General features: G+C 58.4%; 18 protein-coding genes and 5 long non-coding RNA genes across 41 annotated transcripts; 15 read left to right on the top strand and 8 right to left on the bottom strand.

Annotated features, from left to right (window-relative positions):
• Window positions 1-6,824: 6,824 nt before the first annotated feature.
• On the bottom strand, window positions 6,825-31,758 carry PLEKHO1 (pleckstrin homology domain containing O1). Of its 3 annotated transcripts, XM_009471382.2 has the most exons (7): window positions 31,171-31,704; window positions 30,171-30,317; window positions 17,966-18,106; window positions 16,386-16,490; window positions 14,095-14,196; window positions 12,115-13,566; window positions 6,825-7,007 (listed from the first exon to the last, which is right to left on the bottom strand). In XM_009471382.2, the coding sequence occupies exons 1-6, from the start codon at window positions 31,198-31,200 to the stop codon at window positions 12,802-12,804; spliced, it is 1,290 nt and encodes a 429-aa protein (XP_009469657.1). In that variant the 5' UTR covers window positions 31,201-31,704; the 3' UTR covers window positions 6,825-7,007; window positions 12,115-12,801. The 3 variants fall into 3 exon arrangements, with proteins under 3 accessions (XP_009469657.1, XP_087628267.1, XP_087628269.1); XM_087772141.1 differs by lacking the exon at window positions 6,825-7,007 and having other exon boundaries at window positions 12,597-13,566; window positions 30,171-30,308; window positions 31,171-31,717; XM_087772143.1 differs by lacking the exons at window positions 6,825-7,007; window positions 30,171-30,317 and having other exon boundaries at window positions 12,597-13,566; window positions 31,171-31,758.
• Window positions 10,965-44,659, top strand: LOC148053823 (uncharacterized). The gene is made up of 4 exons (XR_015707837.1): window positions 10,965-11,020; window positions 15,095-15,155; window positions 36,499-36,633; window positions 44,493-44,659. It is a non-coding gene; the product is annotated as an uncharacterized LOC148053823 (long non-coding RNA).
• Window positions 41,461-70,498, bottom strand: VPS45 (vacuolar protein sorting 45 homolog). 4 transcript variants are annotated; one of them, XR_015707834.1, is made up of 18 exons: window positions 70,309-70,498; window positions 70,078-70,212; window positions 69,911-69,971; window positions 68,633-68,712; window positions 68,078-68,146; window positions 67,630-67,767; window positions 67,102-67,212; window positions 65,639-65,773; window positions 65,204-65,317; window positions 64,331-64,498; window positions 60,613-60,771; window positions 59,716-59,823; window positions 59,279-59,400; window positions 51,322-51,453; window positions 47,846-50,294; window positions 46,029-46,524; window positions 44,668-45,699; window positions 41,461-42,068 (listed from the first exon to the last, which is right to left on the bottom strand). XR_015707834.1 is itself a non-coding variant. In XM_009471383.2 (15 exons), the coding sequence occupies exons 1-15, from the start codon at window positions 70,399-70,401 to the stop codon at window positions 41,981-41,983; spliced, it is 1,713 nt and encodes a 570-aa protein (XP_009469658.1). In that variant the 5' UTR covers window positions 70,402-70,496; the 3' UTR covers window positions 41,461-41,980. The 4 variants fall into 4 exon arrangements, 1 of the variants encoding a protein (XP_009469658.1); XR_015707833.1 differs by having other exon boundaries at window positions 44,668-46,524; XR_015707835.1 differs by lacking the exon at window positions 47,846-50,294 and having other exon boundaries at window positions 44,668-46,524; window positions 70,309-70,497.
• LOC148053822 (uncharacterized) lies at window positions 55,047-63,566 on the top strand. Its single transcript, XR_015707838.1, has 3 exons — window positions 55,047-55,171; window positions 57,407-57,659; window positions 61,236-63,566. It is a non-coding gene; the product is annotated as an uncharacterized LOC148053822 (long non-coding RNA).
• Window positions 70,499-73,979: 3,481 nt separating the features above from the next.
• Window positions 73,980-79,366, top strand: LOC148053821 (uncharacterized). The gene is made up of 4 exons (XR_015707892.1): window positions 73,980-74,014; window positions 75,698-75,876; window positions 76,646-76,681; window positions 78,135-79,366. It is a non-coding gene; the product is annotated as an uncharacterized LOC148053821 (long non-coding RNA).
• Window positions 79,367-86,449: 7,083 nt separating this feature from the next.
• OTUD7B (OTU deubiquitinase 7B) lies at window positions 86,450-124,392 on the top strand. 5 transcript variants are annotated; one of them, XR_015707830.1, is made up of 13 exons: window positions 86,454-86,591; window positions 101,285-101,433; window positions 105,674-105,844; window positions 106,059-106,274; window positions 111,260-111,361; window positions 112,231-112,358; window positions 114,854-114,966; window positions 115,611-115,738; window positions 116,329-116,478; window positions 117,350-117,464; window positions 118,568-118,652; window positions 119,677-122,076; window positions 122,469-124,392. XR_015707830.1 is itself a non-coding variant. In XM_087772134.1 (12 exons), exons 2-12 carry the CDS (start codon window positions 101,361-101,363, stop codon window positions 120,982-120,984), a joined length of 2,589 nt encoding a protein of 862 aa, XP_087628260.1. In that variant the 5' UTR covers window positions 86,454-86,591; window positions 101,285-101,360; the 3' UTR covers window positions 120,985-122,322. The 5 variants fall into 5 exon arrangements, 2 of the variants coding, with proteins under 2 accessions (XP_087628261.1, XP_087628260.1); XR_015707829.1 differs by having other exon boundaries at window positions 122,331-124,392; XR_015707831.1 differs by lacking the exon at window positions 122,469-124,392 and having other exon boundaries at window positions 119,677-121,503; window positions 121,794-122,322.
• A 1,962-nt stretch (window positions 124,393-126,354) lies between these two features.
• On the top strand, window positions 126,355-131,903 carry MTMR11 (myotubularin related protein 11). Its single transcript, XM_087772187.1, has 15 exons — window positions 126,355-126,511; window positions 126,585-126,700; window positions 127,623-127,695; window positions 127,779-127,921; window positions 128,032-128,282; window positions 128,503-128,590; window positions 128,683-128,771; window positions 128,855-128,976; window positions 129,077-129,140; window positions 129,628-129,698; window positions 129,772-129,947; window positions 130,023-130,193; window positions 130,375-130,599; window positions 130,803-131,075; window positions 131,655-131,903. The coding sequence occupies exons 1-15, from the start codon at window positions 126,463-126,465 to the stop codon at window positions 131,784-131,786; spliced, it is 2,043 nt and encodes a 680-aa protein (XP_087628313.1). The 5' UTR covers window positions 126,355-126,462; the 3' UTR covers window positions 131,787-131,903.
• A 1,708-nt stretch (window positions 131,904-133,611) lies between these two features.
• SF3B4 (splicing factor 3b subunit 4) lies at window positions 133,612-138,501 on the top strand. 2 transcript variants are annotated; one of them, XM_087772620.1, is made up of 6 exons: window positions 133,612-133,762; window positions 134,332-134,460; window positions 134,703-135,245; window positions 135,675-135,869; window positions 137,299-137,469; window positions 137,989-138,501. In XM_087772620.1, exons 1-6 carry the CDS (start codon window positions 133,729-133,731, stop codon window positions 138,171-138,173), a joined length of 1,257 nt encoding a protein of 418 aa, XP_087628746.1. In that variant the 5' UTR covers window positions 133,612-133,728; the 3' UTR covers window positions 138,174-138,501. The 2 variants fall into 2 exon arrangements, with proteins under 2 accessions (XP_087628746.1, XP_087628745.1); XM_087772619.1 differs by having other exon boundaries at window positions 137,299-137,493.
• A 4,801-nt stretch (window positions 138,502-143,302) lies between these two features.
• Window positions 143,303-155,453, top strand: SV2A (synaptic vesicle glycoprotein 2A). 2 transcript variants are annotated; one of them, XM_087771971.1, is made up of 13 exons: window positions 143,306-143,903; window positions 147,238-147,986; window positions 149,490-149,670; window positions 149,818-149,969; window positions 150,051-150,184; window positions 150,393-150,482; window positions 150,724-150,834; window positions 150,927-151,015; window positions 151,646-151,810; window positions 151,902-152,035; window positions 152,115-152,318; window positions 152,610-152,769; window positions 153,609-155,453. In XM_087771971.1, exons 2-13 carry the CDS (start codon window positions 147,407-147,409, stop codon window positions 153,790-153,792), a joined length of 2,184 nt encoding a protein of 727 aa, XP_087628097.1. In that variant the 5' UTR covers window positions 143,306-143,903; window positions 147,238-147,406; the 3' UTR covers window positions 153,793-155,453. The 2 variants fall into 2 exon arrangements, with proteins under 2 accessions (XP_087628096.1, XP_087628097.1); XM_087771970.1 differs by having other exon boundaries at window positions 143,303-143,903; window positions 149,818-150,184.
• A 101-nt stretch (window positions 155,454-155,554) lies between these two features.
• BOLA1 (bolA family member 1) lies at window positions 155,555-157,464 on the bottom strand. Of its 2 annotated transcripts, none has more exons than XM_087772023.1 (2): window positions 157,311-157,464; window positions 155,555-156,230 (listed from the first exon to the last, which is right to left on the bottom strand). In XM_087772023.1, exon 2 carries the CDS (start codon window positions 156,215-156,217, stop codon window positions 155,804-155,806), a length of 414 nt encoding a protein of 137 aa, XP_087628149.1. In that variant the 5' UTR covers window positions 156,218-156,230; window positions 157,311-157,464; the 3' UTR covers window positions 155,555-155,803. The 2 variants fall into 2 exon arrangements, with proteins under 2 accessions (XP_087628149.1, XP_087628148.1); XM_087772022.1 differs by having other exon boundaries at window positions 157,315-157,375.
• A 2,151-nt stretch (window positions 157,465-159,615) lies between these two features.
• LOC104018294 (nuclear receptor subfamily 2 group F member 5-like) lies at window positions 159,616-166,337 on the top strand. The gene is made up of 3 exons (XM_087771981.1): window positions 159,616-159,940; window positions 164,770-165,297; window positions 165,896-166,337. Exons 1-3 carry the CDS (start codon window positions 159,622-159,624, stop codon window positions 166,168-166,170), a joined length of 1,122 nt encoding a protein of 373 aa, XP_087628107.1. The 5' UTR covers window positions 159,616-159,621; the 3' UTR covers window positions 166,171-166,337.
• A 6,769-nt stretch (window positions 166,338-173,106) lies between these two features.
• Window positions 173,107-192,693, bottom strand: LOC148053819 (uncharacterized). The gene is made up of 10 exons (XR_015707819.1): window positions 191,357-192,693; window positions 191,082-191,217; window positions 190,438-190,543; window positions 188,329-188,450; window positions 183,508-183,621; window positions 178,314-178,505; window positions 177,915-178,129; window positions 177,058-177,145; window positions 174,328-174,515; window positions 173,107-173,867 (listed from the first exon to the last, which is right to left on the bottom strand). It is a non-coding gene; the product is annotated as an uncharacterized LOC148053819 (long non-coding RNA).
• On the top strand, window positions 189,238-198,214 carry HJV (hemojuvelin BMP co-receptor). The gene is made up of 4 exons (XM_009471387.2): window positions 189,238-189,451; window positions 191,414-191,574; window positions 192,723-193,225; window positions 193,745-198,214. The coding sequence occupies exons 2-4, from the start codon at window positions 191,481-191,483 to the stop codon at window positions 194,366-194,368; spliced, it is 1,221 nt and encodes a 406-aa protein (XP_009469662.2). The 5' UTR covers window positions 189,238-189,451; window positions 191,414-191,480; the 3' UTR covers window positions 194,369-198,214.
• A 1,837-nt stretch (window positions 198,215-200,051) lies between these two features.
• On the bottom strand, window positions 200,052-201,202 carry LOC148053818 (uncharacterized). Its single transcript, XR_015707820.1, has 2 exons — window positions 200,569-201,202; window positions 200,052-200,406 (listed from the first exon to the last, which is right to left on the bottom strand). It is a non-coding gene; the product is annotated as an uncharacterized LOC148053818 (long non-coding RNA).
• A 2,005-nt stretch (window positions 201,203-203,207) lies between these two features.
• TXNIP (thioredoxin interacting protein) lies at window positions 203,208-207,297 on the top strand. Of its 2 annotated transcripts, XM_087771990.1 has the most exons (8): window positions 203,208-203,674; window positions 204,701-204,773; window positions 204,879-205,026; window positions 205,365-205,467; window positions 205,609-205,865; window positions 205,972-206,128; window positions 206,245-206,393; window positions 206,525-207,297. In XM_087771990.1, exons 1-8 carry the CDS (start codon window positions 203,425-203,427, stop codon window positions 206,558-206,560), a joined length of 1,173 nt encoding a protein of 390 aa, XP_087628116.1. In that variant the 5' UTR covers window positions 203,208-203,424; the 3' UTR covers window positions 206,561-207,297. The 2 variants fall into 2 exon arrangements, with proteins under 2 accessions (XP_087628116.1, XP_087628115.1); XM_087771989.1 differs by having other exon boundaries at window positions 205,365-205,865.
• Window positions 207,298-211,689: 4,392 nt separating this feature from the next.
• POLR3GL (RNA polymerase III subunit GL) lies at window positions 211,690-214,861 on the bottom strand. Its single transcript, XM_087772017.1, has 8 exons — window positions 214,723-214,861; window positions 214,074-214,204; window positions 213,842-213,971; window positions 213,078-213,146; window positions 212,898-212,954; window positions 212,740-212,813; window positions 212,516-212,629; window positions 211,690-212,405 (listed from the first exon to the last, which is right to left on the bottom strand). The coding sequence occupies exons 2-8, from the start codon at window positions 214,191-214,193 to the stop codon at window positions 212,319-212,321; spliced, it is 651 nt and encodes a 216-aa protein (XP_087628143.1). The 5' UTR covers window positions 214,194-214,204; window positions 214,723-214,861; the 3' UTR covers window positions 211,690-212,318.
• Window positions 214,862-215,327: 466 nt separating this feature from the next.
• On the top strand, window positions 215,328-218,158 carry ANKRD34A (ankyrin repeat domain 34A). The gene is made up of 2 exons (XM_087771982.1): window positions 215,328-215,585; window positions 216,263-218,158. Exon 2 carries the CDS (start codon window positions 216,326-216,328, stop codon window positions 217,685-217,687), a length of 1,362 nt encoding a protein of 453 aa, XP_087628108.1. The 5' UTR covers window positions 215,328-215,585; window positions 216,263-216,325; the 3' UTR covers window positions 217,688-218,158.
• Window positions 218,159-220,191: 2,033 nt separating this feature from the next.
• On the top strand, window positions 220,192-222,208 carry LOC104021683 (gonadotropin-releasing hormone II receptor-like). Its single transcript, XM_087771911.1, has 3 exons — window positions 220,192-220,680; window positions 220,791-220,995; window positions 221,196-222,208. The coding sequence occupies exons 1-3, from the start codon at window positions 220,192-220,194 to the stop codon at window positions 221,687-221,689; spliced, it is 1,188 nt and encodes a 395-aa protein (XP_087628037.1). The 3' UTR covers window positions 221,690-222,208.
• A 77-nt stretch (window positions 222,209-222,285) lies between these two features.
• Window positions 222,286-225,400, bottom strand: RBM8A (RNA binding motif protein 8A). Of its 2 annotated transcripts, XM_087772021.1 has the most exons (7): window positions 225,253-225,400; window positions 224,869-224,928; window positions 224,575-224,652; window positions 224,115-224,251; window positions 223,708-223,844; window positions 222,768-222,832; window positions 222,286-222,610 (listed from the first exon to the last, which is right to left on the bottom strand). In XM_087772021.1, exons 1-6 carry the CDS (start codon window positions 225,317-225,319, stop codon window positions 222,787-222,789), a joined length of 525 nt encoding a protein of 174 aa, XP_087628147.1. In that variant the 5' UTR covers window positions 225,320-225,400; the 3' UTR covers window positions 222,286-222,610; window positions 222,768-222,786. The 2 variants fall into 2 exon arrangements, with proteins under 2 accessions (XP_087628147.1, XP_087628146.1); XM_087772020.1 differs by having other exon boundaries at window positions 222,286-222,832; window positions 225,253-225,399.
• Window positions 225,401-225,729: 329 nt separating this feature from the next.
• LIX1L (limb and CNS expressed 1 like) lies at window positions 225,730-239,613 on the bottom strand. 3 transcript variants are annotated; one of them, XR_015707812.1, is made up of 7 exons: window positions 239,216-239,613; window positions 233,507-233,670; window positions 232,279-232,419; window positions 231,455-231,550; window positions 229,688-229,765; window positions 226,655-229,528; window positions 225,730-226,356 (listed from the first exon to the last, which is right to left on the bottom strand). XR_015707812.1 is itself a non-coding variant. In XM_087771998.1 (6 exons), the coding sequence occupies exons 1-6, from the start codon at window positions 239,556-239,558 to the stop codon at window positions 229,286-229,288; spliced, it is 1,065 nt and encodes a 354-aa protein (XP_087628124.1). In that variant the 5' UTR covers window positions 239,559-239,613; the 3' UTR covers window positions 226,387-229,285. The 3 variants fall into 3 exon arrangements, 2 of the variants coding, with proteins under 2 accessions (XP_087628124.1, XP_087628125.1); XM_087771998.1 differs by lacking the exon at window positions 225,730-226,356 and having other exon boundaries at window positions 226,387-229,528; XM_087771999.1 differs by lacking the exons at window positions 225,730-226,356; window positions 239,216-239,613 and adding an exon at window positions 236,804-236,953 and having other exon boundaries at window positions 226,387-229,528.
• Window positions 239,614-240,243: 630 nt separating this feature from the next.
• On the top strand, window positions 240,244-244,380 carry PEX11B (peroxisomal biogenesis factor 11 beta). Its single transcript, XM_009467087.2, has 4 exons — window positions 240,244-240,426; window positions 240,540-240,655; window positions 240,739-240,940; window positions 242,127-244,380. The coding sequence occupies exons 1-4, from the start codon at window positions 240,371-240,373 to the stop codon at window positions 242,491-242,493; spliced, it is 741 nt and encodes a 246-aa protein (XP_009465362.1). The 5' UTR covers window positions 240,244-240,370; the 3' UTR covers window positions 242,494-244,380.
• A 3,079-nt stretch (window positions 244,381-247,459) lies between these two features.
• On the top strand, window positions 247,460-251,914 carry LOC104014466 (toll-like receptor 2). 2 transcript variants are annotated; one of them, XM_087771953.1, is made up of 3 exons: window positions 247,460-247,598; window positions 248,804-250,777; window positions 250,881-251,285. In XM_087771953.1, the coding sequence occupies exons 1-3, from the start codon at window positions 247,580-247,582 to the stop codon at window positions 251,144-251,146; spliced, it is 2,259 nt and encodes a 752-aa protein (XP_087628079.1). In that variant the 5' UTR covers window positions 247,460-247,579; the 3' UTR covers window positions 251,147-251,285. The 2 variants fall into 2 exon arrangements, with proteins under 2 accessions (XP_087628079.1, XP_087628077.1); XM_087771951.1 differs by having other exon boundaries at window positions 248,804-251,914.
• Window positions 251,915-251,989: 75 nt separating this feature from the next.
• ITGA10 (integrin subunit alpha 10) lies at window positions 251,990-262,742 on the top strand. Of its 2 annotated transcripts, none has more exons than XM_087771950.1 (30): window positions 251,990-252,138; window positions 253,680-253,791; window positions 254,390-254,487; window positions 254,638-254,726; window positions 254,820-254,934; window positions 255,019-255,146; window positions 255,793-255,941; window positions 256,397-256,547; window positions 256,703-256,868; window positions 256,969-257,042; window positions 257,316-257,460; window positions 257,971-258,119; window positions 258,205-258,348; window positions 258,608-258,811; window positions 258,924-259,054; window positions 259,274-259,440; window positions 259,820-259,962; window positions 260,060-260,167; window positions 260,250-260,335; window positions 260,417-260,558; window positions 260,877-260,969; window positions 261,042-261,118; window positions 261,219-261,302; window positions 261,402-261,486; window positions 261,567-261,680; window positions 261,765-261,866; window positions 261,954-262,067; window positions 262,143-262,238; window positions 262,334-262,447; window positions 262,535-262,742. In XM_087771950.1, the coding sequence occupies exons 1-30, from the start codon at window positions 252,087-252,089 to the stop codon at window positions 262,592-262,594; spliced, it is 3,492 nt and encodes a 1,163-aa protein (XP_087628076.1). In that variant the 5' UTR covers window positions 251,990-252,086; the 3' UTR covers window positions 262,595-262,742. The 2 variants fall into 2 exon arrangements, with proteins under 2 accessions (XP_087628076.1, XP_087628075.1); XM_087771949.1 differs by having other exon boundaries at window positions 260,856-260,969.
• Window positions 262,743-262,948: the final 206 nt, after the last annotated feature.

The raw sequence follows: 262,948 nt of genomic DNA, 5'->3' as shown, positions 1-262,948 counted from the left end.
AGGAAGGGGAGCTGGGGCTGATACTGGCATGGTGGGATTATCTTGGAAGTAAAGACCAGAATAAATGTCCACAAACAGATGCTTTGGGAAGCGAAGTGATTTATAGGATAAGAAGAGGGAAAGCAGAGGTCTGAGGAATGGGATTCAGAAAAAAAATGGAGTAGTCAGAAGTGAAGATTAGAAACCGGAGAAAAGTGGTCGCAACAATATTCCACTTTGCCAACAACCTTCATTTTTGGTGTTTTTCTTAAATTGTCAGGCTCCTGGAGTCATGCAACTGCGATTCCCGAAAAGCTGGAGACATTAGCAGGCAAAAAGAATTCTGTACTGACTCTCTAAAGCTCTTCCTTTAAGCCGATCTCCTCATCTCAGAGGGTTTGTAATTTCTATTGCTTCACTGGTCTAGCAGACAGTTGTCAGTTATTTTTCGGGTAACGGCTTCTGCTTTTCTAAGTTCTGCATGAGACTCAACACAGAGCCTCGGAAAACGAGAGCGCTGTTTCTTCAGGTCTTTCCAGACTATCTCGATGCAGGAAGCACAGGAAAATCTGCCCAGCCTGTTTTTCAGACTTCTGAAATATGTTGGAACAACGTTTGAATTTCTGAGGCCTTATCCAACCGAGTCCTGAACACAGCGCTTTTTGAGGTTTTCCTATCACAAAGCACCAGGCAGCTTTTTCGCGCAGCTGGCGACTGATCGGCAGTGGACCCGTTGCAGACACGTTTGTTCTGTGGTTAGTTTTGGCCCACAGGTTGTGTGTTTTGAAAAAGGGCCTGGCAGTTTGCGTGGTGGAGCGTGGTTCCTGCTGCCGCCCCAGCTGCCAAACTCGCTGCCGGTGCCTCGCAGCTCAGGCTGACCCGCGGTATCAGGTACATGAAGTCCTGGAGAGGGGAGAGGCCGTGGTGTGACACCGAGAGTAGCGAACAGATCTACGTACGCATGTATGTATGTATCTGTCTGTCCATCTAGCAGATGTTTTTGCAATATCTGGACTTCTCTCGGGAGAAAAATTCCCTGTGGAGACCTCCTTCTTCATCAGGCTCTGCACCATCACAACAGACAGCTCAGACCGAGCGTGCCTGAGAGAAGAAAAAAATACGGGAACAAGTTCATACAGCTGGTTATTTATCGTGACGTGGCCTTGTTGCCTAAGCAGAACACGTGGGTTTATAAATCAGGACTTTTCCTTTAGGGTAGATTGGTGTGATTTGTAAATCTCTAATAGGATCTGTAAATCTGCAGCAGGGTTAATAAAACTAGGCTCAGATTTATAAATTGAGAGTAGGGTTTGCAAACCCATCAGTGGGGGTGGAAATCCTATAGGCCAACTCCTACAGCTGTTGAATGTTTTTATTCTCCATCTGATTTTTAAGAGAGTGATTTTCTGAAACCAGTCTGTAAGACTTGGCATATGCAGGTGAGGTTGTTGAAATATGAACCAAGAAATAGGACATTTCTTCGGCTTTAAGAGCAAGCCTAGAAATCGTGGAAACCATGGAAGAGTTTAATGCATTTTTGTGTGTTTTAAATCTATTTTTCCAACCTGTTCTTCCTATCTCCGCTTGGATCACTGTTACTGTAAAAGCAGCCTGTGCGCTTTCTCTCTGCAAACTACCAGTTACTGTTGAAGAGGTCACAGAGAACAAACCTTGTCCTTTGTTACCGACAGACAGAGTGGTTTTATTGACACCAGTAGAGAGAAGTGTCCTCCTACAGAATTATGCTAAGACAGAAAGTTCGGATTCAAGCCCAGGTTATTAAAGCTGATACAGGGATTGAAGGTACCTGGCAAATACAGGGAGAGCGCTCGGCTCAGAGCCCTGCGGCGCATGACACCTGGGCGGGAGCTCTGCTCTCCATGACTCCGCACTGCCTCCCGTCCCGTCCCCTCCTGCGTTGCGGCCAGCCTGGCCGGGACACGTCTGAGTGCCGTTTAAACCCTCCGTGAGCCTGAAGAGGGGTCTTTTTGGCAGCATTAGATACCTCTGTGACACTGATCGTGTGAGAGCAGATACTGCGGTAGGTCATAGTAGTGAAAGAAACAAAAAATTGCCTTGATTCTTACCGCTGGGTGCAGTATGTTATTGCATATTTTAAGGAAACATGTAGGAGGGAACTGTAATTCTAGGAGCTGCAAAATGTCCAGGGCTTGAGCTTGCGATGTAAAAGATGAAGCCAGTGGTACTGTAGGATCTGACGACTTCTGGCAGTGTCTGTGAAATCAATAGGCTGCAGGGAGTTTCTGCGTGAGCGGCCAGGCACGCCTGGTGCCCCGTCCCGATGGGGCTGTGCTGCTGCGGCGGGTGCTGGATAAAACAGTAGCCAGATCTTTGCTAAGGAGACGGTGAGGGAAGGCAGCTGGTGTGCTGCGGGCTGGGCCTCTGGGGCTGGCCTTCCCTCAGCTACAGCAAGTCCTGAATTTTCCTGAGTTAAAACCTCTCCCTCCTTGCTCCTCATTAGAGGAGGCTTTGACAGTAACCTGGAAGTGACAGGAGCTGACGCTCTTCTTCCAGCCTAAACCAGCTTTCAGTTAATGACAAAGGTTTAGGGAGGAAATATTCAGAGTCCCAGCTGAGCTGTCAGCTGCTGTCTGCCCTCTGGTCACGTCCCTTGTCATCCGCCTCTGCTCCCAGTCCCCAAAACACGGTCTTTCTTAGGTGCTTCAGAGACTTACTGAGCCCTGTCTGAAAGGCTGGGCAGGGTAGCTCGGGCGTACCAGGTATGCAGCGTTACCAGCTCCTCTTCACGACCTTTCAGCTGTTCTGCTGCTGGTTTTCAGCATGAAACAGAGCTTCTGCTGGCTTTTTTAAAGGCTTCAGCTCACAGCAGCACTGCAGCAGGCTTTCTGAGATACGAGCAGAGTCACTGGGGAGACCAGCATCTTGTCGGCGCTGCCTGGGTTGCAAGGGGTCACACAGGATTCTCAGGTGGTTCAGTACCTTTAAAGCTGAAACTAAATGCCTTTCCCACCTTAACCACTGCTTTAATACAACCGTAAGGGGCTGACTTGCTTGAGTTTGCTGGCAATGCTGTTGCAGCATTAGCAGGGCGTGTTGATCGCTGCCCTTACCTGTCACTGTAAACAGGGACACACGCTGGTTTGTACTGCTGCCACCCATCTCGCTGGGTCAGGAGCGTAGCCCTTCCATTGCAAAAGACTTTTTGTGGAGCAGTCCAGTTCATCAGCATGAAAAAATGCTTGACATTGGTCCTGGAAACATCACTTGATTCTAGTTATGCAGAAACCATCAAGAAAGACTTCTTTTTTTTAAATTTTCCTTTAATTTAAAAAATTATTTTTGTCACAGCCTTAAAATCAATCAAAATAAACAGAGCTGCAGCAGACTGGAACAATGTCCTGGAGTCTGTACATATGGAAGGTTTAATTTACATAAAAATTAGTGCAGGTTTTGTTCCAAAAGCAACAACCCATTCCATTCCTCCTCCCAAATCCCCTTCTTAAGAAGAGGAAAGGAGAACCTGAAATACAAGTCAAAGCGGAAAAGAGTTGATACATCGAGCAACAACAAAATCAATATCGTGTTTGTAAATATTCTTTTGAGCAGTTGCAGCAAAAAATAGCACCTTCAAAGCCCCTTTGTACAACGTATGTGGAAACCAAGGCTTTCCATGGAGTTTGAATGTTAGAGACATGACATGATGTTTTGCTTAGGGACAAGAATCATCTCCTCCAACTTTTAACTGTTTGGGCTTGCGTACAGTTAATGGAAAGAAATCAGTACCTGTGGGAGGTGATTTATTCATCCCAAGATAAGCACCTAAAATACTTTAGATCTTAAAATATTTAGATCCTAAAATAATCCACCTAACATACTTTAGGAGATACCATTTCTGTGGAAGGAAGCTAAATGACTCAAGGGAGGCAAAATGAATCCTTTCCTGACTTTCAGTGGCACTTGTATCCCAAACCGTCTAGGCATTCTCGGGGAGGGACTCAAACCGTTGCATTCCCTTCTAGCTTCTTTGAACACTGTTGCTTTGCTCTGAGCCATGACTCGGTGGGGGATGAACCCATGTGGCTCGATAGACATGAGTATTCATAAAGTTCCAGGTCAGATTTCCATTCACTGTCTTGGTTTGCAAACGATTTGATTCCTTTGATTATTGGGTACAGAAAAGTGAAAGAGGAGAATGGTTCTTTCTCACACAGCAAAGCAGACGTAAAAGTGAATCTTGAGGAATTCTGATTAAATGGATGTTGAACCATTCTCTAATATCTACGCTTCCGTGTGCTTTGAAGTTCTGATCAGCCGCTCCTGGGGCTGGTCTTTGCTGGGTGATGAATCAAAGCTAAGTGTAGAGGATCTTTGGATTTCCAAGTAAAACGGGCGACAGAACATTGGGGTCAGCGAGCTCAACCGCCTTGCACAGCAGGGATTTCCGAGCAGGAGGGCAGGGCTGCTGCGGCCTCGCGAGCTGCAGCACAGATTGCAAGTGCCGCAGCATCCTTCAGGTGTCTCCTGTCTACAGCTGCCTGATCCCAGCATCAGTCCGTGCCAGTTGTGTGGAGCAGGTCCTCAGGCACGTATTCCCACAAGTTTCATGGCTGACAGGAGCTAATGCAGCTCTGCAGAAGCTGGTGCAACTGAGGGCCGTTCGTGGCTGTTAATTACCTGGCCCAGCTGCTTCTTACAGGCTGGAGCTTTTGGTGTTTTGATGAGGACTGGGTTGGCAGATCAACATGTCCCAAAGAAACCTTCCAGCAAATAACTAAAACTCTTGAGTCCCTGAGATCCTTTGCTTTTGCCAGAAGGCCAGGAATTGGCCTGGGTTATGGGCTGGGCTGTGACGCGAAGCCCTGATACTTCAGCATCACACCCGCCCTCTTGCAGCATGAACACATCTGCAGGCTCTGCTAGAGGAGCCGGATTCAGTCAAATGCTTAAGCACATGCTCAGATCTATCGTATCAGTGAAGGCGGTAAGAGCCTGGGAGCCTCATGGAGCAGGAGCAGCCTGAACCTAACTGATCCCTGCACAGGCCCCGGGATGCTTGGAGCGGCCTTTCAGCCCGCAGCTGGCTTTTCTGCTCCTCCTGCACTCCGTTCGGTTTCCTTAACAGAAAAGAGATGTAATGATGGCAGGAACAGCACTCCTCCCTTCCCTCGCCCATCCTTCCTTCAACCAGTACACGCGCTCCTTGAACAAGCTCAGCACAGTCTCCTAGAGCACACTTCTCCAGCGTGTTGCCTGCTTGTTTTTTAAAGACTCATATAATCATCTCTAAACCCTCTCTTTTCCCACCCCGTCGCCCCAAGCTTTGCTCCATTTACATCATAGTCACTGTTGAGTTCTTCCCAGGGCCTTTTGTTCGCTAGGGGTTCTTGCAGCTCAGCTACAAATAGCTCCCAGTCTCTGGAAACCATTCATTATTTATTCTGAGGGGAGGACAGGGGGCCCTAGGCTTCTTCCCAGCTTTGCCGATTGAAATTCCCTGCCAGTTTGGTGGGTAGGGAGGGGCAGGTGGGTTGGATGGTCGATGTCTTCTGCTCCAGATGCGGAGGTGAGGTGAAATTCCCAGAAATATGTGTCCTTCAAGTTTTCTAGGAGTACGTGGCTGAAACAATCCGACAGGGCCCTGAGGAGGAGAAAGGCTGATGCCTTGTTTACTGCCTGCCGGTATTGGCACGCTTCTCCCTGCAGGGCTGGATGGTGTGTAAGCAGGCGGGGGGAGCTTGTGATGCAAATCCCTGCGAGCAGAGCTCTGCTGGGAGGCTGTAATTAGGGGCTGTGGTCCCCGTCCGTCCCTCAGGGAATCTCTGCCACTTATCAGCTGGGAGGAAGTTTTCTTTAAGGAGGCTTTCTGTCATTTTTTTGGAGGGTCAGGGGAGCTGTGAACTGTTGCCTACAATGGAATCAAGGAAAATTGTTTCCTATTGAAAAAGCAGGCAAGCAGGTACAAGCTTTTAAATTTTAGATTTAAAAATATTCCACAGCCGGACCAAGGGCAGGTTCCTTAGTACATTACAGCCACGCAGAAAGGATTTGGGGAGGGGGATTTAGCAAAAGTCTTAAATGCTTAAATGAAGTTTTAACACCTGAGAAACAAGTATGTGGCAGGGGTGCTTCAGGAAACAGCTTCCACTCTGTACTGTGCTCTGTGCTAAGCGAAACCCTCAGGCACAAAGCCAAAACGAAGTTGTTACTCAACTAAAGAATCCCCACTCTTTCTCTAGGCCCTCAACACTGGACACAGTAACAGCACTGACGCAAGGGATGGCCAGCTCTTGTCATCTAGGTGCACTCTCAACTGGCAGGCAGTGAAGGTCCTGTGGCTCTGTCCCAGCTAGCGCGTCTGGTGTTCCGGCTGCTTCCCTAAACTCGCCCTGTGCGTCTCCAGCCTGCCCTGGGCCTGGCAGCCGCCTAACCCAGCAGTGCATGGGGCTGCGGAGCGGTGGGTGCCATCACCTTGCCTTCGGGACCTGGCGACATCTCTGCACAGCATAACCTTGCTCTTTCTGCTGGTCCGATGCCAGACAGATCTCAGTGATGAGACCATGGTCGTGTGTGTGTGTGTATGTGTGTGTGTAGGGGTCCTAAGGGCTGTTCAGCAAAACCTGACCTTGACAAGCATCTTGCAGTTAGGCGAAGTGAGAGCCCCGGGTTAATCGCACAGCTCCTGCTCTCCCATCACCCTTCTGAGCAGAGAATGGGACTGGAGGAGCTTTGGAAACCAGGAGCTGCTGAACTGCAAACGCAAACCGAGATAGAAACGATGAGAGCGGGAAGGAGAGGAGCAAACAGGCGGTCGTCTTCCTTTTCACTGAAGCCCCTGGGAGGCGGTTCAGGGGACCAGTTCCAGGAGAGCCCAGGGTTGCTCCGAGCCCCAGATGTGCTGCTCGGCTGGTGGATTCCACAGGGGAAGGCTGAGGAGGAGGAAGGGAGCAGTTCGGAGAGCGCTGAAGTGCTCAGTGCTCCGAGTGGATTTGCCGTTTCAGTGTTAATGTTTTTCATTGTAAACGTTTGCATAACACTGTAGATGACAGCTGAAAGGGAAGAAAGTCAGAAATCAAAATGAAAGGCTTTTGGAAATGTCCCCGAAGGAGAAGTTGGGAATGATATTCTGGAATAAAAGCAGTCTGGAAATTTCCTTTGTGAAAGGCAGCTTCAATTCTCTACCCAGCTCAACACCTTCATCCCTGACTTCTGTTTTAGGCAGACAGCGCAGCCCCCGCCTCCCCCAGGCACACACAGAAGTCAAACCACAGTCAGCACTTCTATGATACCAATTCCTATTTTACATTTATAGCTCTTCTTGCGCCAACTACTTCAGGCGTTCATCTCGCTCTGATTTATGTCGACTCTTCAATATACAGGGAATTGAGGCTCTTCATTCTCATCCTTTCAATGATACCAAACACGGGTGCTGCAAATAGCCTCGGTCGGTAAGCCCTGGCGCCCCTCCTAGCACAGATGCTCCTTCCCTTGAGAGCCAGCGTGACAGCTCCCGTGGCTGCTGCAGTGCTGCGCTCAGCACGGCCAGGGCCAGCTGCCTGCCCTTCCTGGGGTCACGGCAAGCGCGGTCCGGGCAGGACAGGCTTTCTTCAGCTTCGAGATTCCCTCCAGGCTCAGGCATGCGGTGCATGAAGCAGAAAGGGATCTTGCTCTTCAAATTCTTGAACTGCTTTTATAAAAACGATTTGCTCGCGTTTGACACTGCTTGTTCCCCTTGCAAATTTTTCCTTGCTATGCTGTGAAGCATCCCAGGCGCACGCTCGCGTGGGGTGTGCCTGCTGAGCCGCCACGCCGACTGATTTATTCTCAGCATAGCCACCTGCCGAGTGCCGTGGCACAGCCAGGTGAAGGGTGCCCGCGGGCGCAGGCGGACACGGCCACCCGTGGGGACAGTTCCGCTGCGGTGAGGCTGGGGCCCGCGCAGCCAGAGGGAAGGAGACGGGAGGGAAAGGTTGAAGTACCAGAAAGGCATGAAAGCAAAATACAAAACCTTTCAGCTTCCAGGTGGACTCTGCCCTTCATCCTGTTGTGTAGAGACCAGGTATAAAGAAACTCTTCATTTTCAGCTTTGTTTTATTCATGTTAACATCTGATCTTCCTGAAAAAGTGCTGCCCAGTCCCCAGCGCAATTCCGAGGGGCTTTTGGACAAGAACAGCAATGCTCCCAGGGAGCTCGGAAGCTGAGATTACTGCTGCAGCTCTCCAATTTAATGTCTTGGAGACGACTGGGAGGTTGTCTCAGGTTGCAAAGCACAGTCTTCCCGTAGGCCTGCTGCACTGAAGCTCGAATTTTCTGTGCTGGATTTTCTGGGCTGTGGTGGAAGCGAGGGTGAATTGGGACCGTCTGAATTCTGCCCGAGGCACTGGGGAGGAGGCAGCCGCAAGCCAGGCCTTAGAGAACAGCAGACCCTCATTCTTAGCTGTTGTGAAGCACTTCAGTGGTCAGGCGTGTTTTCGGTTTGAGTGACTTGCATGATAAAACTCAAACAGGCTCCTGAACCCTCCCAAATCTCCAAAAAATCTGCTGGAATCCTTTTCTGAGGTTCCAGTGGCAATTCAGGGACAATTCCCTTCCTTTGATGACTTAGGGGTGTTACAGCACACGGACTCCGAATCCATTAACGAGGAAGATCCCCTTCATGGCAGCACCATAAATTCCTCCCCGTCCCCTGGCGCAAGGACCCCCCGGGCAGCGGCGAGCGGGGCTGGAGGGAGGTTCCCGCTGCAGCCCACCCTCCCTGCTGCGAGCGGCTTCCTCGGCGTGGGCGTGCTGAGCAGAGACTAGAGAGAATCACTGCAATTGCGGCTGAATCATTTTTATTATTGCAGTTTGTAGTTTGTTTTTTATTTTAAAAGAAAGCAAAATTTCTACTCGGTCCTTTCGAATGTGGTTCAGTAAGAGAAACTAAGGGTGAGAATTGCTGTGTGTTCATCCCCTTCCTTATGCATTTATATGGCTAGAGAATAAACTGTCGCTAACTGTGATCTGTCAATGAACCGCAGCCGCCGGGTGGGAGGAATCTCAGCCCACTTCTCCCGGCCCTCAGGAAGGGTCCCCTCCGGCCGGCCCAGCCACGCTTCCCGGCGGTTCTCCGCTCAGGAACCCGTGCTCCAGAAGGGAAGAAGCAGCAGCGCTGCCGTGACTGGCATGTTTTCCATACACATGCCATTCTTGCTCAGAATTGGCTTTTTGTCTCTAGTCCCAGAAGCGGGATCGACAGAGGGGAGAACTTCACAACATTTAAAATAAATAAAAAAGGAATAAAAAGAGGGCAGAATTATAGCCCATGTGGGAGAAGGGGAGAGAGATATTTCGATCCTTTCAATTTGTGCGATGTCTACAGTCAGAGGCTCCTAATGTAGGCAGGAGTTTATATTCTTGTGAAGCATCGGATCACGCCCAGAACCCTCTGCTCTGGCTCTGGTGCATGACTGCGTCGTAGCCGTGGCCCAGCGATACCCAGTGCTCAGCAGCACGGAGGCTGAGCCCAGGGTTGAAGTTTTCACAGCTTGGTAATCCGACCCGGCTGGAGCCCGGCATTTCTGCCTTGTGAAGGATTCCACAATTGGAGTTTGATTTTGTTTTGAATGAAAACAATGTAAAAATTGCCTGTGGAAAAAAGTGTCAGGCTTCTTGAAGGGGGGCAGTTGGTAAAACCGTTTTATTTTACTGTAAAAATGTTTTATTTTGACTCTGAGAGATTTTTAAGGAAAAATTCACATTTTGTATAATACAAAAATATTCCCAAGCGAAAAATATAGCTTTTCTACTCTGAAAACTCATGGGTTTTTTCTCCCTTAGTTGTTCCCTTTCCCTGGGCCCCGTCAGAAATGATGCTTTCTAACAGGGAACATATTCTGAAAGAGAGTTTCCAATCAGTTTTGGAAATAGTAAATCTTCACAAGATCCTACTCAGCGGTGATGCGCTGAGGCGGAGAGAAGGGAGGGAGAAGCCGATGTACGGATCAGATCTGGCATCTTGTGCGGTACAGTTCGAAAAATTGTCCTAAATCACGTGTCGTACTTGTGCTAGCCTGATGCTCTGCTCCCCGCAGAGCGGAGGAGAAGGGCCGGGGGTAAGACACCACCAGCGGGGAGCTGGACGTCTTCTAGGGCAAGAAGACAGCACTGGGAGCGGAAAAGCTGCCGCTCCTGCTGTTGCGCCGCGGCTCAGCACCCCGGCAGCGCTTCGCTGTCCAGACGGAAATGCTGCACCAGCAGCTGCATCAAACTTGGCCCCTTGGGTTTTCAGACTAAAAACTGGCGGGATGAGAACTGCAATTCTTCCCAGGTTGGAAGTAGTTTCTTCCTAACTTCCTAAGTCAGCTCCATCGTTTCCTCCAAACCTTGTTCTAGTGATAAAATTGGCTTGCAATGGCTTGCACAGGTTGGTCTGAAGAGCAGAAACGGTCCCGTATTTCTGCCCGGCTCTGACGTGTGTGTAACGCATCCCTTTTCTCGGGACAGCAGAGACCTACGGGTGGCAACGCTGTGCCCAGACGTCTGGGTCTTATCAGATGTGATTCAGTTCCACAGTCTTGTGGAGGCAGCAGTGAAAGGAAGATGCCCTTGGTTACCTGTCTAACAAAAAAAGCCACCTCTTCTGGGTGACTGCTCAATGTTTCATCCCTGCCTCTGGCACTGTTTTGACCCTGTTAATCAGCCAATTTTTATGTTACCTTCTTGCTTAAGAGAGACTTGAGAGCGTTTAATGACCCCTGCACAGTCAGGATCAGGTGTATTTTCATGCTCACATTTTGACATCGGTCCGGTAGGCCAGCCACAACACACATCCAGCCCAATCGAGTGCAATTCAAACCTCCAGGTTTTTAGATTAGCTTTCTTATTTTGAAAACAAGGCTAATTTTAATGCTGAATGTCACATCTGGAAAATATTTGCATATTTTTCTTGCTCTCTCGATCAAAGAGCTGAGCGGGAAAGGTTTTATCAGAGTGGCTCACATGCATTCTTTTTTAATCTCTTTTAGGGATTATGTTTTTTCCTCTGATGCATCCAAAGAGATCCTTCAAGTGATAGAAAAGGTAAGAAAAAAAATTGAAAAGAACAAAAATGCTGGAAGGGTGACACGTATACTCCTGGACAGTTGTAGCATGCAGCTCTGTGGCAAGAGCTTAGGTGAATCAGTGCTGCCTTTTCAAAATTGTCGTTTAAGTGGGCAAAGAGCTGTTCTAGAGTCAGGAACGAGTGAAAGATTGTTGCAAGAGCCGGATCTGAAGTTTGTAAATAATAACATCTTCAGGAACGTAGTGGCAACAGTAATAATTCTACCAGTAATTCTAACAGGAAAGTGGGAGAAGGACTAATTAAAACAAAACAGAAACGCTTTCTTTGCAGCGCTGGCAACTCTACATCAGCAACATGAGCCTGAATAGTAAAGCTGACCAGGCACAAGTGGATAACCAATCTCCTTTCCAAGGGAGGTCAACCGTTGCAAGAAAATAGACAACACCAACTGCGACCAGGAAATAACTCTGTTGGTTTTAATATTTTCATGGGTTATTTGCAATGTAGGTAAGGGAATTAGGCTTCCTTTTTAAAAAAAAGTGACAGTTGGATGTTACCACATCGGTGTACTTTAAGCCCTGTGAGACATCTTAACATCCTCCTTTCTTGTCTTTCTGCTTAAAGGCGTGAAAACTGAGCCACCTATTTAGCAAAGTGCTTGGCATCACCAAGATGAGGGTATTTGAGCTCTCTTACAGGCTCAGCTTTCATTTCAGTAGGCCTGATTCTGATCTTAGGGGAGCAACAAGGACTATCTGTTGCAGTCCGACTGGCAGAAACCGCGTGCGTGCATGCATGAGAGAACAGAATCAAACCTACCAAAACTACTTTTGGCTCTTGGTTTCTGGCTGCCGCCTGTACACAACCCTGATTTTTCCATTTCCCCTCAGCTCAAAGACAAGGAAAAAAAAAAAAACGAAATGAAAATGGAAAAGCCAGAAAACAATCCCCCCAAACAACCCATACGGGCTGTCTGTTAGAGTCAAGGCTTTGATCCTCTATTTGCACAGAAAGGAAGACATAGAGCTGCTAACTCCCATTGCGCAGGGCCAAGGGGGTTCTGTAAAGCATCAACGGACAGACAGGATTAGTTTGAACACAGATTGCATACCTGTTGCCCTCCTTCTGGAGGGCTGTATATGTACCACAAAATAACAGCTGCCGACCCCAGGAGTTCACAAAAGGGACCTGTGCCAGGACAGAACCCCGCTAGCTGCAGTCCAGCGAGACGACTCGCGTAAAAACTTGAGGTCAGCCTGAACTTCCAAGCATCTTCAAGACAGTTCCTGGATAATGGGGACTTCCAAGCATTGGCTGGGACAGACACCTTTTTTTGTCATTTATTTCCAAGAGGACAGTGAGGGAACGAGACGAGACTCTTGGTCAAGGAGCTGTAATGCAGGTTACAGCTCAGACGTTAGAGCAGCAAAGCCAGGGCTTATACAGCGCAAGAGCATCTGTCCCCATTGTTATGCACGTGCTGCTCCAGGCATGCAGGGGCATTTTCTAGGAACTGGTGCTTTCTTCCGTCCTCCGAGCATGACAGAAGTTGGGGGCCCGTGGTGCAAAGGGTGCTCTTTAAAAAAGGAGGTATAAACTGTAACTGAATTTATTGGGACACAGGGTTGTTTCGTCAGGGGTTGTGATGGAGGAAAGGAAGGGTTCAAGCTTTGAGAAGCAAATTTGGGTGAGAACAGGCACCTTTTCACTCTTTTGAACACTGTAAATAATAATAATTAAAAAAAAGACCAAGTGGCCGCCCTCCCCTGTCCCTCCCTCCCAATCCCAAGGCTTGCCTTCACATCATGCTCTTCCTGTACTGAGACTGTGAGCTCTGTTTGGGTTTTGAGTCCGACTGCTGCAGTTCAAACTGTTTGTACAGGTCCCTCAGCTCTTTGATCTCCTGCAGCACCCTCTTGGCTTGGCTCCAGGTGGAGGAAGCCTCCCCCAGCAACCTCTCCGATTCCTGCAGGATCCTTTCAGAGTCCGACTTGGAAGATGATGAGGAAGAAGAGGTGGTGGTGGTGGTGCTGGTGTTGGAATCCTTGGTCTTTCTCTTGCCTTCCCCGTAGCCCTTCACCTCTGTCAGCAGTTCCTGAGTTTTTTCCAGTTTCAGTGCAACCAGTTCTTGTATCCGGGACAGCTGCTCTGGTTCTGCTGAGGCAAACTGAGCCTCCAGCCCCCTCCTCAGCACCGCCCGGTGCGTGGAAGAGTCCCGTCGAGACAGAATTTCTTCCATGGAGGCACATTTATTCTTTTCTGAGTGCGAGAGCTTTTTGGGGACCTGTGGCGTGTACATGGTCCCTTTGTCAAAGGAGTCATTGCGCTGCCCAGATCTGTCCCATGAGGTCACCTCCCGTCTCGGGAGGCTCCCTGTCCGGCCTTTCTCTGACGACTTGACGTTCTCAGAATCCGACCGGCGCCGGCCAGCAGTAAGATGTGCCACTGACTTATCCAGATCCACCCGGAAACTCTCTTCGCAGGTGCTGTGATCCTCTGGAGAGGCGTCTTCCTCCTGGATCAGGTCGAGTGTCAGCATGCCATCAGAGGTTGAGGTAGATGCCTGAAGAAGCAGACAAAGAAGAGCTGTGTTATCACAGGAACAGGCATGGCTGCACACTACTTCTGAGTGTGTCTTACACCGAAGTTACACATCACCTGCACTGGGATGCAAAGAGGGACCAGGAATAATAGCAAGTGTGACGTAGTGGCAGAGCCCCAGGTGTCCTGGGTTCGTAGCTGCGATGCGGATCAGCTCCACGGCCTCGGACAAGCCATCTGGGCTAAGCCGTGACTGAGCTCCCCAGCTGCATGGCTATTCTCCGTCAGGAACTTGAAGGAGCGTTTCATTTTCCGCGTCAGGAAAACGGGTGTCAGTGATGGCAAGCTACCACTTTGCAAAAGGGTTTGCACAGTGCAGTGGTCTACAAGAACGGCGGACTAGACCGGGTGACCCAGGACAGCCCTGGGTCTTATGACAATTTTCAGCTCAGGCCAGAGCTCAAACACCAGGTCTTGCATTTACTTATAAATGAAATATAGTTACAAGGGAATTTTACCTAAACAGGTGTCTGGAGTTTGTTATACGTACCACAGCCATCAAATGTCCCCGTGTTGGAGGGCGTCGGGAGTGCTGTATTTTTGCTCTGTCGCGTGTTGGGTGGGCGAGGTAGCTGTCCTCTTCGACAGTAACCTAAAGGGGTGACAAAGGCAAGTGAATGCCTGGGAGCATGGGAAATACGAGCCATTCCTAGTTGCTGGAGCTGTAATCAGCCAGATGCACTGTGGCAGATCATTTATTCCTCCAGGATTCCCTTTCTGTTGTGACCTGGCCATATGCTGAGGGTGAACTCAGCCCACATACCTCTGGGCCAGGATCCTTCGCTAAAGGCTGTCAGGCAGGGGTGCTCAGCAGGCAGAAGCTTGGGTTGCAAACAGCTAATCCTGAACTCGAATACAGAGTTTGCAGTTCTGTAGTGCAAATGTTTGCTGAACAGGAGGAGAACTGTGATCACCACCTGAACCAAACCTCGTGCTGAGCTGGAATGAGGAAAGCAACGCATTCCCGACGTGCTAACTTGCTGGGCTCCTCTGGCTGCCGAGCTGTGCCAGGATTGTGTCCGGGAGCACAGCCTGACTGCCTGGTGTTACCGGATGGCTACAGTCCGTGCCACCCTCCCTACCGAGTGTGCCCAGGCACACACAGACTGATAGGTTTGTAAAACCTGCCTGCACAGTGTCAACAATGTGCTGGTCCCAAGGGCCAGCACTGGTCCACGGCTTGCAGGTGGGACTCGCTGATCTTTGTGCGTACAGGGGTGCACAGAAGGAGATTTGCAGGTAGAGCCAGCGGGGAAGGGGGTGTGGGAATCCAGCCTTAGAAGAGTCTTAGAGTGTTTCCCTGGTCTCTCCCCTCTGTGCCTTGATGGGATCGGATCTACTTAAGTCATTCCTGACAATTATCTCTTGAATCTGTTTGTAAAGATTTCAGCGACAGACTCTCCTTGAAGCAATCTATACCATTGTTTGCTCTGCTGCTTTCTGCTCTACAGCTTTGCCTATGGTCTGACCTTCGTTTTCCTTCACTACAGGGTTTTGTGTTGCCATCCAAGAGAACAAACAGCATCACAGCAGTGGGCCGCCTGTATTGCGGTAAGTTGAATGTGGATGAGGTAGATCTGAGACAGATCTAAACTGAAGAATAGTTTTCATGAAGCATTAATGTGAGGCAGCGTTGAAATGCTCTTTCAAACTGCAGCCGTGGTAGCGAGGGGCACAGCCTTCTCAAGTTAGTTCTCATTCACACTGGAATAAATTATGTGGGAATGCTCATCCTGATCTAAACCCGGCCTCTGTCAGCTCAGCTGTGGTTGTAAGTGTACGCTTTTTTTTTTTTTTTTTTTTCTTTTTTCTAGTAGAAACTGCTTTGCATAATTGTGGTAGCTACTCTGGGAGTTTCGTGCAGCAATAATGCTGCCAGTTTGGAAGCGGTAGGAGCTATGCTAGTTACTCTTTGTGTGGCCGTGTTCTCAATAGGCAGGGCTATACTGTTCCAGGGTCCTCCTGTTGCTGTCCCACAGTGCCCTGATGCCTCATCTCTCTGGGTGTCCCTTCTTATTTGACTAAATGGAGAGCCTGACTTGTCTTGGCAGAAATATATACGCCACACAGTGCAGAGAAGGCAGGATTAAACGCTCCTGGTTTGACCCTTGAACAGTAGGAAAGGACCTGCAAAGTTGCAATGCCCGGTAGGTCCCCTTCCTTGGGCCGAGCGGTGGAAATGGGCCTGTCTCTTGGAGATGAGATGGAGAGGGGCGGGGCAGGCGGGATGGAGATGGCCTGAGGTGGGCTGACAGATGGTGCCGTGCAATTAGGGTGCTCTGAAGATAGCATGGGACTATATTGGTTTTCAGTTAATTCCTTAATTCAGTTCCACTGCTTAAAGCCCCTTTGCACATGAGCACACTGCGTGATCAGGAGCAGCGAGGAAACACTCTCCAAAGCCCTGGGCAAGCATTCCAACATAGTCCCACCATCCCTGTGCGAGGCAAGGCTGGGCTGGAAAGTGAAGGCACCTCACTGGGGCCGGGCGTGACAGAGCCTTGGCAGCTGCCCCTTGCCGTTGCTTTGCAATCAGTGCTGCATATTAATCCCGAGGCCGGGAGGATCAAACTGTCCCGGACCTTCAGAAGAGCTCACTCTATAGGTGTTGGTGGCTGTGTTTTGAGTGCGGTCCATAAACCCCAATGGCTTTGCACTCCTTTTAAGTAGGAAACGGAGAGGGTAGGAGGGGCTGCTGCTGTCTCCAGCAGTCTGAAATCTTCACCCAAGATTAAAGTTGAGACAACGGAGCCTGGGTCCAGCCCTCAGAGTCCTGCTCACCTCATCTAAGATGCGGTTTTTAGCACGTGTGATTGCAGAGTTGAGGGCATTAATCCAGGACTCTTTCTCTTCTGGACTCACAGCCAGGAAGATCAGATTTGGTGCCTACAAAAGAGAGAATTCAGGTCAGTGCCAGCGACTAAACTCATACAGAGATGCTTTCACACTGTCCCTGCCCACAGAAAAGCTACACGGCCTTTACAGCTGGCTTGCCTTCGTGGAAAAAAGCAAAGCAGACCTGATCCTCCAGTCCTGCAAAACGGCACTGGTCTGCCACACACTGCACCTGGCCTCTCTGCTTCTTGGCAGCCCTTTGCAGAGCAGACCATGATTCCTCACAGCACCCAGCTTTTCAAACCAAAAGCTGTGTACCATATTTACTTCCCTCGTGGCTGCAGTTCCTCCTTCCCCCTCTTTGCCTTCCCACACACCATCCTAGATTTTACCCTCATCAAACGATGATGCAGCCTTTCTGTGCATCTGCTGCTCACATGCGATTTATCTGTTGCCACCTCAGACTTTGAGAGAGTCTGTTAGACAAGCAGCTACAGCAGGTACCCACAGAAGCAGCCATATTTTCCATACTTTGATATGTCAGATGCACACTGAGGGCAGAGCAGTTCTGAAAGTATGGCCTGTGTAGGGGATCCAGGATGCTAGCGGGTTTTTTTAAGTTAGATACTCAGGAGAAATCAATTTTAGCCTCCACAGCATTTTGTTCAATTCTCTCCATTGCTCAGGGCGCTTGGGGACAGCGCGGGTGCTTTCCTTTTTCCCCTTCTCTTCCCTTTTCGCATCTCATGGTGTTACACAATCCTTATCAACGTGTGGGGCGGGCCAGCTTGGTCTGCTGCAACAAGTCAGAATGAGCAGTGTAAATCCAGCTCACGTGTGTGGCTGTGGGTGGGTGCATCTGTGCCAGAGACAGCTTGCAGTTAGAGACTGGCTCTCTTTTTGCAGAGGCCACTGAGACCTCACGGAAAGTCCTGCTCCTAGGTAGCAGTGCCCCTGTTACAGCACTTTTTAGCTTTCCTCTGGGCAGAAAGTACTCCTGGGACAAATTACCATGCAGCTTTTTTGATGCTGCCCAAATCTGGGCAGCAAACCCAAGGACCATCAGCTCCCACCCTTCCCTGCCTTCCCCCTGTGCATAAACAAGTGCAGTCAGCTAAAGCCCAGCTGCAGGAGCGGCGGCAGTAAAACGGCTTTGTCCTTGCTCCTGGCAAATGTTCTGATACCTTCTTTCCCAAAGCCAGAATACCGCAGGTAAGCAGATCCAGAGCTCAGTGCTTGGTCGTGTTTACTCAGTGCACCAGAGGCCCGCGTCCTCTCCCAGCAGAAACCCTGCTTCTCTCTCCGTCTCTCACTGTTGCTAGCAGTCCTGACGTGGTAAATGGACGTTCATATATTTTAAACCACGAGACGTGATCTGGACTCCTACACCACTCAGCCTATGCAGTTCTACCCCCCAATTACTGTGCCAAGCCCTCAGGCCTGGAGCAGGTAACTGAGAGGCAGAGCTCTGCACCAAGAGCTAATGGCTTTCGCGGGCTGACCACATGCTTGAGAGCAAAGCGTACCGTGTTTCCAGGCTGTCTGGAGTGGGCGAGGGTAAATTTGCTGTGGTTCTTCTTGCTTCTGCTTTTGGACTTCCTGAGCTCTTCACATTTCTCATAATCACTCAGGTCAAACATTTCCTGTATGTTCTTTTCATCTTTTACCTGCAAAACAAAAATAAAATGACAGCCTTGCAGATGTCAGACAGAGAGGCGGTAACAGCGGGGTGCCTGGCTGGAGCTGCTGTCTGCACAGGGGGGTTGAATATACAGAGCATGTGCTGGAGCCTCTGCCGTGTTACGTGGTCACCGAAACATCGTGCACAACTACAGTAATGGTGCTGTTAGCTGGGGAGTGCTACACTTGGGTTTGGGGGGGAGAAGCAGAGATTTCAACATGATAGTTTTGACTCCAGTCTCTTCTGGAATGAGGGGAACGTATTTAGAAGGATAACTTGAAAATCACAGTCTCCTCGGTTCATTCCTGCTTTGCTACAGATTCCTTCGGGCCTTAACTGCCTCTCCCACCCGCAACATTACGGGGGCTAGGCTGAACGGACATGCAGGTGTGATCAGACTTCTCCCTGTGTTCATGCTTGTGGACCCTCAAAATGAATAGGATTTACTTCAGCAGCAAGGAGAGGACCCTGTCTGCTGGGAGGAGGTTGGTGCGGAGGCAGGAGATGCTGGGAGGAGGTGGACTTTCATCTGCTGATTAAAAGGGGCAATCATATTAGCGCTTGTTGCTTTTCTGGAGACAGCGTAACAAAAGTTTGAGGGATAAAGATTAGCACTTCCTATTTTTAACCTGGTGGTATTACTGAAGCCTGTGCTGACAGCTGATTTGGGGGGTGGATGAAGCACATCCAGTCCCAGATTACTGACACGACGCGTGTGCTGCTCTCCCCCGCTGCTGAGCCGCATCCCTTGTGAAGGGGCTATGGGCAGCATTCACCCGGGCACCGGTGGGGTTTGGCTGGCAGCTGCTTGCCAGGCTCTGACTGCTGGGTGGCTGGCCAGGCCCCCAGGGACCTTCGGCAGCCAGGGGGCTCACGGAAGGTTTCGAGAAGGAAGAGAGTGCTAGGGCTTGGCCTTCACTGACAGAAGCACTTCTTGGTTGTCCTTTAGGGAGTCATCGAGTGGCCCATGCACTGTCCCATGACAGACAGACCCCTGCCCTGAAGGTGCCATCACCTTTGGAACAAAGAAGAGAACGCCCAGCCTGTCTTCTGCCTGGGCCCCCTTGGTTTTGTGTGGCTTTCCTTTTCATTGCTGTCTTTAATGCACTATCTTCACGTCCCGCTCCTCCAGCAGGCCAGCTCTACTCTTTCCCATGGCAAACATGAGGAATGTAGGTAACTGGGATGGGAGAGAACTTGGTTTTGCATGTCCGTAAGGCCAGAACTCTTATCAGGCTCAAATCCACGTCAATCTGCTTAATCCACCTCCAGCCGGGGTCGTTACAGGCTGGGATCCGCAGTGGAGTGTGGGTAACTCAGGTGCCAGAACGGCAGACGGTGATGAGCTCTTCCCTCTTGGATTTCCTGAAAGGACTCCACCCCATTTAATATGTTTCCTCCCTCGTTTTGGGAAGCACTGAAGGAATTCCCCATGATTTTTTCAATACAATTTAAACAAAGAGGCTGACTAAAATGCTGTAACCAGCTTTCTAACCAGAGGCACAGATAAACTGACCATCTGGCCTTGCATAATGACTGCAGTTCCCCCTCTATCCTTCTTCCTTCTATCCCCCGCGTTTGCCTTCAAGGACTAGGAGGCAGACACTGTACACAGCTATTCTTGAAGCCCCAGAAGCTATTGCTTATTTCTGCTCATAACAACAGCCACTGTGTATGGACTATTACAAACAGGTACAGAAATGTCTCTCGCAGATAACATCTATCTGTACATCCTCCCCGTGCATTTCTAATCGGCTTTTCTCTCTTCCCAGTACCATCCTACAATCCACCTCTTTCCAAGAATCTTGGCTGGTTCATTTGCAGCAGGAAAAGCCGATCCCCTCTGAGCCCCCAGCTGTGCCACAGCGGCTGAGGCACAAGTCCGTGCTCCAGATGTTTGCTCTTGTAGGTCACTGGGACTTCCCTTCCCTCCTTTCTCAGACACGCAGAGCCTGCGCTGCGAACTCATGGGAGCTGGGACTCAAATAGCTCGTCTCAAGGAATATCTACAGGAGGCTGCAGAAAGGACGGGTGTAATCGGTGCAGATAAACACCCTTCGTGTGTAGCTAGGCCTCCAAAAGACTTGGAGTGACAAGACAACACCGTGCTTGTCTGCCCATGACACACAGAGGAGACCCAGCCGTCTTTCACCAAAGTGCCGTGTGCATGTGTAGCCCAGTTCTAAAATGCTGAAGAACTAAGAATAAGCAACATCTTGGGGTCCCATTTCTAAGTTTCAGACAAGGTGGGCAGGTTCAGCCCCCCCAGGTATTCTGTGGGGTGGGTGCACGCATGGATACGGGTGCCTAAGGGTACGTCTGCCCTTCAGCCGGAGCTGCAGCGCAGGGAGGAGAGGCAGGTTCGTGCTCCCTTTGGATTGATTCCCTCTCGTACACAGCCTTGGTAGTATAATGAGGCCATAAAGTGAATAGGGCTGTAATTTAGTCATTTGAACGTGGCTTTGTTCTGCCTTGGTGGTGGGAAGAGGTCTCAGCATCAGCCTGAAATGGGCTCCATCGCGGTGATGCAGTGGCGGCGATTTCGCGGGGCATGGGCAGGACAGCAGCCTGGTCTCACAAGGGGCATTGCCAGCTGATCTCCCCCCGCTCTCCCGCACTGGGACACGCAGGCAGAGCAGTAAGCAGCAGAGCAAAATAACAGAGCATTCAGTGTGTAAACAGTGAAACTAGAGAGAAGGAAGGTGAAAGGCAAACTTCAAAAGTACCAGCCAGCTCTTTTGTCCTTTGTGGGAGGCTACTGAGGCCAAAAAGAGGGAGGCGGTGGGCACAAATTACAGAACAGAGCAACCTCAGAGGCAGGAGAGGATGAGTGCTCAGAGGCTGAGGACAGTCATGCAGCCCACCCTCTGTAAGATAAAGAAAAAAGCAACCCTTAAAGACCCACAAAACTGCTGGAACCACATGGTAGCACAGCCTAAATCCCAGTCACCTACATCAATAGGAGGTGGGTGACAAACCTTCAGTGTGTCTGCCCCCCTCCACATTTTCAGTGAGATTGGAGCCATGCAAATAAAACCTTTCAGGTTTTACCAGCAGAGAATATGGCTTGATGTGTTCCCAGCACCCAGGCAACACACGGGTCTTGGGATAACATTTTGGAGACCTTTGGGAGGAAGTAGCCTCAGGTGTCGGTTCTTAGTAGGAGGGAATGAAGCGCGATTCCTCTGTCGCCCGGCGTGGTTTGTAAGGGAGGTGGCAGGGGCAGCACAGCAGCACCGATCTTCGTTTGTGTCAGGGTGACCTACTGCAGCTCGTCATGCACCCAGGGTGCTCTGAGTGGAGTTAATCCTAGTGGGGGAGGTTTATCATTACGTTTGCTCGTTTGTTTTCTTCTTCTTTGCTGAATATAGATTGATTTTTGAAAGTGAGGGGTGACTTTGAGTCTCAGATGCTGAATTGAAACTCTTTAAGAAAAGGTCTGAGTTCTGGGAAGGGCTGAGCATCTCTGAATAGCCTTCAGTCTGGCTCCCCATCCCCAGACAGTTTGTCTCTTGATCTCAGACTTGCAGGGAAGGTGGCTTAAACAGGCTCTCCAGGGCCTGACGGTTCCTCTTTTCTACGGCCCCTTTTGGGAGTCAAGAAGCAGCTTCCTTGCCTGGGGCGGCGTATCCTCTCCTGTCTGCCGCACGGCTCTGCACACCTGCCTGTGAAGCAGCCGGGGCTCTGCAGTTGCGGGTATTTTTTTGATCCTGCTGCTTTCATTAGCCTTTCTTAAGGTCTCCCACACTGCAGCTTGAGGCTGAGAGGAATCAGGGACCGCTTGGCTTAATGGGCTAGGAAGGGAGAGGCCTGGATGGTCGATTTTGGCAGAATCATTCCTAGCTGGGAGGTGGCCAGCAGGTCCTTCCTTCTCACAGCTGCTGAGTGCCTGGCATGCAGCGAGCTGTCAGATCTCAGAGCCTCATGGACAGGCAGGTCCTGTGCTCCTTGCCCTGCAGGGAAGCTCTGGATTGAAAGGATTAAGGTATATAAATCCCAGCAATTGCTGCCATGGCTGTCTGCTGGCTTTGCTATCCGTATCGCACCTGCCCTAGGCGGACAAAACAACTTCTTATCCTGGGGTTCAGCTGGGCTCCTCCCCATGCTCCCAGAAATGCCTCCACACTCCAAGTAAGCCAGGCGAGGGAAGGGAAACTGAGGCACAGAGAAGGAACCCAAAGTGCCCCCCATCTCCAAAGACAAAGCCAGGTCCCTAAAGCAGGGTAGGTTAGACCCTGGAGCCATTAGACCACGCACTGCCAACGGCAGCTGCCGCTGCTTGGGGTATAGCTACGCTGCAGCCAGCCACGCAGCCAGCGGCTAATCTGGGCCCGCCGGCAGCGGCGAGATGTGCTGAGGCTGACATTGCTGGCGCGTTGCTAAAGTTCAAGGAGGGGAGCTGCATTCCTCACACGCCTCGCCCCCGCAGCTGCTGCCCCAGCAGGGTCAGCCCGCCACGACGGCACTCCCTGCGCCTGTGGGACGTGGCGGTCCCGTAGCCACGTAGTGGGTCAGAACATCAGCCGTGGTACCCAAAGTACCTTCGCTCAAAGGCTTGTAGGGCTTATTTCTAGCCTTGCAGCTAGTCATGCTTCCAAAGGTCTGTTTTCTCCTGCGCGAATGCTCCTTCGCAGCACTCTGGCAACGGGAGGATCCCTAATCTGGGTTAAATTACCTGCCCCTCGGATGTCTTGCTGGCGGACAGTTAAAATTTCTTCCCTCATCAAGTTGTCACCTGCAACAACTCTGAACCTCCTTGATTCAGACCAGGGCTGTGCTCTGGGGCCAAACCAGGAGCGCAGCGGAAGGGCAGTCACTCAGTCACCAGGCAAAGTTCTGCCGTTTTCCTCGGGTTTTTTTGGTGGAGATCTGCCTGAGCAGTTCCCTGTTGAGATGTGACATGCTCAAAGCAAATGCGGAAGGTACAGAAAATCACAAGACACCAAGTGTAACGTATTCACGAGACACTCAAGAGGTCATAACGTGGCTCGGGGCATGACAAGAAACCTACAGATTCTCAGTAAAGCTGAATATCCAAACATGGGCAGTCTCGGGGACAGCATCAGCCAGCGTGTTCCCCTCTCAAGCTGAGACGAAGGTTTCACTTCCTCAAGCTGAGAAGTTCTGCCATCTTGCAAGGGAGAGAAATTTCTGCAGAGCTTCGCTAAAATCAGGCTGTCACTACGGGAGGAATCCCCACGCATGTGTGCAACACCGGCTCTGGCAGCGCCGGGAAGCAGCGCTGGTGAGGGGACTGCAGGTGACGGGGGAGACCTGAGTGCCATGGCCTGTCCTGTCACTGGCTGCGCAAGGGGGGTGACTGCACGGTTCTGATCTGCGAGGGAACTAGAAGAAGAAATACAGGGAGCGTTGGGAGAGTTTCAGGTATTCCAGTAAGAGGGACCTGCAAAATGCTGTGAACACGGGGTAAAATGGCCCGTGTACAGTGGGACACTGCAGAGGGTCCACTTTTTCCTTCTCTGGTACCAGTTAAGGTGCACGTGCGGAGAGAAGACAGGGATACAGCCCGAGTGTTCGTGCAGGCACCGGCGCTGCAGGACCCTGGTTTCGGCCAGAGCCTCCGGACCTTGGTGGAATAGGAATGGCAGGGCTCCAAGAGACTGCTTCCCCATCTGCACACCTGCATCCCGAGTGGGAGGCTGCACCATGAACTCGGTAGCTCAAGGGCATGAGCGTGACCTTCCAGGCCTTTCCACTGCCAGATTGCTGCCCCGAGCTAACAAGGGGATGGCAGCAGAAAGTTGCTTGTCCCTTGCAAACATCCAGTCCCTTGACCCAAAGAGGCATCAGCCAAGGCTACCAGAAACGCAGCGCTCTCAGAATCGACGGGCCCCTGAAGAACACCCTGTGCTGGAACCAGCTCTTTTGCATCCCAGTGCTGCACTCGAATCCCAAAGCGGTGCCGCCTCCTCTCACAAGCTGCCTCCGTCGCAGGGAAAGGGCGTCAGGCTGCGTGTCGTTGCTGCCTAAGTGTTCTTTGGCCCTCTCTCTGGTTGTGCAGGATGGTGCCACTGAGACAGGGAAGACACTTCACTGAGACTTGTCACCCTGCTCTGCAGAGGGTAGAACAGAGCTTGGCCGAGCAGGAGAAGGAAGGTGGAAAGGAAAAGGACGGCTTAAAAGAGCAAGAGCAGGAGAGGCATGGAAGGGGCAGCAGGTCTGAAAGCCAAGGGTTTACAGACCAGCCTGACACGTAGCACTACCGCTGTCCCTAAACACGTACGTAACTGCACAGCTCCAGTTAACACCTTGCACATGTTGAACGCAACAGACGCCGACAGACTTTCCGCACAGACGTGCCACAGAGGCAGAAAACACGGCCCCCCCCCGTACCCAGAGGCATTCAGCGAGTGCAAATGCACACCACGAAGCATCGTCACAGTACCAAGTGCCCGAACAGCACGTGCACAGAAACACCACGAGTACTTTGCAGGCGCCATCACACGCGTGAACCATGTGTGAACTCTAGACGCTACTTGGAGTGTGTACACACACACACGCACACGCCCCTTCCAGGCAGAGCTGTGCAGCGTTTGATGGTGCTGTAACAAATGAGGAGCGAGAACAGACTACTTTTCAAGTGCTCTTGTGCTAATTGAGCCGATGCTTTTGGTAGCAAACAAGAAAAGGCTTAAGGAAGCCCCGAGAAGCATTTCCTCATTAACATCTCGTCGTCACAGAGCCCCTTCATGCTGTCTGGACGGCCCTGGGCTTCCTGACAGGAAGTGGTAGGAGCCCAGCTGTGTCTGTGGTAGTCTGACTGCTATTCCCAAGTGCAAAGCAATAACAAAGCTGGGCTAGAAACAAGAGAACAATTACCAGAAATTTGCAGGGGGGGAGGGAACCGGTGTGGAGGAGAGCGAGGGGAAAGAATGCAAAAATGATACTTAGAAGGTGTTCTTTTGCTTAGTGGAGCTCAGCTCACTTCAGCACATCTTGTCTTGCATATTTCTGCCCTGAATGCTTTTTTTGGCTGATGACCAAATGCTAAATAATGAAGGGTTTTTTTGCATAAGTTCACAGAGTTCGGCTTGCCGCAGGGGCACAGATCGCCCTGCAGGCTCAGGGCCCCTGGCTGAAGGAGGTCTGTAAGCCTCGGCTACCATCTTGGTGCACAGCTGGAAGAGCTAAAGGTGCTAGGTCTTAAAGCAGGTTTCACAGCTTCCAGAGGTTGATGCCCTAATAGAAGAACATGACTCAAAAGCCCTGTTTGCATTTTCCAGATATATCAGCTGGTCTGATAAAATATATTTCCTCTCCTTACAGACTGGGTTTCTGCCAGGGAGAAAGCCCAGGCTTCCATCAGGCGTTCACATCTTCTCCTAACCAAAATAACTAAACCAGGGCTTGTCTCTAACCTGCAAGCCCAGGTCCGAGGTAGGCAACTGAAAAAGCACGCAGATTCCCAGCAGGAATCAATGTGGATATCGATGGGATTTTGGTAGTCTGACTCTGCCTGTGGGAGTTAGCCTTTTGGAAACCGATCCACTCAGCCCTTCCAGATATCAGAGCAGCGCTCAGTTCTGAGCACTTGTCTTCGTGCAACATCATTGCCTGCCCTGAGCTGACATCTTTCCCAAGGGATCCCACAGTCTGTGACACGCAATTCCCCCTTCCTAGGCACCTTGTGCCTTAGGGAGATGGGTATTATTAGCTCTGCTTTCCAGATGGAGAAATTCAGGGGAAAGTAAATAAATGTCTGGTTTGAATTCATTTAGTGAGTGCGTGGCAGAACCGAGGATAGCATCCAGGAGTCCTGGTGTTTAACCCCTTCTTCTGCGGTGCTCTGAGCTGACAGGGAGAGGCCGGGAGTCCGGCTTCACCCGCTAAACAACCCGCCTTCTGTTCCAGAGCAGCCGCTGAGCTTAAGAGGAGCTGACAAGAAACACCAAGGTTAATATGAGAGTTAACTCGTAAGCTCCATCCACCAAATCCACATTGCTCCGATGGCTTTGATGGAGCAAAAATAATTCATAGCAGAGGAGGACTTTGATCTTTTCCTGAAACAGACAACTGAGTCTCCTCTCCCATCACTGCAGAAATTGGGCTGAGATTCAACCTGTCTAGTGGCCATTTCCACCCGAGTTTTCTATTCACGTCTCCTCAGGGTCTCCACTGTTTAATTCTCTCTCTGGCTGCATCCAGTGGCTGCCCCATCAGCCACACCGGCAGCGGCAGGGATTCACAAGCGGGGAGGCCTTTCTCCGGAGCAGGGAAGAGCCTCTCACACAGCTCATCAGCACAACCCAGCAGTGGCTCCATTTTCTCCACTGGGCATAATCTGGTGTGTGAAAAAACAAAAGAGGCTCCGTCCTGTTCTGCTTGACAAATCCCAATTTATCAAGCTTTGCGGGAGCTGCGGGCGCCTGCTGCCAGGAAAGCGAGTGCGCAGAGGGAGCCTCATGCTCCGGGAGCAGAGCTCTGAAACGCGCGTTAAGACCTGTGGACAGGAGGGAGTGCGGCTACGCGCCTCCCCAGGGCAGATCTCAGTTCTTGTTGATACGCGAAGGCCTGGCTTTGCTAAGGAATAAAGGTCCAGTCAGTACCAAAAACCCGCACTGGGTGTTAAAAGCCCCGTCTGTCTTTGAACAGAAAGTCTTGGAGACGCACAAGCGACAGGCGGCCACACCAGACGCGTGCCCTCCGTCACACGTGCTCACCCGAGCAGGCAGTGCAGCGTACCGCGGGCCAGGTGGCCAGAGCCACCTCGGCTATCGAGATTCCCGGAGATGGCGGACCCAGCGACGCAGGCGTATTCTTCAGTCCCGCAGGCACACAGAGTCACTTCAGCGCACATGCAGGCAGCCAGATGTTACCTCTGTAACCACATTTCTACACAACCACAGATTCTTCCATATAAAGACATAGGCAGGCACTGCCGCGTGTTATTTATGGTCTTTCACACACATATTCGTGCACGTAGAGCCACAGTGCTGCTTCGGTTGCACATGCATTAGTTTCTTTCCCCGTAAAGAAATAGACGCACGCTCCCTGAAACAAACACAAGTGCTCCTTGTTCAGAACTAGCACCCGCCTGGCCTCTCAGCCAGCCTCGGCCCTTTTCTAGGCTCAGAGCACAGAGATATTTGAGCGGTAGCTACCTGGATGTATTTGGGAGGGAGGGAGGGATGGACAGACAGACATCTTTTTCCTGCACCTCTTCACTGGTGTTGATTCCTGTATGAATACATTCTCTCTTGCGCAGGCTTTCCTGCTCCTTAGCCAAGTAGAGCCTTTGCTGTCGGTTTATTCTCCAGGGTTCCGGCAGTTGGGGTACCAGGGAGAGACACAACCACCCCCCCGGCAGCGCTGGGTGTCCGGGACGTCCCGGTGGTGCTGCAGCCGGTGGCGGTCCAGCTGGTGACTTCAGGGCGGCCAGGATTTTGGAAAACACTCTTGTTTTCCCAGGCAAGATCCAGAGTATTTCCCATCAAAGGGAGGGTTTGCACACTGCTTAAAGGAGTGTACTGTGCCCCACAGCACAGCTTTGCTGTCCCGGAGAGCCGCTGTGCGGGTCTGGGCTGCAGAGGGAGGGCCTGGGAGGATCCTCCAAACGGGGCAGCCCTGGAGGAGTTTGCCAGCACGGAGCCCAGCCGCTCGGCTGGCCTCCCCTGCGCGCACTGCCCCGTTAGGAGCACAGGCACCAGTGTCTGTCGGGAATGGGTGCTTCCAGAGGCTGCTCAGGGCTTATGTGCGCCGAATCGCTCCCTGGAAGTGTCCCTTCCCTCTCCCTAGCGAGGGTACTCTGAGGAGGTCCTAAGCTCAGGCAGAACGCACCCGTGGGCTCAGGCGGCCGGTGCAGCCCGGGTGGCAGTCAGGCCTCCCGTCCCGCCTGCAGGGACAGTGCCGTGACGTCCCAGCCGCCTTGTTCTGCCTTCGCTTCAGCGGGGCCAAGTTTCTCCCTCTGGCCCCCCCATGTGGCTCCTTCCCCCACTGAACGGTGGCGAGAGGGAGCCTGAGAAGTTCCCGTGTCTGCCTCTGAGTCCCCCCAAACCACGTACACAACCTCTGTGCTAACTCAGCTGTGAACTCCAGTATTATTCAGTCCATCGCTGCACCTTCACACCTGCTTGAAGGACCACAAAGCATCCTGCTAACGCTGTTAAGCATCTGCCCAGCCTGCAATGGATTTACCATCAGAGAGCCGCCTAGTCCAGCCTCTTCCCCATCCCTTCCCAGCAGTTCCAACTGTGTCGGCACAGCCGATGCAGTCTGATCCAAGCAAGCAGCTCCTCTATCATTTGGACTTAGTCATGATTACTTCTCTTCCAGGTCCTGGCTCAAAAAGTACAAGCTCCAGTTCTATCCCCGTTAACTGGGCTTAAGTGTATGTTTCTGCTCAGGCGCGTGCTTCAGTACTGCCTTGAATCGGGGCCCCAGTACAGAAGAGCCATTGACCCAGACTGGTAGGACACAAGGCAGCAGGTAAAATCCTTCCAGCCATGTAATCTCTCTGTCTAGCAGTTTCTAAACTCTGCTCTGTGGCCCCAGAGGTATGTGAGCTGCTTGTAAGAGTCAGGCAAGACAAGCGGGCCTGCCATTGAGAAATACACACCGTACAGTCTGCGTTACTGCTGGAAAATTTGGAAGGACCACAAATCAAAGGAGATTTGTACCGCTCGCTGCGTACCTCTCGCATCCATCTTTCCATCTAACTTTCCCCATCCATGAATCTGTCTATACATTCATCATAGTTTAGTGTTTCGTTACCACTAGTGTTGTCTGTAGTCTCCAATCTTTCTCTTATTATGTCTCTTTACCTGAGCATTTCTAAGGCACCGAACCCCCAGCCTGCAGACAACATTTATTCCCCATGCCTGTGTCTCTCTCTGGTTATGGAGCAGCCAAGAGATAATGGGAGCGAGCCGTGAAATGCCGACACACAGCTAACCGCGACCTGGGCTTTCAGTCCGCTTTTAGGCTATTTCTGTGTTCTAATAACCCCTGAGCCATCTGCACTCCGCCATGCCCCCTGATTCAATTAGCCTCTAAATCAAATTATGCTTGGCGCTCTGGACCCTATTATCTCTCCAGATCCCAAAGTGATAAAGCTGGGCCAGGTAGGCACGCATCTGAGCAACAGTGCGCCCTGCGACGCCCGTCAGGGAGTAACCTCCACTTGTGGGAGGAAACCCACCGAGACCCGGGCCCAGATCTGGAGATCGACCCTGTCCTAACACCAGCCGGACTCCGCACAGCCCCCGTGCCGCTTCTCGTGGGCACAACGCTCCCCAGTGCTTAGCCCTGAGTTTTTAAAGGGTAATCAGGGGGAGGAGTGCTGTTGCCTGGGGATTTCTTCCTGGTGAATTTATCAAGACAAAAACTAAGGGGGGAGGCTGTGCAAGGACAGCCGGATCCCAGCCTGCCAGAGCCTGCAACGCTCAGCCCGATAGTCACATCCAATTAAGCCTCATGTAAACACGACATTAAACCCCAAGCCCCAGCCGATGTTGAGCGGAGACAAGGGGGAGGAGAGGGGGCACATTTTTCAACAAGGTGTTGAATCTGTGGTTAAATTTCCCTGTCGTCCCCTTGTGGTGTGGTTCAGGGGGAAAAAAATACAAGAGATAAGGGACCCGTAAGTGGCTCGATTCCAGTTGGGAGACCACAGTTATTTCCAAATAGAGCAGTGCAGCAGCTGGGAACAAGACCACTGTCGAACTTAATGACAGAGGACAGGCACAGAAGGAAGCTGGCATTGCCGTTTCACCGCGGCGGAAAGAAGGATGAGGGTTTTAACTCTCGCTAAGTGAATCCTTTCACGTGTCCAGTGCTGGGAAAATGTCTCCCAGCCAGAGCTGTCTGGGAGAGTCGCTGTTGGCGCTGACACGCCAACCCAGGCCAGGTTTCTCCGGTGCCGGCTTGGGGAGAAGAGAAGCCCCCGAGAAACCTCCTGGACCCAGGGTGGCGATGGAGGGGCGATGGCTGGGCAGGGGCGCTGGGGAAAGGCCAGGGCTGCTCCGCGCCTGCTTTTCATATGCAAAGGGGAGGAAAGGGGGGATGGGAAAGGAAAATGAAACCGATCCTACCTCCTTCTCCGAGATGTAAAGCTGATCTCCCTTCAAAACCACATAACGGTTTTTCCAGATTTCCCTAAAAATGCCTTTCCCGCAAAATTTCCGCACCCAGCCGACCTTCTCTGGCTGCACAGATTGCTGGTTTCCATCCTGTTGCCCCTAACACAAAGAGAGAGGGAAGAAAATGGGGGAAAATGGTATTATTCTTGGTTTTACACTCCTCTTCTCCCCCTCTCCCTCTTTGCCCAACTTTCGCCTCCCCCTCCTCCTGGCCCCTCTCTCCACCGAAGCTGGGACCGAGGTACTTTGCTTGATTCGCTCTACATAGATTTTTCTGCTGCAGACACGAAGCAACAACAATAATACCGAGGGGACGATGCAAAAATCGCAGGCAGGGTTTCACTCTGTGCATTATATAAGAAAGGCTGTTATGTTGTGTTATATTCGCCTCATCCAACGGGCATTTGCCCGTGGAAAGAGGAACAGGAGGGTGTTGGGGAGAATTTGAACTAGCTGATTTTTTACTGCAGTGACAATTGCATTTTTGAGCCTTTTATGAACAATTAATCCTAGAGGCGAAATCTCTGTATGGGTTTATATTTAAGATTTCTTCATAGACAGCGATAAGATCTCTGGGCAGAGCAGACACACACATACGGCACAGAGCAGACAGAGAGCGACAGATAGATGGTGTCTCCGTATTTTATCGTTTCCTTGTGATCAAAAATGAAAACTGCCTGCCTACATCGCTCCGCGCTGAACGGCGAATAGTATCTCCTGGCGAATGCAAGAGGAAGGAGAGGTGCTGGGCAGCAGGAGAGACGGAGAGACGGGTGCTGGGTTGGGGTTTGTTTTGATCTGGTTGGGGTTTGGGGTTTTTTTTGCAAGGCAAGGGCGGGGGGAGCAGAGGCAAAGCGAACAACTGGAAATCAAGAGCCAAGCCCCCCTCCCTAAAACATCCGGGAGCCTCCCCCACCCCACCGTGCCCCAAAGAAGAACCGATTCGACTCACCCTTTTTGCAGAATTATTTTTTTTCATCATTCCTTGGTGTGCTGCGCTGGAGGGAGACGGGGGGGGGATCGGAGAGGGGCTCCCGGCGGCCTCCTCTTGGGGAGAGCGTGGCTGGGAAATACACAGGCTGCCTCCTCGTACTCCCTCTCTGTCTTCACCCTTTGTAGATCACAGAAGCTCTCTAGTTACATTAAGAGCAGCCCGCCTCTGTAATACATCCTTAGCCACACAGACACAGCATCCCCCCCCACCAACCGGCACCACCACCACCATCACTGAGCTCTCGTGGGCTTGCACTGGGCTGGCCTGGGCTCCCGAGCTCCATCTATAGCCGTGCGCGTATGACGTCTGGAGTTCACAATAAAGGGCGAATCGCAGCCCACGAGGGTTTTTCTTCTTTGTTTCTGACTCACTGCTGATGTGAGTGTCTGTGTGTGTGGCTGGACGTGAGCGTGTCGAGGCTGGGGTCAGCGGGGGGGACGGGAGCAGACAGCGCATCGTCCCGTGTCCCCGCCGTGTCCGAGCCACGTTCCTGGCTGTGTCACAGGTCACTGCGAAACTTCCTGGGAGACGGAAGAGCGGCCAGGTGGCACCAGGAGGGTTTTCTGCCAAGAAAGTGGCTGAGTGTTGAGAAGTTATAAACAAAAGCGCTCTGCAGAGAGGAGATTCCCTGGGGAGGGGGCCAGGGGAGAAGGGGTCGCTTCCTAGCACCGCGCATCTGGCAGCAGGGACTTACGCTGCAAAAAGACAGTGAGATTCAGAGCACAGCTTCCCAAAAGCGAGGAGATGCTTGGCTTCTTAAAAAATACCCTTTTTCTGCTTATTTGGTCTCCCTCCTGTATGTCCTGCAAGCGCAGAACTATCCGAGTGTGGGACTGAGGTCGTAGACCAGGTTTATGTGAGAGATGTGTAAAAAAGAGAGAAAAACAGAGAAAGGAGGGAATAGTTCTGTTCAGAACTAGACAGATAAAGAAGGAGATCCATCAGTCATTGATCAATTGATCGGTTGTATGCCTTACAGTGAAAGCCCTCCACCCCATCCGCAGGCTGGCACACACCCACGCCACCGATTGTAGCCCGTATTTTAACCCAAGTACTTCGGAATTAGCGCGTCGAGAATACCGATGATGTACTTGTGCTGCTAACATCTTTTAAAATGTTATACGCTGGAAGCAGAAGCAGCGGTTGAGCGCTTGGATTGGAGAGTATTTTCAGAGCTTTTGTGAGTGAGGGGCTGGCGGGTTTGTATCTTTTCTTTTTCAAGTGCTGGCATTTCTGTAGCGCTCTCCCGTTTGTGTCGTGAGCTGAATACCTGGAACAGTGCAACAAGTTACTGTCTAAACCAAACCCACCCTCTAGGATGCTCAGAGCAGGGATTGCCTTTTCCCTCTGTGCCTGTGCAGCCCCGTACTCCGTGCGGCCCAGAACTGGGAGTTGCCATCTTTGTGCCTCAGTTTCCCCTTTTATACCATGAGGATAATTGGTTTTTGGACAATTACAGTGTGGAGTTAGGAAGTGGCTAAATGCTTTAGTATTGCTTCCCTTATTCTCTTCAGTAAATTCAGCGGTGTCGGGTGCTGCTCCGTGCTGCTTGAGAGGCCCTGGGTTAGGCGGGTACGGCGGGAGCGGGAAGAGCCACAGCGACGGCGCGTGGCCGGCGAGGGCTGCAGAGGCCCGACGGTGGCACCTGCCCCGGGCAGCTGGGTTGCGGCACCTGGGCGAAGCTGGCGAAGCGGCAGAGGGACGGAGATGAGTCACGCTCGCTGCAGCAGAAGTTGACTGTCTAAAGCCCCCGGTGCAGTCTGCAGGGTCTCTTACTGCACGATGGAGTGTGCCAATTTATTTAATAACATTTTGCCTCCCAGCCGGACTTGCTATTCCTCACGTCCTGTTTTCAGTGGCCAGGTCCTACGGAGCGCCCCAGAGGTGGCTGCAGGCCAATGCCAGATGGCACGACGCTGGTAGCAGCGGGACAGCTTTGTCATGCCCTTTGAATCAAGGCTCGTGCTGCTCAGGGCCCGCTCCCTTCCCAAATGGCCTCCTTGCAGGGCTGCCGGGACAGCCCGGCACTCGCAGTGATGGGCTGTTTTCACCAGTCTAACTCAGATCTCTGATACTCTGAGTACCATTTGTCTCGGGATCGTGTTTGGGGTTTTATCAAGGGATTTACGTGCCAAAAGACTTATCGTTAGGTGCCTCGTGGGAATTTTAAAAGTGGATGGAGAAGATGCCTCACGCCCACTGAAATCCCATTTAAGAGCCTATATCATGCCTTAGCTACACACTTCCCGCAGCCGTATGCCAAGTCACTGGTGTAAGATTCCCCGTTGTCACCTACGAATTTTTAAACCATACAATTTTTAAACCCGAAAGTTCGCCACCGGCAGGCTTTCGGCTGTCACCTAAGTTGCCTTTACTAAAGCAGCCGCCTGCCATCTTCACAACACAATGCGTACCCACGGTGCGGTCTGATGACATAAGACTTGTTTTCACCCAGTCGCACGTTGCCAGCGGCGAGCCCTGGCTGGCGGAGCGTGGCCTGGGTGCCGGCAGCGCGCAGAGGAGACGCCGCCGTCGGAGGAGCGGCTGCCTGGGCGGCAGTCGGGCTGATGCTGCCGGCACGCTCTGCGTTATTGTTCCGGCTCCGGCGTGCCTTCCCCGGGCACGTCTTGCAGAGATCAAAGGAAAGGGCAGTGGGTCAATCCTACTGGTTTCTTCTGATCCCAACAAACTCTTGTTCGGTGCTTCCCAATAAACAGCCCTTCCCACTCCCCCATCCGCAGGTAATTGATTTATCCAGGCAGTGTAAAAGGGGCTTTGAAAAAAATGTAAAAAGCGTTTGACATCATAAATCTCCGTGGCACTTCTAAGTCTGTGCTCGTCCTGGGGGGAGCGTGCAGGGCTCCTTGCTGGAAGGGGCCATCTCTTTCGCACAGGAACCGCAAAGATGAGGAAATGTGATGGCCGAGCAGCCCTGATGGTGGCCGAGGAGGGTCTTCAGCCACCTGGGAGCCCTCCAGGCGATGGCCTGGCTTTCCACGGGCGCTGATGGCCCTTGGCACCGCTCACCCGGCAGAGCTGGGCTCTCATGCCATGCAGACGAACATCCCTGGCCGTTGTGGTTGTGCCTCGTGCCAGGGAAGTCGCCTCGTAGCTGCACCAGGTAAAGCACCTGCACACCCGTCCCAGGGAGGAGGAATTTAGCTCAAGCTGAAATCCTCGGGCTGTTTTGGAAAACACAAGGGGCGTAGCTGGTTGAACAAGCCTGCAGGCAGGAGTACGACAGTGACTCACGTTTGTAAAGGATGTGACCAGTCATTCAGATCTGGAAACATCAACAATTTATAAGGAAGGAAGGGAGATAGGAGGGAGTCCAGCTCCAATTTCCGTGCTTGAAACAGGCAGTCACACTCCCAGCGGTGGAACTGACCCCCGGACATTGCTCACGCTGGATTTACTGCGCTGGGGAAGGCGGCGGGGAGGGATGGAGGCGGTTGTGGCCTCCCTGAGCCGCGCTTGCACCGGTGTGGCACGTGAAGTTGCCTGTATGGCTGTGCAGCTCCCCATCCCTGTCCCTATCCCTGTCCCCGTCCCCGTCCCCGTCCCCACCCCAGCTGCGGCGAGCCCTGATTGTCCTGTGATTTGCATTCATGGTTACCACAGTAAATATGGCCTTGTGCCCACAGACGTGAACGGCCCCGGTGAAATCAGTGGATCTCGCATACCGGAATAGCTAATGGAAGAATTTAGTCTTTTATTAGCTGCTAATTAACTCAGTCCATAGTTTAACAACCTTTGTGTAGACTGTATTCTGGGATGATTTGTCTTCCCAGTTTGTATTTTCAGTAGCGATGTATTTTTTATTGTGGTTGCAGGTTGTACCAAAAGTACCTAATAAATAACACGGCAGGAAAAAGCAACCTGTGGCTCAGAGTTGGGAGCAACCACCTGGCCCTGAGCAGGAAAGATGGAACCAGAAATATTTAGATTATACTGTTACAAAACTACGGCGATCGCTTCCGTAGTACCTTCTTGCGGTAGCTCTGAAGAGTCCGTGTCAGGATGTGATTTTCCTGCTGTGAGCATCGCCAAGCGACTTCGGTCCTGGCGCTCGGTGCTGTACGTTTGGAGGTGCGGCACGGTATTTCCAACAGCCCCTGCCATGCTCCAGGATGCCTCCGTGCTACACAAACCGGCCCAAAGTCTCCACCTTTTGCTTTGTAGAGCTGTAATCTGAAAACCTGGTTCCGCAGAGGCTCTCTGTGCTACTCTGCCGGCGCAAAGGGCTTTGAATCTGGGCACAAGGAGGCTCTTGCCGTGGCAGGGGAATGCGGGAGGGTCTCCACCGAAGCGTGCACCGTGGTCGCGGGTGCAGGAAGGCTGGGTTGCTGCGCTCTCCTTCGCAGGGGGTCTGCGAGCCTGGGGCTGCGTTCCCGGGCCGCGTTTCGCTCCCGGCTGACCGTCTTTTCGCTAAGGGAGCAGGGAACAACGGACTTGCAGGGAATTGTTCATATCACGGCTTTGAATTTTGTTACACGGAGCACAAAAATATCATTGTTTGTACAAGAGGGAGGAGGGTGGAAGAGGGAGGGAAAGGACCTTGGAAATGTGGGCAAAATGAAGAGAAGCTCTCTCTAAAGTTATGTTTATGTCCTCCTGCTTGCTGTCCTCAAACATCCTATTTGCTCCGTTCAGCCCTGATGTTGCAGTTTTGCTCCCCTATGATGTGTTGATTCATAATAAACAGTTACCAAAATATCTTCTTGCTGCAAAAGCAGAACAACAAACACTCTCAGTTTATTTACGTACTTAACACCCCCCCGCATAATTTTGCCTCTGGATATCAAGTGTGAAACTGCTGCTTAGGAGATGAATTGAGTTTAATTAGGACATGTGTTTTTCCTTGTCTCTGAAGATAATTACAGCACTATTGTCTGGGAAAGGGGTCTGCTTGATGGGAGAATTTACCCCTCTGGAAAGGACCAGGCCAGGGGACTGCCCAAGTTTCCTTTCAGGGCCATGGAATCATAGAATCATTTAGGTTGGAAAAGACCTTTAAGATCATCGAGCCCAAGACAGCTCTCCCCTCTGCAAGGCTCTTTCAGGGTCTGGTGGCTCAGGCTGGCAGTAAGATCTGAGAGCTGCCTGCTGTGGAGTGACTCCCTCAAGGCTCTGCCCCATTCCCAACAACTTAAAATTTACCGTATGGGGCAGGGAGAGGGTGGGAAAGAGAGAGAGGCTCCTGTCCAGAGAAGCGCTCAACAGGGGTGTAATTCTGAGCAGGTCAGGCTGTATCTGTGTCCTAATGAAGTGCCTTAAATCCCACAGGGGCTTCCAGCAGGGCAGAAGCAGAATCGGAGCCAGAGCTGGAGCTGGATCCGGAGCTGGAACCTATCTCTGGCCCACGGCCTGCAGGAGATCTTCGACCTTCACAGAGTTTGAGCCAGTTCGTCTGGAGATCAGGTTGGCTTAGGCTAGACATGAGCTAGGGTGTAGGCAAACAAATTTGGGCTGCTGGGAACTTGGGGTCAAGGGCAAGCTTGAAGCTGAGCTAAGGCAACAGTAATAAGAGTTAGTGGGAGGGCCAGGAGTAGACCCAGGATCTCCAGAGACGCAGGCCAGGGCTCTGTCCACTCCTGGCGTAGTATTTCCCATGTGAAGGTAAACTCTGCTGAGACGAGGCACCTTTATACCAGCTTACCTTCACAGTATGTTCAGGACTGTCCCAGTATAGGTCTAACCAGTATAAACCTCCAGCTAAACCATTGCTCCTACTGCATTCCTACCTGATGGCCATTCTCAGTGACTCCTTTCACTGGTGCTTTAAAGCAGTTGCAAATTTAGCATCCCCTCTCCCTTGACCCTGCAGCACTGCTGATCTGATGTAAAGTAGCCTCCAAGTAACAGAGAAACAGGCCTTTATTTCCCCCGCAGGTGATATTCGTTATAGACAGGTTTGGAAGTTTGGGTTTGGGGTTTTTTTTCCTTAAATGAAATCTGTGTGTTCCTACTGCAATGTGTTTTCCCTTTCTGCCTTGGTTTTCCTCCCAGAGGTCCAGTTTTATTTAACATCTCTAATTTAATGATGTGGAAGGGGGAGGAAACCAGCCTGCTAATGAAATTTGCGGAGAGCTAACAAACTGGCCAGCTCTGCAAACATAGCTCAAGACTGAAAAGACGACACAGGAGGGAGAGGTCAGGAACCAGAGTGGGATATAAGGTGGGCCTTGGCCTGGGAAATTGCAGCCTAATGATCCCAGGGCAGAAAAGGTCTGTGGGGAGTGCTAAGATGGTAAACACGGGCCTGGTAAGGTTGGCGTTCACCCAGAGCTTCACACCTTGCGCGGGGCTAGCTCTTCCTGCAGTGCGGGGGCAAACGAGGTAGCAGCATTCACTGGAGCTAAAACATTAGCAGAGAGAGGAGGAGAGAAACCAACACGTCTGCCTGGCTCTGTCAGCCAGCACACAGCCTGAAAAACATTAATCTCGACAGGGTTTTTATGCCCTGACTTACCCCTCTGGGACTGCTCCTGCAGCCCTGTCTCTGTGGAGCATTCTGGCAGAGCGGAGGAGCCCCCAGGCCACACCGATGCCAACGTGGGACACCAGCCAGGTTCTCTCTTTGGTGCTGTGTCCTCACCCCCACTCCCAGCGGGACACAGGTCCACAGCACAGGGATCCGCATCCCTGCGGATCCTCACCGTGTCCCTCAGGTACGGCTTACACGATCTGGCTGGAGGGATCTGCTCCTTGCCTGACGATGGCCGCGTGCTTTTTCCAACATGAAGAAGAGCTGTCAAGGACACACCCCGAGGGACACTGCTAGCCCGGCTTGGCTGGCCCCCTCGCCACTACAGCTCTCTCTCGCTTTGCTCCACATCAAGAGGACCTATTTGTGATGCTAAGATAATTCCCAGGGATTTAGGAGCTCATTTCATTTGATCTGGCTTGTTAATTCCCAAGTCAATCGCTGATTAAAGGCCACGTGTCAGAGATCTGGAAACTCACTTGCAGGTTTCTCAGCAGGACCCTTCACGTAACCGTGGGGATTGCAGGGTCCCGGCATCCGTGGCTGCCGCCACTCAACATGGTTATGCCGAGGAGAGAGCAGGCAGGGAGGCAGGGAGCAGGGGCAATCGGGGGTCCTCAGGTCCTGCAGTGCTCACGAGCGCTCTGCTGGCCCTCACAAGGCCCCCCCAGGGACAAATGCACTGGGCAGAGCTAAGGGGACTCGCCCCGCGTTAGGACCAGTATTGCTTGTGCTAGCCAGGGCCGCTAACCAGCAGAGCCCCGCTTGGGTCGGCACGCAGCAGATGATAAAACACAAACAAAATCCTTTATTTCTGAGCTGTCTTAAACTCCTTCAGTTACAAAGAAAGGAAAAGCTGGAAACAAAAAGGATTTTTTATTTCGCACCTCTCAAAATGTTTTGATATTTTCTAAATGAAAAGTTTCTCCAGAGTTTTGATATTGAAAAAACAACAGCCTCCCCAACAATTCAGCAAAACACGTTTGCAAAGTGTCGCGCTGCTACCACACTTGCATTTTTCTCTGAAAAAGCAGCTTGGGTGCAAAAACTTCACTTAGCTCCAGTCTCATCCAGTTTCAGCATCATGCAGAGGTATCACCTCCCTTTCTCTGTAAACTATTATCATCTCATCCTCCACATAACAGCAACTCGCACTTTGTATTCCAGCACATGGGTACGGAAAACAGCAAGGGACATTATTCCATCTGTAGTCTCTTTTATTCCTGCTCCTTGAACAGATTGAAGCTGTGGCCAAAAGAAGAAATTACAAGGCTCTTCCCATTTTGCAAGGAGCCTAGCAATTGCCCAATAAATCTCCATCTGCAGAAGTATTAGTCACCCGTGCCAAGGAAAGAAGCGAGGGTTTGAATGACTGAGACTCTCCCATTTTGCCTCTGTGAGCGCAGGAACAATACAAGCCCAGCCACAAAAAGCCGTGGCTCAGCAGAGTGATAAAGGAACCAGCCTCGCAGAGAGTCTTCCCACCTCCTACCAAGGGCCCTGCTGTTTCCTTTTCAGCTCAGTGATTTTTCCATGAGAAAATGCCCTGGGAAACTGATTCTTCAGTGTGGGGGGACTTTTGTTCATGATGCCCTAAACCAGAGGCATCATACGCCTTTCCTTCCAGAGGGGAAAAGAGAATCTTCCTAAGACGTCAGAGGAAGGCCCCTGGGAGCTGCTTCTCTTCCCCCCACCCAGCCAGTACGTTACATGGCCTCCCGAAGGCAAAGGAATAGCCCCACGTGTACCTATGGGCTAAAATTGTCTTGAGTGTGATCTGTGCATCCACTGGCACGGCAGAAAGCTCTGAAAGAAAAGACAGAGCAGAATCCAGTGGCTGAAAATTGAAGCAAGTCCAATTTTAGCTACAGTGTGTACTTAAAAAGAAAAGAAAAAAAGAAATCCAGGGAGGATAGGCAGTCGGGGGATATGTGTTTTTAAACAAAGATTGGGTACATTGTTAACGTGCGCTTCAGCTTAAGCAGAGTTATAAATGAGATGTAGAAACTACTGAGTAAAGTTCTCTGGCTTGTCTCATGTGGCCCAGGGTGGGTTCAGAGCTTTGCGTGAACCAAAAGCCCCAATTCCATGCTCATCGCTAAAGCGCACTCATTTTATACCAGCGCAACGGTTCACGAGCCAAATCCTTACAGGTGCCTGGAAACAGGACGCGGATCGCTGCGGGCTCAGCAGGGGCGAGCCCGTGTTACACCCAGGGCCTGAAGCTCTTTGCAGCACAGAAAATACAGGGGTGTCAGAGCCTGGGGTGTGCAGTCCCAGCAGGACTCGGCCTCTCAGACACCGGCCCGGGAGCTGTTCTTGACAATCTCTAGTTGACAGCAGGGACGCCCATCGGGAGGCAGCCCCCCCGGAGCGCCCGCTCTGCCGAGGAGGGATGCTCCAGGTCCAGGGTCTTTCTTTCAGCCCTTTTCGCTTTCTTTCAGTGCTTGTATTTGCCAGTAAGCAAAAACGCGTACCAAGGAGGCTGCAAAAGGCAATACACAGGAGACGGGTTTCACTTCAGAAAGGTTGATGCAACACCACACATCGTAGGAGTCTCTTAATCCACCACTTAATCCAGTACCAGGAGCACAACCTTTTACAACACCCTGTCAGGAAATTGAGCTGCCTGATAAGGTTAGAGCCTGCTGGCTAAATAAACCAAACACCTTGTTTCGTTAGGTACCTCGCCTGCCTCCAGCAACAGCATCAACCCCACCTTGGAACTCCCCTGCCTGCCGAGAACTGCAGCGCTGCAGGGCGTTAACCCCACAGGGAGCAGAGGAGCAAAATGTGTCAGCTTCCTAGATGCGAGGATGAAGGCGATGGACTGGAAACCACGCCAGCACCCATCCCTTCCAAAGCAGCGCCCGACGCTCCCGAGTTAGAAAGGAAATGCTCCCTAATGATGTGGCGTGGGAACTCTGCCCCCCAGCCTGACCCCATTGTTTCCATGCGAGAGCCCTGGCGCGGCTCCGCAGCGCACGTACCATCAATCCTCAGCACTGCAGGGAGATTTTCGGATGGACAGGCGCCCAGGCTCGGAGTGACCTTGCTTCAGGGAATTAAGCCAGAGAAATGAGTGTGAATTCAAGTACTTTCCATCCACAGCAGCTCTGCAGAGCTCTCGGGGAGCTAGAGGTTCAGCCTTATTTAATTATGGGAAAGCAAGAGATAAGGGAAAGACTTGCTCATTGGTAGCGGACATTCACAGAAACCAGGCATCCAGTCTGCTGATGTCTGTTTTGATTCTTAACCTGTGCTGCTTTTCACAGTTCCTGTACCTAAAATAAAAGGCAACTCGAAAAAAAAAAATCCTCTTGAAGGTGCGGAGAGAGCCTGCGGTGCTCTCCTGGATGCCTGCGCCCTCGCGGGAGGCAGGGCTGGGATTACAGCTCTCGCCCTGCTTGTCTCCCCCTTCCACAGAGCCAGGGTATGGGAAGCAGAGCGAGCACTTTCTGGTCCGGCTCGCGTGCCCAGGAGGACGCCAACCACCCTCCTCTGCTCCCAGGTCTGCTCCACAATTACAATTCTCTTGTTTCTTTTCAAATCCAACATGTTTTATAACTGCTAGAATGATTTTTATTCTTAAAAAAAAAATGACAACACTTTTCCCGTTCACAACATGGGAGCAACAACACGGGCATGGAGTTGTGTGTGTTTGTTGCGGTAAACAGAAGTTATTAAAGAAGATTAAGAATGTAATTACACCTCAGTGGCATTACGAAAGGGATATTAGGAATCATTTAACAGACAAGAGGTTCAGTCAAAATGGGTTATTTAATAGGACTCAAAATATACAGACAACTGAGCAGAACAAAGGGCGCCCATCAGCTTCACCTTCCAGAGATGCACACAGAGTCTGGGCCAGGATCATTAGATGTTCAGTAGGGGCCTCATACCACGTGTTTTGACAGATCAGCTAAGAGCACAGCTTTCCCACAGGCCGGCAGAGCTGCAGAGACTCGGTGCTTCTGTAGGGACATTTTTCCCAGGCTCTCCTGCAGGTGACAACTCCAATTACGCAGCCGCGTCCCGTCCAGAGCTGTGTTTGTGAGCAGACAGCGAGGGTGCTGCAGTCTGGGACATGTCCTGGTTCATCAGGGCAGACGCCAACTCCAGCATTCACTGCCCAGATGCCTCTCGTGCCCATTAAGGTTCCTGGCATGGATGGGGGAAGCTACGGCAGCAGCGCAGTGCGGGAACGTCCAGTTCTGCTCCAAAGCCGTACGGTCAGTTCATGGAAGCTTCGGATGGGCGGGACGGCGATTTCTCCAAGATTCACCGCCTGCTGCTTGACCTTGGCGTAACTTGAGAGCTCTCAGTGCTTCGGCCGCGGAACCCCGAAGCTGTAACTTCCTCGAGGAAGCTGCCAAACAAAGTTAACGTTAGCAGAGACAAGGGCCAACTTTTCACACATGTAGATAGAAAAATAACCACACGGCCTGGTGTCAAGCCTTTGAACAAAACCGACAAGTGCTCTACGACCTCAGAGCTACGTAAGCATCTGTTTTCTCCCCTGGTGTCACCAGGATGGGGGGACAGAGTCACTGCTTCATATGTGGTGACAGTGGCAAAGGGGAGAAGACCTGCCCACAACAGCATGGGATCCAACAAAAAACCCCACCCAGAACAGAGATCCCGGTCCCAGCGGTGATGCTCCTTCCCCTCATCAGGCTCCTGTTAAACCCAGCAGCTCCCTCCCCAAGGGGACAGCAGCAAGGAAGTGACAGGGACTGAGGGTCCCTGAAGGAGCCCGTGACAGAGAGACACTCATCTCCTCCCACGTAAAAGCAGCCTCCCGAGAGCTGGCATCGGGGCTAACCGTTTCCCTCTGCAGCCGAGGGACAGCGGCAGGGTGGACGGATCACCCTTGGACTGGCCTCCTCCAGCTGCCTGCAAGGGGAAATGTCCTCAGCATGGGACAGCTGAAGTTAGGACCCACTAATCCAAGAGGAAATAAGTGAATGGCAGCCTTGGAGAACGCTCCCATTTTCCAGTACAGATCCTCCCACCAGCCAGGATGAATTCAATGAGGGAGAACAAAGTGCAAAGCTATGGGACTGCAACAACCCGCCCTGGGGACCAAAATCCGGAGCACCAAGATCTGGGGCTCCCAGCATGGATCACCAGGTCAACATCTTCACTTAATGTGGCCATTCATCCTTAAACGCTCCATCCTGTCCGGGAGGTCTCCTGTCTTGCCCCATGCCGTGAACGGTAAGGCATCCAAAACAAGGGCAGCCGCTCCTCGCGGGCTCAGCTCAGCATCTGGCCCGCGCTGGCAGCCCCGCTCGCCTTTCCGTAACAAAGCCAGGAAGGCCAGCGTTCAGGCTTGTTTTTCTGCTCACTCTCAGTCTTCCTGTGTGGATGATAAGGCAGGAAGAGGCAGGGTGGAAACCTCCTGCTGAGGCATCCTTGACATTTCACAGCCAGGCCTTTCTGGAAAGCGGCCCCTTGAGCAGCCTGGGTCACTGCTTGTGCCTCACTCCCCAGCTCCTCAGCCTCGTCCTAGGGCTCACATCCACAGCAAGACCCTCCCTCCGCTTTCCAGCCTCTTCAGACCACACTCAAATCTCACTAATGAGCCACATGGAAACCTCTGGGCACTAACTATTCATTCAGACGCATCCCAAGAAAGTTTTAACTCAGTAAAATGCTTATGTACACGCTCAGCTTCATCCCAGCCTCTCCTCTGTATGATTTTCCAAGGAAACTCAAGGGAGTTCGGGGGCTAGACCCCAAGGAACGTGTCAGTTTGAGGCTTATGTACAAGTCTGCCCTATAAAGTCAAGTGAACGGCTCGACCGCATGCCAGAGCAGTGGTTCCATGCAAAAACCAAAAGACAGCACATTCAGAGACACGTTTGAATAGGTGAACTGCTTCTTAAGGTAAAAATCGTCAGGTGGAGATCAGCTGCCGGGGGCTGGCGTTGGCCAAGCGCAGAGGGAGAAAAGGTCAAAGCAGGCAGCGAGCGTGCAGCAGCTAAGGAAAATGTCTGGGAGTCGGGAGGGCTGGGCTCTGTGTCTCGCTCTGGTTCAGATCCTGAGATCCTGAAATCGGCATTTGCAAGACCGTTCACTCCTAACCCAAATCTGTTTCCATTTAAGCCCCATTACGTCTTTAGGAGCGGAGTTAGGCTGAGCATTTGATCGTTTGGAAAGTCCCCTTCTGGAATGCTTGCGGTGCGTCTTAAAAGCCTTGTATGGACGTGGCTGGAGTCACGATCGTTGTGGAGGCAACTCTGCTTGTCAGCAAAGCATTTCTGCTGCCTGCGGGACTGGGGTCGCATGGTGCTGTGTTAGGTGCCAAGGGAGACGATTTCTACCTTGATGAGTCTGCAAAATGAATTTTGCCCGTTCCGTCACCAGGCAGCATTCAAAGGCCAGTTTTATCCCTGACACATGCCACGGCCTTTCGGTCGCCAGCCTTACTCCTGTCGCGAGCGCCGATTCATTTCGTGTCTGGGCGGATGGGTACGCGCAGCAAGCTGAGAGTAGGTACGCACGGCGTGGTATTTGCTGGAGCTGCACCAAGGTCAGCCGCATCGCGCCTGCGCTCCGGCAGCCTCAGCCCTGCCTCACAAAGCACAGCTTAATCCAGCAAAGCACGCCAGAGCAAGGAAGGCTAAACCTTGGAAACACAGTTGTTTAAATAGGTCTAAAAGTGGGTTAAGGTTTGAGACTAATTCAAGCCTTTCAAGAGGAAGAAAAAAACCTTTGAAAGAATAATGCTTTAAAGCTCCTTGCGTTGTTTTTGTTTGACTATAGGCTTTTGTATGCCTTCCTACAGCAGTCCTGCCTGCGAAAGCCGAACGGGAGCTCGGCCTACAGAGGTGAGCGCTACGCTAGGACCGAAGCTTGGAGCTAGCCCCAGTTTCGCCAGCGAGCGACAGCTCACTCCTGCCTTTCCCTGCTGCTCCCCGCCTCCCGTCTTTCGTGTGACTGGCCTTGTCTGGAGCACGCACCAGCCAGACCCTCTCCTGTGCGCTGATCCAGCTCCTGAGCAGCCACTGTCATAGAACACCAGAGCAGGACGCCTGCGAGCGAACCTTCGCATGCCATCCATACGAGAAGTCTCTGAAGCCAAAGGAGCTGTGACGACGGCCCACAAAATGCAGCGCTGGCCCGCCGGCATTGCTTCATCGCAGGCACTCACACCTGCCGGTCTGTGCAGTTCGGGAGGCAGCTGAATACTTCGCAAAACCACAGCAACGCTCCCACGTAAGATCTAATGAGGATACGTTACCAGGAAGATGGTTACTCTGGCAATGCGAGAAAGCGCTACCAGTTTCTAGGTTGACTCATTCCTTCAATATGCTGATCAAGTTATCTGAACATTAATGCTTTAAAAAAAAAAAAAAAAGATAAAGAAATAAAAATCAGGATATACCACGAATCCTACAAAAATGTGATTCCCCTAGAACAGGTCTAAAATAGGTCTACCTGCCAAGGTTGTGAATCATGAGGGTTTAAAAAAAAAAAAGAAAGAAAGAAAATCTCATGCAAATGCCTGCACCAATTTCCAGATCTCGACACCGCACCATTTAGAAATATGCATTCTGGGAGGGCAGCAGCCTGATTTATAAGCGGTGTACAGGAACATCGCTTGCACTATGGTCATTCAGCTCTGTGATTACAGCTAGAGAGCTGTCCCTCCTCCAGTTTTATTTTTAGGCATTAGAGTCAGGCAGACTGAGTCCTTAACAGAGAATGACTTGCTTTTCTTTTTAAAGGGGACTCCTGTTTACTTGTCATCTGGAGAGAAAGTTTGTGTGTGTGGAGAGGGAGATGCAGTGAGACGCTGTCACTTTGTACTTCAGGGAGGACTTAAAAGCGGGCAGCACGACCACCTCGGAGCATCTCCTGCAGAGAGGTCTCCCCGTCTGGACTGCAGCGAAGCAGGAGCCAAACTCCCACCCGCGGCAGCGAGGTGAGCTGGAGCCCAGGGAAACTGCGCCGTGCTGCGGCTGTTGTTATTTCCCAGGATGCCGAGGATCCTGCGAGAAACAGAGCGAGCATCTAGCGCGGTGGTCATGGCTACCCCAGCTCTGGCTGGGAAAGCCTCTGATCGGAGTGCGAATATCAAACCACACGGAGAATCTGAGCTGACCTCTCCGCTCTACTCCAAACCCTCCCTCCCTCCGCCGCAAGGAGGAACCGCGGCTGGTCCAACCGCTCCTCCCAGAGGCACAGGTACCCAGCGACCAGGCTCCGCTGGCTAAGCAGGCCGCAGCCGCGCTGGGCACAACCAGGCTATTACTGTAACTGGGTAAGTGGGTCAGGCTAGATATCCCCCTGGATTAGTCACAGCAGGTTTGTGCTTAACCTGTGCTCTGGATGAGTCAGCCCCATGCGCCAGATGTTCCTCCTCATCTTGGTCTTCCATTTTCAGCCGATTATTGATCATTTTTTAACCCTTTCTCCTCCCAATCCAGCAGAATTTTCTTGAAATCCATTTGCCCGTACCAGAAAAGAAGGGAGCTGGTTGCCCGTGGGACTGGTGGTAAAACTGTTTGCCAACAGCAAGGAATCAGCTCCCTCATGTTGAATTTTCTTTAGGAAGCAGGGGAAGCCAGAGCCATCTCTTTCCAGCTTTCAGCCCAAAGAAGGGGAGCAGCCAGGAGGTGCTGCCAGCCACATCAGGCTCTCACATGTCTTCAATTCAAAGTCCAGGAATTGTGTTCTTGGCTTTTCTCGCCCTGCCCTAATGCCACAGCAAAGCCACTGACTTTAAGAGCTCTTTGCATTCTGCATTTTGGTGTGAGCAACTGAAAACTCACAGATTTAACTCCAGCACAGTTTTGCCCGCGTCCATCTGGTTCCTGCAGGTAATTACAGATGTTGCTATGGTCAGTGTTAAGGAATGGCACCAAATCAAGAAAGAACTCTCACTTTCACCATAATTTAAATACATATTACATATGTATTTTTTAAAGAACCTGTGATTAATAATCTCCAGCCTTCCATTACAGCTCGTTATGTTGCAGGAAAAAACCAGATACGAGCTCTACACTCAGGTCTTTGTCAACTGGGTCGACCCGTGGCCAGATGCAATGCCGTAGCTGCAGACCTAGTCCCCAGCGCGAGTCCGCTGTAGGAGAACGGCGTTAAGTGGGCAGATGTGGCATTTCAGTTCTCATACGCCAGGCACGGCTCCGCAGCGAGCTGTTGCCTGGGCTCCTCATGCAGGAAAACACATCCAGGAAGGCTTTTTTACCTTTTTGACAATCAAGTCATAATAGAAGTATTTTTAGTAGGGCTGCCAAAATTTCAAAAGTAACAGAGGCAGCCAATCTAGTTTGATTAGAAAAACACTGAAAATTCCTTGACAGCAACAGATTTTTTTCCACCCTGCTGGCGTTTCTCAAAGGATCTCAAAGCCTTACCAAACGCATATCTGTATACCCTCCGAGACTTAACAGCGCGAGGGTTGCCTGTTAACGGGAACGGAGGAAAAAAAGGAATTAAGTAAACTGAGATGGGACAGATTTAAGGCCTCATCTGCAGCAAAACTGAGCGTGCATAATCAAAGAGATTTTCTGATCTTTGGATTTCTGCATTTCTCTGGCTTTCATCACTTGACTTTTCAGCGCCCCCGCTGCTTTAATGCGTTTTTCTCTCACAGCTCTTGGTTGCAGCCAGGACCAGAGGACCCAAGCCGCATTCCCAGCCCTATCACTGACCGACCTGCCCGTGGGTAATGTCAGCAAAGAGGCCAAGGAATAGGTGCACGACACGGATTTATCTGTTAGAGGTAGAGGAGGGAAGACAAGAAACAAAATTTTTCTCATACCTTGTAAAACCACTGGGATTTTTTCAAATGGGGGAATAAACTCCAGCAGTACAGCCTGTTAGCTTCTGTAGCATGATTTATTGATAAGGAATCCCTTAGCCTACCTGCCTCATTTCAGGATATGAGCATTTTTATTAGATGCCCGCCCGTATTTTCCGTCTGTATGGATATAAATCCAGAAGGATCAAGAGGGACAGATTCTCCTTGACATGACTGTGTAGCATAAGGAAACTTTAAACAAGTACCTCCTAGGCCCACTTTGAGACCCTCTTTGCCAACACAGAACGTTGTATTTCTCATCCCTACACCGAGTATTTTTCACCCCCCCACACTTTACAGCATCTACTTACAGTATATTCACGGACAATGCAGATGGTCTCTTAAACAGATAAGCTTCCCGCAAATATCCAGCTCGAACAACATAACCAGCTCCAAAGCCTTCTTTGTCTCCCGCTTTGTAAAAAAGCAGAATGGATATCCCTTAAGCCACCCCCCACCCTGTAAGCACAGATGTTGATCACCATTTAAGTTGGACTGGTAAGAACAATGAAAGCACAGGATTAGTGTGCTTACATGGGCTGCTCAGCGCATTAATATAAAAATCTCCTTGTTTATTGTGATATATCAACCTTAATCCAGCAGAAATAAGCAACAGTTCATTAAAGGAAGGCCAGTGGCTTACGGGAGGAGTTAGGACGCAATAAAATCTAGGTTTTCTCACATTAGACACCTCGGTGTAGTTGCTGAAATATCTGTGAGCCTCATGCACTTTTCTAGAATTGGGGTTAACACTCAGTGCGCAGGAGATGTCGTCGTTCCTCGGGTGTCCTGAGCGAGCGAGCTCCACTGCGCAGGCCGCTCCCCCTCTCAGTGCAGCGCTAAGCAGGCCAGTCTTCCCTTGCTAAGGGCTCTAGCTTACTGACTCAAATTTCTGATTTTTTGTTATTATTAATGTGGCCTCTCATCATTTAGGAAATCTTATTCAAGCCACCAGGGAAAAGCAAATAACTTGGGGCAGGGCTATTTTTAGAATGGGACCCTCGGCAGTCCTCACCCCGCGGTTCCCAGGCAGGACCTTGTAGTAGTCAGCCCTTAAAAAGCAACAGCCTTTTTTTTTTCTTTTTCTTTTTTTTTTTTTCACTTCATTCTTTGAAATGCAAATTTTGATACAGTATCCTCGTTTTTCTGTAAATAATTCAGAGACTGCGCCAAAACGTAGTCACGGTAGAAACGCTAACTAGCTAATGTTACTCATTACAGCACAAATCTAAGACGCGGAGCCCAGCGATGTAGCTGCAAATGTTGAACTTCATAAAGCAGAAGTGAGAGACAGTCCCCGCTCAGAGACCTCCTGGTGCATATAGGCAAAGGAGAAAGTTGCCCAGCATCACCAACAGGTCAACAGCAGAGCTGGGACATCAGCCTAAAGCTCAAACCATCTTCTCGCACCCGTCCTGCTCGCCACACTACTGCTTTCCTTCTCCTACTCAAGAGGCTGCTGGTGAGTTTTCTCTGTTCCCCCCCCAGCGACAGTTTTTGCTGAATCTGCTACACCGATACGCTTTTGGGGCAGGTCTCAACCTCCAATATGGTGTGAAAAACTGTGCCATCCCAGAGATCTCCTTATCGCTCACTCTGTTTTTTGTGTTCAGCGTGGCGCGATGACAGTACCATCCAGGTTCTCAGCACAGATGCTGGTAAAAGTTTGATGCAGGCGTGTTGGTAGATGTCAAAATCAGCCTCAAAACGCGCTGGTAGACTAAGAGGTTACAGGGGATGCCAGGCTGAATATGAACCAGCCTTTTCTGCATCCTTGCACGATGACAGTGTACTTTATTTCTTCCTTTTTATCAGTCAAAGAGTGGCTAGTAAGTCCGCTGATCTCTTTTTTCTTACTATTTCTAGGCTTGGCTAAAACAGGATTTAGTTCAAAGGCTACTTTGTAAAGCAGAAGCTTGAGGAAGCTGGGTAATTTGGGCAGGAATTGATTGATATGTGGGCTAATACAGACTTGCCTTCGTAACCCAGTTCATAAAAGCAATTTGCTTCTGGGCTAACATCAGCTCAGGAGCTTTCCAATCATCCGACATGAAGCTAAAGCAAGGGCCAAATTTCAGAGCGAGCACTGTGAATTTGGAGGGTTTGGGCATTTTTTCTGAGCAAGCGATGATAGGAGCCCCTGGATTTCCTTGCGAGAGAATTGTTACTGCTTCTGTGCAGGCAGCTTTGGAGCCTGAAGATCCCTTACAGGCATGAAAGGGAAGGGCAAAAGTGCAAGGATTTTATAAATATCACACTGGACTCTGATGCAGCACCAGTGCACGTATATGGCCTGAAAACCAAGCCGTTTTTTAGCCTGCTCGCTACACTTGAGTCCACCTGTCAGTAACTGAGCTCAGTGAAGTGCCCGACAGCTGTATTTCTGACATACAACGCCTGTGGTGTTAATAGCATGCGTTCTCTGGACTCCAAGAGGCTGTTGAGGCACCCAAAGCTGTTGGTCAGCTCTGAAAATTTCATCCCAAATGCTGAGAAGCACAACTTTTCCTTCCTGTTGCAGGACTCCATTTTGTTTGCATTTCTACGTGGTAACGGTGAAGCTCTCCTTCCGCCCCGGCTCAGAGCAGCGTGCTCCCTTTAGGCTCAGAGCAGCTGCTGGACAACACCAGGGACTCTCTCGGGACTTAGATTTCACCATGCTTCCTGCCACAACACATGGGAGAGACGTGGGTCACCTGTCGCATTCCTGCCGTTACCCTCCTTCCGATAACCAGTCGGCTCCCGGCCCCGGCAGCGTCACTACGAACGGGGACAGAACAGTGTGGTGGAAGGGAGCAAGGCATGGACTGGAAGAATCCATGCTCCTTTGCTGGGCTAGCAACAAGTTGTGCTGATAGGAAACAATCCCCAGTATGGGCTAAATTTTCACCTGTGCTCGTAATTGATGAATAATCGGGGTTCAGGAAACATTATTTGTATTTATAAACCAGACATTTCGTAGGAAATAAACCAGGCATTCCGTAGAGACTGGAATTTTTGGCCAGCTACAGCAAAGAGGTTGCAGGTTTCTGTACAAGCCGTCTGACTCTGTCAATCCCGACTGAGACCCTCAGGAATGGCGCACTCAGCTGAGCGCAGGGGACGTGAAGGACCATCAGCATTGCCGGCACGAGCCCCCCCAGCTCCGGCGCTCAGCTGCCGGAACACCCAGAGACAGCGACCTAGGAAATCAGTGACGCTCAGCGTGGCCAGCGCTCCCTGGCACCGCTCCGTCCCTGGAGGGATGAAGCCCTTACAAACGCCTGGCCCCCCAGGAAAGGCAACTCGGAGCGTACGGCAAACCGATAAGGAAAGCTCCGTTCTCCAGGGAGAAATGCAAAAGACACAGCCAATGCTCTGCCGGCTTGTGGGCGGCAGAGAGCCTGCGAGCAGTGTAATCATAGAACTCAATTCTAATCACAGGTACATTAACTTCACTGCTGTTGAATGCAGTTGCTCCAGATTTCAACAGGAGCAATGAGACCGCAGTCAGTTTTGAATTCCTGTGTGCTGCACTGGCTTCTCATTCTTATTAGAGCGTGCGGTGAATTATAAGCAGGAAAAACTATACACATCTACGTCCCTGCCCTTGAATTCAGTAAAATGCACATTAAACCTTCAGCTTGGTAATACATCCCTCAGCCATAATGAGCAGAGCTGGGCTCGGACCATTTACACACATTTCTGAGTTTTACTGCGCGATGAAGATCCCTCAGGCGTCACAAATTCACGCTCACGTCAGCAGTTTTACATACACAGGATCCACAGTAAAAAATACGGTTATTACCTTTTCGTGTTGTGGATTGTGGTCCCCCCTAGGACGATGCGGACCCCCGGGTTGGTGCGGTTAAGGTTATAGACAGTCAGCGCCTCTTCATAAGTTGCCCCTCCAATGATGAACACGATAATATCTTGGGGCCTGCAATAAAGACACAAATGTTGAGATGGGATCAGACAAAACACAAGGATAAATCCTGCACCTCTCATGGGTGCTGGGGCAACGATGTTGTTCATTCCTCTGCCCAGACCATGTCTCATTTCTGTGATGCGCTGGGCTCAAGTCTGACAACAATGTGTAGCCCATTAAATCGCTTTTAAAACATTGTCTCTCCTAAACATTTACACAACGTGCTAACAGTCCTTAAAAGCCTCCTCAGCAACACCCACACGCTGCATCCCTGTGGAGCTCCACCATGACACACACGCCAATGTTTAATGCATGATCGAGACACGGCTGCGGCTGTTAAATTAAGATCAATTCAGGAGTCAAACGAGGACACCAGCGGTGCTTCAGACCTCTCGGGCTTGGTTTGAAGGGCACGGATCAGCTCCAGTTTTGCTGGCTGGTTACAGAACTGCTGGGATTTGTGCCTAAGTTTACCTCTGAGCTTACATTCCCTAGCCAGCCTGGAAATACGGGATGTTCCAGGGAAGTAGCGTGAGGGGAAAAGGGGGAAACGAGGGAAGAGCCTTCATCCAACAAAACAGAAAACCAGCCATATGCCCTGCACATTCTGCTTTAAAGGAAGGCTGCACCTTCCCTGCACCACCCAATCACTCAAGTTTTCCACTCCCTGGGATAGCAGACTGCGCTTGCAACCCATAAATCAGCTCCGCTACCATCTACAAGGTGAGAGAACGATTTCTGCAGAATCTACAGCAAAAAGGTGCGGATCACATCCCGTCAGTCATCCGCCTGAGTCCGAGCAGTCAAGCCTCGACACAATTAACTTTCTGTTGCAGTCTCAAAACTCATCTCTGCTTTCCACGCAGGCACTTCTGCTAGAGCGCAGCTGCTTGCTGCAGCGGTGGAAGCGGCAGGCGTTCATCTGCTCTGTCTGTGCAAGCTCTGGATCAGTGACAAAGCAAATGGAGCATGAGACAGGGATGACCCCGGCATGCACCTAGCATAGCACCCCGGCTGCGTCTCTGGTTACTCCCTGCTGAGAAGCCAACCTGCAAAGCCCTCGACACCTGTTACTGCCCGGAGGAGCAACACGCGCCCCGGAAGGACGAACGTCGGGGACGTCTTTCTTGGCATCACTGAACGGGCAGTACCACCCAGAGCAAAACTGCTTCTGCCGTCAGAACGGGACACTGGCTCAGGACAAGCGTGTTAGCCGCCAGATCCACACAACTGCCTCCCCGCGCCTGGAGGGGATGCGGAAAGGGAAGAAAAATTAATGGAAATGATTAGCACACACCCCTCCCCAAGGTGATCTTTGGTACCAATAACCTTCCGAATCGTAAGTCTTTTCAGAAAGTTTGGGTTAGGTCTGCATAGGATGGTTTGGACAGACAAACGGAGCTTTCGGAGATGCTGTAGAAGCTGCTGGTAGTCTCCCTTTGCAGAGTGGAAAGAGAACGCTGCAGCCTGGATGCCTGGAACGCGGGGACCCCATCACTTCAGGCACACCCTCTGGTGACACACAGCGTTGCTAATTCAACAACAAAAAAGTTGTTGCATTCCGTACGGTTCTTCTGCAGGTACTATACAATTTGTTATCCTTGAGAACTCCAATAATTCTAATAACGGCCAAACTTCCAGCTGCAGTTTACTGCACAGCTTCCTTGGAAAGAACAAGGCTCAAAGCGGAATCCTTTGTAGAGAAGTCCGCAATAGCGGAACGTGCCGTTAGATGCCTTACGCCTGCGCTCTCTGGACGGAGCGACGAGTTTTACCCTGCAGATGATTCACCCCTTCCAGCCAGGAGCGGTGGCGTAGGCAGTGCTGCCCTCGGGACCTCAGCAACGCAGTCTGTGCTGTCCTCACTTCCCTCCCAGAGCCCCAGGATTCGGTGTGCTCACCTCTCCCTGCAGAGCCACAGTGTCCCCTGCACGGGAACAGCCTGTGAAAACTGCGCTGCAGCCTTAAGATAAGCAGGTTATATATAGCAACCGTGCGTTCGGGCTGTGCAGGTTCAGACATCTCACCGAGGCAGGCGGAGGTTTTTGCACCCTAGTGACAATACAAGTCACCGAGCCAGCCCAGGGGACAGCAGAGTGCTGTACCTTGTCATCCTAGCTACGATCAGGCATACGGCTTTGGAAACCGAAAGCAAATGTGCCCAAGTCTTTTGGGGAGGGAAATCAAAGGAAAGGGAATGCACAGCAATGAAGGAATCTGATAAGCTGCTGTTAGTTGTCAGAAAAAGCATACCGAAATCTCTACAAGCCCACTTCTGCTGTGATGCATGTAAAAGGTGCCAAGTAGGCCATGCCACAGTTCGCCTCTCGGGGAGAATGCCTTTTAGGCTGAGAAAGCCGCACCTTCCCGAAGTCCAGTCAGTCAGTTAGGACCGTTAGGGTTAAGGTGCCGTTACTAACTGGATCACTGGAGCAACAAAGAAACAAACCAGGCAATTTCTTACCAAGAAGTCTTGTGCAGACCGAAATCCACAGGATCCGTCTCCTGATACCATCATTTATGCATTTTGGGTTGGAACTATCAAAGACCTATGGAATTTAGATGCCGAAGTCACGTGGCTAGCTCCCGTATACTCCTCTGGAATATCTTAACGTGTACCAGCCTTTACGTTTGCCATCACCTTCCACTGGCACCATGACACCGGCCCTGCCAACGCACATCACTGATGCCCTTAACAGTCCCTGAAGTCAGGCCTATGCAGTGCTCGGTCACAGCTTTCTCCTAGGAGGGCGTTAGAGGAATTAGTCTAACGAGATGCTGGATCCCCACAAATGAGGGTGAGACCGTCAGCCTAGTCACTTCATCAGCTCAAGGCAGGATTGAAGATTACATCCACCGGAAGGGAAACCGTGTGTTTCTTGCTCATGCAAAGCCCAGATGCAGAGGAGAGGAGATCTGCTAGTTTCTCAACCCTGGGCTCAAGAACAGAAAAATACCTTATGAGGGCATCTACAGCTGTCTTAAAACAGGTTTGAAAAAGATAAAGTGCATTTTGAATCACATCAGGCTAAGGAGGAGCTAAGCACACACAGGAGAAGTTAGCAGCAAGTCGTGACGCCCTGCCTGCCTGGCCTCTTCCCTCCCACTCCTCCAGGAGCTGTGAAATGAAGGCAGTCTCGCGCACAGCCTGTCAGGTATGGCCGCGGTTTATGCGACGCTGCTGAGGATTACACATATGATCAGACTGGTAAGGCAAACGGGTCTGCGCTAAGAAAACTACGAATGGAAGTTGGGAGTTTTTTAATATACTGTGTTTTCCTTGCTGCTGCGTTTAGAAGACCCTCTCATGGCACAGAATTCCCCTGTGCTGGGTGCTGTACAAAACAAGGGTAAGAAAATGGCTCCTTTGCCCTTTAAGTCATTTCTGCACTTTTTACGAAGCACTATCCAACTCGGGAGACTAAACAGCCCAGCGATGCCATCACAGACCGCAAGAAAATTTCTCTGCCGTCCTCGATCAGTAAGTAAGTCTGGGTTACATCTTGGGCACGGCTCCGTCACTGCCTATTAGCAGTTTTTGTTGTGGTGGAGAATCTTTGTACGAAGAGAGGAATAGATCGACTGATATCCAGAAAAACCTATACTAAAAAGATGTCAAACATACAGAAATCCAGGAAGAAGGATAATCCAAACAGGCCCAGCATGGGAGAGCCAATAGCTACGCTGGGCTGCAAACTAAAGTGGTAATGCCCGAGATGCTGGGTCGCAGGTAAGAAACCTTCCTGCCTGGACGTTATATCCTGGTCTGCCTCTACTTCCCGAGCAGTTGTGATTGCTAGGTACCAGGAGTACGGCACAGAACATGCTTATTTTTGCTTTTATATTGCTGCTGCCTTTCTGGCAGGATTAAGCCTGGCATGGGGGAGTGGAGGCAGAACTACGGCCTCTCTCCCACTTCAGGTGCCTCGCTGAAAGCAGCTGGCGTTTACCCTGCAGACTTCTCGCAGCCCAGAAGTGAGCTAAGGCACGCAGAGGCAGACTGCTGCGGAAGGAACAAAGGGATCTTGGTGTTCTCATGAAGCGCCCAGCGAATTGCTGCTTATATCAAGGGCAAATAATAAGCAATTTCGGAATAGGAAGAAACCCCAAGAGTGTTATAGGATTAGTGGGAAAGCAATCTACAGCAACGCTCGCTCCAGCTGTTGAGCTCCTCAGACCCAATTTGTGGATGTGGCTATGTATCTCCTCGGGTTAACTACCAATTTAACAGCTAAATGCTCAAACATTCAGACAGGAGGAAGAAGCAACTTCCTTGAACAAACAAGGACACGGTCAGAGTTTTGCCTTAAAAAAACCCCACAAAACGCAAACCATACTAAACACAAGAGGATATATATGATTTAGCAACAGCGCTGCTTTCCCTAATCTTTAGGGCAGTATGTGTGAGCTCAGATGCAAAAGCATACAGCCAAATGGTTCCACATCACATGCTGCACGCTGATGCTTCCAAAAAAGGAGATTTTATATTCGCTGCCTAAGGAGACACCTCACCCATCCCTTCAGATGCGTGTCAGCTATAGACATTTCCAAATGGTTCCAAATTCCTCCTCTCCTCAGTCAACGGGGACTTTCCCTTCAACAAAATCAGAGGGAGAAAGCTCAGGTCCAGCCTGTAAGCTGTAGGACGCTCTGAACTAGATGATACTGGCGAGTTCTCACATTCCACGTTTAAGTCTGAACTTTGATGGGCTTTCAGACAAGGTAACTTTCCAAGATTTTTGAGTAAGCGGGTACGTAACTGTGGTAATTTGAGAGAGACACGGAATGAGCCGAGTCCCGTCTGGATCCCCAGGGAGCAGCACGCCTCTTCCTACTGCTGTTTCAGAGGCTGTTGCCTGGGTCATGCGAAATGTTGAGGACCCACGTTTGGTTTTAAGAAGTGCAGCAGTGACCGAGCTGTCTCCTGGTCTGATTACAACCTTGGTTTTGTAAGAAGTGGACTCTAGCACCGTCAGGCCCCGTTGGTCTGCTCGGGACAAATGCCCTGTCAGAGAAAATCCCAGCTGAAAGCATAAACAAAGCAAAAGCTCCACCCAACGGGGAGGCTTCGGCAGAGCCTGGCGAGCAGAGCACGCCGACGGGTCGCAGACCTCGGGAGGCATTTCTGGGGCTCCCCCAGGCTGCTGCGACGGAGAGTGGCTGTAGGAACTTCTCTAGCGAGTCCTTTCCAGCAGCAAGGTGGAAGGGACTGCAGGCTGATGGCATACGGGAAAAGGATGATATGTAACCCAGTGGGAAACAGAGGAGAAGCAAAAGAAAGCAGAATTGCTTATTGCTCTCTGCTAGGAACCCTGCTCAGTGCTTTGCAAAGATTCCCTTTCCTTCACTGCTGCCAATTTCCACAGCTGAATTTGGACCAGGAGCTTTTCCTCCCTTACAACAGTGTAATGTTTAATACAGAAAGAAATAGTTAAAAAGAATCCTTTCAAATTCTTTGCTGTTCAAGCAACTGCGTCCCTTTGATCAAAAAATACAAAGCTTTTTGCCCTGACCTTCTGCTGAACTCCTGCCAATCACTGTAACACCATCCTCTGAAAGCAGAAAGCAAGAAGACAGTGCAGCCCAGTTTGCCTTGGGCTGTGATTTATTATACTAAGTTTTGTGAAATTATGAAATTTAAATTCCTCGCTCAATTGGTTTGGCACTAAGGCAAAACCATCAAGGGGGCCTTTTTCTTCCAAACCTGCTAACTAAAACCTGTTTACGGATGAGCCCCTGTTTTCATGATACTGAACATTCATACTTTAGAGAGAACACCGTGCTGTGGCCCCCGTTTTATGCAGCAAGTAAAGCCCAGACACAAAAGTATTTAGGTGCTTACTTTTTGTCAGTTACGAACCCTCATTCCTACAGCTCCTGTGTCTTAAACTCAACAAGATCTACCATTCCCATCAGGAATCAACCCTAACAACCATGTGCCCTTACGCTTTTGATTGTTTTGCAGACATCTGACCCAGCAGCAGCACTGGTGGACCCGGCCACTGTCCCGAGGACAGTCCCAGACCAAAGGAAGACCGTGAGACATTGAAGGGACAGAAGAGTTTGGAAGCTCTGCCTTTGTATTTTGAGATTTACTTCAACAAAACTACAGGATTCACGTCTTTAGCTAAGAGACAAGGCTGTAGCCGCTGCGGAGAAGGGAGGGAGGCACAAACTCCATTTCCCTTCATCCAACTTCTGTTTTGCTTCAGTTCGAGGTAGGAATTAAATCTTTCTCATGCTGCCCCAAATAAATTCTTTGCATGTTCTTTGTAGCAGCATTCTCAGGGGCAGGTTGCTGTACCCTGTTCCGGAAACATTTAAAGAGGCATCTAAGTTAAACACAGCTCAGGGAAATGTAAGTGGGAACTGAAAAAGAGAAGATAAAGGTGAGAAGAGCATTTGTTTCTAGTGAGCTCAGAACAAACCCAGGTCAGGGATGCCTGGGTGCAGTTACTGCTGTTCTGCAGGTCTCATTTCAGATCCACCACAAACCGCATCCCTCAACCTCTTTTCGTTGGGCTGAAATCCACCTCAGTCGAGAGCTGGTTTCAAGGACAGAGGATAGCGTTTCTGTTGCTAGGGGCCTCGGTATTTCACGCCTATGAAAACCACCCATCCACCCTATCCACAATTCACCATTTTATTTTAAAGGGAAAATCTGGAGTAAGGCAGATATTTTTTTTGGCCTACCAGGGACACACACAAACGAATTGTTTCTTGTATGACTATAATTCTTTCTTATTCATAAATAAAATGATTAATGTCCCCTGCTGTCAGCCTGGCATGGAATTTGGATGCCTCCCTGCTAGAAAATACATTTTTGCTTTCATCAGATGGATCGAAATGCCCCGAGGCAGGGCTAAGGAGGAAGAGCAGTGTGTGTGCATCTCAAAGAGCGCCAGACATGAATGCTCGCTCTTTGACATGCTTCTGCCCCTCCCGCCCGCTTGACACTGCCGAACCTCGGTCCCCAAGTCTACTTCTCTCCTGCTCCCAATGAGACTGTGGTTTTAACCAAACCGCCCTGCAACAGCTGCCTCATTTGTTGAGAATTATTACCTTGAGTTTATTTTCCGCCTCACTGAAAATGTGGCAGTTGCTGATAAAAAGCAATAATATGCAGCGTGTGAAGGCAATGACGATTGTTCTAATGCTGCAAGTGAAACATCTTCCACAGAACCCCGGGGCATTTAACAGACACGGGAGAAGATTCAGAGAATCGTTGTGATGACCTCATCACAGATCACCCAGAGGAAGCAAAGCAACAGCAGGCTCTTCTCCCCAAAGGAGACTACCACTAGAAGGAATAAGAAATACCCGCCCAGCACACTCCAGAAGCTTAACTTAATTTATGGAAAGGAGACCGCGGTACCGAAGAAAGGAGTGATTTGTACAGAATGCCGTCAGAGGAGAACTTGTCGTCTTCTCTCTGATGATTCAGGGCCCTCATCCTGAGGCCCATATTTACCTTTAATGACTTCATTGACAACAGATTAGCTGAGCTCCAGCAAAGTCAGCTAGAACCAGACAGCCAGAGTTCTTTTCAATTACAGTTATTAGCCATATTCAGCAAGATCCCATTCTCATCAGGAATAGTAACTGGCTCAGAAGGGAGAGCTTGCAGTTGGACTATTTTTGGTACTCTACAAATAAACGCCAGATGGCGTGGAGTGAAGTTAGGGGGCATGTTGAAATCCATCATGTGAACATCCTGGCAGCTTGGTGCAATGGCTTTATCCTTTACCTGAGCCCTCACAAGCCGAATGTCACATCTTGGCCAGCAAGAAAAGACAACTGTATTTCAGTCTTAATAGCCCTACAAGGCCCCACATACCTGTCACGGAGCGTGTTGGGACCCAGGTAGGGGTACTGGCTGTCCTTGAGTTTTCCTTTGATGAGCTGATCGAGGGTTTCCTGAAGGAGAGGCTGGTGTTGCGTATACACATTCTCAACTCCCTGCAGTGCAAGAGAAGCTCTTGTTATGAATTAATACAGCAAGGCAGCAAGCTAAGAGAGAAGATCAGCAAAGGCCCATAAAAGGAACATCATCATCTGACGGATACATCAAGCGTTAACTACTCCAGATTTAGGGAGGCTTTTCAGCAGCTAACTCCCATGGTCTTCAATGAGAACTATGCCCTAGAAGCCCAGTGCACTTACTATTAAATCTCTGAAATCCCTGACACGTGGCATTGCACTGCATGCGAGTCCTGCTCCATGACTGTAATTTTGACTAAAACTGTCATTATTTCATCTGCGGCAGATCCATACCTTCAGTCCTTTGAGGAACTGTTTGGTGATGGCTACAGCATCCTTGGGACCGAACAGGTCGCTGCCCCGCACCCGTTTCCCGCCGTACTCCACAACGGCAGACACTAGCTGTACAGAGAGAGGCAAAACCAGAATCCTGTTAACCTGGGAAAGCAGCCTCCAGGCAGTTTTGGTCTGGTTAGGCTCAATGGAGGTACTGGAGTGATGACCAAGGAGTCAGGGAGATGGATCCCAAGCAGATAACGCAGCACAGAGGCAAGGGGGAAGAGAAGAAGTACTCCCCATATCCACCAAGCAAGCCAGGCTGCCGTGACGCTGCCTGCAGAAGGAGAGAGGCTTTCATTTCCATAGTCTGCTGCAGCGAGAGCAGATCTTCCATACAGTGTGACATCATCCTGCTTCTCCACCTCCTCGCCAGCTGCTCGCTACATTTGCCAAGCGCTGCCACCCTCTGCCACCCTCTCCCTCCAGCCAAGCTCCTTTTACAGTCTCCAGGAATCCTCTGCTGCAACTATGGCCTATTCAGCGGGAGCTGGGGGAAAAGGGGTGGGGAGGAAGAGGGGAAGGAGAAAGCAAGCATGTTCCAGGCCCCGTTTGCATGCCACACACCCGTCCTAGCAGACTCCTACCATGCCTGCCACCTCTGCTTTATTCAATCCTTCATAATATCACTGATTTTGGCAATGGAAATTAAGTGATCAGTTATGCCTTTTAAAGTAACACCTGCAGGCCCCAGCCAAGCTCAGGGTTCTTTTCGCAAGGTGTGGCGCAAGTCAACAAAAAAGCATTCTGCTAAACTAGAGCGGGCAAGCCTTACGCCAATTAACGATGACTTTCCACCTCCGTGCCCTCCTGTCCCACTCGTTCATCCAGCTGACGGAGAAATGCTGCGATTACCTTTCGGTATTTCTCTGACACACCGCGGTTCCTGAGATCTGTCATCAGCCCTGGCAGGCTATTGCTGCTGTGCCGCTCGTAGTGCAGGGCGTAAAGCATCACCAGCCGGGCAGTGTCGAACTCCGTCACCTTGGGGTTCTGCAGGAGGCGCCGCACGTTCTGCAGCAAGACAGAGAGCGGTATTAGTGGAGAGGCCTTCAAAGGACATTAGATCAGACTAATATCAAGCCCACTGCCTAGCAACAAAATTGCATGCAGGAGGAATGCAAGAGAATTAAATTGTGTCATAAGCAACAGAGCCCAGCTTCTTATGTGCTCTGCGGTGAGATTTATTAGAGTACAATGGAGTGCAAGTTGCTTTTGGGTCTTTTCAGGAAGCTGGGAATTCATAACCCAATTCTGTTGTCCATTCTTAACTCTCCATAACGTGCTGTGGGGTGAGCTCAGGTTCCCGTACGCCTCCCCTGAAGGGGGGTCAGCAGGCACTTAGGGAAACCTTTAACCTCTGCCCTTCCCTTTCCGACTTGAGTAGGGCCAGAAGCGGCCCACGGGTTCCATCGTAATATTGGCTGTCAAGAAAAACGAGCTAGGACAATTACGCAGATTCTGTTTTCTTTTGGAAGGCGCGGGGCAGAAGCATCGCAGTCCCAGATAACCTTTGGGTGCGAGAAGCGGTGGAGCAAGTATCAAGCATTTGGAAGCAAAGGAATTAAAGCATGAAAAGGAACCAAAAGATTACAGCACTGGAGGTAAATACAGAAATCTACACTTATTACTTGTAATATGCAGATCATTACTTTTCCTGCTGAATAGAACACGATGCCATAAATATAAAGGGCGCATGCCCCAAGGAGGCTGCCTGTTAAAGTGCAGACCCTTCCCAGAAAAGTTCCAGGACGCCCGGTGCATGCCGCGTACCCGCCGGCGCATGCCGCGTACCCTCCGGGGACTGCAGGCAGGGTGTAATTGCTTGTGTAAGTTGACAATTGGCCATCTAAGTGCTGCTCCTTCTCATTACAACGAAAAGCACTTATTTCCTCCCTGCAACCTCTCGGTCCTCGGTGGAGTCACAGAGCTGAGATAATGGAGTTAACAGAACAAACACCAGAGCCAAGCTGGGAGCTTAGGTGAGCAGGGGGAGTAATGAGCTTCTTAACTCCGAGCTTTGAGATGGCCCTCAAAGAACAGGCATCAACTACCAGATGTGTTTGCAGACGTCTGGTTAGGGCTGGACAGATGCTTGAGGACACAGCAAAGTCTGAAATTCTCCCTGTGCTGAACATTAAAGCAAACCAATCGGCCTGTATTAGCTCAAACGCACGGGAGCGGAGGAGCTGCCAGCTTTACGGTTGCAGAAATGGCAGTTCCGAGAGAGGGAGGGAACCAGTTAGGATTTTTCCACTCTGTAAGTGTACGTGACCTTCAAACACTCCAAAAATCCCAGCGTATCTTTGCAAGGTTCTCCCACCCTCCCAATACAGGTAGGCAACGTGGAAACATTCAGTGAACAGCTGTGAAACAAGGCTGTGAAACTGTTGGTACTTCCCACGCTGATTCAGCTGTATTTGCTGGAATTTGTTTGACCGATGCTGACTAGTTACAAAAATACAAGATAAAATCCTGGCTTTGCGGAGGATCGACAGGAGTTTTACCATTAACCTTCCTAAGGTCAGGAATTCACCTGTGAGGGTAGGGACAGAGTCCCACGGAGATGTTTGCTTGCAGGATTTTTGATCCTGTGCAGGCAGCGCAGTGGCAATGCCTATATAAGCGGGAAGCGTGTAGAACAGAAAAGCTATTGTCCATCTAAGGAGATGGGATTCAAAACCTCCCATTCATCTCTCAAGGCTCATGTACTATGTCAGGATTAACAAGAGACCGGGGAAGAATAACCAAAATGTACTGTACTCAGAGGCCCGAGGCCACCAGAGGAATTAACAATTGCTGAAGTTACACCAGTGGGGGAACAATTCTGCCTTTATTTTGCGCGCTGCCTTATTCTTCATTGTTTCTGTGGCCTTGGCCCTTCACTGCCATTAGGAGGCTGCAACAGGGAACAGCCTGGGGCAGTGCGGCTTGAGAGATACTGATCCCTCCTGTAGAAAGATACCAGTTCCATAGTTTTGCATTTATTTCCTCGCTGCTACATGTTTTCCAGTCCGTCTCAGTTGTTAGAAATACAATAGAGCCCTTCAGGCAGGTGGCTGTAAGCAAACTGCAGGCAGCTCTTCTGCTTTAAAAACTGCAGCAACACCTGGTTAGCGCAGACGAAGAGCTGAAGTAGCACCGAGGTGAACCCCAGTACCCACCCTGCGGTGACAGCGTGGCACTGGGTGGGGGCTGGCCTGCCCACGTCTCGGTCCGGTTTCCAGCACGGCAGTGCTGGTGATGCAACTGCATCATCACCAGAAGTTCACATCATCCCTTTCTTCAACAGATCTGAGATAACTTCATCAAAGACAGAAAAGTAGACCAAAATGGTCTCCAATGCCAAGCACCAAGTTTCAACACTAACGCTCTGTGCTGTGTTAGTATCAGAAACAACAGCTCCCAGCACAGACACGATGGGCTGGCGGATTAGAACTCAAATATTTGACTTTTAAACTGCAAAAGCTTGATCTAGAAACAATGATACAGCAAGAGAACCTCAGAGGCTGTTTTCAGCAAATGCATTTTATGGCTACATTCCCATACTTAGTCATCGAAATTCTACCAAATTTAAGCTATCGAATCATATCTATAAGCTCGCCAATCTATATAGCTGGGATGACTTCAACAGGCCTGTACCGATCAGGGTCTGGTAGCAGATTACAGTACTTGAAGAGTCTAAGATTATCGCCTAGCCACCCACTTGGAGCACAGGATAACAGAGGCAAAGAGGACGTGTATTTCAAATCTGTTGAAGATGCTTGTCTTCACTTTCTAGCCAAACTGCTTCTCCAGTAGTGTGTAAAGGAGTCCGTTACATGGTGTAACTTCTACCTTGGCCATAAAAAATAAAGGAATTGGTTTTTAATAGCGAGTTGCTGGTTGAACTCTGCTATAATGCAGTCACACTCAACAATACTGCTATTTTCCCTGAACAGTCAGCAGCCACCATTCATCACTGGTGACATACTGTCAGATACTGGGTCAGGGCACGGAATCCAACAAGCCAGCAGGGGGTCAAAACTTCAGTCTATACTCAGCTACAACAGGAGGCTCTGTTAGGCTTTTTCAGTCCTCTTTGCCCAAGAAATCTTTTATCTAAGAGGCTTTCCACTGTTTTTTATTTAAAAAAAAAAAAAAGGTAGAAGCCAGCACCTCAACAAACAGTCTGGTTCAGACGATTTCATGGATTCCATTTCTTCTCCTCCCCAACAAACACAACGAGCTTCTGCACGGGGTTCCAAGCTTTTTTTTTTCCACTGGTGCCTGCACGGGCAGCTTGCCAGAAGCCAACTGACTGCATATAATGAAGGAATGTTGTGTGGTGAAATGTAAAGACAAATTTGCAAAGATGCTTCTCAAGCCAGTTATTAGCTATGATTCATCCCCATCTGAACTGAATGGGGAGGAGAGGAGTAATTCTAACATCTCATGTCCCAACCCTGCAGGGTATCTGCAGGCAGAACTCCCACTGACTTTCAGTATCAAACTTCCATCAACGGGGGAGTTACAGGATCAAACCAGCTAGATTCAGACAAAGGATCAAGGCCAGGTTTTGAGCCCAAGGTACCTGGAGAGCACTGGAATGGTCATTCTGGCAGGCCAGTTCCTGCTCCACTTCAGACACCTCCAGCAGGTTCCGCTCACCGACCAGCCGAGAGAGCTCTCCCACTACCGTCACGTGCTTCGACACCGTGCCCGACATCTTCTTGAACTGCGGGTAATTCTCCACAAATGCCTGCAATGGGGAAACCAAAGCAACCGGTTCTTCAAAAGAAAAGCGAGAGATGGCGGATGCATGCAGCCCAGTGACAAATTGCATAAACCAGCTTGCATCGATATAAGGAAGACCAGTGCGAGTATATGGATGATCGGGCACCTCAATCCCAGGAGCCCACAGGATTTCTCCAATGGCAAGGAGATTTCTGGAAGGGATGTACTTTTTATTTACTCTTAAAACAAAAGGATACAGAAGGTATCTCCAAAGACTTTGCCGGGATTCTTTAAATCTTGAGCAGTGGCTGAATTAATAGCCCGTGCTCTGAGCTGTTGCCGAGCGACCCAACTCAGATATAAAGTCCACACGGCCACATCAGGGTAAGCTTAGTTCTTAAACCAGAGCTTCCTGATTCAATTGTAGGGCTTCGGGATTCCAGCAAGCTCTCAGCTGCAGCTTAGAGTGCAGTCAGAGCAAGCAAGCTTGTAGACCACACTGCAGCGGTGCAGAACGGCCTGTCCAAGTGCTTGGCCTTCAGTGAAGAACCACCGTAAGGAACACAGCGCAAAAAGGAGGTTCCCGCTCCACAAACCTAGCTCGCCACAGAGATCTGAACCGTTGGTACTGGTAGCGTGGACTGTCAGAGCACAGGCAGCAGTGATCCGCACTGTCCTGCAATGGAGGGGATTTAAAAAGTCCAGTCAGTTACGCGTAGGTTGTCTGTACCTTCATGTCTGCTATGGATTCCAGCTTCTGCTGCTCCTTAGGCTTCCTCCTCTGGAAATCTTCCATGAGATTCTTGATGTTACTGCCAATCTCCGCAAAGTTCAGGTACATGTTCTGCACGGAACAAGACAGGGATCTGAGAGAGAGCCATTCTCTGTGCCTGAAAGAGTGACCTGCCCTTGCACATCGTCTCCCTGAGACCAAGCTTGAGCGCGCAGCTCTGCCATTGGTCCGAGTTGGAAATAAAACCATAAAATGGACACGTTATTTCATGTCAGATGCTGTTGCACGACACACTGATTTTCACCGCTTATACAGTACATCATCACCCCGATGCTCGGAGTCACTGGAAAATTCCTTTCACGTGACAAAACCACGAATGGAACCTGATCCCCAAATTCGGCTACTCACGAAGATCCCCACCGAGATACCTACGTTGGCGTAGAACTCGTCATTCTCGGCAGACAGGACGACCTCTCGGAGATCCTTGCTTATCCCTGGTACCCGCGAGAGGTCGATGCGGTTGTTGTTAATCCCCAGCAGTTCGTGAACCATAGCCTGGTACGTCCACTAACAAGGATGGCGAAAGAGAAAGGCAAGAGGTGACCTTCGTCAGATCACAAACAGCACTGGAAGATGAATGGATTTCAGGCTGAACTCCGAGCAAGCCAGTTTATACTCCTCTAGTAACACACAGCAGATCCAAAGCGCGCGTCCCTCCAACTTTTGCCAGAATGTTACGATAAGAAATAATTATGACTTCTGTTATAAACAGACGGGCATCCCGTGGTGAGAGGCGCTGCTGCAAACACAAAGGAAAACCACCCCGTTCCAGGGTGCTTACTGCAGGTGCGTTCAAAAGACACGGCTCTCTAAAAGAAGCGCAATGGGGATTAATGTTCCTGTTCCAACAGCTCTGCCTGCCACCATTACCTCCCCCTCCTCTGCTGCGAAGGGACGTGTATTTTTGGCTGCAGAGGTTCCACAGTTACAAACCGTACAATTTCCTACATGCTCCTTTGCTTCGTACGCAGCAGTAGGAGCGGTTAGCGTGTGTTTCTGCACATCAGTGAGTTACTATATTTATCCTGGGAAGACTAATATTAATCTAGAGAGAAAACAGAAAGCTGATGAGAGCACTGACGTGCCCGACACCCCACTGACATTCATTTGAGTCTCTCTTCTGGATAGAAAATCTCCACGTAGCAGATAACGCTGTCCTTAACTCTACACACCACGTGTGAGCCGGGTTTCTGACTGTCAGATCAATAACACGAGCGTCACCCCCAGCTCCCACACCCCCAGCGCTACAGAAGCGCTGGCTGCTGTCGAGGTGGCCCGGCTGCAGCTCCAGCCGTCGCCTGATCGCCAGACCGGCCTGCGTCCGTGCATACCCGCAGAAATGAAAGAAAACAAACAGACTGTTTGAGGCCAGAACCTGCAGCACAGCAAAGAAAAAAATCACAGCAGCTACACAGCAAATACTACTGCCCATCAATGACACTGAGGGAGAGAGACACCAGTGCAAGGTCACTCGATAACTGTGTCCCTGTGCTGCCAGCAGCCTGTACAAATAAACCCTGCCAAGACACGAGGACTCCAAACGTAAAGCATGTCTCACAGAAGCGCGAGCGGCCTGGTTTTCCAGGGTGCGGGCTACACCTGCCTCCGAAGCCAGCACACGCAATCCGTGCTCACCAGTCTGAAAAATCAGGCCACGAGATAAAAGAGGGATTTCAAAAAGGACGGGGGTGGGAGGCAATACTTTTTACCTTTCAGATATAAACCATGCCCTGCCAGGGCGTGCACTCCGACTCGCTGCTACCGCCACAGGGCTCTGTGCGCTTCTGGAACTCGCATTCCTATCTCAGCCCTTGCACGACCGCGAGATGATTCACCTGGTTCAGAAGTGGGGTGATGGCATCGTCAGACCGGTCCAGAATGAGAAGCAAAGGAGGAACCTCCGTGCGCCGAAAGTCAAACAGCTCGTACTCTTTAGTGATTACTTGCTGTCGAGACAAGAAAAAAAAAAAAAAAGCCACTTGATCTTATGTATACCCAGAAAACGTTTCCTCTTAGTTTGGATACAGGTGGACAAAAAGTGAAGAGCTGGTGAAAAAGAAGCTGTGCTGCTATCCGAGTCTGCGCTGCTAACGCAGAAATGATACCTGCTCTCAGAAGGCCCCGGGTAACCCACTGCAATTTGTGACACTCGCAGGAAACGGGGGGCTTTACCTGGTTGGATGCAGGCAGAGACGAGGGATGCGACCTGCCCAAAGCCGTGCAACAACGCAAATGACCCAATTTACAAGAATCGACTGAAAAAGGTTATTTCTCTCAAATGCATCGGTATGTAAAAAAAAAACCAAACAAAATTTAAGTACATTGCCAAACTTATTTCACATCACTGTAGGTTCTCACCATACCTTCACACATTCAGCAAGCCTCTTTGCTGACTCAGAAGAGAGCTGGTACCGAATCATGGGGCATTTCTTCAGAGACAAAAGCAGAGCAGTCAGCCCTTGAGTTGTCCTGGAGAGCTGAGCCGGGTCCCAGTTGCGACCCTAGAAAGAAAGGCTGCATCTAGCACGGATGCACCGTCCCCAGACTCCTTCTCACATAAAGTCTTATTTCTAAGTCTTAAAGTCTTAGAGTAAAACTACAGTTTGACTGAAGGAGCGGGTACTCCCGGGGCCGCAGTCCGCATTCCCCAGTGTTCCTCTCCTTGCCAGTTCCTTGTAAGGATCAGCTTACGGACCCGCAACAGCGGCCTGCCTGCTGGGCAGCCCACCACCGCACCCAGCCCGCTGCGGCTACCGGTCTCTCTATTAACCGTAAAACAAGGCCCTGGAGGAGCATTAGCCTTTTTCATACCTGGCAGCAGCCCAAGAGGTTGAGAGAAAAAACGTGTGGATTCACTGCAATGTAATCGCCATAGAACTCCTGCCAACAAGCGAAAGCAAATACAGTTACGTGTCTTGCCAACCCTTATTCAGCCTACGGGAGTACGTGTCCCAGCACCAGCCACACTGACACCAAAATCCTACGCGGTGCACACTCGGTGACTCTGATCATTTCTCTTTCCTCCACGCCCAACCTCTCAAATCCCTTTTTCGAGTACGTAGCTCTTCGTCAACACCACAAACACAGAGCAGCCGTGTGAAACAGAGGTGACAGCAGAACCAGCAGCGGCTCTGACAAGTGGAGGGCAGGGAGAAACAGGGGACACAGGAGTTTCTCTTTCTTTTACTTTTTAATCCCACATGTACGTTCATCTTTTCTTTCATCCAAGACTGTTGCACAGTGCTGCTGCGTACTGTTCAAGAACTACAGAGTCCTCCCATTGCCACACCTGAGTTTGTTAGCTCGTACGTTCACTTTGCTGGTGCTTTTGGATTAGGAGATCTATTTAAAATATTCAAAATTCACCTGAACTTCAGCCACAACCTCCTGTTCATCAGCCTCAGCCAATGACTTGACATCACTCTTACTGATCACGTTACTGAAATCTGAAAGAAAACAAGAGCGAAAGAACAGTCGGGCTCTGCGAGCGACACGTAACACAAGAGCACCGCAGAACGTATGACCAGAATTTCCCCCGGAGCCGGAGCAGATTGCAACAGAGATCCCTTGACCTTGCACCTGCAGTTATTACGCAGACATTATAATCCAGAAGCTACCTCCCCAGGATACTCTGAGCTAATTCCCTGTCCAACTTTCTGGTGCCGATACCCAGCACACGACTGCAGCACCGGATCAGCGTGGATGTAATCCGTGTCAACGACGGATTAAACGCCCGGTGAGACGCGGCAGCGCTGGAACGGCAGCGCTGGCTCTCCCCTCTCCTCTCCCTGCCTATCATCTGCCCAAGTAAGCGACACCAGGTACAGCCCAGTTGCAGCCAGTAGATTTATATGCGTAAAAAGCAATATTAAATGGCTGACCACAGCGACAGCCACGCTGCTGAGCTGCTCGCAGCTCACCGTCACCACCAACCCAGAGTCCCCTCTCGCAGCCCGGAGCCCGGCTCCTCGCCGCTGTGTTCCTGCGGAGCGGCAATGACATCTAGAGGCCACCTCGGCTCATTTCCCAGAGTCTCACCAGGAGATGCCTCTGCTGGAGGACCAGACTTCGACACAAAACCAGCTGTAGTTGTTCTGCTTAACTTCCGAAACCACAGACTACTCTGTGGTGTGAGCGGGACATGAGGGACACCGCCTGATACAGCGGGCACTAGAAGATGCTGCGTAGCAGGTTGAGTCCAACGCTGGGATGTGAAGTCTACCCTAATCCCGTCTCTGAATTATTTACCTTCAAGATTTGGGCTGGTCTCTCACCCAGTGCATCTCAGCTTTCCTTATAATAAAGGCACGTCACCCCAGCATTAGTCTTCTTTCACGTTTACAAAGCAACGTGATAATCCCAGAAATTTTCAGGGATAAGCCGTATCAGAGGAATGCAGATTTATGATGTTGCTTTGTAAAGATCTCTCATGAGCTGCTTTGGTTTAATTATTTTACCTGGTAGGTATGTACCCTTTGCTAAAAGAATTTGGTGACCTAAATGGCACAAAAACTAGAATTCACACATTCTCGGCCTTTTAGTAAAGGTCGGCGGGAGCGGTCACGGCACGGTATTTTCTACTGAACGTCAGGTCGGTCTCTGACGGGGAAGTCGGACTCACTGCAGAGAAGGGGACATACTTACAAATAAAATAGATGCTGTACTTGGGCCTCCGCAGCTCCTGGATGAGGAACTCCACGTTCTCCTGGACAAAAACAGCAGATTTCAAAAGTGTTGAATAAGAAGGGTTCGGCGTGCCCCGTGCCCCCCGGGGTCCCTCCGCCTGGGGCAGGGCAGGCCGCGGGCTCTACCTTGGTGGGCCGCAGGAAGCAGATGGCCTTCAGGTGCTTCATGGCCTCCCTGCTGGGCGAGTCGAGGCGCTCGAAGAGGTACACCTCCTTCTGCAGGATCTCGGACTGGGTGTACACCATGCTCACCACGCCGGTCTGCGGGGGGAAGGCGGCAGCGCCCCGTCACCCCGGGCCGAGGCCTCCGGACCCCGCCGGCCCAGCACCGGCCCCCGCCCCGGCCCCGCCGCTCACCGTCTCCCGGTCCATGAGGAGCACCTTCATGCCCGGCCCGCTGTCCTCGATCATCTTGGACACGTACTGCTTGACGGCCAGCACCGCGTTCATCTCGGCTCGGCGCCGCTCCGCTCCGCTCCGCTCCGCTCGACCCGGCTCCGCTCCGCCGCCGCCGCCCGCCCTGGGAGTTGTAGTCCGCCAGCGGCGGGGCCGGGCGGGCGGAGCGCGGCGCCGGACCACAGCTCCCAGCCTGCCCCGCGGAGCCCGGCCGCTCCCCGCCCACCGCCCCGCCGGCCTCCGCCGCGGCCCGGTGGGGCTGCGGGCCCCGGGCTGTGGGGAGCGGGCACGGCCCCTCCGCGGGCCCCGGAGAGGCTGAGGGCCCCGGGCTGTGGGGAGCGGGCACGGCCCCTCCGCGGGCCCCGGGCTGTGGGGAGCGGGCACGGCCCCTCCGCGGGCCCCGGGCTCTGGGGAGCGGGCACGGCCCCTCCGCCAGCCCCGGGCTCTGGGGAGCGGGCACGGCCCCTCCGCCAGCCCCGGAGAGGCTGCGGGCCCCGGGCTCCGGGGAGCGGGCACGGCCCCTCCGCCAGCCCCGGGCTCTGGGGAGCGGGCACGGCCCCTCCGCCAGCCCCGGAGAGGCTGCGGGCCCCGGGCTCCGGGGAGCGGGCACGGCTCCTTCGCCGCGGCCCGGGGAGGCTGCAGGCCCCGGGCTCTGGGCTCTGGGAAGCGGGCACGGCCCCTCCGCGGGTCCCGGGCTCTGGGGAGCGGGCACAGCTCCTCTGCCGCGGCCCGGTGGGGCTGCGGGCCCCGGGCTCTGGGGAGCGGGCACGGCCCCTCCGCCAGCCCCGGAGAGGCTGCGGGCCCCGGGCTCTGGGCTCTGGGAAGCGGGCACAGCCCCTCCGCCAGCCCCGGGGCCCCTCGGGGAACTCCTGCAGCCGCCCGGGTCTCATCCCTTCGCCCTCCCCGGGGGCCTGAAGGGGACCCGAGCCGAGGAAGCGGGGTGGGAGCGGCCTGGGAGGGGAGAAGCAGTTTGAGACTAAACCCAGCCCGGCTCTGCCCGCGGCAGGCACCAAAGCCGCCCTCTCCCCGCTCCAGGCCGCCTTCCCGCAGTGGCCCTGCTTGAAGAAGCAGCCCTTGCTCTCAGTCTTGTTTTCCAGCAAACGGAAAGTAGAAACGATGCATTAAAATACCATTTCAATGTTGTGCATAATAAAGTAATCAGGGCCATTCCTTCTGACCAGTAATTTATCACCAGTATAACCCACCAAGCAAGCTGGCACCCGGCTCTGGGAAGGTCTGGGCCTGGGCGAGGTGAAGCTGGGACCGTGCCCGGTGTGCCGAGGCGCGGGCAAGTCCTGTGGGCAAACGGCGGCCCGTTTAACCTGGCCCGGCTGCCTGCGGGACATGCGGCCACAGCACCCCTGCTAACTGCGTATTTATTCATCCGGGCCGGTTATGGAAGCCCATGCCCTATGCCAGCCAGCTTGGCTTCCAAAAGCAAATAAAAATTGTAATAATTTATGTCTTAAAAAGACCCGCAGCAGTACCAGGGCTTCGGGGGCAGGCGGAGGGAGGGGAGGCCGCTCCGCGCCGCTGCTCCCCCTCCGCATCTCTCACCTTCGGGACGGGGAGCGCAGCGCTTGACCTTCACGGGATAACTCGCGTGACTGGAGCTGATACCTGCTTTGCTAACCTTTAAAAGAGCGGGTCTCTGTGCCATTTATTCTGCCGCTATTATTATTCCCGAGTGTGACAATTTTGGAAAAGGGCTGTTATGTTCATAAAAATGTAATCATCTAACGTGCGTGTTTTATACAGAAAATGGTGAGCAGGTGCTGATGAAAAATGAAAGTATTTGCAAATCTTGTAGGTAGCTTTTCATAAAAGCTGACACAAAGGAACTCTTGAATGCTTATAGTTCATCTTTTGTTCTGCTTGATTTACATTTAATATACATCAAAATACCTTACGGAAATAGGGATATAGCTTAAAATTTCTGTATTTTATAGAAAAAATAAAGATCAGAGAAAGAGGCTTGTGCATGAAATCTTTTCCTTTTTAGACAGCAGCCAGCCTGTAAGTGATATTTATGGAAGCGTTCTGGGAGATGATCACGATACATTAGCGATACGTACGTAGACTATTGAAGTTTGTGTACGGCGATGAGACGTGAAGTTTGTTCATGCCATAGTGTAACGGCGTCGTTCAGAAGCGTCGTACTTTCCCTGGCTACATTAAGCTGAATATTACTGATATTTTCTCTCCTTACAAGGCGCAGTCCTTCACCTTTCTAGCGAGTAAAAGGGGTGAGATTTAGAAATCCCAGCTACGGTACACAAAAAGCAGTTGTAGTCAAGCGCTGAGCAACATCCCGATGAAGTGAGCTGAGGAAGTTTTGGCTTTTAAATACATACAATTGCTACAAAGATGGATGTTAAAGCAACACCCCGGTAAGGTTAAGGCAAGGCTTTGTTTTGCCAAAGCTGTCTCGCGTTTGTAAATAACACTAAGAGACTGCAGACGAAAGGGACAGCAATCCTTATGCCTGGTGTCATCAAAGCAGGTCCCTGAGTGTCCTTTCGCTGCTCCTTGGCCTGGAGGGAGGAAAAAAGCAGCTGTGTCTCTGCAATAACACAGGAGGCAACAGCCTTAAAATCCTTCCCTTTAGCCTGGGCTCGCAGACGAACTCGAGGCGTTTGGATTTGATTGTCGTTTGTTTTCCAGTGGGATCCAGCGAGTGCAATACTGACCCCCCGCGATATCCACATCACGTGTAAGCAAACATCTGGTAGCTGCTGTCATTTCTGCCGTCAGGGAGCCAGTACGTTTCAGCATTCATTGTAAGGTAAAGATAAAAACATCCTGAAATGATCAGATATTTTTGTGTTCTCACTTGCATCTGGAAAGCCATAAACATTGCAACAGCAGAAATAAGTCAGTGCAAGCAGAATGTTTAACCTGATGAGATTATATCGGTTTGGCATCGATTGCGTATTGCAATTCAGAACAGCATGCAGCGTAAAGACTAAAAGGCAAAGTTATAGGTATTTTAAAATCCAGGACGCTTCATCAGCCCTGAAGAAAGCCGACGTTAAGGATGCACGAAGTTGATACTGATCTTAATGTTCAAAACGCGATGTTTTTTTCCTATCCCAGGTCCAGGAAATCGATGCTTTGAAGACAGAAAATAGGAAGCTACAAAATGCGGTAGGTTTTACATTTTTATTTAAACGTTTGTTTAAATAAACACTTTGTTGCGGGACATCTTTTTGCAGTTGCTCAGGGAATAATCACGCACATCAGTTTAACACCTTTGGTTTTCTCGTATACAGAGACTTCGCTGTTAGCGTTTCCATATTGGTGCTCATTCATTGCCATTTGCGTTCTGTTTTCCTCGGAACTCACGACTGCGATGTAAAACAAAATGTGTGTTACTCTACAGTGCACCTCAGCATTTCCCAACAGGAAATTCTGTACCATGAACATTTCATAATGCTTCCTATCGCTTTGTAGCCGCTGTAGGTGATTTAGAATGAAAACGCTTGTATTAGGAGTCTGAGTAGCGTTATTTAGATTAAAAGAAACGATAACAAAAATATTTTGCATTCAGAGTTAGAACTTGGATGTGAAGCACGCGGTCTGCAGGTAACTCTAAATGGTAAAATGATTGTGCTTCTCTTTTTAAAGCAGATAAGAGGGCACCGAGGAACCAGACGGAACGTACGAGGTGAGCAATGGGAAACGTTTGCTTTACCCACGCCTCTTGGAATAACAACATGAGAGAATGTATTGCATCATCACCTTCGAAATGTCATTTTTTAGCTGAATGGCTTAGAAAAATTGTGAAGTGAAACCCCGAGCTTTTCATAGATGCTGAGGTGATTCATTTGCCTGCTAGGTAACAGAAATTTTGGGTGCATGCCAAGGTGTTTTCACAAAACTGGTGGCTACATATGCATCTTTTTTTATTTAAAGTACTTAGGTTTGAGCTGTAAAATGTTTGTTTGCATTTGTTTTGTTTTAGGAAAAAAATGTGGAGAAGCATTGACACCCCATGTCAGTATCATTTAATTAGCAGTTTTAATTAAAGCGCTGGCATCGAAGAAGCTTGCAGCAGCTTAGGTTAAATAACCAATTAAACGTAAATAGCCCCAACATGCAACTTCTGGGGCAAACCACAAAAGCTCAGTGGCGTTTCAGCAGGGATTTTAATTGCGGTTGAATTCCTGCAGCACTCGGGCGAGGGCGCCTGCGGAGCGGGGGCCTGGGCAGCCCCTTCGGGGAGATGCTTTGACACGCAGAATCACGCAGAATCACGCAGAGGTTAGTGGTCGTAGCTGTTACACGTGGAGGGATGCTGCGGAGCTGCAGCGGTGCCCCAAAACGTGCTGGCCGGGTACATGATGCGTGCAGCGACCCAGGGCTCGCGCTCGGCGTCCCCCGGCACAGAAGCCGCAGGGGAATTTAAAACCAGTAGCAGGAGCAAGCAACGCCTGTGTCCCACTGCTTCCTTTTCTGTGCCACGCAAGGCATGTCGTTCAAGCTGCTTTTCACCAGCTGCAGTGAAACATCAGTAAAAGGGAATGAGAAATGGGATCAGTCGCAAGATGTAGCTGTAACGAAGAGGTCTACTTGGCAGCCTGATGGAAAATGTTTGTGCGGTATTAATACGGCTGGGATGACTCTGTGCGTAGCTGCGATACGTGGGTCACCGAATTCATGCAAGTCCCATAGCTAAATGTCGATACGTCTTGCCAGAGAGGTCTGGGAAGAAAAGAACCTGGCCTTGAAGGTCAGGGGACCTCGGTGCTCTTCCTATGGGAAAATGATGCCGCCACACGGGCTCAGGACATAAGATCCGAGCCCGGGCTGTTGGAAGCGGCTGCTGGGGAAGGCTGGCACGCAGCGCGGCTTCAACCGGGCAGGCTCGGGAACAAACGTAGCTTTGGCCCAGGGCGTGCTGGCATGGGAGGGCTAGAACCAGCCTGTAAAGGAGACGAGGGAGTATCGTCATTCATCGTTAACAGTAGCGCCCAGGAACTTCTTTTGCTTGGACAACCCGCCGTTTCTCATCCACTTCAGCCGTAGGGAAAGAATTGACACAGATTACGTCCCTATTTAGGAAACGTAAGGATGGCATTAGAGCTTTTTTATTTGTCTGCATCACCCATTCGTACGCTTCTGCAAATCCCATCTTCCGAGAGCTCTTTTCCCCCTCTCCTCCCTTCGCACAGCTTCACACAGCTCTTCCATCCCTTGTCCTTCTGCTCCTTACGCCCAAAATCGCACAGGTTTTTACATTTGTGCTTGTACCGAGGAGTGCTTGGTAAATCAGAGGAGCGTCCTTCCAGGCTCCAAGTACGAGAACGTGACTTAGTTTTCCTGAAACTTAGGTAATGCTCCTCTTCAGGCACGCTGGCTCTGGCCGAGTAACGTCCAGGCACCCGGAACAGCCTGGGGTCCTGCTAATCGCGGTAAGAACTGCAGCTGGGATTAGGTGCTATTCCTGGAGGAGCAGAGCTAAAAAGGGGCTGCACGAAACAGAGCCGGCGCACCCTGGCTGTCAGACTGCTATTTATAGGAGAACGGGTACGTGAATAAATCCTGCCTTTCGCTTCCAATTAAGCAACTCCCCTTTTTCTCCAGCGAGTAACCTACACCTTTGTTGTCTTTTAAGGACTGAGATCGCCAGCTGAGATCACATTTTAAATTTCACTTCACTGCTCAAAATACTTTCGGCCTTCTTCCTACTGAGCAGTTAGAGGCCAGAAGTTTTGCATACGTACAGGTCTTTATGCAAAAAAAAGATTTGTGTGGTTCAGACGGTTCAGGATTTCTCTAGAAAACGTACTATTCCAGGCACCTGATTTTACTTCTCCTATTCAGACCGAGTGACACCTTGCGTAAGGAGTTAGTGGTGGTGCTCACGGCAAAAGGTACTGCTTTATATGCATAATAATTGCAAACTAAATAAAAAATCGGTATTTAATTGCATCCTAGTGTTTTCTGGCCTTGTTTAGATTTGAAACGATTTAGTGTCTGGAAAGTACTTACCATTTAATTATTTGTCCGGTTTCCTTGGAAATGCTTTTGTAATGATGTCAGTGATGATTTTTTTCAACTAAATAAGCCCAGAGTGTTGTCTCCTTCTTAAATACATCTTTGTCATTGTCCTTAAAGGAACGCAAATGCCTCTTTGTGCCTGTGCCATTTTTCTGTAGCGATAGATTTGACTAAATGAATTACAAATCACAAGTATAATGCACGAATTATTCTGTTATTTTAACATTAATATTCTACTATCAAAAAGGACTCAAAATTCATGTAATTACTGAGGGGGGGTGTTCTTTCATTACAGGACAGTTGCAACTCAGACAGGTGAAGGAAGCTTGAGGTAATGTATAACAGCGTGAATGCACACTAAAAGCACTAGCAAAGCAGTAGGTTTATTAAAAAAAAACCCAACTTGCTATGTAGACTGTAAATTATATTCATATTGAACTTGTAAAATAGATACAAAAATATCCTAAGTTCTATTTTTTGTTGTTGAAACCTATTATTACGTCAAAAGCTATAACACGGCATCTCCCTCCTAATTTTGACTGTCCATGTGAGACATCAGGGACTGATTTTTTAGTCAAACCTAGGTAGCGGTAGGCACATCTGAAAATAAAGTCTAATGCTTACAAGACATTCAACCATAGAAAAATACACAATCAGTCGTAAATGGTCCTCTGCTGCGGGAGCCTGGTTTTAAATTGCCAGAGACGGGATTGCATTTGTAATGTCTCTGCAAAATACCTTTGAGTCAGGGACTTTTCGTTCTGCCTTAGGGCAGCTGGGCTGGCACCAAGATCCCGCAAGCTCCCGTAAATGCATAAACGAGTAACGATAATGGACGGATCCAAGCACCTTCTTGAAAAGCACAACCGAAGAGCAATACTGAACACAAATTGGAGGCACACCAGCCTAGCGACATCGAGCTTTGGAGGAATTATCTAGTTCATGTATTTCAAACGATAAAGTCGATCTCCTGATGCAGATTTTATCTTTAGTAGCTTTATATCTTATTTGCCTTCTCAGCTTAGCTGGGCGGGTGAAGAGTCACTGGCCCAAGTAATTAAAATGCCTCGGCTGCATACGAATCCAGCAAATTGTGGTCAGCTGCTACTAATTTTTTTATCCGTTTCCCTTTTCCCCTCCCGCCGTCTAAGCTTCGCCAACAGAGCGCGGTGCTGCTCTCCGAATCAGCCCTAAAACGCTGCAGACCAACGCTATTCCTACCAAAGGGTGCAGCGCTCTGGGAACTGCGGACAAAAGGGAACCACAATAAAACCTGCAGCTTCCAGCAGTCGAAGGCTCTCATATTCGGGGACCGTCCCGAACTCCGACTCGCTCTCCTGGCGAGCCCCTCAGACAGGATGGCCCTCGGGCTTTCTTAGTTCAGACTCCGCGATTCCCATAATTATTCTTCCACCGTGGCTTTTATCCACCTGCAGAAGGTCAGGGTGGGACGCAGGTGGCTCGGTCGTTTTGAGGACGATGTGGCAAAACGTTTGTTGGCTGTCGTGCTGGGTTTTGCTCATATTTACATTTCAGCTACATAGGAGTCGGTGGATTTGTACCGATCTACCGCTTTTACAAATTGTCAAATAACGGACGTGATAAAAAGGAACAGAAAAGAAATATTCCAGGGTAAAAATAGTTCTGAGGATCATTTTATTAATTAGTGAGAGTGAAAATGTCCGTCTTATTTGTAGGATATTTATCTGTTATTTTCAGCTAGGACATTTGAAGCAACTGTGTTTTTATTTTGAGGAAATCTTTACAATTTTCCTTTCCCACAGGATGACTTCGGATGGTGGAAGAGCCGTTTATCGTCAACGGGACTTGTTGCTGGACAACGTAACGTTTGACATTTTCTAATTTAAATCTTCCTTAAGAATTCATTCAAATATATATTTGTATAGATAAAAATCTATTTAATCTTGCTAATAATTACTCTAGTCCAATTACTATTTAAACAGCACGGTAACAGCTTCAGGGGCAGATTTTGGTGCCTAAGTTTAGTCAATAGGATTGTCAAAGGATTACAGTCCCGTCTATTTTAAGAGATCAAATTTTATCTCGATTATTTAAAAAGGAGTCAATTTTCCTCTTCTCGTTTCAAAGAGGAAAGAGACCAAGGCAGTCGGCATTGCCTGGGACATCACACGCTACCACCTAACAGAAAATTCCTCCTCTCCGCAACCTTCGATTCACATCCCTGTCTCACATCTTTAAAACGCTTCTACTTCATTCTTACCGTAGGAAAATCATTTTTCACCATCTCTGCCCTGGCAGATAATACTGGTGCTTTTACCAAATTGGAGTGAAACACTAAAAACTGGGGACTGACGTGGGAAGAGTTCCCCCTGGTCAGAGAAACTCCACAGACTTGTGCTTCATGTGGAATACGTTCCAAATGGCTATTTTATATTTGACCCGTGTATCAAACCAGTAACGTTACTGGATCAGACTCTGCTTCCATCATTTTTTCCTACTCTCAAACGGGCACAGTTTCAGCCGTGCCTTTGGTCACAACACTCACGCGCAATTGCTCAGCTCGAACTGTCTCATTGAACACAAGTTCATAAATTAAATCCCAGAGATTCAGGTCAAAATCGTCAGCTGGAAACCACCTTGATACAAACAACGCCGTGGAATAACTCCCTGGTTTATGTGTTCTTGGTACCAGTTGCAAACGACATGCCAAGTTAGAAAAATTTAGATGTGCCCCTTCGAGCCAGATGTCTCGGCCATTCTGACATCAGCGTCCGCTTCCCGCTGATGTCATTTGCGCCTGGCGAACCCGTTAGCCGACGTACGACATTGCAGTTCGAAAGCTTTCTGCCTGCGGGTAGGAGAAAGCCGAACTGCAGAAAGCCACATCATCAGGTATCGAGTCCGAGGAGGAGATAATCCTTCTGCGCATCCTATTGCAAAGCTGCGGTGGAAGCCAACGGCTACAGGCATCCAGCCACAGACAGCTCCCACCTTCCTGTCAGCTCCCTCGTATTGAGGAGATGGAAACGTTTGTGTACGCCGTGAAAACAGCACATCAGTTCGACGGTCATCTCCCCGCACGCTTCTTAAAAGCAGCAGTCTTTTAACCGAAGAAATGCCGTGGGCGAAGAAATACCCCTGCGTCCCCTTCCACCCCATCCCTCTGCGTTGTGGCATCCAGGGGCCAAATCAACCCGTGGCGTGAGCGAGTCCAGCTCTGGAAATGGGCTGGGAACTAAGCATTTGCTCCTATAAATTCACATCTTCGGTTCGGCAACAAAATCATCTTCCTATCGTGTCAGTGAAAGGCTAACAACTTTAGTTACAGGAGAGAGGAAAACCAGACGACTGCCACAGAGGGGAGCTGAAATTCATGCAAACTTTGACAAATAGAGTAGTTGCTCAGAAACAATTGTGCCTGTATGTCTCGTGATGTTTTTCTTCCTCTGGTTTTCATTAATAGGAAATAATTTTCTTTACCTATCTCTCTCCTGCGCGCAAGAAAGTTTATGGTGTACCAGTCCCGGTCCCGGCTCTGCATCTGGTGACTTGCGAAGGTCCCGACCCTTTCCCTGTGCCTCCGTTCTTACGCTCTAAAATGATGCTCGTGTCCAAGACATCATCTGCCGCAGCGCTCAGGTCTCCTGAGGAAAAGTGCTCCATAAAAAAAACAGGCTCTTGGCAAGTAAAATGAGGCTTGGATGAGTTTCCATCTTTGAAGAGTTTCAGGCCTGTGAAGCCAAAAATTAGTTTGTTTTCCTATTAGCTTTGCTTGTCAGCTGCCATTTAACCCTCTGCTTTTCTAACAGAGTAAAAAAAAAGTCATCCCCCCATGAGTAGGCACGTCTTTTTTCCTACTCAATTATCTCTCATTAGTAAATACAAGTAACTCCATTTAACTGCCTTGGGAACAATTTCTGCATCTATTGAGCTGGCCTACAGTAAGTCCTGTGGTTTCCTGTTGGCCTTGGAAAATGAGCGCACTTCATTATGTGGAATGGTTTACTTCACCTCATTATTTTTTCATAATCTTATTGTGCTTCCCCTTTTAACAGTGACAAGGGGGAAAAAAAAAAGCAAATAAACAAGCAAAGGTCCTTTCGGGTCCAGAACCTTATCCACTGTCTTTTGGAAACTGCACGTACATCTCAGTTACGTTGAGTTAATTGGCCACTCCATAAGGTTTTTTGGGAAAAGCCGAGTGAGTTTTAAGGCAAGAAAAGCTCTTTCACAACCCCGCTAGCTGAGGCCTTTAAGAGTTGTCTTCGCCAATCAGTCCAGAGCTAACCGGTCGAGCCCAAGTTAAGCTGAAAAGACTTTGTGTCTCCAGTCCCTGTGCTTCCTCGTCACATCTTTCTCCTCACTAGCGAAATGATTTCTGTACAAAGCCCGGACAACGGCGGTCCTGGGCTCACGAGTGCCTCGCCTCACTTCTTCGGTGTCCTGGCGATGCTCGCCATCTGCTCCCCTGTCTTTATCCCCCTCCACTCCAATCCCTGATCCTCTTTACGGCACTCTTCTTATTTATCCCAACGTCCCCTAGCAAATCCAGGCGAGTCATTGCGCTCAGTCGAGACCGCGCTTTAATCTTCCTCCGCATCCGTGATGTAAAGCGCTGTAACGGTGCCGGTGTGCCATGCTGCGGGTGCTGTAAGGACAACGGGCGTTTAACTGCTGCTTTAGCAGTCTGGATGTCAGCCCCGTGCTACGCTGGGCATTAATTCTGCTGATGACCGGCGCCCGAAGCTTCCAAAGAAAGGGAAAACCTCCATGTTTTGCCCCTTGCGTGAAGCCCTGGAACCTCGCATAAACATACATTTTGTCTCGCTCTCCCCAGAAGGAACAGTAATATCCCATATAGTGAGAGAAGTGTGACTTTTATGAGTTTTTAATTTGTTTTACAATGTTTTTTTTTAATTTCCAAGGCATTAAAAGCCAGACAGTCCACCCCAGCTGTCACAAAATTAAGCTTAGCAGTTCACGGGTGAGCCAAACGTATCCAAACAGACCCACAATCGTCTGGGATTTGCTCCTCCTTTGGGGTTTTCCAAAGAAAAGGTCATACCCCGGGGTGTGCCTGCTCCGGCGGAGCCAGACGTGGATTTCCCCGGGCAGAACCGCCGCCGGCAGCTCCGACTCTGCCTCACCCTTGCATTTTTCCCGTGTCTTGTCCTCCCTCTCGCACCATTCCTGACAACGATCCAGCTGAAAGAACCAGATGAAGGCTCCGCTCACATCACAAGGAAACTGAGTGAAAACAGGGGTTTCAGCCGAGTCGGCTGATGCCTTCCCTCTTGATTCCCCCCGGAGCTGGTACTCTCTTCTTCAGGATGCTTCTCTACGTTTCGCTTCCTACTTGAGAGCGACGGCCCCACAGCACCCCCACGTCCACACCCGCACGTTTCATTGCCTTACTGCGAAGCCAGCACGCCGAGGCCGGTCCGACCGCGCTCCATCACACGGATCATCCCGCGCTTCCCATCTCCCATCTGCTCCCGGCTGCGCCGCCCATTCCCGCTCGTGTCCCCAGCAGGATGAACACGCGGCGATGCCCAGACGCTGCGGATCAGCGGGAGCAGCTGGCATCCAGCCTTGGAAAAATCAGGATTTTCACCTTCCGCTGTTGGCAATTGGGGCTGGATGTCGGGAATCCCACTGGCCTTTACCAGCCTGATCCGCTGGGAATGCAAAGGAGCCCGTTAACCTCCCAGAAGCGAGGGCTGCCTCCTGCGTTTGTAAAGTGACTGGAATAAAACTGGGGGCTGCTGGAAGGGTTAATGCATTTCCATACGTGAAGTCCTCTGAAATCCTCAGATGAAAGGATCTTTAGAAGTGCAAAGCACTGTTATTTGTCCGGCATCTGAGGAGCGACTTGTGCAGGAGCTGCTGCGAGATTTCCAACTAGGAAGTTCTGAGAAAGCTTTCATCTGAAGGAAAGGAAAGAAAATCAAATCAAATCAAATCCATAAACAGACTCCGGAGCTGATGTAGGTGGGTGAAACTCCGCGCAGCTCAGTGGAGCCGTCCCTGCTTGCGTTGCGCCGGAACGTGACCCTGCACGACTGATGGCACCATAGCGAGCAGCAAGAATTGAACTATTCAGTCGCCTGAAGAACCGCGGTGTCTGCCGTCAACGGTGGCTTTGTGCTTTCCCTAATCCTTCACGTCGGCTCCCTGCCTAGGTGTCGTGCAGGGGAGGTACGCGGGCAGTTTAGCCTGCTGCTCTTTTCCTGCCGCCTTGCTTTCGGGTCCACCGAAGAGGCTGAGCCTGAGGGCCTGCTCCTCTGCCGCGCTGTCTCCTTGCCGAGGACAGAGCACGGTGCTGCAGGCGGTTTTCAGACACATTCACTCTGCTCTTACTTCAGTTCACCCCAGGACCTGCTTGCACACTGCGGTGCAGGGCATCCCGGCAGTCCCAGTTCACCTGAGCCTCTTCCCTCTTCCCAGGGGGTGATTCCTGCCATCCCGGCGGTGCCTAACGAGCAAATCAGGTCTGTTACCACCATTTGTATCACGGTAGCACCTCAGGATACCGTACTGGCGTTCTGTTCTTGCACCAAGAGGGCTGCGAGATGACGCTGCAGTAATGCAGAGTCCATTCGCCTTAAGTCAGCCCCCAATGGTTGGAAAAGCGCTGGTGGCTCGGCTGGTCGCCCTTGTCATTGTGTTTGCCCATGCTGAGGGCACGAGTCACCTCGTTAGACCCGCGCCTGCTGCTCGTCCTCTCCTCCAAAAAGCCCTTTCCCTTGCTCCTGCCTTTTGCAGACAGGCCCTGTTTCCCACCGGGGTGCCGAGGTGTATTTGAAGACCCAAATTGCACTTCCAAGTTTTTCGCCTGTCAGAGCATCGGCTGACGGGAACCACGGCCATTGCTGGATGTCTCGCAGGATCCCGGGACAAGGCCGCTTCACCGCAGGCTCCGAATCGCAGTGACAGGATCGCAAAGTTACCGAGCTCTGGATGAAATCGGGGTCGACGCTCGGGAGCATCTGCCTGGAAGAGCAACCCCAGGAAAAGCACCCGGGCGGGTGGGTTGCACGGAGGGAGGTGGAGTTGTGCGGTTGCTTGGGGACGTGGCCTGCAGCGGAGCTGATGGAGCCCAGCCCGATGACTGCAGGAGAGGAGCTGAGCTGCAACGCTGGCTTACGTTTGCCCGAGTCCTTTCTGTTTAGCGCTCCTCAGGCGGTTTGGGGTTGCATGGAGAAGGCCCAGCCAGGGGCAGGGTGTTCGGCAGCGGAGAACACGGGAGCAAGAAGAGAGCCCTTGCCCATCCGTATGAGATAGGAAGATACAAACGGAGAAACGGGGAGGCTGCGCGCAGACTCAGCACCCTTGCAAGCAGCAGTTTCAATCTCCACGACCCGTTTGCAGCTTCTCCTTCAGGCCCAGCTTCTGCTCGGGCCCCCGGGGAGACGTGAGCCTGGCCTCGGCTTTGCACAGCCCTTGGCGCTGGCCAAGAGGAGCTGCGGCCGCGGCTGCATCGATCCTCCCAGGGAGACCCGTGCCTGGGCTGCGGCAGAGCCGACACGACACAAATGCATTCTCCCTGCTCGTGGAAACTGCTGGAACTGGCCTTGTGCACGGGGGAGGCGGCGTGCCGAGCCGCTGAGCTCGAAATCTTGTGAACGCTCCGCTGAAGGGACACTGAGGTCATAAAAAAATTGTGCTGAACTCCTAAAACCGCCAGTGCCGATGAGAACCAGGCCCAGGAGAGAGCTGGGGAGCTGCGGAGCGGCCGTGGGTCAGCCCGGGAGCGGCTGCGTTGTGGCGGCCGGCTCGCACCATCGCTGTCACCGTGCCCGCCACGTCGTTTCGGACAGAAGGGCAGCACCGGCATTGCCGATGCAGGGTGCAGAGGCCTCGTACATCTCCTCAGAGGGAAATTCATTGACAAAACCATTTCTCCCAGCTGTGGAAATGGTTTAAACTAGAACTGGCAGCAAAGAGGCGCGATTTTACTTTGATTGAACGCCGTGCCTGCCTTGCTGACCCCTCACAATCGCTCCAGGCAGCTGGAAAGAAACGGCTAACGCAAGCAGCACGGGAGGAGGATGACACGAAGCCTGCCCGCGCCGGCGGCGGGGACCGCTTGCCATGCCGTCGCCGTGGATTGCTGGGAAACCAGGGGCACTCAGAAAGATCTCTCCTTTGAACAAACACTGCAGCGGGGGGGGGAAAAAAGACTCTGGGGAGGCCGGGACTCCACGGCACAGACCGTTCTTTCTTTGCTGGACTTTTCTCGGGCCCTGACACGATAAACAATCCTTTTGTGCGAGATATAAACAACGCTAGGTTGCTGGCGGAGAACAAAGGCTGCGATTCAGCGCCGGGATCAGCTGAACGCCGCGCATGACGGGCCCCGCGCCGCTCCTCCCGCGTGGGGCTTTGCCACCGACCGCCACCGGCCCGAGCGGCCCCCGGCTGCCGCCGCCGCACCGGCCCGGGGCCTTTCCCCACCTTTCCGAGGGAAACGCGGTTGCGCAGCGGAAAGGCCGAGCGGGAGAAGGACCAGAGCGGCAAATACGCCCGACGGGCCGTTCCCCGCGGGAGCTTTGCCGGGATTTCCCGGCACGGCCCGACACCCCATGGCAGGGCTGGTGGCACCACGAGTCTCCTCGCCCCGGCCACCGAAACCTGCGGTTTGCCTTTACGAGGTCGCGTCCTCCCGGCTCTGAGCGATAACCCAAGCGGCGGCGCCGGGGCACATTTTCAGCGTGCTTCGCCCGCGGCCGCCGGCGCCCACGGCACGGGGAATGCCAAGCACTTGGCCAGCTGGACGTGCTGGCCCGCCGGGCCCCGGTGCCGGCCGGCCCACTCGGCCATGGGGCGGAGGGAGAGGTGGCATTTCCTTGCCCAGGGCTGGGGGCCGCTGCGGGGCCGCTCTGCCCTGGGGCTTTCCCTGGCGGTGAACGCAATTCCCAGTGGGAATCAGCCTCGGGGGACCAGGCACCTTCCCCTCAGGCCCCACCCTGGGGTTACTGGCCACATGCAGGGGGGTACTGGCCCCACACAGGCCCTGGAAAGGGCTACAAGCCCCACGCTGGGGTCGCTGGCCACATGCAGGGGATTACTGGCCCCAGACAGGCCACATGCTGAGGGCACAGGCCCCATGGTGGGGTTACTGGCCCCATGCAGGGGGTTACTGGCCCCCCACACGCCCCACAAAGGGCTACAAGCCCCGCACTGGGGTTACTGGCCAGATGCAGGGGGTTATTGGCCCCCCACAGGTCCCAGGAAGGTCTACAAGCCCCACGCTGGGGTTACTGGCCACATGCAGGGAGTAATAGCCCCACACAGGCCCCATGAAGGGCTACAAGCCCCATGCTGGGGTTACTGGCCACATGCAGGGGGGTACTGGCCACACGCAGGTGGTACTGGCCCCACACAGGCCCCGGGAAGGGCTATAAGCCCCGCGCTGGGGTCACTGGCCACATGCAGGGGGGTACTGGCCCCACACAGGCCCTGGGAAGGGCTATCAAGCCCCGCGGTGGGGTTACTGGCCACATGCAGGGGGGTACTGGCCCCACATGGGCCACACAAAGGGCTACAAGCCCCACAGTGGGGCCACTGGCCCCAGGCAGGGGGTTACTGGCCCGACACAGGCCCCAGGAAGGGCTACAAGCCCCACGGTGGGGTTACTGGCCCCAGGCAGGGGGTTACTGGCCCAACACAGGCCCCAGGAAGGGCTACAAGCCCCACGGTGGGGTTACTGGCCCCAGGCAGGGGCTACTGGCCCGACACAGGCCCCAGGAAGGGCTATCAAGCCCCGTGGTGTGGCCACTGGCCCCAGGCAGGGGGTTACTGGCCCCACACGGGCCCCAGGAAGGGCTATCAAGCCCCGTGGTGTGGCCACTGGCCCCAGGCAGGGGGGTACTGGCCCCACACGGGCCCCACGAAGGGCTACAAGCCCCGCGGTGGGGCCACTGGCCCCAGGCAGGGGGCTACTGGCCGCCGCCGGGGCGCGGACGTGGCCCCGCCCAGCCGCAGGGGGCGCCCTCCCCCTCCCGCCCCCGCGCACGCGCGGGGAAGGGGCGTGGCCGCCGCGGGGCCGCCATTGGCTCGGCCCAGCCCGGCGGGGCGGGGCGGGGCGGTTCCGTGCGCCCGCCAAAGCGTTCCGGGCGGGAACGGGGGCGGCGCGGCGTTCCGGGCGGCGGCGGACCGCGCTCCCCTCCCCATCCCGCCCCTCCGGGAGCGCGGCCTCGGCGGCGGCGGTCGGGTCGGGTCCGGTCCGGTCCGGGGCGCCATGGAGCCCCGCGCAGGTAACGCCCGCCCGGCGGGGTCGGGCTCGGGAAAGTTTTCGGCGGGGCCGGGCCTGCGGCGCCCTCGGCGCTGCTGGGGCGGCGGCGGGCGGCGCTGGGGTCGCGGCGCTGCCCCAGGGAGCGGCGGGGTCCCCGGGCGGCCGCAGGCCCCGTCTGGGCCCGGGGCTGGGCCCCCAGGAGCCAGGGGTCCCGGCGCGGCGCCCGGGCGGGGCGGGCTCCCGCTGCGGCCGCCCCGGGCCGGGGAGGGGGAAGCGGCGCCGGGGGCGGCCGGGCTCCCGCCCGCCGCCGTGGCCGGTCCGCGGCCGCCCTCCTCCCGCCTCCCCGCCCGTTCCTGCCCTGTGAGGAGCCCCGGGACAGCGGCTGCCCCGCTCCGGTCCCCGCCGCCCCAGCCGGTGACTCAAAGCGGAGGGAGCGGAGGTTTCGGTGGCTTCTGGCAGCGTGGGGCCGATCTCAACAACTTCGGCTCGAGTGAATCCCCGGGTTGGGGAGGGGGAGCCCGGCTTTGCAACGGGAGCGACCACGGCTGCGCCGGGACGGCGTCTGCGGTCGCTCCGTCCAGCGCCCGAGCCGGGTCTAAGCTAAAACGGGGCGTAGGAAGGGGCAAGGCCGGGGCGGTGGGCGCAGGGTCATGGAAACGTTCTCACTCCTGGTGATTTGGGACCAAATAGTTGCGATTTGGTTACTTTCCCTCTGGTCTGATCCCATTAGGATTTGCCGTTTGCAGCCTGGAAATCCCTACGGCTTCTCAGTCCCCGGTTTTGCGTTCGAACCGGAGCAAACTTTGCTGCCAGCCTCCGGCCGAGGGTTTCGCCCCGGTGAAAAGCCGTCGTCTCTTTTCGTGCGCCCGTTTAACCGCGCCGGGCGTTGGCGTGAAGGTCTGCGTGTAACCGTCGGGGCCAAGGCCGTGCTCGCGCTCGGGTTGCTCGGCCGTGCCACAGCGAGGCACGAGCTTAAAAACAACTCCGAGAGTTTACTGTCCTTAATCTCGGGAGGAAAGGGAGTTTCTCATCTGGCTAATTACAGGTTGCCTCGCTGCCGAGCCATGGACTCCGTATGGTTTCCTTGTGGGCGAGGAGGCTGGCGGTGACTCACCGGCTCGAGCATCTCTGACAATCCCATGCTTAAGGGAAACGTCTTTGCACCGACGCTCTGCCGTGGGAGTCGCTTGCGCAAGGAGCGCGGTAACGGGACGGATCCTCCCGGGAGCCGGCAGCGGCTCCCTGTGACAGCGGGGAGAGCGTCGCTCATCCCTGCCGCGATGTCTCTCCGCTTACCCGTCTGTAAAATGGGCTAACGCCGGCGCGGCGCCGTATACGTGCTGATGAGTTACACAGCGCGTTGGCTGGCGGCGATGCGCTCGCAGCGTGCGGGGGGATGATATTCAACTTTGAAACGCAGGGCTAATAAAGACGTTATTGTCAGCTTAAGTCGCGTAGCCGGAACAGTCAAACCCGGTGGCTGGAATTCTCCACGTCGGATCGCTGACAATGTCAGATTTCTTCTTCCTGACCCCGCCGCGTGTTTGCGGGCCTCGGCGACAACTGATCGCGGTCGCTCCCGTTCGTACGCCGCAGTCGGACTTTCTGGTTTGGGTTCGCTTTCTGCCCCGCCTTGCGCAGAGCTCGGCTGTTCCCGACCCCGGCAGCGCAGCGCTGTTCTATATGCGGCGATGTAAAGAGCGTGAAGCTCTGTTTAACGCTGCTCTGTTGGACTTTAAAGCATCGTGGCAATTTTTTTCTTTGGAACTGGTTTTCTTCATGGTGTTTAAAATACAATTAGCACCGCAAGGCTTTTTTTTCTTTTTTTAAGACTTGGATTAATAGTTTCAGTAGAACAAAAGCTGCTGTTTAAAGTAGGCGTAAAAGGAAAATAAACAGTTGGCACAGGGACTTGCGGCATCGCAGCTTTAACCTGCGCGGGGCGGGGGCCGAGCTCCTTTCTGCTGACCGTGAGTCGTTACCCCGGCGTTGCAAGGAAAACGTTCTTTTCCCAGGAAATACGAGGGATGTTCGTGGTGGAAAACGTATTGGCGAAGCCGTTGTGCAGCAGCTCGAGCAGCGCGCATCTGCGCTGCGTCGTTTTTTGAAGAAATGTGGTGTTTAACTACTGGAACGTGCGTTTTTGCTTGCTAAAGAAATCAGCTTATGGAGGGGAGGCGGCGCGGCAGCTCACGGCTTTTGTATTTGGTGCATCTGGAAGGGACGTCTGTCGGGATACGCGTTAGGAGCACGCGACTCGGCAGAGCCGGGCTTTCTCCGAGTGCGTTTGTAGGTGTAGAAACACTCGTCGGCTCTCGGCAGGCGAGTGCGGGGCATCAAGCCTGCAAATCCCTGCCGAGAACAGAGGGAGGCAGGGGATGCGGAGAGGAGTTGTGCCCCCAAATACTTCGGAAGATCAGGACCGTGGTCTTTCTGGTGCCTTCGTTTTTGTCGGTTTGGTTTTGCGCCGAGAGTTCCCCGTGTTTCTGGCGAGTCTCTGCCGCCTGATGCCGTGCGGTCGCAGCGGGACGTGACTTCGCTCTCCGTGGCGGGGAAGTGCTCTCACTCTGTATCTCAACAAGCGCCTCGGCTCTGACGGTGCTTTAGTTAAACTCTAAACTCACCGCTTCAAATGACGGAAAAATAGATTTCCCCGGCAGGAAGAGCGCTGGATCAAAATACTACGGGGAGAAAACGGCGCTTAGTAGGGTGGCGACATCTGCCGTGGCCTGGTTTGCGGAGGTGCTCGTTAGGAGCATCCCCCCCGGAGGCCGGCGAGGACAGCGAGTGCCGGCCTCGCGCAAAACCAGGGTTTGCGCTGGAAATAGCAGCAGCCCGATTGGAGCAGGTGAATGTGCCTCAAACTGAATTTCCTTGTGTGCAGCCGCTGAGAAAACTGTGTTTATTTTAGATACGTGCCTCGTAGTTGGCTAAAACGGGAATTGAGCCTAAGACGGGTTGTTATGGAATTACTATAATTCTTGAGGGTGTAACCCCGCTCCTGAGAGCGGGTGCTGCCGCGCTCGTCAAACGATTTAATGGCTCTATCAAGCCGCAGCGTAAGGAAGGACGATTTTAGGAAACTCCGCTTTGTGCAATGATTTCTTTGCCTTCTGTTCCTGCCGCCGCCACCCCTCGTCCTGATGAGGCGGCTACCGCGGCCCTGCGAAGGGCGGCGTGTTCGCGGCCGAACGTCACAGCCCTTAACTCTACGCCGCGGTGGGATCCTCGCCGTCGGCTCTCCATCCCAAACGCGGCCGCGCTTTCGCCCCCGGGTCCTGGCTGCTGCCTCCGTGCCGGCTGGCCTGGCGTCTGCCCCGGGACCGGGTGTACGGGACCCCGCGTCCCCCCCCGGGGGTGGCTGTCAGAGGTGAAAAGGTGCTGAAAGTGGAAGCAAGGATGCTGTGAAAATTAGACCATGCTTGCTCGATAATCATCCTGACTAATTATTGCACCGATGATGCTTTTTTTTTTAACGTAATACACAATCCGCGTCAGGGTTTGAGCCGTTGTTTTGCCTTCAGGGCCTTTCTGAAACGGAAAGTTGAGGTTTGTAATTTTTCCTCTTTCGAGGAGGTTTGCACTTTTCAGGAATTGATAAATAAGAGTGGTGATGGTGACGATGATGTGGGTAGAGCCTCGGACGTAAGGAAGCTGCTGCGTTTGTGTTGGAGACTGTTCGGCTTTTGTACGGCTTTGAGGCTTCGCTCCTGTGCCGCTGCCGATGTTTCTTCAACCCAGCGTTCAGAATAATCTGGGTGTTGAAATGAGCGTGGTTGTATTCGGAGCAAAGGGAAGCAGGTAGCTGTAATCTGGAAAACAGGGTAAAGTTTTTATTTACAAACAGTTAAGCATATGAAAATCGTCACGTTTTTATAAACTTTCACTGCCGCTCTTGCTTAACTGCTGCTTTTCTCGTGCTCCGACTCTTGAGCAACAGCGTATTTTTAAACACGCCTTTTCCCTGCTGGAGAGGCTCCGTTTGCGGGGACGGCGTGCTGTCCTGCAGCAGCCCGGCTCCTGCCAGAAATCTGCCGGAGGCTTCCGAGGGCAGGCTTGCACAGGACGGTAAATCTCGCTGAAGAGCTACTTGTACCGAACCCGAGATGCTGTAGCCCTGCGACCTCAGCGCTGCGTCCAGCCCGGCCGCGGGCTGCTCGTCGCGGCTATTTACAAATATTCCTCTTTTTGCCTTGTGGACTGGCTTCCTTTTTGCGTCCACAGCGCCCTTTCTTTGGGCTGAAGGAGCTGGCGAGCTCGCACCTTCCTTTTCACGGGGAATAAGTATTTTGCTGGGCCGAACGGAGGTTCGATGATGATCTGCCGGTTTGATTTTTGCCCTCGATGCAGCGGGAGCTGCGTGGTCCGTATCCCGTCTCGTACAGCACCTAGTCGGAGCTTAGTGACTATAATAAAGTATTAGGTCAGGTCAGGTCCAGCGCAGCATCGCTAATCCCGGCTCTGTGTTTCGGCTGTTCTCGCGCGCGTTAGGTAACCTGCCGGCGTCAGGTCAGGGATGTGGGCTGGGACGGAGGCAGCGCCCCGCGCTCGTGGGAAGGAGGAGAAAGCGAGGAACCTCCCTCGAGGACCTTCAGGTCTTGCTCGAGCCATGTGAGTAGCTTATTTTGCTCGTAGCTTTTCTGATAAGGCTCATTAAGTAAAGAGCAGGGCTTGGTCAGCTCAGGTGCGGGGCCGCTCACGGCGCCGCGGTCTCGCCCATCTCACCTCCGGGTTGCACCACGAACCTGTCGTTGGGGCAAGGTTTGCGTATGGGTCTGCGGGGAGAGCGAGCCTGGCACATTCCCCTCTGCGTTAGACGTAAGGGCTGCTCCTTGCAGGTTTTTGGGTGGGTTTTTGGTGTAGGGGTTCGATACGTTTTGTGCATCGCTCGCGGGAGCTTCCTTCTGGCGCAGCTTTGCAAAGCAAAGCGGGTGAGTGCCGGTGGGGAGCAAAAAGCTGCTGGCTGCGTCTGGCAAAGCCTAGATCTCCCATGGATTTTGGCACCTCCTGCCTTGGGTCTCGTCTGCAGGTAGCCGGGGGCTTCGGAGGGCCCGGCGTGGGGGCTCCTCTTGGCCCTTCTGGGGCTGGGACGTGGCGGAGGCGCCTGGCCAAGGTCGTGCGCTGACTTTGTGCCGCTGGGACCGGAGCCGGCGTCCTGGCGTGGGGTCCTGCCCGTCAAAAAAATCACGTGGCGAATCTAGGGAAGAGGCGGCGTAGTTTTGTGCTCCTAAAATACTCCTGGAAATACCTTTTTAAAAGTAGCAAAGGCTGCCTACAGTGCAGGAGTTTCACATCGTGTTTCATGCTTAGCTTTGACATTTAGCCCTTAAAAATATTTTTTTTTTCTTTTTCTGAAGTACGTGTTCTCAGCACGGGTTGAAATTTTAACAAAATAAGAAAATTAGAGCCCCTCAAAATTATCATCCTGGAACCAATAGTCCATCTTTCCTGTTCTGCGGATTGTGTGTGTTTCTGGTGCAATGCTTATTTGGTTAAATCTGCTTGATGGGGTTTGTTGTTGTTGTTGTTGTTCCCCCCCCATCGTGCCCTGGAAGACAGAAGTGATGAAGCTGAGGTACCTTTAATTGTTTTACCTTGCTTCCTTTTTATTTTTTCCCTCGATCTCTTTTAATTTGCCTGACGGAGTTAGGGCCGGAGCGCGGTGCTGCGGTCTCCGCAGGCCGCCCCGGAGGAGCGGGGTGCTCTGCACCTCCCCGGCTTTGCTTCTGGCGAGGTCGTACCGCGCCTGGCAGATGGCGTTTTGGTGGCCTGTTACCCTGCGGAGAGGGCGCGGGCAGCGAGGCGGCTGCGAGTCGCTTTGCTTCTGTGTATTTTTCCTGACTTTACTCTTGTTTTAGACAGGCGCTTGGTATTAAGTGCTTTAATTTCCGTTACGAAGGTTTTGCAGACTGACGTAGAGATGAACCGGACCCGGCTTTTTCCTCGCTGCCCCTTTCTGGAAGAGGCAAAACCAGAGAGGGTCTTGTCCCGTGTCGTGTCACCGCCTGGAAGGATGAAGGTCTGAATTAGCGATAGGTGGAGGCATCCTGACGGCGCTCGGGGATGCACGGCTTTCACTCGCTGTTTTTATGGGTGTGGTGACCGAGCAAGAAATACTGTTTGTGTAAGGATCACGCTTATTATAGTCCAGAGCTAGGTGTGACTCAGGGCTCGGTGTAATCTCACCACCGCGTTGCTCCATTGGAAACATCGCCGTGCTCGGGCCCCGCCGCGAGCTGCCGGGGTGGGGAAGAGCACGTCGATACGTTGCTAAAAATCCCGGGCAGAAGCAGCGGAGAAGCCTACGGGTAACGTAATAAAATCCGGTGTGTCGTCCGTGGGCGGGCAGCCAGCAAAAGTTAGGGCGTCGTGGTGTAAGACTTTGTTACTGGTGTGGTTTTGTGTGTTAAAATCACCGATGGCATGAACTTGTCCTATGGATTGCTTGGCTTCTGGCTCTCGGAGGCCCCCGGGCCGCGCTGGTCTGGTCCCGCCTGGCCCACCCTTTCCTCGTGCTCCTCCTTAGCAAACGTACCCCGGCCCGGCGGCCGCCTGCCGCCCCTGCGCTGCGACAGCGCCGTGCCCTCATCTTAACAAAAGAGATTTTTCAGTAACTAGGCTGGGAAACACAGCTTCCCAGCCCAAGCTCTGTCTAAAATCAGAATACATGCGGTGCAGAGGGAGTATTTAAATGCACTTGAAGATGAAAGTCCTCTTCGGTTGCTGATGTCTGTTACGATGTTGACTTAAAAGCTGGAGTTTAAAAACAAGAGAGGTTGCACGTGGGCTTTTGACGCAAAAGGAAACGTTTTCCTTGGGCTGAAACTGTAAAGTTTCCTAATATAGTTTTGGTTGCTGTGTCCGGCTGCCCGGCGCGCGGGGAGCGATGCCCGAGGGCTGAAGGGGCGCGGACACCCGCTTCTGCCTTCGTTTGAGCCCGCGGCGGGCGCCCGGTCCTGCGCCGGTGGCTTCGGGTCTCGATGTCCGCCGGGACTCGGGGGTTTGGCGGGGCAGCACCGGCGCGTCTCTCACCAGGCAGCTCTTCCGAGTCTGGTTTAAAATAAATAAATAAATAAAGACTGAGTTTCGCTTCTTTTTCTGTTCGACCTGCTTTTGTGCCAGAACTGAAGATTTCACGCTCTGTTGCTGGTTTTGATAAGATTGGCTTTCAGAAACCAGGGCAGTCTTACTGTAGAAACAAGCAGAACGATGCAGGCTCCTAAATATTTGTAATCCAGAAGGCTCTTATCAGGGGTGTTGCGCGTACAGTCGAAAACTTGTGTTTTCTGTGCTTTCTTCTCGTATTTGCACGCAACTGATAAAGCAGCTGGTGTGGTGTGGTGCCAAGCAGAGACACGGGAAGAGTTTGTCGGAGGCAGAGCTCGGTGCGTCGCCGTAAGCTGACCGGGAGGGTTAGCCCAGCGTTGTCAACCTCGTGTTGTCTGCAGCAAAGGTTCTCTCGCAGGGGAGTCGTCTCCTTCGTTAGCTGACTGCTGACGGCTCCCTCCTTCCGCAGCTCGGAGAGGACCGCGCTTCGCAAGTATGACGGCATGTTCAGACATGACGGCGAAACGGGGTGAAGTATTTCCAGCAGCAATGAACTCAGTCACGCTTTCTGGACGGAACAATTAAAAAAAAAACAAAACAAACCCAGAAGACCCAGTGAATCAGCCTGAAACCATTTGCTGGCAGTCCTGCAAAACCCCTCCGGGTCCGGCGGGGCACCGCGCTGCTCCGGCCCGAGATCCCCGCGCGTGGCAGGAGAGGGGCTGGGAGCTCGCGAGCCGTTCCTCTCCTCTCCTCCTTGCTTGTGTTGATTTAAGCAACACCCTGTGGCTTTTATGTTTTAGAAACACCTCAAGGTGGAGAGGAATTTGTTGAATAACCTTTTAGCTTTGTTTTGAGCCTGCGTTATTTAAGACCAGCGCAGGCAGAAAGGCATCGTACCTTGAGTTCTTGTGAATCTTTAAAAATCAAGGGGAGGAGAGCAGTTAAAACTGAATTAATACGCTTCTGAATGCGGCCTTCAGAGATGCGATCGACTAATTCTGTTGGATTTAAATTCAGGCTTATTTCGGAGCTTGTCGGCGCGGACGAGCGGGACGCCCTTGCCGCTTGCCCCGTGCGAGCTGGGGTGGAAGCTCAGCCTGCGACCGGCTGCGCAGATAAAGGCTTCGCCCCGGTGCCGGGGTGGTTGTTCCCGCAGATCTCCCCGGGGACCGGCTGGCGGGAGCCCTCCCTTCGGGCAACGTCGGCCATGGGTGTTTAAATCCCGTTAATTAGCAGCCCGAGTCGCGCTCCCTGCGGGTGAGCGGGGCTGCTCGTGCCGCCGGCTCCGGTGACCGATGCAGGGGATGGTGACTTCTTGCAGAGGCTGATGGGCGCTGGGAGCAGCGACGGCCACCGCCGACCAGCCGATTTCGGGGCAGATGGAGCTGCCATCGCCGCGGGCCGCCCTGGCACCCGTACCGATGCGCCCAGCGTGTTTCCATGGGGTGGTAGCGCTGAGCGGTCCTTGCCTTCTAAACTCCTGCCTTATCATGGAGAAGTGACTGCAGGCAGCAGTAAATCCACACCTTTCCGCCTGACCCGATCGGGTCGTAAATCGCTTTTATAAGCTTTGATAGCAGAAGCTGAGGAGGCCCTTGATGGAGGGGGTTTGGTCCCGTAGCTGGCAGTCGGTCATGCAAGAATCCGGTCCTGTGCATTACGAGGTTATTATTTATTAGATTTGAGTGTCGTGCTCTTTTGCAGATGAACGTTTAAAATACTGGCCAGAATCTTTGCCTCTGACTATGAGGCGAGTGCACTTGCAGTTTTTCTGGGGCTTTCCCCGAGATTAACTCTGAAACGTCCAGCGATGCCCTGGCTGGGAGGCGGGAACGCTTCCCAGGCTCGGGGTTTTGCTGCCTAGCGCTCGCCTGTCTCCTGCCTCCGAAGCAAGCCTGCGAATCCTTCCCGTGTCTCATAAGGGCGAGGCTTAATTAAGCTTTTTATAGCATTTTACAAGCATTAGCTAACTAAATATTGTGACATCCCTATGGGGTAGGTGGTTTTTCCGCTTCTCCTAATAAAGGCATTTCTATCCATGCGGGCACTCGGAGAATTGTGTTGGGAGGGAGCTGCTTCTGAAATGAGGTTCCCGATGATGCCCCGTGCCCGGAGTTAGGCCAAGCTGCTCTGAAAGTACCTGGCTTCTCAGGCAGTGCTGACGTTACCCCGTGCCTGCGTGACGCATCCGACGGAGTTGTAAGACGACGTCGTAAAGAGGCTCCTGGAGACGGGAGCATCCTTAAAACGAGCGGCTTTTAGGAGAGCTGAGGTTGCAGATGTGCTGAAGATGCTGCTGGTGGCCCGCTGACGGCGATGTCTGGAGCTCGTGTTCAAAGCGTCTGTGTTCCTAAAGGAAAAGGAGAATGGAAAATAGGGTGAATGTGGGTTCCACGCTGAGCTTTTACCTGATTTCTTATCTTTATGGCACTTGGCGAGAGATTGGGGGTGTATGAAGAGGGCACGGGTGCTGGTACTTGGGACGAGGGAGGAGAAAGGTCAACCCTCTGAAACGCCAATTTTATCTGGACGGTGATACGGCAAATTCTGGGGAGAAGCGTCATGCCGAGAGCTGAAAGATGCCAGTGTTTGCCTCGAACGTAGGGGGTTTTATTTTAATCAGGAGGCACCAGAAGCGAGCGGCACGACTCCCGCTCCGGTCCCTCGTGTTTCGCCCGCATAGCTGAGCGCTTGCGTCACGGCAGAAGAGGCGTCGGGCTCGGAGGATTCCTGGCAGTCTGGGACATTGTGGCTTCTAAACGAGGCGTCACGCACGGTTCAAAGACAATATTGACACCGTTGTCAGCGGGCTGGGGCTGGGCCGGTACGTACTCGGTGGAATTCTCCTTCCGAGCCGCTGGTGCTGCTGCCGATGCCAGGAGAAGGTTTGTTTTCTCTTGAGCTTTTCCCCTTTGGACTCTTCTACCTTCTTTGGCTTCTTCTGGTTGTATTTTCAATTTAGCTTCCTTGCACTGCCTCTTGCTTTGGTTTTGAGTTTGTTCTCCCTGGGGTTTGCCAGTTTTTCACCAAAGCACGCCGCGACGTCTGGGAAGCCGCGAAATCCATCAGCGAAAGAGGGGCTAATAAACTCTCACGTTTTCAAAAACTTTGGCCAAAAGCAGTCGGGATGAAAGTCTTCAGCGAATTTAATGCTCTACCGTTCCTAGAGGAGGGCAGGTCCTCGTAGGAGGCTGCGACGAGATGGATAATCCTCGTCTGCGGTGTTTCGTCAAAGCGTTCAACCTCCCACCAGCTCGGAGGCTCAACGGCGAGATCGGAGTGGCCGCGAACCACGGGAGAGAAAGCATGAAGGATGTAAGGAGATAACGAAGTTGCAGAACAGCTCTGAGGGGGAGCGAGCTGGAAGGAGGTAACTGGGTACGATGCCAAGAAAATTAGGATTACAACTAAGGACCTGAAGCCCGAAAACCCACGTTCCGCAGCAACCAAAGCAGCGCTTCCATCAAATGGTTTATTCCCTTGCAAGTGATTTATCTTTTTTTTTTTTTTCTCCATATTTTAAGGTAGAGCTGAACGGGAGGGAGAGGGAGTGAATGTGCTGCGTCCCTCGGTCTCGCTTCTCCTGTTTGTTTGCGGGGAGATGGCTGAAATGGGATAATTTCTGTCCGTCGGGAATCTGGCGACGTGGCTGGGTGTATATTTTGCAGCATTCCCCCCCGATGTGCTGGGTGCTGCGTGAACGCCCGCTGCTGCGCTGCTGCTCGACGCCGGCCGCGCGAAACGGTGTTACTGACGGGGCGCAAATAACAACGCGCAATTGCGCGCTTCCCAGCCGCGTGGTTGTTCAAATGGGAATCTCTTTTCCCAGATTTCGCTGTGGAGGAGGCACTCTTCTTCCCCAGGCATCTATTTCGGTCCTCTATGCAGATTTTTGAGAAACCTCGTTTGCGTGAGGCTGAAGAGAGATGTAAATCCTCCGGATTTACAGAGCAGAGCTGCCTTTGCATCCCCAGCTCTCGAGGCGCGATATCAATATTGGATTGTGCAAATAAAGGTGTGTGGATGGGTTTTTTGGGGGGTGGAGTGGTTTGGTTTTTTTTCTTCCAAGTTTTGAAAACCTCAGCGAGGGAAGCGTGACAGCTCCCCGGTGAATTAGTTGCCATTTTTTCTTAGATAAAATACTGAACACATACTGCCAAGATGCCGCAGGTGGATCGCCTTCGGGGTTGCTCGTAATAGGTGATGGCTTCGGTCCTGGAAAGCCGTCCACAAAGCGTTCGCCCCACGGTGCCTGCGAGAGCAGCAGTTGTGATTTGGGCTGCGGTGCGATATTCGTGCCAAAAGCAGCAAGGAAGTCTTGCTTCTCACCAGAAAAACGATGGGAAGGAGCTGATAAGACCTTACCACCGCGGGAGGATTGCTGCCAAGCGTTCCTGCCCACTGTTTTAAACTGTTTTGAAGCTCTGAAGAGTGTGTTTTAATTCGGAGTCGATGATGAAGCCTCGCCGATCCCGGTCTGCGCGAGCCGGCCGTCGCCTCTCCGTGAGTCCAGAGCTCGGTGTGCTCCACGCTGTCATTTTCCCCCGCTCGTATCAAGATTTTCATTATCTGAGGAGCTCGGAGATGGGTATTCTCGACTCCTTTTTGTACCTGAAAATACAATTAAGGAAAACACGCTGGGTTTCTAAAACCTTACCTCAGTGGCTACTGCTCAGCAGCCCGGTGGGGGACTTAAATGAGAAAAGCTTCGAGGGATGTGCAAGACTTGCAAACATCTCAAAAAAGATGGAAAAAAAATAAAAAAAAAGGGAAAGCTAAAGGAATTTAGGGATAGCGGCGTCTTCGGAAGCCCGCCTCGCTGGTCTTTCTGGGCGCTTCCCCCCCGTAGCCAGGCAGCGTGCGGGGAATCGGTCTAATTAAAGTCTTTGCAAATTGAGGCAATTGGGTTTTGGCTCTGTGCTGCTGGAAAGAGGGAAGTTTGGACGCCGTCCTTTCTGCGCGAGGGCGGTGGATGGCAGCGGGAGGCAGGACCCTCGAAATTCGGCTGGTGCTTTGCGCACAGCCTTTAAACAGCAAAAGCTTCGGGTGCACGCAGCATTGCGCTCGAGGGTATTTTTATTGTTTTTCCCCCTGGAATAGCTTAAAATGTAAATATTTGGAAAGTAGCGTTTCCTTGCTAAGTACTGGTTATGAAGTATTTCTCAATAGCTGAAAGGAATGGGCGCTGATAAGGGAAAAACCCCGTAACATGGGATACGATGGCTTTCTTCAGTATTTCAGATTTGTAACAAAGCTGTATAATAAAAATCTGATAAACCACTTTGCTAAACGTGCAAATTCATCCCAAAAATCTAAAATATGAAAGGCGAGGCGCTTGGCATCAGGGGCTTTCCATCCACGTCGGATGCATTGGGGATGCTCCTCCAATATCTTCAGGCAACGTGTTTTCTTAGTCCTGTTTTTGTTGCGTATTCCCATTAAATATCGGAGGAAAGCTGGTACCCGGCGGGTTTTGGGGTGAAGTTCCTGCGATGGCGATGCCGGCCACCACGCGGAGAGGAGAGGCTGTTGTGCGGGAAGATGAAATCGTGGCTATTCACCATTTAATTTGCTTAATTCCTGCTGGTGTGTCCTGCAAGGAACTGTCAGCATCGCAGAGATCGTGGAAATGGCTGGTTTGTAGTCCTAAATACGGTTTCTTTAGCACGTTTCTATTGGCGATGGAACGGGAAAGCTCGCTTATGGATTATACCCAGCACTGGAAGCGACCGTGAGAGCATCGCGCCTGCCCACGGATATGCACACGCTTACGGAGGGTATCTGGGCGTGCTTGACGCCTGCAGCCTTTGCTGGATGATATATTTGCGGTTGCAGATCTCTCTGGGCTTGGATTTCCTACCTGTTATGGAGGGAGGGAAGAGGAGAGAGCGTTTCCCTTGCACGGGAAAGAAAAGAATAACTAAAAACTAAACCCAGAGGGAGCGAACGTTCCTTGCTTGAACCCCGGCGATAAATCTCTCTAACGGTTCATCGCCGTGTCGTCGGACCCGGAGTTTTCCATCTGTGTTTTGCCTGACATTTTTGAGCGCGCGGGAGTTTGCTGGGTAACTGCAAATGCCATCCGTTAGCGGGTGTGGGCTGTGCTGCTGCTCTTTTCCTCCCCAAAAGCCGCGCTTTGCTGCGCACGCTTAATTTTTTTTTAAATGCCGAACCCACCAGAAGGAAGTTATCTCTTATGGCAGTGAGTTTTCGTTGAGAAGCTATTTGCTGTTTCTATAGCTCTTGCCGGTGGTTAGAGGATACAAACGCCTGGCTCCTGGTTAGGGATGTTCCCTGCATCGTCGGTGGGGCAAGAGGAAGAAATCCCCTGCCAAATTTCGCTGTCTGAATGCGCTCGGGTTTAGGATTGCCTTCAGCCGACAACAGCCCCGAGATTGCTCCGGTGATAAAAGAATATTAAGTCGTTTTTCCGTGTGCCCGAAGTTAATAAGCGTACGATTAGCGAGCGTGGAAGATAATAAGAACGGTATTTAACCAACAAAGCCAGGAAATTCCAGATTAAAGCGTGGATGTTTAACTTGCTGCTCTCGGGGTTTGGGAGTTGCGTGCCATTGGGGAGTTTTGCCCATCTTTAGGAATAATCCTGAAAGGAGACGTTTTTAAGGCACCGGGCAAACAAACGAACAGGTTTGTTCGTCTCCCACGTAACGCTGAGATTCCCTATCCTGCTCTCAATACGGCAAGGCCTCCCTCAACCAGCCGTACGAATTTTTTCCCCTCTTCTTCGCGTGCCAGACTTTCAGCTCAGGATGACTGTTTTTCCCAGCGGTTTCTCTTCCTTGACGGTAGAATTTTTACCATAACCCTTGAACTGCAAAATAAATCCCCGCGGAGCTGTGTGCCCGGTCCGAGCTCCTGCGGGTGTGCGCGGCTCTCCGTTTCTGCCTCGAGGAATGCAGAAAATCAGGATTTTGAATGCACAGCAAGAGCACACACCTCTCTGAATCTTAGGACTTAACATTTACGTAACATACCTTCGGACGGGCTGGTTTTGTTCCCTTCTGGGAAGGAGATCCGGGCTGGTGCTTTTTTTTTTTTTTTTTTTTTTTCCTGCAAGAAGAGGAATTGTTTTGAGGTTGTTTTTTTTTTGTTTGTTTTGCCTGAAAGGGGCTTTTTGTTTGGTTTTGCATAGGCAACATCTACTAATTACAGCGTTTCGGTCTTGCTTTTATTTCCCTCGTGTGCAAGCAGGAGGGGGACCGCCTGCCGGGGAGGGCAGGGATGCTGAACCCTCTGCAGATGTAGAACAGAAACTTTCTGCTTTCTTGCTGCTACCAAACTCGCTGGTTCTCCCAGCTCCTTGGCCGTGATTTTGGAAAGAAAAGCTCCGCCGCCTCTGAAACGAGAATTGATTTTTCTCGTTTTCCTGAGCTTGCTGAGCCCTTGGCGTGCCCCTCGTTAGCGGAGTCGTTACGGCCCGTTCACCTGCGGGGAGAAAGCAGCAAAACTTGTATTTTTTTCTCCCAATTATCAATTAGTTAAACACCAGGCGCAAAGCACAACTAATTTTATCGGGGGAGGTTTATTTTCCCCCCTTGGCACCTACTCTCAGGTAGTTCCCGGCCAGCTCGGAGGCTGCCTGGCCGGGCTAATTATTTTATACTTTGTAATGCGAGCTGCGCGCGTTGTTGGTCTCGTTCCTAGATTGATGCCGAGGTGCTGATCCGGGCGCCGCCGACCCCAGCTGCCAGGAGGAATCCATGAGCGCAAGACCTCGGCTATGGACATCGTCCTGTCGGATTTTGTTCGCTCAACGGGGGCCGAGCCAGGACTGGCCCGAGACCTGCTGGAAGGTAAATAAAATTGGGAATAAAAGAAGGGAAGAGGCAGGCGGTGGCTGACGGGGGGCTGGTAGGAAAAAAGGCGTTGCAAGAGGGGCAGGGAGCTGCTGGCCAGACCCCGGGGCTGGGGGTAGGCGAGCGCGAAGCCGGAGAGATTGAAATCGTGCCCTCGGCGGCGCGGCTGGTGAAATTCTGCCTCGGTTTCTTGTTACGCGTCCATCGGATAATGAATTTCAAACGTTGGGAAGGAGAAACGCGTCGACCGGGAGCGCGGTTTCCCTTCGTTCATCCTCTCCGTTCGCGCGTGGCGTTCACCGCGAGCAGCAAAACTTCAGGATTTTTTTTCTTTATAGCAGCGATGCCTTCAAAGGGGTTGAAGGGATAGCACTAGGTGAAGGCTGCCTGCGTTTGGAAAGCAGTATAGGGGTAATTATATAGGCAAAGCCGTGCTTTTACTGGTATATCTTGTTCTGCTTGTGAAGGTGGTTTGATTATGCCGATCCAAATTGCTGTTTTGTCGGTGCCGGTGACCTCTCCTGGCAGCGCACCCCCTTACAGCCCCCTCCGCACCCGGCGTGGGAGCCTGCCTACCCAACAGGAGCGGGCGGTTTAGGGTGATGGAGAGCACTGGGGGGCTCAGGAGTTGAACGCAAACATCAGCTGCGATCAGTTTGCTTTTAAACGGGCGCGCCAGCCCTCGAGAGCCTCGGCACGCCGCGCTGGCAGCTTTCTAGGGCTCTATGTACTTAAAAGAGCACGTAGATTTGCCCTAAAAATATAGTGTAAGGTTGCCTTTCTCAAAAACCCCCTCAGATGGGGAAGCTGCTCGTTAGCGATCGCCTTTAGTTGAAGGCTGCAGGTAATTTTTTTCACCCTGCGCTTAGAGCAATGGGAAGGGTAGAGGAGAAAGGATGCCAGCTCTGAATTTTGGGGCTGTAAGCTTGCTCGCGAGTGTTGCCGTTGGGTTAATGTCGACAAAAGGACGGGGAGTAAATGCTGGCATCTGTTGTAATGCTGGAGGACAGAAACATTGCGTGAGAAGCGGGGTGGTTTGTACCTAATTAACCAATCTGTAATTACAACGCAAGACCATACTTGCTGTGTTCCTCGCTATCATCCCTTTTCTCGTATAATACGGGTCATTTTTGTTATTGCTTGAACCCGGGGCTACCTGATGCTCCTACGGCCTCCGCGCCAGCTCCCCGGCTGCTGCCGCTCCGGGTGCGCTGGCAGTAATGAATTCAAAGCCCTGAAATTGCGGCTGTAATCTGTGTCTTTAGGCAGTTTGCTCCACCTGCTTGGCTCTGGCTCTCCTCGGCCCTCGCAGCAGCGATTCGTAGCTTTTTCCTCGCCAAAACTCCCATTAGCTCTGCCGGGTTCAGGGCTTCAGCCTTTAATTTTGACAGCCGAGCGTCGTCTCGGCGGAAGTCTGGCGAGTTGTGGGTTTCGTGGTGTGTTTATGTGCTGGTTTTTGGGTTTAGGTTGCTTTGTTTCGTGTCAGGATCTCTAATGTTATCTTTCGGAAGAAATATTTAGGCCTGCGACAGGAAAGGTTAAAGCAGATATTCCTTCAAACTCTCCCTCTCCCGCTTGGCACATGGGTTGATTTATTTTGACAACGGTAGTTTTAGCTCCTTTTCATGCCGTGCCGCTGAGTCGCTGCTGTTTCTTCTGCAGCCTCGGTGGAGTTGACGACGCCAGGGGTGGAAATGAGGGAAAACACAGCGATTTTTTTTTTTTTTTTTTTTTTTTTTTTTTCCTTTTTCGGGTGGGTATTAGCGAAAGCAGTCAGATAAAGCAGAGGTATAAAGTGAATTAGTCAGATGTGAAGTTTGAGGGCGATAGGAGCAATTTAAGTCCTGTTTTCTGTCTGCGCGTTGAGTTTCGCGCACGTGTCAAGCGAAGCCGGTCGGGTGGCAAGGGCAGGTCTCCTGAGTGGTGGTCTTCTCCGTCGTTCTGCCCTCCGGCACTGCGGGAAGCCCATCGCCTCGACAGCAACGGGTTTCAGCGTACGAACGCACACAAAGCCGAAGAACCGGGGGAGAAGGGGACATCGTGACTGGCAAAATTATTTAGGTTCTGCTCTTTGAAATCGTCCCACGTTCCGGCAATGAGAAGTTGGGCTCCGGGTGTCTCTGTGGTTGAACTTCTGGCTCGTGGTGACCCGGGGGACGCCGGTTTTCCTGCCGGAGGAGGGAGCCTCCCCTTTATCATCCAGGCACCAGCAAAACCCGCTCTGTGCAAAAGTTGCCCTGAATGCCTCTAACCACCACGCTCCTGTTTGCCAAAAAGCACCGTGGTGCCGAGTCCATCAAAGGCACCCTTTCCAGGGGCTCGCAGATGGCTGGGTTCTCTCGTAATGCTGGGATTTGTGAGTCCTCTCAGCTGCCGTCGTTTCACGTAGAGTTTCCAAAGTTCATTTTTCTCAATCTCTGAAGTGGCCGCTGGTGCGGGTGGTTGGGAAACGCAGCCGCCGCGGGTCGGTGCCGCTAGCGTGTCCTCCTGTCCCTGACACGTTAAAGCAAATAGCGATGTGGCAGCAAATTCAGTTTTAATCTGACGAGTCATTCTCATTCCTTGCTACTGATTCATTATTTCATGGGGGAGGGCAAAAAAAAATCCCCTTGACTCAAAAGGTAAAGCTTAAAATAACTTTCCGTTTGGAGTCAATCATTAAATGCTGCAAATTACCTCTCTCAAAAGAATTTAAATACTTGAGAAGTGTATTTTCTTCAGGGAATTGGACGTAATGACTTCTTTTATTGTCCATGAGCTATCATATAAACCAATTGGCGGTTTATATCTTTCCTGTAGTGGAGTTGCTATATATAAAGTTGGCTTGCTTTCTGCAGTGTCTGCTAACTTGCTAATTTAAGAGCCTAGATTAACAGTGTTCATAAAAAAAAAAAAAAAAAAAATCACAATTTCCCCAAATGTAAGCCGTATGGTAGATCTTTGGTTTTGCTGCGTGTTCTTGCCTTTGGAAGGCAGTGGCTTGTAAAAGGTCAGTTTATTGCATGCTGAAGGACTTGGGAGTATTAATATATATTGTGTTCTTGCAGCTTGCTGGGTAGTGTGAAAGGGAAACGGAACTGCTTTAAGGGTTCGCTCAACTCCACGAGGTCCAGGCTGTTTTGCTGAATAATTTATCTGGCCAGTAATGACGTGAGCCTGCTGAAAAGTCTTCTGGATACTGCCTAGCCCGGCTGGCACCTTGCTCGCTTCTGTGTTTTGGGTGTCAGGTCGAAAAGAATGGGGTGGCTGTCTCTTAAAGCGTGCACAGAGGTTTAAAAAGTCGTGTTACAGATCATCAGCTGTTAAAGTTGCCTGGTTTTGCTCAAGCGTTGTCCTGCGATGATGGGGGGTGAGGAGAGCTGGAGGCTGTTGACTCTGTCAGCAAAGCGGTGCCTGCATCGCGACGGATTATCTCCACCGCGGTTGGAGAGTCGTAAACCAAAGCGCTCGGTGTGACTTAAAGCAATTTGCCGTTAGGTTTATATAGATGTTGGTGGATGTGACACAGCCCGACCTTCCGTTTCCCTTTCCTAAGGGCAAAATGATGTTTATTTTACTCCGGTCCCGTGCTCTGTGCTCAGCGTGTGCTGTTATAGTGACCCTGCCCTTCATTTTACAGCCAGGAATCTTGTTCTGGCAAAATTATGTCTCAGACAAGATATAAGGAGGAAATTTTTTATGCTGAGGGTGGCAAGACGCTGGCCCGGGTGCCCAGAGAGGCGGTGGGTGCCCCGTCCCTGGAGACGGTCAAGGCCAGGCTGGAGGGGGCTCCGAGCAGCCCCGTCTGGGTGAAGACATCCCAGCTCAGGGCAGGGGGATGGACTGGGTGGCCTTTGGAGGTCCCTTCCATCCCAAACCATTCTGTGATTCTGTGATTCTATGAAAATTTGAGGTCTTTGGACTTTTCTTTGGGTTTTGCAGATGTCCAGCATCCAAGAGCAGTAGCTCCCTCTAAGCTCTGGATGTGTCCCCGCACGCGCGAGGTGTAAACCACCCGCGCTCCCCGTGGCAGCAGAGCCAACGCTTTCTGGGCACTTCAGGTTCACGGCTATCTCTCTTCCAGAAATGCGAATGAACGAGTGGTGCTGCACCCTGCTTTCCTCCTTGTTTCTGCGAGACATGCCTTCATGCTTCGTGATAAACTGCACTATTTTTAGTTTCTAGCATGGATGTTTTAGGAACTGATTTGATTTCTTTCTCACGTGATGGTGACCACTATCGATACCTTCCCATCCAGGCAAGAACTGGGATCTGAGCGCAGCCCTGAGCGACTTTGAACAGCTAAGGCAAGTGCATGCCGGCAACCTGCCCCATTCCTTCAACGAAGGACGCAACTATAAACCCCCCGAAAAAGAGGCAGCCCGTCCCGGGCGACCACCGCTCCAGCGGCAGGATGATATTGTGCAAGGTCAGTGTCACCCGGTGGCTTCCAGAGAGCCGAGTCACAAAAATGATACGGATCGATTAAATCTTTCTTTCTGCTGCCTGAAATGTTGATGTGCTGGAGCAATCCAGCCGCTCGCAACCAAAAAGTGCGAGCTGAAGGCAGCGATTTGATAATTGCTTCTGCGAGGTTTGCTGCTTCTGCACCATTCAGGAGTTTTTTTCATCTTCGTTCTCAGAAAAACGCCTGTCTCGAGGCATTTCCCACGCCAGCTCGACCATCGTCTCCCTGGCCCGCTCCCACGTCTCCAGCAACGGCAGCAGCGAGCATCTGCTGGAGATGCCCATCTGCACCTTCCAGCTGCCCGACCTCACCGTGTACACCGAGGACTTCCGCAGCTTCATCGAGCGAGACCTCATCGAGCAGTCGATGCTGGTGGCGCTGGAGCAGGCCGGTGAGTGCTTTTTTAATGCTAACACAGTTCGGCGGCGGCAGGTTTGCGGCGGTACCACCGGGAGCGAGCCTGAGGCCGCAGGGAAGCGAGCACGCTGCAAGGACGCGTATCTGATAGGTATTATTTCATCCCTTTTTATAGCACGGTGCAAGAGTTGAGTCAGAGTCTGCCTCACTTTGCCTGCAGGCACTGAATGTAAATAAATTGTGGATGTCGTCATCGCTCATGCAGCTCAATGGTAACGCTCAAAAAAGTTGCGTTCTCTCACCCTCCGAGCTTCCCCGTGCCCGCACCGTCCTGGCAGCCTCGCTGAGAGGAGGGGGGAGAAGAGATTCCTGCAGAACGCAAACAGTAGCTCATCACCGCTGACAAATATTAGAAGCGATTACAAACATTTTAGATTGATGATGCATTTTATATGCTGCTTCAACGCAGGAAAGCTCATCTGCTGGCTCCCTGTTTGCCTGGAGAGGAGCCACCTTAGGAGTGCAGATGGGTTTGGTTTCCAGCGTGCTGGTTTCCTCCTGAATAGTTGCTAGGTGCTCTGTAAATAAGATTTAGCCGGTGAATGAACGGGACCTCCGTGCTGGCGGAGAAAGCCTGATGCGTGTTGCCAGGACGGCTTGCATGGGGCGGGGGGCAGGAGGTCACCGGGCGGGAGCTCGGGAGCCTTTACCCCTCGCCGTTGTTTCCGTCACCGACGCACATACCAAGAAAACTATTCCTTCGGGGAGAACATATTCTTAACGTCAAATTTTAGCCCTCTCCTGCTCAAGTGTTCCTGTAACAAATATTCTCATGTTTTGGAAATGAACACTCGATCCAAGCGATCTCGTTACAGCAGCGTTGCCGTTCGTCGCCGGCGAAGCCGTCGTGCCTAATGCAAATCAAACGCGCCGATCCGCACCTGAGCGGAGTCGGGGGTGTCGGATCGCTGCCGTTCAGCACGGGATCGAGCTGGGGGAAGCAGGGCTGGCTGTGCTTTTCCGTCCCTGCGCTGGGGATGCTTCCTGGCCTGCCGGGACGACGTTAACGTCAAGTAATTGATTTTTAGAGAGTGCCTTTTGAAGACTAAAGTGTGTCTGCATTATGTATGTGGGTTTGTTATAAATGGGTGTTTATCTTGATTAAAGGGCTGTGCTGCACATATAAAATATTCCAAGCTTAATTCGAAGTAGAGTTTTGAGCGTGGTGCTATGATCTACGGTGACTCCCGTTATTAATTTAGTACACGCTGTCCTTAGGGGATTAAGCAAATATTTTATAGACCAATAAAGGTTCAGATGCTCTCCTCCTCCTGTCCAGAGATCCCTTTACACCACCGTGGGCAGAGTAAGTGCGCTTTAAAGTGGCTGTAAATTGTAATGACATCCTCTCGGAAAGCTTTTAACGTGCTCAGAGTTGTATGAAAAGATCTTGGTGGAGCTGAAAACTTGGCCCTTGCCGCAACCTTTGCGTTCTTTGTTACGAACCTAAATGGATTAAGCCTTGCCCTATATTTTGAAGACACAGAGTGGTTTTTCTCGTTGCGCACACAGAGGAGCAGTCGGCGGTGCCTTTCCCGAGGCTATTGGAAAAAAAAAAATAAGGAAGAACTGAAAGAAACCCCTGGGTTTGGTGTCTGCCTTGGCTGCGAGGTCAGGCTTTCTCCCCGGGGTCGGGACGCGGTGCCAAGCACGCCTTCGAACGTCCCCCAGCGTATTGGCAAGAAACCTCCTGCTTCGCACTTCAGACTAATATTTAATAAACATCTGTAGGTGGACTATTAAAAACTGCTGAGTTCAGAGATCGGCGTGCTTGCTTCACCATGGGAACGGCATCGCAGGAACCGCAAGCGGGTTCCTCGTTCTTGGGGTGTAAATGTCCCGCGTCTCAGAGCGGGCAATCAAAGAAATGGGTGCCTTGGCCGTGCATCACCCGGCTTTTGAGAAGGTTTTCAGCCCGGGTTTAGCCCGTGCGTGAGCAGAGGCACGTGTGGACACATACCCCACTCGCTCTTACCTACCTGGCATCCGACTTGCAAATATTTTCGCCCATAAGTCATTGGCCGGACTGGTTCCCTCGGCAGGAGAGGCGAGCTCTCGTCTGGGTCCACCTTGCTTCAAAAAAACAGGTGAAACATTCTCAGAAGTTGGGTGCTGGGCTCTGCCCGCTCCCTTCCTGCCAGATCGCTGCCTGTGGCACGGGACCGCTGCCGCGATGCCTTCGGCCCCTCCACTGTCATCCGCGACCGGGAGGTGAGCCTGTGCCGCGGAGGGAGGCATCCCCGACTGCCCGGAGGAGGACGACCGAGCTTTCGGTGAGATGCGCGCTGCCGTGGGTCACATCGTTTTGGCAGGGTTGGTTGGAAGCCTTTGATTCCCATCCTCCCCAAAGCATGGGAGAAAGTAGCTACCGACGTGTAACCGCACTCGAACAAGCTCTTATCGCTGCCAGATCCTGAAACAAAAATGTTTTCTGCGGGTATTGTTTTCCTCAAAGAGATAAGCTCTGGATTAGATAAGGAGACTACAGGTGAATTATCTCATTTTAGATAGATGAAACGAGCTTGCTTCAGCATAGATGCCACTTTTTCTAGCTGCTCTCCTTTTTTGGTCTCTTTTTTTAGCCCACTTGTAGGTGGTGATCCTGCTCCTTCACCTCCACCAGTGATTCAGCAGGGGGGAAGAGCCCCAGCGCCCTGCAGTCACCGCACCGAGGTCCTGGTGGGCGTTCGTGTTGATCTGTCACGTCAGCCCGAGCAGCGCGAGGCCAAGTCACCCCCGGGAACGCTGTCGTCGTCACGCGGAGAGGTTGGCCTTGTAATTACGGTGCTGGTAGCCTTAGGGGAGCCATTTGGTTTTTCGATGAGTCAGTCCTCGTCTTCAGGCTGGGAGGAGCGCCGTCTTTGTTCCTTCCTATCGCCGTGACCTATTTAGATGGTTCCTGTTAGAAGAAACGATGGTATTTTACCCAAAGTTACACCTTTGGGCGCAGGTTCCTGATCTCTGCTGGGACAAACAGATGTTCTGTAGCAAATCTGGACCCCATAAGAGTCACGGTGCTGGAAGCAGGGAAAGCCTCTTGATGCTGGTGGACTTCTCCAGACGTGCAGAAGAGCTGTCGCCGACCTCGCCGCTCGAGCGATGGTTGTGGGAAGATCCCTCGTGCTCTTGAATCCGGTTATCTTTCTTGTAGAGCTTTCAGGGCTTGCTCCTAATAACCGCGTGCAGAGAAATATGTTGTTTTAAATACTTTTAGGGGGCCTCTTGGCCTTTCCACCGCCTTGATCGGAGCAAAACATTTGGAGAAGGGCTTAGGGAATGCGGTTTCTTTCGAGATGACTTGTCTTGCGTAACTGGAAATCCGTACAAATTACTCTGCCTGCCTCGCCGGGGATGTGCGCGGCACGGCGTGACCGCGCGCTGCAAATAGAAATGCCTCCCCAAGGTGTGTCCCCTCCGAACTGGACCTGACTTGGCTCGACGAGAGGTTGCACAACCTCCAAAGCGCCGACCAGAGATGCAAACTCCCCTGGCCGCTGAAGAGAGCAGCAAATTCTCCAGGAGCAACGTGAAATGGATTTTAAACAGAAAAAAACCAGCAGCTCAGCGCTGCCCGCAGTAGCGTTACGTTTTGGTTAGCTTTTGTGAGACGCTGTTTTGCTGCTCGGTTCGCTCCGCTGGCCCTGTGCCACTTGGCGCAGGCTTGCGACTTGGCTGTGCCAGGAGCTATATTGAGGGAAAATAGCCGGCTTTTCCGAGCGGAGCTATTGTCCCGAGGCTGTGTGCTAAACACTTTTCAACTCCAATGGGTTCCTTTCCCGATGCGGAGAAAAGAAATTACCCGCCTGGCGTTGCAGTTAGCTCTGCGTTTTTATGTTTTCCTGTGTTTATCGATGTTTAAAAACAAATTTTCTGTATTTAGCTCTTCTACAGCTGCTGTTGCCGAGGTTGTGCAAACAATGTCAAGAAATCCTGTGTTTGAGAGCTGGGTCGCTGGCAGGGGCCGTGCTCGGGAGCAGAGAGAGGTTCCTTAAAATGCTGGGAAAGGGCCGCTTTTCTGCAAGAGCAATTTAAATGCAACTCGTTGGAAGCCTGAGCAGCATCTACCAGCCAAAAAACTGCCTGTTGCACAGGATCGGCTGCAGCAAAGCTACTGGAAACAGTGGCAGCCAAGGGAGGCAGCGCCTGGTTTTGAGGGCATAGCAGCGAGACGCAGGCCGGGTTGTAAGTTCAAAGTCCAAATTCAGCCCAGCTTCGTTTCCTTGATAAATGTTTAACCTCCAGTCGCGCTGTACTTGACTGTTAATTTTTTTCCTAGCTTCTATTTTTAGATGCTCTTGACTTGAATTACTACAAGTGCCTTATATTACCAAAAAGCTGCTATTTTTAAATGGCGTAAAGCACTGTCAGTTTGCATTTTCATTGGTAAAGCTGCTGGGATCAGCAAAAGTCCCTGAGTATTGTACCTAAACCAGCGAGCAGGGGAAAAATGACCGACGGGAGACGGTTTAAATAGGAATGATTTGGTTACAAGAAGAAATGAAAAGCAGTTCTTAACTGGAGAAGTTGTTGGGCTCTGTTTGTGACGGGCATTTCGGGAGGTGTTTTCAGCCCGATGGTTTTGGGGGTTTTGAAATAAGTAGGGTGGGGGAGAAATGGATAGGAGGAGAACGCCGGGCCGGGTTAAAGTCCTGGCTGGGCTGGCTCCCGTTTCCAGCTTTAACTCTTAATTTGTACAACTTTAAGTTCAGCCTGGCCATTTCCCTGCATCCCCATGAAGTTTTGCAGCTCCGGTCTCCCCTTTTTGTTGCTTTATTACCGTCTTGACTCCTTCCTTCCTCCAGCCACGCGATGGGTCTATAACCGCTCATCAATTTGGGCGTTCCCCCGCAAAACAAGCAGGTTTCCATCCTCGTCGGCGCTTTTGGAGGGCAGGAGCACAGCCGCCAGTCCCGCGCTGTGCAACGGGCCCCGTTTTCATGCTCTCAAATATTCCCGCAGGTCGTCTGAACTGGTGGGCGAACGTGGATCCCAGCTGCCAAAGGCTGCTTCCCCTGGCCACCACGGGCGACGGGAACTGCCTGCTCCACGCCGCCTCCCTGGGTAAGAGCGTGACTGAATTTACGGCAGGCGAAATAACCAACGGCTTCGCTTCAGACCTGGTGACGTGCATCGTGCCGGTGCCACCTCCCTTCTCGGCTGAGACTGGGGAAGCGGCTCTGCTGGGGGGGAGAGCCCGGGACCATCCTTTGGGAGCAGGACCGAGCATTCCCCATCCGTTCCCGCGGGAAACCGGGATGCTGCTGCTCATCCCGGCCGCCGCGGCAGTAGGCGTGCGAGCGGTCACGATGCTCAGGCTCTGTAGGAGAGGAATGGGTTGAAGGAAACAGGCTGCCCATAGCTCGTGTGCTTCTAAAATCCCTCTCCCCTTCCATTGGGCGAGTTTTCCTGACGGAAACGTGAAATAACAGCGCCGCCCCTTCCCTCCTCTCGCACAGTGACGTTTCAAGGGCTCAGGTTTGATTTCATCTCGCCAAGTGTGACTGTAGTAAATTTTCTGAGGTTTCTAGACTTTCAAATCAGCGGCGTTGTGTGTTTCCTTCCTATTTGTATTTCAGACACAGCAAAACCACAGTCTCGTTTAACCCGGTCTCGTTTTTCCATCAGATGTTGATGTAAAGGAGCGCGTGATTTTGCGAACAAATATTTTGCTGCATCTGTGAGATGCCTTAGAGTTGAAAGCAGAGGTGGCAGCATCTCCATTTAGCTGCATGAAAACTCACTGCAGGTGGAAAATGCAGGCTTTGAACCAGGAATTGTGTTATTTAGCTGGCGAAACTTGCGTTTCCCTGCCTCTCTTTCCCCATTTTCCCGCTTCCCCTGGTTCGTGGCAGGCTGCAGGACCTCAGCGGATCGATGGGGCGATGCCAGCTGCTGCTAATCCTCTGCTGCTTTCTTCTTCCCCCGTGCAGGTATGTGGGGTTTCCACGACAGAGATCTCATGCTTCGCAAATCCCTTTACACCTTGATGGATAAAGGCGTGGAAAGGGAAGCCCTGAAGCGGAGGTGGCGCTGGCAGCAAACGCAGCAGAACAAGGAGGTAGGAACCAGACCGAGCGCCGTCCCCTTTGCGGAGGGGAAGGTCTCGATAAAATATCCCACGGGTCTGGGAGCTGCTAACTATCGTGACAAAGTCTGTCTTGAATTTTGGGCAACTCCCTGGCTTGCGGTACTTGGCTGTGCCAGGATGAGAGGTATCCTTCAGTCTAAACTATGGCAAAATTCTCTTTATTACAAGGTAGGAAAATTATTTATTAGAACCGTGTTATGCCCAATATCGATGGGAAAACAAACGTTGCCTTCAGGCATTTAAGATCCAGCAGGACGCGACGGCCGTGCTGGGCTCTTAAGAGAAAAGCAACGCTGTGGCGTCGGTCTCTCCAGCAATAAAGATCAGCGAGATGTGCCTCGGTCCGAGCGCGGAGCAAACTCCTCCACCAAAAAAGGAAATTCATGAACTTGCCATGTTAAAGGCTTTCAGCGCTGTGCCGCAGCCCCCCCGAGAGCAGGGAGGGGACTTTGTCACGGTGGAAGGTTACCAGATGTCCTCAGGTGCTGGAGACGGCCCCTCCGCCTCGGGATGCTTTTGTGAACAGGGCAAACTTCTGTTTCCACCTGACACTGAGCGATGTTGTTTACTCTCCAGCTTCCTCTTTATTTTTGGAAGGGCACAAGATTCCTATCTTGACAGTTTGAAAAATACGTGCTTCCCTGTTTGAAGCAGAGTAGTTAATAAATAATCGGAGGTTTTACTGCTATTAAAAGCATGCTTTTATGCATCGCTTTAAACTGCGTGCTCCAGAATTAGCTGTCAGCAAAGAACAGTGACTTGCAGATCTTAAAAGGGCTTGAAAATACGCAGGGCGTAGGATGTGGCAGCGGCATGCCCTGGTCGTAGTCCTCGGCACAAGCCGAAGGATCTTGGCAGGAGACGTGGGACGTAGGTGGTGCAACGGTCCCGGAGCTGCAGGTACCGCTTAAGCAGTTGGCTGGAAGTCGAGGATTATGAGCTCCTCCTTCCCAAATAAGCTCTGAAAGAAGCAGCCCAGGGTGATGGATGTTGCTCTGAATTTCACAACCCACCCTGGGTGCAATATTCTCCCGTGCTTTGCTTCACAAGCTTTAGATCAGTGATGAAAGAATTCGCGTTGACGACTTAACCGGGAGCGGAGAAACTTAATTGATACCTTACTGAGCAAGTGGAGAGCTGAACGTGCCATGGGTTGCTTCTGGTGCACGGCTTGAAGGTTTTCTTGGCAGCTTTGAGGCCTTAGGATGTTGTGTTTGGATGCTGGAGCTCCGATTATGGAGCCGGGGAAAGGAGGAGGAGGGAAAGGCTGCTGCCCTTCCCGTTGCGTTTCTTGGCTTGTGACCTTAAATACAGCAGGCTCGAGCGTAGCTTTTTGCACGGCCTTGTGTTTTTAAGGTATTTCTCCCCTTCCTTGGGATGAATGTGCCTCCTGATGCCTTTTAACTCTGGGATTGTATTGGAAGCTATTTGAAAAGCTTCTGCGTTAAGGAGAAAAGGTGCTATTCCTGAATCTGGTCTCAATCACAGAATCACAGACCGCTTTGGGATGGCAGGGCCCTTTCCAGGCCATCCAGTCCATCCCCTGCCATGGGCAGGGGCACCTACAACTCGATCAGGTCGCTCGGAGCCCCGTCCAGCCTGGCCTTGAGTGTTTCCAGGGATGGGGCACTCACCGCCTCTCTGGGCAACCCCTTCCAGCGTCTCACCACCCTCAGTGTAAAAACAATTTCTTCCTTACATCCAGTCTGAGTCTCCCCTCTTTTAGTTTAAGACCATCCCCCCCTTGTCTTATCGCTACAGGCCCTGCTAAAAAGTCTGTCCCAATGCAGACTTTATGGAGCAGGGTGGCTGCACCGCAGGCGGCGTGTTCTGCAGCAGAGCGCTGTGGGACGGCGGGCGGCTGCAGAGCATCGCAGCTTGGCGAGGAGAGGGCTGCGCCCTGCGGGGGTCTGCCCTGGGTGCAGCGCCGTCCCGGAGCCGCCTGTCGCAGGCTGCAGAACGGACATTTTGCAATCATAGCGTAAGGAAATGTGAGTAAACTGTAGGTTCGCCGTGTGTTGAAATACCAAAGCGGCCCTTGAATTGAATGTTTCTGGATGATACGGTGTCTTTTGTTGTTTTTTGAAGGAAAATAAATTCTAGAGGCAAACCTTTATTTTAGCTAGTCCGCTTGTCTGTCCCCCTGTCTCTTGTCAATAGGTGATGTTGTCTTTAATCCTGGAAGGATTTAGTGTAAGAGTAAAGGTTTCCTCTCATTCGGTGGGCTGAAATGTTTACTTCCATCCCACAAAACGGCACATTTTCGTCTCGGGCAGATTATCTCCCCGGCTGCCTTGAGAAGAGATTGGGAAATGTGCACTTTTTTGCATAACGCATTGATTATTTTTGCATAAATCCATAGCGAAAAGTTGTGGCTGCCTGTATAAAACTATGCTGCAGAGATTGGAAAATATTTCCTTTGAAGATTTTGGGGGTTTTATTGCCATTTATTTGCCGTTTTCCAGTCTGGTCTCGTTTACACCGAAGAGGAGTGGCAGAAGGAGTGGAATGAGCTGATCAAGCTGGCGTCCAGCGAGCCTCGCGTGCACTACGGCACCAACGGCGGCGGCTGTGGAGGGTAGGTGGAGGGGACCAAATTAAGAAATAATAAGTCTAGATGTAAAACCCAGCGAATATCTTCCTTCAACGTACAGCTCGGGATAATCCTCAAGGGCGGGCCACGGGACAAGGCTGGGGATTGCTGCTTTGGTTCAGGGTTTGAAGGGGAAGGCTGAAGGATGACGAGGAACAGCGAGAGGTCCCTAAAGCATCACGGGAAACGATTTAAGTGCTGCACGACCCCTTTCGTGGGGTAACGCGCACACCGAACGCAAAACTTGTCTTTTCTCATGCTCGTGTCGATGGCTCCGAAATGAGGGTAATAAACACAAGTCGGGGATTTCTGCAGCGCTCGCTCTGTTTTTCGAGGGCGCTTTGTCGCCGCAGCCGACCCAAACAAACGCCGCTGTTGAGGCTCTTTGGATAAGAGACTCCCAGAAGCGCCAGGCAGCGACGTGCTGTGTCCTGGATACAACCCTTGTCTTAGCATAGGGTGGTTTTGGGGATCTACATCTAAACTTTCAAACTGGAGCTGAGCCTAGACTTAATGCTGTTAATATGATCCACCTCTACCTGTCTGCCTATAAAGACTCCTTCCTGTTTTTAAAAGCGATGGTTAAATATGCAAGTAGCGAAAATTAATGTCTTTCTCATTTCCCGAAGAGTTGAAAGCTCCGAAGAGCCGGTGTACGAGAGCCTGGAGGAGTTTCACGTTTTCGTCCTTGCCCACGTGTTGAAGAGACCCATAGTGGTGGTGGCAGACACGATGCTGCGGGACTCGGGGGGAGAAGGTAAGAACTGCGCTCTCCTTTAAAAGTCTTTATGGATTGTGCGTGCTCAAACCCTGTGTTTCTTCCCTGCAGCACGTTTTCACGGGGTCTTTTTGCTCGGATCTTGAATCGGAGAGCAGAGCACGGGGTGTGCTGAACTGCTGCAGCCTGATCTTTTGCCATTTCTAAGAGCATCTGCGTGATGGGGTTTTTTTCTACCTCTTTTACCCCGACACATGTGTGTAGAGATGGGAAATTCCGTTCCCTGCGTGTCGTATTTTCCACCGGCAGACTTAATTTCCTGTCAGAAAAGATTAATCAATTACCATCATTCTGTGTGCAAATTTTCACTTGTCTTGTGGAGGAGGGAAGAAGGGTTTTTTATAGAAAAGACAGGTTCGTCTTGCAACTGCGTTCCTCCTGATGTAAAATAGATGTCTATTTTGGGTTGTGGGTTCGGTTTTGTTTTTCTTTAGTGTCCCTCGAGCTGCGAGATAATTGCAGGTGAAACCTTGAATGAAGCAAACAGCTTGTTCTGGAGCAGTTTCAGTATAAACAACTCTTAACTCTTTAACCTATTGTGAAAACTAACCACCCTGATTTCTTTCCAGCCTTTGCCCCTATTCCTTTTGGAGGGATCTATCTTCCCCTGGAAGTCCCAGCCAACAAATGCCATCGGTCTCCCTTGGTACTGGCTTACGACCAAGCCCATTTTTCTGCCCTGGTGTCCATGGAGCAGAAGGAACCCACAAAAGATCAAGGTAGGTGATAAACAAGATTTATATCAATATAGCATTGAGAGCAGCCCTGCGGAGAAGGACTTGGGGGCACTGGTGGGTGACAAATGGGACGTGAGCTGGCAGTGGGTGCTGGCAGCCCAGAAAGGCAGCCGTCTCCTGGGCTGCCTCACCCGCAGCGTGGCCAGCGGGGCGAGGCGGGGGATTCTGCCCCTCTGCTCCGCTCTGGGGAGACCCCCCCGGAGCCCTGCGTCCAGCTCGGGGGTCCTCAGCGCGGGAAGGACATGGAGCTGCGGGAGCGGGGCCAGGGGAGGCCACCGAAATGGGCAGAGGGTGGCCCAGCTCTGCTGTGGGGACAGGCTGAGAGCTGGGGGTGCTCAGCCTGGAGAGGAGGAGGCTGCGGGGAGACCTCACTGCCGCCTCTCAGTGCTTATAAGAAAGATGGGGACAGGCTTTTTAGCAGGGCCAGTAGCGACAGGACAAGGGGGGATGGTTTTAACTAAAAGAGGGTGGATTCAGACTGCACAGAAGGAAGAAATTTTTCACGCTGAGGGTGGCGAGACGCTGGTACAGGTGCCCAGAGAGGCGGTGGGTGCCCCATCCCTGGAGACGGTCAAGGCCAGGTTGGACGGGTCTCTGAGCAGCCCCGTCTGGGTGAAGACGTCCCAGCTCAGGGCAGGGGGATGGACTGGATGGCCTTTGGAGGTCCCTTCCATCCCAAACCATTCTGTGGTGATTCTACGGTCACAAGCGTCGGCAGTCACTGTGTGACTTGGCATGACACCGGTTGCCATCAGAGGTGATGTTGTTCTTGGTGGGCATTCAGAGCTTGGCTGCCAAGGTGAAAGGTTTGTCCTTTCGGGTGTTAAAAGTGGGCTTTCTGTCCCCCGTGCAGCTGTGATCCCCCTGACGGACTCGGAGCACAAGCTGCTCCCCGTGCACTTTGCCGTGGATCCCGGGAAGGAGTGGCAGTGGGGAAAAGACGACAGTGACAACGTCAAGCTGGCCAGGTTGGTTAAGGGCAAACCAGGGCGGTCACGGCTGGAGGGTCCCCAGCTGGGGGTTTCTTGCGTCTGGGTGAACGTTGTACTCGGGGTATGAACCTATTGGGTGGGGATGGAGCGGCTTTTTCTCGTACTTCGTTCTCTTCTGATGCCCTGATTTCGGTACGTTTTGGGTCGGATTGTGGCATCTCATCAGCTTCATTCCCACAAGGCAGAGAGGTGATTGCTCCAACTCCTGGAGCTTCAGACTAGGCGTCGCTCAGAAACGAGAAGCAAGGGAGGATCGGCTGTTGTATTCACCCCAAAAAAAGTTGTATTTTTCCATTCCTCTGTCCCCACTCGAAGATAACAAACATCTCGGAGCGTGGGCCCTGGCGTGGGGAGGACGGCTCGCGGTCAGACACCCTATTTTTGACTCGGGCTACGGGCGAGCCGTGCCGCCGTTTGGTAGCGGCGAGTTTCCTGTTGTTGAGCCAGGAGGCGGCACCGGTGGGCGTCGCGGTCGGGGAGCTGGAAGCGTGACTTGCCCATCATCTGACTTCGGGTTAGGAAACCTAGAAACCTCCAAGATCAAAGTATTCAAATTCAGGGCAGGTTTTACCGATACGCTATCTCATTTTGAGGGGTTTGGAGCCAGCAGAAAGGATTCTGTCCCTGTGTTTTTAGTGCAAAGAATTCAATTTTAATTTTTTTTGACAAGTGGAAATTTTTGAGAAAACATCTTTACTCTTCTCTGAAGTTGTTTTTGTGGAGAGGAGAATCATTTTGAAACCAGCTCTATTTAGATCAGACATCTGCTTTTTTGTTACTTGTCTCATGTACAAGTAAGATTATTTGTCGAGTTCATTTTAAGTCGTAGCAGGCTTGATTTTGATACTCAGGAGTCGTCTTATTTATTCCTTTGGGTTTTAATTGAAAGGTTTGGAAGGCTACAAAAACGTTACCTTTTGTATGGCTGCTGTCCCGATGCAATTTTACCTGTTGTGTTAAAACATGCCTTTTAATGTAGCGACGACAGGCAAATAACGGTCAATATGCAGGAGAACCTCAGTTATTAAGATGAAACTTGACTCTAACTTTTTTTTTTTTATGCTTGTTTTGAATTTTAGCGTGACGTTATCGCTGGAAGCCAAGCTGCACTTGCTGCACAGCTACATGAATGTTAAGTGGATCACGTTGCCTTGTGACACGCAGGTAAAGAGACAAGGAGCGGTGTCTTTACCCTTTCATTATTTAAGCCCCCTCTCTGCAGGGCAGCAGCCGTGAAGTCGTCGGCTGGCTCGCTCTCCTTCACGTGAGGTTGCCTCTGCCTCCACAAACCGCAGCTGACGCTGCTCTGAGCAGATCAGCAACTGGGGCTTTGTGCGCGCGCTTTTTTCCTAGAGCTTTTCGTGCCCGTTTTTACTCTTCGTGCAAACTCGGAGCGCAGCCCTTGTACGTCCCGCGGGGCAGGCTCTGGTGTAGGTGGCTGGCAGCGAAGACGCCGCCGCTTGCTCCAAGACAAACACGAACCCTTGGTTTACGGCCACCAGAAGCCGCCTTGAGACGCGCGGTTCGACTGTAGTTTTCCTGGGACCTTTCCTTGGCAGGAAAACTCCTGTCTGCTTCCCACATCTCCGTGGTGGTGCGTTGGCAGGCGGTGGTAGCTGCCTTGACAGCATGAAGGGTTTTTTTTTTTCCCCCTCTTCCCTTTTTAGGAGAAAACTCCCCAAACTTAAACGCGAGCTGTTTTGGTCTGTCTGGAACTGTCGAGGTGTCATCTCTGGAGCAGAGCTCGAACGGTGACGTTTTGGTTGTGACCTCCCTAACCGGCCACGTGCTCTCAGAGGCTTTGCTTAGAAATACCCCAACCCGTCCCCATCCCGGCCTCATCCACGTGCGAACCCTGGATGCAAAGGAGCGGAGGATGCCCTGACCCCAGGAGACGGGTGCCGGCCGTGCCCACCGCGCTTGTGGGTGACCAGAGGGGGAATTTGCTGGCCCCCTCCTCGCCAGTAGCACCCCCTTCTTCTTCTTTAGCTTTTCCCCGAAACCTCTAGCAAGTTAAGACACTTGGGGGCGTGCAGGACGGCTGCTGGGGTTGTGTCCCACTGCCTGTTTGAATGTTGTCCCCTCCGTTCTCCGAGCAAGTGCCTACTTCTCTGTTTCACCTTCAGCCTGAAAATTCTTATCTCGGGATCTTACTGGACTTTGATATTTGTGTTTTCTTTCTCCCTAGGCGCCTCTGGCCCAGCCGGAATCCCCTACAGCCTCCGCGGGCGACGATGCTCGTTCAGCTGCGGAGTCGGGAGAGTCGGACAAGGAGTCGGTCTGCAGCAGTTCAGCAAGCAATGGTGGCAGCAGGGGTTGCAAGGACAAAGAGAAACCAAAGAAAGACCGAGAAAAGGATAAGGAAAAAGATAAAAAACGGGCAGACTCGGTTGCCAATAAGCTGGGCAGCTTTGGCAAGACTTTGGGAAGCAAGCTAAAAAAGAACATGGGTGGCTTGATGCACAGCAAAACTATCAAGGGAGGTGTGAGCAACGGGCAGGGAGATACCTTGGAGAAGAAGAAGAAAGGATCCTTGAAGTCAAGGAAGGGCAGCAAAGAGGAATCCTCCCAAGGAGACTTGTCAGCTCCTGTGGAGAAAACCTGCCCGGGTAAAGCAGCCCCCGAAAAGCCCTCGGACCCCTACAAATACAGCAACGACGTCAGGCTGAGCCTGAGCATCCTCCGGGCCGCCATGCAGGGAGAGCGCAAGTTCATCTTCGCCGGCCACCTCAAGACCAGCAACCGGCACCAGTACCAGGAGGAGATGATCCAGCGGTACCTTCTGGATGCCGAGGAACGCTTCATGGCGGAGCAGAAACAAAAGGAGGCGGAGAAGAAGGCACTGGGGAGCGCTGCCCCTGCCAAGAAGCTGGAGCCGGAGGCGAACACCCACAAGGGCGAGGAAGCGATGCTCAACCCCGCGTACCCCCAGCCTCCCCCCGCGTACACCATCCAGACCCCAGATCTGGCCATCGGTGCTAAAATAGCAGCTTTTCCCTCCGGCTATTCGGGCGTTTTCACCTTTCCCAGACCCTCCGTGGTCAACAGCGTGGAAGGGTCGCATCCCCCCAGCTATCAAGACAGCAGGCGGCAGGTCGCCGGCGGGCCCTGCAGCAGCCTCCCTCCCTACGCTACCTTACCCAGGCATTGCACCCAGGCGCGGCCGAATCCCTACCAAAGCAGCCCTTCCCACCTGGGGAGATTTTCCCCCACGGACACGGACGTCCATCCCACCTACCCGTCGGAGTGCGACGGCTCAGCCTGCCTCCCCCCGCACAGCAACGGCTACAGGGAATACCTTGAGCAGGACAGCTCGCAGAAAGGAACGCCGGCGGACAAAAATAAAAGCCGAGTTCTTTATAACGTTCAGCAGACCAAATGCAAGCAGCCGAACTGCAGTTTTTACGGACATCCGGAAACTGGGAATTTCTGCTCCTGCTGTTACAAAGAGGAGCTGAAACGCAAGGAGCGGGAGGGTCTAGTGCACAGGTTCTGAGCGCTCTGCCCCGGCGCCGATCTTGGGACCCATGAAAGATGGGGAATGCAATAATATTTTTGTTGTTGTTGGTTTTTCTATTTTAAGCCCCCCCCCCCCCCCCATGCTCCTCTCCGTGTCTGTGGAAGGAGGGAGCGGGCATTTGGCCGGATGGGCTGAGAAATGGGAATCGGCGGAGGTGACGGAGGTGAGGCAGGAGGGGGACGGGAGGGCGAGGGAAAGCGGCCCCGCTCCCGGAGACCCCGCCAGAGGGAGGAGGATGCTTTCCGAGAGGCTGCTTCTGGCAGGGAGCCCCCGGGATGAGCGGAGGGCGAGCACAGGGTGGAGGCAGGGGGGGATTCTTCAAAACGATTCAATAAACCAGACCAAAGCTTTCGGAGAAGGCGAACGGGGAGCAGCACCCCGCCGGGTCCTTCCAGCTGGACTCCGCCGTCGCTGACCGCCCAGGAGGGAGCGAAAACGCCCCAGCAATTTCAGTTTGAATGTCACAGACCTTTTAATTGAGATAGAGTTTGTTGGGTTTGTTTAAACACTGTTTTTATTTTATATTTCTTTTTGCTGGTACTGAGCGAAACTTAGTTGGAATTGGATGTTATCGGGGGTTTTTTCTCAGTTGAACTCGTCCGAGCCCGGCCCCATCGGATGTCTGAGCATCTCGGAGCGGTGGGCTCGGGGCTCTGCCCTTCCGACGGGCTCGGCTCTGGTTTTAAAACGTTATTTTTAAATTCTTTCTTGGGGTGGGAGGGAGATGGAGGGGGCGGTCACAGTGCTTGAGTGGTTTTGAGGGGTGTTTTTTTTCCTGTGCAAAGCCGTTCCGGTCACAGTACGGTCGACCCGGCTTAGAACCGCGCCAAGGAACAAGGTCAGTGTCTCCACCCAGCAATAACCACCGGCGCGGGGAGGTAGAGAGGACAAGGAGCACCGGGAGGGAACTCCGCCGCGGGCGCGTGCAGCCCTACGGACGCCCGCCCGCCATCACTCCTTCTACCTGAGCAAGCTACTTCCGTACTACCTCTGTTCCGCTGAATCGGATTAACTCGGCTCCATTTTGCTGAGCCACGTAACCGACCTTAGGCTGAGGAATATTAAAAGGTATTTTTGATAATAGGGCTAAAGAGCGAAACGTTAAGAAAAAACGAACCCGTAGCTAACTTACAGACTTGACGTGGTCCACTACGTTCCCTTCTCCCCCGTCCCAGCCCCTGCGGCGCGGGATGAACCGCGCGCTCCCGCTCCCGTCCCGCAGGGTGGGCTTCACTTTAGCACTGCAATGTTTGCACAGATCTTTTTTTTTTTTTTTTTTTTTTCCTTCTCCTTTTTTTTTTTTTCTTTTTTTGTAACTACAGCTCCCAAACCGGACTCGATCCTGTATACAGCAAGGTTCAGCGTTTTACCACGTGAAAATAAACCATGAATTATACCGATAATTCAGAGCTTTACACCATTCCCTCTTTTTGGTTTTTTGGGTTTTTGTTGTTTTTCAGAAGGCATCGAACTATGCAATCCCTTCCCGTGCCGCTCCCGCCCGCTGCCCTTCCCGGGGCGCGGGGCCGAGAAAACGGGGCCGAGGAGGTGAAAGTGTACTTAACGCCGGCGAATCACCTGAAGCCTTATTCCCACAAATCCGCTGAGGCTCGGTTCTAACCCGCAAGTTTTACCAGTTTAATGTCTATCTAAAAACCCGCCAATTCAGGCCTTTTCCGGAGGAGGTGGCGGCGCGGGGTCGTTAAGCGTGGCCCTAACGGTTTGGGTCGAGCCACCGAAGCTGCTCGGTTGTGAATAGCCCGGGGATGGTTTAACGCCGGCTGGAGTCGCGCTCTTTGGTTTTATTAAATGGCCAAGTGCAGGTGAGCCTTGCCCGGCTGCGGAAGGGCTTTAACCTGCGGTCGGTGCCAGCGGGGGCCGGCGCCGCTCCCGTAGGTGAGGCGCCGGGCGGCGAAGCCTTCCCTCGCGCCGCGGTAAAGCCGCGGTGCTCGAACCCGGGGCGCGGGGATGCTCGGTGCTGGTGAAGCGCCGCGGGCTCTCGGCCCGGTCACCCCGCGGCCATCTCTTGGTTCATCCCAAATATTAAGCCGAGATGTTTGAAAACCAAACGGCTTCCTCGCTGTCCGGGGGTCGCTTGGTTTGTACAGACCCATTTCTGCTGCTTATTTTTCCTCCGGCTGCTGCCGAAAGCGGTGGGAGAGGGGGATGCTCGACCAAAGACCAAAAACCCTCTCAAACCCCGTACGGCCAGAGCTGTGGGCGCTCTTTCTCCTCCCGAGGCTTTTTTGGGGGGGGAAAACACGTTTGGCCGGGGGCTTTGCGTTCGTATTACCGGAGTTTGGCTGTGTCGGGGTGCCTCTCCGCGGAGCGGCAGCGCCGGGGAGGGGGTGCGAACCTGGAGGGAAGGGGCCAAGCGCCCCAAAAGCGGCTCTCCGGTGCGGGGGTCGGACGCGGCCCCGCGGCCTCGGCGCACGCGGGGCTCCCGGCGCCGGGGGTTGGCGGGATCTGCGGTGCCGGCGCTGCCGGATTTTATTGGGGTTAGTAGAGCTTGTAGCTTTTTTTTTAAAATCCAAATAGGGGGAAAAAAATTGAACTTCAGGCAATGATGAGAAATCTTTGCACCGCGTTTTTTCAGCTTTTCCCCGGGTCGCACCGAAGCCCCTGCGCTTCTTCAGAACCACGAAGGATTTTTTCAGGTCATTTTTGTTTCCTTTATGGTGAAACTAAATTCTTTTTTTCTTTTGTAAGGGACTATTAACTACAAATTGTATTTATTGAAAGATGATCTCTCCCCTCCGCCGGTTGGGTTCAGAAACACCCTAAAGCCGCTGCCCGCGCCGTGTTTTCGGGGCGTGGGACCCGATATTTTTCCGGCGCCTATTTTTTAAAGCGGGGTGGGTTGGGTGGGGGAGCGGGAGCCCCCACAGCACCCTGCGGGGAGGAGGAGCACCGAGCCTGCCCCGGGAGGGGTTTTCTCCCTTCGGCGACGGCAAGGCTGCGGCGCGATCCCCGGGTTTTAAATAAGTGCACTTACTGGTGTCGGCGAAGCGTCGCTGCCCTCCGGCCCTGGGGGCAGTGAAGATTTTCTTTAAGGGTGTGCAAAACCCGTTAATGAGCATTTTATTTTGTCGAACGGAGCATTTACCTTCACCGACGGCAGCCGGCCCCGCTGGGGGAAGGCCGGGGGGATGCTCTGGTCATCGCTGGGAAGTGACCTGAACTCATTCTGCCATTGTTTATTCATAAAAGACTTTTTGTTTGTTTGTTTGTTTTAATTCAATATTTGAATTCAAGAATGGAATTGAACGGTGACTTGGGGGTTTCCGCTCGCCGGGGGCACCGCCGTAGCGAGCAGTCGGGCTGTACGCCGCGTCCTTCGTGCTACCGTAGATTCACTGCCAATAAACAACGCTCAACTCCTGAGCCCCGGGCAGCGGCCGAGCCTCTTTCCTCCGCTTCTCCCGCGGGATTCACCCCCGAGGGGCTCCGGGTGTCCCCGTCCTCCGTGCCCCGAGCTCCCCGCCTTGGGGCCGCTCCTCATCCCCTCCTCCATCCGGTTATTGGGGGTTTGGGGCTTTTTCTCCGCTCCGGCGCGCAGCGTCCTCCTTCCACCCTCTTCCCTGGGGCCGGGGGCAGATTTCCTTCTATTTAGGTACCGCGTTCGCGCTGACATTTAAAACAGAAACCGCCCCAGCCGCCCCTCCGTCTCCACTGTCGCCCGTCCGCGCTGCTTTGGGAGGAACCTTTTCCCCGGCTGCGTTCGAAGGCCGGTGCCCGGGGATGCTTTAAACAATTTAATACCCAAGCAAAGCTTTTCTCCAGCGGAAAGATGAGATCCAGCTTCTCGCTGGCGCAGGGCGTGTTGGATGCTGAAGCTTAAATGGGTTCAGAAAGAGGAAAATTCGCTCCGAGCGTGTTCACCGGCAACCACGGCCTCGGCGGCGCAGCCCCGGGCTGCAAGCGGGGAAGGGCGGCTGCGTCCTCGCCCTGTGCCGCCGCTGCTGGGGGCTTTGGGGCTGGATGGAAACGCTTGTCCGGGGAGGTGGGAGTGCTTCCCGCAGGATTTCTTTGCATTGGGCTTTTCTATTCCCACTCCCGGTGTTTTTCCTTCCTCGTAGCCTCGGCGAGCGGCCAGGCCGTGCCCAGCGCCACGTCGGTGCCGGCTTGCCCGCGCCGGCCAATTTTCCTCCGGTTCTCGGGGCGGCCCGGGCTGACCCCGAGCTGGCGCGGACGCTGCCCTCGCCTTGGAGAGCCGCCCTGGGTTAAAGCCCTGCAGGAAATTCCTCTTCTCCGCCAGGTGCCGGAGCCAAAGCCCCGGCCAAGCTCCCCGGGATGCTCCGCCGGCTGATTTTCCTGCAGGAGGAAAATTGGGGTGCACGAGCTGCAGCCACCAAAGCCGGGGCTGCCCCAAAACCTGCAGGCAAATACACCTAAAATCAGATTTTTAGCCGGGGCGTGTGCTCCAGCCGTGCTGGTTTCCCTTGAGCCTGGTTTATGCCGGGGTTTATCCCGCCTTGTGCCGGCACCGGTGCTGCCCTGGCAGGAGGGGCTGAGCCGAGGGGGTTTGGGTTTTGGGGTGCCCAGGGGTTTCATGGCAGCGGGGGGCTGGCAAACACGGCCCAGGGCCACCATCCACCTGCAGCGGGGTCAGGGCCCCTCGGTCGCCTCGGCGGGGCTGGGGCGGCGGGAGCCAGGCCGGCTTGGCGCGGGTGCCGGCGGCGCGCTGGTTTTTCCGGGGTTGGGAGGAGAAGGCCGTGCTTCGGCGGTGAGTCACGGAGCAGCTCGTTCCTCCGCGGCAGAGCCGCTCGGCCCCGGTCCGAGGAGCGGCCGCGTCGGCTGGGGGCACCCCCATGGGCCAGGGGTCGCGGCGTACTCCCGCCGCGCACGGCGCGGTGCGACCCTCGGCTGGCCAAGTGTTCCTTGGGGGTGCCGGCGGCTGTGCCTACCCCGTCCGGCACCGGGTGCCTGTTATGGGGTGCCTGGAGGTGTACGGTTCCCCTCCCGGAGCTGTAGACCCCCCCCTCCAGCACCGCCCGTCCCTTTTGGGGCGCTGGGGGCTGTACGTACCCCATCCAGCACCGCGTATCCCTTACGGCGTGCCTGGAGCCGTATGTCCCCTCTGATGCCGTCCATCCCTTACGGGGCGCCTGGAGACGGGTCTCCCCCACCGCCCAGCTCCGTACGCCCCTTTCGGGGTGCCGGGGGCTGCCTGCGCCCCCTCCAGCACCGCCCGTCCCTCTCGGGGGGCCCGGCCCCCCCCCATCCCGGCCGTGCCCCCCCCCCCCCCCCCCCGGGCTCTCCCCGCTTCGGGGGCCGGGCAGCGCGGCCCCCTGCCCGTCCTCCCGCGGCCGCTCCGCTCCGCCCCGCCGGGAGCCGGGGGCGGGCGGGGGCGGTCGGGGCTCCCGCGTTGCTCCGCTCCGCTCCGCTCCGCTCCGCTCCGCTCCGGCCGCCGCCGCCGCCGCCGCCGCCCAGCCCGGTCAAAGTCCCGGCGCCATGAGCGGGGCCCCGGGCGGCCGCCGGCCGGCCTTCCCCGGCCTCCCAGGTAGGGCCGGGGCCGGGGCGCGGGGGCTGGGGCCGGGGTGCTGGGCCCCGCAGCCAGCGCCCCGTCCCCGCAGGGGAGCTGGTGCTGGAGGAGGCGGCGGGCGCCCGGCAGCGCTGCGGCGAGGGCGACGGCTCCGTCCCCGGGACGCTGCTCTGCACCAACCGCCGCGTCGCCTTCCTGCCCGCCCAGGTGGGAGCGGGAGCGGGAGCGGGAGCGGGGCCCCGCACCCCGGCCCCGGCCCGCTGCGCCCCCGCCCCATCCCACCGCATCCCCACCCCAGCCCCATCCCGACCCCATCCCACCGCATCCCCATCCCACTGCATCCCTGCCCCCTCCCATTGCATCCCCATCCCAGCCCCATTCCACTGCATCCTCGCCCCATCCCGACCCCACCCCAGCCCCATCCTAGCTGCATCCCGACCTCATCCCACTGCATCCCCATCCCAGCCCCGTCCCAACCCCATCCCATTGCATTCCCCACCCCACCCCACCCCAGCCCCATCCTGACCCCATCGCATCCCCATCCCACTGCATCCCCACCCCATCCCAGCCCCGTCCCGACCCCATCCCATTGCATTCCCTACCCCATCCCAGCCCCATCCCGGCTGCATCCTAATCCCATTGTGGCTGCATCCCCAACCCCAACTCGCCTGCATCCCCGCCCCATCCTGGTCCCATCCCAGTGGCACCCAGCCCCATCCCAACCTCATCCCATTGCATCCGTACCCCATCCCAGCCGCATCCTGACCCCCGTCCCACTGCGTCCCCAGCCCCATCCCAGCCCCCTCCCAACCCCATCTGACCCCACCCCAGCCCCATCCCAGCCGCATCCTGACCCCCATCCCACTGCGTCCCCACCCCAGCCCCATCCCGGCCCCATCCCGGCCCCATCCCGACCCCATCCCAGCCCCACCCTTGCTCATCGCCTGCAGAACCGCTGCCTCCGCCCGGGACCCCCTCGCTGCAGGACGCGGTGGGGACAAGGGGCAGGCGCGGGGCCCAGCGCCAGCCCGGCAAAGGCGGCGGGATCCCGGCTCCAGCCCCGCCGCCCTTCCCGGGGCAGGGAGGGGACGCACCAGGGCGGCTTCCAGCTCTCCCCGCTGTCCCGCAGGCCCCTGGCTCCCGCGCCTTCCTCCGCAGCGAGTACGACGTGGCGCTGCCCTGCATCCGCAAGCTGGTGGCAGGTAAATGTGGCAGCCCCGAGCCCCGTGTGATGAGTTGGGCAGGTCTCAGCCGGCGCTGACGGCCGCCCCTTCGCCCGCCGCAGCCAGCAGCGTCGCCAAGCCCCAGGTGCTGACGGCCGCCTCCACCCTCAAGTTCATCCCCGAGGAGCTGGCCGTTTTCTGCCGGGATTTCCGCCTGCTCCGCTTCCACTTCCACGAGAACGGCTTGGCTCCGCAGGCGTTTCGGGTGAGCTGGGGGGTGGCGGTTCGGGGGGGGACAGGGAGGCTTCGTGCCGGCGCTGGGGCGCTCCGTGGATTTTTGGGGGGCTCATGCCCGGTCCCGGCTCCTCTCTGCAGGTCGCCAACGCCATCGCCCAGGCGCGGGAAGCGGCCGCGTGGCTGGGGGACGCCGGCGAGGGACACGGTGGCTGGTCCTGCCCTGCCGAAGCCCCCGTGGAGGATGAGGATGAGGAAGAGGAGGAGGAGGAAGGCTCGGCCGCCACGCTGCTCTTCGAGAGCCTGCGCGACTGGGAGAAGGAGCTGAAGCGCCTGGGTGCCGCAGGCTGGAGGGTGAGCGCCGTCAACGAGCGCTTCGACATGGCCCCCAGGTACGGCCCGGCCGGACGCCGGGGTCCCCGGGGCCCCCAGCACCCCACACTGGGTGGGGGGCCCAGCATGAACCCCCCCCGCCCCGAGGGGACCGGGGAGCGGCGGTGAAGGGGTGGGGGGAGAATCCTCCCCTCCGCCCGCGGTTTGGGGTAAACCACTCGAAATGGCACCCCGGGATTTGGGGGGGCACCTGCCCCACGCCCCCCCCTCTGCCCACAGCCTCCCCCGGTACCTGTGGGTGCCCAGCGGGCTCCTGGACCACGACCTCAAGCGGACCTTCGCCCACTTCGAGGAGCGCCGGGTGCCTGTGAGTGCCCCGGGAGGGCGACGGGGTGCTGGGGGGGCCAGGGAAGGGGCTTGGGGGTGATGTGGGGGGGTGTCGCCCCGTCTCACCCGCAGCGCCTGTGCTGGCACCACCCGGGCGGCGGGGACCTGCTGAGAGCCGCCCGCTTCCATGCAGCCTCGGAGCCGGGCAGCGAGGACGTGAGGTGAGTCCCGCCCGGGGTCCTGGGGGGTCTGGGGGTGCTGCCCCAACCCAGCCCCACCCGGGGGTCCCACTCCCCCCCTCCAGGTGCCTGGAGGCTCTGCTGCTGGGGGGCCGCGGGCCCTGCGTGCTGGCCGACACCGCCGAGCTGCCCACCCTCGCCGACATCCAGCTTGCCCACCTCAAGCTGCGGGCGCTCTGCCTGCCCGGTGAGCGGGGACGGGGGGGATCCGGTGGGGGGACCCCCCCCAACACCGCGGGGCTCCGTCCCCTCCGCTGACCCCCCCATCCTTTGCCGGCGCGAGCCAGGCGCGGCCGCGGAGGAGAAGTGGCTCTCGGCCCTGGAGGGGACGCGTTGGCTGGACCACGTCCGGTGAGCGGGCGGCGGCGGGGGCTTTTTTTGGGGTGCGGGGTGGGGATCCCAGTGCCGGGGGGGATCCCAGTGCCGGGAGATACCGGGGGGGGGATCCCAGTGCTGGGACCACCCAGCGCCATGGCAGGGGGGATCCCAGTGCTGGGAGGGATCCCAGTATGGAGGGATCCCAGTGCTGAGTGATCCCAATGCCAGGAGAATCCCAGTGCCAGGGGGGATCCCAGTGCTAAGAGATCCCAGTGTGGAGGGATCCCGGTGCTGGGACAACCCAGTGCCATGGCAGGGGGGGATCCCAGTGCCAGGGGAATCCCAGTGTGGAGGGATCCCCCCTCCCCATGGCGGACGGTCCCCCCCACAGCCCGACCGGTGGCTGCAGGGCGAGGGGGGCATTGCGGTGGGTGCGTGAGCACCCTGCGGTGGGCTGCAGGCCCCCGGGCAGGCGGCCGTGGCATTTTGGGGTGCCCTGACCCCCTCTTTTACCCCCCAGCACCTGCCTGAGAAAAGCCGTGGAGGTGGCATCGCTGCTGGTGGGGAGACGCTGCTCCGTCCTCCTGCAAGGTAGCGGCGGCGGGAGCACCGGGCTGGGGGGCTGCCGGCCTGGGGACACCCCGACACCGCCTCGTCCCCCCAGAGCCATCGGACCGGGACCTGAACTGCCTGCTGGCCTCGCTGGTGCAGCTCCTGGGGGACCCCCACACCCGCACCCTGCCCGGCTTCCAGAGCCTGGTGCAGCGGGAGTGGGTGGCAGCCGGGCACCCCTTTCCTCGCCGACTCGGCCTCCTCCGTCGCGACAGCCCCCGGGAGGAGGTGAGAGCCGCCCCGTGCCCTCGCCGCCCCAGCGCCGTCATCGGCAGGTGACACGGACGCGTGTCCCCCGCCCAGGCCCCCGTTTTCCTGCTGTTCCTGGACTGCACGTGGCAGTTGGTGCGGCAATTCCCGGCGGCTTTCGGCTTCACCGAGGCGTACCTCCTGGCCCTCCACGACAGCAGCTTCGCCCCCTACTTCAGCACCTTCCTCTTCAGCTGCCAGCGGCAGCGGGGCCGCGGCAGCCCGGTGAGCCTGGGGGGACACTCCCGGGTCCCTTGCCAGCAAGAGGCAGCGGGTTTAGGGACAGGTTTGGGGACGGAGGCGAATCCTCTCCCGTCCCCGTGCCTCAGTTTCCCCATCCGCATCCCCAATTGGGGACTGACCCCTCCCCCAAAAGCTCCTGTTTCACCCCTTCTCCTCCCCGCAGCACCGGCCCCACAGCCAGACCTACACGCCGGTGAACGGCTGGCGGGACCCCGCTCCGGGCATGCCGCCGGCGGGCAGGACGGGCAGCGCTGCCTGCGGGCTGCCCGCCGTCTGGGACTGGGGGCTGCGCTACAGCCGGCAGCAGCGGGCCCGATTCAGGAACCCAGCGGGCGCTGCTGGCGGCGGGGGCCCCCCCGGCACCGCGGACCCCCAGACGCCGGGCAGGGTGAGTCAGGGCTCGGCGCTGGGGGGCTGCACCGCCGGGAAGGGACCCCGCTCCATTTGGGGTGCTCTGCGTGTTAAATCCCTTCCTGGTGCCCTGTGCCCCCCAAAAAGCTGCCCTGTCCCTAACTGCGGGGTTTTCCCTTCCCGCTGGCTCTTCCCCCGTCTTTTTTTCCCCAATCCCTATTTTTTCCCCCCGTTTCCCAGCCCGCCGACGCCTGGCCGGGGCCGGGGGCCGGGAACGTGTTCGTGCTGACCAAGGGGACGTTGTCGCCCCAACCCTTTCCCTGGCGGAGCGGCCGCCCCCCGCCACGCCTGTCCCGCTGGGCCCCCTCCCTGGAGAGCCTCGGCGACCGAGGGGGCAGCCCGGGGGGCAGCCGGCCCCCCGCCACCCCCCCGGGGCTGCTGCTGCCCTGCGCTGCGGGACCCTCGGTCCGGCTCTGGCGACGCTGCTACCTGCGGGGTCTGCCCGAGGCACAGGTAACACCGGCACCCGGGCTGGGGGGGCTCCCTGGTGGGGGAAACTGAGGCACGGCGGGGCTGCACTGTGATGGGGGTCCCGGGTGGGCGCAGACCCGAGGGGTTCCCGGTTCGGAGGGGGTTTCTTCTTCCCCAGCCGTGGCCTGCGGCTCGGGACGTGGGTTGAGGCTGGTGCGGGTGGTCCTGCCTGTGTGCATCCGTCCTGACCCTCTGTGCATCCATCCTGATCCCATATCCATCCATCCTGATCCCGTGTCCGTCCATCCTGACCCCATGTCCATCCACCCTGATCCTGTGTGCATCCATCCCGACCCCACATCCATCCCAACCCCATCTCCATCCATTCCAACCCTGTATCCATCCATCCTGATCCCATGCACGTCCATCCCGACTGCATTCCCATTTATCCCAAGTCCATGCACATCCATCTGACCCCGTGTGCATCCATCCCACCCCCATCTCCATCCAGCCCGGCCCCCTGTGCATCCATCCCGACCCCGCATCCATCCAGCCCGGCCCCCTCCGTGTCCCCCGGCCCCGTACGCCTCTCCCCCGGCCGCACACCACGTCTCCCCGCAGCGCGGGCGCTTCGCCCCGTCTCCGGCCGGCCTGGCCGAGGAGCTGACGCTGCTGCAGGACCGGCTCAGCGCCTGGCAGCCGGCGGGACCCCGCAGCGAGGCCGCCGGCAGCCCCCTCGCACCCTCGCGGTGAGGGCCCCCGGGACGGGACCCCCTGTGGGGACGCTGCTGGGGCAGCCCCGTCCCTCGGCGGGGCTCCGGGGGTCCCGGCCCGGGGCTCCCTCCAGCCGTGCGGGTTTTGGGGACCCCCCCAAACCGCCCTGCGCCTTCCGCCGGTGCCTTTGACCGGTTCCCCTGCTCCTCGCCGGGGCGCGGGGCTTTGCGGGGCCGCTCCGCTGCCGGCGCCTGGGCTGGAGGAGGCAGAGCGGGGGGTCCCCGGAGGCGCCCCCCGACTCTCGCCGGACACGGCGGCTTCTTGGTTTTTTCATTAAAATTCTTGCTACCTCGACGGAGGCTTTGAGGAGCTCGGGGCTGGGGTGGCCCCATCCAGCCTGGGCCAGCAGGAGCCGGCCCCGCTGCAGGGCGTCACCGGGGGACCCCCGCGCTTTGCCGGGAGCGGGGCCCTCGGCTCCGGGGCCGGCGCCGCACCTGGGGTTGGCTGCCCGAGGAGGACGGGGACGGACAGGTCCTGGCTCCTGCAAGGCCCTGGGCCCGGCCGTGGCCGCCACGAGGCCGACGTCCCGCTCCCGGCCCCTCCGCCATGGGACGGCGCGAGGGACCCGGCCCCGGGGCGCTGCCGGGGGGACGGGGACGGCGTGGGGGCTCGGGAGCCCCGCGGGGCTCTGGGCCGGGCGCTTCCCACGCACGCCATGTGGCAGAGCCCGTTAAAGCGCGGTTCTGCCGGTGCCGGCGTGTGGCTGCGAGGGGGAACCGGGTGGGGGGCGCGGGGTGGGGATCCCCCGGCACTGGGATCCCCCTGGCACTGGAATCACTCAGCACTGGGATCCCTCCGCAGTGGGATTCCCCCGGCACTGGGATCCCCTCCGCCATGCCACTGGGTAGTTGCAGCACTGGGATCCCTCCATGCTGGGATCCCCCAGCACTGGGATGCCTCCACACTGGGATCTCTCAGCACTGGGATCCCTCCTGCCATGGCACTGGGTTGTCCCAGCACTGGGATCCCCTGGCACTGGGATCTCCCAGCACTGGGATCCCTCCACACTGGGATCCCTCCCAGCACTGGGATCTCCCAGCACTGGGATCTCCCGGCACTGGGATCCCCCCCGGCACTGGGATCCCCCCTGCCATGGCACTGGGTTGTCCCAGCACCGGGATCCCTCCACACTGGGATCTCCGCTGCCATGGCACTGGGTTGTCCTGGCACTGGGATCCTCTGGCACTGGGATCTCCCAGCACTGGGATCCCCCCTGCCATGGCACTGGCTGGTCCCAGCACTGGGATCCCCCCACCCTGGGATCTCCTGGCACTGGGATCCCTCCAGAACTGGGATCTCCCGGCACTGGGATCTCCCGGCACTGGGATCTCCCAGCACTGGGATCCCCCCCGGCACTGGGATCCCCCCTGCCATGGCACTGGGTTGTCCCAGCACCGGGATCCCTCCACACTGGGATCTCCGCTGCCATGGCACTGGGTTGTCCTGGCACTGGGATCCCCTGGCACTGGGATCTCCCAGCACTGGGATCCCCCCTGCCATGGCACTGGCTGGTCCCAGCACTGGGATCCCCCCACCCTGGGATCTCCTGGCACTGGGATCCCTCCAGAACTGGGATCTCCCGGCACTGGGATCCCCCCCGGCACTGGGATCCCCCCCGGCACTGGGGTCCCCGCTGGGGCAGTGCTCCTGGCCGTGAGGGTGATGTCGCCGCCTGTCACGGCAGGGGATATCGCGACAGGAGGGCGGCGGCGCCGGCCCGCTCACCCCGCCCGCCCACACTCAAGATGGCGGCCGCGCCTTCGCCGCGCTCAGCCGCCTACGCCACTTCCGGCCCGACGGCGGCCCGCCGACGCGAGGGGGCGGGGCTGGCGCCTGCGTCTGACGTCACGGCGCACGGCGCCGTCGCGCCCGCGGCGTTCGTTACGTGAGGGCGGTGCCGCGCGGGCGGGAGCGGGGCAAGATGGCGGCGGGGCCCATCTCCGAGCGGAACCAGGGTGAGCGCCGGGGCCGGGGCCGGGCCCTGCCGGGGACGTGCGGGGGCCGGGGGGGGTCCGGGGTCCCAGGTTCGTGGGGTTCCAGGGCTCCCGGGGGCTCTGCGGGGGACCCAGGGCTCCACGGGGACCTCATGGGCGGGCGCTGGGGACGTGGTGGGGCTCCGGGGGGGGGGGGGGGCGCCAGGCTCCCTGGGGATGTTTCGGGGTTTGGGGTGGGGGCTGCGGGCTCCCTGGAGCCATGGGGTGCTCGGGGGGGGGGGGGGGCGGGGGGCTGCGGAGAGGGCCTGGGCTCCCCAGAGGTGTGGGGGTGTCGGCTGGGGGGCCCTGGCCTCGCCTGGTGGGCTTCCTGGGCACACAGCAGCTGGCACGGAGGGGTTCTGGTCCCCCGAGAGGAAAGGGGGGGCTACGGGCGCCTCCCTGGTTGAGGGCGTAATTATGGGGGATGTGGCTAAAGGGGGATTCCTGTCTTTGGCTTGAGTGATCTCAGCGTCAAGCCCTCAAGTCCGAGCGCGGCCGAGACTTCCAGCTTCCCGGGTCGAGCTCAGCTTTTCTTTTTCCCTCCACTCAAGATGCGACGGTGTACGTTGGGGGGCTGGACGAGAAGGTCAGCGAGCCGCTGCTGTGGGAGCTCTTCCTCCAGGCGGGACCGGTGGTCAATACCCACATGCCCAAGGATCGAGTCACGGGCCAGCACCAAGGTGAGATACTTACCATTCTCTCGCAAAAGCTTCACATTGAATAAAATACTTCAGGAGGGGAAAATCGGAGAGAGATTACTGCGGGAAGAGAGGCGAGGGGTGGATAATCCCCAGGAAGGATCATCTTCCTTCCCCTAAGGGGAGCTTTGGGCTCTCTGGTTTTAAATCAAGCGGGGCTGGATGAGCTGTGGGAGGCCGTGGGTCTGCCCTCTCCTAAAGCTCTGCTTGGGGACTTGCTGCAGGCTACGGGTTCGTGGAGTTCCTCAGCGAGGAGGACGCGGATTACGCCATTAAGATCATGAACATGATTAAGTTGTACGGGAAGCCGATCCGAGTGAACAAAGCCTCGGCCCACAACAAAAACCTGGACGTGGGGGCCAACATCTTCATCGGCAACCTGGACCCCGAAATCGATGAGAAGCTGTTGTACGACACCTTCAGCGCCTTCGGGGTCATCCTGCAGACGCCCAAGATCATGCGAGACCCCGACACGGGCAACTCGAAGGGTTACGCCTTCATCAACTTCGCCAGCTTCGATGCCTCGGACGCGGCCATCGAGGCCATGAACGGACAGTACCTCTGCAACAGGCCCATCACCGTTTCCTACGCCTTCAAGAAGGATTCCAAAGGCGAGCGGCACGGCTCAGCCGCTGAGCGTCTCCTGGCAGCCCAGAACCCGCTCTCGCAGGCGGATCGGCCCCATCAGCTGTTCGCCGACGCTCCTCCTCCTCCGTCTGTCCCGACGCCTGTTGTCACCTCCCTGGGACCTGGCGTCACCCCTCCAGGTGGGTCAATCCTGGCGGGACCCCTCCCTGTGCCGCGTCAGTTGACAGGAGGCTGTTGTGCCCGTCCACCACCGGGCCCGGGGGTGGCCACGTTCTGCCGTGCCTGGTGCGGAGCCGCTCCTTCTCGCCTGGGGAGGCTCGGGGCGCTGGCACCGCGCCGCGTGGGCGCTCTTTGGTGACAGTCAGTGCCAAACCCTCAGCGGAGCTGTAGGATCACGAGCTGGCGGGACCTCTTCCCTCCCCGCGGCAGCTCGACCTACGCTGTCCCAGGGCTGAGCGGAAGGAGCCTGCTTCTGTCTGCTGGGTTTTGATGGTTCCTGAGGCTGTTTGTGCTTTCGCCTCCTTCCCGATTGCTTGGGAGGGTTTTTTTTTTGCTTTTGGTTTGGTTTTTTTTACACTGAACCGAATTCTCACCGTCTCTCTTCCCAGGCCTCCCGCCCCCAGGATCGTTCCCCCCGCCGGTGCCGCCCCCCGGAGCGATGCCTCCCGGCATGCCTCCTGCCATGCCGCCCCCGCCCATGCCGCCTGGCGCGGGTGCCCCCGGTCCCCCCTCCGGGGCTGCGCCCAGCGGGGGACACCCGCCTCACCCGCACCCCTTCCCTCCGGGCGGGATGCACCACCCAGGTAAGCGTCGGACAGGTATCGGGCTCGGGAAACGTCGCTCATCTTCTGCTTCTGGGGGGTGGCCTCGGGTAAATCGCCCCCTCCTTCTTCTTCCCTGATGTTCCCCTTCTGTAAAATGGGGAGAAAACTGTTGCCGTCCTCTGTAGGGGACTGAACGCGGCGTCGTTCCCCAGAACGTTGCTCTCTGCAGCACAGGGCAGCCTGGTGAAGAAAAGGGAGGGTCTGCGTAGGAGCGCGTATGTCACCTCAGCGGCGCCGTGCCTGCTGTCTGGGTTTCTCCCCTGGATGTTCTAAAACGTGTTAAAAAATAGCCTGGAGCGGGGCTCGGTGGGATTTATGGAGCGCTTTGGTAATTTAGGAAGTAGTGCCCTTCCGGGAGGCATCCAGTCGGGTCGAGACGTTGGTTTCCTCGAGGTGTGGGACGCGGGAAGGCAGGGTCCGGCGCGGCGCGGGCTTGCGAGGTCTCGGTGCTGTTCTGGCTGGGAGGACGTTAACGAGACTCCAAGCCTTCGTCGTTTTTCTCTAGTGTAAACGAATACGTTAAGTGCGAACCTTCTTAGCACAGTCTGCGGCTCTGCCAGGCAGGAGCTAATTCAAGACATGAGAACAAAATGTTTCTTTGATTTCCTTCCGTTTTTAGCCCTGTAGTACTGGGGAACGAGCAGCGTATACGTCTAGACTCTGGTTTCAAATGCAAAAATTAAGTGAAATTGGCAATTTAATTTTTTTTGTTTGTTTAATCCTGCCTGCTGTAAAACGACCCCTGCACCGAGACGCTCTCCCAGGCTGGCTGATTAGGGCGCTTTGTGTGATCGTGGCTCTGGCCGTGTGAGCGACCAGATGGCTGCTGCTTGTCCCCGATCGCAAGCTGGCTCTTCAGGCTTTAGAGCAGCCAATTACATGCGGCAAAGGAAAGCCTGACCGAGCGCTTCCACGCCGCGTGCGCTGGGCTCTTGAGTTTCTGATGAGGAGAAAAGAATCTGTGTTTGTTTGGGTTTTTAAAGGGATAAAATAAGAGAATAATAGGAAAAAAAAAATAGATGTGGAAGGACCCAGGCCTCTCCTGCTCAGGGCAGGGCAAGCTTCAAAGTCAGGTTGCTCAGGGGCTTGTCCAAAATCTCCAAGGGTGGCGATTTCTCTCCAAGCCCCTGTCCCAGGGCTGCACCACGCTTGCTGTCGCATCTTTCCCCCCTCTCACACGCGCCCAAGCAGCGTTTCCGATGCTGCAGCCCGTTCCTGTTGCCTCTCGTCGGAGAGCTTTGCGCTTTCTCCTCTTTAACCTCCCTTTTGGCAGCAGAACCCCCTGGGCGGGCCGGACATCGTAACCATCCAGCTGGATTTAGTGCCCCTCTGGGCCGCGGCTGCCCGGAGCTGCCGTGCCGAGCGGCTGCCCTCGTTCCGAACATCCCTTGACTCGTTATTCCCCTAGGAATGCCTCCCATGCAAGTGCACCACGGGCCGCCCGGGATGGGCCAGCATCACCCAGGACCACCGGGCTCCGGGGGCCAGCCTCCCCCACGGCCCCCACCTGGCATGCCACACCCTGGACCCCCACCCATGGGTATGCCACCCCGAGGACCTCATTTCGGGTCGCCCATGGGTAAGTGGGTGCCTGCAAGAGGCGGTATGTGTTCTTTTCTATCGATCGTACACGCTTCGTTGAGTTCGGCGCTTGCTTCGGCCCCGCGCCCTCCCTCGTTCCTAGCTTAACGGGGACGGGAAGGAGGTGACAGCGCAGCCTCCCCGCGGAGAGGTGTCTTGGAGCAAGACCTGGCGGCTGCGCGCCGCTAAGCCAGGGTCTCCCGGGGCTTTCCTCGTGCTCGTCGCGATGTGGGGCTCTGCGCTCTCTGGTGATTTCCCCCCACCTCTCACGTCGGGATATCAGCTGGGCTTTGCCAACCCGGAGGGTTCCTGAGACCTCTGGTGTCCGCCAGCCGTTGGAGGGTCCTAGGAGAGACGTTTTCTCCAGGATCTGCTGGTAGAGGGAGGATGGGGGAGAGCGTTGGCCCAAACCGGGGGCACCCGGTAGAGCTGGCGCCCAAGGGTGGGTTTTGGGTGGGATCGGCTGTTTCTGCTTCTCCCCACGGCGGTTGTTAACGTCTGTGCTCTGTCCCCGCAGGTCACCCAGGCCCCATGCCGCACCACGGGATGCGCGGCCCTCCTCCGCTGATGCCTCCTCACGGCTACAACGGTCCCCCTCGCCCCCCGCCGTATGGCTACCAGAGGGTCCCCCTGCCGCCCCGGCCGGCACAGAGGCCCCCCGGGGTGCCGCCGCGCGGCCCCTTGAGGGGCCCCCTGCCCTAAACGCAGCGGTGGTAAAACCCCCTCCCTGCTGGGGATCCTTCCCCCTCTGTCCTCAGGCTTTCGTTTCCCCGTGGACTCGCATCCCCGCACCCAAGAGGGGCGGTTGGGTCCATCCCTGCCTCAGCTCCCCCCGCTCTCCTTCCCTCTCCCCGTCTTCTTCGCCATTTCTTTTTATAGTGTTCGTTTTGATTACTTTTCCCCTCCTCCTTCCGTTTATCTCGGCCTTGAAGATTTGTCAAGGTACTTTTAACAGGATTTTTTTCTATGTAAAGCAGCGATCACCCATTTACAAATAAAGCGTTTTAAGAACCGGGGGTCGTCCCTCTGAGATCGGGACGAGGCTCTGCCTGTTTGTCATCACGGCGCTGATCGGCTGCTGACTGCTCTCGCCTTGCGCGCAGCCCCGGGGACGCCCGCGATGGAGTTCGTCGGCACGTGAAAGCTCTCCGCCTCTGCTGGTACCGATGCCGCCTGTCTGTCTTGGTGAGGCGCTGAATTAGGGTTGATGCTCCCGGTCTCCTGCTTTATCCAGGCTGTTTGTTGGCGGCCGATAGGCTCCACGTAATCCGGTACTCCTGCAGTGAAGAAAATGTACGATAAAGCCTTAAAGTCCATCGCATCCTTGGACGCTGCTGTCCCAGAGAGCGCAAGTGAGCGGGCGGGACATCTGGAGGAGTAATTCGGCAGTGACACTCGCTCTCCTGAGTGCCTGCCTCGTCCCTCTCCACGCGGAAGGGGCTTCTTTAGAAATGAGATCTCATTTCGATGTCGCTGGCAGCCACAGGCAGCCGTTATAGCTGTGGTTCTGGGGACAGTGTTAGCTGGGGGGGCGATAAAATTGGGGTGAAGCGGTCCGGTTGGGAGCGGAGGTAGAGCGGGGCTGGGCCACGTGTTGTCTCCACGCTTCCTGGGGCTGAGTCGCCAGGACCATCCCGCCTCTCCTAATGAATTCAGTGTCTTCGCGCCGGCGAGACCGCTAATTGGGGAAGCGTAGAAGCGGAGCCTGTGGAGGGAAAGTTTCACGCCTTCCCCAGCAGTTGGGAAGGTGTGAGGAGGGAGGGGGCTTGGCTTTCTGCAGAGCTCCGTACGGGAGGGCGGAAGAGCCTGCAATTGGAGACAGGGAGAGAGGTGTTGGCTTTATACATAGGAGGCTTTAAATCCCGGTGATTTAAAGACAAAAAAAATCAAGGTGCTTCCAGATATTTGGCCGCCTGTAGTTGTTTTGTGGCTTTGTGCAAGAGCCGGGGGATACGAATGGGGGACTGTAGTGCTTTTTTGGCTGTTGTGACTCCTCTTGGAAGGCTGCTGTGGCTCTCCAGCGCTCTGCAGAGAAGCTGCCTTGCTTTCAGCCCTGATTTTACCCTTTGCTGGTTTCTTTCTGTTTTATTTTAACATCCTAGGGCTAAAACTGACCTTTAGCTCCCATCTCTGTTCACCCTTGCGGGCCAGGGAGAAAGGATGGTGCCGTGCTTCCCCTCTCGTCATCGCGGGGTTACTTGGTAAGTGAGAGCTGGAGAGATGCAGAGCCTGATTGGGGAAGGCGGGGGAGGTAGCACGGCTGATCTACGAGCTTTGCCTCTCTGCTCGTGTTGCCTTTGGCCCGTGAGCGGCCGGTGCGGGAGCTGTGAGACGAACTGGAAGAGCTCTGTGCTTGCTTCAGCTGCTTGATAATTGTGCTTTGTCAGAGGCTGTAATAAAAGTAACGTCTAGGCTGTCCTTAGCTTTTACCGCTGATGTGGGTTCTCGTGCTGCTCCTTGAGTAGCCAGCCCTGCTCGGCTCCGGCCTTCCCGGGGCCAGTTCAGCGCTGTTAGGGGAGCTGTGGGGCTTGCTGTGTTGTGAATGGTTTCCAGGACTGCTCCCAGCTCAAAGCACCATGGTTGTGGGGGGCTGATCCTGACCAGGCCGAGCCCCCAGTGCTCCCACTGAAACGGGGTGTTATTAACCCCAGATGCTGAGCTGCAGTGAAGGTTCCCAAGTTTAGACAGGGGAGACCGAAGTCCAGAGGAGGAAACAGAACTTGCACGGGGGCTTCCAGCAGCCGCGGAGGCAGCGGGGTGCTCGCCGAACCTCTGCGATTTCATTAAACCGCCCACGGGCCTGGCTGTCTCTGGTCTGGGCCGCTCCAGCGCCCGGCACGATTGCATCGGTTCAGCCTCCCTCCAAGGAACGTGCCTTGCAATTCCTGCTGGATTGTGTCCAGCCTGGAGCCGCTCCACCGCGTCCTGCTCTGATGGTAAAATTATGGAAAGAGCCCGCCACGAACATGGTTGCCTCGTGGCGGGTAGCGGGAAGGTGGGGCCGCTGTTTCTCTGTACCGGCTGATGGACGAAGCGGTGGGGCGAAGGCATGGCACCGTTTGGCTCCGGTTCCTCCACCTCTTCTAGGAGGAAAACGAGAAGCGGCTTCACAGCTGCAGCTTTGAGGAGCAGAGAGGAGAAAACTGGGCTCAGGTGTAAATGAGCAGTAAATCGTTGCTGGTTAAGAGGCCAGAAGCTGCGAGGGGCTCTGCTGGCTGAGCAGACAGCAGCTGGGCCGTAGGTGTTTGTCTTAAGAGATGCCTGGTGAGTGCATTTAAAAACGTACCTCGTGTTTGTGCCAATCTTGCCGTGCGCGGGGCCGTAGTTTGCCTTTCTCTGCTGCGGCCGTCTGCGTGTCGGAGCGTTGGTGTACGCCTGGGTGCAGTTCAAGGCAAGGACGCTCTCGCCTTTCGGTAGGCGCGGACGAGGGAGATGCTTAGATCCCGTTGCAGGTGATGGGCTTCCTCGCGCAGCAGAGAAAAGCATCGCTGAGGCCGAACAAATCTTAAAGCAGCAAGGGGGCGGTGGGGTTTCCTTTGGGCTGGACGGGGAGGCGGCCGGAGGGCTGAGCTGGGCTCCGGTTTCGGGCTTTAACTGGGCGCGGGGCGTCGGTCGTAACGCCGGGCCGGAGAGCAGATGACGCAAGATTTTGGTGCCAAGGTTTGACCAAAGTCAACCGGTCCCATGAAAAATCCGTGATAGCTACAGCAATTAAAAGCATTCCTGGAGTGGAAATAATTATGCCAAGGGAGAGGCAAATGGGCATCCATCGACCGGCTCTAAGCACCTGCCAGAAGGGAGACGCCTTGGCCTCTGCCGCGACGCGGCTGGGTGACCTTGTTAGCTCGCGCGTCCGCGCTCCTGCTAGGTGGGAAGCGTGCGGCCCTCTGAGCTGCGACGGAGGCGACGGAGAGGTGTGTGGCCGCTACGTCACGGCGAGTGGGAGCAAGCCGCTGCTGAAGGCGTCTGCATTGAGAGGCCGAGATACACAAACCCCTTCTCCTGCCCCGGGCGGCGTCGGACCCTCGCGGTGAGACGTAAAAGCGGGAACGTGCTGCCTCCTCCTTCATCCCAGCGTCTTAATCTGCAGGGAGGCTGTGCTCAGCAGCGTCTTCATCCGCTTCCCCAATCCCGCCTTCTCCCGGCTGCTCCTGGATGCTTTCTCCAAAATGCTCCCGTCTCCGCAGGAGCTCCGGCCCCAGGACAGCCGTAGCCTGTAATTCGGTGCCGTTTGCTGTACGGCTTCGGATTTAATTCCACAGCAACCTTAGCCCGTCTGGCTCGGGCTTCCGAAAGCCGCTGCGATGTGTGTGTGCAGGGAGGGAACAGCTTCTACTTTAATAGCAAAAAAAAAAAAAAAAAAAAAAAGAAAGAAGAGATGGCTCCTCGTCCCCCTTCAGCGGGCCGTCGGGGTGGGGAACGGCCGTGGTCCGGACTGGCTGGGGAGCGAGGGGCGCGATCAGCAACCCCCTCCTGAGCCTTTGGAGACAGAAATTTGGGGAGAGTCGGGCTGGGACTGCTGGAGCGGGCGGGTTGAGGGGCGGGAGGCGTGCTGGTGGGGACGGAGGTTATCCGCAGCTTGCGATGTCCGTGATGCCGAGATCCGAGATGCTTTGAGGTCTCGAGTGTCCAAAGAAACCGGTGCCTCCCCTATCAAGCCAGCGAGCCCCGGGGCGGCACTTCTGGGCTCTTCGCTCCAGGAAGCCACCGGGACGCACCCGGGGCAGCCGATCTCCCTGCCGCGGACGGACCCACCCCGCTTTTATCCCACCGCCCCCGGTTTTTAGGCCCTGGCAAACGCGAGGTGACCCGAGGCCCTCGGGACAGGACAAAGCCGTTCCCCTCTCCCTGCTGCGATGCATTTTACTCCGGTTACATGCGTTGAAGCCTTAGGGCCGAGTGCGAGCGCACGGAGACGGAAGGGAAGGGGGACGCGGCGATGTGCCGGTGACAGTGTGGCACATGAGTCATAGCTCGATGGGACTCGGCGGCCCCGAGGACGCGGCGCTCGCCCGGCCGCGCCAGGCCAACGAGGCTCTGCGCCGGGGCTCGCTCGGCGCGTGATGAGCGCATCTCCCGGAGAGCCCTGCAGCCCAGATGCGACGCTGTCGGAGCGGGCGCCCAGCCCTGGGTGCAGCCACCCACGCAGCGGGGAAACCTTATTATTTCTCAGCTCCCAGTTTCCTAAATCCTTCCCCATGCTGGTCCACTGGTCTGGACTGGTTCCCGACCCCATTTGCCCAGTCTGAGCTGAAGTCCTGCACTTGTTCCTACCCTCGCTGTGCTTATTTCAGCCTCGAGCGTGCTTTCCTCATCCCCCTCTCGTTAAAGGATGGTCTCCCGCTGGGGTCTGGGTCGTGCCCAAGCTGCTGCGAGCCCGGCGCAGCCAGGGCACGGGCGGCCCGGCCCCGTACCCAGCTCTGCCGATGCGTCGCGTGGCTCTGGGGCTGGAAGCTGAGAGCGGCTCAACTCGTTGCGTGTGGTTTGGGAGAAGCAGGGGGCTCAGGGAAGGTCCTGCGAGTGCTCCCAGCCTTGCTCAGCCTGGGGACCCCCCGCTCCAAGCCCAGCCCTGGGAGGGAGCTGGGCCAGAGCACTTGGGGTCTCGGCTTCCCACCGTCGGTGAGCGACCCGGGGCAAATGGGGGCCGGTTTGGGTACCCCGGGCCTTGCTTTGCCTCCCTGCAGTAACCCCCTTCTTCCTCGCGTCCCCCAAAAAGATGTCGGAGGCGTTTGTGCCCTGTCACGACGGAGGGGCCGGGTCTGGCCAGCCCAGGCGGAGACGATTTGATCCAAAGAAATCAAAATTCACCCCCGAGGAGGCCGTGACTCAGATTTGCCAGGCTGCGTTTCCATCCGCCGCCCTGCCTGCCTGCCTGCCTGCCTGCCTGCGGCTGCGGTGGGCGGCAGGAGGAGAGGTTGCCATAGAGGGTCTGAGCGCCGCCAAATCCCCGCGGCTTCGCCTTTACGCCGCCGCGAATCCCCAGGGAGGGGAAACCGGGGGCCGGCTGCTCGTGCCCCCCGTTAGCCACGGTCGCCTCCGCAGTCACCGGAGCAGCTTCAACCCAGCAGCTCCGGCACGGGAACCCCGTTCCCGAGGGAGCTTCCCCGCAAGCGTGGGCAGCCCGGGGGAAGCATCGCCCTCCCTTCGGCTTCGCTAATAAGCCAAAGCGAGGGGCGAGCCCCCCGTCCTCCTGCCGGTGCCCCCCCCAGCTCCTCGTTTGCTGTAGCACAGCCCTCCCCGCCACCTCCCTTCCCTGGGCTGTTGCAATGGACTCTCCCAGTGCTCGGTGTCTGTGTCGGAGGCTGCGGCGTTAACGCTGGGTCTGGTACCCGTGAGCTGTTTTCTTGCCGTATCCCTGCCGGAGCATCCTTCCTCGCAGCGCAGGAGGCGGACGCCGAAAGGAGGGCTGGAGCGGAGCGAGGGCTGAAGCAGGTAAGGAGAGAAAGAAATGCCTTTTATAAGGCAGATCCCCCTCCTCTCCCCGCTGCTTTTAATTAGCATCCTCGGAGCCGCCGTCTGATGGATTAGGGGTTCGGCTTCTCCTTCCCACTTGGTGTGGCCATTTTGTCCTGGAAAACCTTGCCTCTAGCCTTGCTCTGTCTTTTTATGTGCGTGTTTAATAGCCTCTTGTCATCCCTCCCGCGCCGTCGTACGGCCGGGGAATCTCTGCCGATGGGGATTGGGGTTTTGGCGTGGGGATGGGTGTTTATCGTGGTGGTACCGGCAGGTTTTGGGGAGGGGGAGCGTCACAGCTCTCCGGGGGTGGCAAGGGGGGGTGTTGGAAGATGACCTTGGACAGAGGCGATTTAAAACTCTTCTCCCCTGTCGCCATGTTCTTGCCATAATGCAAAAAGGCTGGGGGCTGCGGCGGGGGGGACGGAGCCAGACGAGCCCGAACGTGGGACCTCCCGGGGGGGGTTTGGGGGTGCGCGGCAGGGCTGCATCGATCGCTGGCTCCGGTCGGACGCGTGGCAGGAGGGAATGGGTCCAGAGCCTGATAACCTTGTCTAGGGCTGGCGGTGACTGCTCCGGCCAGCGCCAGGACGGGGCTGGCAAGGCCAGCGGTGTGTTTTTGTGACCAGAAGAGCATTTTTGGGGACCCCCCCCAGGCTCTGGCACGGAGGGTGGCTGCGGTCTGTCTGATTTCTGGCTTCCTTGTGAAATCAAAGCCCTGATCTCAAAAGCATCCGTCGCTGACGCGCGGCGTTGGCTCGGCCGCTCGAGGCTCCCCGGCTCGTGCAGAGCAGCCTCTCGGTCACGGAGCTGAGCTGTGACCTTGCTCCCCGGCCCGTCCTCTTCCCCGGCAGGTCTTCGGCCTCCCTCTGCCCCCCTCTTCCTTTTGCCCTGTACGTCACGGGCCGTATAACGGCATCCCGCCGCACGGCCGCATTGGGAGGCACCGCAGGGAGCCGCCAGCCCGGCTGGAGCAAAATGACCTTGGCCATGAGTTGGCTCCTTCCAGGGGCCTCAGGTGCCAATAGCTTTAATCCGAGGAGGGGAGCGGGGGCTCCCCTGGCAGGGCCCGGGGCTGGGGTTGCTCCCGACCGGCCGGGAAGGAGAGGGCAGGGGGTGCATTCGCGATTTTACGCTGCTTAAAAGCACCGGCCCGGCTTTATTCAGAAATTGGGGGCGCCGTGCCGTGCCGCAGCACCGTCCCCGCACCGTCCCCGGGTCCCTGCCGGCTGCGCAGAGCCGGCGTGGGCTCCCGCCCCGGGGGGAGCGCTGCCCCCAGCCCCGGCTATTTCGGAGGGGCTAATTTTAGCTTCCCCACCGTGCCCCGTCCCCTCGCTCGGGGAGGGGGGACACGGTGCCGGCTGCGTCCCTCTCCCTGCGGCTCAACTCCTGCCTCGCCGTCCGTGCCAGAGACAAAAATAACCTTTTTGGGGGGGTCTCACCAGCCCGTGCCCAGGCTGGGGGTCTGCGGGTCCATCCCTGTCACGAGCTGGGCTGGGCTCTGCGAGGCGCGGGGGGGCTACGCCGCCTGCCCTTGGCCTTCGCAGCCTGCGGGGCTGGGGACGGGGGTGCAGGGTGCGTGGGGACAGGGAGGTGCCACCTGCAGATTAGAGCCTCTGGGGTGTAGCCGGGTGCCCCCTCTCCTCCCCAAAGGCCGGACCCTGGGGGTGCCGAGGGTGCCCCCAGCACCCACCGGCTCTGCCGACGCCGGCGTCTCTCGCCAAACACAACCCGCAGCCAGGTCCCTTCTGGAAGCCTCCCCCGGGAGCGTGGCCCGCACACGAGGTCCCCGGAGCCGCTCTGCCACCGTGGCCAGCCTCGGGCAGCCCAGGACCCCTCCGAGGGACCCCCATCCCTTGAGCCCCCTGCCCCGGGGCACGGCCACGCAGCGCTGGGGGTGTCCTGGGAGGCTTTGGGGACCCCCGGGACCTTGGGTGCTGGTCCCCTCGCTGTCCCTCCGGCGCCGGTGCTGCTCCCGCCCGCCTTTCCCGAGGAAGCAGCAGGGTTCGGTCTCGTTGGCCTGGTTTTGGGTGGTGACTTGCAGCGCTGAGTGGGTGGCCCCGACGTCCCCCCCCCGGGCTCCCTCGTGGGGACGGATCCGGACCGCAGCCCAGCACGGGGGCGGCGGTGCTGGGTCCCCCTCCCGCTGGCGGTGGGCTGGGGTGTCCCCTGGGACCCCCCACCCCTGGGGTCACCCTGTGCCCTGCTGGGGTCAGCTGGGGGGTCCCCGTCCCCCCGGGGGCCCCCTCCCCAGGGTCTCACCCCAGCACTGTGACCCCCCCGCCCGAGGGTACCCCAAGCTGGGGGGGGGAATGCAGCTGCGTGGCCACACCCCCTGAAGCTCATTGGCTGAACAGCTGGGCCATGCCTCCACGGCCCCATTGATGCTGGTGGGGTGGCCACACCCCCTGGAGCTCATTGGTCCTTGGCCCGGCCACACCTTCCCGGCCCCATTGAGCGGATGGCGGGGCCTCTTCTCTCAATGGGCTGGGTGGGGGACATCGGTGGGGCCAGGGGGGTCCCCGCGGCCTGGGGGGCCCTGGCCTGCCGGGGGGGATGGCGGGGCTGTGGGACCCTCCTGGGATCCGTCACCGCTGGGATCCCCGCCGTGGGCCCAACTGGGGGACGCCGCGGCCCTGCAGAGCTCCGGGCGCGGACCCCCATCCCCAAGGGCCACCGGGGTCCCCGGGCGGGTGGATGGGGCAGGTGACCCTGCAATGGCGGGGGAGGCGTGGGCCAACCCCCTCGTCCCTCAGCTCCGTGCGGATCCGTCCTCCCTCTCGCCGTGTTGAACCCGCGGGGGCCGCGCTCCCCGCTCCCGCAGATTGATTTATTCAGGCAGCGCCGGCGAGGTTGGGTTCAAAGGGGCAGCTGGGGGGAAGAGGCAGAGAGGGGCCAACAAGCGCCGTAGCTTGTGCTCAGCCACGTTATCAGGCACTGGAGAATCCACCTCGGATCCCACCCTCAGGTCAACGGGGGTCTAAATCCTGCCGAAACGGGGGTGGCTGTGAGAGCTTCGGTCCTCCAAGCAAGCAGAGAGGGCACCTGAGCCTGGGGGGCTGGCACGGACCCGGCGTCCCCCAGCGCTGCCCCCATCCCGGCCCCCACTGCGGGTGCCTGGCGCTGGGGTGACCCCCCCGCCACCTCGCTGTGGGGCGGGGGTCTCCCAAATCCTCCTGTTCCCATCCGAGATGGGGGAAAAGTGCTGGGGGTGCTGGCGGGGGAGCTCAGAGCGGAGCAAACCCCGGGGGGAGGTGGGGTGCGAGGCCGTTCCCATCCTAAAACGGCCCCTGCTTGTGTCTGGGCTCCTCAGGTCCGGGCCAGCGCCTGGGGTCCCCCCGCGTCCCCTCCCAGCTGGTGCCACGCGGATGGGTAGCGCCGTCGCCCATCTCCCCGCGTCCCACCGTGGTCCCCGGGTGTGAGGGAGCCGCCCCCGACACAGAGACCCCCATCCCGGTGTCCCGGCCGATCCCACCGGCACCATGGATGAGAGCTTCCGAGACCGGACGGCGTTCATCCGGGGCGCCAAGGACATCGCCAAGGAGGTGAAGAAACACGCGGCCAAGAAGGTGAGCAAGGGCATGGACCGCATGCAGGACGAGTACACCAAGCGCTCCTACTCCCGCTTCGAGGAAGAGGAGGACGATGAAGACTACGCGCCCCAGGACGGCTACTACCGGGGGGGCGAGGGGGCCAACGAAGAGGAGGGGGCTTCCAGCGATGCCACCGAGGGTCACGACGAGGAGGATGAGATCTACGAGGGCGAATACCAGGGCATCCCCCGGCACGACTCGCTGAAAACCGGGGAGCGGCTGGGGGCCGAGGCGGCCGTCGGCGCCTTCGACGACAGCGAGGGACAGCGGCGGAAGGACAAGGAGGAGCTGGCGCAGCAGTACGAGCTCATCCTGCAGGAGTGTGGCCACGGCCGCTTCCAGTGGACCCTCTACTTCGTCCTGGGACTGGCCCTCATGGCCGACGGCGTGGAGGTCTTCGTGGTGGGCTTCGTCCTGCCCAGCGCCGAGAAGGACATGTGCCTCTCCGACTCCAACAAGGGCATGCTGGGTGAGGAGGGGATGGGGGGACGGGAGGGACAGGGGGACATGGGGGGCCTGAGGGACAGGGGGACGTGGGGAACAGGAGGGACAGGGGGACATGGGGGAGGGCTGGGAGATGTGGAGAGAGATGGAGGCATGGGGGGACGCAAGCGGATGGGGACATGGAGGGACAAATGGGATATGGGGGGACAGGAGGGGATATGGGGAGGTGTGGGGAGAGATGAGCAGATGGGGGGACACAGGGGAGATGGGGGACGTGAGCAGGAGGGGACATGGAAGGGTGTAGAGGGACACGAGTGTGAGGGACGTGCAGATAAGGGATGTGGAGGGACATGTGGGATATGGGGGGACACGGGGAGATGTGGGGAGACAGGAGCAGATGGGGACATGGGGGAACGTGAGCGGACAGAGGGACGCGGGGGGACACGGGGGTGCCAGGGAGCGGGGACATGTGGGGGTCGGAGAGGCGCAGGGGAGGTGGGGGGCACGGGGCGTGTGGGGATGGGGAAGGACGGGGGGGACTCAGGAGATGTGGGGGGACATGGGACATAGGGAGGGTCACAGGGGGTACAGGGGGACAGCGGGAGGCGGGGAGATGGCAGGACAGAGGGACGTGGGGGTATTGGGGACACGGGAGCTGTGGGGTACGGAGGGGCACAGGCAGCATGGGCGACCCAGACGTGGAGGGACCGAAGGAGATATGGGGGTGCAGGGGATGCGGGGGCACAGGCGGGGCACAATCCAGGGGGAGTGGGGGGACACCACAAGATGGGGGGGACACACCAGAGGATACCGGGAGCCATGAGGATATGGGGGGGCACAGAGATGCAGAGGGAGATGGGGGGGGCCGGGAGGAGCTGTGGGGACACGGGGGCGGTGATGGGACCCCTCGGGCACAGGGCTCCCACCATCCTCCTCCTCCTCCCAGTCCCGCACTGGTCCCGCCCTGAGCAATGGGGAGAGGGGGGCTGGGGCGGGGGGACGCCGCTGTGCAGTCAGGCCGTGACTCACGGCCCCGCAGCCCCCCGCCCCGCAGCCCCCGCCTTATCTCCCCGCTGCAGCCCCCCCCTCCTCCTGCCCGGGGCTGATAAGGGGATGCCGAGAGCGGGGCTGGGGGGCTGCGGGCCGTACGCTGGCCGCACCGCGGCACGCTCCCCCCTGCTCCGTGGTGCCCGCTGCAGCCTGAGCCCCCGCCATCGTCCCGGGTGTTACCGATCCCCCCCTTCCCTGAGACCTGGCAAACTCGGGGCAGGAGTGGAGGCTGGATGCAGCGGGGGGGGGCCTGGGGAGCCGGCTGGGGCTGGGGGCACCTCTGCCCCCCCGTCCCGTGGCCCCGCGCAGAGGGGACCCAGGGACCCCGGCTGTGCTCCGCTCGGGGGGGTCGCCGCCACCCCCGTGGCCCCCCAGCAGCGAGCCCCTGCCCCGAGCGCATCACCCTCTGCCGGGTGGCTCGGGGTGCAGGCCCCTGGGTCCCCCAGGGCTGACATCGCCGCCTCCCGTCCCCCCCCAGGGCTCATCGTGTACCTGGGCATGATGGTGGGCGCCTTCCTGTGGGGCGGGCTGGCCGACCGCCTGGGCCGAAGGCAGTGCCTCCTCATCTCCCTCTCCGTCAACAGCGTCTTCGCCTTCTTCTCCTCCTTCGTCCAAGGCTACGGCACCTTCCTCTTCTGCCGCCTCCTCTCGGGCGTGGGGTAAGGGGGGCACGGCGCCGTGTAGGGGACCCCCATGCTGGGGGGCTGAGCTCCCTCCCGCTCCCTTGCCGTGCCGAAACCCCCCGTTTTCCGCGGCGGCGGGGATGGCGGGGCGGGTGGTGACGCCCTTCTGCCCTTCGTCCCCAGCATCGGCGGCTCCATCCCCATCGTCTTCTCCTACTTCTCGGAGTTCCTGGCGCAGGAGAAACGTGGGGAGCACCTGAGCTGGCTCTGCATGTTCTGGATGATCGGGGGCATCTACGCCTCCGCCATGGCTTGGGCCATCATCCCCCACTACGGTAAGAGCCTCCCGGTGCCGGAGCATGCAGCGAGTTTGGCGGGTCTCAGCACGACCGCCATATCCTCTCCCATGTCCGTAGGCTGGAGCTTCCAGATGGGCTCGGCGTACCAGTTCCACAGCTGGAGGGTCTTCGTCCTGGTCTGCGCCTTCCCCTCAGTCTTCGCCATCGGGGCGCTCACCACCATGCCCGAGAGCCCCCGCTTCTTCCTGGAGGTGAGCGGACCTGGGGGAAGGCAGGGCCGGGTCCTGCTGGGGGGCTGGGGGTGCAAGCAGGGACCCCGAGTGGGCGGTGGGATGGTGGGGAGCTGGGCGAGGATGCTGAGCTGGTGGCGGAGATGGGGGGACCCAGGCAGGGACCCTGAGTGGGCGGTGGGACGGGGGCAGGATTGGTCCCGGGGTGAGCCCAGGCTCTGCCTTGCAGAACGGCAAGCACGACGAGGCCTGGATGGTGCTGAAGCAGGTCCACGACACCAACATGAGGGCCAAGGGCCACCCTGAGAGGGTCTTCTCGGTAAGGTGCCCCCGCCCCGGGGCTGAGCCTGCGGGCACCCAGCAGCCCCCAGGGGTGGGCTCCTGGAGGAGCAGGGGGCTGCAAATTCCCACCGCCGGGAAAAGCAGCGCCCGGAGGGGTCAGCCCTGCTTTAACAGGTGGGGAAACTGAGGCACAAGGTGGGGACGGCTCTCACCAGGGAGCCTTGGCTGAGGCTGGCGCTTCCCAGCGTCCCCAGACTGTCCCCCCCCGTACCCCGCAGGTCACCCACATCAAGACCATCAAGCGGGAGGACGAACTCATCGAGATCCAGTCGGACACCGGCACGTGGTACCGGCGCTGGCTCGTCCGATTCCTCAACCTCTCGCAGCAGGTGAGGCCGGCTCCTGCCCCAGCGTGCGTCCCTCCCCGCCACGTCCCCTCGTCACCGCCGCGTCCCCCCCTCACCCCTCCCGTCCCCCCTAGGTCTGGAGCAACTTCCAGCAGTGCTTCGCGCCCGAGTACCGCCGCGTCACGCTGATGATGATGGCCGTGTGGTTCACCATGTCCTTCAGGTGGGGACGGGGGGACCCGCCAGCCGGGCTGGGGTGGGACAGCCCCGGCGAGGAGCGGGGGCACCCAGGGGTGCTGTCACCCTGCGGCATGGCCGGGGCCGGGCAGCACTGGGATAGGGCTGGCAGCACCAGGAGGGAGCCAGGCGGCACCGGAATGGAACTGGGATGGGACAGGCAGCACTGGGATGGGGCTGGCAGCACTGGGATAGGATAGGCAGCACTGGGATGGGACAGGCAACACTGGAATGGAACTGGGATGGGACAGTCGGCACTGGGATGGGGCTGGCAGCACCGGGAGGGAGCCAGGCGGCACTGGGATGGGACAGGCAGCACTGGAATGGAACTGGGATGGGACAGGCAGCACTGGGATGGGACAGGCAGCACTGGGATGGAACTGGCAGTATTGGGATGGGCCTGGGATGGGATGGGCAGCAGGACAGGCAGCACTGATGTGGGATGGGCAGCACTGGGATAGGATGGGCAGCACTGGAATGGGGCAGGCAGTACTGGAATGGGATGGGCAGTGCTGGGATGGGACTGGGATGGGATGGGCGGCACTGGGACAGGACTGGCAGCACTGGGACGGGGCGGGCATCGCGGTGCCGGGGCTCAGCCCCCCTCTCCCCGCAGCTACTACGGGCTGACGGTCTGGTTCCCGGACATGATAAAGCACCTGCAGAACATCGAGTACGCCTCGCGCACCAAGCTCTTCACCCGCGAGAAGGTCCGGCACTTCACCTTCAACTTCACCCTGGAGAACCAGATCCACCAGGGCGGGGAGTACTTCAACGACAAGTGCGTCCTGGGCAGGCGCTGAGGCCGGGCCCGCTCGTTGCATGAGCGGAGGTGATGAGCCGGGCTCTTCCCCCCTATCCGACCCCACCAGGTTCATCGGCCTGAAGATGAAGTCGGTGACGTTCGAGGACTCGCTCTTCGAGGAGTGCTACTTCGAGGACATCACCTCCAGCAACACCTTCTTCAAGAACTGCACCTTCATCTCCACCGTCTTCTACAACACAGGTGGGAGGCGGCAGGCCGCTCGCCGAGGGGGTGAGGGAGAGGGAGGCGACCCCGCCAAACCCCTTCGCCATCCCCACAGATCTCTTTGAGTACAAGTTCATCAACAGCCGGGTGGTGAACAGCACCTTCCTGCACAACAAGGAGGGCTGCCAGCTGGACTTCAGCGACGACAACAACGCCTACATGATCTACTTCGTCAGCTTCTTGGGCACCTTGGCCGTCCTCCCCGGGAACATCGTCTCGGCCCTCCTCATGGACAAGATCGGCCGCCTCCGCATGCTGGGTGGGCATCGAGGAAGAAGTTTGTTACGCTGAGGGTGGTGAGACGCTGGCCCGGGTGCCCAGAGAGGCGGTGGGTGCCCCATCCCTGGACACATCCAAGGCCAGGCTGGAGGGGGCTCCGAGCAGCCCCGTCTGGGTGAAGATGGCCCCGCTCACAGCAGGGGCTTTGAAGGTCCCTCCCAACCCAAACCATTCTGGGATTCGATGATCTCCTGCCTCAGTTTCCCCTCCCCGACGCGGAGGGCGCCCGTCCCCTCTCCCAGCCCTGACGTGTGCCCGTGTCCCCCCGCAGCCGGCTCCAGCGTGATGTCCTGCGTCAGCTGCTTCTTCCTCTCCTTCGGCAACAGCGAGTCGGCCATGATCGCGCTGCTCTGCCTCTTCGGCGGCGTCAGCATCGCCTCCTGGAACGCCCTCGACGTGCTCACCGTGGAGCTCTACCCCTCCGACAAGAGGTGCGGGCGGCCCCGCGGCCGGCACCCCGCGGGGGCCGAGCTGGCGGGTGCTGGCGGGGAGGTTTTGGGTGCTGGGTGCCAGATGTGGGGTGCTGGGGGTGAGGTTTCAGGTGCTAAGTGCAAGGCATGGGGTGCTGGGGGTGAGGTTTTGGGTGCTGGGTGCAAGTTGTAGGGTGTCAGGTGTGAGGTTTTGGGTGCTGGGTGCGAGATGGGGGTTGCTGGGGGTGAGGTTTCGGGTGCTAGGTGCAAGGCATGGGGTGCTAGATGCAGGGTTTTGGGTGCTGGTTTCAAGATGTGGGGTGCTGGGTATGAGGTCTTGGGTGCCAGGTGTGAGGTTTCAGGTGCCAGGACTGAGGTTTTGGGTGCTGGGTGCCAGACGTGGGGTGCTGGGTGCCAGATGTGGGGTGCTGGGCTCAAGGTTGTGAGGTTTTAGGTGCTGGGTGCCAGGTGTGGGGTGCCAGGTTGTGGGTACAAGGTTTTGGGTGCTGGCTGCGAGGCATGGGGTGCTGGGTGCAGGGTGCCAGCTGCTGGGTGCCAGATCTGGGGTGCTGGTTGCAAAGTTTTGGGTGCCAGATGTGAGGTCTTGGGTGCTGGGTACAGAGTTTTGGGTGCTGGGTGCCAGAGCTGGAGCGCTGGGTGCAACCTTTTGGGTGCCAGGTGCCAGGTTTGGGGTGCTGGGTGCCAGATGTGGGACGCTGGGTCCAAGGTTTTGGGTGCTGGCTGCAAAGCACGGGGTGCCGGGTGCGAATTTTCGGGTGCCGCCTGCGCGCTGCGGGACGCGGGACGCAAACGGCCCCTCGGGGCCACGCGATGCCACCCCCTTGTCCCCGCGCCCGCAGGACGACGGCCTTCGGCTTCCTCAACGCCCTCTGCAAGCTGGCGGCCGTGCTGGGCATCAGCATCTTCACCTCCTTCGTGGGCATCACCAAGGCGGTGCCCATCCTCCTGGCCTCCGCCGCCCTGGCCCTCGGCAGCTCCCTCGCCCTGAAACTGCCGGAGACGCGGGGGCAAGTCTTGCAGTGACGGGGGGACCCCGATTCCCGCGCCGCCCCCCGCCCGGCTCCCCTCCCTGCCCCCCGGGATTAGCCTCCTTAGACACTGTGAGCCGGCTTCTTGGAGCATTTGGGATCTTCTTCATTTGCACTTGGCCCCCCCAAAACCCCCTGCCCCCCCCCCCCAGCCCCCCCATTTCTTTTCTCGGTGTCGTCCCCTCTGTGAAACGCTGCTCGCTCCCGGGGGCTGCGGGGGGGGCCCGGGTGCCTCGGCCTTGCGGGGGGCGGGACGGGCCCTGTGCCCCCCAGCATCCCCGCTGGGCCAGGGAGGAGGAGGAGGAGGATGAAGGCTCCGTCCTCAAGCAGGGATGGGGCTGCTGCGTGCCTCAGTTTCCCCATCCCGAGGGCCGGTGTCCAGCGCTGCGCAGGGTGGGCTTGGGCAGGGGAGGGGTCCCCATCTGCACCCCCTGCCCCAGGAGGAGGGGGGGGGGGCACCTTGGGGTGCTCAGCCTTTCGGGGTGCGGGACCCCTTGGGGTGCACAGCACCTGGGCACGCACAACGCCTCGGGGCGCAGGGCACGGCGGGGTGCGCGCAGCCCTTTGGGGGGCACGGCGCGCCGAGGTGCACTGCGTGTTGGGGTGCAAACCCCTTCGGGGGTGCACAACCCTCTGGGGCGCACGGCAATTTGGGGTGCACCCCGCCTCCCGCTGCAGAACCCCGCGGGGCCGCGCGCCGTTTCAGGGCGCCCACCGCCGCAAAGCACACGACCCCGCGGGGTGCACAACGCTTTGGGGCGCACGCCGCCTCCGTTGGCGTGGCATTTTTAGGGTGCGCGATGCCTCGGGGTGCAGGGTGCTTCTGCACGCACAGCACCCTGGGGTGCGCAACCCTCGGGGTGCAGAGCTCCTCGCTGAGCACAGCACCCCGGGGTGCTGCCGGCCCCTTGCACCGCAGGGTGCAGCAACCCCCGCCTGCAGCCCCAGCCCTTCGTCCAATTTCGGGGTGCAGCAGGGACCCCCCCGCACCAGGCACTGCCTGGCCACGGCTGGGCGCCCCGATGCGTCACCCATGGGTGCTGCTGGCCTTTGCGTGAGGGGGGGGCCCCTTGGGTGGGAGGGGGCCCAGCTGCATTTTGGGGTGCAGTGGGGTGGAGACGGGGACGCCTCTGCTCCCCAAACTGCCGCTTTTTCTGTTTTTAACCCGTTTTTAAAGGATTTTTCCTTCCTACGGGTGCTGGGGCGGGGATGGGGGGCGCGGGGTGCTCCCTGCACCCCCTTTTCCCCCCTGCACCCCCTTTCCCCCCCCAGCCCAGAGCACAAAACCACCAGCGGTTTGCAAAGCACAAAGCGGCGCCCGGCCGCAGCGCCGGGACCCCCCCGCACCCCCAAAGAAAAGCGGGGTACGGGGGGGTCGCGGGGCTGCGCCCCCCGGGTCGGTCCCCAGCGAGAGATGGGAAGCGTCGGTCTATGCAAAAGCGCTTCGGAGGCGCCCGGCAGCCCCCCGCCATCACCGGCAGCCCCCCAATATTTCGGGCAGCCCCCCCCAGCATCGCGAGCAGCCCCCCCCCCCAAGCGATCGAGCGGCCTGTGCTTCATCTCCTCCTCCTCCTCCTCCTCCTCCGCCCCGCGTCCTTCGGTGTAGCTGGCCCTTTGGGGAGCCCCCCGTAGTTCTGTCCGTACGCAGTCGTGCCGTGCTGTAGTTTTGAGATGTTTGTAAATGAATTAAAACGCCCCCCACCCAGGCAGCCTCCCCCCGCGGACCCGCCGGCGCGCAGCCACGAGCCCCCCGCCGCTTCCGAGCTGCTCCCGCCTTTATTGTGTTGGGGTGCGGGGAGGGGACGCGCCCCGAGACGGTGAAACTATCTAAAAATGGGGGGGACACCCCAAAATCCCCCCCAAGGGGGAGCGGGGACGGGGCCAGGGTGGGACCCAGGGGTCAGGGTGGGACCCAGAGGGTGGCTGGGGGCGATGCGGGGTGGGGGGTCACCCCAATATTTTTGGCCCCCCAAATTCAGGCTCCGTCCCCGCCGCGGTGTCAGCCATCACTGATTCCCGGGTGCATCCCCGCCGGCCGCGGCCCCGCGCCGCTCCTGCTTGGAGCCCCCCAAACACGGGGGCCGGGGGGGGACGTGGGGGTCGCTCTCCCACTGCTGGGGGGTCCTGGCGACGATGGCGAGGGCGTGCAGGGGTCCGGCCAGCTCGGCGCGAAGGGCGGCGTGGACCAGGCGATGCCGCTGCAGCGGGGGCAACCCGGCGAAGCGGCCGCTGACCACCACCACCGAGAAATGGGTTTCGGCACCGGGGGGGCCGCCGTGGCGCCAGCTTTCGTCCAGGACCTGGAGGTGGGTGGGCTGCAGGGCCGCGTCCAGCTTGGCGCGGATGGCGCGGGCCAGCGGGCCACCGTCCCCCATGGCCCGCAGGCCCCCGCCGGCGGCCGCCAGGAGGGGACCCCGCATCCGGAGAGAGGGGCTGCAAGGGAGAGAGGGGGTTTGGGGGGGGCCCTGCAGGACCAGAGCCTGGAAATGGGGAATGGGGGGTTCAGGGTGATGGTTTTGGGGGGCTCTGCAGGACCAGACCCCATTAATGGGGGTGGCAAGGGGGGGCATGGGGTTGCATGGGGGGGGGGGAGTTTGGGGGGGCCCTGCAGGAGCAAACCCTGGAAATGGGGGTGAGGGGGGATAGGGGGGTTCCATGGGTGATGGTTTGGGGGGCTCTGCAGGACCAGACCTCATTTATGGGGGGAGGCGTGGGAGGCTGGGGGGGGTGAGTTTGGGGGGGCCCTGCAGGACCAGACCCCGTAAATGGGGGTGGCAGGAGGGGGGATGGGGGGGTCAAGGTGTTGTCATTTTGGGGGGCTCTGCAGGATCAGACCCTGAATCTGGGGGGACTGGTAGCGGGATGGGGGGGATGAGGGGCTGCACGGGGTGATTGGGGGGTTTGGGGGACGGCAGGAAGGGGGGTGTGGGGAGCTCTGGCTTTGGGGGGTGGGACAACCCCCCGTCCAGCCTCAGCCCCCCCACTGGAGAGGGGGAGCAGGGAGAGAAAGGCCTGACCCCCCCCACCCCCGTGCACCCCCAAACCCCCCGTGCAATGGGGGTGCACCCCAAACCCCTCTGTGTGCAATGGGGGGGCACCCCAACCCCCCCCGTGCAATGCGGGTGCACCCCAACCCCCCTGTGCAATGGGGGTGCACCTCAACCCCCCCCCCCGTGCAATGGGGGTGCACCCCAACCCCCCGTGCAATGCGGGTGCACCCCAAACCCCCCTGTGCAATGGGGGTGCACCCCAACCCCCCCCGTGCAATGCGGGTGCACCCCAAACCCCCCCTGTGCAATGGGGGTGCACCCCAACCCCCCCCGTGCAATGCGGGTGCACCCCAAACCCCCCTGTGCAATGGGGGTGCACCTCAACCCCCCCCCCGAGCAATGGGAGTGCACCCCAACCCCCCCTGTGTGCAATGGGGGGGCACCCCAGCCCCTCCCGTGGAATGGGGGTGCACCCCAACCCCCCCCGTGCAATGCGGGTGCACCCCAAGCCCCCCGCCCTCACCGACCGCCGCTCCGCTCCGCTCCGCCGCTGAGCACGCTGGGAGATGGAGTCCCCCCGCCCACCTCCGCCCCGTCACGTGACGCCGGCAGAACCACAACTCCCAGAACCCCCGGCGGCCCCGTTCCCGCCTCCCGCCGCTCTGGGGCGCGTGCGGGCAGCAGGGTGCAGGCTCCGGGCTGCAGGGAGCGAGGTGCGGGGTGACCCGGGGCCCTCCGGTGCGTGGGGCACCCCCGTGGGCACCCCCGCGTGCTGGTGGCTCGGGCCGGGCCGTGTCCCCACGGGCCGTGTCCCGCTGCCGGGGGGTGACAGCCCCACCCGTGCCTCCTCCCCGCCCGTGGGCTGTCCCCGTCCCTGGGGACGCGGCCCCTGCGGCCGGCCCCGTCCCTGTCCCCTTCCCCAGCCCGCTCCCACCGTGGGGACCCTCCCTGTCCCCTTCTGCGCCCTTGTCCCCATCCCTGTCCCTTCTCCCTCCGGGGGACTGTCCAGCTGCCTCTCCCTGGGGACCCGGCCCTGGGTCCCCCGTCCCTGTCCCCATCCCTGTCCCCTCTCCCTGGGGACACGGCCCTGGGCCCCCTGTCCCTATCGCTGTCCCTGTTCCCGTCCCCGTCCCCATCCCTGTCCCCTCTCCCTGGGGACACGGCCCTGGATCCCCCGTCCCCATCCCTGACCCCGTCCCCGCACCCAACGCCCCCTCCAGGCCCCGCCCCCTTTCACGAAGACCACGCCCCCTCGGGACATGTCCCTCCCCTCAGTCCGGGCCACGCCCCCCTCTTCACCCCGCCCCGCGCCTCTCTGATTGGCTGCGGCCCTCCGCCCCTCCCTCGGCTCGCCGAGGCGGGGAGGCCGATGACGGCAGTTCGCCCCGCCCCACATGCCCTTATATGGCGGGGCGGGGCGGGGCGTGCTGGCGGCGGCGCCACGTGACCCGGTGCGGACGCGGGTGGGGACCGCAGGCGTGGGGCCGGGAACGGGAACGGGAACGGGAACGGGAACGGGGCCGGGGCCGCGGCCCCCCCCAGCCCCAGCGCAGGGCCTGTGCGCCCCCCCCGGCACCGGGGCCCTGCCCACGCACCCGCCTCGCACACGCAGCCCCGCGTGCGCGCACGGACATTGCACGCGTGGATCCCCGCACGCGCGCACATTGCACACACGTTGCACACCCGGGTCCCTGCACCCCCCACCCCCCCGCGTTGCACGGCGATCCGTGGGCGGGCACCACGCGCGGGCCGCCCGCGGCCCCACGCACACCCCCCCCCCGCCTTGCACGGGGCTCCGTGCGCACCCCCCCACCCGCGGTTCCTCCCCCGGGGGGGCCGGGCTCTCCCCGTCCCCGCCCCGCCGGTGGCTCGGGCCGGTTCCCCGCGGCGCCGTGACCCGCGTGGGGCGGCCAGGGGCTGGCACAGGGACCGCGCCAGCCGCCCCGGGGCTGCCCGGGCCGCCGGGACACCCCCCCCCCCCCCCGCCCCGGGGAGCCACCCCCCCGGGAACCGGGCCCCCCCCGCCGCCAGCCCGGCCCCCCCTCGCCTCCCGCGGCGCCGGGCAGCCCCCGCGGGGAGGGGAATTAACTTTTCTCTTTCTCCTCCTCCTCCTCCTCTTCCTCCGCCGCCGCCAGTCCTTCCCCAGCCCTGCGTCCCTGCCCTCCCCTCCCGCCCGCTCCGCCGCCGCCGCCGCCTTCCCCGTCCCTCGCCCGGAGCCGCCGCTCCGCCGCCCCGGGGACCTTCCCAGCCCCGGGTCCCCCCTCCCGGGGCGGCTTCCTCCAGCCCGGGGTCCTCGCCCGATCCCGGGGCTCCTTTCCCCCATCCCGGGCGCTCCCTGCTCCGGGGCTCCCTTCTCCATCCCGGCTCCCCTCGCCATCCCGGGGCTCCTTTCCCACCCCTCCATCCCGGGGTCCCCTCTCCATCCCGGGGTTCCCCTTCTCCATCCCCGACTCCTCTCCACATCCCGAAGCTCCTTTCCCACCCCTCCATCCCGGACCCCCTTCTCCATCCCCGCTCTCCCCTCTCCATCCCGGGGCTCCTTTCCCACCCCTTCACCCCGGGCTCTCCCCTGTCCGTCCCGGGTCTCCCCCCTCCATTCCCGGACTCCTCTCTCGATCCCGGGGCTCCTTTCCCATCCTTCCATCCCGGACCCCCCTCTCCATCCCAGACCCCTCCCTCCATTCCCGGGGCTCCTTTCCCACCCCTCCACCCCGGGCTCTCCCCTCTCCGCCCCGGGCTCCCCCCGCCTCCCCTTCCCCTCCATCTCCATCCCTTCCCCCAGGACACCCCCTTCCCCCGGGGGGGCTCCCTCCCGGCCCCCCCTCCCCTCCAGCATGGCCCTGACGGCGGGGCCGTGGCCGGAGCCTCCTCTTCCTCCTCCTCCTCCTCCTCCTCCTCCTCCTCCTGCCGGTGGCCCGGAGGCGGCGGGGAAGGCGGCGGGGGATTGCCTGGTGTGCGGGGACAAGGCGAGCGGGAAGCACTACGGGCAATTCACCTGCGAAGGCTGCAAAAGCTTCTTCAAACGCTCGGTGCGCCGCAACCTCTCCTACAGCTGCCGGGGCGGCCGGGACTGCCCGGTGGACCAGCACCACCGCAACCAGTGCCAGTACTGCCGGCTCCGCAAGTGCCTCCGCGTCGGGATGCGGCGGGAAGGTGGGCGAGGGCAGGCAGGGAGGGGAGAGGGCAGGCAGGGAGGGAGAGGGCAGGCAGGGATGGGAGAGAGCAGGCAGGGGGGGAGAGGGCAGGAGGGAAGGGAGAGGGCAGGCAGGGAAGGGAGAGGGCAGGAGGGAAGGGAGAGGGCAGGCAGGGAGGGGAGAGGGCAGGAGGGAAGGGAGAGGGCAGGCAGGGAGGGAGCGGGCAGGAGGGAAGGGAGAGGGCAGGCAGGGAAGGGAGAGGGCAGGAGGGAAGGGAGAGGGCAGGCAGGGAGGGGAGAGGGCAGGGGAGAGGGCAGGCAGGGAGGGGAGAGGGCAGGAGGGAAGGGAGAGGGCAGGAGGGAAGGGAGAGGGCAGGGAAGGGGAGAAGGCAGGGGAGGGGGCAGGGAGGGAAGGGAGAAGGTAAGCAGGGAGGGGAAGAGGAAAGGGAAAGGGTTGGGGAGAGGGAAGGGATGGGAAGGGAATGGGAAAGGAGAGGGGATGGAAAAGGAGAGAGGGTGCAAAAGAAGGATGGAGGGTGAAAAAGAGAGGGGATGGGAAAGGAGGGTGGAAAAGAGGGAGAGGAGGAAGAGAGGGAGAGGGGATGGGAAAGGAGAGAGGGTGGAAAAGAAGGAGGGAGGGTGGACAAGGAGAGGGGATGGAAATGGAAAAGAGGAAAAGGCTGGAAAAGAGGGAGAGGGGATGGGAAAGGAGAGAGGGTGCAGAAGGACGGAGGGTGGAGAAGAGGGCGAGGGGATGCAAAAAAGGGAGAGAGGATGGAGAAGAGGGAGCGAAGATGGAAAAGCGGGAGAGGGGATGGGAAAGGAGAGAGGGTGGAAAAGAAGAAGAGAGAGCAAGAGGAGAGGGGACGTAGAAAAAGGGGAGCGGGCGGAAAAGGGGAGCGGGTGCTGCAAAGAGCCCGGCGGGAGCGAGGCAGAGCGAGAGCGAAGGCAGAAAGAAAAGGGAGGGGGAAAAGTGGAAAAGAGCAAAATGAAAGAAAAAGGGGAAAGGGAGGAAAAAAGAGGAGGAAAAAGTGGAGGAAAAAAAAAGAGAAAGGGGGAAGGAGAGGGGAAAGGAGGACGGGAGGGAGCGAGCCCGAAGGGTAAAGACAAAAGAGAAAGAGAAAGGTGAGAACGGGAGAGAGCAAAAAAGAGAAACCAAGGAGGAAAAGAGAAAGAAAAAGGGAAGGGAGAGAAAGAGAAAGGAGCGCCGGAGGAAAGAGAAAGTAAAAGAAAGAAAGTGAAAGCGGGTGAGAAAGGGCTGGCGGGGAGGGAAAGAGAAAGAGAAGGGGGAAAGAGAAAGAAAACTCCTCTCCCTCTTCTCTTTCGTTTTTCCTCCTCCCTCCGGCCCTCGGCCCCATCGGTTCGGGGAGAGCGTCCCCGAAGCAGGGAGAAGCTTCCCTCGGCGGCGGCCGCGTCCCCCTCGCCCCGGCCGCCCCCAGGCTCCCCATCGCACCCCAAGCTCGGCGGCGGCCGCGTCGCCCTCGCCCCGGCCGCCCCCAGGCTCCCCATCGCACCCCAAGCTCAGCGGCAGCGATCCCGGGGCTCCCGCCTCGCCCCGGCTTTCCCTTCCCGGGATAAACCCTCACGGCCTCTTTTTTTTTGGCTTTTCCCATGGGAAAGGCTCCGCCGAGGGAACCCGTTCCTTCTTCCCCTTAATGACATCGTCATATAAACTCCTCTTTTCAACTTCACATTTCTCCCGGGCTCAGCTTAGGCTCGGTCCGCGGGTCCGGGTCTACGCCGCGACGGGGACAATTCACTTTTCCTCTCCGTTAGACGGAGCCCGGGGACGCGGCTGTTAAAACCCGGGGATTAGAGGGCGACAATACAGATATTCTTTAAAAGATTAAGAATTCGGCTTTTTGGGAGGAGAGTCTGGTAAATCTGAAGTTAATTAGTCTGAATACGTAGCGTGACTGGGATTAAAATCGCATTTCAGGCTCCCAGCGATACGCCGTGTGCCGGCCCTCTGCCTCCAGCCACCCCATCATCACGTTTTGGGTTAATTGTATTTTTTTTTTTTCCCTCTAAAAGCAGCAGCTTTGAACCTGATTTTTTTGGGGGTTTTAAGCCCAAAATGATGCGTTGGGGCATCGGCTTCGCTGCCGTGCCGAAACCTCGGCGCCGAATCTCTGCCGTGCAGCATCCTCCCTGCTTGAACAAGGACCTGGGGGCTCCTTATTTATATTCAAGGTCCTTATTTATAAATTTAGTATTTATAAATAATTATAGCGAGGGCCCAGGCTGGGCTCAGCTGCTCAGACCCCCCTTGCGCTGCCTTACCCGCCGAACGGAGGATTTATTCCGCAACGCCTCGAGTCGGTGCCGAAGGGCTGGTCCTTCGGCACCAGCGACGGCAGCCATGCTCCCACCCGGAAAGTCGCCTTTTTTAGCATTAAAAAAAAAAAAAAAGCCCCCAAATTCAAAAGTTGCCTTTTCTCGCATTAAAAAAAAAAAAAATCACAATTCAGGCAAGGCGGGCAATTGCCATGGGCGGTGGGAAGGGGCCACCGCGGCGTCCCGGCACGGCCACGCCGCGGCACGCCGGCTTGCACAGATAAATGTGGGTTCGGTGGGAGCAGGGTCAGGGACAAAACCCGCTGGCGCCCGGCCCCCCGGCTTCCCCTTGCTCCCCAAAGGCCGGCTGCATGGCGGGGGGGGCGATTTTTTGCAGCGGCCCTGGGTGCAGCAAGACTCGCTCGTAGCAAACCTCCACCCGCGTCCTGCGGCCGGAGCCGGGCATGAAATCCCTGGGGAAACCCCCGAACTCCAGGGGAATTCCCTGCCCCCGAGGACCCACGCTCGGGTTTGGGGTCAGATTTGGGCTTTCTGGGTTTGGTTCCGTGGGTGGTTTTTTTGTTTTTTTCTTTTTTATCTTTGTTTTAGTTCAGAGTTGCTGGTTAACACCGGCATCGGGCGCGACGGGCACGGCCGCGGCGGATCCCCGGCACGGCGTTATTCCCCAGGCAGAGCCCCCCCTTCCCCCCCGCACCCCCTCTTGGCTCTGATTTTTGGGGGTCCCGGCTGCCCTGAGCGTGAAGCCGCCGCGGGACGCGGCACCTCCAGGCGCGGGGAAACGCCGCGGATGCCATAAAGATGCCTGTGGAAAAGCACCTGGGAGGTTAAACCTTCCCGGGGATTTAATTTCTTGGGCTCGGCTGCTCTGTGCCTCAGTTTCCCCATCTGGTCATGGCATCGCCGGCCGCACCGGAGCAGGGATGCTCCGGCTGGAGTTGGGGTGTCCTGAACCCGCTGGCTCGTGCTCCTTATCCCGGCATTCCCGGCTGGGAAGGGGCACCAAATCCGCCACCGAATCCGGCACCAAAACTAGCACCGAAACCGGCACTTTGGGAGCCGAGCGCTGCTTTGGGCTGAGTTTATTCCCTAAGGAGGCCGGGGGTGCAAGCCCCGGGCGCGGGATTTCGCTGGGAAAGGTAGATTAAATTTTGGCTTCCCGAAAATCATCCGGGATGAGGCACGGGGAAGGGGAGGCCTGAGCCTGCGGCCGGGCCGAGGGAGCGGGTTTTTGGGGTTAGCGGCCTGCTCGGGGCGGAGGGAGCGGGGGAGGACGCCCTCCGCGGCTGCTCCCCGTCTTTTTTGGGCTAAAAAAGCTGGTTTCCTTCCAGGACGCGCCCGGTGGCTCGAAGCGATTGTTCTACCCAAAAAGGGGGAAAAAAAGGGTTGGGGGTTTGGGGTGATGCAAATGGGTTGGATGATGCAAAGGGCGGTTTGGGGTGATGCAAAGGGGGCTCGGGGTGATGCAAAGAGGGGTTTGGGGCGATGCAAAGGGGTTTGGGGTGATGCAAAGGGGTTTGGGGCGATGCAAAGGGGTTTGGGGTGATGCAAAGGGGGGGTTCACGGTGATGCAAAGGGGGTTCGGGGTGATGCAAAGCAGGTTTGGGGTTCGTGGTGATGCAAAGGGGGTTCGTGGTGATGCAAAGGGCTTTGGGGCTCAGGGAGGAGCAATGGGGGGTTGGGGTGATGCAAAAAGGGCTTGGGGTGATGCAAAGAGGGTTTGGGGGGTTGTGGTGCGGGGGGGGGGTGCATGGGCAGCGAGGAGGGGGCCGCACCCAGCGAACGGCGCCGGGGGATGCTGAGCCGAGGGAGCGTTGGGGCAGAGCCAGGGCCGCACGCTGCACCCAAGGGCTGGGGCGAGAGCGGGAGGGGGCCCCCGGCACCCCAATCCTGGGGGACCCCCGTTCCCACGGCCCCCGGTCCCGACCGCTGGCTGACACCTGGGACTGTCACGCCGCATTAGGCTAAGCCTGGCTCAGAGCCTGCCCCGCCGCGGGGGGCGGCGATGCCGGGGGGCGAGCGGGGGGCACCGGGGAGGAGAGCAGCCCCCCACCCGCCGCACAGCAGCGCCACGAGAGAAAAAAAACGGCTGATTTAGGGTTTTTTTAAGATCAAAGTGCAAAAAACCTGCAGGGGTGGGACCCGGAGGGTTGCTCCTGTGTCCGCCATGCTGGCACTTTGGGGGGGACCCACAGCATCGCCTTGGGGCCCCTCGTTGGCACCATCCCCTTGCAAGAAGGGGGTGACCCCAAATGCTTGCGTGCCCCCCCCCAACCCCGGCGGGCCATCTTTTATGGCCATCCTGGCTGAGGAGCGGGGTGGGAGCTGGTGGACGGCCGAGCCCGGTGCCTCACGCTGGGGGTCCCCAGGAGGGGCCTTGTCCCCATCGCGGGTGGCACGTCCCCCTGCCAACATGGCTGGGGGCACCTGTGGGGCTTTTGCAACCCCTGGGGACCTGCTAGCACCCACCGTGCACCCCGGGATTTAACCCCTGGGGACTGGGGGGCCGGCGACGGGGCGGCTCGGGGTGCTGACCTCCTGCTCCCCTCCGCAGCCGTGCAGCGAGGCCGCATGGCGCACGCCCCGAGCAGCCCCGGCCAATACCCCGTGCTCCCCGGGGACCCCTACGGCGGCCACGGCTACTTAAGCGGCTTCATCTCATTGCTGCTCCGCGCCGAGCCGTACCCGCCGGCTCGCTACGGCGCCCAGTGCCTGCAACCCAGCGGCGTGGTGGGCATCGAGAGCATCTGCGAGCTGGCCGCTCGCCTCCTCTTCAGCGCCATCGAATGGGCCAAGGGCATCCCCTTCTTCCCGGACTTGCAGCTTTCGGATCAAGTGGCTTTGCTCCGCTTAGGGTGGAGCGAGCTTTTCGTGCTGAACGCGGCGCAGTCGGCGTTGCCGTTGCACGCCGCGCCCTTGCTGGCCGCCGCCGGCCTCCACGCCGCTCCCATGGCCGCCGACCGCGTGGTCGCCTTCATGGACCACATCCGCCTCTTCCAGGAGCAGGTGGAGAAGCTGAAGGCGCTGCACGTCGACGCCGCCGAGTACGCCTGCCTCAAGGCCGTGGCGCTCTTCTCCCCTGGTGAGGGGGCGGGGCCGAGGGGGAGGGGCTTAAGGGGGTGGGGTTGTGGGTGGGGCTTGATGGGGTGGGGTCCCAAGGGAGTGGTGGGGTGCCAAGGGGGGTGGGGGTGTTGAAGGGTGTGCAGGGAATGAATGGGCTGGGGATGGCTGGGTGGGGCCAAACGGGGTGTGGCTAAATGAGGTGGGGTGCCAAGGGGGTGGGGCTTCGTGGGGTGGGGTCCCAAGAGGTTGGGCATCAATGGGTGTGCAGGGAATGAATGGGCTGGGGATGGCTGGGCGGGGCTAAGTGGGGTGGGGCTAAGTAGGGTGGGGCTTAATGGGGTGCAGGTCCAATGGGGTGGGGTTCCAAGGGGCTGGGTGTCTGGGTGTGCAGGGAATGAATGGGCTGGGGGTGAGTGGGCGTGGCTTAATGGGGCGTGGCTTAATGGGGTGGGGCTTCACGGGGCGGGGCTTGGGCAGTGAGGTCCCAAGGGGTTGGGCATCAACGGGCGCGCAGGGAACGGACTGGGGATGACCGGGCTTAATGGGGCAGGGAGCGAATGGGTGGGGCCAAAGGGGCGGAGTCCCGGCCGTGCCTCAGTTTCCCCTGCCGCCGGCAGACGCGGTGGGGCTGTCGGACCCGGGGCAGGTGGCCGGCCTGCAGGAGAAGTCGCAGTGCGCGCTGGAGGAGCACGTGCGGCGGCAGCACCCCAGCCAGCCCAGCCGCTTCGGGCGCCTGCTCCTGCGCCTGCCCGCCCTCCGCAGCGTCTCCGCCCCCGGCATCCAGCAGCTCTTCTTCAGCCGCCTGGTCGGCAAGACCCCCATCGAGACCCTCATCCGCGACATGCTGCTGGCCGGCGCCACCCTCAACTGGCCCTACGGCCCCATGCAGTGACAGCCCCACCCCGGGACGGGGACCCCGAGGAGGGGACCCCAAAGACAAGGCAACACCAAGGCTGGGGACCCCAAGGATGGGATCCCAAAGATGAGGACATCGAGGCTGGAAACTCCAAGGTTGGGACCCCAAGGATGGGACCTCAACGATGGGACCCCAAGGATGGGACCCCCCCCCCCCCCAAGGATGGGACCCCAAGGTTGGGGACACCCAAGGAGAGAGACCCCAAGGTTGGGACCCCAACGATGGGACCCCAAAGATGGAACCCCATGGTTGGAGACGCCCCCCCCCCCAAGGATGGGACCCCAAGGATGGGGACCCCAGGAATGAGGGATCCCAAAGATGGGACCCTAAAGTTGGAGACTCCAACGATGGGACCCCAAAGAGGGGACCCCAAAGATGGAACCCCATGGTTGGAGACCCCAAGGATGGGACCCCAAGGAGGGGACCCCAAGGCTGGGGAACCCACGGATGGGACCTCAAGGAGGGGGACCCCCAGGCATGAGGGATCCCAGCAATGGGATCCCAAAGATGGAGACCCCAATAATGGGCCCCCCCAACAATGGGACCCCAAGGATGGGGACTCCAAGGCTGGAGACCCCAAAAATGGGGGGCCCCATGGCTGGAGACCCCCAAGGAGGGGACCCCAAGGATGGGGATCCCAAGAATGGACCCCAACGATGGAACGCCCAACAAGGGGACCCCAACGACGGGACCCCAAGGAGGGGACCCCCAAGGATGGGGCCCCCCAGGGACGGGGCCCCGGGGCCAGGGATGCTGTGGGGGGATTCCCCCCCATTTAAGGGAGAGAAGCCGGTTGGGGGGGGCTATAATTAATTTATCTCGTTAAAAAATAGCGTTTGAGGGGTTCGACCGATTCAGCGCCTTCTTGAATCGCCTCGGCCGGAACCGGGGTTGGACAGCAAAGTGACGGCGGCTCCGTCCCCTCCCAGTGTGGGCACTGGTGGTCCCAGGCTCGTCCCAGTTAAGCCCCATCCACCCCGCAGTGTGGTCCATGGGATGCTCCCAGTGTGGTCCCACCAGTATGAGCCTCCAGTGAGGTCCCAGTGCAGCCCCAGTGTATCCCAGTATGGCCCCCAGTTTATCCCAGTGTGCAGCCCCAGTCTCATCCCTGTACGCCCCTCCCGGTCTGATCCCAGTATGGTCCCAGTGTCATCCCAGTATGCTCCCCAGTCTGATCCTGGTCTGATCCCAGTCTCATGCCAGTATATGCCCCCAGTCTGATTCCAGTAATGGTACCAGTCTCATCCCAGTATGTCCCCCAGTCTCATCCCCATATGGTCCCAGTGGCATCCCAGTATGTCTCCCAGTCTTATCCCAGTATGGTCTCAGTCTCATTCCAGTAAGCCCCCCCCCAGTCTGATTCCAATATGGTCCAAATTTCATCTCAGTAAGCCCCCCAGTATGGTCCCACTGTCATCCCATTGTGCCTCCCAGCAGCACACCCTCCCCCCCCCCCCCGTCTCATCCCAGTATGGTCTCAGTCTCATCCCAGTATGCCCCCAGTATAGTCCCAGTCTGATCCCAGTATGCCCCCCAGTCTTATCCCAGTATGGTCCCAGTGTCATCCCAGTATGCCCCCTGAGTCTGATTCCAATATGGTCCCAGTGTTATCCCAGTAAGCCCCACTGTCCGATCCCAGTATGGTCCCAGTTTCATTGCAGTAAGCCCCCCAGTCCAGCCCAGTCCATCCCCCAGCAGCTCCCGGGGGGGGGGGGGGCGGCGCTGCTGGGACCGGTTTAGTGCAGCTTTTCCGCAGCCCATCGCAGCGCTGGCCTTTCCAACGCAGCGGCGCCGGCCCGGCTCCATTTCACCCCCATAAATAACCTCCGCCGGGAATATTTTAAATAAACACGGTGTGGGACACGGGGCCTTAATTCAAGGCCGAGCTGGAAAAGGCCACGGGGAAAAGTTATTGTCGCAGGGGGGGAGCGCTGGGACGCCCGCGGGGGCTCAGCCCCCCTGGACGGAGGCAGAATCCTTATAAAAATCCCAATTATATCGATAAAGCGAGCGGGCGCTGCAAATCCAGCAGTGATTCCCGTGGAAAATGATGGGCAGAGCTGTCAGTCACAGTCAATCAGAGTCGGGGAGCCAAGCTGGGGGGGGGGGGGGGAGAATAAAAAATAATAACAAAAAAATAATAAAAAAGCCATTTTTAAACCTGCGAGTACTGTCGGAGCAGCGCGGGGGCTGGCGCAGCCGTCAAGCTGCAGCCTGCCTTATTTTTTTTTTTTTATTAATTCTTTTTTTTCTTAATAGTGGAGAATATGTCCAGGGAAAATATAAAATTGCTGCCTCGTGTTCCCGTTTTAATCCCCTTTTCCCTACCGAGTTGTAGCTAAAAGCGGGGAGTCCGACCCCTCTGTGGCAGCCCAGGAACCTCCGGGTCCCTCCAGCCCCGGGCCGCGGCCCCCGGGGGTCACCCAGGGCTGGAAAGTCGGAACGCGCCATTGCAGGCGCTTAAAAAGCCCTCGTTTGATGTCAAGGCACAAATAAACGAGGGGAAAAGCGGCATGAACCCCCTCCCAGGGCGTCCCCGCGGTGCCACCACTGCTTCTGCTGCCTCCAGCCCCATCCCTGCCCCATCCAACCCATCCCTGCCCCATCCGCCCCATCCCTGCCCCAGCCAACCCATCCCTGCTCCATCCATCTCCATCCCTGCTCCATCCAACCCATCCCTGCTCCATCCAGCCCCATTCCCGCTCCATCCAGCCCCACTCCCGCTCCATCCATCCCCATCCCTGCTCCATCCAACCCATCCCTGCCCCATCCAACCCATCCCTGCTCCATCCTGTCTCATCCCTGCCCCATCCGCCCCATCCCTGCCCCATCCAGCCCCACTCCCGCTCCATCCAGCCCCGTCCCTGCTCCATCCAGCCCTGGTGCAGCCGCTGCTGTCCCCGTCCCTCCCGCATCCCTGCGCACGCACCAGCGTCGGGGTGCACCCTCCGATCCCAGCGCCCCTCGCACAAACACCCCCCCTTCCCGCCACGCTCCCCCTTCCCAGCGCGGCCAGAGCCGCTCCAACGGCTTCTAATTTTAGTGACCTGGAGGCGATCCAGCGGCGATGGGCTGGGGGGAGGCGGATAAATGTCTCGATCGATCGATTAAGTAGCTGTTTGGCTGCCATGAGCTCAGCGCCCAGCGGTTGGGCGAGCGATGGCCGACCATCCCGGCCCCGGGACGAGGTGGGGGAGCCCCCGGGCTGGTTCCTCCCGGGGAAGGGCCAGGAGAGCCCGAAGCGAGGATGGGGAAGGGGAGGGGATGCGCAGGATGCGGCCCCACCGCGGCCACCCAGCACCCGCTGGGGCGCTCGCCCTGCGCACAGCGGGATTTGCACCACAAGCAAGGCCAGAGCAGCGTGTGCGTGCATGCGCGTGCATGTGCGTGCATGGATGTGCATGCGTGTTCATGCATGCGCACGCCTGCATGGGCATGTGTGTGCGTGAATGCCTGTGCATGCGTGTATACGCCTGTCTGTGCACGTACGTACGTTCATGAATGTGCATAGGTGTGCATGCATGTATGCATCTGTGCATGCATATACGCATGTGTACATGCGTGTGCATGCAAGCACATGTGTGTACGGACATGCACATGCGTGTGTGAGCGTGTGTGGTGCCGGGGAGGGGCTCGCTAACCGGGAGGTAAGCCTGTGGCCGGGGGGTGCCGTGCGAAGGCTCCTTAGCCCCTCGCAAGCCGGAGGCGGGTGGGAGCAGAGACCCCGGCCAGCAGGCTCTGACCGTGGCCGCGACCCCTTCCCAGGCCGTGGGGCCCGGGCGCAGCTGCTCCCGGGGGGGACGGGCCCCTCCGCTCCCCATCTCCTTGGGGTCCCAACGGACGCTTGGGAGCTGCCAGGGTCAGGGCTCGTTGGGGGAAACTGAGGCACGGCGGGGGACGGGGCACCCACATGTGTCCTCTCCCCCGCCGCAGCTCCACTCCCCCCGGTGCTAAACCCTGCGGAGAACTCGTCAAGGTCGCCTCGGTGCCGGGAGCTAATTTACAGTCCTGACATTAAGGCACCAGACAAAATCTGGCAACCCGGCGCTGGGGTGGCTTATATACGACGGGAGGATTTATCGGGCAGCAGGCGGGAGCAGCGCTCGCCGGGCCCGGGGCCCCCGCACCCCTCACCGGTGTCCCTCTGCTTGTCCCCTGCCCCGCGCCGCTCCCTGCAGCCCCGTCCCTGTCCCCGTCCCTGTCCCCATCCTCGGCACTTCCCCATTCCGACTCCCATCTTCATCCTCATCCTTATCCCCACCTCATCTCCACCTTCATCCCTGTCCCCAGCCCCAGCCCCATCCCAATCCCATCTCCACTTCAGCCCTGCCCTCAGCCCTGTCCCTGTCCCCAACTCCATCCTCACCCCAATCCCATCCCCATTCCCGTCCCTTTTCCCATCCCCATCCCTATCCCCATCATCTTCATCCCTTCCCCAATCTCATCCTCACCCTCCTCCCCATCCCTATCCTCATCCTAATCCTCAGCACTTCCCCATTCCCATTCCAACCTTATCCCCATCCCTTTCCCTTTCCCCATCCCCATCCTCATCCTCTTCCCTGTTCTCAACCCTGTCCCCATCCCCATCCCCATTCCCGTCCCTTTCCCTGTCCCCATCTCCGCCCTCCGACACGGCCGCCCCACATCACCACCAGCCCCTCGGGTGCAACGGAGGGGGACCCCCTCCCGCCGCACCGGGGAACGCGAGGCGCGCACCGCACCGAGCCCCGGTAAATCGCCGTGCCGGGGAGGGAAGGCGACGGCTGCGAATTAACCGCAGGGGGATTTCGTGGCGGGCTCCGGCGCCGGTGGAGGATCTGGCGGGTGCAGGAGGATCTGGCGTGCTCCCGGGCGGCAGGAGGCCCCCCCTCTGCAACATCTGAAGACCTGGGGAAAAAAATCTAATTGCCAAGAGAATAAAAAGGGTTCGACGCCAAGCTGCGAGCGAGGGAGACGCAGACTCGGGGAAGCCTCCGGCGAGGGAGACGCCGGCACAAAGGGAACAATCCCGCGCCGGCGGCGTGCCGGCGAGGCTCGGCTGCCGGCGGCGGAGGCGCGAGGGCTGGGGGGGAAGCGTGGCCGGGGTCGGCACAGAGGGGGGACGGTGGCGGAGGGCGGCTGGGACAGGCCACGGAGGGGACCCAACCCTTGTATGAGACAGTAGAGAATCCACCCGGACACAGGCCCACGGCCACCAAACAACCCCCAGGGCGATAATGCGCCGGTGCCGGCGACCCCCCCAGCCCTCCTGCCCCGGGGTCTCTCCCTCCGCAGCCCCCGGATGGTTTCTAACGAGCTTAATTCCCTGTTGAGTCAACACCATGGTCCAGCACCCCCGGCCCCAAAGCGCCCCGGCCCCGGCCCCCCGCCACGGGGGCGGCCCCGGCCCTTCCCTCTGCGGTGAAGAAATCCCCCTCCCCGCCTGGCCCCCTCCCTGCCTCAGTTTCCCCAACAGCCCTGCCCAGGAGAAGACCGATACGGCGGGGGGAAAAGTGGAGTGGGAGTGAAAACGAGAGGTACCACAGCACCCACGTCCCCTCCCTCGTGAGCCGGGCCCTCGGGACCCCGGCCGGGGCGTCCCCCGGCACAACCGGCACCAAAGAGTCCCCACGGACGCTCCGGAGGTAATCCATCTTCTGGCAAAGCACAGCGCTAACTCCGGCAGCCGGCCCTTCCCGTAAACGCTCGTTAATTAATGCCAAATCGCCGGGCGATTACAGGACGTGGAAATCAAATGACTTCATTGTGATTAAGGTTTATTGCCGCCGGGGAGCGACAGGACGAAGAATCATTTGCCGCTTATTGGAAAGGGCCGTGGGGAGCATTCGCCGGTGCCGTGCCGGCGTGCCGGAGGGATGGGGCCGCCCGTGCCAGCACCGAGGGAGCCGCCAGGCGTCCATCCCCTTCGTCCCAAGGCCACCGTCCCCCACCAGGGCGGTGGGACACCGGGGACACGGGTGCCGTGGATGGGACGGTGATGCTGGAAACATCCCCACGGGAGAAGGCGGTCTGCCTCGCGTGGGGCCGTCAAACACGTTCACCAGGCCGAAGCGCCCGTGTTTCGTAGCTGGGGGGACGTCGCTGTCACCTCCGCAGCATCGAGGACGGTGGATTTTTGTGGTGGTCACCAAAAATCACTCCCTGGGACTGGGCGCTACCTGGGTGGGAGGCGGCGGGCAGGGAGCGGGGGGGGGCTTTGCCCCGGCGATGGGTGCCGTCGGGGGGATCCCCCTGCCCCAGCACGGGGAGGGGAAAGCGGCAGCCCCGTCCCCTCTCATTAAACCCCTTTTCATCCCGCTTTGATCTCCCTCCCGCGGCCGGGGTCAGCGCGGGCGGCGGCGGCGGCACCCAGGCCCGGCACCACGGAGGGGGGACCCTTCTCGGCAACCGGTGGACCCCCCCTCCCAGCTCAACGAATCCCGCCTGAAAAGCCGGGACCTGGTCAGGTTAGGGGAGGAAAAAGGATACTGGGCTTTACAGTAGCGCGCACTATAGAGGCCCTGTTTCGGCAGTGACCCCCCGGGTCAGAGGTGAAGGGTTTCCCAGGAGTGTCTTTGAAGAGAGCCATCTTTGATGAGAAAAGAGCCTCTATACAGATGTCTCATAATTACCATGAGAATGTGGAGCACATGGCGGCCGCGCAGGCCCCAAAGGGAGCTTTAATGGAATGTCATTAAAACGCCCCGTTCGGGAGGTTTCTCTTCCCCCCGCTTCGCCCCACTTTAACCTCTTTCAGGCTCAAATCCCCCCCCCCCCCCGCCACCGACGTGCCTCGGTGCATCGATGCCAGGCAGCCCGGCGTCTGCCCGAGCCCCCGCGGGGCTGGGTACCGCCGTGCCGCACCGGGATGCTCGGGGTTTGACGGCGATGGTTTGGGTCCCAGGAGGGGAATTCCTCCAGCCCGGGGGAGATTTCGCACGGGGTGGGGAGGGACGTGCCCGGCTGGGACACGACCAGCGTCTCCATCCCCTGCAGAAGCCACCCAAGTGATTTTTTTTTTTTGAATGAAATCTCTCTAACCCAGCCCCGGGCGGCGCAGAGGGGCAGCCCTGCCCGCGGCGAGGCCGAAGGCTTCCCCTCTCCCTCGCCACGGGCGCCGCAGGCATCGCCCATCGGCACCACAAATCCCGGGGAGCCGCGCTGTACTGGGGCCAGGCAGAAAACACTCACCCCAACCCTCCCAAAAACTCAATTCAAGCCTCTGCGGTGACGCTCCGGGTTCCCAGAGGGTGGCCGGGCTCCTCCGTCCCCTGCCCTTGGCCGTCCCCCCTCCACGTGATAAACGGCTGCTAATAAAACCGGTGGCGGGGCTAATATATCTGTAATCCGCCTTTGATACACGGGGGACCCGGTGTCGAGGGCAGCGGCGGCCCCAGCGCAGCGCGCGAGGTTAATCTCCGTGAAATCGTCCCTTCAGCCCGGCTTTTATCCGCGTGTCAAGACGTCAGGGCGGGGAGGGCGAACGCGGCCAGGGCCACGGCCGGGGCGGCACGCACCGAGGCATCCATCCCCGGAGGATTTTACTCCCTTTTACCCTTAACTCTGGCTGCTGGCGCGTCTCTCCGGTGTCTCTCCGGGCCGCGGCGAGCCAGTGACGTCCTTCCCGGCCGGGGAAAGCTTCGGATGTGGCGACACCAACACACGCGTCTAAAACCGGGCCCAAAAAACCAAACCTGTGTAAAGAACCGCAACGGGAAAAATCCGGGCTGAGCAGTGAAACCTCGGCTTGGAGGCGGTCAGGGGCCGCCTCAATGGTTGTGGGTTTTGTTTAGGGCAAGCAGAGGCGGCAAAAGGTGTTTTAAGGCAGAAAACCCCATTTTTGACCATTTCAAATATCCCCACTGTGGCTTGGCAGGGAGACAAGGGGCTGTTCCCCTCCGCGGCATGGGGGAGAGATGGGGATGAACGGTGAAAGAGACGGAGGAGAAGAGAGAGGGATGGAGAGAGGGGTGGATGGATGGATCTGGGGAAGGAGGGACGGACGGACACCACGGCATCCCTGGAAAACCAGGACATTTCAGGCTTGAGGGTGCCTGTGCAGCCCCCCAGGACCCCGTTCAGCTTGGCTACGGGTCAGATTTCCCACTGGAAACACATTTCGAGTCCTCCCCAGATAAAAACCATCAGACCCACTTGCTTCAGCGCTCCCGGCCCCGGCACCAGCGGCTCAGGCACCCGGGTCCCTCCCGGGCCGTGGCCGCGCCGGCGCAGCCCCAGTGAGGGAGCCCGGAGAGGCGGCGTGCGGCGGGGGCGAGGCCCCGGGTGCGGGGAGATACGCCGTCCTGCATCTTCTGTACGCAGGGCCAGCTGGGAAACCGTTTCTAAAGGAAAAAAGAGAGCGATATTAAAAAAAAAAAGTGGTGTCTTGGCTGAAGAAACATCCCCATTAGACACCCCGCAGCAGCGTGGCTCCCGGCCCCCTTCCATTGTCAGAGAAAGGTCAGCCCCTGACTAGTTAGTTATCATTAGCTAAGGCCAATTTAATCACGGCGATTGTGTATAAATCACTGCGGACAGACAGGGCACTTTCCTCCCTCCTCGCCTCCCCGGCTCAAAGGTTGACAAATCTCCCGGCCGTCTCCCCCCCACCCAGCTCCGTCGGCTGCCCGGGGCTTTCGGCCACTTTGCCAAATATTAAAGGACGTCGTAAATCACCGGGGCGCTGCCCATCCATCAGCCTGTCAGCCTGAAGATCAGGGTCACGGGTACGAAAGATCAAGGGCCGAGCGGGAACGGCAGCGGGGCAGGAGCGGGATGGACGGGCAGCGTCGGAGGCCAGGAGGTGTCGGGGATCGGGGGGGATGCAGGGATGAGGAGGGATGGAGCAGCCCGAAAACAGCCCTGTTGCACCCGGGTCCTGCTCGTGGCGGCTTTTCCCACCTCCCTCATCACCAGCAACCTGATGTGGCACACGGGAATCAAAGTCGGGGTTAGAAACCGGTGGCTGGGTGGGAAACGAGAGCTCCTGCCCATCCCGGGGCTGCCTGGACCACGCCGGCAGGATGCGCGGGGCTCCAAGGATGCGCGGGGCTCTGGTTTCATCCCCGACTCCCCTAACGATGCCTCCCGCCTGGCCGCAGGGGTTGGTTTCGGTACCCCGGCGAGTCAGCGACCGCAGCTGGCTGCCCCTGCTGCGTTTCACGCCACCGGCGGGGCCGAGGGAAACTGAGGCACGGAGAAAACCTCCCCCCCAGGGAGCAGCCACACAAAGCGGGACAGAGCCGGCGTCCACAGGCCCGGCCCAGAAGCACGGAGCCGCACAAGGCGTCCAACTTTTTCTCGCCTCCCTCCCCACCTTCCTTTTCTTCCCTTTTTATTTTTTTCCCCCCGCTTTTCTTGCTTGCTTTTTTTTTTTTTTATTTCAATCTAATTGAAGGGGGGGGTGGGAGATAAGAGCTGCCAGGGCTAATTACACCTCATTATTCCAAAGGATCTCTCACGCCTCACTTCTCCTCAAACGCCGGCAAAAGCGAGGGGGAGGGGGATGGCTATTAAGGGAAAAGCCTTGGTGGAAAACAAAGTTGGTTAATTCAGACGGCGCGGCCGCACGGCGGCTGCGTGGGGGCTCCCTCCGCCTCCCGGGGCGCCGCGGCCGGCTCGTCCCAACCGTGGGGCCGCTGCCGGCGGGGCCGAGCGGGGCTGGGGGGCCCGGGGGTGGACGGGGACCACCCTGGGGGGACTGGGCTGGTTTGGGGGGCTCTGAAGGCATCAAGGCCATGACCTTGGGCGTCCCCGTGACCTTGGGCGTCCCTACCTGGAGGGGATCTGCTTTGGCAGAGGGGCTTTGCACCAGCCGCTGAGGATGTTGCCACCTCACTCCGTGCCTCAGTTTCCCCTGCTGTACAAGCAGCTCCTTGCGTGGGCAAAATTCCCCGTAACGCCCTAAAGATCCTGCAGAAAACCCCAAGAGCCGGGATCCTGCCCGGGGCTGCAGCCTCCCCGCGACTCGGAGGGAGGCTTTTAACCCCCAGATATTTTTGGGGACCTGTTAGAGCAGGATGGACCCAGGGGCTGAATTGTCGTAAGCATTCCCTTCTCCAGCCAGAAGTTTCCTTGCCTGATTTCCAGCTCTTAACTCGTTTCCCAGGAGCACTTTGGGGAGAAATCCCACCTGCTCCAAGCCCCAGCACCCCAAAAAAAAGAGAAGGGGAGGCTTCACCCCTGGCAGACATGGGGATGGGAGCATCCACCCCGGCTGCCGCCGACCTTTCCCGCTTGCACTAGGAAAAGTGACGGCAGCGACTGTTCTCCACGGACACCCGCCGCCGGCCTGGACCAGCGCCGCTGCAGCCTCCTCCCCAAACCCAGTTTGCTTTCTCTGCACCATAAAATACGACTTTTACTACCTCTAAGATGCGTTTCCTCCGTAAAACCAGATGCTGCAAATTTGCTCGGCTCTCCAGGACCGTTACTTATTTATATTAAAAAGGAGGGATTTGATTATAAAGCAAGAAATTTCCTATTTTGCTTTGCGAGTGAAGGCTCCAGCCCTGCCTGCACGAAGCAAACCGCAAATCTTTCCATGAGGATGAGGATGGTCCTAAAAAGTTTTTGTACGTGAGATAATTAATAGTGGCAATATCTGAAGGATGAGGCTGCGGGTGGTTAGTCTCAACTGATGGGGAGAAATAGGGATTTTAAGAGGCATTTTGGGAATAGTGTCCCTCGGCAGCTCCCGGGTGCGTCCCCAGCGCGGGCGTTTTGGTGGGGAGAGGCCGAGACCTTCCTCCGCCCAGATGCGCGTCCGGATCCAGGAGACGGAGACGCGACTCCATCCCCGAGTGCCCGTCGGGTACCACATCCCCGTGGCGGCGTTGAAACAGCCATCGAGAACACCCCTCTTCCCCGTCGCTGAATCCTTACCCCGTTTCTCCCATCGGCTGGGTTTTCTCTCCCCTCCCTGGGCTATTTTGGCGGTCCCAGCTCAGCCCTTCTAGCCGGGTATCTTGTCCTGTGGGAGACGTAAGGATAATTCAGATAAATCAGGTAATTTAGATAATTGCGGCTGCAAACCCACCTTCTCATGCCCCTGTTTTGTGCCCTAAAAGTCCTGACACCTTTTATTTAAATCCAGGAGGGCTAAATCCATTTCTTTCTTCTGTTTAAAAATCAAAAAGTAACCTTTAGCAAAAGCCAGAGGAGTTGATTATAGGAAATCTATAAAATTTCTATAAAATAAGGACAGGAATACATCACTTCTTCGGGCTTGGAGGGACGGACTCTGAATTTACAAAGAGGAGCGGCGGCTTAGAGCGGGCTGTTAGAGGATGCCGCCGGCTTTAAGTCATGGCTCTTCTCAGATATTTCGAGATAGCAACAGATTAAAAAAAATATAGATATTTATCCGGAGCTTGCACATCCCCCGAACAGCCACCGAGCTGCAGGGCTGCTGCTTCGCCCTTATTTTTCTAAGTGCAACAGCAGGGAGCAGAGGAAAAAGGAATTAAACCCGGTAATCCTCCCCAGCAACGGGAACGAGTCCCTTTTTTTCCCTGGAAAAGCCCCCAAATGAGCAGTTCCCTTCCCCGCTCTCCCCGTGGGAGCCCGCCGATGCCGACGCGTTTTTCCCAGCGAAACGATGGGTTGGTAAGAAATTATTTCAAACCCACCTTGCCGGCCCGTAACCTTTCCCCTCTGAGGCGGCGCGGAGCGAGGAGCCCTTGTCAGAGCCGAGCAGGAAAACGAGCGAACAAGTAAGCAAATTAGAAAGGAAAGATTACCATCAATATTGCGTCGGTGGTCTCAAGTTCATTAATTTGTGGTTTAAAAGGCTCAGAGGAGTGTTAAACAAATCTCATCTGTGCCGTGCTGCTGACACCTTTGTGCTTCTAGCACCGCGGCGGAGAGCTGCTTTTATCCCAAGGAATTCATTTTTCCTCTGTGTTGCTCCAGCACAAGCCAAAAGCAAACGTTGATTAAGCAAACGCAGGGATGCCTTTTAAAAAAAAAAATAAAAATAAAATAAAAATCACCCCTTGTCACTTTTACCTTCCAAACTTATTTCTAAAACAATAAACGGAGGGTTGGCTTGGGCTTTTTTTGTTATTTTTTTCCCCAAAATGCAGGGCACGGGATGGGGTCGTGCTAACAAAGCCGGGGTTTGTGGCTCTACGGCTCACCAGGGCTGGCGGCAGCTGAAGTTTTGCAGGCTGCCGGTTCCCCGCTCGCTCCCGGCTCCCGCCGCCGCTCCCAGCCTTTAACTTTTCCCTTTGCAACAGTCGACAGCGTTTTCTGCAAATATTGAGGCGACTTTGCCTGTTCCTCGAAGGAAAAAAGCAGCACCTTCTCCAGCCCGGCGTGCCTGCGCGGCTCTCGGAAAAGAGCAGAAAAGATACTTGCGGATTAATACTATTAAGTAGGATTTAAAAGAAATAAAAGCAATTGAGGCTGGATAATGCCCTCGAGAACAAACCAGCGCTATTCGCGCGCCTGGCGGGTCCTTGCATGCCCAGGGGTGTTTAGCATGCCGTAACGGAGCCGAGCGCTTTGTACCGACACTGCGCCGCGTGCGCCCCTTGCCACCTGAGGAGCAAGCAGAGGTGTGCGACCCACCGCCATCGGCTTCGGAGGTGATGGAAGCGGCCGCGCAGGGCGCGAATCGGCGCGGCACAAGGAGAAAACCCTGGGGAAAGGGCCTTCAGCCTGCGCAGAACGGCCACGGGTTTTGGGCGAGCTCCTCTGCGGCGCTCGGGTCTCTGACCCGGCTCAAACCCGGCACAAATTCACCGGCCGTGACCGCTCCCGGCTCCCCTCCACCGCGGGCCCGGGGGCAGAAAGGGGATGGAGCGGGATCTAGTGGATCCAATATGCTCACCGAGCAGACCAGGGGATTGCCCTAATAGGAACACGCTTACTAAATTTTCAAGTATCTTTAAAAACGCATCTGTTTTCCCTGCAGTAAATAGCTGAGGCTTGTACAATTTGTTAGAAAAGCTTTTATAATTTGCTATAAAAGCTGAGGCTTTTATAATTGCTTCTTAAACTTCCCCAGACCCTACGCAAGCAACGGATCAGTATTGCCGCAAATAAATTCAGTTAAAAAACCAGAAAGCTTCTGGCTACGATCAGAAAGGCCATTTCGAGCCAGTATTTTTGCTGCCACGTCCCTGGAATAAGGATCTTCTGTGCCCACAGCGTTTGCATCATCCTGACGAGCGATGCCGTAGCCATTGAACGTTCAATCCCACCGCCCCGTTTGCTAAGCGTGGGATTTAATTCAGGTCCCCGAGACGGCGACACAAAAAGGGCTTTTTGGGGGGGAAAAAAAAAAAAAATAAAAATTGAAGCTGCGGGAGGGTCTTTGCGGGGTGTAAAACAGCTCCCGGGAACGGGCAGGGAGGGATGCTGTCGGAGGGAAAGCGCGGCTCCCGGAGAGCGAGGGCCTGCGAGGGGGAGAGCGGACGCGAGGGAGCGGGATTCCCCGGGGACGGTGGCTCCTCGCCCGGGAAAAACAGCCCGCAGAGCAAAGGAACTCAAAACGCACACGGCAGCGCCAGAGGACATGGGATGCCTTTTGCGATACGTTTTGGGGGGGAATGAAGATCTATTCATGCCCAGCCCAAAATAAAACTCCTTTGTGTCTCTTTGCGGCGATTTGGGACTCAGTTATTTCTATCAGTTTAGAAGGGGACTTCCCAAATATTTTCAGTGGCAAGAACTGCAGCCAGCAAAGTCAGCCCAAATCCAAACTTTTTGCGGGTTTGGGGAACCGCTCCTCTGCCCGCGAGCAGTCCTAAGCAAGACTCGCCTCCCTCGCGCTGCGAAAACAGCGCTGCTTTTGATGCCAGCTCAATATTTCCTTCCAAAATCCCATTTTTCAAGCCTTCATTCCATTTTCCTGACAGCATTTGTTTTGTGGTCATCGGACAATATATTTACCGCGCTTTGTTATCGTCCATTTTCTGGAAGACCTGATTGCATTAAAAATCTCTCACAAAGACAAAACCAAGGAGATGATTCATCCCAACCCAACGCGACCTATTTGGGGGTGCTTCTCTTACGAGACACCTCGGCTCAGGGGAGCCGCTGCACGGCGAAGCTGGTGGAAACGCATGGCTGAGGACGCTTTATAGCTCTATAAAATGTCATTTCTTTAATTACTTTATTCCCCCCTCCACAGAAACAAAAAGCCAACAGGGTCTAACCCCAAGGCTGGCGATAGCGATGGACGCAGGAGAGGGGAAAGGGAAAATAAGCGGCGACGCCACGGGAGGCCGTTTTCCAAATTGGTTTCCCAACGTAGCACGGCAAACACCGGGCGCGGGGGCCAAGCACCGCGCTCACCGCCACAGGGTTGTCCTCACTCTTTGCTTTTTTACCCGGTTATTCTCATTTTTAAAAGGCAGAGGGATAACGCTCGCTGAAAAGCTTGGCTGAGCGGCGTCGACCTGGGGCGGCTCCTTCGACGCCGGCGGGCTCGCCCCGGCTCTGGTGCAGCCACGCATCTGGCGAGGCCCGGGGATGCGTCGAGCCCCGGGGATGCATCGAGGCCGCGGTCCTGGCAGAGGATGAACCCGGGACTCGAGAGGGTCCCGTTCCCCTGCACGGCTGCAGGATCACCCTTGGGATTTGCCTAGAGGGTCGCGGAGGCAAAACTAAAGCCTCCTAAAGACAGCTCCCAGGCCTTTCCCATCGCAGCAGCTTCACCGTGCTTTTCCTGGCTATTTTTAATTGCTCCTCCAAACCAGCAAAGACGCGGGTGCAAAGCCGCACGGGAAGGGCAGGCCGGTGCCGGGCAGAGAGGGGGTTTTCCAGGGCTGCCCTACAGGCATCCTGCGCTGCCCGGCGTCCTCTGCCCAGGGAGCTGCACCCCCGGCCCGCGCCTCGGCCCCGGGTTTTGCATCCCCGAGAGCATCCCGGCGGCGACGGGGCTGCTGCCGCCCAGCCCTGCCCGCACCCAGCCCGGCTGCCAGCGTCCCAGCGCATCTCCCTTCCCTGGCCTGGTGCTTTTGTACCCGCAGCTCGCTTTTTTGAGAGCCCTCTCGCCGAGGGCTCCCAGTCCCATCGGCGCCTGTTCCTGTCCCAGCACCCGCAGCCGCCGGGACCCATTTTAATTCCGTTCACAAAGAGCCACACGGCTTTTTTCCCCCCTCTCTTTCCCTTGTTTTCCTTTGTGGGGGGATCAACACAGCCTCCTCCAGCCTCTCAAGAGCCGACTCAAACATCCCTTAAACCATTATTTTTTTTTCCCCCCTCCGGTTAGGAAAAGCCACACAAAACACGAGGCACGGGAGAGACGACCAGCGGATGCAAACTGAGGGGTTGTCGCGCTCTCCCCACCTCTTCCCCGCTTGCACTTTTCCCTGCCAGCAATCCTATTATTATTATTATTATTATTATTATTATTATTATTATTATTATTATGGATTTCTGGGCTGAGGTGGGTTTTTGCAGTGGCCAGCTGGCACCCCAGCCTCGGCCGGGGTGAGGCGCGGTAGCTGGCAGCCCAGCCAGCGGGCGCTGATTGACAAGTCAATTCAATTAAAAATAACCAACCAGCCCAAGGTCCATCAGGGTGGATCCTGACGGAATCCGATCTTTTCCGCGTTAACCCCTCGCTGTCCCGCCTTGGGGAAGTACAAAGGGAACGCGTCCTCGCGTGGAGACGCTCCCCGGCGCCCGGAAAACCGGCAAGGATGCTTTCACCCAAACAATCAATTGCCACAATTTCCCTCCTCTTGACTTTTAAATGGAAAAAATAAGAGAAAGCAGAAAATTGCGGGTGAGGATTTCCACCGAGGGAAGGGGTGAAAAGTTTGCAAGGCAGCTGGGAAGTCACGGCTACAGACGCTCCCCGCTGCCGGCCAGGACAGCGATTTGCCACCGGCACCGAATCTGCTGCCAGTGGCGGGATGGCTCCTGGCGGGATCCCGGCAGGATTTGTCCCGAATCTGCTGCCGGAGGCGGGATGGCTCCTGGCGGGATCCCGGCAGGATTTGTCCCGAATCTGCTGCCGGTGGCGGGATGGCTCCTGGCGGGATCCCGGCAGGATTTGTCCCGAATCTGCTGCCGGTGGCGGGATGGCTCCTGGCGGGATCCCGGCAGGATCGCTCCCGTGGAAGCAAAGCAGCGTGCTCTGCCTCTCGCACCGGCGCGGCCCGGGTTCGCCTACCAGCTACCACAACAGCGTTTGAAGCTTTTCATTCCCACGCGGCCGGACCCGCTCGTTTCCCTCCCCAGGCTGAAGATCGGCTGGAGATTAACGGCTTTCCCACTGGAAACGTTCAGAGACAGAAAAAGAAACGTTTCCCCCCCAAACACTGTTCAAAAATAAATAATTCCCGACTGCAAAAACCAAGGAGAGTAAAGACTGTCGCACTGACAAACTCTTAGTGAATCACAGAAGTTAATTAACCATCCCTCCCTCGTTTTGCCTCCCTTAAAACAGCCCCGCAAGCCCCCGGCGGCGCCTTACCCCCGGAGCTCCGGCTCAGCGAGTCCTAACGTTGCCTGCAAAAGCACTGACCGATTTGCATAGCCGTGCTGGAGAGCCGGACTGGGTCAAGGGGACAGGGACAGCCTTTCCAGGCCCTGAATGGCATTGTGGAGGGAAAAAAAAAAGAAAACCCACCAAAATCCAGCCCTCTAATCTCCGGGGATTCACGCCTTTCGGTGCTACGGGCTGGATTCGGAGCCCTGTTCGCCGCTGGCGAGCTCCGACGGCGCGGAGGAAGCCGCCCGAGCCGCCCTGCCTGATTTTGGGGCAAATTGCAAAGCCCTGCGAGGGCGAAGCAGGTTCAGCCCAAGAGAGATTTTCCCTTTAGACGCATCTGCAACAGAGATGGGGGTTTTAACCCGCTACCGTGGAACAGAAACCTCCAGGACTTTGGTTTGGACAAACGCACGCGGGAGCGGCTGGGTGACGGACGCTGCAGGGTGGGTGACGGAGAGCAGCGCCGGCGCTGCCGTCGGGACGTTACACCCACGTGCCGAGGGTTTGGCAGGAGCGAGGCCCGGCCGCCGGCACCTGCCAAGCCCGCGTGTGCCCCGCCGCTCCACCGCTGCCGCACGCAGCCGGCACTGCAACGCGGCACCTCTCCGTACACGCCTGCCTCTGCACAAGCCCACACGAACACGCTACGCTCACGCTTACACCCGCCATGCCCACGCTTACACCCGCCAGCAATCCGGGTGCATCGCACATCGCTCACGCCGGGTGTTTCTGAAACACTGATGCTTTCGTGCAGGTATTTACACGTAACCACGCAGGCAGGACGGCGAGGAAAGGTCACACCACGCATGGACCACACGCACCACACACGCGTGCGGGGCCGTGTTTCCCCGCCGTCGGCTCTGCGCCGGTCCCCACGTTACCTGGGAGGGGAGAGGAGGAGGCGGTGGCTGCGGGAGCATCTCCCGGCGAGGCAGCCGCGCCGGATCGCGCCCGCTGGTGAGCCTGGTGAGGGTTTCGGTCGCCTTGGCAGGAACCTGGTTCGCAAAGTGAAGTCCAACAGGTCAGCGGGGGCACCGGGAACCCTCCCGTTTCTTCCTCCCTTCCCAGCCAACCCCCCTCCTCCTCGGAGAGGGACCCCCTCGCATCCTGTGTCACAGCCACGCAATTACACCAAATTTGAAAAGTCTCTGGCTGATTTGACGTTTCCGATCCCCGTGTTGGGGGTATTTCTCTCTTCCCCCCCCAGACAAGCCCGTAAACTGAAGATTGTTTTTCCCCTTTTCGAACCCCACCTTCCCAGGTATTCTCGGGCCGAGCTGGCAGCGGCCGCAGCTCAGCGCGGGGTCCGTTTCCTTCTCCTGCTCGGGCACAAGGACAAACCGGTCCCTGAAGGTCCCCCCTCTCCAGCCCATCTCCTCCTCTCCCCAGACCTCTGCTAAAGGCAACCACGAGGTCATTGAAGTCCCTCGCTGGAGCATTTTGGAGGCCTGCAGACGGGCAGGGTGGCTCCTGGGAAAGGCCGTTATTCCTGTTTATGGGAGCAAACACATGGAAGCGATTCCCCAGCTCGTTGCTAAGCCATCCGTGCCAAGCCAAAGCCGGCCATGCAAGCAGCGCTTCCCAGGCGGAGGGCAGAGGAAGGCCAGATTTGGCACCAGCTTGGAGCCAGTGATGGAACTCAGGGGACCCGGGGGCAGGGCGGGGGACCCGGGGGCAGGGCGGGCGCCCCAGGCTTGGGGAGGGTGGGACAGTCCCCGAGGGATGCTTGGAGTTGGTTTTCCCAAGCCCCTCGCTCCCGTTTTGCCCCTTGGCTGGGCCGCGGCGTGACGGAGCGAGCTCGGCCTCAGGGACCTCACGGGTGACGTGAAAGCAGCAGTGGGGAAACTGAGGCACGGGGTGGAATCCGAGGGTCCTCGGGTGTCCTTTCGGACACCAAACCCGCCGGTCCCCGCACCGCTGTGACGCTGAGCTGGGACCTCTCCCTCCCGCGACCCCGGGGCTGCCTCCCCTCCCCTCCTTTCAGGCAGGTGGGCAGGGAGCAGGCAGGGAGCAGGCAGGGCTGGCAGCCCCCCATCTCGCAGGCCCTGCTGTCACTCGCAAAGTGCTGCTGCCACCTCGTGGTGCCGTGTCCCCGCTCGCCTGCTGTCCCCATGTCCCCAAAGGCAGCCCCGGGTGCCCGGCCGCATCCTGCGCCCGGCAGGGCTGGGGGTGCCCGGAGGGTCCGTACGCACCCGGTGACATCCCCGCACCGCAGCCGCGCAGAGCCCAGACCTTCCTCTCCCACCGGGACGCTGCAGTTTTAACTGATGGGGAAACTGAGGCACAAGGAGACAGCGCAATGGCTGCATGAGCTTGCTGGTGGGCCCCAGCATCCCAGCTGCGTGCGCTGGGCACCGCCACCATCACCGACCGGGGCAGGGGAGAGCTCCCGGGCCCTCTGCGAAGCGGCCGCGGCCGGCCCCCATCTGCTCCCATCTTTTTTTAGCCCCGCAGCTGCCCCGCAGGAGGTGCTGGGGGCCGGGGATTCATCTGCACATCGGCAGCTCCGGAGCGGCTCCGAGCAGCAGCCAGGCAAAGGCAGGGGAGCAGGATGGCTGGTTTTCCTCCGGAAGGATGCTAGCTCCGCGTGGATGTGCCGTCCCATGGGACTTGGGTTGCACCTTCGGGTGGGGAGGCTGAAGGACGCAGCTCCCCAATTCTTCCCCGACCTTCTCAAGATCTTCCCTCTCCAGATGTAGCACCAAGACTTCTAGTCCTCCCAGCATCTGCTCTTCTCTGGGACCTCCGGGGCTCCCCAGGTAGGGGAGAGGGAAAGCCATGGGCTGGAGAAACCTGGAGGAAGAGTTTTAACTCGACTCCAGACGCACACCTTCATCAGTTTTGCCATCTCCCTCCTCACGGCCAGGAGAAGAGCAGTCGCCTGCAGGTGCAGGCCCTTCGCTCCCAGCCCTGCCGTGCCAGGGGAAGGTGCCCAGGCCAGGTGCTCCCGCGCTCCTGGAGGCGGGTGCTGCTGGAAGAGGAGCCTGCCGTGAATTTCCAGCAGTGCTTTGCATTCCCAACCTGCTCGTTCTCCCCAGCGCCTGGAGAAACCCCCGAGATCAGCAGCTCCGCGTGGTCCGGCCGGGACCCCGTGCCCATCTTGCACGCGGTTTGCTCTGCCCACAGGTTTGAAGTGCGCAGTTGGGAAGCCTTTGGCTCTCCCTCCCTTTTCCCTTCCCCTCCCCACTGGAATCCAGCTTTCGGGATCAAAAATACTACTGGCTATTTTTAAAGCGTCGACTTAGCCCCCTCTCCTCCAGCTCGCGGTGACGGATCGGGCTGTCGTAAAGTTCAGCTGTTTGCTGCTCCCTCCGCACTGAGCCCAGGGCATTAACAGCCGTGATTCCCTCCTCGCTCCTGCCCGGAGCCAAACCCACGCCGGGGACCAGGATTCGCGTCCGGAGGGTCAGGTGGCATTTGGTGGCCCGTCCTTTGGCTGGTCGGAGTGGCATTTGCTGGGGTAAGCGGAGCGCTGGGATCCTCGGCAGAGGTTTGGGGAGGGAGGGATGGGGGCTTTACACCAAGCACGGTGTGGAAAGAAGGGTGGATGCTTTGGGTTTGAGCAGGCACTGTGCAAACGGCCCGTCCGCTGCTGGGTCCGTACCTGGAGAGAAGCGAAATCCTTTCTTCCAGCTCTCCAGCAAATCCTGCCTTCCCCGGGCCCCTCTTCCAACTCCGATCCCAACCCTGCAGCTCGGCTCTCCCTGGCAGCTCCCAGGGGATGCTGGCTGCTGCGCCGTGGTCCGGGGAGCACGGGGATGACACGGCTTGGCTCATTCCCTGCCTCCAACCTTGAGAGCCTGGCTGATCCCGCTGGCCCAGGGATGCTCGGGAAAGGCTGGCGGAGCTCTCCCTGGCGGAGGCTCAACCAAGCCGCGTTCAGGAGCAGCGTGGATGTGCTGTGCACGAGCTGTACATGCTCATCTCGCAATGCTGGTGGGCAGCGGGAGGGTTTGCTCGTGTCCACAGCTCTGATGGAGGCAGACAAGCTCCTTGGAGGCCCGATGCCTCTTTAGATCCATTTTGCTGAGTTTCCCCATCCACACAGGTCATTTTGGGTGCAAACCCACCTGGGTTCGGACCAGGGCTCCTGGTAGCAGTGGGTTTGCAGGCACGGCTGATGCCAGCTCAGAGCCAAGCTGGGGCTGCTCTCCCTGAGCAAATTAAATCTCCAAAGCACGAGGGTTAAAGCAAACCCTTGCCAAACTCGATGCATTAGCGATTGGGCTGGATGGGGGCTGGAGCAGAGCTGTGACCACGCTGTCCCGACCTTTGGAGGGATGACGCTGCTCCAGGTGACAATCCACTGGGTGATGCTCACGGGCAGAGCTGGACGTTACCTGCTTTGCACCAACAATTAGGCAACTGCCACGCTCAGGGTCTCTTCCCCCCTCGTGGGGCATTGCAGCGCTGGGAAAGCCTGCTCTGCTCGGGCAGGAGGGGCTGGCTGAGGCCAGCTGCTCCGCAGCCCCCTCGACGGCAGGATTTGGTGACCCAGCTGGCAGGATCCGGTGCTTTGTGCCTCCTAAACCTCCAGCTGATTTTGCTGGTGGGAAGGCAGGGGGAGTTGGCTTTCGGAAGCAGTTTGATCACAGATGCTTTTGTCTTGGTACCGTGACTCTCTGCCAGCTCGGGAGAAATTCCCAGCCTCCCCAGCCCAACATATGCCTGCAGCCGCAGCCGGAGAGCCGCTGCGCACTGACGGCGTTAAAGCAATCGATGGCTCCATCCCAGGGCACGGCCAGGATCCGGCACGTCGCCAGGGAGGTGCACCCATAGCAGCGTCTCGGGGCTGCGAGGCAGGGGAAGGACCCCACGACCCTCTGGGCTGCAGCAGCCTGGGTATCCCCGTTTGGTTTCTCCACTCGAAGTTTCCCCTCCCTTGTCCAAACGAAGCAGGTGGGTGGGATGCCGAGAGGCCTCCGCTCTCGCTGAGCCCAGATGGTACTGTCTGCTGTTCCAGAATTCCCACCTGCCCGCCCCTGCTCCCGCCCTGCGTGTAACCGATTCCCTTGGTGGGCGTCCACGCTGCCCCGCGCTGGGGGCTCGCTGCGGGGAAGCCTGCGGCAGCAGATGGGGAGGACACCAGGCACCCGAGGCATGGCCAGGGCGGGCCTTGCGAGGCTACGCTAGGATATGGGTCTTTTTTAAACAAGATTTTTTCCACTCCCTGGTTATCCCTTGTTACCAGGTAACAGAGGCCCAGAGCACAAATACCGGGCAGGGAAAAGAGCTGCAAAGCCTCCATGCACCCCCGGAGCAAAAAAAACCAACCAAAAAAAAACCACAAACAAACATGGGCATCTAAAGCCTTCCTCCTCCGATGTCTGCTGATGTAAATCCCAGCTGGGATTTGAACCCAAGCTGGTATTTATTCTGTGTCTCCCTTTCCTCTACCCATGGCCCCCAAGGAAGATGCTCTGTTACACTTAAACCAAGAGTCTGGCTGCAGATTCAAGCTTGCTCTGCAGTAAGCAGCCACTCTCCCTCCTTTTCTCCCCAATTCCCTGAGTGAAGAACAGTTCAGCAGCTGCCGTGACCCACGGTTCATGCGGCAGCAGAGCTTGCACCGGGGCCAGAGCAGGAGAGGAGAAGGTCGGAGGGGGAAAGCCTTTGCCCCTCCATCCCCAAACAACCCAACCTGGCCCAGAGGTGCACGGCAGAAACCAGGAGCCATTCTCGCAGGAGGGTCACGGCGGTACCTGGGGGGGTGGTTAAGCCCCGCTGCTCTCCTGGGCTCAGGTTGGCACGAGGCTCCGGGCGTGAAGGCATCGAGGACACTGCGGATCTGCGGAGGTTCACTCCCTGCCATGAAGAGCAAGACCTGGAAAACAGCAGGAGTTTGGTTTAGGAGGCAGGCGGTTTTTCTGAATGGGTTCCCAAAGGGGTCTGGGGGTGCTGGGGGCACGGAGGCACCTGCTGTCAATCCCTGCCCTCCAGCCAGGGATCCCAAATGGACAGGCCACCCCTGGAAGAGCCCGACGTGGACATTTCCCCACCATTCCTCCTCCCTGCAGGAGGTTTGCGCAGCCGCTCTCTGCACCCAAGCCCTTGCAGGTGGGCTTTCGGGAACCCAGCCGGCACGGCCCGGCGTTCATCAACCCCCAGGACACCGGCCACCTTTGGCCCGTGCCGTGTTTGTGCTCAGGACTCGGCTGTGCCCCAGGAGGGGAAGCTATGCGGGACACAGCCCAGCAAGGATTCCCTGGGGGGATCCAGCCCAGAGGGAAAAGAGCAGTGCTTTTCCATGGGGACTCACTCCGCAGGGGTGGACGAGAGGGGTTGCAATATCACCCAAGGAAGGAAAACCAGGCAGCCAGCTCCCGCAGCCTGTGCTGCGCCCCACGAGTGACGTGCCCCACGCCACCGAGGAGCAGCACCCAGCCAGGGTGGTCTGGGGGCTCCCACCCCCTCCTCGGCCCTCCCCTTGCCACACACCGGCTCCCTCTGCCCCCTCCGCCTGTTGTTCTTGGCTGGGTTTTAGCCTGTCTAAATTTAGGCGGATCTATTTCAACACCCATCCTCTGCCCTGCGGGGGGAAGAGGACGGAGCAAAGGTAGCTGGGGAGGAAGAGCAGGGACAGCCGTGCCCCGTGGTGGGGTCCGCTCCCTGCACCCCCGGCCGGGCTTTCCGCACCAGCACCCTGGATTTTATCCAGTTGCGAGGCCATGGAGGTGCCCAGGACCGAGGCTGGCACTTTCCCGGCTATCCCTGGCTGTCACCTGGGGTAGAGCTGGGTGACAAGGACAAGCCAGCCCGTGTCTCCACCAGGGAAGGAGCTCCCTGTACCCGGAGCCAGCTCATCTCTGGAGGAGGCTGACGCAGGTGAGTGGGGCTGCAGCAAAGCAAGGGCAGGGACAAGGGTCTGAGGCACAGGACATTGGCACTGGCACCCAGGGCTGCCCCAGGCTCCGGTCCCATCCGCAGGCGGCCCCGAACACTGGGAGGACTGGGGTGTCCGAGCCCCCCTCGCTGCCCCGCCTGGCACAGCCAGAAACCATCCATCTCATCTCACAGGTGGCATCACCCTGGGCTTGTGGAGCATCTCTAACCACTGCTACCGCCTTTCTCCTAACACCATGGGGATCGGGACATCCCAAAGACAGTCCTGCTGCCTACAGGACCCACGGCGGGGCCTCTCCTTGCCCCGGCCAGAGCCACGCTTCTCTGCTACACATTAACCAGCTCTTTATCTGCCAAGCGTTGTGCCAGGTCCCCTCCGTGTCACCACCGCCGGGGATTTGGGGGGGGGGGGGGGGGGAGTGCTGAGGGGTCACCAGCTCCTCTGAGCCCCAGGAAAGATGCTCAGCCTGGTCAGAGCCAAGCCAGATAGGGCAAGATATGACAGAGCAAGTGCCGGGCATCGGAGGAGGATAGGAGCACACGGTCTGCTTGTACCTCGCTCACCAGTACGCACCAAATACAACCCCAGTTGCGAGTACTGAGTCTCATGTCCCCGTGCCTGCAGAGACCACTTTCCCCCCTCTGTCATGGCTGGCTCAGCTTGTCCTCGCTGCTAAGAGCAGCTGGCAGCCAGAGCATCGCCAGCAGGTCTGGAGCATGTTTTTGCTCCAGACATCTGCCCCGTTAGCCATTAATCCAGCTGGCAGAGGAACGCGGGGGGCGGCCAGCACTCAGCTACGTCACCGTGCCAGCCAGCACAACTAACGGTGGCTGCGTGACGGCTGCAGCCATGACAAAGGGAGCTGAAAGGTGCTAGACAGAGCTGGTAGGACTGCAATTTCTCCTTTTTTGAAGAAAAAAAAGGAGAATTCTGTCTCTTCTCCCCTCCAGTTGCAGCTTACACTTACTAGCAATCGCAGCGTCAGTAATACCAACTCCCTGGGCTGCCCAGGGGACCAGGCGCAGACACATCACCGTGAGCATCAGCCTCTGGCAACTGGCACCTCACACAAGCTAGAGGGGAGAAAAAAATACCGATTTCACATACAGCAGTTTCAAAAGGACCTTTGCAAAAAGCTATTTGACTAACAAATGACTAATAACCAGCTGTTAAAATAAGCCACCAAGGACTCGGATCCCCAGCCCTGAGGAAGCACAAGGGAAGTTAAGTTTTTGCTGTGGCTGCACCCCCTCCCGCCGCAGCCCACCGTCCGGATGTGCGTGGCTTCTCGCACTCCCCTCCCAGCCACCTCGAGCCCCCCGGCACCCAGGGAGCAGCCAGCACCGGCACAGCAAAGGGGAAAGGCGGAGTGTGGCTGAGAGCACGTTTCCCAGCTTTGAGGGAACCCAGACGCAGGTTTTTGGTGGAGCAGGAGGTGCCGGTATCACCCAGCGGTGCTGGCTGTGGACATCACGGCAGCCGCGCTTATAATTTGGCTTCTCATCTCCTCTCCCCTGGGATGCTGTGCTCCAAACCTTCGTTTTGGTGGGGCCAGCGGCAGCCCACGCTGCACCTGACCTGTAGGACAGCTTGGGTCCTCTCCACGCTCACCGGCTGCTCGCATCCCTGCGGCGAAGTCTCCTCCAGCCCCTGGAGCTCACGGATCCTCTCCAAGGGCAGCTGGAAGCTTTAACTTTTTGACACGCTGAACTACACGGCGCAGCTGCCTCGGGGTGGAAGATGAGAGCTGCAGCAGTTGAAAGCAGTTAAAAAACCCAAACCTTCCGGGATTTTGCTCAAAAGCTCGCCTCCCCCGGGAGGCAGCCCTGCAGCCAAGCCCTGCAGGGCCATGTCTGGCAGCTGCCCAGGTGCTGGCAGCTCCGTACCTGCAGCAGTTCCCATTTGCTGGCCCCTCTCAGATCCCACCTCCGCTTTGCTTCTAGGGGACCTGCTGAATGAAGCCGAGAGGAGCCAGCGGGTGAGCGACCCCCAGGCTCTGCATGGATTGGAATGGGGAAACCTGCCTGCAGTAAGAGCCCAGGGCAGCTGGAAAACCCCGGCTTCTTCCTTCGAGCTCTCTTCATCCTCCTCTTCTGCAGGCATGGTAAGGAACTGCATGGGCAGAGCCGTATCCCAGGCAAAGACACCCACAGGAGCTGTGCAGGGAGGGCACAACGGTGGCAGAGCTCCTGGGAGGTGACTGGAGCAAGCAGAAGATCCTCTCATCGCAGCCGAAAGGCTCAGGCAGTATCGGCGTGCCCTTGGCCCACCACAGCCAGAGGGAAGGGCAGGCAGCATCCAGGGTGCCCTCAGCAAGGAGAGCATCCCCCTGTGCTCCTGCAGCAGGCACTTGCCCTGGGAGAGCCCTTAAAAGCTCTATTATCTCCCAAAATAAGAGGGACAGCAGGGCACAGGGACCAGCCAAAGTCCAAGGTCTTCCAGCAAAAGGCACCGGCCACATCCATCACTCAGCCCCTTGCTTTCCTGCAGCCCAGAAACTCTTCTGGCAGGGCTCAGACTTGCAACACCTAAAATCCTCTCCCAGCACCCAGACAGCAGCACAGCACACCCCATCCCCCAGCCCAGCCCAGCTCACACTCACCCCTGCAAGGGGAGCCGGCCCTTATAACCCCTCTGCTTAACGAGCTAAATGATCCCTGCTGGGGCGAGTTGGGGAGCTCCCCTGCAGCTGTGGCACCGGGCATTGCTCTCTGCAGCACGGAGCAACCGCGTCCGAGGGGCAGGCTGTCCTCGGGGCAGCCAAGCCTCTCGCAAAGGAGCGATCGCACAGCCCGGCCGAGGTTGAAATGGGAAGAAGGGGTTTCCCAGCTCAGAAATTCCCGTTTGTCCCCTGGCAAGCCCTGGGGCAAAGAATCTCAGTCTGAGGCACGTCCCAGGGCCACAGCCGCAACTGCTGCCCTGGCTCTCGGCCGCGCTCGTGCCCCAGGTACAGTCGCACATCCCAGTTGCTGCAGGACACCGCTTCGGCCCCAGGACTGCCCTCCGCACCGGGCTCCAGCCTGCTCCTGCAGCGGGCAGCCCCGGATTCATTCCTCTCAGGCACCTAAGCGGCAGGTCAGTTAAACTGGCGGCTGCATTCGTTAACGCAGGGAGAGAAGTGCTTCCAGAAAGTGTCTCCATCATGAGATCTGGAAAGGGCCAGAGGGTGGGAGGTGGTGGGAGGAGAAGGGGCTGCCCTTCCCCACCCCTACAGGTCTACTGGGATGCTCCGGGCCATCCCGTCTCTCCCAGTTTCTTCCCAGTGCAAGATCCTGCGCTGCAACTCCGAGTACGTGGCTGCCACCCTCAACCTGCGCGGCTCCAACAGGAACGCGGCGTACTGCAACGCCCTCCGCTCCTACTCCCACTGCACCCGCAAGACGGCTCGCACGTGCCGGGGCGACCTGGCCTACCACTCCGCCGTCCATGGCATCGAGGACCTCATGATCCAGAACAACTGCTCCAAGGAGGGTCCCACATCGCCGCCCCGACCCCGGCCCCCGGCCCCCAACCATCAGGGCTTCGAGTCTCTCGATATCTGCAACTACGAGAAGAGTTTTCTCTACAAGCACGGCCAGCCCCCCGGCTACCAGCACTGCGCGGCTTTCGGGGACCCCCATATCCGCACTTTCCATGATGAATTCCACACTTGCCGAGTGGAGGGCTCCTGGCCTCTCTTGGACAATGACTACTTGTTCGTGCAAGCAACCAGCTCTCCGGTGGCGAAGGGGTCCAACGCTACGGTCACCAGCAAGGTAACGCTCGTGCGTAGAGCTTGACAGCAAACCCAGGCACCTCCGGGATGCAGCAACGGCTTAGGGAGCTCCCTAAAATGGCTGGGGAGGGCAGCAATAGCTGCAGCTAAACCCCCGTGCGATCAGGAATTCATGTCTGCAGGAACAAGTGGGATGAAGGTCCCTGAGGGGACCAGAGAGGCCTGCAAACGCTCCCGTTGCTGCCTGGGGATGGGCTACTGTGTGGTCCATGCATGCAACCTACCCAGGCTTGCCTCCGTCTCGGTTTTCAGTTGCTTAAATGGTATTAAAGAAAGAAGGAAACTAAGGAAGGAAAGAAGGAGAGGTTGCTGTTTTCCCCAAAGGACTGCAGGAATGTGGGAGAGAGGGGTTGGGGCGGGGGGGGGGCATGCATCGGTGAGGCAGACGTGTGCGGTCTGCTTCGCCCTCCCCGAGACAGCTGATGCCTGGGGTGGGGACGCGGCCGCCGCTCTCACACCCGCCAGTCGGATCAGATCCCCTCTGCTCTGCTCTCTGCAGCTCACCATCATCTTCAAGAACATGAAGGAATGCATCGACCAGAAGGTCTACCAGGCTGAGATAGACAACCTCCCGGCGGCCTTCGAGGACGGCTCGGTGAACGGGGGCGAGAGGCCAGGCGGGAGCAGCTTGGCTATCCGGGAGCGCAGCCCTGGGCGGCACGTGGAGATCCGTGCGGAGTACATCGGCACCACCATCGCCGTCCGTCAGGCCGGCCGCCAGCTCTCCTTCTCCATCCGGGCAGCCGAGGAGGTGGCGCGCGCTTTCACGGAGGAGCAAGACCTGCAGCTCTGCGTGGGCGGCTGCCCCCGCAGCCAGCGCATCTCCCGCAGCGAGTGCTGCCGCGGCCGCGCGGCGGCCGAGACGGCTCGGGCGCTCTGCAAGGAGATGCTGCCCGTGGAGGACGTCTACTTCCAGTCGTGCGTCTTCGACGTGGTGACCTCGGGGGATGCCAACTTCACCATGGCGGCTCACGGGGCCCTGGAGGATGCCAGGGTCTTCCTTCCCAACGCTGAGAAACTGCACATCTTCCAGGCTGGGGCAGGCTGCCCGCGCATCTCTTCTTCCTTCCTCTTCCTCCTCCTCCTCACCTCTGGTCTTCGGGCTGTTTTGTTGCACTTTTAACTCCCGCTGGCATGGCATATGGCGCAGGGGACGCATCCAGCCAGCCCGCGGGGGTAACCCGAGAGAGCTGCTGACTCGAGACCCACGCGGTGCAGATCGAGAGGGATGCCTCGGCCAGGATCACGTATCTCTGCGGCAATAAGGAATCGGAGACCCGGACCTTTGGAGAGGGGAGCGCTGGAGATGAGACACAGTGAGGCGCTGGTTTGCACCCGCTGTTCTTGCACGCACGGCACCGGCTGAACCGGGTGCCTCTCCTGAAGGCAGATCACCTTTTTTTCTGTTGGATTCTGATGCATTTCCTTTTTCTAAAGCTGAGGACATTGCAGCCGTACCAAAGAAAAAGAAATACACGGGGTGAAGACACGTTTAGAAAACCTCTTTGCCCCTCGAAGCCTTTCCATAAACTTGCTTTACACCTTTCTTCCAGTGTTACTACATCAGACTTGTACTCAGGAACCCTACAGATTCAGAAATAATGGGCTCAAAGCCCAGATCCCGATTTTTAGCAGTCAAAAAATGTTGTTTGGTGGATTTGGGGCCCCTTGACCCAGCTGCTACCAAAGTCATGCGAGAGTGAAGCAAGGCAATAAGTTGGTTATCGGAGCGTTGTGACCAAGGTTTGAGATTTTTGAGCTAGAAATCAACCATTTCGTACCGCGTTCTCCTCTCTCTGGAGTAGTAACGTGCTGATTTCCAGCGTCGGGAGCTGCAGAGCGTCAGGACTCTGGCATTTCAGGCTACCGTTGCTATTTTTCCTTGTTGTCTTGGCACCTGTCTAGGACTCAATATAGCCAGTTCTGGACTTTGGACCAGCGTTGAGTTTCAGGGAGGAAAAATACCCCTTGGTATTCCTCTCCCTTGGGCCCAACTCTCTCCGTCACTGTCCCAACCCCGTTCCAATCCAACGCAGGCTGGGGGTTTGACTTGCAAAAGAGAATTAATGATGAAGGCGCGGAGCTGGCAAAAAGCCAGATGGCTGTATCGATGGGCAGGGGAACTACCAGCAGATGTACGTAAGTACAGCGGTGAGGCCAAATTAGATGTTTAATATATTTAAGAGGTTTTAAGTAAAGCAGATAGAGTATATGATAAGAAATATTTTCCATATGCAAAGACTTTTTTTTTTTTTTTTAATAAAGAGGGCTCACATTAAAAACTTTGCCGCTCCTGCCCCGCGGAGCCGTAAGAAGAGCCTTGCAAAGCCCCAGCCTCGTGGAGGCAAGGAATTAAGCCGGCAGACATGGGCAGGACCTGGGCACGCAGCTCGGGGAAAGAGAACCGCAGATCGTCCAGGTACAGAGATCTCTCAAGCCGTAAAGGGAGGTTTTACAATTCATGTTTCAGTATAGCTGCAGTTTCTTTGGTCAGTTGTTTTTTCTTTTTCTCTGGTTCTTCTGCCGAGGGCACAGAGAATAAATACGGAAACGCTTCTTAGATATCGCAGCATATTTCCTCCTCCGCCATGCACTCAAAGCACATGGTGACTAGCGTGAGAGTTCCTCCGTTTCTTGTATGGTGCTCTCGCTAATCCCTGAAGGTTTTGACATTAAAGGTGTCTATTTTTGAAGTCCTCGTTTCCTGTCATCTGTCTCTTTATTTCTTTGGTCGGCAGCAGCAGGTGAAGATAATAATATCTCGCCTTCCACCCACTGCTCCTTTTACTCCGGAGCATTTTGTGGTCTATATATACACACAGTGAATGAGGAGGGGAAGCCGGCCCGCCTTGCTGCTCTGCTCCACCACTTCGCAGGAGACTGCAGGTCCCCGTGGGAGCAACGTCCCCCGCGGGCATAAAATCCTCGGGAGCCCTGAAGAGGCTGCGGGGTTGGGAGTGCCGGAGCTCCTTATGGAAACGGCATTGGCTTGATTCAGTAATAAAAGGTAGCCGCTTCCGCGGTGTGAAACAGCAGCTCTTTAACAGCACACAGCGATGCTACACAACTGCCAGAAACAGCGTCGCGGTCAGGTTTTATGATGCAGAATAGAATTATCCTTTAGGTTTTGGCCAACGGAGCCAATCAACAAGAATGCCATGGGGAAAGGGGGGCCTTCCTAAGGGAGAGATGAGGATCTCGCTGGCTGATGACCCTTGCAGGTGAGCAGGGCCACACTCGCCCCCCAGATCCAGCCTCTCGGTACCCCCACAGTCACAAAACGGGGACAGAAGAGTCCCCAGGACCCAGCAGCAATGCGAAGGCGGCGGAGGTGATCCTGGGCACGTGGGCACGGCAGGGAAGCGGCGCAGCAGAACCCGGCCCACCACGTGTCTCATAGCCTCAGGCCAGCTCTGTCCCCACCGAGGAGCGTGGCGAGCGCCGTCCCAGAGCCCTGCGGGAGGGCTGTTACTCAGGCTCACTCTTCCCAGCGGGCTCACTGACCTCCCACCCGGGCAGGAGGCAATGAAGCCGGCTGCAGGGGCTTTGCTCCCATTGAAAAGCAGTTTCCTGGGTCTGCCCGTTCAAGACCCCCCCAATCATCCACCCGACAAACCCCGAGCCCATGAGAATCATGGAGTGTCTCAAGTGGGAAGGGACCCATAAAGACCAGCGAGTCCAACTCCCTGCTCCTCGCAGGACGCCTAAAGCGAAACCGTATGACTAAGAGCGTCATCCAGACACTCCTTGAAGAGAGGACTTTGGCCAGAGCTCTCTGGAAAAGGTGAGCTGGACCCCCCTGAGCGGCTCGCGGAGGTCTGAAGCTCTGGTTCTGGTTGGAGCAGGTATTGGGGAGTCACAGCACGTCACAGCCAAGGCCACCACCCCCCTTACAGGCGATGCAGACGCTTAAACCTGAGCTGCAGCCTGGCCCGGGTCCAGCAACGCGGAAGGAACGTGCGCAGCCTTGAATGGGTTGGCGCCTGTTCTCCAAATTGTTCTGTACTCCGCATCCTCAACGACTGCCGAGGAAGCAAGACCTTTCGAAGACGCGCTAAAGTCTGTAAGTAGAAGGGAGACCATTCCACCCCTGACAGATTGCAGTCTGAAATAAAGAAGTGGAACGTAGGCGTGGATCCAAGCCCCACTGATGTCAACAAGAGCATTTCCATTGACGTCAGTAGACTTTGGATTGAGCCCTTAAGTTTCCTAGCATATATCACCTGCTAAAAAAGACACCGGCAACGCTGGCCAGCGTTTTTAAAAGCAAGCCCACTTTGGGCCATTCTGCATCCAGATGCCCATGAGACTTGGGTGGCTGGAGCAAGGGAATTCCCAGCCGGGATCGGACCTGGGCTTTGCCTGCCCTGGGAGGTGGTTGTCAACAGCAGCCAGCACCGGGTCTCGCAGGAAGGTGTGAGAAGTTTGGGACAATCCGCTCCTCTTACATCCCGTCTCACTCTGATTTCTAGTAGTTAGAGAAATGCCAAGGCCTTGGGGCACGAGGCGTAGTAGCCAAACCTGAATCTTCATTAGCAGCTGCTTCTACGTGTCATAAACCAGCCCGATCATCCGAGGCGGCCACGTTTGCCAGCTCCCGGTGTGGCAGCGAGGGCACGCAGCCGCGTAAGCTGGAGCTGCCAAGCCTCTCACCTGCAGACTAGAGCTGTCCAAATCAGAAGCAGGTCTTCGAAATAGCAGCGCTGGTTTAAAAGCCGCCCGAACGTGCCGCTTTCCTCGGCGTGTTTCCTGCCAAATTCCGGCCTGTTTTGTTAGCAAGATGTTCAGGCCAAGGCGAGGGCTTCCTCCACAGTTCAGGGTTAGATTCGGCTCCCTCATGTTTGCAACAGCCAATGCCTTGAGCAGCGTCACCAGCAGGGAATGGGAACAGGGACGGTGACGGTGACGGAAACGGGCACGTCTCGGTGTGGACTGCTTCCTCGCGTTCCTCCTCGTCTGGCCTGAAAAATAACCTCAAATCACAGAAAAAAAAGAAATAAGCTGCCAGTGGCGTTGGGGCAGCGGAGGCACAGAAGCCAGATCTCTGGGGGTCCAACCTCCCCTTGTCCTCATGAAGTGGCAAACGCCACGCTGTCAGCCTCTTACAGCCATTCCTTCTTCTTGCAAAGACCCAAAGGTTAACGCTCATTCTCACCTTGACAAACACGCAAGCAGCGTGCCCAAAACACGAGAAATCGGCTCACAGCAGCCAAATTTAAGCGCAGCTTCGCTTGCCTCCTCTTAAACTTTGCACCTAGGGGCGGGCAGGCCGAAAGCACAGATATTATTAGTCCGTGGTGTGTGGGATGCAAACCACCAGCCTGCGTGGGTGGATGGAGAATCCCTCTGTGCCATTCCTGGCAAGGCCTCTAGATGTCCACACAGCCCAAAGTATGAGAAGGACTTGGCAGAGCCCCAGCTCCCCAGCCCAGGGATCTCCATCCTCACCCCCTCGCCACCAAACGCTCCCACAAAAGTTTCACCGCCCGGCCTGCGAGAGCGGTGAGGGTGAAGGAGGTCGAGGAGGGGATTTCCCCCCCAATTTTAGCCACCCAACCTGGTCCTCTAAATCAGGGAGCTTGATGTTTGGGGTGAGCATCTCCAGCGAGGATCCCCTTGCCCCCGCGCGCACACGCGCACGCTGGCAGCCTCAGGGCAGCTCTGGCTGCCGAAAAGCACCAAATCTTCCTTATTTCTTTGCTGCCTCCAGCATCTGCGGCCCCGGCTGGGGCCTGTCGGGGGACAACTGGATGGAGCAGGGACGGAAGCTCAGGAAATCTTTTGCTTTATGATATTTTTTCCTCCCTCCGTAACAACATATTCCAAACCCAAGTGGCACCAAAGGCAAAGAGGAGCTCGTGGTGTGGTTTGGCACAGAGATGAGCCGGATTTGTTCTGTTAGGAGGGGAAGGCTTGGCCGACGGAGCCGAGAGCGGTGGGTTCAGCTGGCCCTGCCGTGCGCCAGGAGCCCGGGAGAGGTCACACTCTCCCAGCCAGAGAAAAGAGCCGATGGAGCTGAGTCTTCCTGCCCAGAGCAGATGGTAGACACGGGACTTCCCAAACCCTGAATTCAAAGCCCTCCTTGTTTATAGATGACTGAGTTCAGTCTCTTGTCACAGGATGTTGACACTTTAGCTCTGGCTTTCCCCTTCCTCTGTTGCAAAAACACAATCTGGCCAGAAAAGAAATTAAGAAATCCCACCACGGCAGAGAACCATCTGTCAGGGAGAGCTTTCGCATCGTGCTCCTTGGCAGGAGCTGGAAACTTGGGGCTCTGGGGGAAAAGTCCTCACGCCCGGGCCCTGAGAGGACTTCAGCGGGGACGGGGAAGGGCAAAAGGGGATCCCGGTCTGTGCCACAACGCGTTTCAAAACCATCTGCAGCCTGCGCAAGGCTATGAAGCACGGGCAGCGGTGACGGAAGCCATCGCTGCAGATGAAAGCAGCAAAAAAAGCTGATTTTGGAAATGGGGATCTGCCCTGAGAGCTTTCCAACCCGTTTCTGGTCGATCCCTGGGAAAGCCCCAGCCGTGCTGTGCTCCCCTGCCTGAAGCCAGGCACCACAAACCTCTTCATCCTCACCAAAACTGCTGCTTTTCTTTGGAAACCGAAACAGAGACGCTCCCCTTGCTTCACTGCCTGCTTTCAAACCTAGAAATCTCAGGCAGCCCTTTTGCTGTTGAATCACTGCGGTGGCAACAGCCAAACGGGAGCAGCGAGAAGCCGAGCGTGGGACAGCGGTGGCTTTCCAGGAGCCACTCAAGTCCCACAGTCCCTCCTTTTCCAGCTGCAGCGACACGCACCCGATGCAGTCAGCGTGGGATTTATTTATTGTGTTCCCTGTGGATAAACAGCCTCGCCAAAGGAAATGCCTTTTCCGCCCCGGTCCCGCTCTCGGCCGCACAACAGGCACACTCTGTCCCTTCGCTTCGAGCGTCCCTCTCGTCCTCCCCTCCCCACCTCGAATTTGCTGGAAGCAACCATATATGGTGAAAAAACCGGAGAAAACGGCAGCGAGAAGCTCCAGGGCTGCAGCCTGCGGCAGGCACCCACCAGATCTCCCAGCGGTTCAGGGCTGGCAGCCGGCTGCCTGGTAGACGGGGGTCTGCCACCAGAGGAGCGTGGCTTCTCCGGGCAACGACGGGTAGCGGCTCCCGATAACCTAGACCAGGAAATAAAAAAAAGGCATTTATCAGTATCAGGCTTTTATTACAAGGAGGATGCAGACAGATGGTGGGAAGAAGGGCAGTTTCCAGCGAGGCATGGGGTGGCCGGCAGGGAGGGCGGCGCTGAAAGCTGTTGTCCTGCCCGGTTTCTGCCTTACCCAATTCCTTCTCCATGACCCGTGCACCAGCCCCGGCTTGCACTGAGTCACCTCGGGGCTTGGTTTCTCACTCAGCCCAGCCCTGCAGCTTCCCAACGGCATTAGCCACAGCGTCTGACATTAGTCATGCCTCCTCGCCGTCCCTCGCCCCCCGCCAGGCAGGCCGGAGGGGACAAGGCTCCGGCCACTCTCCCCGTCCACCCTCAGCAGCAGCTTTGCTCGCAATTAAGGGTGGGGGGATCCTCCAAGCACCCCGATCCCCGCGGGAAAGGAGCTGAGAGCGGGCTGAATGCCTTAAAACAATCCTTTAGCGGGAGCAAGGAAGCCCCCAAGAGCTGGTCTCTGTCTAGAAATCCAACTGGCTTCTCTTCTGCTGCCCTTGGTTTTTGAAAGAGAGGCGACGTTTTGAAGCTTTCGTTTTTACAAGCTAAAATTCCTAAGCATTTCCCAAACCCTTGCTTAATCCAGGGTGCTGCTTGCGTGGGAAACCTTGTGAACCAAGTCTCGGCCCCGAGGAAATTACAGCTGCTCCTTCTTCTGCAGAAGGAGCGGGGAGGCATTTCCAGCCGGATAGGGGTCAGGGGAGCAAAGGGCAAAAGCTGATTGACAGATAAAGAGAAATTTGGAGAGGACTGGGGCTGTGGAACGTGCCTTGGCCCGTATCGCTGGCAAGCTCTTTGGTTTCGGACTCCATCATCCTTTGACATGGCTGGAATGTGTTTTTACTGTCCAAAAGCGAGCAGCCGTGGGCTGGGTGCATCTTCCTTGGAAAGACGGGCACCGAAGGAAACCGGAGAGGGAGAGCGTAAACACGGCTCCGAAGGGAATGCCGGGCACGGACCCAAGCTGGGGTCTCTGGGATCAAATATCCCATAGCTGGCAAGGCTGGAAAGAGAGCTCTCCTCGTTTTGCCAAATTAGAACAAATCCTCAATTCTTCGTTAATCCGGCACCTTTTTTCCTAGTGTGCCACGAGAGACAATGGGGCGAGCGCGCCGGGACCGGGGCCGGCAGGAAAAGGCGCAGTTCCTCCATGACGTCCCTCCTTGTGAACCAATTCTCTCGCCGTAGGGAAAATTGTCCTGCAGTTTGGCAGGCGAACAGTTTATGCCCCACAGTTTATCTGGCTGGTTTATCGGTTTATCCTAACAGGTGTGAATTAACTCCGGGGGAAGGAGAGGGCGGCAGAGAAGGGAAAGCACGGTGCGTGCCGGGAAAGCACGGACAAACAAGCTCCAAAGGACAACGGAGACAACTCCTAACAAAAACATCCCTTTTCCTCCTTCGGGGTGGGGAGGTCTTGGGAACCCCCGTTTTCCATTCCTGCTTTGCTGGGTGGCTCCGAAAGGATTGTTTTCCCATTTCCTCCCCTCCCCGTGTTTTCCTGAACTGTAAAAGCATTAACAGCTTTCAAAACCAAGGGCAATATAGCCCCCGCCTGTCGGGGAAGAATGTATGCTCAGCAAAAATTATCTACGAAGGAAAACGCGAGGGTTTCTCCGAGTCCAAAGGGCTTCTACGGGGACAACACAGCTGTCCCCGCTCCCCAAATCCCGGCTGGAAAACGGGGACGAGGGGCCTGCCCCGGGCACGGTTTCTAGGAAAGATGTGGTTGTTTGCCCTCCCTTAGATCGAGGAAGGCTTGTTGGCGAAAAAAAATCCCGTTTTCTACGTCGAGCAGCGAGGCACATCGAGACATTGCGGTCTTAAAAATAAACATTTGCCTCAGGTTTTGTCACCGGCTGCGTTCGGTCGTCGTCGTCGTGTCGTCCCCCCGCCCCGAGACGCTGGCTCGAAGGATCCCGAAGCGCGGGGGAGCGGGAGGGGGCCACGCTTCCCTGTCAGCGAAACGGCGGCGCCTGGAAAGGGCCATTTCTGGGGAAAGTCCCCGAAATGGCGCGGGTGGGGAGGGGCCGCGGGTCCCCCACCACGGGGGGCTGTGGAAACCCCCCACACACCCCCCAGGAGGATGGAGAGAGGCCCCCAGGGTCAGGCTTCGATCCCCTACCCCAAATCCACCCTTTTTTACCTCAAATAATGTGGGGGGGGGGGGCACGGGGGGGGCTGAGGGAACCCCCCAGGCACCGGCTGAGGGGAGGCCAGGGGGGGTTGTGGCAATGCCCCCAGGCTGCCCTGGGTGGGGGGGACTAAAGAAGGGGGATGAAAGCCCCCCGAGGGGTGAGGGAACCAGCAGAGGCCCGGTGAAGCCGCTCCCAGTTCGACCAGTACAGCAGGGCCCAGCCCAGCAGGTCCCGAACTGGGCAGGGGGGCTCTCCCCCTCCCTCCCGGCTGAGAACATTACATCCCGTTCCCCGCTCGCCATTGGCCACCGCCGCCGCCCGTCCTCGCTCCCCATTGGCCTACCGCGCTGTCACTCCTCCCCCCTCACCGCCCGCCTGCCCCCCTCCTCTCCCCTGAACACGCTCGCCTCTCCTTCACACGCTGTCCACGCTCCGCACCCAGCGCGCTGATTGGACAGCGGGGCTGTAAACAAGGCAGCGGCGGCCAATGGGGGCGCTGATCACGCGAGTAGCACGCCTGGCCACGCGCCCTCGGCGTGGCGCTGCTGGCATCAACAGGCGCGGGCGGGGGGCGGGCCGCGCGCCGAGGCTATAAAAGGCGGCGGCCGGCGGGGGCCGCTCTCAAAGCGTTGAGGGCAGGGAGCGGTGCGGAGCGGCCGTAACGCGGAGCAGCCCCGCCGTAGCCCTGTAACGCCAGGAAGCAAAGGGTTAACTCGCCCTTTTTGACTGAAATTGACCTGTTTCAGAGGGGTTTCATCCTCTTCAGGGGGAAAAAAACCCGCAGTTCCTGCCCTGTGCAGCCCCTTTGAAAGCGCTTCCCCAGACTCACCTCAGCCATGGTGATGTTCAAGAAGGTGAAGACCTTCCTGATGACCTTCAGCGAGCCCGAGAAGGTCTACTGCAGCGGGGAGAAGGTGGCCGGGCGCGTGTTGGTGGAGGTGGCCGAGGTGACTCGCGTCAGCGCCGTCAAGGTGCTGGCCTGCGGGGTGGCCAAAGTCAACTGGGCCAAGGGCCCCCAGCAGTGCAGGCAGGAGATGGAGTACCTGCGCTTCGAGGACGTCCTCACTCTGGAGGAGCAGCCCACGGGTGAGGCTCTGGGGCTGGGAGAAGGGAGTTGGGGGGCTAAAGGTGGTGGGGAGAAGAGAGCTCATCCAGGGGCCGGCGGTTTTTCTGGCTGGTTGGGTCTCAGGAGGCTGGAGCGAGTCTCCGGTTGCATCCCGTTGGGGTACGAGTCAACCGGGCTGGTTCTGGCGCTGGTGTCGGGGCTCAGCACCAGGACGGAAGCGGGATCAGCTGTTACCGGAGTCTTGGCAGAAGTAAGGAAAAGTATTGAAACCTGCGAACAGGCGGAGGACAGCAGGGCTGGGCTAAGTCAAGTTCAAAGTTTGAAAGCTGAGGGCTGCTGAGCCCTGACTAGAGCCTAACCCAGAAGCCTGTCGGAGCGTACGGGAGCTGGCATGGCTGGCGCGGCTCGCGGAACAGGCGGCGATGCCGTGTGCCTGCAGGGAGCGAGAACCGGGCTTGGCCTTGGCTGGGTGTCGGGAGGTGCCGCTGGATGGGTGCGGTGCCCGGGACGGGTGGTGGGCAGGGAGTGGCAAGCGCAGGTCTCGCCCCAGACAAGGAGCTTCGTCTCCTGGGCACGGAGAAGTCCTTCAGCAGCCTCCTCCTCAGGCTGGCTCCAGGGAAGGCGAGAGACAGGGACTTGGCAGAGCGTCCCGGGAGATACCGGGGGTCAGGTGAAGTCTCGGAGATAAGGAGATAGCCGGGGAGAGACGCGAGTACTTGGTACTCCCACGGAGTGGAGGCGGGGTGTGGCGAGGAGAGGTAACAGGGCCCGAGCGCATCGGGACAGGGCGTTCTGGCCTGGGGCGGGGATGTTGAAAGGAGAAGTGAGAGTAAACAAGCGGCGCTTCCCTGCTTCGAGAAGACAGCGAGTTCTCGGGCTGTGCTTGGGGGACAGGTGTAGGCGGCTCTTAGCAAACAGCTAGCGCAGCTCCAGCCCGTGCGGCGCGCGGCTTCGTCAGCGCCTGTGTAAGCAGAACAGAGGATGGGGTTTAAGAACCAACCCGTGGAGCTGAAGCTGACGTTGCCCTTCCCCTTTTCTTTTCCCAGATGGGGACGGCTCTGTAATCCTGAGACCTGGGAACAAGTACGAGTACAAATTCGGATTCGAGCTTCCCCAGGGGTGAGTATGAGACGAACGCTGCCTCTTCAAAGAAAATTAAATTGGATTTCTAGGGAAAATTCTCCTGTTGCCGCAGATGGGCCTGACGAGTGTCTCTGTCCACAGGCCTCTGGGTACCACCTTCAAGGGCAAGTACGGCTGTGTGGATTACTGGGTGAAGGCGTTCCTGGAGCGCCCCTCCCTTCCCACCCAGGAGATAAAGAAGCGGTTCGAGGTTATGGATCCCGTGGACGTGAACACTCCGGAATTGCTGGTGGGTGCCGCCTTACGCCGAGGCGTTTGGGTGTCGTGGGCGTTGGGGGAAGAGAAAAGCCCCGGGGTCGGTCAGTCCGACCTCTGTCGTTAAGGCTCCCCTAATAGGCTTTAGTGCTGAGCGTGGATTAAATGCTTAGTTCTTAAGAAGTCCCAGCTACTTCTAGAAATCGACACCAAGGCCGATGAAGCCAGGCGCTTGTTCTGCTTTCGCTTGGCGGCAGGACGCTCGAGCCTCACGGGGAACTCGAGCTTTTGTTGCAAACCAAGAGGAAGGAAGGAGTGGGCCGGGAGCGGCGGGCAGGTTTCGCCTGGGTAACAAGTCTGCTTTCCCTGCAGTCCCCGGTCGCTGCCAAGAAGGAGAAGAAGGTGTCCTGTATGTTCATTCCCGATGGACGTGTGTCAGTCAGCGCTCAGATCGACAGGAAAGGGTTTTGCGAAGGTAGGAGCCTCTCCTCCCCTCTCGGAGGAGCGGGGCAGGGGGCGGTGGGACAAGCCTGGGGGGGTGTTAAACACCTCAAACAGGCTTCCCACAAGGAAAAAGTCGGGACCGTCCTAAACCCAAACGCGGTTCCCTCCCCAGGTGACGAGATCTGCATCAACGCCGACTTCGAGAACACGTGCTCCCGCATCGTGGTGCCCAAGGCGGCCATCATCGCCAAGCACACCTACCTGGCCAACGGGCAGACCAAGGTCTTCACCCAGAAACTCTCCTGCGTCCGAGGCAACCACATCATCTCGGGCACGTCCGAGTCCTGGCGGGGCAAAACCATCCGCGTCAAGAAGCTCAAACCGTCCATCCTGGGCTGCAACATCCTGCGCGTCGAGTATTTCCTGCAGGTGAGCGGCTTGGGCTGCCCGTCGCTCTCCTCGCTCGGTCAGCGCGTGAGCTTTGTCCCCTCCTCGTTCCCGACATCCCTTAAAATTCCGGTTCTTGCCCTCGCAGATCTACGTCAGCGTCCCGGGCTCCAAGAAGATCATCTTGGAGCTGCCCCTCGTCATCGGCAGCCGCTCGGGCATCGGTAGCCGCAGCTCCAGCATGGCCAGTCAGACCAGTTCCGAAATGAGCTGGGTGGATCTGAACCTCCCCGATGCTCCGGAAGGTGAGGGAGGGGAGCGCAGCGGCACCGCTGTCACCCCCCGCAATTTTTGGGGGGGCCAAGAGGGGTCGCGGTGGGGGAACGCGGGAGAGCTGACGGGTCCCCGCCCTCCCTTGCAGCCCCCCCGTGCTACCTGGACATCGTGCCGGAGGACCACCGCCTGGAGAGCCCCACCACCCCGCTCCTGGACGACCCCGAAGGCTTCGACAGCCCCATCTTCATGTACGCCCCCGAGTTCAAGTTCATGCCGCCGCCCACCTACACGGAGGTGAGGGGGGGGAGCTGCGGGGGCTTCGCGGGGCCGGGGCGGCAGCGCAGGCGAGCTGGCTCTGGCCTAGGCTTCGGTTTAGGCTTGCGACTAAGGCTCTAAGCCTCTCAACGGCCTCTTCGCTTCCTCAGGTGGACCCCTGCGTCGCCAACAACAACGTGCAGTGAGCGCCGAGTAAAAAACAAGTTACTCTCCCGCTTTTTCTGGACTGGAGCGGGCCGCGAGGGACGCCCGGCCCGGGGCCGGCGGCCCTGCCGCAGGAGGAGCGGCCGCTCGGCGGCTCCCGGCGCGGCTCTGCCGGGCGAGCGTGGCAGAGGTGATGAAGTCTGTGAGTCCGTGTGTTCCCTCGCGTGCCGGCCCTGCCCCGAAACCTCGCTTGCAGTCGACGTCTTCCGGAAGAACCGACCCAGCCGCGGTGCTTACCTGGAGACTGGCAGGGGAGTCCTGGCGGAGCGGGGGCGCGAAGGGCGCAGACCCTTGGGAGAGGCGGGTCCCAGCCCGAACAGACTGAAACAAACCCAGGTGTTGAGTCAGCAGCGGCCATCGCGGTGCCTTCGATCCGATACGGCGTCCTGGGGGACGGACGCGCCTGTAGCTTTCGCGTCCGAGAACACTCCCGAGCGCGCGGGGCCCCCGCTCACCGCTGGCCTGGGGACTCTGGTCCCCGGTGGAATTCCTCGCCCGTTCCCGCTTTGCCGGGCCGGGCCCGGCTCTTCCCGGCGCGGGGGGGAGGAGAAGGGCTGGCGCGCCCGCCGGCTGCCTCGGACTGAGAGAGACTCCTTTTCTACTGTTTTGTACTGGGGGGGGGGGGGGGGAAGGGAATCCGGGCTGTTCTGGTGTTTTGTACTGGCGATGGCGCGCGCCCGGCGGCGCCGCCTTTGTAATAAAGAGACGCGCGGTGGTCGCGGAGCCCCTTGGCCGTGAACTTGTGGGGGGAGGCGGGGGGGGGGGGAGGTCCTTTGCCCCTTCGCCGAGCCTTTTTCCCGGTGGAAAAGCGGCGCTGAGGGCTGGGAGGGGAAACTGAGGCAGGCTGGGTGCCGCCCTGGGAGAGCGAGGTGGGAAATTCCCACCGCGTGCGGCACCGGCGGCCTCCCCATGCGCCGGGCCTTTTTTGGGGGATGTGGGTGAAAGTTAACGGAAAAAAGGGGCCGGGGCGCTGCCGCGAAAACAGCCCCGACCTTGGCGCGGGCTCCTCACCCCGCCCCGACTTGGCAGCTGCCCCCCGGTGTGCGGTGAGCCCCCGGCACAGCTCTGCCAGCACCGCAGCCCCGAGGCGGCAGCGGGGGCTCCCGCTCCCTCACCGTGCCTCAGCTTCCCCGTCCTGCCAGAGCCGCTGACCCCCTGTCCAGCCTCGCCGGGAGCCCCGTTCCCCCCTGCCTGCCGTTATCTCCCCGCTGCCGGCGCGGCACCGGCGCGGCACGTAGGGGCCTTATCACCGGGAAGCCGGCGGCTCCGGCCGTGCCAGGCCAGCGCGGTTTGTCCAGCCGCGCGCCCCAGCCCCCACTTTGGGCCCCGCCGAGCCTGACCCCCGCGGGGCGAGCGGCGTCCCCGTCCGAGCCCCGCCGCCGGCAACACCGGTGAAGGGCCGCGACGCCGCGGCGGGTTTAGCCCCGCTCTCATCCGTTTGCCCCAACCGCCACGTTCCCCCCTGCCCTTATCCCGGCTCCATCCCGGGAAAGCCGCTGCGTCCCGGGAAAGCCGCCGCGTCCCCAGCCCGGTGCCGCGAGGGGCTCCCGGGAACGCGCCCCGACACCGCGGCTCGGCCCGGCGATCCTCGCTCCCTGCCCTCGGCGCAGCCCGCCCCAGCTGCTCCCATGGGTGCGAGGCTCTTGGGGACCCCCCGCCCCCCCCCAATCCCATTGTTCCGACTCCCCTCTGTGCCTCGGTTTCCCCTCCCGGCGGCACGCGCCGCGCGGCCGTCCCTGTGCCCGGCTGGCGGGGCGCCCGGGCCGCCCTCCAAGCGGGCGAAGGGTCAGCCCCGCTCCGGGCCAAGTATGGGCAGAAGGAGCCGAGCCAGGAGCAGCGGCCCCCCGGAGACCCTACAATAACACCCCCCCCCCCGGAGACCCTACAATAACACCCCCCCCCCCGGAGACCCTACAATAACACCCCCCCCCCCCCTGCCTGCTTTCCACCCACACTTTACAGCCCCAATTAAACAAATCGGGGTTATCGCACCCCCCGCCCCGCCCCGCGCCGCCGCCACGCCGGGGACTTTGCGCTGGAGCGGCTTGGGAGCGTCCGCATGGCCCCAGCACCGCGGGGCCGCATCCTGCCCCCGCCCCGGCCTGCGTTCGGCCGACGCCTGGGTTTACCTGGTTTTTCTCCTTCCTCCTGCCCGGGCCGCGCAGCGGAGGGAGGGGGCGTTATTTCCAGCGAGCTGCAGCTCAACTGGGCCAAACCCGGTGCTTTTCTGGCAAAAAAAACAAGAAAAAAAAAAAAAAGGGGTTTAAGCCGCTGCCCCCCAGCGCAGGATCCGTCCCCAGGGTGGGGGGCTGCCACCCGTGGCGTGGGACCCCAGCGGCCCCGGGGCGAAGCGGGAGGAGGGACGGAGGAGGCGAGGGTCGCGCGGTGCCGGCCGGGGCGGGGGGCGACCCCGTGGAGTGGGGACGCCCCCGCTGCGACGCCCCCCAGCCCCGGTGGGACCTCGGCCCCCGCTGCGACACCCCCCCAGCCCCGGTGGGGCCTCGGCCGCCCCGCGGTGCAGCGAGCTGGCCGCTCGCCCCGGCTCCTGGTGCGAGGCCTGCGCTGGCTCCGGCCTCGCTTGCCCGCCGCTGCCAACTCGGCCAAAGGTCCCCGGACCAACCGTGGCACGGCGGGGGGGCGAGGCGGGGGGCAGCGGGGCGCAGCGAGCACCCCCGGGGATGGGGTTGGGGTGGGGACGGGGACGGGGATGTCCCCAAAGGGATGCGGAGCAGCCGGGATGGGGGCACACTCTCTCTCTCTCGGGGTGGGGGGTGCTGGCAAAGCCCGGGGCGAAACGGCCCCCTCTCGCCCAGGGACACGGGGACGACCCCCCGGTGCTGGCAGGTCCCCCGTCCCCAGCCCGCGTCCCCCCCCCCAGCCCAGCCGGCCGTGGCTCCCCGGGGGGCGCGGGGGGCAGCTCGGGGCTCTGCGGCCCCCCGGGGCCGATGGCACTTGTGGGGCGCAGCGGGGAGCCAGGCCCTGCCCCCTCCCCGTTAGGGCTGGGGGGGGACGGGACTCCGGACCCCACAGCCCTGCACCCCCGCAAGGCCCCCGGGCCGAAGCGTGGGGTGCCCCAACACAGGGGACCCCGAAACCAAGCCCCCCCGGGGCCTCCGCGCCCCCCTCCCGGCCTGCGGCGGTAAAAATAACCACGGCGGCGCAGGGCGGTGAGCACGAGGAGGCCCACGCGCCGCCCGCGTGCACCGCGCCGCCGGGGAGGAAGAGGCCCCCACGCCGCCGGGGAAACCGAGGCACGAGCCCGGCCCGTGGCTGGCGGAGGGGGCAAAGCAAACCCGCGCCCCCCCACTCCTCTCCCGCGGGATCCGGGGGGCTCCCCCAGCCCCGTCCCAGAATCCCGGGGCTCTTCCCAGCCCCAGATTCCCCTTCCCGGGAGGTTTTTCCAGCCAGTTTTATTCCTGGAGGTGGGGCTGGATCCTTCCTGGCGCGGGGGCCCCGCTGCTGCCCACCCCGGATTATTTTTTTGCCCCACAGCAGCGCTGGGAGCTGTAACTAGGAAATCACCACCTCCTGGAGTACCGTGATGCCCGGCCGCCCTTGGGGCCGCCTCTGTTTTCGGGGCGAAGGGCACCCGAGAGCAAACAAGCCCCGGCTTTGCTGAGCTGCCGCTGCTGTTTGGGTTCTGTTGTTTGGTTTTTAGTTAGGCAGGGATGAAGCAGCAGCCACAAACAGGAACCCTGCCCGGGGGAGCGGCGCTCGCTCCCCGCCGCGTGAGGCTCCCGTCAGCGGCCCCCGCCCGCCGGCGCCTGCGGAAAACGCCTTCTGCCCCCCAAACACCTTCTGCCCCCCCCAAAACACCTTCTGCCCCCCCAAAAACACCTTCTGCTCCCCCAAAACACCTTCTGCCCCCCCAAAACACCTTCTGTCCCCCCCAAAACACCTTCTGCCCCCCCAAACACCTTCTACCCTCCCAAACCACCTTCTGCCCCCTCAAAAACACCTTCTGTCCCCCCAAAACACCTTCTACCCTCCCAAAACACCTTCTGTCCCCCCCAAAACACCTTCTGTCCCCCCAAACACCTTCTGCCCCCCCAAAAACACCTTCTGCCCCCCCCAAAAACACCTTCTACCCTCCCAAACCACCTTCTGCCCCCCAAACACCTTCTGCCCCCTCAAAACCACCTTCTGCCCTCCCAAAACACCTTCTGCCCCCCAAAACACCTTCTGCCCCCTCAAAACCACCTTCTGCCCCCCAAAACACCTTCTGTCCCCCCAAACACCTTCTGTCCCCCCAAACACCTTCTGCCCCCCCAAACCACCTTCTGCCCCCTCCCAGCGCCACCCAGCAGCCTTTCTCACTGCGGGTGCACGCAGCGAGTTTGGCAGGGCTCAGCCCAGCACCCTGAACCAGCCCCAGCACGGGGGGGGGGGGGGTCAGGGGGGCCCACGGGAGGCCCAGGGGTTGGGGGGGGGGGGTTCAAACCCTGGGAGTTTGACCCTGCACCCAATGTTGCTGGAGCCCAGCACCACAGGGGTTAATCCAGGCTGGGGAAACCGGGGGGGGGGGGCGTTGGGGTCCCCCCGAACCTGCTCAGCCCCCCAAAAAACCCAGAGCTGCTGCCCCAGCCCGGGGACAACGGGGGGACAACGGGGGGACAGGGCCATGGTGCCGCTGTATCCCCTGACTCCGGGAGCTGGGGATTTGCACCCCCAACACCCCATCCCCGCCACCCAGCGGGTGCCACGTGCCCACCCCGCACACGGCCGGGGCCGGCGGGGTGCCCGAGCGTGAGCCGACATGGGTGCCGGGGCGGAAAACCGGGCGCCGCCGGGCACCCGCCCCACCCGGCCGAGGCCAGGAGCCGGCCCCACACGTGTGGGGTGAAACGTCGGGGGGGGGGACACGCCCAAACAGCACCCCCCGCACCCACGGGTGCACCCAGACCCCCACCCCCGGGGCAGGTTCCCCCCCCCCCCTCCTCCAGCAACCCGACCATAACAAGGTGTTGTTTACCATCGGCTCAGGAGACCCTACAACAACACCCGGCCTTGGCCAACAGCCCGACGCCCCCGAACGCCGCGGGGCGGCGCGGGGAGCCCCTTCGCACCCCCGCCGGCCGGGGCCCGGCCGCGGCACCAGCCAGGCGGCAAGTGCAGAAACCAGCTTTAATCCCCCCAAAAGGATTAAAAAACCCCAAACGTTAAAAAGCTGCCGCAAAAGGGGGGGGGGGGAGTTTGGGGTCCCCCGTCACCCCTAAAACCGCCTCCGAAAGGGACGATCCCCCCCACCGCTGGCCTGGGGACAAGGCTGGGGGGTCCTGCCCCCCCCCCGCAGGGGCTGGGGACCCCCTCGGGACCCCCCCAGGTTGGGGGGCAGCGGGGTGGCCCCATGTGTGTCCCCCCCCCGCCAGCTGCCAGCACCCTGGGGTGCCCCAGCCCTGGGTGCCCCCCCCGGGGCGTCCCCCACTCCGTCCCTGGAGCACAAGTGCCACCTGCAGGCGGGAGCGGGGACAGGGGACACCGGTGTCCGGGGGGTGACAGGGGACCGGGTGGGACAAGGACAGGGGACACCGGTGCCCAGGGGGGTGACAGGGGACCGGGGGGGACGGGGACAGGGGACACCGGTGTCCGGGGGGTGACAGGGGACCGGGTGGGACAAGGACCGGGGACACCGGTGCCCAGGGGGGTGACAGGGGACCCAGGTGTCCGGGGACAGGGGACCCCAGCATCCCAGGGGGGTGACAGGGGACCCCGGCGCCCCCGGGACTGGTGGCACTGGGGTCAGTAGACCGCCTCGTCCATGTTGTCATCGCTGTCGGCGCCGAAGTCCTCCCCGTTGTCGAAGTAGGACATGATGTAGTCGGTCTCCTGGGGACGGCGGGGACACGGCCGGGCTCGGGGCGGCACCCCAGTGCGCCCCCCCCCCCGGCCCACCACCCCAACTGGGACCCACTGGGACCCACTGGGACCCCCCCCACCTCCTCGTGCTCCTCCTCGTCGTACTCCTCTTCCTCCTCTTCCTTCCCTTCTTCTTCCTCCTCCTTCTCCTCTTCCTCCTCCGACGTCACCTCCTCCTCCTTCTTCTCCAGGCTCTGGGGGTTCAGGGGAGCCCCCACAGCGTTAACGCGGGGGGGACCCCGAAATCCAGCGGCCCCCCGCCCCCCACCACGGGGGACGGTGGCCGAGCCTTCGGCCTCGTTACCTCCAGCTTCTTAATGGCCTCCTCCTTGTCCAGCGTCACCCGCTGCTTGCACTTGGGGATGAGGATGGTGGTCCCTGCGGGGGGGCAGAGTCCGGCCCCGTGGGGGGGACATGGGGGGGACATGGGGGAGGGGGGGACATGGCGGGGGGGACACTCACGGCCTTTCCGCAGCCGTCGCACCCGGATCTTCAGCTCCCGCGGCAGCCGCCTCCAGTCTGCGGGGCAGAGCGAGGGGCTGGATCGGGCCCCCAGCCCCCCCAGGCCCCGTGTCCCCCTCCCCGGTCCCCCAGCCCCCCCCCGGCCCCCCAGCCCCCCCGGCCCCCGTGTCCCCCCCGTACCCGGGTTCCAGTCGATGGCGCTGTCGACGGGGCTGGAGATCTGGTACTTGTCCGAGTAGCGCTCGATATCTGGGGGGTCGGGGGGTCACCGGGGGGGGGCTGGGGGAGGGCCACCCGTGGGACCCGCGCTGGGACACCCAAGGGTGCAAGGCAGCCCGGCTGAGGGGGGTCACAACAGTGCGGGGGGGGGGGGGCCACAGGGCTGGGGTCCCGGGGGGGGCAACGGGGCTGGGGGGTCCCAATGTGGGGGGGGGGGGGTCCCATGGGGCTGGGGGGGTCCCAATGGGGGGGGGGAACGGGGCTGGGGGGGGTCCCAATGTGGGGGGGTCCCATGGGGCTGGGAGGGGGTCCCAATGTGGGGGGGGGGGGAACGGGGCTGGGGGGTCCCAATGTGGGGGGGTCCCATGGGGCTGGGAGGGGGTCCCAATGTGGGGGGGGGGAACGGGGCTGGGGGGTCCCAATGTGGGGGGGGGGGTCCCATGGGGCTGGGAGGGGGTCCCAATGTGGGGGGGGGGGGGGGAACGGGGCTGGGGGGTCCCAATGTGGGGGGGGTCATGGGGCTGGAGGGGTCCCGGGGGGGGGGGGGGTCATGGGGCTGGAGGGGGTCCCAGTGGGGGGGGGGGGGGGGGGGGTCATGGGGCTGGGGGTCACGATGCAGCAGGCCGGGGGGCTGTGGGGCAGCAGGGCGGGGTCCCAGGCACCCTCCCCCCCGCTCAAAGGGGGGTGCAGGAGGCTCGGGGCCCCCCCGCGCCCCCCCCCCGTACCTCTGCGGGGCGCCCCGGGCCTGACGAAGTAGGGGAGCCCCTTCATGGCCCCCCGCAGCTCCTGCTTGAGCGCCAGCATGTACTCGCCCTCCTCGCCCCCCGGCAGCGGGGCCGCCCGCTGCTCCAGCGGCTGGGGGCACACGCGTGCGGCGAGCGCGTCGGTGCTCAGCCCCCTCCGCTCGGGCACGCACACACCGGGGACACCCCCCATCCCGCCCCCCCCCAAACTTACCGGGAAGAGGGGGGAGGGCTGGAGGGTGGGGGGCGGCAGCGCCTCCCCCTTCCCGATCCCCACCGCCTCCACGTTGAAGGTCATCTGCCCCCGGCCGCGGCCGCGGCCCCGGCCCGCCATGGCTGGGGGGGCTGGGGGGAAAGTGGGGGGGTCCCTTGGGGGGGGGCGGCCCCCCCGCGCGGGGGAGGGTTATGGGGGGGTGGGGGGACCCTCAGGGCGGGGGGGGGGGGGGTGGGGGGCGCCCCCCCCCGGGACACGGGGACACGAGGGGGGACACGGGGACACGAGGGGGGACACGACACGGGGCGGCCCCCCCCGGGACACGGGGACACGAGGGGGGACACGACACGGGGCGGCCCCCCCGGGACATGAGGACACGAGGGGGGACACGGCACGAGGCGGCCCCCTGGGACACGGCGGGGGGCGTGGGAGGGTGGAGGGGACACGGCGCAAGCCCCCCCGGGACACGGGGGACACACGGAGCATCCCCACGGGACGCGGGGGGACGCGGGGCAGCCGCCCCGGGACGCGGGGGAACACGGGGGGGACGGGGGAGGGCAGGGGGGGACACGAGGGGACACGGGGGGACACGGCGGGGCGGGGAGGGGGACGCGGGGGGACGCGGCGCAGCCCCGCTCCCCGTACTCACGCCGCGCATGCGCAGCCGCTCCACCTGCGTCCGGGGCCGCGCCGGCTGCGCAACGTTCGAAAGAGGCGGGGCCGAGGGCGCCAGCGCCGCGCTGATTCGCTCGCGCCGGAGCCAGTCAGAGGGGAGGGGGCGTGGCGAGGGGCGAGGAGGGAAGGAATGAATGAGTGAATGGGGCGGGGTCGGGAACGGGGGTGCGAGGGAGGGGAGGGGAGGGGAGGGGAGGGGAGGGAAGGGAAGGGAAGGGAAGGGAAGGGAAGGGAAGGGAAGGGGGGTGCAGAGGCTCCCTGCCCCATGGCCCCCAGCCCCACTGTGCTGGGACCCCCCAGCCCTGATGTGTTGGGACCCCCAGCCCCGCCACCCCCCAGCCCGCAGCCCCGCTGTGTTCTGACCCCCCCCCAGCCGCACTGCCTTGGGACCCCCAGCTCCACTCTGCTGGGACCCCCAGCCCCGCCGCCCCATGGCCCCCCAACCCCATGGCCCCCAGCCCCACTCTGCTGGGACCCCCAGCCCCGCCGCCCCGTAGCCCCCCGCCCCGCCGCCCCGGCCCCCCAGCCCCGCCACGCCAGGCCCCATGGCGGCCCTCTCCCTCGCCCGCCCGCGCAGGCTGCTCGGCGCAGCGGGTGCGTTGCTGCCTGCGCTGCCGGGTGATTCATCCCGCTCCAGCCCTCCCCGCGCCAGCGGCTGCCAAAAATAGCGATGCAGGGGGGGGAAAAACCCTCCAAATAACCTCCCCTGCCTTCCCCCCCGCTACGCCAGCGGCGGGCCGGGATGGCGGCCACCGAGCGATGTCCCCAACACCTCCATCCCGGGGGCATCCGGGACCGGGACCCGTTGCTGGGGGAGACCAGGCTCCGGTTACCATGGTAACAGAGGAAGGGACGGAGGGATGGGGGAGAGAGGGGCTGGGGTTTGGGGGGGTCCCCTCCGGGGGGTCCCCCCTGCCCACGGGGGATGGTGCAGCCCCCAGTGCCAGGCCCAGCCTCGGTGGTTGCCGGCGTCTTGCTGGAGGGGGGCAGCTGCCAGCCGGGCTGGCGAACTGGGGGGAATGGGAGGGGTGGTGGCTTCTCCCCCATTTTCTTGGCTGGCCGGAGAGCTGAGGAGCAGGATGAGCTGCCGTCACCATGGGAACGGTGCAGGCAGGGATGCAGGAGGGGATGGGGGTGCGGGCAGGGGATGCAGGAGGGGCACAGGAGGGGGATACGGGCAGGGGGTACAGGCAGGGGGCTGAGGAGTGCAGGGAGGGGGGGCAGGAGGGGATGGGGGGGTACGGGAGGGCAGGTGGGGTGCGGGGGTACAGGCAGGGGTGCAGGAAGGGGACCGGGGCTGCAGGAGGGGGCGACAGGCAGCAGGGTGGGGATGTGCAGAGGGTGCGGGCAGAGAGGCCCGGGGGACCCGGTACCACGGGCTGCGCCGTGACGGCCGGTGGCATCCGCGGGAACCGTCCCCTCGCGGGAGCCAGCTGGGGAAACTGAGGCAGGGAGCCGGGAGTGCCCCATCCCAGGGCTCGGGGGGCTTCAACGCGCGCCGTGTCCCGTTGCAGTGAGCAGGCGACGCTCCCGGACCGGCGCACCCATCCGCCATCCCCGCTGCCGTAATCGCCACCATGCCCAGCCCCGTCCGCCGCCCTCCCGGTGCCGCCGGGCCGCCCGGTTTAACCATGTTACCGGCGGACGGTTCGGCCCTGCTGCGAGCCGTGGCACAGGGCAAATTTCGGCTCACCCGGCTCTTGTTGGAAGGGGGAGCCTACATCAACGAGGGCAACGCCGCCGGGCAGACGCCGCTGATGGCCGCGTGCCGGGCTGGCTACGCCGACCCGCTGGAGCAGCCCCGTATGGTGCGGTACCTCCTGGAAAACGGCGCCGATCCCAACATCCCCGATAAGACGGGCAAGACGGCGTTGATGCACGCTTGTGCCGAACGCGCCGGTCCAGCGGTAGCCGCCGTTTTGTTGGCTCACGGCGCCGATCCCAGCGCCCGCGATTACGCCGGAGCCTCCGCTTTGGTTTACGCCATTAACCGGGGGGACCGGGAGACGCTGCAGGTGCTGTTGGATGCCTGCAAAGCCCGAGGGAAGGAGGTGATCATCATCACCACCGACACCTCGCCCTCAGGTACCAAAACCACCCGGCAATACCTCAACTCGCCCCCTTCGCCGGGCCTGGAGGAGAAACGCTCGCCGGCGCTCTGCATGTCGCCCTCCGACATCGAGGTGCGGACGGCGGCTTCGCCGGCTGGCAGCGAGAAAGAAGAGGAGAGGGACGTCTTCTGCTTTCCGCCGCCGCCGCCAGCACCGGTCACCGCCGCCCCAGAGCCATCCCGCGCCCGGGGGCGGCCGCTGAAGCGCCTCAATTCGGAGCCCTGGGGGTTGGTGGCCCCGGGGCCGGAGGGGCCGCGGGGACCCCCCGAGCGTTTGGTGGCGGGGATGGAGGGGCTGAGCCTGGGCGGGCGCCCGCGGCGGCACAGCGTGGAGGGCCGTGAGGCGGCGGGGTTGCCGGGGGCCACCTGGGCCGAGCGGGTGCCCCCCGCTTGCCCGCAGCCGCTGGCACGCCGGAACACGGCTCCCGAAACGGCGCGGGTCAAACCGCCTCGCCGGGAACCCCCCGAAATGGAGGGGCACCCCTGGGCCAGCTCACCGCCTCCGTCACCGGGGCGAGGCCGGCGCTGTGCTGCGTCGGCCATGCCGCTGCCGGCCGCCGAGTCCCCACCGACCACCCGCCGGCGCCCGCCCGGTTTGCTGGAGCGTCGTGGCTCCGGCACGCTCTTGCTGGAGCCCTTGGCTCCAGGGAGGGCCGGCTTCTTGCCCCCGCTGCACCCCGGCCCGCACCCCCCCGGCCCCCGCGGGCCCCCGGCCCCCGGCTCGCCCAAGGGACGCCGCAAGCTGCTGCGCCGGCACTCCATGCAGACGGAGGAGATGCGGCAGTTGGCCAACTTCCAGAGCAGCGTGGCCCCGGAGCCGGGCAGTTAGGGACCCCCCGGGGCCCCCCAGACCCAGAGCGGTGTCCTTGGGGACCCCCCCGTGAAGGGAGCACCCCAGGTGGCCGCTCTGTCCCTGCCTGGCTGCTCTCATGCCGGCGCGGGGCCTCCTTGTGCAGGCAGTAGCAACGTTCACTCTGAACCCTACTGATGACTGCGGGCACACGACAATTCTCCCATTGCTGCCGTTGGCAGAAACTTTGCACGACCCCAGATTCCTTCAGGAGCCGGCATCCCCCCTCTCTGGGCTCCCCTGCATCTTCCTCCTGCTCCCTCCTCATCCTCCCAGCAGCGCTTTTCCCCATGGACCTCGGCAGCAGCCGCCGACCGCCCGACCTGCCCCGCGTTTGGGGTGCCCCCGTCCCCGCCGGTGCCAGGCGCTGCTGGGGGCTGTGAGCAATAACAGCCGCCGGACCCCCGTGGCCCCCGACGGTCCCTCCCCAGGGCGGGGTCCCCACTTTTGGGGCGCGGGGTCGCAGTGAGGGGGTGCCGGGGGGGGGGGGGCACACGCTGTCGGCGTCCCGGTGAATAAAGACCCCAGTACAGCTCAGCCCGTCTCCGAGTGTCGGGGGGCCGGGGGGGGCCGCTCGCCCTGGGCACGGAGGGGGGGGGGGGGGGGCGGCACATCTGGGCACATCTGGGTGCCAGCATACCTGGGTGCTGGCACATCTGGGTGCCAGGGTACGTGAGGGCTGGCGCATCGGGATGCCGGCACATCTGGGGGCTGGCACATCTGGGCGCCAGGGTGCATGTGGACACCAGCACATCTGGGCACCGGGGTACATGAGGCCTGGCACATCTGGGCACCGGCACATCTGGGCAGCGGGGTTCAGGAGGGCTGGCACATCTGGGTGCTGGCACACCTGGGCGCCAGGGTGCACGTGGACCGGCGCATCTGGGCACCAGCACATCTGGGGGCCGGCACATCTGGGGGCCGGCACATCTGGGCAAGGGGACCCTGATGGGTCTCGCCAGCAGCGCGGGGGGAAGAGGCCGCAGATGCGGGGTTCCCCAGCCGCGGCGCGGCCGTGGGAGGGGGCAGCCTGGCCCCCACGTTCCCCACGCTGTCCCCGCCGTGGGGACGCAGCCGGGGGGTCCCAGTGGGGGTGGGTGGGGGGCCCCGTCCCCGGGGGGGAGGTGAGGGTGCTGGCAGGGCCCCCCATGGGTGGGTGCCCCGCGGCGCTGTGCCGGGGGCGCGGGGAGCCGGTGGCCTCCCGGTGAGGCCGAGGCCGGCCCTGTGCCGCAGCGGGAGGCTGGGCTGTGCCGGGAGCTGGCGGCACCGGCTGCGGCAAGCGCGGCTGGGCAGCACTGCAGAGCGGTACCGCACCGGAGGGGCGGCCGGGGTGGGGGCCACCGCCGGGGCTGGGGCCGCTGCTGGGGCTGGGGGCCACCACTGTGGGGCTGGGGCCACCGCTGTGGGGCTGGGGCCACCGCTAGGGACAATACTGGGGCTGGGGACACTGCTGGGGCTTGGGGACACTGCCGGGGCTCAGGACACTGCCGGGGGGCACTGCTGCTGCTTGGGGACACTGCCAGGGCTGGGGGACACTGCCATGGGGAGCTGCTGGGGCTGGGGGACACTGCCAGCACTGGGGGACACTGTTGGGGGACAGTGCCTGGGCTCAGGACACTGCTGGGGTTTGGGGACACTCCTGGGGCTTGGGGACACTGCCAGAGCTTGGGGACACTGCCGGGGCTCAGGACACTGCCGGGGGACACCGCCGGGGCTTAGGGACACTGCCATGGGGTGCTGCTGGGGCTGGGGGACACTGGGGGACACTGTTGGAGGACACTGCCGGGGCTTGGGGGCACTGCTGGGGGGCACTGCTGGGGTGGGGACAGTGCTGGGGCGGGGGGGGACACCGCAGGGGCTGGGGACAGCGCCGGGGACCCGGGGCAGCCCCCATGGGACAGCCAGGCCCCCCCGGCTCCTCCACATCCGCGGCCGCTCAGCCCAGCTAAAAGCAGCCCGCGGGGGCGAGGGGGCAGCGGGGACCCCCGGGGCGCCGGGCACAGGGACGTGGCTCCCCCCCGGACCCCCCGCCGTCCCTTCTCCGCGGCCTGGGTGCCAAGAGGGATGTGCTAACCCCCGCAGGGTTATTCCCGCGGAGAGGAGGAGGAGGAAGGAGGAGGAGGAAGGACACCAACCGCGTCTCGCCGGGTGCTGAGGGGTCCCAGGGGTGAGCTGCACCCCTGGGTGCTCCCAGAGCCGGGGGGTCCTCGGGGAGGGGGGGACGAGGCCGCTGCCCCGGGGCCGGGCTCCCGCATGCGCCGCACCCCGGCATCGAGAGGGGACCCAGGCGGGCGCCGGCGCCCCGGGCCCCCCCAGGCTGAGACCTGACCAAACTCAGGGCAGAGGAGCAGGACCCCGCCGGGAGAATCGGGGCCAACCCGAAAGATGCTCAGCGTCGCCGGGCCCTGCCGCGGTGACAGCGCAGCCGGGGACGAGCCCGCGCGGGTCCTCGGGCTCCCAGCCCCGTGGAGGCCACCGCCGGCATGAACGTCACCGGGACGGCGGGGAACCGGAGCTGCACGGGTGCCGGTGAGGAGCCCGTCCTGCTGCCCACCTTCTCCGCTGCGGCCAAGGTGCGGGTGGCCGTCACCTGCCTCCTCTTCCTCTCCTCGGCTTGCTGCAACGGCGCCGTGCTCTGGTCGGCCGCCCGGGCGCCGCGGCGGCGTCCGCCCCGCGTCCGCGTCCTGATGGCCAACCTGGCGGCGGCCGATCTGCTGGTGACGGTGGTGGTGATGCCGCTGGACGCCGCCTGGAACGTCACCGTGCAGTGGTACGGGGGGGACGCGGCGTGCCGGGCCCTCATGTTCCTCAAGCTGGCCGCCATGTACGCCTCGGCCTTCGTCACCGTCGTCATCGCCTTGGACCGTCACGCCGCCATCGTCAACCCCTTGGCGGTGGGCTGCGCCGAGAGGAGGAACAAGGCGATGCTGTGCGCGGCGTGGGCGCTCAGCGCCATCCTGGCTCTGCCCCAGGTGGGGGGAGACCTCGGAGGGGATGCCGCCGCCTCGGGTGGGCTGGGATGACGATGATGACGATGGGAAGGGGGGAGGAACGATGCTGACGGCCCCGCGGCCCCTTGCAGGCGTTTGTCTTCCGCACGGTGAGCCGGTCGCGGCCCCGCCGCTTCGTGCAGTGCGCGACGGTGGGCAGCTTCGGGGCGCACTGGCAGGAGACGCTCTACAACATGTTCACCTTCGCCTGCCTCTTCCTCCTGCCCCTCCTCGTCATGGTGCTCTGCTACGGCCGCATCCTCGCCGCCATCTCGGGCCGGCTGAAGGACGCCCGCGGTGAGAGCCCGGGGCCGGGGCCGCGCCGCTCCGCCGCCCTTTCTCCGTCACCGCTCGGTTCTCTTCCTTCTCCCCTCCTGCGGGGGTCCTGCGCCCCGCCGGGTCCCCTCTCCCCAGCTCGTTAACCCCGCGCTCCTAATTAACCCCGGGGCGACGCCTTCCTCCTCGCGCCTTCCTACCCCGGCGTTCCCACCCCGCAGCCTCCTCCCAGGGGATCCAGCTCCGCCGCTCCTACAACAACATCCCCCGGGCCAGGATGCGCACGCTCAAGATGTCCATCGTCATCGTCCTCACCTTCATCCTCTGCTGGACGCCCTACTACCTCCTGGGCCTCTGGTACTGGTTCTCCCCCGAGATGCTGACCCGGGAGAAGGTGCCGCCGTCTCTCAGCCACATCCTCTTCCTCTTCGGCCTCTTCAACACGTGCCTGGATCCGCTCATCTACGGGCTCTTCACGGTGCGTTTCCGCAGGGAGATGTGGCGCGCGTGCCGCTGCAGCCGCCGGCGGCAGGAGCAGGAGGTCGCCTCCGCCCTCACCGGTTCCTTCCGCGTCTCCACTGCCGCCGTGCCGGCCAGGAGAGCCGGCAGCGGCCCGGGGGGATCCGGAAAGCACGAGATGGAGGTGACGGCGGGCGCAGCTCTGCCGGGCCGGCGGTGCGAGCTGTGCCGCAGGACGGTGGAGAGCTTCATGTGACGGGGAGGCCAGGCCGGACCCGCGGCAGAGCAAGGGGACCCCCAGAAGGGGGTTGGGGGGGACACCAGGGCCCTGCGCCGCCACAAAGCCGCTCGACAATAAACTCCGATTATTTTCGCAGCAGGAGCCTGTCTTTGGGCCGGGGGATGGCTTAACCGGAGCCGGCACGGTGGCCCGTTTCCGTGCCAGGCAGGGTCTGAGGGCACCGGCAACGCGCAAGGAGCGATAAGCCGGGAGCGAGGCGCCCTGTGCCGGGCAGAGAGCACAAGCTGGGGCAGAAATTCCTGTCCAAGACGCGGCAGGGGCTCCTCGGGGAAAAAAAATATGGAATTTAAACGTGCCCCTTCAGCCGCGCCTGGGGGCACGGGGAGAATCCAACACGACCAGAGCCAAGCCGCGCAAAGCCCGCCGATCTGGCGGAGAACAGCACCCGGCTAAAGCAAGCTGTCTCCTCCAAACGCTGTTTTAAGGAAAAATGGCTTTTCCAACTCATCAACTGCTCTACTGCCGGCCCCGAGATCAATAACCGTGACAGCGACATCAACTGATTTTAGGCACATCTAAAATTAGCAAGGAGGCACGAAAGGAACCGGGGCTCGATTACAGCTCTCAGCGCGTTTAATTAAGGACAAATAACAGAGGACAATCTTACACAAAACCGGGGTTATTTAAAAGGCTGAGCTCACGCGCAAATGGGAAGTCAACAGAGGAAAGCCCGCAGGAGATTTAAGGAACGATTGCCTGGGGTGTAGAAAACAACTTCTCTCCAAAAGGAGAGCGGCCGCAACGCCCGGCCACCCACGGGCGGGACAGAAGGCTGAAAAACGTCGCGGCTGGAGGCGTGCCCGGCCACCCGCGGGCCGCAGCCCCCGACAGAGGAGAACCCAGAAGCCTCAGGTCTTGCTTCTTCACTCAAGTTTTCTTGTTCGAAAACAATAAAATCTTGTAAGAAGCAAATTTGCCGAAGCCATGAACTGTTTTACTCCTCCAGCTGTTCCTCAAATGCCCCGTCCCCAATGTACAAACCCCCCCCCCCACTTTCCCCTCCCAGTTCTCCCAGTTTGGACTTGGAACGCACAGGTAGGAATGAGGATCCATCATCGGCGCCTCCTGTCCGGACTCCTGCTCCGTCGGCGCCCGCCCCTGGAAGAGAGGGCAGAGCACGGCGGGGGTTTTATCGGTGCTTTGAGCCCGCGCAGCGATTTCTCTCTCTGATCCAGTGGCCGAGTGCAAGGTCCTGCCCCGGGGCGGGGGCGATTCCCATCCCGGCGCGGGCTGGGGGGGGTGGGTGGGGGGCAGCCCCACGGGGAAGGACGTGGGGGCATCGGCAGGGGACAAAGGAGCCGGTTTTTGCCAGAAAGGCAACCGCGTCCTGGCCTGCCTCAGCCGCAGCGGGGCCAGCGGGGCGGGGGGGGGGTTCTGCCCCTCTGCTCCGCGCTGGTGAGGCCCCCCCGGGGCGCTGCGCTCAGCTCGGGGGTCCCCAGCACGGGAAAGGCTTGGACCGGTGGGAGCGGGGCCGGAGGAGGCCACGGGGGCGATCCAAGGGCCGAAGCACCTCTGCTGCGGGGAGAGGCGGAGAGGGTCGGGGTTGTTGGGAGAAGAGGCGGCGCCGGGGAGACGGCGCTGCGGCCTTTCGGTATAAAAGGGGGCTTCTAAGAAAGATGGGGAGGGCCCCAAGGGACAACGGTTTTACACTGGAAGAGGGTAGGTCTAAATTAGACATAAGGGAGAAATTCTTTATGCTGAGGGTGGCGAGACGCTGGCCTGGGTGCCCAGAGAGGCGGTGGGTGCCCCGTCCCTGGAGACGGTCAAGGCCAGGCTGGAGGGGGCTCCGAGCAGCCCCCTCTGGGTGAAGATGGCCCCGCTCACGGCAGGACTGGACGGTCTTTGAAGGTCCCTCCCAACCCAAACCCTTCCCTGATCCGCCGCAGCACCACCACAGATGCCGGAGTGCTCCCGGCCAGGCGGATAAGCCGGTCCCCGGCACGCCGATGCCTCGCCCGCGGCGCGTTCCTCACCTTCTCTTTCCTTTCGGGGGCCCTCTCACGAAGCACCAGTCCACGCTGATGGGCTGCCCCATCAGCTCCTGGCCGTTCAGCCCCTCCATGGCCGCCTGCGCCTCTTTATAGGTTTCGTACTCCACCAGAGTATATCCCTAAGGAGCGGGAGGGAGGGAGCATGAGCCGCGGCGGATCCCGGCAGGGCGGGAGGCCGGTGAGGGGCCGGACACGGGAATAAACCCTCCCCCAAGCCCTGTTCGATCCCGGCCTCCGCGGCAGAGCCAGGGAAAGGGAAGCACGAGCGTCTGTCGCGTCCAGCTGCTGCCACGCGGTGAGTTCAAACGCCCCGTAAGCCGAAATGGAGGCGGTGAAGCCGCCGAGAGGCTCGAGGGGCAACCGCGGGCGCGCGCAGCACCCCCTCCTACCTTCAGGTAGCCCGTCCGTCTGTCGAGGTTCAGGTGGATGTTTTTTATCTCGCCGTACTCCGCGAACTTGTCGTGGATGTCTTCTTCCGTCGCTTCCTCGTGAACCCCCGTGACGAAGAGAATCCAGCCCTCCACCGCTGCGGCGTGAAAGGGACCCGCGTTACCCCGAGCGCAGGGCGCGCTCCCACGTCAGCCGCGGGCTCTCGGGGAAGGGGACCCCCAAAAGCGGCGGCGAAGCACAGAGCGAGCCGTGCGCGGGTGGGAAGGGGAGATGCAGCCCCGGAGCCCAACGCTCTTGGCTCAGCCCGGGATAAATCCCAGCGAGGCAGGGAAAGGCTCTGCCCCAGCAAGGTCCGAACCCCGATACGGGGCCAAGGACCCCACGCTCCCCCACCATCTCCCCTCCCTCCGGTACGGTGCCCGCAGCGGGGGCCGGGAAGGTGCCGCCGGCGATACTCACACCTCTGCGGGCCCGGCTCATCCCCGTCCTGCTCCACGCTGTCGTAGTCCTCGCGCACGCGGGCCCGCGAGCCCTCCTCTGGGCACAGCGAAGAGGGGGAAAGAGAAATGGGCGACTGGTGCCGTCACCCAGGAGGACAACAGTGCCCAGAGAACCACAAACCCACTTAAACCCCCCCAAAAGCACGAAGCCGGCCGGGGTTTCGCACCAGGCCCCTCTCCAGGGGAAGCGTGTAACCCAAACTGGGAGAGCGAGGCCTGGAGGGATGGGGACGCCCCGGCGGGTGCTCCTCACCTGAGCCGAAGCCTCGGCCCTTCCGCTTCTTGGCTTTCTCCTTCAGCTTGTGGATGCTCTCTGCGGGCGAGAGGGGAGAGGGCTGGAACCGGGGAGGGGACCCGACCACGGCCCCGGGGCCGGGCAGGTCCCCCCCAGGCCGGGCTCGGTACTGACGCTTGTGGGGAGGGAGGGAACCGGCCCGGGACTGGCGGGGGGAACCGGGAGCCGTCAGGGGGGGCCGGGCCCGAGCCGGGGGTAACCGGGGGGACAGATCCCGGTGTGAGCGGGCCGCCGGGGGGAGCTGGGCCCTCAGCGGGCCCCGAGCGGGAGGAGGCGGGAACCGCGGGCCGGACCGGTCGGTGGGTCCTGGCCGTTAGGGGACAGCGCCAGCACCGCCCTCACCGTCGCCATCCTCGTCCATGGCGAAATCCTCGCCCCCCGCCTCATGCAGATCCAGCACGTCCGCCATCTTGCCGCTCTCCCCGCCGCCGCCGCCGCCGCCGCGGTGCACGCCGGGAAGCGCGCCGGAAGCACTGCCGCGCCGCCATCTTGGGCAGGGCGTGCGGCGGAAACGCCCGCGCCGCCATCTTGGGGAGGGCGTGAGGCGGAACCACCCTCGCCGCCATCTTGGGGAGGGCGTGAGGCGGAACCACCCGCGCCGCCATCTTGGGGAGGTCAACGCATACTGGGAAACAGCGGAGTCCTACTGAAGCCATACTGGAGCCACTGGGGCCATACTGGGCACCACTGCCACCCCCGGGGATGACACCAGCCCGGCTGCTCCCGGGGTACGAGCCCCTGCGCAGGGACAGCTCAAAGGAGAGGTGGGGGCCACCATCTGCCCCTTGCGCCCCAGAAGACGAGAGAAGCCGCCTCAGCTACCCCAAAATCTATCGGTTTATTGTATAAAATCATACATACAGCCCGCAACGGCGCACGGCGATTCCTCCTTGCAGCTTCGCATTTGATTACGTAGCCTGAACGAGGAGAACAACCCATTTTGGACGCTGAGAAAACCTGGATTTGTTCATTTTTATCACCTTCCAAGCGGATCCGGTGACTGAAAACCGGTGCCCGAATCGCCAAAAACCCAAGTCGGGGAATACCAGGTTTTCCCTTTCCCTTATGCCAGGACGGGTGGAAACGCCGTAATCCTCCCCGACCCGTTGCAGCGCGGCTGCTGGCAGTAGCGAGGCACCTGAAACAGCTCGTGCACCACCCGGCGCCGCGGGACAGAAGAGTTTCGCTAAAAACGTTAAAATCCCGACGTGCGAAGCGCTCGTAAGCGCCGCAAAAAGCAAAAAGCACCAGGAGGGGCCCAAAAACCTGACGGCGGAGGCGCCGCGAGGTTTCCGAGGAGCTCCCCGGCGTGCGAGGTCGGGCGCAGGGATAAACGGCCGCCGCACGCGACGGAAGGCGCGGAAGCGCGGGTGCGGAGACGTCGGACCCCGCGCTGCTCCTAGAGCAAGCGATTACATCCACACACAGGGTCCAGATATTGCCGGCCTGTAAAAAAAAAGAAACATAAACTCCACACCATTTACAATCACGTTTATAAACGCATTAAACATTAATACTGTCGTGTAAAGAGGCTGCATATAAAAAATATATAAAAAAACCAAAACAGGCTTGTTAGGATGAGAATACAAAAGTAGAATACCTACAGATAATACAATTTTTTTTAATCTCCATCTCAAAACAAAGACTATTGCTCGAACACCCGCCCGCCTCCGCGGTCAAACAAACCGCGGAGGGAAAGGAGCGGGCGGCCGCGGAAAGAGCCGAGTCCCGAAGGCTTTGGTACCTCTACCAGGGGAAAGGAAGCGGAGAGAGGCGAAAGCGGCGTTGAGGAAAGAGGCGCCGGAGTCTGTCCGCAGTCTATATTCCCGCTGAGACGCTCCGCCGGGCACGTGTCGAAAAGGCAGGAAGGGATACGGGAATGACCGTGAACAAGTGGCTACGCTCTTGACTGAACTCGAGCTGCAGGAACACTTCAAAGTCAGAAAGAGCATTTTTTTTAAACTCTACACATTATATAGATTTCGTACGGATACAAAGAATAGGGAATTATTAATTTAAAAAAATAGTGCATCTAGAGATTCTTGGTTTGTTCCGTCGCCACTGTTACACGGAGGGAGCGAGCTCCGACGCGGCGCTCCCAGCTCCAGGAGCGGCCCAGCTCTGGCCGTCGCCCCCTCGCCTCGTTCGAGGCCGCGCCGCACCGACACCCCAGGCCGGGGGAGCCAAAATCCCAGGATTTGTCCCCAGTAAGCGCTTCCCGGGGCGGGGGAGCTGGGCGGGGTAAGCCAGGCCCAGCGGAGCGTCGGGCCCCTTCGCCCGGCTGAGGGAAGCAAAGCGGAGTTGGGGCCAAATCCTCGCCTGAGCTTTCGCTGCTTGGGGCGGGAGCTCTGCTCTCGTTCAAAGGCTTAACCGCAGTCCTAGTTAACGAAGACTTAAACGCAGTTCTGGTTAACCAAAACTTAAATGCAGTCCTGGTTAACAAAGGCTTACACACAGTTCTAGTTAACAAAGGCTTAACCGCAGTCCTAGTTAACAAAGGCTTAACCGCGGTTCTAGTTAACAAAGGTTTAACCACAGCCCTAGTTAACGAAGGCTTAACCGCAGCCCTAGTTAACAAAGACTTAACCGCAGCCCTAGTTAACAAAAACTTAAATGCAGTTCTGGTTAACCAAGACTTAAACGCGGTTCTAGTTAACAAGAACTTAAAACGCAGCCCTAGTTAACGAAGGCTTAACCGCAGCCCTAGTTAACGAAGGCTTAACCGCAGCCCTAGTTAACAAAGACTTAACTGCAGCCCTAGTTAACGAAAACTTAAATGCAGTTCTGGTTAACCAAGACTTAAACGCGGTTCTAGTTAACAAGAACTTAAAACGCAGCCCTAGTTAATGAAGGCTTAACCGCAGCCCTAGTTAACAAAGACTTAACCGCAGCCCTAGTTAACGAAAACTTAAATGCAGTTCTGGTTAACCAAGACTTAAATGCGGTTCTAGTTAACAAGAACTTAAAACGCAGCCCTAGTTAACGAAGGCTTAACCGCAGCCCTAGTTAACGAAGGCTTAACCGCAGCCCTAGTTAACGAAAACTTAAATGCAGTTCTGGTTAACCAAGACTTAAACGCGGTTCTAGTTAACAAGAACTTAAAACGCAGCCCTAGTTAACGAAGGCTTAACCGCAGCCCTAGTTAACGAAGGCTTAACCGCAGCCCTAGTTAACGAAGGCTCGCGTTGGCGAGGCCCTTCAGGCAGAGAGGCGGGGCGTTCCCCCTCCCTGCTGGCCTTCGGAAGCCCTGGCAAGGCTTTTAAACCTGCCCTGAAGAGGCCAAGCCTGACATTCGGTTTGGAAGCTGCTCCGGAGAGAACAGCACGTCCCTCTCTCACTTCTTGCAAGATTTTAAAAAAATCCGCGTCTCCCCAGCCTGGCTGGGGGAGCTGCACAGCTCCAGCGCTGCGTTTCCAGCAGAATAAACTGGCCGCCTCATCCCCGCACCGAGTGCTGGAGCTTGGGACGGGACTTCAGCGCCTCCGCCCTGGGCGCGACGCTGTAAGACCCCAAAGAGGACCGAAAAGGAGCGGAGCAGGAGGCTCTGCCTGCTGCCGACTAATTAAACTGCCAAGCCCCAGCCCTTAATTAGCGCAGGGCCTCGTAGCGTGTCATTAGGTGCGTTGTTTAGAGACTGAAGCACGTCCTGCCCCACGAGCGAAAAGCCAGGGGCAGGTACAGCTGTAGGGGTAACCGCGAGTCCTGCCCGAGCTTGGAACCGGAATTCTCTAAGACTGATCCCCAGACTTAAGTCTGGCCAAAACAAAAACCCAGTTTTAGATCCCTTTTACGTGCTTGGGAGTATTCCCCCATGCAGCTCGCATTGTAGCCTCAAAGAGAATGCGCTGGTTGTTTTGTCCTGTTGGTTTTTTAATTTGCCGTGTTGGTTTTTTTAATTCGTGTGCCTATCGAGGAGTTTTGATAGACCCCCCCCTACTACAGAAGCAGAAGGAAAAATAAAAGCAGGTCCGCATGACATGCATCGGCTCCAAAGAACAGAAGCTTTCTGGAAGAAGCGCTACGTTCCCTGGAATCCTGCCGACCGTACAGCGCCGACGTACAGCGGAGCTCTCCGGCGTTAATACTGAAAGGCTGCATTTTTAACGCCGTCTTTAAAAAAAAGTGACAGAAGGAATTCTCTAGCGGACAGGAGGCGGAGGAGTAGGTCTAGAAGCAAGTATTAAAAGGTTTAAAGATCTGTACAGGAGTTTTGTGGGGGTGTTGTGTTTTGTTTTGTTTAAAAAAATCTTTCAAATGTGCAAACGGGCCACGATTCTGGAAGAGGCATTGCATGCTTTACGTGACACGGGCCGGATCCCGTCAGCGTGGAGGTGTTAGTGGGCCTGGGGGAGCGGAACGACTCGCACGCCAGAGTCTAGCAGTTGGAGGAGTGCATGCTCCCCAGCTGGCCAGCCGCCAGCATCAGGATGTCTTTCTTCTCCTTATGGAAACGCAGCTCCTTCCCAGCCAGGCGGGCTTCGTCCAGCTCCCTCTCCGTCGAAGCCAGCTCTCTGGAAAGGGCCCCCGGGCTGTTCTGCTCCCTGTTCACCCAGTCCATGGCCATCTGGTTCCTTATGTCATCGTCCAGAGCGCGGTGGGAGTAGTGAGCCAGGACCTCCTGGTGGTACGGACACACGAAAGACAGGTCGCTACGGGGCACGCGCGTCGCTTAGGGGTGCCTGGCTTCCGCGCCGGCTAAGGGAGCTTAAGGAGGCGGCTGTGGCGACCCCAGGACACCGAGAGCACGACTGGAGAGACGCCCGCAGCCCGGACTCACCTGCCGTGAGCACTGCCTCTCTCGCATGGCTTTGAGGCTGCCGTTCCAATGCAGCAGCTGGAAGACGGTCATCAGCTCCTGCAAGGGCAAGAGGCAGTCAGGCGGCGAGCAAAGCGGGGGGCGAGGGTTGGGCGCGACAAGCAGGCAAGCTCGTTTCTAGCTAGGGGGACAAGAAGCCGAGAAGGCCTTGGCAACATCACGGCCGGTCCTTTGCAATTGCAAGGGTCACAGAGTATGTTTGCAACTCCGGAGTCTATAAACAAAAGATTTCCAGCACGAATGAGTCCAGATTTATCAAAAAGACAGGAAAACCACCAGAGCGGGGGAGGGGAAGGCATCACCAGCGCCCCAGGAGCCTGGATGCAAGGGCAAAGCCTGGCTCACCCCACCAGACCAAAATCCCCCGACCAGATGAGGGGATTACGGAGGAGACAAAGACGCTGATGCTTCTCCGCCCCAGGGATTTCAGGATTCTGCAAGCAAGACAACCTCCAGGCTACACCACCAGCCAGAGCAGGTGACAACCCCATGTTTTCCAAGCAAACATTTCTCTCTCAAGGCCACACAAATTCTGCCTCAAACTTGCAGGGACGAGTTAGGCTTCCCAAGCACAAACACAGCCTAAGGGATATACAGAACAGAGTCACCCTGTGTAAACACTTCTGTCTTCCGCCTACCGACTATTTCCATTCAAGGGAAAGGAGCCAGGCAAGAAGTCGGCCTCGGGAGAAGTTTGCCTACAGCAAAGAACCCCAAATACAGCGGCACTGCAGACTTGAGGCCCCTGCTCCGAGGCGCATCCAAACCCTGCCTCGCCGTCTGGAGCAGGGTTACCGTCTCATTTCTCCTCTTCTAAAAATCCAGTTCCAGTTGGTGCGCTTACAGTCAACTCGGCTGCACAAGAATCGTTTCGAGTTACTTTTGAAGCCCAAGTTTAAATTAAAAGGATTTGGGAATCTCACAGCGCTGTCCTAACGACGTCTCTGTACGTGCGGGGATGGACGTGCTGGAGAACGAGGAGCGCGCTCACAGGCAGGATTCCGAGCGCTCTTATTTACCTGGCTGCTCTGCTCGTAGGAGCAGTTTCCTCGGAAAGGCTGGAATAAAGCCCAGAAGAATCCCAGCTCTCAGTCATCTGTTCTGCACGGACTCCTTCTGCTCCATTACCCAGGACTGATAAGTGTTATAGCAGCTCCCCTCGGCAGTTTGTACTTCTCATTCCACAGATGTTTTGTCGTAACGGGAGACAGGCTGAGCATACTTCAGGGGGATATGAAGACTGCTCAGATAAAGCTGTGGTGGGAGGGCATGTAATGACAGTAACCCAGACTCCTAATTCCACAATCAAAATGCCTTTGGGTGAAAGATCTTCACCAGCTTTCCTAAGGGAAGGGAGATCTCTCCCATTTTACAGGGGAGGACAAAAACCACAAACGAGACGGCTCGCTGAATGCCACGAGTTAAGGTGCCTGCAGGTGCCAGCCGGACCTCCAGCCCCAGTTACCGAAACGCCGTGTCACGGAAAGCACTGGACCAGAACGCACAACCCTTCGCAGTACTGAGCCCTGCAAATATCAAAAAGCATCTGCAGAGAGAAGCCCAATTCAAAGTATTTTGCTGGTGAACCAGCACCTGAAAGCGCCACAAATCCCGAGCTGCGCTCTAAGAGGAAAGCCTCACTTTTGTTTCGAATGTAAAGCGCTACGGACGTCGCTGCGAGATCAAACCACCCCGCCTTGAACCGTGGCCTTAAATTATGAACAGTACCTGGAACTCCAGCATTGATTTCCCCTTGTTGGATTCCAGCATGAAGCGGAAAGCACCGATGCCGGTGTTGGGATTATCAGCTTCCTCTCGATTGCCCTGCAAGAGACATTTCATACGAGAGCTGCAATTCCCGACCGCGCGGGGCTCACCTGCTACCGGCTGCATCACCTCCGCCGCAGCAATTCCGGGTCAGATTAAGGAGGACAGCCGTACGCGCCCCAGCCTGCGGCTGGCTTTTACCAGTCTAATTCAGCCTCTAACACTCGCGTCGTTCGCTACGGCTCTCAGGGAGTGACAAAGCCTGCTCTGCTTTTGACGATGCTACTTGAAACGGGATTTTTTTCTGCAGCCCATTATGGCGATTTCAAAGTTCTTACAGTACTCTGGGCGCTGCCATGTGACTGCGCAGCGAGAGCTCCCTCCGGGATAAGGTATAATTAGGGCAGTAAAAGAAGAATGCAAAGCTCCCGCCGCTAGAAACTGAAGTTTCTGGAAAACATTTGGTTTAGAGAAAGCTAGCCAATGCGGCAACCCGGTCACGGAAGGGCTGCAGGAGTCGACACCTCAGTCGTCTTCCCCTACCCTGCCTGATCTGAGGGCAGCACAATCACGCGCGAGGCGAGTGTGAGCCTGTGTGGGAGGGGAAGCAGGAGAGCGAGAATTAGAGCTGTAGTTAAAGTTTTAATACTCAGAAGTCGCTGAAAAAAAACCTGCCATAAAGAGTTCCAGATGTAAAAGAAAACTTCTCTTCCCATGAGCTGAGGTTTTTCCCCAGTCATCCCGTCCCCACCAGTCGCAGCCGACTGGGCACCGAAAAGCCTTACGTTGAAAGATGCCAGGGCCTCCGAAACACTCTTCTCAATGAACTCATCCGTGATCCTCCGGGAGGGATGCTCATTAAAGACCGAGTTCATTAGCGCAATCTTCGCAGCACTTCTTCGGGCCTCCGCCTTGGTTGGACAGAACTGAGGAGAGACAGACAGCATCAGGACAGAAGGACGGCAAGCTGACCGAGGTCCCTTCGGCCCCGTGCTCCAAACTTCTCCCCCCACCGCAGAGAACGGGAATTAGGTGGCAGTGTTGTGTAGCTTTGGAAAGTCGTGCTCTTCGACATCCTGAAATCATTAGGAGCTAGTTTTAAACCACAGCTATCCCAACCACGCTAAACACAAAAATTAGGCAGGCAGCTGAACTCAGCACATAGTATCTGCATCGGGAAACGCCACCCATCGGACCGTCAACAAAATTAATTAGCTTAAAACCAAAACGTAACCAAATTACTCTTCAGCACAAGGACTGCTCTTCAGGACGGGCAGACTCTGTAGCTGCCTGAACTGTTTCTTTTGGATCCGTTCTTCAAACCAAGACTAGAGAGTAACTGCCTAAAGCCACTGCAGCAAAGGAATCCGAAACGCAGTCAGGACCCGTTGTGATTTTTGGACCTTCATCTTTCGGGTGAGGTATTTGGGTTGGACATTTTCCTTTTAAACAGAAAGAGGGGAGAAACCATCGATCCCATGTTACGATTTGATTTCTAGAGGCTTTTGGCATCTGGAGAAGAGGTTCTGGGTCAAATCCAGAGCCCCTGCAAGGAAATATTATTCTACCAGCTTGTCCGAGCCGCATCCTGTAAATACATCCCGCTGCTTAACCCGGGGAAGGAGAACCCAGTGTCAAAACCAGCCGATCTAAGAGTTTTCTCCGATACCACATCTCTTACCCCGGCACTGCTAAGGGCCAGGTCAGCCACGCGTAGGGCATACAGTACACACAGCAACGTAATATTTACAGCCAAACCTTCCCCGATTGAAGTCGGGCGGGGTTTCACAGGCAACGGGGAGCATTAATAGCCAGCCTGAAATTACAGAGGCTCACAGTCAGACCCATGTCGTTCTCATGCTTCAAATCAGAGGAAAACCGTTAGCGCCGCACCCAGCGCAGAACGGCGTGTGAGCACTAATTCTGGTGGGGAAGGATCCCAGGGCACCCAAGTCAGGCTGCTTTGGCCAACGAGCTGTGCCGCAGGGACAGCCTCCAACCAAGCGATCGTACCTGGAAACTGCCGAAGCAGCTCCCTCCCGGCAAGGTGACGTAGCAGACGTAAGGGGGGCTGTTGGAAGGGACCATCTCGTACACCACGAGGGCTCCGTTTTTCAGATCGGCTCCACGCGACTGCTTCATCTGCCAGAACTCCTGAAGGGCCTCCACGACGTTCACTGCGGAGACAGAAATAGAATCAAGTTCAGAGACAGAAAACAAGCACCTGGGAAACTGGTTTCCTCAGGTATCACCCGCCAGGAGCGTCCGCATCCAGAAACAGAACGGCATAAACGCTAGCGTAGTCCCACCTACGCAAGCAGGGCCCTGCCAGGGAGCGCGGTTACGTCTCGGATTAAAAACCATCAGCTTCAGGGGAAGCCGTAGGTGCACGATGTCAACACAAAGACGCCTCTCCCAGCAAGAGGAGTGTAAGGAGAACCACCGAGTTCTAAAACAAAGCCTCCTCCAGAAAAGCTCTTCTCGTTCCAACAAACTTAGGGAAAAGCTTTCAGAAGAGGACTTGAAAAGGGCTGCAAAGCAGCAGGGCAGTGAGGCATTCCTCCCCCGTAAGAGGGTCGCCAACAGGCTCAGCAGGTTTGCTCACCTGCCTCAGCCGATCCTCGATATTGACATTCTTACATTTAAAACAAAAATAAAGCAGCTGACCCGCGCGTGCACTGTCAGACCTGCAGGAACCGCCTGCCTTTACGCTGAACATCACGTACCTGGCTCAAAACAACACGATGGAGATACAAGAAGTGACCCGAGGCGCAAAGCTGCCCCGCCGAGGCCTTCTGGCAGAACTCCCCGTAATGGTGGGAGCGTTTGACTGCCAGAGAGAGAGCGCGTAACAGCACAGGGAACGGAAAGATCCAATCGGAGAATCTCCTTGTGCCTTTCGGCACGGGGGCGTATAACCAAACGGTGAATCACAGGCCAAGACCAGGATTAGCTTTTGTTACCGTAACTGTTTTTTCCATCCCAGTTAGGAAACCAGAGCCTAAAGCATTAGCCCTCGTTGACTTTGGTAATTACAGTCTTTCCAGAAGTCGTTTTTAAGCAGGCACCGTTTCTGGAGCACCAGATTTGCCAGACGGGGTTTGAGCGCTCACCCAGCTTTTAACCCAGCAGATAGTCCACACTGCGCACAGCCAACCAACGCGCACAGCCCTCACGGCAATCAGCTCGTAGCCCAAATCCGCAAGATTAAATTCTTATTTTAATACGCGTGGCAAAAACTAGAGGTGTTTGCTGTAACAATGAGCCAGCTCTCCTGTCACTCTCCTCATTTCTGAATCCCCAGCGCCGTGAGGACTTCCTTCGATTACCCACCCTTTACTTTGTCAAGGTTTGGGCAAGAAAAAACGACCCTCGTAGCGTCTAACGCGCCAAGTCCCGTCGAATTTGCTCTAAGCTGCTTTCCGTGCTGAAGAGTTTGACAGGTAGCTGTAGGAAAAGCCTGCCCTCAGCTCCTCCTCAGCGCTCCTTCTCCGAGCCTTTTCAATCTCAGCAATTGCTTTGAAGCAAGGCGATCTGCAAAACAGATTACAGCAACTCCTCGCTCATCCAAGAGCTGTTAAAAAGGCCTCCACCCCAGAGTTCTCATTTTAAGCAAAACGAGAAAAAGTACCCCAAAACCCCCAGGCAAGCTCTCCCGTGAGGAGCCGTGTACCACGCAGCAAGCACCGGGCAGAGCACCGAGCCAGAGGCGGCTGCTGCTCTCAAAGTCTCCCGGGGTAAGGTATAAAAGGGAGGTGAATTTGAGGCCACGCACGAGCGTGAGAAGCCAAGGCCATCACAAGCCACCCTGGCTTAGCTTTTTGGTGGCCCACGCAGCGCTGTAACTTTTTAAGTCTTCAGCCAGGCGGCTTTCAGGAAGACGGCGAGCTTGAGCCTTTTACTTTGTTTTATTGCTCCCTGTAAGATGCAGCCAGGCGAGGAGTCACCAGCACAGCGGTCCCTCACCAAGCATTTCCCTCCTCTTTCAACCACAGGCTTTTCAGGGCATTTCTTCACAAAGCAGTCGCTTTGGATTATTTTCAAGTTTAATTTGGGTGGGTTTTTTTTTTGATGAAACATGCAAGACAGAGGCAATTTTCCACTGAAGACTAACAAAAAGCCGTACAAACAATACAGAGTTCCCTGCCAGTTCTCCAGCGCACCGATACCCAGACAGAATTCCCATCCATCCAGGCAGATTCCCGTCCCAGGGAGGGCGTAAATCATGCACATAATCCCCAGCGGATTTGGGGAGACAATGCCCAATTCAATAACGGCTTCAGGGACCATTTGGCACAGGGCAACTGAGACTTCGCAGCCGCGACCACACAAGAAACTGCAGAGAAAGCCAAGCTACATCAGGCAAGGCAAATGCTCACCACACACGGAATTACTCTGAAAATTCAGGGAAATTCTAGTTGGGTTTAATTTAGTGAAGTCTGAGAAGCTGGCATTAAGGGCAGGTTAACGAGGAAACGCCGTGCAACACGCCCGTGGGCAGGGAATTGTGTTTTCAGCCCAAGACAAGGGTTCCTCTATGCCAGACACCGGCTGGGTACTTCATTAGCGACTGGAGCAATAGGTCAGACAGCTGAGAAGCATCCAAAAGAGGTTTTCTTCCCAGACTGGATTCAATGCTTCCAGCTGCCGCAGGCAGGATGGGTTTAGGAGACGAGAGAGCGAAATACCTAATTGAAACTCGACAAAGGCTTCAGGACAATATGCTTTTATAGGGCCGGAGAGCAACCCGCCTCGCTACGAACAGAGATCTGCCCACCTGCCCTCTCCTTCCCAGCCACAACGCTGCACGCGTCGTATTGAGCAGACAAACCCTGCAGCGCGCTGAATCCAAAGTGAAATCTTAGTCTGAATTTGCTCCGGATCGATGATTTTTCAGCCTTGCTCATTCACCCCCCTCCTCCCACTGAATCACAAACCAGCGACGTGGGGGGAAGAGGCAGGGGACGGGAAGCTGGCTTTTCGGAAAGCAGCCTAAATCCCGTTACGGCTCACGCTTGCGAGAGGACGGTCCTCGAGAAAGCAGGGATGCCTTCTGCACCCCCGACGGATTTCAATCCCGTACGGAGCACGGGAAACACCACGCAGCGCTCGGGCTGGGGAGAGGGCAGAGAGAAGAACGACTGGACGGTTTGACCGCAGGTAAAGGTGCCGAAGAAGCGACGTATTCTTTGCACCGCACGCGAGGTGATGTTTAACGGGAAGCCCAACATATAAAGAAAGCTATTTTAAGTGCCCGCAAGTAGAACAAGTCTCTCTAGCAGCTCAAGAGACATCGGCATCAGTCGATACCTTTTTTATCTGTTTGCATTTCTGAGGGCAGGAACTGGAAACGCCAATCTTCTAGAAAAACCTCGTCACCCATCCGCGTGGGAGAGAGCCGCGGATTTAGAGCGCAGCTTAACCCACGCGGGGCGGCTTCTGTCGGAGGCTTCCCCCTTCGGATTCGCCACTCCAAGAAAAACTGAAGAGACGCTGGGAGACACAAAGCAGAGCCTGCTCTGACCATCACTCATATCTGTTTATTGCTTTGGAGCGTAACCCCGTATCCCGGCGCTGTGTATACGATAGCACATCTGACTTGCATATTAAATACAGAAGGGTAAGTGATTCCACATGGCGCTGAGCTCCTCCGCAGCCAGAGGAGCAGCGGTCCCTCGCGCGCCGGTGGCGCTGGCTGCCAAGCGCTCACCATTTGGAAGCGGACGACCGCCTCTGTTGGACCTGCTGCCGTAGCCGGAAGAAGTCGGGAACTCAAAATAGTTGCAAAACGTCCCCTTTCGGGCGGGGTGGAAGATTCTTTCCATCACAGGACCAGTAAAATATGTGCTTCGACCTTGTTTCTCGCTTCCGTACTTTTTTTTTCTTTTTTCTTTTTTTAAATAAAAAGGAGTGTACAAGAAACTCAGATCCGAGCCTCCTCCAGGGGCTCTCGCACGACCGGGCGCCTCTGATGCAATACTTGGAGCCCCGCGGCGCCGGAGCGTGGTGGAGTACTTAACACCCCCGCGACAGCCTCTTCCAGCACCAGCAGAGCTGATTCCTCCTCCCAGCCACGGGGTTTTTCATCGACCAGGTGCAGCCGTGCAGAGCACAGGACTGAGGGGGATCCCGGGAAAACCGTGGCCACCGGGAATTTCGGCCAAGGATTGCCCAGCGGAGGTCTCTTCGCCGCTGCCTTCGTTGAAAGAAATGAGCATTTTTTTGTCCTGACATCGAGTTGAAGTAAAGGAATTATGTACAGAGGACTAAATCGCTACGGCACAAGAATCCCCCTTCTTAAAAGCATAAAACACATCTAAAAAACGTTTAAAAAAATAAACAGCCTCCCCTTTCTCTAACTTTATCACACGTTTACCTGTTACAGGCACAGCACAAGTAGGAAACCTCCTCAGCTTTAAACCACAAGGTAGGGAATCGCCTGCCCAAGCTCCTACGCCTGCCTTCGTGGTCACCGATACACTCGCCTACCCCTATCTCGTTTCCCTAATTTACAAAAGCAAAAAACCACGTCAAATTAGGTATCGGGAAATGGCTGATCCCGTAAAAACAAAAGTTTGCATTTAAGAGGCCGCAGAGCTTTCTAAGAAAAGGAGACCCGTGAATGTTTCTCAGGTTTGACCCCTGAAACCACGAGACTCCTTGGGGAAAAGGCAGACCCAGAGAAACCACAGGCTCAGCGGTTTTATTTTACTCGCTTTTATTTTACTCACTTTCTCGGTTTTGGCACCAGCTAGATCGGGCTGGAGCAGGGATCCTCCCTTCCTCCCCGCGCTCACCTTTAACGTCACCCAAATCACGGGAGCTCACTCTGCAGGGCTGGGAGATGCCAAGCACGAGGGTTGAGACAGCAGCAGACACCAAAAACCCCTCCGCAAACGGCACGAAACGCTTATTACTGACGTTGAACCTAACGACAACAGTCACGGATGCCTCCTCCGTCACCCTTACAGCCCATCGCATGGGCAAAGCGCCAGCTGAGCGCCGCTGGGACAGGGACACAGCACACAGTCACGGGAGAGGCTCCCAGCTCGCCGCTTTTCTCTAATTCATAGACCTGCGGGGAAAAGGGCGCTCCAAGCTCGGGGGTGGGAAGCCAAGGGAAGCAGGGCCCTCACCCAGCAAGGCTGCCATGCAAACTCCGGGGAAGGAAGAGGGTCTCGGAGAGGTCCGCACCTTAACGCTTATGCTGGAGAAGATAGAAAGGGGGAAGGGTTGCACGGACCAAGGAAAACGGGTTTCGACAGGAACCCCAGACAAGGGAGAATTAATGGGGAAGGAGGGCTGGGACGGGAGAGTCCCAGGCACAAGGCTGGAAGGGAAAGGGGGAGCTGACAGGGAAAGAGCCCGGGAAGATCCCGGCCCCTACAGTGATGAGATGGGGCAAGGGGGGAAGGAGAGGAGGCAAAGAAGAGCCCCAGCCCTGGGGGCACAGACTGCGTGGGAGAGGATGATCCAGAGGATCCCGCTCCCGGGGAGAGGGCGACGGGGAATAAGACCGAGAGAGAAACCGGCTGAGGCTGCAGAGGAGCCAGCCCTGGGCGGGGGCGGCGGAGGGGAGCCCCGGGGGGAGCCGACAGGAGGGAAACGGGGCGAGAAGGGGCCAGGGACGGGAAAAGGGTCCCCTCCCGGGTCCCTCGCCCTCAGCCCCCCCAGGCATCGGGTCCCCGAGCCCGCCCCGAGCCCCCCCCGCCCCCGGCTCACCGCGGCCGTAGCCCTGCGTGTGCTTGGCGAAGCTCCTCACCACCGCCTCCACCGCCTCCCGCAGCACGGCGGGCGGCCCGGCGCCGGGCGGCGGCGGCGCGGCGGGTCCCTGCAGCCCCAGCGGGGGAGGCGGCGGCGGCAGCCCCAGCCCCAGCCCCAACCCCAGCCCGGCCGGGGGCGGAACGGCGGGAAGCGGCGGCGCCGCCGCCACCGCGGCGGGCGGAGGGGCGGGAGGCGGCGGAGGGGCCGAGGCGGCGGCGGGGGCCCCGGTAACGCCGGGCCGCAGGGAGCGCAGGGTCCCCACGCCGGGCTGCAGCCGCTGCGCCCGCACCGACTCCATCATCGCCGCCGCCGCCGCCGCCAGCCCGCTCCGAGGGAGAACCCCGCCGCGGGGCCGCTGTCACTCACCGCCCCAGGGCCCAATGGGCGTGGAGATCACCTCAGGGAGGGGGCGGGACGGTAGGGGGAGCTGGCCAATGGCGGCACGGAGGAGGCTTCGGGGAGGGGGGAGGGTGGTGGGAGGGAGGCGGTGAAAGCGGCAGCAGACCAATCGCAGGGCAGAGGACTGGGATGGTGGGCGGGACGAGGCGGGGAGCGGCCAATCAGAACTCGCTTGCAGGGCGTGGGGAGGGAGGGGCGCGCTCGCCTTACCTACCCCAATCACGAGTGACGGACGCGGAGAGGGGGCGGGGCTTAGCGGATAGCTGTCCAATCGTGCTACACGATTTATTATAATGACAGAAGAAAGAACGAATCAAAATGCAAAGCAGCAGAGATGGCGGTAGGGAATTGTAACCACGTTCTTATTCGTCGGGAGAAGGGGGGCGGGAAAAGGAAAAGCTAACCAATCAAAGGCTTCGATGCATATTTAGAGGCAGAGACTGTTGCAATTGACCATTCACGGCCTCTGTTTTGATGAAAAAGGGCGGGGCTTGGCGTCTCCAGCCAATAGGAACAAGCCGTGCGGATATGACGGGGCTGTGCTGCGCTCCCGCCGACCGCCAGGCGGCGCTAGTGCACCACCCCTCCCGCCGCGGCCGGTTTGTCCCGTGGCGGCTTCCGTCGCGCTCCCGGAAGTGGCTCCGCGCCGTCCCGCCGAGGCCCCGCACCGGGGAGCCACGCCGCGGGCCCGGCCCGGCCCGGCCCGGCCCCGCCATGGAGACCTGGGTGCGCTTCAGCGCCCAGAGCCAGGCCAAGGAGCGGCTCTTCAGGTACGGGAGCTGGCTCCGCTGCGGCGCGGCCCGCCTTCCCTTCACCGGGGCCCGGGGGAGGGCGGTCACGGAGGCCTCGGGGTTGGGCCCTGACGCCGCGCCGTCTCTTACAGAGCTGCCCAATACGCCTGTGCCCTGGCGGGGGACACGCTGCGGAGGAACGGGGCGAGCGCCGGGGTCCTGGCCAGCGTTCGGCAGCTGGAGGCTCACCTCAGCCTGGGCCGCAAGCGTGAGTGGGGCCGGGCCGGGGCTTGGGGGGGGGAACCGGGATCCCCACACCCCCCGGTGACCGTCCGTCTGTCTGTCCCGCAGTGCTGCGCCTGGGCAGCTCGGCCGAGGCGTTGGAGGCAGCGAAAAGGGCCATCCACCTGTCGGACATGGTGCTGCGGTTCTGCGTCACCCTCAGCCACCTCAACAGGGCCATGTACTTCGCCTGCGACAACGTCCTCTGGGCGGGAAAAACGGGGCTCGTCCCCAGCGTGGATCAGGAGAAGTGGAGCCAGCGGTCCTTCAGGTGAGGGGCTGGGCAGCCGCGGGAGCTGCGGCCAGCAGCGAGTGCGCTTCCCCGGGGAGAGCGGGCTGCTCGCCTCCCTTCTGTTGGCCCGGGGCTCCCCCAGGGCTGCTGCCCTGCAGGGGTGGGTGAGGGCTCTGAGCGCCCCAGCGCTGCGTACAGGGGCTTCTCGTAGAATCGTTTGGGTCGGAAAAGACCCTTAAGCTCATCGAGTCCAACCGTTAACCCAGCGCTGCCAAGGCCACCACTGAACCATGTCCCCAAGCACCACATCTCCCCGGCTTTTAAATCCCCCCAGGGGTGGGGACTCAGCCCCTGCCCTGGGCAGCCTGGGCCAGGGCCTGACAGCCCTTTGGGGAAGGAATTTTCCCTAATACCCAACCCAACCCTGCCCTGGCGCAGCTTGAGGCCGTTCCCTCTCGTCCCATCGCTTGTTCCTGGGGAGAAGAGACCGACCCCCCCGGCTCCAGCCTCCTTTCAGGCCGTTGCAGAGAGCGATGAGGGCTCCCCTCAGCCTCCTCCTCTCCAGGCTGAGCCCCCCCAGCTCCCCCAGCCGCTCCTCCCCAGCCTTGGGCTCCAGCCCCTGCCCCAGCCTCGCTGCCCTGCTCTGGCCACGCTCCAGCCCCTCCATGGCCGCCTTGGGGTGAGGGGCCCAGCGCTGAGCACAGCACTCGAGGGGCGGCCTCACCAGTGCCCAGCACAGGGGGACGATCCCTGCCCTGCTCCTGCTGGCCACACTGTTCCTGATACAGGCCAGGATGCCATTGGCCCCCTTGGCCACCTGGGCACGCTGCTGGCTCCTGTTCAGCGGCTGGCGACCAGCACCCCCAGGCCCTTTCCCGCCGGGCAGCTCCCAGCCGCTCTCCCCACGCCTCAGCGGTGCCTGGGGTTGTTGTGCCCCCAGTGCAGGACCCGGCCCTGAGCCTTGCTGACCCTCACCCAGTGCCTGGGCCCCTCGCCCCAGCCTGGCCAGGGCCCTCTGCAGAGCCTCCCCGCCCCCCAGCAGATCAACGCTCCCCCCAGCTTGGTGTTGTCTGCAAACTGACTGAGGGTGCCCTCGATCCCCTCCTCCAGATCCCTGATGAAGATTGATTTATTTTGGAGGCTCCCAGCGCCGCAGACCGCGGTCCCCAGCACTGTTTGCCCGCTCCCTCTGCTCTCCCTGCCAATTCTCTCCCCTCTTTTTCAGGTATTACCTCTTTGCGCTCGTCGTGAACCTGAGCCGGGACGCCTACGAGATCCGGATCCTGATGGAGCGCGAGGCGGGCGGGAAGCGAGCGAAAGGCAGTGAGAACGGGCGCCAGCTCCGGGCTGACAATGGGCTCCAGCAGCTGGGGCTGAGGCTGCAGATCCAGCTCCGGCTTCTGATCCACGTCCTTCGGAACAACCCTCCTCTGCTGCTGGACGTGGTGAAAAACACCTGCGACCTTTTCATCCCCCTGGACAAGCTGGGGCTGTACAAAACCAACCCGGGCTTTGTGGGGCTGTGCGGCCTCACCTCCTCCATCCTCTCCATCCTCACCATCCTTCATCCCTGGCTCAAACTGAAGCCTTAGTTGTTCTCGGAGCCTGCCGCCGGCCTCCGAGCCAGCGCAGGCGGATACCTGGGGACGCCGGGGGGTTACTCCTGGGGCTGGGACGCGGCTAAAGCCGACTGGCTCGGTCCCATTGCGTGTGGCTGTGCGTTCACGTCACGCCTGGCTGCTTTAATAAACGGGCCGTGGAGGCGGGAATAAACGGGCCGTGGAGGCGGGAGGAAGGCGGAGGGAGTTTGCGGCGGCGGAGCCCACAGAGACCTGCTCCAGCTGCCTCCGCTCCCAGCGAGGAGGGCGATGCTCCACGGACCTAAATTTGGTTCTTCTCCCCATCGCCTGTAGGGCCTGGCCGGCCCTTTTAGGGGTTTAACGTTTCCCCCCCTCTTCAGGGGCGTCTCTTATCCCGGAGTCGGCCAAGAGGGAAATACCTGGGGCCGGAGAAGGCGCCTGGCTCGCTGGGTGCTTCCCCAGCCCGGGGGGTTAAACTGCGGGGCGGGGGTGAGGCTCTGGCGCTGGCCGGGCACTCCAGCCCCTGTTTTGACACTTTAAAGATAAGAAAGATTTCTTGGAGATTTCTTCTTTCTTGTAAGAAATCCGAGGGCGGGCAAAGAGAGGGCGAGTCGGAAGGAGCTGGGCCGCGGGCGTTCGGAGGCGAGCTCGGGGGGAGCCCCTGGGGTCTCGGCGGCCGGAGGTGGCTTTCAGGTGGGATCGGGGCAGGGTGTTTCCCTGCAGGGGAATATTGGCTTGCCTGCACCCTTCCCACGTCCCTGGTGGGGGAAAAGCAGCGCAGGCACACCCCGCTGAGCCTCTGCTGCGCTTTGCTTCTCGTGTCCCCTGGGGTTTTTTTGCCATAAGGGGATTTTTGCCTTTTCCCCCCCGCCCCCCACGAGGGGATAAATCGGGGAGGGGGCAGCTCGACGCCCTCCGTTGTTCCCACCCGCTTTTCCCTCTGGGCTGGCACTGCCGCCTCACTGAATTTGCCCATTTTCTTTGGTTTCTGTGACACCAGGTAGCACTGCTTACGCCAGGCTCTAAAGAGCGTTTTACTTAGCCACAGACTGAAGGCCAGGCTCCGAGCTGATGATTATTTGTATCCAGAGGTGGGGTGTTCCTCGGCCCGTCCCCGGGAGCAGGATACGGAGGGAGGGAGCGACCCCGCGGGCTTTTAAAACCCGCTGGTGTTTTGTGCTGAGCTCCAGCAGCTCCGTGCGCAAACAGCGGGGGCTTCACCCGCTTCCAGGTACGTCTGCGCGGCGGCAAAGGCCGGTGAGCCCGGACCCAGCTCCAGGACCTCTCCGGCACTTCCCATTCGGCATCTCCCGGCTTTCTGTGGGCACTGGGGCGATGCGGGCAGGGGAGAGGCTGAGTCGCTGGGAAAGGGTGGGTGAGTACAGCCCGAAACTGAGCCGGACTGCCCGGAGCTTTAGCGAGAGGGAGTTTAATTCGGCTGGGTAGGGAGGGAGGTGGCAGTGGGGTGTAAGAACGTGGGGTCTTTCTGCCTGCAAACCGATTTGGGCAGGGAGGGCGCAGGGCGAGGTGCTCGGACCCCGGCCTTTGCGCGGTGGAAGCTGCCCCCCGGCTCCCCCGGGCTGACGGCAAAGGGCTCGAGCAAAATCTCAGCTTGGCCTCGGGGACTTCGAACCCTTGGTGGAGAAGGTAAATCAGTTACGGGAGGGGAAGGCGGCCGACCCCGGCACGTCCGCAGCCTCCACGTGCCGTTAACGCCGCGGTTTTAATGTGTTAGAGCAATATTTTAATCTGGCGGCGGTCGGGAAGGTGCGGCGGAGGGCTGCGCGGCGTCTCCCGCTCCTCGCCCGCGTGTAAATACGGTGGTGTAAATAGGCGCCCGCGCGAATCCCGGCCCCGTGGCGGTTTGCAGAGTTAATTATTAAAGGCCGGTTGCTGAGATGTCGCCGCTCTCCTCTCTCTTCGTGATCCCGGAGGGATGAACGCGCAGCCCGCTGCGGCTGGCCCGCCGGGCGATGGGGCTGCGACTCGCTCCCGAGGCGATGGGGACGCCCCGCCGCCTCGTCCCTCCACCCCCGTATTTCAGATCTTGGCCGTTACCGCGGCCGGGCGATGCCCCGGCAGCCCTTGGCATCCCCTTCCCCTCCGAGGGCTCGTTAGGGCTGCGCCGGCCTCCTGCCCCCAGCCCCTCTCCGTGCGGATCGGGGGCGTCGGGGCTTTACCGCGCACCCGGCAGGACCTCGGCTCTCGCTCCGGCATCTGCGGCAAATCCCCCCGCCGCGCTTCTGAGCCGACAAAGGGTGGGTGGGAGAAGCCGGGAAGGCAAACGAGCCCGCTTCGTCTCTTCCTTGAGCTCTTCCTCCCCTTCTCCAGGTGTTTTTATTGCTGCGTTGGCCCCGGCTGAGACCCAACAAACTCATCGCGCCCTGGGCGTCGCGCTGGGGGGCCTCACCGAGGCTCAGCCCCCCCCCGAGCTCCTGCTTCCCCCGGTGCGGGGGCCGGGGGTGACCCCGGTGCGGGGGCCGAGGGGGCCGGGGGTGACCCTGGTGCGGGGTGCGGGGGGCGGGGGTGACCCCGGTGCGGGGTGCGGGGGCCGGGGGTGACCCTGGTGTGGGGGCCGAGGGGGCGGGGGTGACCCCGGTGCGGGGGCCGAGGGGGCGGGGGTGACCCTGGTGCGGGGGCCGGGGGGCCGGGGGTGACCCCGGTGTGGGGTGTGGGGGCTGAGGGGGGCGGGGGGGACCCCGGTGTGGGGGCCGAGGGGCCGGGGGTGACCCCGGTGCGGGGGCCGGGGGGCCGGGGGTGACCCCGGTGTGGGGTGTGGGGGCCGAGGGGGCCGGGGGTGACCCCGGTGCGGGGGCTGAGGGGGCGGGGGTGACCCTGGTGTGGGGGCCGGGGGACCGGGGGTGACCCCGGTGTGGGGTGTGGGGGCCGAGGGGGCCGGGGTGACCCCGGTGCGGGGGCCGGGGGCCTCGCGGCTCTGCCCCGCGCCCGGACGCGGAGCTCTGGGATTTCCCTGTTTCGGATGGCTCAGAGCTGCTGGCGATAGAACAGCGGCTCTGGGTTTGGTTCTGTTACGCAGACAGCTCGTGCCTGGGTTGGTTTTGTTTGTATGTATGTGACTACTTCATATTTAGCTTATTTTTGTTTACATATATGTAACTATTTCGTATTTAGCTTATTTTTGTTTACATATATGTAACTTTCATACTTAGTTTATTTTTGTTTACACACGGGTAACTATTTCATACTTAGCTTGTTTTTGTTTACGTACATGACAGTTACGTATTGAGCTTATTTTTCTTTCCATTTATGTAACTATTTCATACTTGGTTTATTTAGTTTTCCTATTTATTTCATTCCCATCCTTAATTTTCATCCTTAATTTAATTGTTTATATAAAATACGAAAGCGAAGGGGTTCAGGAATCGTTCGCCGAAGCGGGAGCCCGCCATCGGCTCCCCCGGCCTCCTCGGCGCTGGGTTTTTCCGCGCTGGCCTGGCCTCGGCGCTCCCCGAAGTCTGGGGGGGAACCTCGGGTTCTGTGGGTCCCCTCCCGGCCGCCTTCAGCCCCCTGGCCCGCATCCCCCCCACATCCCCTCCCAGCCCTTCCCCAGCTCCGCAGACGGCTCCCAATTCCCTTTTGCCGGCGCAGGGAGCTCTCCCCCGGTCCCTCAGCCGCCCCGGAGAACCCGTACGGCGCTTCCACCCCCGTAAACCATTTTCCATCCGTCCCCATCGTCCTGGCGGCGAACGGAGGTGGGAGCGTTGGGGGCCGGGGCCTCCAGCCTCCCGCGCTCCTCTTAAATCCACTCTTTTATCCCAAAATATCCCGATTAATTAGCAGGATCCCCTTGAATAATAAAAAAAAATCCATTTATCCCAGTGTTTATTGGGCTGTGGTCTGTAAAGAGAATAGAGATGGTACCTTGGGGGAGCGGGGACGGGGTTTGAGCTGCTCGTTCCGACTAATGCGCGTGGTTATGAACTAATTCCGATTAATTCACGTTGTTATGAACTAATTCCGATTAATTTGGGTTGATTTGCAGAGCCGATCGCCAGATGCCCTCCTGCCGCCGCGGCGGGGCTTTCCCCGGCAAGAGAAGCTCTGAAACCGAAACCAGCAACCGTCATCAAAGTTTAATTCCCATTAATTAGCCGGGACTGGTCCCGCCAGGCTGGGGGACGGGGTGGCCTCGGCGGGACCCCCGGCGCGTCGCGGCGGAGCCTGGAAACACCGATTCAGAGCGTTTTTCCACCCGCTCTTCCACCTATTCCCTATTTGTGCTCCTACAAAGCCTCCGGGCAAGCTCGCCGTTACCGGGAGCAGGGTCTTCGTTCGTCGGTCATTAAGGAGAGGGCTGGAGGTTGGTCTGGGCGCGTCCCTCGGGCTGCCTGCTCTCCTTCTGGGTGCTTGGCTTTCCGTCGCGGGGGGCTGGAGCCGGTGGAGGGGACCCCCCCGGGACCCCCCCAGGAGCCCCGGGCCCCCTGCGTGCGGAGGGACGGAGTGCCAAGCCCTGGGGGGGGGCTTGTACTGGGCAGCTGTGGGGAAGGACTGGGGATACTGGGGTGGTTTGGAGGTGCTGGGCTGGGCTGAAGACACTGGAGTGGGCTGGGGGCACTGGGATGGACTGGGGGCACCGGACTGGGGGCTCTGAGCTGGACTGGAGGTACTGGCCTGGGGGTGCTGGGCTGGACTGGGGGCTCTGAGCTCAATTTGGGGTTGCTGGACTGGGGGCACTGGGCTGGACTGGGAGCACTGAGCTGGGCTGGGGCTGCTGGTATTGAGCTGAATTTGAGGTGCTGGGCTGGACTGGGGGCACTGGGCTGGACTGGGGGCACCGGGCCGGGAGCACCGGACCCCAGCGTGTGAGGTCACATCGTTCTGGGGCGCGGGGGGCTTTGGGGACCCCAGCCCCCCCACGAGCCGGGCCCCCGGCACGGCCCCTGCCTGCAGCCCTCCCTGGGGGCAAAGTGCAGCGGGGGGCTGCCCCGGCCGGGGAGGGAAAGCGGCCTCCTCCCGGCCCGCCACACCGCACCGCACCACCGGCCGCCTTGGCATCGCCGTGGCCTCGCTCCCCCTCCCGTTCCTGGATGTGACCGCTGCTGTTCCCGCCCCGGCTGAGACCGGCTGAACTCGCTGCATGCCAGGCACTGTGTGGGGTGAGCAGGGGCCAGCCGGGGGGGGAACTTGGGGGGGTTTTGGGGTGACCGGGCGCTCCCGCGGCGTTTGGGCTGGGCTGGCGTCGGGAATGAGGAAGGGTTTGGTGCTGGGAGGGTTTTGGTGGGGTGGGACGAGGGTCACCCGTGCCTCGGTTTCCCCACGTGGGTGCAGCAGCCCCATGGGGCGCAGGTGTTTCCCACGGGGGGACGCGCGAAGGGACCCCGGGGGACGCCGGGGACCACGCCAGCCCCCGCGGGTGCCCCGCCGCCCAACCACCGCCCAACCGCCGCTGCTTTGGGCCGCTTCCAGGTGTTATTCCTCCTTTCCGTGCAAGCACGGGGAGGAGCCTGGGACACGGGGGGACATTTTTAGGGTGAAGCAGGGCGACTGCCCCATGCCCCCACGTCCCCCCCGGGCTGGGGTCTGGGCCTGGGCAGGGCTGGGGCCCCGGGGGCCGTACCTGGCCCCGCTGTGCCGCGTTTGCCCTCAGCGTTGGGGCAGGACAGACGCCGTCTGTTTTTCTCCTCCAGTTTCCTGTGGTTCCCTCCCCCCCCCCCCAATAAAAACACCTGAACTCCCGGCCGCAACGGCCCCGCGGCCGAGGAGCACAAGTTTGCTTCTGTGCAGAAAAGCTCATTTTTTAAATTGCTTTTTTTTTTTTTTTTTTTTGATTGGAAAATAAAACCCACCCTAAAAATCAGCGGAGAAGCAAAACGTGGGGGCTCGGCCCGGGGGAGCCCCTGGGGATCCAGTCCCCAATCCCCCTGGAATCCGATCCCCCCAGGATACGGTTCCTGATCCCCTGGGGATCCAGTCCCCACTCCCCCTAGGATCCATTTCCTGATCCCCCGACCCAGTCCCACCCCACCGATCCGGTCCCCAGTCCCACTAGGATCCAGTCCCTGATTCCCAGGATCTGATCTCCGGGATCCAGTCCCCAACCCCCTGGGGATCCAATCCCTCATCCCCCTGGGATCCAGTCTCCTGTCCCCTCCCGGATCCAGTTCCCCAGTCCCCCTGGGATCCAGTCCCTGAGCCCCCAAGGGAAGATTTACCTGTCCCATCCTGCCGGATCCAGCTGCCACCTCCTGCCCTCCTGGGGGTTGATCCTGGGGGCTTCCCGGACGTTCAGGGTCGCCCCCGCGCAGCCCCCGCGTCCCCAAGGGGCCGCGGCACCACTGACCCCGCTCCTCTCCTGCCGCAGGACGGCTCCGCAGGGATGCCTGGATGCCCCTTCCAGCCCCGGCCCTGCTCCTGCCACCGGCGGCACCTCCCCAGCCACCCCGCTGCCATGCCGGAGGCCACGCGGCCCCCCCGACTGCCGGCGCCCGGGGGGTTTGGTGCCTGGTGCTGCTGGTGCTGGCGGGGGACGCGGCGTGGCCGCCGTGCCGCGTCGACGCCGACAACGAGACGGGGCTGTGCAAGGGGCAGGACCTGCTGCGGGTGCCCCACGGCCTCCCCGGCGGCCTGCGCAGCCTTGACCTCTCCTACAACAAGCTACGGGAGATCACGGCGGGCGACTTTGCCGGCATGACCCAGCTGCGGCACTTGGATTTGGGCTACAACAACATCTCCCACATCGCGCCGGACGCCTTCCTCTCCAACCTCCTCTTGGAGCATCTCCGGCTTTTCAACAACTCCCTCCACCACATCCCGGCGCTGGCGTTGCAACCGTTGGTCAACCTCCGTTGGCTGGACATGTCCAACAACCTCTACCGCAGCGCGGCGTTGGGCAGCGTCTTTGGTGAGCTGCGGCAGTTGCAGGTGCTGTCGCTGGGGGGGCCGCTGCTGCGGGACATCTCCCGGGGAGACTTCGCAGTCTTGAAGGACACGGCGCTGCAGAAGTTCGCCATCAAGTCGGCCTCCAGCCTGCGGCAGTACGAAGCCGGGGCTTTCTCGTGGCTGAACACCACGGAGCTGTGGTGCGACATGGCCTTGGACGAGAGCGCGGCGGCTCTGCCGGTGATGCTGCAGGACCTGCGGGGCAAACCCCTCGACTACCTGCGTTTCCGTAACCTCTTCGAGTTCACCTACTACACTGGTGATGCCGATCCCTTCGCCGGCTTGGCTGAGTTGCAGATCACCAAGTTGGTCTTCTACCGGGGCAAGTTCAACGAGAACCTCCTCCGCTTGGCCCTGCTCAACGTCCAACGCTCCCGCGTCCGCGACTTGGCGCTGGTGGCCATCGACTTCGCCCGCTCGCCACAGTGGAACAACTCTGGCGTGGGGGCGGCTGCCCCACGGCTCGACCGCCTCTTGCTGCAGGACATCAGCAACCCCGACGTCCTGCGTTTCGACTGGACCTTCACCTGGTTGAGCGGCGTGGCCGCCCTCTCCATCATCAACGTCAACTTCAACTACGTCCCCTGCGACGCCTGGGGCGAGATGCGCAACGTGGAGGCCTTGGACATCTCCAGCAACCGTCTGGAAGATGGTTATATCTACAACCAACGTTGCCACTACCAGGGCGTCATGCCCAAGCTGGAGAGCTTCGTCTTGGCCGCCAACCAGCTTCTGCGCCTGGCTGTGGTAGCCGCCTTGACGCGGACCTGGCCCCGGCTTGCCCGCCTCGATGCCAGCCACAACGGCTTGGGCAGCCTGCAGGAGACGTGTCAATGGAGTCCCACCTTGCGTTGGCTGGCCCTGCACCACAACCGGGTGATGGCGGGCACCTTTGGGTGCCTGCCCACCACCCTCGAGTACCTGGACCTCTCCTACTCCCAGCTCGACCGCTTGGACATGGACTACTTCACCCGAAGCCCCCGGTTGCGGGAGCTGCGATTGAGCGGCAACAAGATCAAGTTCATCCCCTCTGAGTGGAGATGCCCCCGTTTGGAGGTGCTGACCATCGACGGCAACTCCTTTGGCGTCATCAACCGTGGCTCCTTCGTCAACATGCCGCGGCTCATCAGCCTGGCGGCCGGCAACAACCCCTACCACTGCACCTGTGACCTCTACCTCTTCTTGGAGGAGACGCAGCGACGGGGACGACCCATCTTGGCCGACTGGCCCCACAACTGGACCTGCTACCACCCCGAGCCGCTGCTGGATACGGCCGTGGCCGCTTACGCCCCGCGTCCCTTGGAATGCGATGTGCTGGCGCTGGTGGCTGTGGCGGTGGCCAGCACGGCGGTGGCGGTGGCAGCGTGTGCCGTGCTCTGCTGGAAGCTGGACGCCGGTTGGTACCTGCGAGCCACGTACCGGTTGGTGCGCGCCAAGTACGGCAGGCGGCGGACAGACACCGCGCGGCAATGCTCCTACCACGCCTTCATCTCCTACAGCCGCGCCGACGCCGACTGGGTTCGCCAGGAGCTTCTGCACCGGCTGGAGAGCAACACGCCGCCTTACCGGCTCTGCATCCACGAGCGGGACTTCACACCGGGCCGTTGGATCATCGATAACATCGTGGAGAACATCGAGCGGAGCGCCAAGGTCATCTTCGTCCTCTCCCGCAGCTTCGTCGACAGCGAGTGGTGCAACTACGAGCTCTACTTCGCCCACCAGCGCGCCGTGGGGCTGGGCAGCGAGGACGTCATCTTGGTGGTGAAGGAACCCATCGATGCTCGGGGTTTGCCCCGGCGTTTCGCCCGGCTCCGGAAGATGTTGGGCTCCAAGACCTACCTGGAGTGGCCCCACGAGCCCGGGAGGCGACCCTTCTTCTGGCTTCAGCTTCGGAGCCTCCTGGGCAGCCCCGGGGAGCTCGGTCCTTCCACCGGCGAGGAGGAGACGGTCGTGGATGCCACCACGTAGCGGTGGCCTCTGCTGCCCCATGTCCTTCAGTAGCTGGAAGGTGGTCTTGGGGTGCCACCAAGGGCTGGGCATCCCACCTGCCTCAGTTTCCCCTGCCAGGGGTGGCTCAAGGAGCAGATGGTGGGGTGGGATGGGGGGGTCCTCACCAAGGTCACCCCATCTTCTCAGCCTCCTCCAAGGGACAGGAGATGGGGGACAGTGCCCAGGAGGTGGCAGCGTCACCCGGCAGACGTAGCGACCCGAAATCCACCGAGAGCCGAGGACGGCAGCGAGGACCCCAAAACCCCCATCCCTGCGCCCCCAGCCTTAAATGGAGGTCCCCGGGGAGCAGAGCCGGGGGTCCCAGCCACGTCCGCGGGCTTCGATCCTTGCTGGGGACACCACGGGAGCCGCTTCCCGCCCCACGCAGGGACCACTCCGCCGGGAAAAGGGGAAAAGCCCCCTCAGCGGCACCCCGAGCATCCCGCTGCCCCCGAGATCCCGCATCCCCCTGCCCCCTCCTTCCCTCGCCTCTTTTTTCCATGTTTTTCTCCACTTTGCCTTTTTTTCCGAACTCCGTCCTCAAAAAAAAAAAAAAAAACCACAACCCGCTCCGGCTGTTTATTTTTAGCAGCCAATTGAAGATGAAGGAGGAGGAAAAAAAAATATTAAAAAAAAGAGGAAAAAAAAAAAACCCTATCCCATACGGAGACAGAGTAACCTTTGAGCCGCGCACGGCCGATGCCGGCGGTGGGGCGATGGAGGGCGGTGGGTGCCGGCGGCTTCTCCCAGCGCTGCTCCTGCTCCCAGGTAACGTCGCCCCGAAATCCAGCCGGCTTTGGGAAAAGAGGGGGGGTTTGGGGGTGAATCGGGGGCGGGTGGCGATGCTGTGGCGGGGGGGGGGTTGGTGCCGAGCTGGGTACCCATTAGCCCGGAGCTCAGCGATGTGTGGATGCCGCCGCTGAGCCGATCGGGGGGGGATTTGGGGGAAAACCGCCCCGTTTTGGTCCTTATCCCCCCTCCTCAATGTATTTTTGGCTTTTTTCTGATGGAGGGGGGACCCCAAAACCTCCGCTGGTTTGGGGATGGGGCCGGGAAGGGGCCGGTGCCGGCGTGGAAGGAAGCCAAACCCCGCTACGAGGAGCTAAAAAAAAACTTTAATGGAAAATCTCTACATTTTGGGGGAAAAAAAGACCCAAAAGCGGGGTTTTCCACCCCCCGAGGGGGAGGTTGGCGGCTGGGTCCCCAGCCCGTCTCCGTCCCATCCGGGCACGTCTGCGCTGCCTCGCCATGCCCTGCCGGCTGGGGAAACTGAGGCACACAGCCAGCGCCGGCCTCGGCGGTGGACCTTGGCCTCCCTGTGCCTCGGTTTCCCCATCCGGAGCCCGGGGCGCAGGGGATGGGGGGTGCAGCGCCTTGTGGCTCTTCTGGGGTTTGGAGGCAAACGCCAGCGCCCCCAGAATGGAAACCCCTGACTTGGCCTCGCCACCCCGGGGCCTTCTGGGGTGCTGGGTGCTGCATTTGGGGTGCTCGGTGCTGTACGTGGGGTGCTGGGTGCTCAGTGCCGCATTGTGGGGTCTGGCTGCTGTATGTAGGGTGCTGGGTGCTGCGTTTGGGGTGCTGGGTGCTGCCCGTGGGGTGCTCGGTGCTGCATACAGGGTGCTTGGTGCTAAAGGAGGGGTGCTCAGTGCTGCATTTGGGGTGCTTGTTGCTATACATAGGGTGCTGGGTGCTGTCTGTGGGGTGCTGAGTGCTGCATTTGGGGTGCTGGGTGCTATACATGGGGTACTGGGGGCTGCCTGTGTGGTGCTCGGAGCCCCACGCCGGGTGCTCAGCACCCAGCACTCAGGACCTCTTCCCCACTCCCCCCAGGACAGGGGCCAGCGCCGCAGCCCCGTGGAGACCTTTCCCCGCAGGTTTCCACCCCGACGGGCGCCCCAAGCACCCATGGGTGCCAGGGCCCCGCCGCGGCTCCCCAGCCGCCCTCTTCATCCTCCCACCCTCCGCCTGCTGCCCAGAGCCCGCCGGGGTGGCCATCGCCCTGCCTAATTACGGGGCTGCGGCCGGCACACGAGGCGGCTGCGGCACGGCCATGGCAGGTCGCACCCATCCCCGCGTCCTTCCCCCTCCCTTCTCATTCCCCGCTGGGTGGAGATGGGTGCTGCCGGCGGCACCCAAAAAATCAGGTTTTTGGGGGGGGCTTCGCGTGGGCGCCGCGGTGCCGAAGCCTTCGCGCTTTGGGGGTTGCGCCGAAGCGGCCCCGTCCCTATAGATGGGCGTAGGGTGGGGGGACCGTGGGACGCCTGGCTCCGTGGGTGCCCCCACCCTCAGGGCTCGCCGTGCCCCCCCAGGGCTGTGCGCGGGGTTCAATGTCGACGTGAAGCGCCCGCGGCTCTTCCACGGGCCGGCCGAAGCCCAGTTTGGCTACAAGGTGCTGCAGCGGGCAGGCGGCGGGGAGAAGTGGTGAGTGGCACCCATGGCGGGGGACATGGGGACACCCGTGGGGCTTTGACCCCCCCCCAGCACGTCCCGCGGGGCGGGTGCGTGGGGCAGGGCTGGGGGACGGGGGGTGCGCGGCTTGCGATGCCCAGGGAGGGGGAAGCCGGGGCAGGGAGGGGGAAACTGAGGCAGGGAAGGGGAAGCCGGGGCAGGGAGGGGGAAGCCGGGGCAGGGAGGGGGAAGCCGGGGCAGGGAGCCGGACGGCGAAGCCCCTCCGTGTTTTCTGGGGGCAGAAATGGAGTTTTAAGCCTTGCCGTGGGTTTGTGCTTTGCCCCGGCACGGCTTGGGGGGGGGGCATGAAAATAAGGGTCCCATCGGTAAAACCGGGGGGGCCCAGTGCCTGTGCCAGGGTTGGGATGCCGATCAAAGGGAGGACAGACAGACAGCCAGACGGACGGAAACCGCCGGCAGCCCGGGGCCGGTGGCGGAAACGCCGTGGCACGGTGCCGGCGGCGGGGGCGGGCAGGGTTTGGCGTTGCGCCCCGAAATGTCGTGGCCGAGCCGGAGCGGGGTGGTGCCGGTGACCCGGCCGGTGTCCCCTCACGCTGCCACGTCCCCGCAGGCTGCTGGTGGGGGCCCCTTGGGACGGCGACCGCCAAGGTGACATCTACAAGTGTCGCGTGGGACCCCCCAACGCCACGTGCGCCAAAGCCAACCTCGGTACCGCCATGCCCCACGGGGACGGGTGGCCGCATCCGCGCCCGGCTTTGCCCTTTCCAGGCCGGCAGCCGTCCCGGCACGGCCGCGGCGGGGCTCGGGGGGGGTCACCCCAGCGCTGACCCCCGGCATCTCTCTTTCCCCGGCCCCGAGGATCCGCAGCGCCCTGGCTCTCCCCCGGCTCCGGCCGCAGCGTGCACCTCGGGATGACCCTCCTGGACTCCAAGGACGGCGGCTTCGTGGTGAGGGGAGCCTCCCGCCGCGGGAAACCGAGGCACGGCCGGGCGTGGGGTCAGGTCCCAGCCCGTGCCCTGTGTCGTCCCCGTCACCCGCAGGCTTGCGCCCCACTTTGGTCCCAGACGTGCGGCACCTCCGTCTTCAGCACCGGCATCTGCGCCCGGCTGGACGGTGACCTCCGGCCGGTGGGGACGATCGCGCCCACGGCACAGCGTGAGTGGGGGGCGGCTGCGGTGTGCGGAGCCCGTGCCGGGCCGTGCCGCGCCGTGCCGGTGCCAGCTGCGTCCCCCATGGCAGGCTGCTCCACCTACATGGACATCGTCATCGTCCTGGACGGCTCCAACAGCATCTACCCCTGGTACGAGGTGCAGAACTTCCTCAGCAACATCCTCAGCAAGTTCTTCATCGGGCCCGGCCAGATCCAGGTGAGGGGGTGTCCCCAGGGCCCTGCCGGTGTCCCCAGGGCCGTGCCAATGTCCCCAGGGCCATGCCATGTCCAGGACAACGTCATTGTCCCTGGGGTGAGGAGGTCCCCCGGATGATGCCGTCATTCCCAGGGCAATGCCATCATCCCTGGGGTGACTCCGCCATCCCTGGGGCAATGCCATTGTCCCCAGGGCCATGCTGTTGTCCCTGGGGCGATGCCACCTTTGGGGTAATGACACCCCTAGGGCGATGCCGACACCCCTAGGGCGATGCCATCACCCCTGTGGCGATGCCATTGTCCTTGGGGCAATGCCATCATCTCTGGGCTGATGCCATTCTCCCCAGGGCCATGCTGCTGTCCCTGTGGTGATGCCACCCCTGGGGCGATGCCATTGTCCCCAGGTGATGCCAGCATCCTAGGGTGATGGCATTGTCCCCAGAGCAGTGCCATCATCCCTGGAGCAGTGCCATCATCCCTGGGGCGATGCCATTGTCCCCAGGGCCATCCTGCGGTGATGCCACCCCTGGGGCGACGCCAGCTGGGGATGCTTTTGGGGGGCCGAGGGCTGGGGGACGCACCGTGCGGGGGGGGGGACACACGTTTTGGGGCGCGGGGCCGCGGGCTCAGCACCCTGTCCCCCGCAGGTGGGGGTGCTGCAGTACGGGGAGCGGGCGGTGCACGAGTGGGTGCTGGGCCGGTACCGGACGGCCGAGGAGGTGGTGGAGGCGGCCAAGAACATCAGCCGGCAGGAGGGGCGGGAGACGCGCACGGCCTTCGCCATCCGCCGGGCGTGGTGGGCACCGGCGGCGGGGTCGGGATGGGCGCTGGGTTCGGGATCAGGGTCGGGGTTGGGTTTGGGATTGGGATCGGGGTAGGGGTTGAGATCGAGATCGGGGTTGGGCTTGGGATCAGGGTTGGGATTGGGGTTGGGGTTGGCATTGGGATTGGGGTTGGCATTGGGATAGGGGTCGGGATTGAGATTGGGGGTCAGGATCAGGGTCGGGATCTGGGTTAGGATTAGGATTGGCATCAGGATTGGGATTGAGATCAGGACTGGGATTGGGGTGGGGATCAGCGTTGGGACTGGGATCAGGATCAGGATTGGGGTTGGGATTGGGATCAGGGTTAGGACTGGGGCTGGGACTGGGGTCAGGATTGGGGTTGGGACTGGGATTGGGACTGGGGTCGGGATTGGGGTTGGGGTCCAGGTCGGGGTTGGGATCGGCCTCAGGCCACCCATCCCGGCAGCACGGAAGCCTTCAGCCCCGAGCGGGGCGGGCGCGCGGATGCCACCCGGCTGATGATCGTGGTGACGGACGGGGAGTCCCACGATGGCGAGGAGCTGCCCGAGGCGCTGGCGGAGTGCGAGAGGCGCAACGTCACCCGCTACGCCATCGCGGTGAGCGCCCCGGCCACCTCCCTGCCCGCCAGTCGGGAGCAGGCACCGTGCCTCAGTTTCCCCATTTCCCCTTTGTGCCATGCTGGGGACCCCCATCCCGGCTGCACTGGGGGCAGGATCCGGCCCCCGGCCGACGCTGGCCCCCCTCTCCCCAGGTGCTGGGGCACTACCTCCGCCGGCAGCAGGACCCCGAGGATTTCATCCGCGAGATCAAGTCCATCGCCAGCGACCCGGATGAGAAATACTTCTTCAACGTCACCGACGAGGCCGCCCTCAACGACATCGTGGACGCCTTGGGCGACCGCATCTTCAGCCTGGAAGGTGATGTGGGGCCAGATCCAGTCCCGGACCCCGTGGGGGGCTGCAGGAAAAACATCTGGAACCACATCTGGAGGAATCCCATCTCCTTCCCCCTCCCCAGGCACCCACGGGTACAACGAGAGCTCCTTCGAGCTGGAGATGTCCCAGATCGGCTTCTCCATCCACCTCCTGGAGGTGAGGCTGCCGGACGGACAGGATCCGGCCCAGGGAAGGGCTGGAGCGGGGAGGGCAGCGGAAAATAATCCTCAGCTCATCCCGGGGCTGCGCGTCCCCGTCACGCTGAGCGTCCCCGTCACGCTGAGCGTCCCAGGCTGGGCAGGTGACATTTGGGAGGGGGGGTTGGGGACAGTGAGGCATCACCATGCACGCGATGGCCTCGAGGCGTGTGACACAGGCTTCCCATCCCGCCACAGCATCGCGTCACCCCCCGCTTCGCTTCCCCCCCAGGACGGGATCCTCTTCGGCACGGTGGGAGCCTACGACTGGGATGGGGCCGTGCTGGAGGAGAGCCGGCGCGGCCGCATCGTCCCACCCCGGAAAGCCTTCGAGAAGGAGTTCCCGCTGGAGCTGAAGAACCATGCGGCTTATTTGGGTACGGGGGGGTGTCCCGAGGGACGTGGGCTGAACCGGGGATGCTCCATGTCCTGGAGATGTGGGACAAGCCGGGGATGCTCCGTGTCCCAGAGCTTTGGGGTGAACCAGGGATGCTCTGTGTCCCGGAGATATGGGGCAAATGGGGGATCATCGGCAAATGAGGGATGCTCCGTGCCCCAGGGATGCACAGATCCCCAGGGGTGCTGGATGCCCCAGGGGTGCTCAGTGCCCCAGGAATGCAGGATAAACCAGGGATGCTCAGCACCCAAAGGATGCTCAGTGCCCTGGGGATGCAGAGGGGACTGAGGATGCTCAGCACCTCAGGGATGTGGAGCAAATGGGATGCTCGGCGTCCTGGGCATGGAGAGGAACCAGGGATGCCGGGTGCCCTGGGACGCTGGGTGCCCCGGGGGTGCGGGGTGCCCCAGGGACACAGGGTGGCCGAGGACCAGCCCCACCAACGCCAGGGCTTCTCCCTGCCGCTGATGCCCGGGCTCTCCCACCCCAGGTTACGCCGTCTCCTCACTGCGGCTGCAGGGCGGGCAGCGCCTGTACGTGGCCGGAGCCCCCCGCTTCCAGCACAAGGGCAAGGTGATCCTCTTCGAGCTGGATGCCGTGGGGACCGTGACAGTGGCCCAGGCGCTGACGGGGGAGCAGGTAGGGGCTGCCGGGGGGGACAGGCGGCCATGGGAAGGGGCTGCCGGCAGCCCCCAGCCTCATGCGGCCCCGCTGTGTCCGGCAGATCGGCTCCTACTTCGGCAGCGAGGTGTGCACCCTGGACGTGGACGGTGACGGGGTCACTGACGTGCTGCTGGTGGCAGCTCCCATGTACCTGGGTGCCCAGAGCAGGGAGACGGGGAGAGTGTATCTGTACAGCGTGGGGCAGGTGAGGGGCCGGGGGTGCCGGGGGATCGGGGGACACGGCAGAGCTGGGGCAGGGTTGGAGGGGACACTGCAGGGTCAGAGGGGTGCAGTGGGGGGACACAGGAGGGTTTGGGGGGGCACAGTGGGGCTGGGGGGACACACGGCCCAGGGGATCCCCCTGCACTCCCCCTTCCACCTCCTGGGGCTCAGGCGCGGAGCACACGGGGCCGGACCCGGACCCGGCACGGTGGGGTACCGAGGGCCGCCCTGTGCCCCTCCAGCGGCTCCTGGCCCCCGCTGGCACCCTGCACGCCGACAAGAAGCCACAGGACTCCCGGTTCGGCTATGCCCTGGCCGCCGTGCCGGATCTCAACCATGATGGCTTCAATGACGTGGTGGTGGGGGCTCCGCTGGAGGACGGGCACCGCGGTGCCGTCTATGTCTACCATGGCGCCCCGGGCACCCTCCTGCCCCATTACAAGCAGGTGAGATGGGTTGGGGGGGGTGTCGCTGCCATCTGGGGGCAACCTGACATTGAGCACAACCTTATACAAGACAGCAGTGAAGCCACTGCTCTCGCTGCTCTCACCTCCCCAGCGCATCGAGGCGGCGGCGCTGGGCCCAGCCCTCAGCTATTTCGGACGCAGCGTGGACGGGCAGCTGGACCTGGATGGGGACGGGCTGGTGGACTTGGCCGTGGGGGCGCAGGGGGCGGCCGTGCTGCTGCGGTGAGTCCTGGGGACGGGGACGGGCGGAGGGGACATGGCTGTGCTGCCAGCCCCCACGCTCTGCAGGGCCACCCGGCTCAGCCATGCCTGGCGGGATGCGCTCAGGCAGCTCCTGGACCCCCCCGTGCCTCGGTTTCCCCTTGCTGTAAGAGGAGGAGAGCCTGGGGACAGCCAGGGTTGGATGTCAGCGTCCCAGTGACGCTGTCCCCTCGCTGCCAGCTCCCGCCAGATTGTCCAGGTCAACACCTCGCTGACGGTGGAGCCCTCATCCATCAACGTCATCCAGAAGAACTGCCACCGCGGCGGCACCGGCGCCGTCTGCCTCCGGGCCAAGGTCTGCTTCCGTGCCGAGACCCGAGCCCGGGGCCAGCGGGAGAGGGAGATCGGTGAGTGCGGGGGGACGGGACAGGCGCCCGGCCCTGGAGCATCCCCGGGTGGCCCTGGAGCATCCCAGGGCTTCCCCAGAGCAGCCCTGGGGTGGCCCCAGAGCATCCGTGTGCCGATCCCAGAGCAGCCCAAGCCCATCCTCAGGGTGTCCCCAGAGCATCCCTGGAGCACCCCAGGACCGTCTCTGGAGTGGCCGCTCAGTATCAGTGGAGCAGCCATGTGCCATCCCTGGAGCATCTCAAGAGCATCCTCAGGGTGTCCCTGGAGCATCCCTGGGGTGTCCCCAAGCATCCCTGGGGTGTCCCCAGCGCGTCTCCGGGCTGTCCCCAGCCCCGCGAGTGGCCCCAACCACTGACCCCCGTCCTCGTCCCCGCACAGAGCTCCGGTACAACGTGTCCCTGGAGGAGAGGACGCCGGGAGCCCGAGCCGCCTTCGACTCGGGTGCCCGGCGGCTGCTGCAGCGCCGCCTCGAGCTCCCGCTGGGGAGGCAGAGCTGCGTCCGCTTCCCCTTCCACGTCCTGGTGAGCCACGGCGGGACCCCTCCCTGGGACACGGGTGGCTTTTCCCACCCCCCCAGCAGCACTGGGGGCTAATGGGGACCCCCCCCGCCCTCCCCAGGACACCACGGACTATCTGCGACCCCTCAGCTTCACAGTGAGGTTGGCCATGGCCGAATCCACCGGGCCGGTGCTGGATGAGACGTCCCCCACCACCATCCAGAAGCTGGTGGGCGCTGGAGGGGGGGGTGGCCGGATCCGGGATCATCCCTGGTGCTGCCGGCACCAGGCTCACACCCCGCTCCTTCCAGATCCCCTTCTTCAAGGACTGCGGGGAGGACAACGAGTGCGTCACGGACCTGGTGCTCCGGGCCACCATGGACATCGTGGGCTCCAGGTATGGGGTGTCCCCGCGGTGGCCCGGGGCTGAGCTGTGTCCCGGGAGCCCCCCCGGCCATAACCGCCCTGGCCACTGCAGGCAGAGCCCCCACGTCCTGCGCAAGGGCAGGAGGAAGGTGGCGGTGGACGTGGTCCTGGAGAACAAGAAGGAGAACGCCTACAACGCCAGCCTGCTCCTCCGCTTCTCCAGCAACCTCCACTTCTCCAGCCTCGCGCTCCAGGTACGGGGACGTGGGGGGCTCCCCCAGACCTGTGCGGACCCCCCAGCCCCTCCAAGACATCGTCGTCCCTCCAGCCCCATGCAGACCATCCAGTCCACCCCAGGGCAAAGACTGGGGTCTCACCGGTCTTATATAGACCCTCCAGCCCATCCTCATCCCCAACCCAGCCCAGGTTGGGGGGGTCCATTGGCCCCATATGGATCCCCCAACCCAAGGTGGGGGCCCACATGGCCATAGGGCCCCTGTGCTCAGCCCAAGCCCCCCCAGCTCCATCCCCTGGCACTCCCGTCCCCGCAGGTGACGTCCCCCCCTCCGCAGGACGCCAGCCCGGTGAAGCTGGAGTGCACGGCGCTGGCGGGTCACCGCCGGCTCTGCAGCGTTGGCTACCCCGTCTTCCGCTCGTTGGCCAAGGTAGGGGACCGCTGGGCCCCCCGCTGGCCCCGTGCACCCATCCCACCCACTCACGGCCCCGCTCGCCCCCAGGTCTCCTTCGCCCTGGAGCTGGAGTTCAGCTGCTCCGTCCTCCTCGACCGAGCCGAGGTTGCCCTCGAGGCCAGCAGGTAGGAGCGGGGCCGGGGGCTGCACCCCATGGGGTGGCCCAGGCACCGGGGGGTCTCAGGGTCCTTCCGAGCTCCCCACGGCCACGTCTCCCCCCTCCAGCGACAGCACCGAGGCAACGCCGGAGGACAACACGGTCCAGCTTTCTGCCCCCATCCGCTACGAGCCCGACCTCTTCCTCTCCAGGTAGGGCTGGGGGGAGCGGGGCAAAGATGGGGGGGCTTCATGGGGCTGGGGAGGGAGGCAGCGGAGACGCAGAAGCCGACCCCACTCTCATCCCGGCAGCGATGCCAACCTGCACCGCTACGAGGTTCACCCGCTCGGCACCTTCCCCCACGGCCCCGGCCCCGAATTCAAGACCACGGTGAAGGTGAGGAGATAGGGGGGTGCGGAGGGGGGCGCGGAGGGGGGCTTGGGGGATCCTGGCTCACCCCACTCTCCTCCTCCCAGGTGCAGAATTTTGGGTGCTACCCGGTCCGAAACCTCTCCCTCCACATGGCCCTGCCAGCCCTGGGCTACCGCCGTGCCACCTTCCTCTCCGTCACACGCATCCTGGCTGACAACGTGAGTCCCTCGCCCGAGCCGCGGGTCCTGGGGGGGTCCCCGCACCCCCTCAGCGCTGAGCCCGGCTCCTCTCCCCCCGCCCAGGCCACCTGCGTGCTGCGGACCCCCGCCGAGGAGCCGCGGCCGCGGGGCACGGCCACGGTGGTCCCCGTGCACCCCGAAGACCTCCTGCACGTGGACAGGCTGGTGAGCGTCGCCGTGAGCTCCCCGAGCTGGGGTCTGGGGGGGGTCGGGGGGGTCCCCTCACGTCACCCCACGGTTTTTCCCCCGTAGGACTGCGGCAACGCCTGGTGCCAGGAGCTGAGCTGCCGGCTGGGGCGGCTGGAGCGGGGCGGGGAGGTCTCCATCCACGTCCTCCGCACCATCCACAACGACTTCTTCCGCGGGGTGAGGAGGGGAAGCGTGGAGCCCCCAGCTGGGGTGGGAAACCCGGCTTGAACCCCCCCTTTTCCCCATCCCCAGGCTAAATTCAGGAGCGTGAAAGTCATCAGCAGGGCCTGGCTGGGGGTCCCGGGGAGCAGCGTGCTGGTGCTGGAGGAGGGGGCACATCGGAGGGAGGTAGGAGCCCCCCCAGACCCCCGCTGCCCCCAGACCTGGGCCGCAGGGACACCCCCGTCCCCCTTTGCTCCCCGGGGACCCTTCTTTTTCCGCAGACGGTGCTTGAAATCATCCAGGCGAAGCGGGTGCCCATCTCCCTCTGGATCCTGGTGGGCAGCATCCTGGGGGGGCTGCTGCTCCTGGCGCTGATCATCTTCTGCCTGTGGAAGGTGAGAGCGGGGCTGGGCCCGGGGGGGGACAGCAGGGGCTGGGGGGCTCTGCCTGCCTTCCTCACGCTCCTCTCCCTCTCGCCCCAGCTGGGCTTCTTCACCCGCAAGAAGCTCCCCGAGGAGGAGGAGGAGAAGGAGGAGCAGTGAGGGCAGGCGGTGGCCCCTCGAGCCCAGCACCGTTGGGAAGGGACACATCCCTTCCCCATCCTTGGGGACACAAGTGGGGGCTCGGGACTCTGCCACCCCCCTGCCTCGGCTCCATCCTTGCGGAGGGCGATGCCTCCGCGGGGGCTGGATTGTGCTGGCACGTGGACGCAGCCAGGTGAGGTCGGGGGCCGGCGTCGGGGCGAAGGAGCCCCCCAGGTTTGACCCGAAGGACTCGGGGGCGGTCGTGGAGGTGGGGAAAGGGGGAATCAACCGGGCTGAAACAAGCGGCTCCACCAATAAAGCTCAGCCCCGCCGAGACCGAGCCTGTGGTACCCGCCGCCGTGCCCTGCCTGC

Source organism: Nipponia nippon, unplaced genomic scaffold (assembly GCF_047370975.1).
Source record: "Nipponia nippon isolate SJK-2023a ecotype South Korea unplaced genomic scaffold, ASM4737097v1 scaffold_36, whole genome shotgun sequence".
In the NCBI taxonomy this organism is placed as follows: domain Eukaryota; kingdom Metazoa; phylum Chordata; class Aves; order Pelecaniformes; family Threskiornithidae; genus Nipponia; species Nipponia nippon.
The sequence above is the reverse complement of the archived record's forward strand: the minus strand, read 5'-3'. Positions and strand labels throughout refer to the sequence as shown.

What these genes read in the sequence shown, in the direction of transcription:
- PLEKHO1 (XM_009471382.2), bottom strand. Translation starts at nt 31,200, where the DNA reads ATGATGAAAAAAAATAATTCTGCAAAAAGG. An exon ending in TTTACATCTCGGAGAAGGAG is followed by an intron (nt 18,107 to 30,170) that starts GTAGGATCGGTT and finishes TTTGTTTTGCAG; the next exon opens with GTAAAAGATGAAAAGAACAT. An exon ending in GGGGACATTTGATGGCTGTG is followed by an intron (nt 13,567 to 14,094) that starts GTACGTATAACA and finishes CTGCTTCTTCAG; the next exon opens with GCATCTACCTCAACCTCTGA.
- VPS45 (XM_009471383.2), bottom strand. Translation starts at nt 70,401, where the DNA reads ATGAACGCGGTGCTGGCCGTCAAGCAGTACGTGTCCAAGATGATCGAG. An exon ending in GGCTTGCTGAATGTGTGAAG is followed by an intron (nt 67,213 to 67,629) that starts GTATGGTGAGAA and finishes TTGTCTCGACAG; the next exon opens with CAAGTAATCACTAAAGAGTA. An exon ending in AATCCATAGCAGACATGAAG is followed by an intron (nt 64,499 to 65,203) that starts GTACAGACAACC and finishes TCCCCATTGCAG; the next exon opens with GCATTTGTGGAGAATTACCC.
- OTUD7B (XM_087772134.1), top strand. Translation starts at nt 101,361, where the DNA reads ATGGACATCGTCCTGTCGGATTTTGTTCGCTCAACGGGGGCCGAGCCA. An exon ending in AACGGCGGCGGCTGTGGAGG is followed by an intron (nt 114,967 to 115,610) that starts GTAGGTGGAGGG and finishes CATTTCCCGAAG; the next exon opens with AGTTGAAAGCTCCGAAGAGC. An exon ending in GACAACGTCAAGCTGGCCAG is followed by an intron (nt 117,465 to 118,567) that starts GTTGGTTAAGGG and finishes TTTGAATTTTAG; the next exon opens with CGTGACGTTATCGCTGGAAG.
- MTMR11 (XM_087772187.1), top strand. Translation starts at nt 126,463, where the DNA reads ATGAGCGGGGCCCCGGGCGGCCGCCGGCCGGCCTTCCCCGGCCTCCCA. An exon ending in TCGCCTTCCTGCCCGCCCAG is followed by an intron (nt 126,701 to 127,622) that starts GTGGGAGCGGGA and finishes GCTGTCCCGCAG; the next exon opens with GCCCCTGGCTCCCGCGCCTT. An exon ending in GGGGTCTGCCCGAGGCACAG is followed by an intron (nt 131,076 to 131,654) that starts GTAACACCGGCA and finishes GTCTCCCCGCAG; the next exon opens with CGCGGGCGCTTCGCCCCGTC.
- SF3B4 (XM_087772619.1), top strand. Translation starts at nt 133,729, where the DNA reads ATGGCGGCGGGGCCCATCTCCGAGCGGAACCAGG. An exon ending in CATCTCCGAGCGGAACCAGG is followed by an intron (nt 133,763 to 134,331) that starts GTGAGCGCCGGG and finishes CCTCCACTCAAG; the next exon opens with ATGCGACGGTGTACGTTGGG. An exon ending in ACCTGGCGTCACCCCTCCAG is followed by an intron (nt 135,246 to 135,674) that starts GTGGGTCAATCC and finishes CTCTCTTCCCAG; the next exon opens with GCCTCCCGCCCCCAGGATCG.
- SV2A (XM_087771970.1), top strand. Translation starts at nt 147,407, where the DNA reads ATGGATGAGAGCTTCCGAGACCGGACGGCGTTCATCCGGGGCGCCAAG. An exon ending in CGCCTCCTCTCGGGCGTGGG is followed by an intron (nt 149,671 to 149,817) that starts GTAAGGGGGGCA and finishes CTTCGTCCCCAG; the next exon opens with CATCGGCGGCTCCATCCCCA. An exon ending in GCCCCCGCTTCTTCCTGGAG is followed by an intron (nt 150,185 to 150,392) that starts GTGAGCGGACCT and finishes TCTGCCTTGCAG; the next exon opens with AACGGCAAGCACGACGAGGC.
- BOLA1 (XM_087772023.1), bottom strand. Translation starts at nt 156,217, where the DNA reads ATGCGGGGTCCCCTCCTGGCGGCCGCCGGCGGGGGCCTGCGGGCCATG.
- LOC104018294 (XM_087771981.1), top strand. Translation starts at nt 159,622, where the DNA reads ATGGCCCTGACGGCGGGGCCGTGGCCGGAGCCTCCTCTTCCTCCTCCT. An exon ending in CGTCGGGATGCGGCGGGAAG is followed by an intron (nt 159,941 to 164,769) that starts GTGGGCGAGGGC and finishes TCCCCTCCGCAG; the next exon opens with CCGTGCAGCGAGGCCGCATG. An exon ending in CGTGGCGCTCTTCTCCCCTG is followed by an intron (nt 165,298 to 165,895) that starts GTGAGGGGGCGG and finishes TGCCGCCGGCAG; the next exon opens with ACGCGGTGGGGCTGTCGGAC.
- HJV (XM_009471387.2), top strand. Translation starts at nt 191,481, where the DNA reads ATGGGGAAACCTGCCTGCAGTAAGAGCCCAGGGCAGCTGGAAAACCCC. An exon ending in CCTCCTCTTCTGCAGGCATG is followed by an intron (nt 191,575 to 192,722) that starts GTAAGGAACTGC and finishes CGTCTCTCCCAG; the next exon opens with TTTCTTCCCAGTGCAAGATC. An exon ending in ACGCTACGGTCACCAGCAAG is followed by an intron (nt 193,226 to 193,744) that starts GTAACGCTCGTG and finishes TGCTCTCTGCAG; the next exon opens with CTCACCATCATCTTCAAGAA.
- TXNIP (XM_087771989.1), top strand. Translation starts at nt 203,425, where the DNA reads ATGGTGATGTTCAAGAAGGTGAAGACCTTCCTGATGACCTTCAGCGAG. An exon ending in GGATTCGAGCTTCCCCAGGG is followed by an intron (nt 204,774 to 204,878) that starts GTGAGTATGAGA and finishes CTCTGTCCACAG; the next exon opens with GCCTCTGGGTACCACCTTCA. An exon ending in CCTCCCCGATGCTCCGGAAG is followed by an intron (nt 206,129 to 206,244) that starts GTGAGGGAGGGG and finishes CCTCCCTTGCAG; the next exon opens with CCCCCCCGTGCTACCTGGAC.
- POLR3GL (XM_087772017.1), bottom strand. Translation starts at nt 214,193, where the DNA reads ATGGCGGGCCGGGGCCGCGGCCGCGGCCGGGGGCAGATGACCTTCAAC. An exon ending in GCCCGGGGCGCCCCGCAGAG is followed by an intron (nt 213,147 to 213,841) that starts GTACGGGGGGGG and finishes CCGACCCCCCAG; the next exon opens with ATATCGAGCGCTACTCGGAC. An exon ending in AGGCCATTAAGAAGCTGGAG is followed by an intron (nt 212,630 to 212,739) that starts GTAACGAGGCCG and finishes CTGAACCCCCAG; the next exon opens with AGCCTGGAGAAGAAGGAGGA.
- ANKRD34A (XM_087771982.1), top strand. Translation starts at nt 216,326, where the DNA reads ATGCCCAGCCCCGTCCGCCGCCCTCCCGGTGCCGCCGGGCCGCCCGGT.
- LOC104021683 (XM_087771911.1), top strand. Translation starts at nt 220,192, where the DNA reads ATGAACGTCACCGGGACGGCGGGGAACCGGAGCTGCACGGGTGCCGGT. An exon ending in CCATCCTGGCTCTGCCCCAG is followed by an intron (nt 220,681 to 220,790) that starts GTGGGGGGAGAC and finishes GGCCCCTTGCAG; the next exon opens with GCGTTTGTCTTCCGCACGGT. An exon ending in CCGGCTGAAGGACGCCCGCG is followed by an intron (nt 220,996 to 221,195) that starts GTGAGAGCCCGG and finishes CCCACCCCGCAG; the next exon opens with CCTCCTCCCAGGGGATCCAG.
- RBM8A (XM_087772021.1), bottom strand. Translation starts at nt 225,319, where the DNA reads ATGGCGGACGTGCTGGATCTGCATGAGGCGGGGGGCGAGGATTTCGCC. An exon ending in GACGGACGGGCTACCTGAAG is followed by an intron (nt 223,845 to 224,114) that starts GTAGGAGGGGGT and finishes CCCGCTCCTTAG; the next exon opens with GGATATACTCTGGTGGAGTA. An exon ending in CCCCCGAAAGGAAAGAGAAG is followed by an intron (nt 222,833 to 223,707) that starts GTGAGGAACGCG and finishes CCTCTCTTCCAG; the next exon opens with GGGCGGGCGCCGACGGAGCA.
- LIX1L (XM_087771998.1), bottom strand. Translation starts at nt 239,558, where the DNA reads ATGATGGAGTCGGTGCGGGCGCAGCGGCTGCAGCCCGGCGTGGGGACC. An exon ending in GCTGCTTCGGCAGTTTCCAG is followed by an intron (nt 232,420 to 233,506) that starts GTACGATCGCTT and finishes GTCTCTCCTCAG; the next exon opens with TTCTGTCCAACCAAGGCGGA. An exon ending in AATCAATGCTGGAGTTCCAG is followed by an intron (nt 229,766 to 231,454) that starts GTACTGTTCATA and finishes TTGCCCTTGCAG; the next exon opens with GAGCTGATGACCGTCTTCCA.
- PEX11B (XM_009467087.2), top strand. Translation starts at nt 240,371, where the DNA reads ATGGAGACCTGGGTGCGCTTCAGCGCCCAGAGCCAGGCCAAGGAGCGG. An exon ending in CCTCAGCCTGGGCCGCAAGC is followed by an intron (nt 240,656 to 240,738) that starts GTGAGTGGGGCC and finishes TCTGTCCCGCAG; the next exon opens with TGCTGCGCCTGGGCAGCTCG. An exon ending in TGGAGCCAGCGGTCCTTCAG is followed by an intron (nt 240,941 to 242,126) that starts GTGAGGGGCTGG and finishes CCTCTTTTTCAG; the next exon opens with GTATTACCTCTTTGCGCTCG.
- ITGA10 (XM_087771949.1), top strand. Translation starts at nt 252,087, where the DNA reads ATGGAGGGCGGTGGGTGCCGGCGGCTTCTCCCAGCGCTGCTCCTGCTC. An exon ending in AGCGCTGCTCCTGCTCCCAG is followed by an intron (nt 252,139 to 253,679) that starts GTAACGTCGCCC and finishes GTGCCCCCCCAG; the next exon opens with GGCTGTGCGCGGGGTTCAAT. An exon ending in AGGCGCTGACGGGGGAGCAG is followed by an intron (nt 258,120 to 258,204) that starts GTAGGGGCTGCC and finishes TGTGTCCGGCAG; the next exon opens with ATCGGCTCCTACTTCGGCAG.